The 288,358-nt window shown below is 38.7% G+C and overlaps 1 protein-coding gene and 2 pseudogenes across 2 annotated transcripts; 2 read left to right on the top strand and 1 right to left on the bottom strand.

Moving 5' to 3' along the window:
• Positions 1–50,443: 50,443 nt before the first annotated feature.
• STXBP5L (syntaxin binding protein 5L) lies at positions 50,444–269,368 on the top strand. 2 transcript variants are annotated; one of them, XM_054713944.1, is made up of 27 exons: positions 50,444–50,635; positions 83,090–83,187; positions 87,143–87,224; positions 98,193–98,293; positions 106,716–106,850; positions 115,078–115,141; positions 124,211–124,294; positions 127,240–127,363; positions 131,584–131,662; positions 140,065–140,219; positions 144,189–144,261; positions 155,112–155,259; positions 156,129–156,196; positions 163,675–163,715; positions 166,647–166,864; positions 168,486–168,658; positions 173,685–173,810; positions 188,373–188,524; positions 190,666–190,737; positions 196,682–196,747; positions 243,875–244,045; positions 245,808–246,047; positions 257,314–257,674; positions 258,766–258,931; positions 263,148–263,259; positions 268,096–268,316; positions 269,047–269,368. In XM_054713944.1, the coding sequence occupies exons 1-27, from the start codon at positions 50,444–50,446 to the stop codon at positions 269,086–269,088; spliced, it is 3,564 nt and encodes a 1,187-aa protein (XP_054569919.1). In that variant the 3' UTR covers positions 269,089–269,368. The 2 variants fall into 2 exon arrangements, with proteins under 2 accessions (XP_054569919.1, XP_054569920.1); XM_054713945.1 differs by lacking the exon at positions 190,666–190,737.
• Positions 145,725–146,326, bottom strand: LOC103290731 (eukaryotic translation initiation factor 4E-like; annotated as a pseudogene).
• On the top strand, positions 191,865–193,925 carry LOC103290730 (nucleolin-like; annotated as a pseudogene).
• Positions 269,369–288,358: the final 18,990 nt, after the last annotated feature.

Here is a 288,358-nt window from a genome sequence, read left to right as displayed (position 1 = left end):
ACATGTTTCTTCCTGGAGCTTGTAAGTGTTTAAATCATCTGTCCTGTGCTTCTGTCCGGAGATCTATGGTGAGCCCACATGCATTCTGTGCCAGCAGAGACTCACTGGTGCCATCAGTAAAGTTAGCCAGGCATACCATACAAAGGCAGAGAAAGTAGAAGCTACCTGAGGAGGTTACCAATTCTGAAGCTCCTCCTTAAAATCATGGCTCGCATGTCATGCTCTCACGGAGATCTAACCCTGACCTATTTAAAACTGCAACTCACTCTGAATCCCCAGAACTCCTGATCTATCATGCCCTGCTTTTTTGTTTGTTTCCTTTACCCCATTTCACCCATCACCTGCTATCATACCATGCAATTTGTTTTGTACATTTCTTGCTTATTGTTTGTCTCCCCAAGTTTGAATATAAGCTCCATAATGGTAGGATATATATATATTTTTTGCCTTGTGCACTGATGTTTATCAACTCAGTACTCAATACTAGTAGATATTTGTTGAATGCTATTGTGTCATCTCTGCTTTACACCATGTGTGAGATTTGGCTACCCAAGTGTGTGTGTGTGTGTGTGTGTGTGTGTATACACTGAGTGGCCAGATTATTATGATTTCTGAACACATAATAATCTGGCCACTCAGTGTATATTCTATATAATAAAAGGCTAATATGCAAATTGTCCCCTTGACCAGGAGTTCAACAAGCAGGCAGGCCGGCCAACCGCCCATGTCTCCTCCCCCCTGGCCAGGCTGGCTGGACCCCACCCATGCCATGCACAAATTCATGCACTGGGCCTCCAACATATATATATATATATACACATATATATACACACACACACACATACACACACTAGAGAAGACCTGGTGCACGAAATTTGTGCACAGGGGGGGTGTCCCTCAGCCCAGCCTGCACCCTCTTCAATCTGGGACCCCTCGAGGGATGTCCAACTGCCGGTTTAGACCTGATCCTACCGGGCCTAAACAGGCAGTCGGACATCCCTCTCACAATCCAGGACTGCTGGCTCCCAACTGCTCGCTTGCCTGCCCTCCTGATTGATGCCTAACTGCTCCCCTGCCAGCCTGATTGCCCCTAACTGCCCTCCCCTGCAGGCCTGGTCACCCCCAACTGCTCTCCCCTGCAGGCCTGGGTCCCCCCAAAATGCCCTCCCCTGCAGGCTTGATTGCCCCCAATTGCCCTCCCTTGCAGGCCTGGTCCCTCCCAACTGCCCTCCCCTGCTGGCCATCTTGTGGCAGCCATCTTGTGTTCACATGGGGGCAGCCATCTTGTGTGTTGGAGTGATGGTCAATTTGCATATTACTCTTTTATTAGATAGGATAGAGGCCTGGTGCATGGGTAAGGGCCGGCTGGTTTGCCCTGAAGGGTGTCCCGGATCAGGGTGGGGTTCCCTTGGGGCGTGGGGTGGCCTGGGCAAGGGGCCTGTGGTGGTTTGCAGGCCGGCCACGTCCCCCAGCGACCCAAGCGGAGGCCCTGGTATCTGGGATTTACTTATCTTCTATAATTGAAACTTTGTAGCTTTGAGTGGAGGCCAGGGCAGGCCAGGGCAGGTGGGAAGCTTAGCTTCCTCCATCGCAGGGGGCAACCAAGCCTCCTGCTCTCTCCAGCTCTGTGGCCACTGCCATATTTGTTAGGTTAATTTGCATACTCTCTCCGATTGGCTGGTAGGCGTGGCTTGTGGGTATAGCAGAGTACTGCATGTTTCTCTTTTATTAGATAGGATACACACACACACACACACACACACACACACACACACTGAGTGGCCAGATTATTATGCGTTCAGAGATCATAATAATCTGGCCACTCAGTGTATATTGCTAAGTGTCCATCTGACTGGTAGCTATGATGCACACTGACCAACAGGGAGCAGACGCTCAACGCAGGAGCTGCCATGACATGTGCTGGCCATTTAAAAATAAACAGCACCACAGACCTGGCGCCAACAAACCAACACTTGGCTTCCCCCAAGTGGGACACAGGCCCCGCCACCACCCTGGAGTAACACCCCACCAAATTGCAGCCAATGCTGCCAAGACCCCATGGTGCAAAATGCATCCCACAGCCCAGCCCAGCCTGGAAACAGTTGCTGTGGATGCCAGGTAATGACATCACATAGCAATGCCTGCCTTCCTCTTCCTAGCAACTCCTCCTTGGAGTTTCTTCAGCCCAGGAACCCGACTTGCTCTATAGCCAGGTGAAAACATTTTACACTTTAACCAAATGTTTTTGAATTGCTTTCCCATGCCTCATCTCATTTGAGCCTCACAGAAGTCCTGGAGTAGGTAGATAGGAAACTCAGTAGAATCCTATTTTCTTTTCATTAGCAAGACAATGGAGATTTAGAAAGTTTAGAAACTTGACCCGACTGAAAAGAAGTAAGAAATGGTGGAACTTGAAAATGACTTCTGGTTTTCTCACTGTGCAGAAAAATATAGTCAAACACTGCTAAGTTAAATATTCTACCCTTTGTTCTCTCTGTGTGATCTACAATAATAATCTGCTTCATGTTGATATTTATTACTGTGTTGCTGACATTTACCTGAAAGAGAAGTTGGGGTGCTTCACTGGGCTAGAAAAAGTTTAGCTAAATCAGAAAGCAGGTCTAATTAAGCAAATTTATTCTATATATATAAAAGGCTAAGTTGACTCGCGCATGCGTGATACATATAAAGCTCTTGCTGGTGCCAATAGCATGCGTGTATTTTGATCTGTCATTGTCGATCATGAATTTGGTTGATACTTCTATTATAGAGAAAGGGCGAATAGTGATATTAAAATATTTCTTCTAATTGATTTCCTTTCAATTTGCATGAGTCCATACACCAGGACACTAGTTAAATGATAACAGTGCAGTGATTTTTAAATTGTATTCAATAGATGCTTACATCAGTTTAACATGTTGCTTATCATTGATGTCTGGCCTTGAGTTGAATTGTGTCTGTTTAGCAGTCTGGCACAAAATGGGCACTCAGTAGGTATTAGTCCTGTGTTTAACTGTGTGTTGGATACAGCTTTTTTTTTTTTTAATCAGTCTTTGTGAACATGCATCAGTGTGGGTGTATACTCAAGGCACATCTGTGCTTGAGAGCAGTGTTAAAAGCCCTCAACTATCTATTTGCAGCTTATTAGGGAGAAGACATTAATTGCTTCTTTAGTATTCCCTTCTCACTTCAAGTGTTCCCCCTCATTTCCTTCCCCCACCCAAGAGTGACACATTTAGTTGTCTAAGTTTTAACCATTTAAGTTGTTTCCCACATTGAATGCTTGATAAGACAGAAGCAAGCAAAGTCCAGCAAAACATTTCTTGGTCAATACAGATCTTGTTTGTACTGTCCCCCTCACACTCTCCATTAGGGAACCTTGTGATTCCCATCCAAATTATTTTCTAAAGTAAACAGGAACCCTACTTACTTGCTTTCTTCGGATCAAATGTGAGATTGGAAATCAACTTGATAATTCATCACTTTAGGTCCAAAGGCATAGTTCAAAAAGCTGGAACTAAGTCCAAGACAAAGGATCTGTGGTGGAAAATACATGATACTGAGCAGAAGCATCTTGGAAGGAGAAACTAGAGGGAGGAGAGTGTTTATAGGGCACCTGTAAAAGTAATTGTTAAGGGTTCTTATCTGCTCTGGATGGCTATTACCTGTTTTCTGAAGACCCATGGAAATAAAGTATCCTAATAAGAGATAGCAAATAGGTTCCATCTCACAAGCCAACCGTGTTTGGTTATAGCAGTAAGTGACTGAAACAGGATTTCTCAGAGTATGGTCCCCCCTTACCAATAACATTAGCGTTACCTGGGAATTGGTTAGAAATGCAAATTGTTGGTCCTTCCCTTAGATCTACTACATCAGAAACTCTCTGAGATAATCTCTTTTTAAAAGGTCCCTGAGAAAGATTCTAATCAGACCTCAGAAGGGGGGGGGGATGTAGTAATCCATGAGTGATATCTACCATGAGCATAGGAGGAGGGGTGACAGTGAGAAGTCCATGTATTTGTGATCTCACTTCTAGACAGAATTGATAAATATAATGCAAATGAGTATTTTAAGGAAGCAACTCAGGGAGTTTCCAGGTCATCCGGCCCCATCATCTGGTTTTGTCTGACTCTGGTGTGGACACTGGGTGTGAGGGGAGCAGGAAGGAGGCAGAGGGAGCAGTGTGGGTGACCTTGGTGAGGGCTTGTGGTGGTCACAGCCAGAAAATGCATAGTATGAATAGAGAAAACAAATCAATTTAAAAAACACTAAAAAGTGAACTTGATAGAACTTGGCGATTGGATTTGGAGAACGAGAGAACCATTAAGGACAGTGCCTGGATTTCTTGTTTGAGCAATTAAGTAGACAGTGATGCTAGCTACCAAGGTAGGAGACAAAAGAGGGGCAGATATAGCGGAAAGAGTTCAGCCTGGACACACGGAATTTCAGGTACCTGGGGCCCATCCAAACTGAGATGTCCCAGAAACAGTTTAGTGAACAGGCTCTAGCTCAGGGACCCTATCAAGGTGAGAAATATAACGTTTGGATATTACTCATGCAAAGAAGGAAATCCTGGAATGAGCTAAAAATCACAAAGAGAGAGTGGAGAGCAAGTGGAAAGAAGGACTCAGGAGAGAACCTTGAGGAAAAAACAGTTTTAAGGAGCAATCCCAGGAATAAAAACTATGAAAGACATTAAGAAAGAGATAAAGAATATTAACCAGTTCTAAGAAGCCATTCTGAATCTTTGTCTCATTGTGTCCAAAATTTGTATTTGGACTTAATTATTTTATTCATTTATCTTTGCCATGAAATATTTCAGACATTCAAAGAGGTATAGACTAGAATAATGCAACAAACACCCAGGGGCCCCCTTACTGCTTGAGCATAGTCAAAAGCTCTCTGTGCATTCCTTCCCTTGTACTCTCCCCACCTCTCCCTCAGCGCTAACCCATTCTATAATTCCCATTGTCTTTACCCTCTTATGACACTTCATGGTGTCATCATGCAAAATGAAATACTTTCTTCCATTACTACTCAAATTCCAAAGAAATGAGCATCTACAAATTGCCTTTCAAAGGACTGCTTCCCTTTATCAAACACCACTCACACTTCGATTGCTAAGTGTAGCCAGTTGTCAATTCATTGTCTCCCAGCGCCAAATGCAGTCCTCTTTGCCCAGCTTTGTGGTGCTCGAGCTTTGTGGTGCCCAGCTTTGCCAGCTGGTGCAATATCACCCTTGCCAATAGAGGGCACTGTAGCAGGCAGGGGCCCCTCTTCCTGGTTCTGATGTGCTTTTCCTTCTTGCTCCTGCCCCGTGACCATTGACTTACAGGCCATCTTTCACTGGCACCCCAGGCGGCAGCTTCCCAGGAGTCTCACTGGTGTTCTCTCTGAACCCAGCAGAATTTTCTGCCCGTCAGCCCCAGTGTGCAGCATCCAAAAGCTCCCCACCATCCAGTGGGCTATAGCCAGTCCTCTCCAACAAGGTCTGGCCTTCCACCTTGGGGCGGGATTGGTTCCTTAGGTGCTCTGCCCCGGCCCTAGAAGTAGTGACTACTCCCTATGTCTACCTTCCCTTTGGAGTTCTCTTTATCCATTAGCAATTAATTCTCTGTTACCATGAATAATTCTTCATATTAAACTTTCTTTGTTCAAATGATTGTGTAGATTCTGTCTCCTCACTGCAACCTGGCTAATACAATAAGCAGACAAAAGAGCACTTGTTTGTGGCCACAGGTTCTGACTTTGTACTTTTCTTCGTGGTGACATATTGGAAAGTCATTTCTGAATTTAAATTTCTCGTCTATGAACAGAGGATGGGACACCTCCTCTATCTCCTACCAGGATTGTTTCAAGAATCATATTGGATAATGGATGTGACTTATTAAGGGGTAGAACACAGGATACATATTCATATAAGTCCAAGTAAGAAAAACTGAAGGGTTAGGGAAGAATAAAAGGAGGTGAAGTACAAAAGTATTGGGGAGCAAGACTCTGGGGGGCGGGGGTGGTGGTGGTGGCATTTATGGCTTCATGTCACCTGAAGCCTCCTCTCTCTCTTCTGCTCTTGGAGTGAAAAGAAGAAAGACTCTGAGAACAGGGAGCTTGACAAAAACAAAGTTCTTTCCTTTAATGATCTTATAAATCTAGAAAGAAATGGCTTTATATGAGACGTCCTGTGCTGAGTAGGAGGCTTGGTGCCAAGGAAACCTAGATGCTGAGAATAAACCAACTACATTAATTTTGATTAATCCAAAATTCAGGATGAACTGATACAATTGCAATAAGGATCAGAGAGAAAGATACTAAATTATACCTTAGGGTTTTCAAATTTTATTATCTTGGCTTTAAAACAATTATCTACTTTTTGGAGCCATGTTATGCTTATGAGTTTTAATATCAAATTTTATTGTTTTATCAAAGGAGGAAACAACAGAGCATTGTCATTCAGAATGTGTCTCTATGGCCTGGCACCTAGTGGCCAGATATCAAAATTGCAGGTTTATTGTTTTGTTTTGTGGGTAAAGTAGGCTGCAGATTATAACTAGTAAATCCTGTTGAGAAGTTATAGGCTATAGTTAGCAACTATATAGCTGAGATTTTTCTGAGAAAGTCATGTTTTGTGCAGTTTTATTCTTTGCAATTAGCTTAATTTATTAAATGCACAACAAAAATGTGATTTTATTTGATATCTAGTAAGAATGTTTACATAAATAAATTTGTCATGTCCCCTGAGGTTTTTTTGTCCAGAGAGCATGGTCTTTGTAGGTGGGCATAGCAGAAGGATTCAGATTAGGCTATTCTTTTTGTGGTCCCTTCCCCTTCTTGGTCCTTAATTTACTGACCTGTAAAACAGGAGGGGTTGATTTGTTCAGGTACTTTACAATTTTTTGAACTGTGACCCATAGTGGAAACTACTTCTACATGATGTTATATCTCTGTCTCTCTCGTGTCCCAGTCTCTGCCTCTGCCTTTCTCTATGTCACTAATTAAAATTCTTAAAAAAAAAAAAAAAGCTACCAAACTTTAGCTACCCAAAAGTTCTGAAAAACTGAAAGGACAATTGGTCAAAGTAAATAACAAATGTAGATGGAATGGTGCCCATAGGCTGGTGGACAGCCAGAGGACTCCTCATTCATGAATAGGTGCTCTGGAGGAGACTCTAGAAAAGATGCTTCACTCTAAATTCAGCAAGATGTGGTGGTAGTAAACATAATATTGATTGTGACCGTGAAAAATGACTTACGAGTATCCAAAGCATCTTTCCTTTTAATCCATAGGGAGAGTTATGTGTTTACCATCTAAGCTAAAGAAAAGTATCTAAAGGGTCCCAGGTAGGAAGGCTTGTTCTATAGGGGTAAGAGAAGAAAGTTATTGGAAGGATAACATATTAAGCTCAAAAGGTGAAAGGAATGTGGGTAAGAGCCAGAACGGACTGGTTTGGGGAAGACGAGATTTATTCCAGGTTGAGGCTAGAATTGAGGAAGATGAAAGATATATATAGAGAGAATGAATAAAGAAAATTTTAAAGAAATTTTGCTATACAATAGGATAAAATTGGTATATTTGAGAGACTTCTATAAAAATTTAAATTGTTTTAAAACTACTATTATCACTATAATTATTATTTTTGTTGTTAAACTATTGTTCGGGACCTCATCCGAAAGGTGAGATTATTGCAGATTTTTGTAATTGGTACATGCTCTAGGTTGGCATTTATGTACAAACTAGCTAATTATTTACATTTTTGTTTGTTTCCCCTATAGCAGATTGATGAAACCAGTACAATTCTAAGAAGGAATGCAATTCTAATGAAAAAATAAGATTCACAAATACTGTCAAATAAACTGTACAATTCCAATGCTACCAGGATGACCAAGCACATTTTTATGTGTAAGGAGTGTACTACAGTTTGTTTTTTAAAAGGAATTCTTCATGGATATAAGAGAGGAAGAATCACAGAGGGACAAGTTGCTTTTCCCACCATTCTATCGCCACATGTTCTGATCTTCCTTCTGCAAAGTGAACGCAGAGAGGAACCCAATTAACTTTCTTGAGTAACCAAATGTTTAAAACAAGTAAATACACAAAAACCTTTCAGCAACCTTCATTTGTAGGCAAGGTAACCACAAACAATCAATAAATAAAATGACCAAGCACTTGTAAGAAGATTGTATTTGTCACAGGGCTGTGTTGCTTACTGACAATACACCTGACTGGCTTCCTATCCCCAGATTCTCCCAACCCAGGTGGCTGCTCCTTTGCAAATTCACCTAGATCTTCTTCCTAGGTTTCTGGATGATCCTGAAAGTTCTCCTGTTCCCCAAGTTCTAGACTTATCTCAAATCAATCCATTCTGCCACCATTTCAAGCCTTAGAATGGAGAGGCATCAGATACAACATGATGTAATGCGTTAGTGTTTGCCCAAGCATTGGAGCCAGATTTGCCTGCAAATTCTGGTTTGGGCACTTCCTGGCTCTATGACTTTCAATAAATCACTTAACCTTTCAGAGCTTCAATTTTTCCTTATCTACAAAAGGGAAATAACAAGGAATGTCCAAGGATTAATAATATTATCTATAAATGCACCTAACAGAATGCTCAATATTAGGTACTCAATAAGTGGTAGCTATTGCTAGGGCATTTAAAATTCTTAAGACTACTGTTTCATTTGTCTACCACATGTTATTTTTAATCAAGGCTCCTTTTGGAATCAGGCTATACACAGGTAATGGGATCTGAAAAAGAAGAATCAGTGAGGCATTGTGTCTCAGAGTACTTATTGGTGAATGGATGGCTATTAAGGAATAAAGAGTCATTAAACTGTCAAAAGTGTGTCCAATTATTTTTTTTATGTGGGGGGAGACCCTGAAGTAGAAGAGGACAATACCTGTACATTGAGTTAATTGTCAAATATGTGTTAACCTTCCGTAGACAGAGAGCCTTTATTGGATACTAATGTAAGTAACTTGGAAGCTATCTGGGAGATCACATGCGTGAATTCTTTTCCTTCAAAGGACTCTGTATCTCATGGCCTAACTCTGCTTCCTCATGTCGTCACATCATCATAAAGTTGAAAGCTACCAGAGAGCTTTAAAAAACCAGAAGTTATAAAACATCTAAACACTACTCATAACAAAAAGTTATTTATTAAAAAATTATTTTTAAAAATTTCTTCTGTTTAAAAAAAAAAGAAGCAAGGGAACAAAAAAGAATGCAAGGAATGCTAAAGGCACAGTAAAACCTTGTAGTAAAACTTGATAGGATGAAGTGGAAAGTTCCTTTGAGAGTTAAAAAAAACTTCAAGAAACAGCAATAGTTATTGATGATCTTAATGTACGTAGAAAAACAGGAGCAAACTTAAGGCTGTATTTTTTTTTCAGTTTAATTGCAGAGCTACAAACTCCAGAATATTCTAAAACCATGGTATTTAACATCTGAATAAAATCATGCGGTTTTGTTAGATATTTGCCAACTAAATGATGGATAAAAATCAACTTTAAATATATTTTGAGACTCAAAATGTATTTCCAATGATAGAACCAAAGAACATAAGTAATAGACTTTTTTTTATTGTTTAAAGTATTACATGTCTCATTTTTTCCCGATTAACCTCTCCACCCGGCACTCCCACCCCCGAGGGCAAGCCCCCACTGCCCCAGTGTCTGTGTCCATTGGTCATGCTAATATGCATGCATACAAGTCCTTTGGTTGATCTCTAACCCCCCTCCCCCCTTCCCTGCCTTCTCCCCGAGGTTGGACGGTCTGCTCAGTGCCACCTTGTCTCTGGATCTATTTTTGTTCATCAGTTTATGTTGATCTTTATATCCCACATATGAGTGAGATTATGTGATATTTATCTTTCTCGGACTGGCTTATTTCGTTTAGCATAATGCTTTCTAGTTCCATCCATGCTGTTGCAAATGGTAAGAATTCCTTCTTTCTTAGAGCAGCATAGTATTCCATTGTGTAGATGTACCACAGTTTTCTAATCCACTCATCTGCTGAGGGGCACTTAGGCTGTTTCCAAATCTTAGCTATTGTAAATTGTGCTGCTATGAACATAGGGGTGTATATATCCTTTCTGATTGGTGTTTCTGGTTTCTTTGGATGTATTCCTAGAAGTGGGATTACTGGGTCAAATGGGAGTTCCATTTTTAACTTTTTGAGGAAACTCCATACTGTTTTCCACCGTGGCTGCACCAGTCTTCATTCCCACTAGCAGTGCACAAGAGTTCCGAATAGCCACAGTAATCCTGAGAAAGAAGACGAAAATTGGAGGGATCACAATACCAGATATCAAGCTATATTACAAAGCCATGGTTCTCAAAACTGCCCGGTACTGGCACAAGAACAGACATATAGACCAATGGAACAGAACAGAGAACGCAGAAATTGATCCAAGCCATTATGCTCAATTAATATTTGACAAAGGAGGCAGGAGCATACAATGGAGTCAAGACAGTCTCTTCAATAAATGGTGCTGGGAAATTTGGTCAGATACATGCAAAAAAAAAAAAAAAATGAAACTAGATCACCAATTACACCAAACACAAAAACAAATTCAAAATGGTTAAGGGACTTAAATGTAACATGGGAAACCATAAAAATCTTAGAAGAATACATAGGCAGCAAAATATCAGACATATGCCGAAGCAATATCTTCACCGATACAGCTCCTAGGGCAATGGAAACTAAGGAGAAAATAAGCAAATGGGACTACATCAAAATAAAAAGCTTCTGCACAGCAAAAGAAACCATCAACAAAACAACAAGAAAGCCCACTGCATGGGAGAACATATTTGTCAATGCTATTTCAGATAAGGGTTTAATCTCCAAAATTTACAGGGAACTCGTACAACTTAACAAAAGGAAGATAAACAATCTAATCAAAAAATGGACAAAGGACCGAAATAGACACTTTTTGAAATAAGATGTACAGAAGGCAGAGAGACATTTGGAAACATGCTCAAAGTCACTAATCATCCGAGAGATGGAAATCAAAACAATAATGAGGTACCATCTCACACCTGTCAGAATGGCCATCATCAACAAATCAACAAACCACAAGTGCTGGCAAGGATGTGGAGTAAAGACTTTTATTCAGAAACAGGAGTAATTGTCATTAGTCAATTCCTGCTTCTGCAAATTTTCAAAATTCCAAATAATAAAAAAAAAGAAGCTAGCACTATGACCATATTTTACAGGACTAGAAAGCAAGTGGTATCACCTTGAAGGGACAGATGGGATCCAATGGATAATTCTAGTTGCAGAGCAGAACTGTGATATCAGAGTGAGGCTACAACAGCAGTTGTAAGGCACAGACTCTCCAAAGAGCAGGAAGCTCCAGAATGAAAGTAGAGTACTAGAAGAAATACATAACTGTTTCCTGGGAAGGAGCTAGATGCCAGGTTCAGACAGGTTGAAGGTCGAATGTGGCACCAGAAAGCCTGTGATGTATAAGGAAGTAAATAGGATTGATGAGGAATTAAGGAGCTGGATATGTTTAATGGAGAGAGGAATGAAGAAATAGAGCCAGGAACAACATGACATCACTCAGGATCACTGATCAGGAGCAGGGTAGGGGACACACTGTGAGACTTCAGAGTCCAGCCAGCAATTGCTTCTAAACATGCACTTGTGGGCTTGGCCTAATTTTCACAATGTCAGCCAGGACCTTCTGCCTGCTATTTTCAGTTCTTAAAGTGGTCAAGCCTGGCTGGCCAGGTGGACAACAGTGTGAGTCTTGGCAACCAGCATCTTTGTGATTTGATATTGCAAAAACAGAATGTATTCAGGTAGTAGGTCCCAGAACACAGCCTTGGATTATGCCAAACAAATATGTCCTGAAATATGCTAGAAAGGCCTTTACACAGCAAGGTATTGGCACCTCTTGCTTCTCATCTAAGATGTCCCCAACTTCTTCAGCCAGTGACAAAATTAAACATTCACCCCAAACCAAGACATAACCTGATTCATGATAAAGCAGAAGTTGTTTCAATTTGGGGAATCCTGTAATTTTTAGAAGGCTATGAAATGGGAAAAATGGGGTATCAGATGTCCAGAGTCAATTGAGGATTTCTTCATTCATCTCAGTTATTGATTTATATAATAATTTCAGGGAGAACCAACATGGTGGCATAGGTAAACACCTGTACTTGCTGCCTCTCACAACCACATCAAAATTACAACTAAAAGACAGAACAACTATCATCCAGAACCACAGGAACTGGCTGAGTGGAAGTTCTACAACTAGAAGTAGAGAAGAAATTACATTGAGACTGGTAGGAGGTGCGGAGGTGCGTGCAGAACGGGCTGGCAACCAGGTGCACTGCTTTTTTCAATCGGGAGGGAGACACAAGCTCCTGATTGCTCTGAACTCCAGTTCCAGTCGAGACTCTGGAAACCCAGACACACACGGGGAGAAACTGAACTGTCTGGCATTGGGCCAGAACATGAGGGCAGCTTTCTTTCAGAAGGAGGTGCTCACAGCGGTCATTGTTCCTGTGCCAGGACCTCTCTGGTGCAGGGCTGACAGGCAGCCATTGCTGTTTGCTCTGCCCTGGTGATTCCCTGAGACCTCACCCTACCCAATTTACAACCCCACCCAAGCTGTGTGCAGCAGCTTTTGCATATGAATGGCCTGTCCTTTCTCAGCCTAAAACCTGACAAACAGGCAGCAGCTGGGTCAGGGAGCCCCAAAGCTACCAAAAGAAGGCCAAAGGCCCAGCAGCAGCAGCCTGCCTTGCTTCACAGCTAGGCCTCATCTAGGCACTTCCAAACCCAATACAAAGAGGAGTAATCTGCAGATCTCTCTGTAGCTCCTGTTGGGTTGCCCCAGGCAGTGGCTGACTTTGCACCTCCTTGGAGATCAAAGAGCCAGTGTACTCAGTGGTCAGTGTGAGACCATACCAGATTACAACTCTTCACATCCATAAATGATACACTCAAGGGGCAGACTCAGTGAGCACCAAAGCCCCACTGAAGCAAGTTCTGCCCCATAAGGGTGTCTCCTGCACAGCAGCTCTTCCATTGTAGACACAGCTGGTCCTCACAGTCAATTGGCCTGGAGGTCAATTCCTCCCAGTGATACCAACAGCAATCAAGGCTTAATGACAACAAGACTGTGCACACAGCCCACAAAGGAGTGCACCAAGAGTGTCCACCTCAGGCGATTGGGGAGGCTGAGCCACTGAACCCTACAGAACACCTACCACACAAGGCCACTCTATCAACTCCAGGAGAGTTAGCAGCTACCCAATACATAGAAACAAACGCAGGGAAGCAGCCAAAATGTGGAGACAAAGAAGTTTGTCACAAATGAAAGAAAGGGAAGAAAGCAAACTATTGGATATAGAGCTCAAAACCACAGTTATAAGGTTACTCAAGAATCTTCTAGAAACCTCCAAGGAACTTAGTGAAACATTCAAGGATCTTAGTGAGAATGCCAAAAAAAAATGGAAAAGGACCAGTCAGAAATTAAGCATACACTGACAGAAATAAACAATAATATACAGAGATTCAACAGTAGACTAGAGGATCCCAAGAATCAAGTCAAAGATTTGAAATACAAGGAAGCAAAAAACACACAACTGGAAGAGCAAAAAGAAAAAAGAATCCAAAAATATGAAGATAGTGTAAGAAGCCTCTGGGACAAGCATACCAACATCCGAATTATGAGGGTGCCAGAAGAAGAGAGAGAGAAAGATATTGAAAACCTATTTGAAGAAATAATGACAGAAAAGTTCCCCCACCTGGTGAAAGAAATAGACTTACAAGTCCAGGAAGTGTAGAGAACCCCAAACAAGAGGTATCCAAAGAGGACCACATCAAGACACATCATAATTAAAAAGCCAAAGGCAAAAGACAAAGAGAGAATCTTAAAAGCAGCAAGAGAAAAATGGTTAGTTACCTACAAGGGAGTACCCATACAACTGTCAACTGATTTCTCAACAGAAACTATGCAGGCCAGAAGGGAGTGGCAAGAAATATTCAAAGTGATGAATATCAAGAACCTACAATCAAGAGTACTCTACCCAGCAAAGCTAACATTTAGAATTGAAGGTCAGATAAAGAATTTCATAGACAAGAAAAAGCTAAAGGAGTTCATCACACCAAACCAGTATTATATGCTGAAGGGTATTCTTTAAGAAGAGAAAGAAGAAGAAGAAAAAGGTAAAGATAAAAATTATGAACAACAAAGTGACAACAAATACATGTCTATCAACAAGTGAATCTAAAAATCAAATGAATAAAAAAATCTGATTAACAGAATAAACTGGTGAATGTAATAGAATCAGGGGCATGGAAAGGGAGCAGACTGACAATTCTCAGAGAGAAGGGGGTGTAGGAGGTGCAGGAAGAGATTGGACAAAAATCTTAGTCCTATGAATGAGGACAGTGGGTGGGGGGCAAGGGCATGGGGTGGGGTGGGAACTGGGTGGAGGGGAATTATGGGGGGGGGGGAAGAGGAACACTTGTAATAATTTGAACAATAAAGATTTTTTTTAAAATAAAGAAAAAAATAATTTCAGGCAAGTAGCTTTGGATGAGAAATAAACCTGCAACTGCATTTATAATTCTAAATGGATATATTGGTATTATATCTTGCTCTCTAAGTTGGGAACACCTTAACCTCATTCCAAAGACTGACAATTGTGTTGTCATATGAACTGGGAGTGTTTGTTCTGGCTTCCCTAGATGAACCAGTAAGTATACCTAGCTAAAATACAGAAACATATCTGAAACACTGCAGGTTGAAGCTAGAACCCCAATCAGAAATCATACTGTTTCAATTCTGCCTCCTAAATATCTCCCAAATCAATCCACATTATTTTTTCTAAACCTATTAGTAGCATTATCTAGTTTAGGGCCTATCACCTGGATTATTGAAACAGCTTCTTAATTGGCCTTCAGTCTTATTTTCCCTCATTTTGTCCAATGTCTTTTCCATCCTATGGGAGTTATGGTTTTTCTAAATATTTAACCTGATCATTTCACTTCCCTAGTTAAAACCTTAATTGGAGCCCTAGTTTTCTTGGGATAAAACCCATATTCCTAGAAATGGTCTACAAAGATTTTTAAGACCTCTCTATCATTCACTTCACCAATTTGAATTCCATATTCCAGCCCCACTGGACAACTTTTCATCTCCCAAATATCATGTTGTCTCACCTCTCAATCTTTCCCTTTATGTTCTCTCTGCCTGTAACATTCTTCATGACTTCTCTCCTACCTCTCTCCCCCTTCAGCTTTCATGGCTTGTTGCTACTTGCCCTTCAGATTTAGTCAGACACTATTTGTTCTCACCAGTGTCCACTTTTCCTTCTTAATTCTTAGCACATGGATTACATTTTCTAGCCTCCCTTGCAGTTAGGTGTGACCATGTAACTAAATAAAATGTGGTAGAAGTGATGTGTTACTCTCAGGCCTGGTCCATAAAACTTCCCCACAAGTAAACCTTGTTCTCTTTCTTCATCCACCACCTGACTGGGAAGGATTCAGAGGACTTCGAGGAGGACAGAGGTCTAAGATGAAGGTGCCTGAGCAAGAAGTAATTTGACTGTGACATGAGCAAGAAGTAATTCATTAGTGTTTAAGCTGCTGAAAAATTGAGGTTTCTTTGGTTCAGTAACTGGCACTACTTTCCTTAAGCAACACTAAATCATAGCTTAGTTTTAAATTTTTCAGAGAAACCTTCTTTGATTGACAATATCTGTCTTCTCCACTCTGCTGTAAACTCAGTAAGGACAGAGACCATTATTTTATTCACTATTGTGTCTCAGTTCTTACTACAGGGTATGTACACAATGCATAAACAAACCAAAAATATGTGTTGAATGTTAAAGTAATGGGCTTTATTTATTTTTTAAATTTATCTTCATTGTTGAAAATATTACAGATGTCCCTCCTTTATTCCCCCACTGACCCCCCTCTACCCCACTCTTACACACTGACCCCCCACCCCTAGCCTTCACCACACTATTGTCTGTGTTCATGGATCATGCATATATACACACTAGAGGCCCAGTGCACTGATTCATGCACTGGTTGGGTCCCTTGGCCTGGCCTGCACCCTCTTGCAATCTGGGGCCCCTTGGGTGATATCGGATTGCCAGTTTTGGCCCTATCCCCACAGGCCAGGTCGAGGGACCCCACTGGTGCACGAATCCATGCACTGGGCCTCTAGTATGCATATGAGATCTTTGGTTAATCTCTTCCCACCCCCTCCCCTTCCCTCTGAGATTCATCAGTCTGTTCCATGTTTCCTTGCCTGTGCATTGAGCGTCTGCCCCATAGTGGTCATTGCACATAATAGCTACTGGATGGTTGGCCGTTGTTCGCTTAGGCTTTTATATATATAGCTAAGTTCTTCGGTTAATCTCTTCCCCCATGCCTTCCCTCTGAGATTTGTCAGTCTGTATCATGCTTCCATGTCTCTGCATCTATTTTGTTCATCAGTTTATTTTGTTCATTAGATTCCACATATGAATGAGATCATGTGATACTTGTTTCTCTCTGACTGGCTTATTTTGCTTACTTTCTATTGAAGCTTACAAGATTCAAATTTGAGTTTTCAAAAGTTAAACATATAAAATTAAATTTGGAAAAGTTCACTTAATTCCTTTTCATAACAGAAAGGAAACCATGAAAAACTGGAAAATTCTTACATCCATGCAAGCAAACAACTTTAAGAGACAAAAATCCTCATGTTGGGAGCAAGAACATTAATACACTATGGCAACTGTAGCTGGTCTGCTTTTTGATTTTACTTAGAAGAGGCAACCATGATAAGGATATCTTTCCCTGGAGTGTCAAGAAGCTTTTGAAAAGTCGAAATAGGTTTTGATATTTCTTATCAGTTTTTAGAGCCCCAGGCATTTCAAGCCTGTTCAGAGTGGCAGTTGACATGTCCAATAATGTTTGGAGAACTTTGTTATAGGACCATAAAACAATAGTCATCTACTTATGAGAAAAATGTTGCCAAGAAAAAAAACCTGTCTTCTCTGTAACATTAATGTAAAGCAATTTGTACTTCTTGGATAAACTGGACCTCTATATTCGGCCAAGTTATTTGAGTGTGTGTGTGTTAAGTGATCATCATGCTCTCTATTAACAGTGGTCTCTAGAAAGGATCCTGGAAACGATAGCATGAATGAATTTCAGAGTGCTGGGGAAAGATAAAGAGAGAAGAGAGAGGAGAGAAAGAGAGATCACATACTAAAATATTTTCTGTGTAAATAGAAAGCCTAAGGTTTTCATATTTCATGGATCTTCCTCAACTAATAGAAATTATACAATTGATTTTCACTGAAATTAATTATGCCATGGACAAGAGTGGGTAGGAAGAAAGTGGTATTCATAATTTATTATGGTTTTATATTTCTTTTATTCTTAAGAAATTATTAGATCTCTGTCTCAAGTTTGCTAAAGGAATTCAGAAAACATTATTTCAAATTGTCTATTTAAGGCAAACACCATTAGTTGTCTGCTCTAAATCCATTCCTGTTTCTTCCTTGCTAATGGAGCCTAACCATATAATCCAGCAATCCCACCTCTGGGTGTATATTTGAAGAAAACTAAATCACTATCTTGAAGACATATCTGCACTTTCATGTTCATTGCAATATTATTCACAATAGCCAAGGTATGGAAACATCTTAGTGTGCATTGATGAATTAATGATTAAAGAAGTTGTGAGATATATATAAAATTTATATATATATATATATATGTGTATGTATGTGTGTGTATGTGTGTGTGTGTGTGTGTGTGTGTGTGTGTGTATGTGTGTACACACACACACATGTATATATATACTAGAGGCCAGGTGCACGAAATTTGTGCACTGGGGGGGCAGTGTCCCTCAGCCCAGCCTGTACCCTCTCCAATCTGGGACCCCTTGGTGGATGTCTGACTGCCAGTTTAGGCCCGATCCCTCTCACAATCCAGGACAGCTGACTCCTAACCACTCGCCTGCCTGGCTGCCTGATTGCCCCTAACCACTCTGCCTGCAAGCCTGATAGCCCCCTAACCGCTCTCCTGCTGGCCTGATTGACACTTAACCGCTCCCCTGCCGGCATGATTGACACCTAACTGCTCCCCTGCTGGCCTGATCACCCCCAACTGCCCTCCCTTGCCGGCCATCTTGTGACAATGTGGGGGCGGCCATCTTGTGGTGGCCATTTTGTGATGATGTGGGGTGGCCATCTTGTGACATGGTGGGGGTGGCCATCTTGTGATGACGTGGGGGCAGACATCTTGTGGTGGCCATCTTGTGATGACATGGGGTGGCCATCTTGTGACAACGTGGTGGCAACCATCTTGTGATGTGAGGGCATGAGGGTCAATTTGAATATTACCTCTTTATTATATAGGATGTTTCTATCTCTGATTCTTTCTCTCCCTTCCTCTCTGAAATCAATAAAAAATATTGTTTAAAAATCATTTAAAAAAAAAAATCAGTCCTAATCTTATAATGTATGGCAAGGGCTGGTTTTAAGAATACATTAAATCAGGTCCTAGGAAAGCAGAAACTGTATAAATTATAAAGTAAGCCTGAAACAGAAACTGTCTCATTAAGTCAATCTCCAAATTGTTAACCATGGAAATGAAAATCCATACTTTTGCACCATTTCCCTCTCTTCTGCACATTCTATTAAACACATACAAACAAATATACATACTAGAGGCCCAGTGCATGAAAATTCGTGCACTGGGGTGGGGGGTCCCTCAGCCGGCCTGCCCCCTCTCACAGTCCGGGAGCCCTCAGGGGATGTCCTACTGATGGCTTAGGCTCCATGGGGAGCGGGCCTAAGCTGCAGTCTGGCCTCCCTCTGCGGGAGACGTCCAGGCCAATCAGAGGAAGGAACCACCCCATCACCCCACTGCTGCTGCTACTGCTGGCTGCCATGGCTGCAAGGCCTGAGCCCCGGGCCTAGCAGCCACCGGGACTCACTGCTGCCTGAGCCCATGGCTGCCTGCCCTTGACCCTTGCAGCTCCCACTGCCATGGCTGCCTGCCCTTGGCCCTCGCAGCCACTGCGGCTTTGTCCAGAAGGATATCTGGAAGACTACCGCTCTAATTAGCATATTATCCTTTTATTAGTATAGATATAAAATTAAGCCATAAGAAAGAAGTAAATCCTGACATTATGACAACATGGATGGACCTTGAGGGCATTATGCTAAGTGAAATGAGTCAGACAGAGAAAGACAAATACTCTACATTCTTACATGTAGAATCTAAAAACAATGAGCTCATAGAAATAGAATATAATGGTGCCTATCATGGACTGGAGGGGAGGGGCATGGGGAGGTGTTGGTCAAAGGATACAAGGTTCCAGATATAAGATTAATAAATTCTGGGGATCTAATATACAACATGGTAACTATAATGAACAATACTGTATTACATACTTGAAAGTTGTTAAAAGAATAGACCTTAAATGTCACCACAAATACACACAAAAATTGTAATAATGTGAGAGGATAGAGGTATTAACTAACCTTATTGTGGTAGTCATTTCATAATATATTTTATATCAAATAATCACATTGTACACCTTTAACTTAAATAATATGTGTCAATAATACCTCAAAAAGCTGGAAAATCACTAACATACACTCTCCCTCAGTGAAGAGGAACAGATATGTGCCTCCTCCAGTTGCTAGGGTAGCCATCATCACATAAATAGCATCTTAATTAGGATTTGCTGAGGAGCACCTGCCAGTCAGGAATATGACAAGGTTGCCTGCTGTCACTACTACTAGTTAACATTCCACTGAAGGTATTACTCATTCAATTGGATGAGAGAGAAAAAAAATAGAGATCTAAAAACTGGAAAGAATGACGTAAACTTATGACTACAGATAATACCCTTGTATGTCTGGAAAACTCATGAGAATCAAATGACAAAATAAGAAAATAATTAAGTATGTTGCTGAGAAAGAAAATTAAAACATTAATACAAATAATTTCTTTAAAGAAAGTTTTATAGTTATAAGAACATAGGTACTCTATTAGACCGAACTGGCAATCAGACAGATAATGCAGATATTCTCATATGTGAGGTTTGTTTGTTTTTTAAAATTCACCCATGATTAAGAACAGGATTAATCATCAAGTCTGGGGCATGGCGAAATTCATGGTCCTACCCAGATTGGTGAACTCAAACTGTGGGATTAGGGAAAATAAGTCACTGGCAGATAATTGTCCAGAAAGAGTTTTGATGAAGTCATGGTTATAGATCCCTATCAATTTATTATAGAGATGTTTGATTAACTTTTAATTTTTTGAGGATTGGAATCTTGGAACCCCCTCATCAAATACCTCTCACTATTAGACATTGGGAAAGCTCAACCATTGAGCTGACCCAGAGCATATATAGAGAGTAAATGTTTGGAATCAGAAAACCTAGGTTTGAGGTCAATGCTCCATCACTTAATAACTCATTGACCTTGAGAAAAACCACTCTGATTCATGGAGTTTTCTCCATGAATATAATACCACGTGTCCTCTGTTCCTTCCAGGCACAGAAGTCTAGGTCCAATTGCTTGGAGTCATAGCTGTGCTATCAGCTCGCACATTTTTGGTAACCCCTCCATGTTTCTGCCAACCTGAAGTGTACTTTTCCGTTTTAACAACTCCTGTCATCTGTCAGAGGCTGAGAGATTTTTAGTGAGAGAAGAAAAATCTAAGAGCCTTTTGCCTTCTTGCCCTTGAAAAGAAAATGTAATTGTTTGGCAGAAAACCATTCACAGATCTGAAAAGGTTCTCACGTTTATTCTTTTAAAATGTGCTTATTATGAAATAGTTCAGACTTATAAAAATTTATAACAATTATAGTGAATATTCATATACCTATCATCCATCTTAAGAAATAACACCAACAACACAATTAAAGCCCTTTGGTACTCCCTCCCAGATTGCACCTCAGGTAACCGGTATCTTCAATTTTGTCATTTATCTTACAGGGCATTTCTTTGTATTTTTGCTACTAACGGATATCAATTTTATATAAGAACTGGTCTTCTGCACTGATGGGTAGATCAGTTGGTTGGAGCATTGTCCTGTACATCAAAAGGTTGCAGGCTCCATTAGGTCAGGGCACATACCTACATTGCAGGTTCAATCCCCAGTTGGGGTGTGTACAGGAGACAACCAATTGATGTTTCTCTCTCACATTGATGTCTCCCTCTCTCTCTCTCCCCTCTCCCTCTCCCTCTCCCTCTCTCTCTCTCCCTCTCCCTCTCTCCCTCTCCCTCTCTCTCTCTCTCTCTCTTCCTCTCTCTTTCTCACTCTAAAAATCAATAGAAACATATCCTTGGGTGAGGATTGGGAAAAAAACACAGGTCTTCCTAGACTTATGACAGTTCTATATTCCAATATTCCTTTTTCATTGCCTGTTTTAAAGGTTATAGCACTTCTTTTAAAAGTTGTAAATTTCTCACTATCATACATGTTTTTGACATCTCAAGAGTTCAGTTTGGTAAAATATATATATTTTGGTAAAAAAAATAAGGCTTTTTTTTAAACCAATATTCATTATCTTTATATATTGCAGTATCTCCCACACTCCTCCCTTTTCCTAAACCTCTTCCCCTATTTTATCTGCAATGGCATGTGGACTTGTAGTTCCCACCAAATGAGTCAGTCAAGATAGAACGGATGTCAATGTCTCCTGAAAAATAGATGCCAAACTATCCTGTAAAGTCACAAAAAAGCATTAGTGTGAGCCAACTCTGAAAGAATTGGGAGAGCTCACATAAAAGTCTGGATTTATGGCTTCTTTAGAAAAAGAGAAAAGACTGATAACAGGGCCCGCATTCCTAAATGGCAATACTCCACTTGAACCATATAGCAGTTACTTCTTTTAGATGGGACACTCTTAATAATAATAACAATAATAATAATATCCACCATATTCCTATCACTCCTTTTTTTCTCCCTGAGAGTAAGACCAATGCCAACTGCCATTTATTATCACACTCAGATTGCTGATGTTTCCCATGGTAGAGAGAAAAAAGTTTTTTCTTTACCTATATCAGCACTATCAAAAGTGGTGCAACAGTGTCTTACGTCCATTGGTTATGCTTATATGCATGCATACAAGTCCTTGACACTGGTGGGGGCGGGGGGCGAGGGCATGTGCCAGGGGGTAGGGGAGGCAGGGGGAAGGTCAATGGGAGGGGGGAAAGGAGACCTATATACTACTATTTGTAATACTTTAAACAATAAAATAAAAAAATTTTAAAAAGTGGTGCAACAACAAAAAGTGAATCAAAAGGGCCACATCCACTTGAAGTTACCCTCAAATAAACCCAGGAGCCTAGAAAAAAAACAGTGGTTTTACTTCATAGTCACAACTTTAAGAGAAGTTCCCTTATGAATCAGATTGGTGCTTCTAAGGTCCTCTTCAATACAAATGTACTCTGATCATCCCCAAACACACAACCACCAGCCTCTTCCCTTGTCTAAATTCATATGTAGTTTTAACAAAGACTTGAGGCAATGAGTGTGGAAAGTGTAACAAGAGAAGTATAAGAAGAGGATAAATGTTAAAAACTGCCAATGTAAGCTATAGCTTTAAACTTAGGAGACAGACACAGGAATCAACACATAGGAGGTAGCATTATTTGCAAACTAATTTCACAGAGGAGACCTACTTTAAATATGATTTATAAACTATTTCTGGTGAGATTAAGGTGTCTGCTTTCTTAACATCTCATCAGGAAGCCAATCTAAAATGTGCTGATGAAGGATAAGCTCTAATCTTGGCAATTATATTAAGATGTAAAGCTATAATGACTTGAGCACTTTGTGGACTAATAGGGAATATTAAAAAGGAAGAGATGGAAAGGTAAAAAACAATTGTGAGTCTTTAGCTAGCAGCACCTAGGGTAAACGGCACTGTGTGTCTGGCAGATGGACATAAGAATTCCAGCCACTAGCAAGACGTTCTCTGGACAGAGCAGGTATAAATCTTTTGGCTTTTGCATAAATTATTCAAATACCTTCCCTCTGGCTTCATGCTTAAGAAAAATCTTCTAATTATTATTTTGGGAAGAGTGTGTCTTAGCTAATAGACATGAGGACAAGCACTCCCTGAGGTAAGAACATCTGTCTGATTTATAAACTGGTACCTTTGGAATATTTTCTCAATATTACAACCCTGCTCCACATACCTCTCTTCCCCTGTGTGATACCCCTATGATTTATTCTTCTATTGCAGGTCACATGTGAAGTGAGGTATAGAGGTGGGAAATTAAATGTTATAGGTGTGTAGAAGTATCAACCTAGCCTCAGATGACTCCTCCTGTAGCAGTCTTCCTCTGTCCACCTCTTTTTCCCTAGACCCCTCTATCATCTCTGTTACAAGGGAAAGCTGCTGCCACAGGATAAATATATTCTTGGTATCTTTATGTAAAATTCTGACTGTCTTTTCCTATGTAAATAGTATTATAAACTGTGGCTAAATGTAGTTGAAATGGTATTGAAAGCACCATTTTTGAGCATGTCTTTTAGTGGGTCAATCTTTTTGAATTAGCCTTGGACTCCAAGTACAATGGAGAAACATATTTTACATGTAGAAAAAAAAATCTATGTACCAATGAGATTTTGGAAACAACCTGTTTTTGAATTTGGGAAATAGCTTTGCTCCATGACTAGTATAAATTATTGCTCGTCGTTAATTTATAATCTCCCTGGCCTCAATATCTTTGAATTTAATAAAAGGGGTGTAATAAAGAGACCTGACCTCTCTGGGAGTTAGGGAAGACTAAGGAAGGCTAGTCTGGGGCCTGAAAGATGTGTAGGAGTTAGCCACCGAAACAAATGGAGAACAAGTATCCCTGTCAAAGGAGCCAGTATCTGCAAAGAACCTGAAGTGAGGAGGAGCTTGGGTATTGGAGGAACTGAGAATGTGGCTACAGCACAGCATCATGAGCTAAGGTTGGAGTGGTAAGCAAGGAGTAGATCAGGCCAGGATGTTGCCGGCCATGTCACAGATTTTAGACTTTAAGATCAATGAGAAGCCATTTCAGTATTTTCATCAGGAGAATAACATGATTAGATTTCGGTTTAGATCCAGTCTCTAGCCTACAGTGACCCCATGAAGGTGTAGGGTGTAGCAAATAGCTGCCTCAATCCACTATGCTGCAGTCAGCAGCATTCCGTATAATGCATTTCTATGCAGTAATCCGTAGCATTGTATATAATGCATTTCTAAATCCATACTCAGAATGAACCCTTAAAATATAGGATCATTATGTTCCACATTGCCTCCTAGAAAAATTGACTTTAACTTCCCAGCCTAAGGAATGAATACAGTGACTAATGTTTTCATTATTTCATCTTCAATCTTTTAAAATCAAACTAATTTATCAAATTTTCTACTAGCTCCTAAGCTCTTCTTTAGAAGTTTGACAGAGTTCAGAATCTATGGCAACTCTTTTAGGCCGCTAGAAATTCATTTAGGAAATTGAAGTGGCAACTTATTAGCAAACTGGCATGGAAGCTCCTTTCCTTATCTTTGTATTTGTTTCTACATTTGGGCCATTCTGTAAACTAGCAGTTTCTTAAGGCCTCAGACAGTAAATACAGCATCTGGATTGCTTAATTTATGACTAATGAGAGATTCTATAGGGAGAATTTTATTCATTACAAAACGTTTTATATTGTAAACACATCTATAGACTCTTTGGCATCAGTCTTTTCTTAAAAATTAATTAAATAAAAGTAACTAAATATAATTCAAATCCACCCCAGACTTGTGCTATTATATTTTTCTTGAATTTGCAGAACTCTCTCTCTGATTATTCAGAGAGCTCAGCCTGCAGAAGTAGTGTGTGTGGGAGCGGGGTAGACAGAATGAGATTTTGGCCCTCCATTGCAAACTGCTGCCATTTCAAATGATGCACACATGCTTGGTCCATCTGTCTTCAAGGACTCGGCAGAATAGTCAGTAAAACTTTTTATTCAGTGTTCAAAGCTGCATTGCCAAATATTAATAACTCATTTTATTTATAACAGATTCTCCAAAGTAGAAAAACAGGTGGTACTCATGAAGAACTCAATGATAGCCAAATTTCAAAGGTCAGATGGTGCAAATGTGGAATGAAAGAAAGTATTTTGTGTTCATACTCTTACTGTAAAAATGTTTTCCTGTGGCTCCTTTTCCCAATCATAATACTTAAGACTGCCCAAGACTTCTCTCAGGAGCTGCCCTCAACCCCAAATCATCATTCTCCAGGAAGTTCCCCATGATGCAGACTCATGGTCCTTCATTTCCTTCCTGTGCCATCTTGCTCTGATGAATTATGGCCATCTAATCTCACAACCTGATGATTGTTAGATGATTGTTGGAGATGATGATGACACAAAACAGAGTTCATAATGATGAAAGACCAGCTATGTGGCACATCAGTAGAAAAGATCATTGTGGGCAGACAGGATCCTTCTCTCGTCAGTCACCCACCCGATGGTCATAAGAACAGCAAACTTCTGAAAAATCAAAAAATAGAGGAGATGCCAGGAGACTGCTTAATAAAGTTCAAATTTTCAAATGTTAAAAAAGGTTGCATTTTGGCTTTCCATTGTCCCTCTTTCCATAACAATGATTTTTCTTTTGGGAAATTACCTTCCTCACTGGAATGAGATATTAGGGTGCTTGATGTCCCCATGGGGTGGGTATATGGCTCAATATAACCAATTAATTCTCACCCCCTGAATGAACATCAAAAAGACTGAATTTGTGTGAATTTCATTCACCCCAATAGAGTCACCTTGAAGAGGCCATTCATTTATTCTACTACTGAGACATCCTGAACTTCTCTCTGTGTTTTTTTTTTTTAATCTTTCTGAACATGATTATTTAATGGTTTCTTTTTAGTCCTTTCGATGAATTTTTTTTTTATTGCTTAAGTTAGCTGGAGTCAATTTCTGTTTACAAACAAAAAACTCTAATTGGCACAAATGTTAATTCTAAACTGACAAATATGGTATTCATTTTGTAAGGTTCTAGGAATATGGGCAGTCATTAGGATTATCTACCAAATCTCTCCAATTTCCTACCATTCATGTGGTAGGACTTCTCTTCCTAGTTGCCTTTGAGGGTATGGCCAGGCAATTATTTTTTGGCCAATGAAATGTGATTGGAAACAATATGTAGCATTTCTAGGTGAAAACTTTAAAAATCCAGTGTGCAATTTGTCACATTCTGGTGATCAAGGGAGCTAATGTCCAGATGAAGTCTGTAAGCGTGGGTATCTAAGTAACCATGATGAGGAAAGCTTCTCTGGGAACTACATGAGACTTGTCATATAAAGTACATATAAACTTCTGTAAAACTATTGAGATGGGGGGGGTGTTAATTGACTAATACAAGTGTGACTTTAGAGGATGAAGAAAAATGAGTAGTTTTATGGTTGGCAGCATGGAGTCATAAGGGACAAGACATGTTGGATATTTTACTCACTTAATTTTAAAAATCAGAGTCATTAGACTAGAAAAATGGAAAAGACTGGTATTTCTTCAACTTGAGTAATAATTAAACCCTACTAAGAGAAAGTAAAATAGAATCTACCTAAATTATTTTTATTTTAATGATAATTAAATATAAATAAAATTATTTACCAAGCTTATCCTATATAATAAAAGCCCAGCGACCGAATGGTGGAACAACCAGAAGAACTGGTCAACCAGTCGCTATGATGCACTCTGACCACCAGGGGGAAGACGCTCAAGGAAGGAGCTGCCCCTTGGTGGTCAGTGTGTTCGCACAGTGGGAGCGCTGCTCAGCTGACCGGAATGAGCGGCACTCCCACAACGGCTGATCCCTGAAGGCCACGCCCCCCCACCAGTTCACAAATCCCGTGCACTGGGCCTCTAGTCTAATATAAATGCTAATAAAACTATAAAGTATTATTTAAATTCATTTCATTAACTTCATGAGATGAGTGATACTATTTAGATGAACTAAAATCGTGTTTAGCAATGTGAACATGGTACTGATTTCCATGGGTTTGATCTTCCAATTCGGCTACATGTCATGTGATGATCTACCACATGCCTGGTCACCCATGTCTTTTTCTTTATTTGAAACACTGCAAAATATAGAGGACATAATGATTTTATTTGGTCTGTTTTTATGTACATGCATCATTTAAGTATTAAGGCATCCTCTGTTTTTTAAAATAACAATTGAGGTAGTACATCTTGGTACCAGTGTGAGGCTAAATGCAGACCCAGGAACAGAAAAAAGTGTGTACGTCCTCAGTTTTAAAGAGGTTATCCAAATTATGTTTAATATGTTTGTATTGATTTTAAAATATTTTTATGCAAGGACATTAGAATAATTCTCCTATGGAAGTTGAGGACCTATAAAGACTACTAGGGGCGGCACATACTAGTCTGAAAAACATTGCACTTGATATAAAATATCAAAATTTCAATAAGGCAAAGAATGTTTCACAATACTGGACATCTTTATGGATAGGATAATAAAATTATTAAACCATACCATAATTAGTTGGATGTTTATTAATGGGTGAGTATCAACCTGAAGGGAGGTTTCTAATGGCATGGTTCAGAGCTCTATCCTTAGGCTTGTTTTGTTTTATAATCTTATCCAAGTCACAAATAAAATATATGTTAAACAAATACATCAATGATAAGCTGAAGGTGAAACCAAGTATGTTACATAAAGAAATATCCAAAAACAACCTCTAAGCCATCTCCCTCCCAAGATTTGATTCTTATGTCATCAGATGCCTATTCCACCCACTACCCCGCCTATTTGCAGTCATGTACTGACCCCCAGAATATCACTCCTCCTCATTTCTGTCACTCTTTCCGATAGTACAGCTGTCATGATTCTCGTTAATTTCTTTATATGCATAGATGATCCTTCCAATTGACTGATTTTTTAGTTTCTGAACCTTCTCTCTTCCAATGACCTCTTCCACATTACCTCAGCCACTCTATAGGTCACATATTAAACCTTGTATTTGTCAATACTGAAACCCCTGCATGATTTCCTGCATGACTTCATTTTCAAGCTTCCCACACTGACCATCTCCTCCACTAATCTTTCTATTTTATTTCTCCTATTATCTGCAAACAGTCTGGCAGTGGGGGCAGTTCCAACAATCCTGTGAACTCACCAGGACCAATAAAGTATCTATCCTACTTCTTTTTCATTATCTTATTGCTCGTGTCTTCACTTCCATTGTTTTTCAGCTTGAGTTCCCTAGTCAATCATTATACTAACTCTCTTTTCAATGCTCTCAACCTCTTTCCACTTCCTTACTATATTGTTTTCACTTACTTTCAATCCTGGCTAAAATCAATTTTATGTCTCTTGCATGACTGTATTTGTTTAGTTGGCATGACTAGAGAAAAACACACAATCATGTTGACTGGTTTCACTTTATGCTCATGATTATTAACCTTAAGTGGGTCATTGATACTGTCTACCAATTAAACTCCCACACTGTTAGACTTAATTATTTCATTCCTTCTCTTTTCTCCTTAAACTTCCTCCCTCATACTTCCTCTTAGCTTCTGATCTTCCTTCCTCTTTACCTGAGAAAATAGAGCAATACTTAAAGAACTTCAAAAGCAACACCACCTTTTCTATTCACCCTAATGCATCTGTGACCATATGCTCTACTTTCTCCCCTGTTATTATGGATAAACTCTGTGCACTTTTAGATAAGGCCAGGCCATCAACATATATTTTAGACCTTTCCTTTCTCTCTCACTCAAGGCTATCTTCCAACTATTCTCCCCATTTCTCACTTATCATTGATTCCCTCCTCTCTAATGGATTTTTCCTCATAATAAACAAATGTACAGTTTTTACTCTACCTTTAAAAAAAATCACCCTTCTGTTGATTTCACTTCCCTTCCAGCTGTGTGCCATTTCTCTTCTCCCCTTTATAGCAAAGCCCAAAGAAAAAGGCATTTGTACACTTGATCTCTAATTCCTATATACCTATTCTTTCTTGAATCTCTCTACATAAGCTTTTGCTCTTGCCACTCCATCACAACCACTTCTGTCAATATCATCCATGACCTCAAGTCTTCATCTTATTAGACTTTCAGCAGTATTTGACACAGCTGAGCACTTTTCCCCTTCATTGGGCATGCAGAACACACTCTTGGTTTTATAACTACCTCAGTGACTGCTCCATTTAATTATCGTTCCCTTCATTATGTCAGAATACCCTAAGGTCAGTCTTTGTACCTCTTCTCTTTTTTATCTACACTCATTCCTTTGATGGTCTCATCCAAAATCATGTCTTTGAGTACCATCTAAATGCTGGTGAGTCAAAAACTTATGAGTTTCTTATATTTATAACTCAAACCTCTCCCCTGAATACCTATCTTAAACATCCAAATACCAACTAATAAGCACAAAAATATTAACAGTCCAAAACGAATTCTGATCTGTCTTGCCTTCAAAACTTTCTCCTCCTTAAGTTTTCTCCTGAAAAGTTAATGGCAACTCTATTCTTTTAGTTGCTTAGACCTGCCTGACACTATAAATGTCTGATAATAGGTATCATCAAGTGATAGTGAATTATTACTTATTTATTTAATGGTTCTTCATATTAATAATTTTTTTTCAAGTATTAACAAACTAATTATCTCAGTCTTTAAAGTAAGAGGACTTCTATTCTAAAGTATCTAGGATGAATAAGGTAATCTCCCTTATTCAGGTAAAGAGGAAGAAAGATCATATTTCTAAGGACCGTAATTTAAGAAGGCTAGATATATCTAGAGAGTAGTAGGAGGAAAGTGACCAAAATACTGAGAGAAAGTAAAGGCATGTTTTGAGGGATAGTTGAAAGAATTGAGGATATGTTTAAGCTAGAGAAGAAAGAAACTGAAGAAGTGATATCTGTTATTAAGTATTTCTAGAGTCCTTCATGTGAAAGGGTGATTATCATATTATCCATCTTTGTTCAGTTAGGCCATTACAGATGCAACAGTGCTCTCTTCTTCTGAGAATGGATAAATTTGTAACCAACCACTAGAAGAACATGATACTATGGTACTGCAGGAGTTAGGCCAATTAGTTTCCAAGATATCATTTATATATAATATATATATAATGTGTAATATGTAATACATAACATATAACATATTATATACAGTATATAATATATAGCATATAGTATATAATGTATAATATATAACATGTAACATAACATCTATACTAAAAAAAGGGTAATATACAAATTGGTTAGGACACCCTCACAGTAACGACCGAACAGCAGGCTGTGTGGGGTGACAAGACTGGCAGGGGGGGTTAGTGAGGGACAATCAAACAACTGAACAGCAGGCTGCATGGGTGACCAGGCCAGCAGGGGGGGCAGTAAGGGGCAACCAAACAACTGAACAGAAGGCTGCATGGGGCAACCAGGCTGGCAGGGGTGGGCAGTGAGGGGCAAACAGTCTGGCAGTGGGGGCAGTTGGCAGCAACCAGTCTAGCAGGGGGGACAGTTGGGGGCAACCAGGCCGGCATGGGGGGCAGTGAGGGGCAATCAGGCTGGCGGAGGGGGGCAGTTGGAGTGACCAGGCTGGAAGGGAGGCAGTTGGGGGCGATAAGGCTGATAGACAGAGGCAGTTAGAGGTGATCAGGCTGGCAGGCAGGTGAGCAGTTAGGAGCCAGCAGTCCCAGATTGTGAGAGGGATGTCTGACTGTGGTTAAGGCCCAATCCCTGGGATTGGGCCTAAACTGGCAGTCGGACATCCCCTGAGGGGTCCTGGATTGGAGAGGGTGCAGGCTGGGTTGAGGGGACTCCCCCCCACATGCACGAATTTTGTGCACCAGGCCTCTAGTCCCATCTAATAAAGAGGGGATATGCTAATTGACCCTCACACCATCACAAAGATGGTGGCACCCACAGCCAATAAGGAGGGAATATGCTAATTGACTGCCCACCCTCAAAGATGGCAGCACCCACAGCCAATAAGGAGAGAATATGCTAATTGACTGTCATGCCCTCAAAGATGGTGGTGCCCACAGCTACATGATGGCAGCGCCTAGTCCCCTCAGCCCTGCCAGGGCGGCAGGCACGCAGCAAGGCGGGGCCTGCCCACAGGCAGGCCCGGCCACTCCGCACATCTGCTTCCGGAGTCCCCCAGTTACCTCAGCCCCCCAGCCGCCCAAAGCCAGCCAGAGGCACAGGCAAGCCTCGAATGGCAGCTGCCCAGCTGACACCTGAAGCTCAGGCAAGCCTCAGATGTCAGCTGCCCAGCTTCCCAGGGCCATCCCGAGGCATAGGCAAGCCTCGAATGTCGGCTGCCCAGTGGCCCAAGGCTGGCTCGAGGCACAGGCAAGCTTTGGATGGCAGCTGCCCAGCTGACTAGGGCCGGCCCGAGGTGCAGGCGAGCCTCGGATGGCAGCTGCCCAGCCACCCAGGGCCGCCCGAGGCTCAGGTAACCAGGGCCGGCCGAGGCTTGCGCTGCTGGCAGTAGCAACAGCAGAGGTGTGATGGGATGTTGCCTTCCCCTGATTGCCAGGTTGCCTCCCACCCCTGAGGGCTCCCAGACTGTGAGAGGGGGCAGGCCGGGCTGAGGGACCCCCACTCCAGTGCATGAATTTTCATGCACCAGGCCTTTAGTATAATATATAATGTAATACAGAAATTTTCAACCTTTTTCATTTCATGTCACACACAAACTAATTACAAAAATTCTGTGGCACACCAAAATATAAGTTAAATTTTTTTGCCAATCTGACAAAAAAATAGGTACAATTTTGATTCATTCACTCAATATGGCTATTATTGTGTTGGCTATGGTCATTTTTTTATTTGACAATCTAGGAGAAAATAGGTCAGTGCCCCTAACTAAATAGTCAGATATTGCCTACTGATGATTTAAAATTTCTTAAAAATTCTTGTGGCACACCAGTGTGCCAGCCACAGCACAGTGGTTAAAAATTGCTGATATAATATATATTAGTATATATACAAGTCTTAAGCCATTTAGTTTTTAAGATATCATTATATAGGGGTGGGCAAATATAGGTTAATAATAATAAATAATACAGTAATTAATTTGTTAATGAATTAATAATACAGGAATAGACTCTGTATCACAACTGTAAACCTATTTTTGCCCACACCTGCATATATAAACAAAAAAAGGAAGGGAGCAATATCTTGAGGTGTTTTATAGTCTTAATATCGTGCTCAATATCCTGAGGATTTTTGCATGATTATTACTTTACAATATCTCTACTATAGTATAGAGAAAGCCCATCTTCTGTGTCCTAAAATAAAATGTTTACTTGGATGTTATTTGTTAATGGAATAGACAGGGCCTTGTTTCCCCTGGTTGCTAGTGGGAGTAGATTTCTTGCAATAACCCAAGAAAAAGAATTTTCTGAGATTCACATGGGAGAATGAGGTATTGTAGAAAGTTTTAATTCTGTGGAATCAAACTGCCTGAGTTTCCAAGGTTTCATTTCCCGTTGTACCACCATAGAAGAAGAGTAGCTGGGGCTTTAGTCGAGCTAAAAATCAGAGCAGTGTCCACAGTTTCCAATCCATAATTGAGCAGTGTGCAATATAGCATCAGGCTAGCCTAATTTGTGTTTTACTGCTGTGGTCCATCAATCCATTGCATGTGGGGTCCTCAGGGTCACATGGCTATGGAGAAAACACAGGTGAATGCAAGGAAGCCAAGAGCAAGCCAAGAGCACAAAAGAGTCACCAGAGAGCTCCTTGGTTTAGGAGATGAAGTATTTCCAAATTTTCACATGCTTGCAGTAGCCACTCTCATTCTGGCCAATGATCTTTGTTCCCAGGTGTGCTGACGGGGGAAGGTATCTTCCCTCTGTCACCCCAACTTTACTGTTTTGCAGGGAATAGGCTGGTGGTTCCCTGGGGAGTGCAAAGTTGCAGCTTCCTAGTGAAGCTGTCCAAATGACGTGCCTGTAATGTCTAGCCTTCCCTTCGCTCTTTTCCTATTATTAGTAACTAGCTAATCACAATGGTATCATTATCATATCTCACATAAGAAAGAGATGGGCAAGCATTATATGAGTAGAGAAACAGTGACAGAATCATGTCCATAGGAGCCAGTCTCTACATGAAACTTTTTCTATCCAATTTTCTTTTTCTCAGATATGTAAAAGTTTAAGGAAAGGGATGTTTTCTTCAAGGGCTAAAAAACAAGTGGGAGTTATATGTGATGCCTGTTACTTATAGTTCTAAAACTTTCACTCATGCTTTATAAAATAACCTATTACTTAATTTTTGATTTGGCAAGGAGAAGAGTCTTTCCCTGAGCTTCAGCCGAGAATTCCCAAGAAAACTTCTTTTAGGACCAATAGGTCAAAGTTGCAGAGTGACCAATTTTGGTTTCCTATAATAGCAATTTTTCCAGGATGTATTGATTCTAGAGAGGTGATTTTCAGTGTTGCCTGAATTTAGAATCACTTGGAAACTGCTAAAAAATTCTGATTTCTGGGTCCCAACCCCAGAGATTCTGATTTAATTAACCTGGTCTATTGCTTCAGCATGGATATATTTTTTAAATATATTTTATTGATTTTTAATAGAGAGGAAGGGAGAGGGATAGAGAGTTAGAAACTGATGAGAAACATCGATCAGCTGCCTCCTGCACACCTACTGGGGATGTGCCCGCAACCAAGGTACATGCCCTTGACCGGAATCGAACCTGGGACCTTTCAGTCCATAGGCCGAGGCTCTATCCACTGAACCAAACCAGTTAGTGCAAAATGGATATTTTTTAAAGCTTCTATGGATGTTCAATTGTACAGCCAAGATTGGAAACCTCTTCTCTAGAGATATTTCACTTCTTCTTGCCATTTTGGGGGAGGGATGAGGAAATGATGTTAGGGTATGTGGAAGTGTTTCATATATATGCTAGGGAGCAAATGTTGTTGAAATAATTTAAATATTATACAGTTTCTTTGGAGTAGATGGTCTTTTATATCTTTCCCAACCTCGAGATTCTATCCTATATAACAAAGAGGTAATATGCAAATTAACCCTCACGCCCTGACAAGATGGCTGCCTATGACCAGGCTGGCAGAAGTGTTAGTGAGGGACCACCAAATGACTGAACAAGCAGGCTGCATGGGGTGACCAGGTCGGCAGGGGGGTTAGTGAGGGACGACCAAATGACTGAACAATAGGCTGCATGGGGTAAACAGGCCAGTGGGGGTGGGGGGTGTCATGAGGGGCAACCAGGCTGGCGGGGGGGCAGTTGGGGGTGACCAGGCCAGCAGGAGAGACAGTTAGGGGCAACCAGGCTGGCAGAGAGGGTGCAGTTGGGGGTGACCAGGCTGGCAGGGGGGCATATCGGGGTGATTAGGCTGGCAGGGGGGGGGCAGTGAGGAGCAACTAGGCTGGCAGGGAGGGGCAGTTGGGGGCAACCAGGCCAGCAGAGGGGGGCAGTAAGGGGTGGCCAGGCTGGTGGGGGGCAGTTAAAAGCAACCAGGCTGGCAGGGAGGGGGCAGTTGGGGGCGACCTGGCTGGCAGCAGGGGGCAATTAGGGGTGACCAGGCAGGCAGGCAGGTGAGCGATTAGGAGCCAGTGGTCCAGGATTGTGAGAGGGATGTCCAGGGATCGGACCTAAACCGGCAGTCAGACATCCCCCGAGGGGTCCCGGATTGCAAAGGGTGCAGGCTGGCTGAGGGGACATCCCCCCCCCCCATGCACGAATTTCATGCACCGGGCCTCTAGTCATTTTATATCTACCTACCACAATGCATATATATGGAATCAAAAAAATACTAGTATAGACAAAATTCTACCAAGCTATATAAATCAGGATGATTTTGCTAGTGTATCTGTATTCCTAGCTGCTGCCTCTTTTGGTGAATGAAATATTCTTTTATTCTGACTGCTTCTCAGTGCACACAACACAGTTTTATTAGATTACATTATGCACAGCATCATTGAGTCAAAGTGATGTTAATTAGCTTGCTAGAAGAAGCTTCTTAACCTGCTGTGAGGGCTTGTTAATATATATTATGATGTTAATAGTGCACATGAGTATGTGTGAGTAGGTGGTAGAGGACAAAAATTTAAACCAAATGAAAAATGTGAGCAAGACTGCAGCACATGGGAAATAAATGTTCATTGCCACTAGTCTCAATTATTTTTCATTATTTTCAAGGTCAAGCTGGCAATTTTTCACAACTCCTACCCACAAATGCCCTTCCCAATTGATTGACTCTTACAGCTAGAAGCTCTCCTTTCACCCAGGAGGCAAGCCTGCTTTTTTATCATATTAAAAAAAATCTAAATGCCAAAGTGAAAAGAATACTGGGATTCTGTTTATTTTTATCTGAAAATCGAAACACCATGTAAACTCGAAAGCAATTAAAGTATTAATCTGTGATTTTTAAGAGAGTTTAAATGATATTAAGAATAATATGGCAAGGAAATTGCTATTCTTACTGAACCTAAATAAAGCCTATTATAACCCTGCTAGATAGGAATCTTCTAGTGCTTCCTTCCCAGTTGTTAAAGCATGCTCTTGGTTTGGAAAATAATAATAATAATAATAATAATAATAATAATAAAAAATTAAAAAAGGAAAAGAAAATCTTTCCTTCACCATAACTTCACCATTCCTCTTATAGAACGAATATCTTATGTTCATTTATAACTGTGTAGATCTTTTTCTCTTGAATATTTTTGTCCCAAAAAACAACCATTGCATCAAGAATCAGGATAAATAATCATAAATTTGCATGTAGAGAAGGTGAGAGGTTCCTAGGGATTCTTAATTGTCATACTGATACTAGTAAACAAACATATATGTGGAGTTTGGGAGAATGTGGGAAGAAGGTGGGAGGTAGGGGCTGTTAGTAGGAGAAACCCCTTTTCAATTGCCATAGAAGTGGGGTGAAAGTGGGAAGGTATGGATGGGTGCTGATTATTATCTTGAAGATTTGATGGTAGCAGGACTAAGACCTGATTTTGTTTCTCTGGTTTTACCTCTCTGCTCCCAAATATTATTTATTCCAATCCCTTTCAGCCCCTTCTATTTCACTTTCTCCTTTTCTTTTACTATCAATTTCTTAAAATAGTAATTTATAATAACTACCAATTCTTGCTCATATTTCATTTGCTCCTTAAATCCTTAGGGATCTGGAAAAGGATGACCCAGCAAAGGAGGTGAAAGAGACCTCAAATAAGTACAAGGGAAATCAGCATAGAGCTGTGTTGAGGAAGCTAAGTGTAGGAAAAGATTCAAGAAGAGCTAAAACCAACCTTCTCAATTAATTTACCTCTTCTTTACTGAGGTACCTGGAAAAAATAATTGGCTCTTATTTTAATGCAATCACAGAGTTCTGCTTATATCATTCACATTATTCTCATAACAGTGTTTTATAATCATTTGCTGCATGTCTCTCACCCCACCCCACCGTACTAAGTTATTATAAGCTTTTCAAGTCAGTATTACTCTCTCTCTCTCTCTCTCTCTCTCTCTCTCTCTCTCTCTCTCTCTCTCTCATCCTCTATAACATTAGCATTCTCCCTAGTGCAAAATAGTTACACGACAACACATATTTGTTGAATAAAGTGAAGCATTTTATCTAATTTGTGGCTTAATTATATATTTAAATGCAGGCCTGAAATTCTAGCAGAAAGCATGAATATCATGTACTAGTATTCATTCACTCAGCACATATTTATTGAATACCTACCATGTGCCAGACACTACTGTGAGTGCTGGGGAAATTCTCATGAACAAAATAGACCAAAATGATGTTTGCAAGCCATTTTGCAGATTATAAAACTCGCCCATATCTATTCTTGGTATTTTTTCTCTTCTCTCAGCCTATATTATCAAAGCTAAGGCTTTCATTAAGCCTGGTATGCATAAAGGGAATAAGGCTTCTTCCTTATCTTTGCTTCTCATATCCTGTGGAACACCTGCTTTTGTAGCTGCTACCCTTGATTTTTAAAGCCTTCTTCTTTTCCTGGACTGGGGAAATCTCTATAATAGTTGATGAATTATAAATATGATAACTATATTTTAAAATGTACAAATCATGGCATTTATTCTTTTTTTTGTTTTTGTTTTTGATTTTTTTTTATTAAGGTATTATATGTATACATATCTTACCATTGGGCATTTATTCTTATAAAAGGTTTATTTTTTTCCTATTTATAAACTATTTTACATCAAAAGTCTTACAGTGGTATAAAATTTAGGTCACAATTAATTATACATATAATGAATAACCTTCATTAAAAAGCATACAATTACATGAAGAGAAATAAAAAAAATTCAGCCAAGAAGTATATTAGCTAATACAATATTTGCATTGTCATTTTCATCATCTGCTGTTATTGCCCTCATACTTGTTTAAAGAACTCAGCTTGCTTAATAATTGTGTATTCTTTCCAGTTTTCTTTCCAGCATTTCTTGGCAAGTCTTTGAATACTTTGTGTGGATTATCAGGAAAAATTTGACATTATCAGTGGCTGCCAACGGTTATTCCAATCTTCAAAAGTTGTTAATGTGGAAAAACTGAAACCAAAACCAACGACAAAGAACAAACAAGCAAATAAAAACAGCAACAACTCTCTTCCATCCTGGAGATTGGACAGAGAGAGACTGAGTTTACACATTTTCTTTCTGCTTGAAAGAATAATGTTTTCATGTTGAAAATCCTTAAACACATTCAACTATCTTTAACCTATGAATACATTTTTCTTTGTCCTATTTTGCTAGCCAGTTCTCATTAAGACATGATTTAAGGACACAGTGTTTATTAAACAGATAATATGAATAAGCTAATTGTCTATTTTCTATGGTTTACCATTCTGGGCCTTCCCAAGTGAACCCCACCAAGCTTATATTTTCTACAAAGATTTCCTTTCCAAAGGATGAATTATTAACCCAGTTATTTACTACCCAAAGTCAAAAATCATAACAACCAGCATTTTAGTAGTTCTCATAATAGGTTCTTTTACTTGAGTGGTAAAATTGCATTTTTTTCTTATAATTTCTTTTATGATAACCAGTATTCATATGAAACTTTAGTGCTTAAAAATAATAATAGCTAACAGATGTGGAGGGTTTTCGATGTACCAGTCAGAATGCTGAGTGCCAAAGTTCTCTCACTTAATCTTCACAACATCCTATGAGTTTGGTAATATTATCTTCCTTTTATAGATAAGAATATTGAAACACAGAGAAGTTAAATAACTTGTCCAAGGTCACACACAATAAGTAACAAACTCAGGTCTGTCTGAAATCAGAGTTTCCCCTCTTAAAAATACATTATTGTGCCCTGGCCAGTGTGGCTCAGTTGGTTGGAATGTCGTCCCAGTACACCAAAAGGTCACATGTTCGATATGTTCAATTCCTGGTCAGGGTACATACCCAGATTGGGGGTTGGATCCCAGTCAGGGTGCATACAGGAAGCAACTGATCTCTCTCTCTCTCTCTCTCTCTCTCTCTCTCTCTCTCTCTCTCTCTCCTTTCTCTCTCTCACCCCTCCCTCCCTCCCTCCCTTACTCTAAGATCAATTTAAAAAAAACCAAAAAAACAAATCCTATTGTGTATCTCCCTCCCATAGGTTTGCCACTCAAATTTTAAAAACAGCATCATGGAAAACAGTGATATTTGTCAAGGGACTGAATGGTATTTGAGATGGTTTTGATAGTTTATGAGAACAATGGTACAGAATATTTTAAATAGAAACTGTCCCAGAAAATTGAAGAAATTTGATCTTCATAATTAAAGCACATTAGACACAGACACATTGAATAACTATGCAAAACAAAGTAATGTTTGCATTAAATTAAAAAGGGGATTATGGCTAAAGACAAGGGAGTAGGAATATTAAGGAGGAAAGAATGAGGCAGAGAAATGAAATCTGTTTTTCTAACTGATGAGAGCTATAAGACGCCATAAATCACTCTGGCTGTTACTGAAAAAATACTTGTAAAATTCTTCAGCTTGGCAAAGGTTAAGAGAACAACAATGTTTTGTCAGTTCAAGCTAGCCAAGGTACTGATTGAAATGGAAAGCTTATCCTGCATGGCCAGAGAGGATCTACTTAAAGGGTTTTCTCTCACCCCAGTCTGCAATTGGGCAGGCAAGGAATCCTCATCCTTCTATTCTCATGACTCTGTTTTGGAAGTTTTGTTGATAGTAAAGCAAGGTCATGCTCGCATCCTGGATTATTCTCTAAAACTCTAGTGTACCAATTTTAGCAGAGCTAATAATTAATATGAACATTTTCAGAATCTTAACATTTTAACCTTCTGTTAGCCATTATCAAAGATTAATTCAGTAATAGCATTATTAAATTTTGTGATTGCTATCATGAAAACAAATGCATATTCCTATTTAAACTGTGCAATCATCATGAGTCATGGTGAATTAAAGCTTCAGAATACAAGAGGGGTTGGGTCTAAAAGGGATTGTTTCCATTTGTCTCTATATTCCAAACCCAAGAAAGACTGTCACCTCTTGGTGGTTCTAATCTTCTCTAGATCAGAGTTAGAGAATCTATGATCTGTGGTCTGAATCTTGCTTTTCGCTTCACTTTGATAAACAAATACTGAGGGTTCATATCTCTAGTTAGTCTATGGTGACAAAAACCCAACCTGCTTTTAAAGTTTTAAATATTCTTTTAAGATTTGGTTCTCTTCCTATAAAGTTATCCTTCCTTGGGTCTATATACAGGGGTGGGAAAAAAGTAGGTTTACAGTTATGATACAAATAATACAATAATTAGTAAATAATAATATAAGAACAAACTCGCATACTCACAACTGTAAATCTACTTTTGCCCACCCCTATATATTTTTCTCTACCCTTTAAGCTTTCTCTCTGCCTATTTTCTCTCTCAAATGACATAACATATAATAATATTATAATTTTAATTTGTTGATATACTTGAATGGATGTTTGTGTTATTACCTTTTAGAATTAGAAATTAAACATGTGAATTAATGTTTCTTTCTAACCTTAAAGTTCTATGAAAACTTTTATATTTTCTTCCTTTAAACTGAAATGACAAGCTTTACTGAAATTATATCTTTTACCTTTCCACTCAGTTTAGTTGATATACTTATCAATTCTTATCATCTTAAAACTCTCTTTGAATTTTTTTCAACATCTAAACAAAAAAAGTCAATGTAGGTGGTATGGGACATTACATTTAAAAGGTTCATTGTAACATGAGTTCTTCACAGAGACCTAAAGTCTTAAGGAGGGTATAAATTGCTACAACCTTTTAAAAATAACATTTAAAACTAACTATGAAGACATTATTTTAACATAGCAATATCGCCTAGAAAAAAATCTGATTGAGGAGTTCCTGGTTAATATTAATTAGAATATTAATTCTGAAGAATTAATATTATAAAACTTTTAATATACAAGGCACATTTACGAAAAAAATTAAAACTTTGCCAAAGATTTAGTATGAGTTCTCCATCATTATTTATAACTAGTGGCCCAGTGCATGGATTCGTGCACATTGAAAGGGAATTAATTAGAAGAAATATTTTAATATCGCTATTCGCCCTTTCTCTATAATAGAAACATCAGAGATGAAAGAAAATTTGAAAAATGTATATGAAAATAATATATAAATTGATTAATAAATAAACAATAACAACATGATATAACAACAACAAAAAAACATGATATAAAAACAACAAAAACATGATATAAAAACAACAAAAACATTGCTTCTTTCAGCTTCAGTATGTCAACAAAAACAACCAAATTCATGATCAGCAATGACAGATCGAAACACATGTGTGAGATTGGCACCAGTGAGAGCTTTATATGTATCATGCATGTGCGAGTCAACGTTTATTTTTATTTTATTTTTATTTTAAAAATATATTTTTATTGATTTCAGAGAAGAAGCGAGAGGGAGAGAGAAATAGAAACTTCAATGATGAGAGAGAATCATTGATCGGCTGCCTCCTGCATGCCCCTTACTGGGGATCGAGCCCGCAACTCAGGCATGTGCCCTTGACCAGAATCAAACATGGGACCCTTCAGTCTGCAGGCTGACGCTCTATCCACTGAGCCAAACCAGCTAGGGCTCAATGTTTATTTTTAAATTGCCAGTGTGAGTCGTATGTACTGGCCAGCTGGTCAGTTGTACAATCAAATGGATGTATGGTCAGTCACTTAGCCTTTTATATATATAGATAGTGTAAAATTAGAAATAAAATATCTAAGAACATGAAAATGACTAAATGCATTGTATAAATTTCTATGATTAAATATAATATTGACATTCAAAATGGTATTTCTGAAGAATATTTAATGAAATGGGGAAATTTCACTACAAAAATGTTTAGTTAAAAATAAAACAGGAAATGCCCACCCTATGTGGCTCAGTGTTTGAATATCTATCTATGAAGCAAGAGGTCACTGGTTCTATTCCTGATCCAGGCACATGCCTGGGTTGCAAGCTTAATCCCCAGTAGGGGGCATGCAGGAGGCAGCCTATAGATGTTTCTCTCTCATCGATGTTTTTATCTCTCTATCCCTCTCACTTCCTCTCTCTCTAAAGATCAATAAAGCCCATGCTGGTTTGGCTCAGTGGATAGAGCATCGGCCTGTAGACGGAAGGGTCCCTGGTTCGATTCCAGTCAAGGGCACATACCTTGGTTGCAGGCTTCTCCCTGGCCACGGCCCTGGTTGGGGCGTGTACAGGAGGCAACCAATCGATGTGTTTCTCTCACACGGATATTTCTCTCTGTCTTTCCCTCTCTCTTCCACTCTCCCTACAAATAAATAAATAAATAAATACATAAATAAATAATAGGAATAAGTGATATACACTGAACACTTCCAATTTGTTTAAAAATGTCCTGAAGAGGACTAGAAAAAAATGTTTAGATTTCCTAAAGTTCCTATAAGAAGCACTCCTTACTTTTATATACTTTTTTTTTTTAGTATGTTTTTATTGACTTTAGAGAGAGAGGAAGGGAAAAGGACTGAGAGATAGAAACATTAATGAGAGAGAACCATCGATCAGCTGCCTCTTGCATAGCCACCACTGGCGATTGAACTCACTACCTGGGGATGTGCCCTGAGCAGAAATTGGACTGACCACAATGCTGGGCAGCATACCTTACTTTTATAATCAGTTATATATGCACATGCATATAAATATTAATAAAAATGTGATCTCTAGGAATCTCTAATTGGTAGACAGATATTCTTAGGACTCCTGTGTAGGCTGTAGTTCATCTCTGTTGGCCAGTACCTACATGGATACTCTTTTCATTGCTTTTCAATGCGCCTTTGTTGTATTTAAGAAGAGAATACAGTGAACTTTGACTAAATAAATCATATAAAGACAGACTTTTGGGTTGGAAAGAACCTTAAAGTTCATCTAGTCTAAACCTTCTTGCTTTCCTTCAATTTCAGCAACAGTAAATCCACAGATGCAAGGGACTTTATATTAATAATAATGGGAAAATAAATTCAACTCTAGAGTCACTTTGTATAAACTATTTCACTAAACAAAAGAATAATGAATAAAATAACAATATATTTATAAAGTGGTTTGCATTCTACAAATCACTTTTATTTTTTTAAAAATATATATTTTATTGATTTTTTACAGAGAGGAAGGGAGAGGGATAGAGAGCTAGAAACATCGATGAGAGAGAATCATCGACCAGCTGCCTCCTGCACACCCCCTACCAGGGATGTGCCCACAGCCAATGTACATGCCCTTGACCGGAATCGAACCTGGGACCTTTCAGTCCGCAGACCGACGCTCTATCCATTGAGCCAAACTGGTTTTGGCATACAAATCACTTTTAAAGACATAACCTCATTTGTTCCTTATAATAGTGTGTGTGTGTGTGTGTGTGTGTGTGTGTGTGTGTGTGTGTATGTGAAAAACTGAAGCTTAGAGGCTAAAAGGGCATATTAGTGCCCCAGCTAAAAAAAATTTAGTCTTGTCCCAACACCAAATTCCTTTCTCTTACCACATCCCAATGTAATGGACTGATATGTGAAAATCTATTTTAAAAGTTGCACAAAGAGCTTATTTTAATTACATGTTTAATAGCAAATATTTGAGATTTGCCCTATAAGGGCTGAGTTCTGTTTGCAGTTCTGTCTTTGATTGTGTGCTGAGCCATACTTTGTATATTTTGGGTCTATCTTAATGACCCCTGACTGCGTATCTGAAACATTATTTAATTATCCCTGTGGTTTCTCCAAGTTGTGGGCTTGGAGTAGGCTAAATAAGGTATTTTAATGCTCATTGCCATATGACAGAAAGCTGACAAGTATCAACCAGTACCCCTCCTGAAGAATGTACAATAAGGTCAGAAAAAAAGTTGGATGAAGACTTAGGAAGGAAAGATAATTCTTAATTTTTTTGAAAATTTTGCCAGAAAGGATACAGGTGTCCTCTCAATAAAATTCTAATTCCTAGACTGGCAAATAATAAAGGATGGTGCTATAACTTGACTGAGGAGTCAGAAGTGAATGATAAATCAGGTAGCTCAGTCCAAGACTTGGTACCTCATAGAAAGCAGGTCAGAAATGTCCACACTTGCTAATGTAAATAACTGCCATCTTGGTCTTACAGTAAGCCTTGAGTCATTACCCTCCCTCTACCCAAATTCTCCTTCTAGATGTTTTGATATTCCCTGACACTACAGCCTATCTGAGCAATTTAGTGTGGCCTTGCTATGTCTAATTAGGTATTGAATAACTTATTTCTTCTGTATTAGTGGAATACTCCTCTGGGACTCTTAATATATTTCAAAGTATGCTGAGATTTCTTTTTTTATTTTATTTTATTTTATTGACTTTTCACAGAGAGGAAGAGAGAAGGATAGAGAGTTAGAAACATCGATCAGCTGCCTCCTGCACACCCCCTACTGGGGATGTGCCCGCAACCAAGGTACATGCCCTTGACCAGAATCGAACCTGGGACCCTTGAGTCCGCAGGCTGACGCTCTATACACTGAGCCAAACCGGTTTCGGCATGAGATTTCTTGTGAGATAAGTACTTCCTATTAGCTTGCCATCCCCAAAGTTCTCTGCTTCTAGTACTCACTCCCCAACTCCAAGATTCCTTTTTAGTTCTAGTGTCCAAACTCCTTAGCAGATATCCCCACCCCCTTTTAAATTATGGTATCCAAATATTTAAATTTTATAATAATTTTATAATATCTACATAATAGAATTTCTTTGGTTTCTCCAAAGAAAGCTTACAGCATGAGGAAATAAATTTGAGATTATATGAGCCCAAATTCCTATTTCACAACCCACTAGATGTATGATATTGGGCATATTAGTTAACCTTTCTTTGTTTCCATTTTCACTTTCACCTGTAAAATAGAGTTATCAATAGCTACTATACATGACTGGTGTGAGGATTAAATGAGAAACTAAATGTAAAATTGTCTACACAGTCCAGTTTATTGTAGATGCTCTGCTTAAAGAATGTTAAATTTGTTATGGTCTGAATTGTGTTTCTGCAGAATTCATATGTTAAAGTCCTAATCTCCAGTACCTTAGAATGTGACTGTATTTGGAGATAGGACATTTAAGAAGTGATTAAGTAAAAATGAGGCCATTAGGGTGGGCTTTAATCTTACCTGACTACTGTCTTTATAAGAAGAGGAAATCTGGACACACAGAAAGACAAGTACGCATATACACAGAGGAAAGACAATGTGAGGATACAATAAGAAGGAAGTCATATGCAAGCCAAGGAGAGAGGCCTCAGAAGAAGCCAACCCTCCTAATATTTTTATCTTGGACTTCTAGTTTCCACAACTGTGAGAAAAATTAACTTCTGTTGTTTAAGCCACCCGGGCTATAGTATATGTTATGGCAGCCCTAGCAAAGTAATACACATATACTCAACTATTTCAGAAGAATTGACCCCCACCTTTTTCCTATTTCAGTTCCTATTTAATCTTCTAATTAGTAATAGGGAAGTGATTAAGAGAAGAATCTTAGAAATTAGCCTGAATTTAAAGACTAGGTTATCCACTTAAGTGACCTTGGGTCAATTTCTCAAATGTTTCTCAGTCTCAAATTTCCTTACTGATAAAATGAGACCACAGCTGTCTTATATAATTATAATAAGAATCAAATTAAAAGAGATGTTTGTAAATTTCACCATATAGCCAGGCATATAGGAGCTAAATAACTGGTAGAACTTGTTATATTTTATTTATATGTACTTTGTCGATTTGGCTTAGTTTTCTCCAAGCCTAATCAGTTTAGCAAATCTGTGTCGAGTACTTTATACATTTATTTGATTTTTTTTTTTAGAATGTGAAAAAGCAGCTTCTATTAGTTTCATTATTGGCTTGAGTCCAAGATCACAATCTCTTAAAGTGAGTTGTAATACATTTTTTACATACATCCTAAAAAAAAAATCTTCCCAATGTTATAGGTTTGTTTGAATGATTTATATGATTTTGCTCCAAGAACCAAGCTTAGACTATTTTCCTTTCTTGCAATTCTTCATACTTGTAATTTTAGGAAAACATCATGGTTTATCAGAAACTCCTCTCCATGAGGTATTCTCCTACTTTGCAGTAAAATGATCAAAGCTCTCTTTTATTGTTATCTGACCCAATTCTAAAGTTCCCTACATTATTTACAAGGTATATTCATGGCCTGGTCTCATCCCCTATAGCAGATGGTTTACATCTTACTTCTCTTTAATTTATTAAGAATGAAATTTGTTTCCATAAATATTTCATTATGCCTCTCTCACCAAGCAAGATTTTTAGGCTATAATTTACATGGTGCACTCTGTTTCTTGTTCATTTCTATCCTTTGCTTACAATTTGTGAATTGGCATCACAATATCCTCTATCCACAGGTTCTCTCTCTATGAGATTGTAATTGTTAAGATTTTTACTTGCTATCATTTATTCAGATTGTAATTATGTTAAGATTTTTACTTACTGGACACTTACTTGCATAGGGTACTCTGCTATCTATGGTGGAGGAACAAAGACATTTAAAATAGCCCTGCCCCAGCTGGTTCGGCTCAGTGGACAGAGTGTCAGCCTGTGGACTGAAGGGCCTCAGGTTTGATTCTGGTTAGGGGCACCTGCCCAGGTTGCAGGCTTGATCCCCAGTATGGGGCATGCAGGAGGCAGCCGATCAATGATTCTCTCTCATCATTGATATTTCTATCTCTCTCCCCCTCTCCCTTCCTCTCTGAAATCAATAAAAATAAATAATAAATAAAATAGTCTCAAAGAGTCCACAGGGTCAGCCTTCTAATCATATTTTACTTTTTAGGCTTCTTGTATTTGTTTGTAAATGCTTATATATTCTGACTTTTTAAAAATTTTATTCCTATTTGTTTTCCCATCTGAAAGGGTATCTACTGTCACCTCTTTTTTAACTCAAGTAGGCCAATGAACTCCCTTCAGGGTCCTCAAGCAGAATCTTTGTCAATCTGTTTTGTGTACTTTTCCATACTCAGTTCTCCCCCAATTTTTAGAATAAAAACTACCACCTAGTTTGCTAAGATACTACAGTGTTAGTGATGGGTGGTTTAAGGGGTTTTCTTGCAAGAGTTACATCTCACTTTGCTGACTCAGGATATCTTCTTTTTTCATCCTCATATCAAAAGGCCAAACCACAACTTGGTATAGGCTTATTTTCATTTACTGGAAAATGAAGGAGCTACCAACAGACTTTCTGGTGAAGGGAAGGAAAATATCTAAATCCATTATTTTAGACAACAATGCCTGTTTCTCAAAGCGTTAGAACAACACCACTACCCCAACCATTTAAAGAAAAGCCAGACGTAAATAAGAGGAAAGCAAATTCTGTAGCCTTAATAGGCACCCATGATTGGAGGTGAAATGGGCCAGGAAAAAGAAAAGAAAAGAAAAAAAAAAAAGTAAAGTGAGAGTAAAGACAAAGATACAAATTGTTCGGAATCTAATAAAGTATTTGGAACCCTCCCAAAATCTAGTGAACATCAGATGTGGCATTTGTTTCCACCCTTATTTTCACCCCTCCCAAACAGGATACCGTCTCATAAATCTTTTAGTAATAATCATTAATAAACTAACTGCTCAAAATCCTTTAAGTGCCAATTATATGTGAAACATTTTGCTAGCTGCTAAACAACATAGGAGAAAAAGAAAATTATATGCCTGCCTTTAAGAGTTTTACCATCTAGCTGTGGCGATGGGGACTACGAGGCAAGTATTGGGTTTTTTTGGGAGGTTTCAAAGAGACATTAAGTACTGAAAAATTCAAAATGAGAGGGTAAGCATTGAGGATTTGAAAAATTGGGCTTTATTCCATCCTTGCCATTTCCTTGCTAACCACCACTTGGTATAGGCTTATTTTACCTTGCTATGTTACCTTGAGCAACTCCTTTCTCCCTCCCACATCCACCCCCTCCCCTATTTTACCCCTCCCCCCCCATACACACACAAAGAAAGAGGCCATTCTGTTATAGGCAGTTAGAAAGACATGAGCAGAGCAAGGACAATGGGCCAGGTATAGAAGGTCACCAGGATGGAAAGCCCTGGGTTCCTACTAAGGGGCTAAACTGAGGAAACAGGACCTCACCCCCAGGGTAATATTCCTTCCCTCCCCCTGCAGCATATCGCTGGTCCTGGAGTTTAGACTCCCTGACCTTTTCCTTCCTAAAAATAACATCTAGGCCTCAGCTGTATTTCAGCTCCAGGCCTAGAAAAGCAGCCACATCAGACAAGCCATGGCTGCCTCAGGACCAGCTGCATTTACGAAAGACCCACTGCCCTGGTGAGGTCCAATCAGTGGAGACTGCGACCTTGAAAGAACACACCTAGAAAGCTGGTGAATATTCACTGACGCCCTCCCCTGAGACCTCCCCTAAGATTCCCACCTGCAAGAGAAAGAGAAATACCCTCAACACAAAGGACCCAGCGCCCGCTTTCTGGTTTCTGCCAGGGGAGCACACCCACGCCATTCTCTTCTCCCCTTCTCCCCTCTAAGGGACCCCACGAGACTTGCAACCTGCGGAGCAATGGGCAGCGGCAACTGGTCCCAGGCAAATCCCCTGAACCTAGACGCTCCTGTTGCTTCTTCTGTGCCCTTCCTTGTTTCACTGTCCTAAGTGTGTTTTTACTGCGGCCAATAAAGTCTTGCTTGCTTTGCTGCACTTTGTCTCTTGATTGAAATCATTCCCTCAAGAAGGTAAGAACGGAGGTCTCATCTCGCTAGTAACAATTCTAGATTTCTGAAATGTAAGACTATTCGGTATGATGGATGTCTTGCCCAGATTGAAGTGTACAGCTAGAGGCCCCTGAGCTGCCCTTTATTTTCATAGACTAAGACATTGTGCAAAATTCCCCCAATTCAGTAGCAAGTCGGGGCTTAGAACAAAATCTTTCTATCCTGAAGCTGTTAAAAAAAAAAAAAAAAAAAAATCCTGCAACGAACAGTGCATCTTTTAAAGTGATCATTGTGACTCATAGAAAAACCTTAAAATATATTCTTGACACCATTTACTGTGAAGTCTTTTTTTTTTTTTTTAAATCTTGGTACATATGAAAATGGGGAAACGTATTATGGGGAACAAGGTGAGCAATTAATTCCTTAGTTTCTGTAAAGCTATACAGTATATACCAAAGCGCCATTGAAATACAGTTCCCTCTGGCAGACCCGTTACACGACTACACAGGTAGCAGGGCAGCGAGGGAAGCCAATAGATGAACCTGGAGAGCGGGGTGAGTCTCAACGAGGTGATAAACTGCAAAAACACTTGTCAAATTCACACTATTGTCCAGAGCCAGACCTCGGGAACACCTTCCGAAAGCCTGGGGCTCCGCGAGCCCAAGTTCGCACGCTTCCAGGCATTCTATTGATTCCCACTTGCGTCCTTCAACAGGTAGCGCCAATTACAACCCCTCAAGCACGGCCGCCCAGCATACTGGCCCATACCGCTGTCAATCACGTACTTCACCTACCTTTCCACATTCTCTCCTCCCCCTTTCACTGGCTTTTCCTTCGTCCAGCCCTCAAATTCCTTCTGCGCTTTGGCCCTGGGCCCCTTGGAGCCTAGGATTGGAGCGGAAGCTACTCCCGCCCTTGGATGTCCGGCGCTCTCCGCCCCTTTCCCCGGGGCCCGCGCGGCCCGGCAGGAGAGGGCGGGGCGAGCGAGGGGGCGGGGCTTGCCTCCCACGGCCGGAGGGCGGAGCCTGCAGTGGGAGCTCGCTCGCTCCGTTAGGACCTCGGAGAGCGCCGGGCGCCGCGACCGAAGGGGACCGGAGACGCGGGCCGGAGCCGGGCCGAAGCCTGCGAGCCCGCCTCCCTCCGCGCCCTGAGCCTCCAGGCTGGCAGGCGGCTCGTGGCGGCTGCGGAAGGTGCCTAAGTCGGGAGTCCGATAGTCATCCCTGTGGGGCGCGGGCGCCGCCGTCCAGCGCGGCTCCCTCGCACCTGTGTGTGCGTCTGTGAGCGTGGGTGCCCGCGCGAGAAGGTCTGCGCGACGGGGTCTGTGTTCGCGCGTCCGCGGAGCTCGGGCGCTCGGCCCCGGGAGGGACGGCGGGAGTCGCGGCTCTGCGCGCCCAGCTGGCAGAGGCGGGACTCGGGCCGCAGCCGTCGCCGCCGCCGCCTCACGTCCCGCAAGAGCCGCCGCTGTGCTGCGGGGAGAGCGGACTGGCGGGCAAGCGCGGTGGCGGCTGCGGGGCAGAGCGGGGCACGAGGCGGGGTGGAACGGGGAGAGGCGGGAGGGGGGCCCAAACGCGGGGAGGGAAAAGGGGGGTAGCGGAGGGAGAAGCGGGGGCAGCGGGCGCCGTCGCTCGCCCCTCCCGTTAGCTGTGGCTGTAGGTCGCCCGCAGATGGTTTGGGGTCCGGGGTGTTTGCGGTGGGGAAATGGAAGGAGCACCCCCACCCCATTTCCTATTAAAAAGGGGGGAGCATTGAAGACGATCCAGAAGGTGGTGTGCCGGCTCCCTCTACCTCCTCCCCCCCGCCGCCCTCCACAACATCCTTTTTCTGAACATGCAATATTCTGAGCTGAACCCTTAGTTGGAAAGCCCGCCCTTAAGAGGGAGGCAGACTTGGTCGGTTGGACTCCGGTTTGATTGTATAATAACGATGATATAATGCTAATGACGATGATGACACTGCCTTTTATTTTTACCCCAGTGCTGATAAAGCATAGCCACAGCTGGGAATAAAGCCCTTGGAAATTTGATGTATGAGGAGGATATGCTGTTGCTTTCGGAGTTGTGGTTTTTATTTCTGAAAGACAGGCTTTTTAGAATTAAAATCTGGCAATGTGTAGCCTGACTTTTAAGTCCTTTATAGCCAATGATAGTAACATGGGTACCAGCTGCTGCCTCGACTAATGAAAAGCTAAACGCTTTTACCTGGGTATAATTCCCACGAGTTAAGTCACCCTTTTCCTTTGAATTTCTCAACAGTTTTTTTTAAAAAATGAAGAAGTTTAATTTCCGAAAAGTTTTGGATGGCTTAACTGCCTCCTCCCCGGGCAGTGGCGGCGGCGGCGGCGGCAGTAACAGTGGCGGCGGGGCTGGCAGCGGCGCCCTGCACTCAGGAGGGCCCCCGGGGCTTCTCAGAGAAGAGATTCAGGAATCCCTGACCTCCGAATATTTCCAGATTTGCAAGGTAAGTTCTGAATTGGCTTAAAGCCTGTTATTTCTCTATTTTACTGTGTGAGGAAGGGAGTGTTATATACACACACACACACCTGGACATTGTTGAGATGCCAGCATCAGAGTCTGGTACAGAGAACTCTGTGTATAGGTCAGTTTGATTTAATAAAGGTATTCCAGGAATCAACTTAAAAAAAAAAAAAAGGTAGTTTAAGGGGGAAATAAGCAAACATAAAAAGTAGAATTTGCAAGATAATGTTAAGGCCTACTATTACGTGGAGAACATTTTTAACGTAATGTTTATGTGGAAGTTGTAAATTGAAGGAGAAAATCGTTATTCTGGATAGTCCTGTGATGTTATTCAGATAAATTAATTGTTATTTTATTTCACTGTTCAGTAAAATGATTAATGCTATTAAGGTGTTGTTAGAGCTAAGTCGGTAATAGCTAGATGAATATATCTGTTTAAAAAATCTAATGGCATTGTTTTAAATTCATTGTTTAAATTCTGAATAAAAACACCCAAATCTTAAATGAAACAAATAAACAAATGCCATTGGTTTAATAACTGTAGGAACTTTTAATACTTAGAACTCAAAAGTAGCCTATGTTCTGGTTTAGTGGGGAAATATTTTTGTTAGTTATACTTTAATGTTGAACTTCTAATGAACAATCACAAGAGAGTTTCTGATGGGGAGAGATGAGAACTTACAAAACAAGCATTGTTAATATAGAGAGGTATTGTTATATTTTCCGAAACAAAGTGACATAATTTTTATTTTCCTTTTTTTGGGGTGTCCTATAACCTGGCATGTGTAATAAAAAAAAAAGCTATTACATTACTCACATGATTTAGATGAATATAGTTTTATAAATGTGTCTGAATACATAAGAAACAGTAAATTTTTAAAATCCTCACCCAAAGATACACTTTTTTTTATTTTTTATTTTAGAGAGAGGTGGAGAGAGAGAGAAACATTGATGTGTGAGAGAAACATCGATTAGTTGCCTTCTGTACCGGCACTGACTGGAAATCGAACCCGCTACTTTTTAGTGTGTGGGACAACGCTTCAGCCCATGGAACCACCTGGCCAGGGCAGAAACAGCAAATTTTTGAAGTCACAGAAATTAAGTATTAAATTTTTTTGTACTTCCACAAAATCTTTTAAAATTATTAAAATTAGTTTTGTAGTAAACAAATTATGTATAATGAGATAAATTTCAATTATTGTGTTAGTCTCTATTCCCAATAGCGTTATTATAAAACATTAATTCTATAGTTATTAAATTAGTTTACATAAAAGGGAGTGTATTTATAATTAGATTAAATAAACTGATTTAATTATAGCCTACCCTGTGTACAAAATTTTGTATACTTTGTATACAAAATTTTATATAATTTTGTTCTCAATTTGAAATAATACATATTTGCTTAGATTAGGGAGGAGCTAAATAGTGGTCATGAGGTAAATATGTAAAAGAGTCCTGGAGGCCAAATTTGGACTGCTAGCCAAAGGAATTATGCCCTGCTTCTCTAATTTTTGATGTACTACTATTTCCATTTCAAGATTATGAAAAAAATTCCAAATTCTCTCAGTTCATGAATGTGGTAGTGATGGAGGAAGATTTTGGTAGATGAAAAATTGGCATAGAAAAGGTAGACTTCTAAAACCAAATGGAATTGGGTTGTTGAAGTTATAAAGCTTGTAGACAAGGTTTTAAATAAAAATATTCAGGGGAAATGAGTGAATTCAAAAGAGGAAGATAGGATTATAGATATCTTCCTATTCAGACAAGAGATAGTCATGGTGTGGTACGAAGAGCACTGGCCTTGGAATCAGAACATTTGTGTTTTATGTAAAGCTCTGCCACTTGCCAGCCGTATAACCTTTTTAAAAAAATATAATTTTTATTGATTTCAGAGAGGAAGGGAGAGGGAGAGAGAGATAGAAATATCAATGATGAGAGAGAATCATTGATTGATTGCCTCCTGCACAACCCCTCCTGGGGATTGAGCCCACAACCCAGGCATGTGCCCTTGGCCGGAATGGAACCTTTACAGTCCCCAGGCTGACGCTCTATCCACTGAGCCAAACCAGCTAGGGCCCAGCTGTATAATCTTGCGGAAGACATTTATCTGCCTTGAGCCTTGATTTTCTCACCTGTAGTATGGTAATAAGTACTTCTGCTCTTCTCTCCTAAGAAGGTTATAAGGAAGATAAAAGGAGACAATTAGGTGAAGGCAATGTATACATTGGAAAAGGTGATGCACTGTATATTTATAATATTGTTAACGTTTTAGTCACCTTCGTAGTGGAATGACTATCACCAGTGGGATATAATAATATTAGATAACAATTTTAAAATAAATTATAAAGGATTGATAGCTATGTAAGCTAACACTAATAGTATTGAAATCTTACTGACTGGCAAAAGTACTATGACATCTTTGGATAGGAATATAGTTAATTATAAAATCTTGTTATATGATTGTGCTTTAGGTTACCTTGACTATAAATATATATAAAAATAGATTAAGGAAATTCCAAAATTAGAACCGTTACTAAAATGGGGACTTCGTTTGGACTCACTGATTAAATGTGCAAAGAACATTCTATTCTGCGTACTAAACAGTTGGCACTTTCTGGGTACTTCTACCTTTTCATTGTGGTCAAAATTAAAGTATAAATCTAGAATCTGCTTTTTTTTCAAACCATTCTCTCTATTATCTGATTAGTTGTTAAATCCTATCTATTCTGTTTCACCATTTCTAGTACTTGTCATCCCATCATTTTTCTTGCTTGGTTTCTTGAGATCACTTTCTAACTGATCTTCTCACCTCTTGTTTTACCCTATTCTAATTCATTTTGTTATTGTAGAGGTTATTTCTGAATTATAATGTTAATTATGTCATTTCCTTAATAAAAATTGTGTTGGTTTCCCTAGAGCAGTGACAAGTCTTATGTGAAACCCCAGTGAATAACATTTATTAAATAAATACGGTAGTTAATTGGCACACATTTAAAAGTAAATAATAATACATTATATTATTATTGGTTCTTGTGTAATATTATCCATACTCAGGTAGAAGGACATTTACTAGCCTTAAAAAAGTAAAAGTATAAAGCTACTGCTACTGTCACATCTATAAGATGTTAAAAAACAAAAACAAAAATGGTAGAAGGAATATTTGTTCAAGATCAGAAAAACAAACAGGTTAATGCGTTGGCTTACTAAAATCGATATGTATGCATTTAAATGCCCATGATGTTCAAATATTTGTGAAATGCATGAACTGCTTTTTATGAATTTGAATTCTATGAAACACTATTTGAAACTATTGCTTTATACAGTAAACTTCAAATTACTTATCTGTATGTAGTTCCCATCAGAAGGGGCTCCTGTTTACCTTTCCATCCTCATTTCTTTGATTCCCACAGGTTGAGAACCGCTGCTGTAGAGCCTAAGACCATCAGAAAATACAGATATTTACATTACGATTCATAACAGTAGCAAAATTACAGTTATGAAGTAGCAACGAAAATAATTTTATGGTTGGGGTCACCACAACATGAGGAACTGTATTAAAGGGTCACGGCATTAGAAAGGTTGAGAACCACTGCCTTTGAGGATCAAATATCTCTATTTCTGTCTCTGTCTCTGTCTCTATTCATCCCTATAGTTAACTGACCCACACCTAATTAGGCTGGGAGCAGAAGAGTGTGAGTATTATAGCTGTGACTAGTTTCAAGCATTCAATATATCAATCTGTGTTTTACAAAGAGAATGGATAAATTACAGAGCTTAATCTGTAATATATCCCATTTGACCTTCATAACAGTCTGATAAGGAAGGCAAGAAAAGTGTTAATATTTTTATTTTATTGATAAGACATCTGAGGCCAGAGAATTTAAGTGGTATCCTTAGCTCTCTAAGTTGGTAAGAGACATAGCTAAGTTTAGCATACTATTCTTTGATTCTCAAATCCAGTACTTTTTCTGCTTCATCTTTCTTATTTAAAAAAGACAGTGTGGTGCCAGGTGAGTGTGGGTCAGTGGTTGAGTGTCGACCTATGAACCAGGAGGTCAAAGTTTGATTCCTGGTCAGAGCACATGCCTGGATTGTGGGCTTGATCCCCAGTAGGGGGTGTGCAGAAGGCAGTTGATGGAAATTCTTATCATTAATATTTCTCTCTCCCTTTCCCTTTCTCTTTATAAAATCAATAAAAACATATTTAAAAAAATAAAAATAAATAAAAAGGCAACATGTTAAGTTCCTCAGTAAACAGAAACTTTGAGAAGATAAAGACTATTTTGTTGACTCTTCCTTCAAAATACATCCAAGTACGACTATACATCTTCATTTCCACCACATCTCTTACCAGACTACTACTCTAATATTTTCCCTGCTTTAACTCAGGTTACACTACAATCTCATCTCATAATAGACAGGAAAAAAAAAAATCACTGCTCTCTGAGGAAGAACCTTTTTAAACTTTAAATCATATCATGCAATTTTTGCCAGAACTTTTGTGGTTTTTCATTTCTCTTCAAAAGAAAACCGTGAGTCCTATGCCTTATAAAGTTCTATGATCTGGCTACTAACAAAACATTATTTTCAATTCTTCTTTCTGTTACTTACTTTTCCAACTACATTATTACTTCTCAGATATGATTCCTGCCTAAGGTTTTTTGCATTTGCTGTTTTCTTTACATAGAGCACTTCCTCCCTCCCCTGCCCCCAAATGATTATATTACTTGTCCCCTTTGCATCCTCAGTTCTTAGTTCAGCTGTTAACTTCTCAGAGAGATTTTCATTGATCACTGTTCACTCACTTTATTCTCCTGATTACTTTTTCTTGATAACACTTACAGCTACCTGTTATTAAATTATGTATTTATTTGCTGCTTTTATTATAATACTAGAGGCCCGGTGCACAAAATTCATTCACTGGTGGGGGAGGGGGGTTCCCTCAGTGCAGCCTGCGCCCTCTCGCAGTCCAGGAGCCCTCGGGAGATGTCCTTAGTGCTGCTGTGGAGGCGGGAGAGGCTCCCACCACCACCACTGGGCTCGCCAGCTATGAGCCCGGCTTCTGGCTGAGCAGCTCTCCCCCTGTGAGAGCGCACTGACCACCAGGGGGCAGCTCCTGCGTTGAGCATCTACCTCCTGGTGGTCACTATGTGTCATAGCGACTGGTCATTCCGCCGTTTGGTAAATTTGCATATTAGCTTTTTATTATATAGGATAACTCTATGAGGGCAGGGCTTTATTGTGTTCATAACTGTCTTACCAATTCATAGAGCAGTGCCTGCCACATAGAAGACAGTCACATATTTTTTGAATGAATGAAGAATGAATAAATGAGAGCAAGGAAACTGATAGAGCAGTGATTTTCAACTGGCATGCCATAAGAAATTTTAAAATATGCAATACCTGACTATTTAGTCAGGAGCATTGACCTCAAATTTTTTTCATTTGAAAATCACCCTTAGATTGTCAAATAAAAAAATGATAACAGTAGCTGTCTGATGTGAATTAATCAAAATTATACCTATTTTCTGTGTGAGATTGGCAAAAAATATATATATTTTGGTGTGCCACAGAATTTTAGTAGTTTATGTATGCCATGAGATGAACAAGGTTGAAAATCGCTGTGATAGAGTAATATGTTAAGAGCAAACTAGATATTTTTAATCCTTATCTGAGGTCATGTTCATTGATTTTTAGAGAGAGAAATATTGATGTGAAGAGAAACATTGATTGGTTGCCTCCTGCATGGGCTGGGGATCAAACCCGAAACCTAGGTATGTGCCATAACCTGAAATCGAACACGCAACCTTTTGATGTATGGGATGACGCTCCAACCAACTGAGCCATACTGGCCAAGACGAAAAATGTTTTCATTAAATAAATTTTATATTACATAAAAACAAGAAACGATTCAGTGAAAGAAGGTCAACACTTTAGGAACATGGTATATAATTTTCAAAAAGATATGGAAAAGGAGATTATAGAAAGATTCATTTATATTTACTTTAGCTTTTACTGAGGAAGATATTAGAAACATTCTTGTTTTCCAATTATCTTTTTAGGGGAACAATTCAGAAGTATTAGGTAGACAGTGACAAACACATGGGATATTTTAGGGATATTCTAGCCCTAATTAACAAAATAGACAAAACTAAATGTATCACCAAAACCACATGGCATAATCCCCAAAGTTTTGAACAAACTTAAATTAGACAATTCATTATTCATCAATACATATCTCTTTTATCTTCTCTCTCTTTTTTTTATTCATCAACACTTTTAAACTGTTTTGTGTTTTTTTGTTTGTTTTTTTATAAATGGTCATGGTCAGAACCAACATGTAGATAAGTAGTATAACTTCTTCAGGGAAATAAATTTGTAATCATGATCCTCATACTACACATAGTGTCAGATATTGCCAGATAAAGATGTATAAAATCAGAAGCAGGTGTAGACTGTGAAGAGTTGGGTTTTCCAGGACCTTGAATGATGAAAGGAGATTAAGTACCTAGATATCCTTGACTATCATCTCTTCAGGTTTTCTGTTATCTTCACATTCTTGTAATTTTACATCATTGTACTTGGGAGGGTCTATAAATGAGACTGACACATGACTATTAACACAATTCCTAATTTTCCCAATTTTCATTCATTAAAAGAACTATACAAGGTTCCCTGAGATGGGTGTACTTGTCTCATTCTATACTTCTAAACTGGTAAAGTAAAAGGTAGTACAGTTGACACTTATGGATAACTTATGGATAAAATATCTGACAAGGACTTCGTGCTCCTGCTACTAAAATGAACAATAGAGGAAGGGCATCTTTAAGAAAAGTAATGAATGCAAACCAGAAAAATTTAAGAACCAAGTAGAATTAAAATTTAAAAAATTTTAAGAACCAGGAACCAAAGCCTACTCTAGGCTTTCTACTTTGCTTTTCTAAATAAAGTATAGGGACAGGCTTGAGTAAGGGATTATAGACTTGTAGGAAGTATATTTATTACTTTTTTAAGTTACCTTAAAGAACAGTCACATTTTCTCATGAAAAGTCTTTGGTGCAAGTATATTGTCAGTAAAATTGGGTTGTTGTTCTATTTAGTATGGCAGTTCTTGTGTTCTTAAAAACAAACAGTGCTGCCATACTTGTGTATGTCTCAGTATAGAACTAATTTAAAATCTTACATAATTTTCAAATTTATCTGTAGGATTATTATAAGTTATTAAACCAAATACCCATTTTTTGAAGTATAGTACATTTTTCTGCCTTCATTTGAAGATGTGCCTGCGGGGGGGAAAAATCATAGGGTTAAGTTCCATAGTTTATTTTTAATGATAAGATGATTGTATTGGTTTCCCACATTATAGTCTATAAAACATTTACATATTAGTTTAATAGCAATAACTTTGAATCCATTAAAAAGTTCAAGTACTGGTAGAAGCTTTTAAGTTGAGTTTTTCCCCATGAGACAATATTGAGTTTTTTGCTCCTACATAATTATCAAAATACTGATCTTTATTAAAGATTTGGTTAGAGTGACAATTATGGGTTTGTTTGTTTTTTATATAGTTAAGTCTTTGATCCCTTCCTTTTTATCTCCTAAGTAAGGAAATGTCTCTAAAATTTAGAGTTTTGATTAAATATTCATTTCTATTTACTTTTATCTTTGGTTCTTTGATCTTTTATATTTTAACTTTTTTTTTTAACCCAAACAGAATTTGTTTTGGTGTACAGTGTAACTCTAAAATAATTTTTTCAAGTAGCCAAATCAATTTTATCATGCCATTTATTAACTAATTCTTTTTCCAGTGGTTATGATACTCCTTTGTCACATAATAACTTTTCTTATGCACTAGCACTTGTAACTGGGTTAACAATGTTCTCCCATTTTTCTGCCAATTCTTATGCCAACATCATAGTGATTTAATTATCAGGCTAAAAAGACTGGTCAAAATAATGTGTAGGGTGGATTTTGGAATATTTAAAAGGAAATGCAGTGCCTGTGCCCATCAACCAACTACTGCAAATCTGTAGTCAAAGTTGGGTTTATTACATCAAGGGAGATGGCACACCATAAGAATCCATGATACGTCTCAGTAAGAGGGTGTTAGAAAGGGGGTTGTTACAAGATTTGGGCCTGTATTAGGTGATTTTAAGAAAGTTCAAAGAAGCATAGTTGAGTGTTGTCAGAAAGTAGGGGATAGTTCTATCATTTTGTAACCTAAGAATATTTATCTAGGAGGCAAGAGGAACAGCATGGGCTAAAGCTATAATTACTAAAGAAGTAGCAGTTATGTTAGTTGGATTAGGGGAACACATTTAATCATTAGTGTAGTTTACACAATGTTCTTACATTTATCAGTACCCAGACATGATCCTGTAGTGGTTTTGTTTTTGTCTTGCTTCAACATGGTCAGAGGGGCCTTGTTTGATGGTTTTCTGTGAAATTGTTCATGTTCCATAGGAGAACACTATAGCCTAGCTCCGTGGTCGGCAAACTGCGGCTCTCGAGCCACATGCGGCTCTTTGGCCCCTTGAGTGTGGCTCTTCCACAAAATACCACGTGCGATTCAATTGAAACTTTGTGGCCCATGCGCAGAAGTCGGTTTTCGGCTCTCAAAAGAAATTTCAATCGTTGTACTGTTGATATTTGGCTCTGTTAACTAATGAGTTTGCCGACCACTGGCCTAGCTATTAGTTCCATGCAAGCTCTAGCTAATAGCTGCTAGAGGCTACTTTTTTCTCTTTTAGCTACTTCTAAAGTAGCTGAAGTTGCTAGAATATGTTGCTAAGCAGTCCTGCTTTAATACCTCCATAAGAGAAATTTTTTTTGTTGGTCAACAGCCAACAATTCATGTTCATTGATTTGAATTTGTTATATAATTTCTATTCAAAATGATTTGAAATTGTTATATAATTATATGTAATATGTAATATATAACATCTATTGTTTAGTAAAATTTTACACTTGAAATAGTATACTTGAAAACAAATATAGTAAGTATAACAATTTTTGTGCTAGTTTTATTTGTACTGTATCTCCATTTAGTTATAATTCACATTTTTCCTCCTCCCTTTTGAGAAAATATACAGATTTTGTTTCTTCCACATAATATTCCCTAGCAGGCAGCCATTTTTAACTCTAGCAGGTAAACAGAAGATTTGGTGTAATTTTTGTTTTTCTGAGTTCAACCCAGCATATCAATTTAGCATTTTTGTGTGGATATACAAAATTTCATTTGTTGTGGAAATAAAACAATTTTCAAAAATAAAACTAATTTTTAAAAATCCTATAGGAAACTCTGTTGTGTATGTATTAGTCTGAGTAATGTAAAGTCAAATTTATTGGGGTTACCATGGTTAATAAGACTATTTGGTTTTAAGTGTACAATTCTATGATACATTCATCATCTGTATATTGTATTGTGTACTCACCCCCAAAGTCAAATCTTCTGTCACCATATATTTGACCCTCTTTACCCTTTACTACCCCCCACACTCCTTCCCTCTGGTAACCACTATACTGTTGTCTGTGTCTATGAGTTTTTTATTTTTTTGTTCATTTGTTGTTTTCAGTTTTATATACAATGGACTGCTACTCAGCCATAAGAAAAGATGAAATACTACCATTTATGACAATATGGATAGATCTTGAGAATATCATGCTAAGCGAAATAAGTCAGACAGAAAAAGTTAAGAACCATATGAAAGCATTACTTTAAAGGAATGGTAGTAGTTTGCTGAAACAAACCACTTTCTTGTAACTTCACACTACAAGAAATTTTTGAGATTTTTTTTCTCTCTTTCTGCCCATGTTAGTTCTCACGTGCTGTTCTTCCTTTTTTTCATGACTTATTTCTTTCCCTAGATTTTTCATATTTCTCTGTAGTCATGCCTTAGGTCAGTATTTTTCCTTAACAAAGGTCAGTCTTTACCTTAACTGAGGTTGTCTGTTGTCTTTTTATCTACAATAACAATATCTTTGTATATCTTAACATAGTTAGAACTTTTCCTTAGGATAAATTCCTAGGAGAACAGGTTTATAGCTAAAGAGGAAGCTTATTTTTTTTAAGTGTTTGATATATATAATCAAATTGTTTCACTGAAAAGTCATAGAAGTTTGTATTTCTTTTTAGAAGTTTATATTTATTTGTCAATTATTCCTCAGTAAGATTGGGCCAGGAAAGAAGCTTATAAGGGGTACTTGTTTTCTTTTACCTTTGAAAACCCTATAAATTGCCATCATTTAAAAAATGTTTGACTATATAATTGGCAAGAGGTGGCAACTTAAAGTTGTTTTCGTTTGTATTTCATTGTTTAGTAGTAAATTTTGCTCATAAAAATATGTACTGGTCATTTGCATTTTTTCTATAGTGAATTAGATGTTGTTTGTTGAGTATTTTATTTTGGGATGTTTAGCTTTTTTTTCTTATTGTTTATAAGAGTGTTTTATATAGCAACAATATTAACACTTTATTTATTATGTTATATATAAAAAATTATTATAGATCTTCACTATGTTATGTAAAAGACTTTAAGCTTCTTTAATCTTATATGAGTAGGGATCTAATATTATTAAATGATCAGTCACTTGTTCCAGTACTGCTTATGGAGTAATTTTTTTTCTCATTGATTTTATTGTTGCTTTTTTAAAAACTGTGTTTATGAAGTCCATTCTTTTTTAAAAAAACATGTTTTTATTGATTTTTAGAGAGAGAGGAAGGGAGAGGAATAGAGAGATAGAAACATCATCAATCGGCTGCCTTCTGCACACACCCTACTGGTGATTGAGCCTGTAACCTAGGCATGTGCCCTGACCAGGAATTGAACCATGACCTCTTAGTTCCTAAGTCGATGCTCAACCACTGAACCATACCGGCTGGGATGATTGCTGCTTTTAATCATACATTCAATTATTTTGTTTACTTAATCTGCTTTTCAACATTTTATTTTATTACATTAATCTATGTCATCCTATCTATCCTACCTAATAATAGACAAATATGCAAATTGACCATACCTCTGACACGCCCACAAGCCACGCCCACAAGCCACGCCCACCATCCAATCAGAGCAAGCATGCAAATTAACCCAAACCAAGATGGCTACGGCCACAGAGAGCAAGGTTTCCTAGGTAACAGAGCAAGCCAAGCTTTCTGCCTGCCCTTGCCAGGCCTAAGCCTCCACTCAAGCTACAAAGTTTCAATTATAGAAGGTAAACAAATTCAAACAAATGGCGGCAGAATGGAGCTTGAGAGAGCAGGCCAGGGTTGCTGCCGGCAACAGGGGAAGCAAAGCTTTCTGCACACCCTGGCGGGGCCCACCCGCTTAAGGCAACAAAGTTTCAATTATAACCCCAACACAAATGGCTGCCAGCCTCAGAGGGAACCCCAGGCTTGGCTCCACTCCAGGCTACAAAGTTTCAATTGTAGAAGGAAAATAAATTCCAGATACCAGGGCCTGAGCTTGGGTTGCCAGGGGGCGTGGCCAGCCTGCAAACCACCACAGGCCCCTCGCTCAGGCCGCCCCATGCCCCAAGGGAACCCCCACCTGATCCAGGACACCCTTCAGGGCAAACCAGCTGGCCCCCACCCCTGTACCAGGCCTCTATCCTATCTAATAAAAGAGTAATATGCAGATTGATCATCACTGCAACACACAATATAGCTGCCCTCATGTGGTCAAAGATCCTGCCCCCATGTGGACACAAGATGGCCACCACAAGCTGGCCAGCAGGAGAGGGCAGTTGGGAGGCACCCGGCCTGCAAGGGAGGGCAGTTGAGAAGGACCAGGCCTGCAAGGGAGGGTAGTTGGAGGTGATCAACCCTGCAGGAGAGGGCAGTTAGGGGTGACCAGGCCGGCAGAGGAGAGAAGTTGGGGGCAAACAGGCTGGCATGGGAGTGGTTAGGGGGTGATCAGGCTGGCAGGCAGAAGCGGTTAGGGGCAATCAGGAAGGCAGGCAGGCAAGCAGTTGGGAGCCAGCAGTCCTGGATTGTGAGAGGGATGTCCGACTGCCCGTTTAGGCCTAAACGGGCAGTCGGATATCCCTTGAGGGGTCCCATATTGGACAGGGTACAGGCTGGGCTGAGGGACAACCCCCCTCCATGCACGAATTTCGTGCACCGGGCCTCTAGTATATATATAAAAGCATAATATACAAATCAACCAGACAGCGGAATGACTGGTAGCTATGATGTGCACTGACCACCAGGGGGCAGACGCTTAATGCAGGAGCTGCCCACAGCCCGCAGGCATTGCCCAAACAGGGCCTACCAGCCAATCTCTTGGTCCCTCCTCCCGGCCGACAGGCTTCTATCACCTGATGGGGAACTGGGAACAGGGTGGGTGGTGGCAGGGGGTGGGGCCAGCTGCTGGCAGCCAGGGAAGATGGCCCTGATCACAGGCCAGGCCTAAGGACCATATCCGTGCATGAAGTTCATGCACTGGGCCCCTAGTATTAGTATAGCAATTAAAATTGATTGTTTATAATATTTTTTAATATTTCCTATTTCTTCCACCCCTTATATTTCCCTTTTCAAAATTTCTTGTTTAGTTTTAGGTTTATATTTCCAGATAAACTTTAGTCTTCATTTTCTCAAGTTTCATAAAAAAATCCAACTGGGGCTTGGCCAGTATAGTTCAGTGGTTGAGCATCAACCTATGAACCAGGAGGTCATAGTTTGATTCCTGGTCAGGGCACATGCCCAGGTTGTGGGCTTGATCCCCAGTAGGTGTTGTATAGGAGGCAGTCGATCAATGATTCTCTCTCATCATTGATATTTCTATCTCTGTCTCCCTCTCACTTCCTCTCTGAAATCAATACAAATATATTTAAAAGAAAAAATTCCAGTTGGGATTCTGATTGTTCTACATTGCATTTATATTTTGGGGCAAGTGTGATATATTTTGAGTATTGAATTTTCTGATATTATGATATACCTCTTAAGGTTTTTTATTATTTACCTTGATCAGAAATATTTTGTAGTGTTTGAATAAGTAACACATTTCTTGTAAGGTTTTATCCTAGAATATTATTTGTTTTGCTATTTTGAATCAGAACTCTTCTTACAATATATTTTTGTTTAATACTAATTTAGAAAAAATACAATATTTTTCATATTTATTTTTGTAACTTTCAATAAACTTATTGAAATCAGGTGGGATAGAGAGATACCTATGCTTATGAAGAGATATTTAAGAGATTGTGCCAATTTATATTTCTGGAATAAACTACTTAATCATGTTATACTTTAAAAAATACACTACTGCAAGATACACTACTATAGTTACTTTTCAAATATTTTCTTTCAGGCTTGCCTCCTATATTTCTAAATAGGATCAATATATAATTTTCTCATGTGTGTGTTGTATGTGTGAGTGCACGTGTATGTAGTCTATGTCATGTTTTTTAATGTGACTTTAATCTCCTTCATTTTTTTCTATCTGAAATAAAGTACTAAGTTATTTAAAGATTTGAAAAATACTCTTTTGACTGGGAATAATATTTTTGAGGAAATATTTTTGAAGCAAAAATTTTATGGTAATTGATCAATTTGGATTACTGCCTTTTTAAAATGAAATTTACCAATTTATATTTTCACAGGAAATTACAGATTTCATTCAGTATTTCATGTTTATTAGTACTGAATTATGCATTCTTTTTATAATAAAAACTCTTTTGTAACTAAGGCTATATATCTTTATTTAACATTATATGTTTATATCTTTTCTATCTTTTCTCTTTTTTAACTGTTCCAGAGGTTTGTCTATTTTATTGGTGTTCTAAATAACTAGTTCATGGAGCTGATACTTAATCATTTTATTTTATTTTTTGCCTTTAATAGGTTTTTCTTTAATATACACTCTTTGGAATTTGAGATTTTTCCTTTTGTTAGTCTATATATGATGAATCATAAGTATTCCAATAATACTGGTACGGAGCACTAGAAAGTATATTTTTATTTGGCATAAGCAAAGGTCATGATATATTTGTAACTCTTACTAGTTTTATATACAGTGCCTCTATATCTTGTTTTCAGCTTGCCAGATGAGTTAATAACAGAGATATATCATTCCATACAATTATGGTTCTGTTCATTTTTCTTTTTATTAATTCATCTTTTATATTTTAATACAGTGATATTTGTGCAAAAACACTGAAATATCTCCATTGTGAAATATACCCTTTAATAAAATATTTGCTGCCGAAACCGTTTTGGTTCAGTGGATAGAGCATCTGCCTGCGGACTCAAGGGTCCCAGGTTCGATTCCGGTCAAGGGCATGTACCTTGGTTGTGGGCACATCCCCAGTAGGGGGTGTGCAAGAGGCAGCTGATCCATGTTTCTCTCTCATCGATGTTTCTAACTCTATATCCCCCTCTCTTCCTCTCTGTAAAAAATCAATAAAAATATTTTTAAAAAAATAAAATATTTGCTGTTTTATTTAATGCCTTTTGCATTAAATTATGATACCAAGTTTTCTTCTGTTTGCATTGCTTTAACCTGATAGTTTGCCATTTTTTACTGGATTTCTAGAGTGTTCTGGATATCATATTAACCTGTGAAAATATAATATATTTTTAATTATTTAATTAAATTTTTATTTTGAGATTATTGTAGATTCACATGCAATTGTAAGAAATAATACAGATAGATTTCGTGTATCCTTTACCCAGTTTCTTCCAAAGGTAACATCTTGCAAAACTAAAATACAATAATGTAATCAGGATATTGACATTGATATAATCAACATATAGAACATTTTCATCATCACAAGAATCCCTCATGTTGCCCTTTTAGAGTGGCACACAACCCCTCACCTTTAATCCTGGAAACCACTAACCTGTACTCCACTTCTTTTTTCTTTTTTTGTCATTTCAAGATCCTATATAATAAAGAGGTAATATGCAAATTGACCCTCATGCCCTCACAAGATGGCTGTCTATGAACAGGACGGCAGGGGGGTTAGTGAGGGACAACCAAATGACTGAACAGCAGGCTGCCTGGGGCAACCAGGTCGGCAGGGGAGGGGGCAGTTGGGGGCGACCAGGCCAGCAGGGGGGGCAGTAAGAGGCAACCAGGCCGGTGGGGGTGGGGGGCAGTTAGGAGTGACCAGGCCAGCAGGGAGAGGGCAGCTGGGGGCAATCAGGCTGGCATGCAGAGGCAGTGAGGGGCGATCAGGTTAGCGATTAGGAGCCAGCGGTACAGGATTGTGAGAGGGATGTCCGACTGCTGGTTAGGCCCAATCCCCGGGATCGGGCCTAAACCAGCAGTTTGACATCCTCCAAGGGGTCCTGGATTGGAGAGGGTGCAGCCTGAGCTGAGGGGGAACCCCCCAGTGCACGAATTTCATGCACCAGGCCTCTGGTGTTTATATAAGTAGTATCAGATAGTATATAACATTTTGGCATTTTTTTTTTTGCCTGTAATAGTTCTTTGGAGGTACATCCAGAGTTTTTTATATATCAACTAGAGGCCCAATGCACAAAGATTTGTGCAAGAATGGGCCTTCTTCCCCTGGCTGCCGGCACCGCCTTCGCTCTGGTCGGAGCCACCTTTCTGCCTTCACTCTGGCCCAGAGCTGCCTTTCTGCCTTCCCACGCTGCCCAGAGTCCCGGAACCGCTGGGGTGGTGCGGAACGCCTGCATCCTGCCCCCAGCTGCTCAGCGCCTTTGCATGCAAATTAACCCGCCATCTTTGTTGGGTTGATTTGCATACTCACTCCTGATTGGCTGGTGGGCGTCGTGAAGGTACAAAATTTGCATATTTCTCTTTTATTAGTATAGATAGCTTCTTCCTTTTTATTACTGGATTTTATTCCATAGCATAGCTACACCACAGTTTCTTTGACCACTAACCCACTGAAGGACATCTGAGTCACTTACCAGTTTTTGGCTGTTAAGACTAGAGCTGCTATAAACATTCGTGTACAAATTTATCTGTGAAAGTAAGTTTTCATTTGCCTGGGATAAATGCCCAGAAGTGCAGTTGCTGGGTCATATGATAATAGCACGTTAAGTTGTTTTATAATTTGATATCTGTATACTTTATTGCGTGCATACCACTGAAAGTTTAGTTTCCTTCTGTTATCATATATTTTACTTCCTTTAACCAATTTAACCAATTCTTCCTTCTCCTACCCTCTTTTCCCTCTGGTAACCACCATTCTGTTGACAGTATCTATGAGTTTGTTTTTGCTTTGTTTTGTTAGTTCATTTGTTACTTTTTCTTTTATATTTAAGACTAGAGTTCCGATGCATGAAATTCATGCAAGGGGCTCGGCCCTCTCAGCCACAGTGGCTTGCCTCAGCCCTCACAGCTATGGCACCTTGCCTCAGCCCAAGGCAAACCATGGCTACCTCGGCTCTCGCAGCCCCCGCTTTGTCCGGAAGGTTGTCCAGTCTACTAGCAATTAGCATATTACACTTTTATTATAGATATGAGTGAAAGCATATGCTCTTTATCTTTTTCTATCTGACTTTTTCACTTAGCATAATATCTTCAAGATCCAGCCATATTGTTGCAAATGACAATATTTCATCTTTTTATTGCCAAGTAGTATTCCATTATATATATTTATACTATATTTTTATCCATTCATCCACCAATGGACACTTAGATCGTTTCCATATCTTAGCTATTGTAAATAATGCTGCAATGAACATAGGAGTATATACTAGTATGTTTTTTTTATTTAGTTTTTTCATATTCTTCAGATGAATACCTAGAAGAGGAATTACTGGATCTTAAGGTAGTTCTATTTTTTAATTTTTAAAAGGAACCTCCATGCTGTTGTCCATAGCGGCTGCACCAGTTTATAATCTTACCAGCAGTATGTGAGAATGCTCTTTTCTCCATATGTTTTCCAAAACTTGTTATGTGTCTTTTTGGTAATAGCCATTCTAAGAGGTGTGAGGTGATATCTCCCTCATTGTGGTTTTGATTTGCATTTCCCACAGTGATGTTGAACATCTTTTCATATGCCTTTGGCCATCTGTATGTCTTCTTGGGGAAAAAAAAGTCTTCTATTCAGACTCTCTAACCATTTTTAAATTAGATTATTTGTTTCCTTATGTTTGAGTTGTATGAGTTCTTTTTATAGTTTGGATATTAACCCCTTATTGGAACTATTCATTTGCAAATATCTCCCATTTGATAGGTTGCATTTTTAAAAAAAATGTTTTTATTGATTTTTAGAGAGAAAGGAAGGGAGAGGGATAGATAGAAACATTGATGAGAGAGAAACATCATTGATCTGCTTCCTCCTCCTCCCTTCCCGCCCCCCTCCCCGCCCTCCACTGGGGAAACTGCCCGAAACCTGGGCATGTGCCCTGACCAGAATCAAACCAGTTATCTCTTGGTTCAAGGGTCAGTGCTCAACCACTGAACCATACCAGCCGGGTGGTAGATTGCTTTTTTGTTTTGATGATTTCCTTGGCTATGCAGAAGTTCTTTTATTTGATGTAGTCCCATTTGTTTATTTTCTGCTTTAGTTTCCCTTGTTTTTGGAATCAAATTTGCCAAAACACCACTGAGTCCAATGTCTGGAAGCTTAGTGTCTGTATTTTCTTTTATGTATTTATTTATTGTTTCAGGTCTTACATTTAAGTCTTTAATCCATTTTGGTTAATTTTTGTGCATGGTGTGAGCTAGTGATCTACCTTCATTCTTTTGCATATGACTGTTCAGTTACCTCAACACATTGTATATGCTTAGCACCTTTGTCATAAATTAGTTGCCCATATATATGTGGGCTTATTTCTGGGTTCTCATTTCTGTTCCATTGGTCTGTGTGTATGTGTTTTTGCCAATACCATACTGTTTTGTACTATAGCTTTGTAGTACAATTTGAAATTGGGGAGTGTGGCTTTATTTTTTCTTAGGATTGATTTGACTATTTAGGGTCTTTTGTGGTTCCCTACAAATTTCAGGATATTTTTCATTCTATTTCTGTGAAAAATGTCATTGGAATGTTGATAGGGGTTGCATTGAATCTGTATACTGCTTTAGGGAAACATGGATATTTTAACAAAGTTAATTCTTTCATTCCAAGAACACAGAATGTCTTTCCATTTCTTTGTGTCTTTTTAAATTTCTTTGAACAATGTCTTATGGTTTTCAGTGTACAAGTCTTTCACTACCTTTTTTATTTCTAGGTATTTGATTCTATTTGTTGTGGTTGTAAATTATATTGTTTTCTTCATTTTACTGTCTGATAGTTTGTTGTTAGTACATAGAAACTCTCAGATTTTTTGTGTAGTAATTTTATATCCTGCAATTTTATTGTATTTTTTTATTATTTCTAATAATTTTATGGTGAATTCTTTTTAGAGTTTTTTATATATAAAATCATATCATCCACAAATAGTGATACTTTTACTACTTCCTTTTCAATATGGATGCTTTATATTTCTTGGTTAATTGCTCTGAATAGGACTTCCAGTACTATGTTGGATACAACTGGCAAGAGTTGGCATCCTAGTCTTATTCCTGATCTTATAGGAAAAGCTTTCAGTTTTTTTATCATTGAATATAATGTTAGCTGAAGGTTTGCCATGTATTACCTTTATTATGTTGAAGTGCTTTTTTCTCTATCCATTTTATTGAGAGTTTTATCATAAATGGATGTTGTATCTTGTCAGATGCTTTTTCTGCATCTGTTGAGATGATCGTATGATTTTTATATTTTATTTTGTTAATGTGGTTTATCATATTGATTGATTTGTGGATATTGAACTGTCCTTTCACCCCTGGAATGAATTCATCTTGATCATTGTATATGATCCTTTGAATGTATTGTTGTATTTCTTTTGTTTTTATTTTGTTGAGGATTTTTACATCAGATATTGGCCTGTAATTTTCATTTTTTGTCATGTCCTTGCCTGCTTTTGGTATTAGGGTAATGTTGGCCTCATAAAATGAGTTAGGAAGCATTCCATCCTCTTTGATTTTTTGGAAGAGTTTGACAAGGGTAGGTATTAAATCTTCTTTGAATGTTTGGTAGCATTCACCAGTGAAGTCATCAATCATGGACTTTGTTTTTGGGAGGTTTTGATTACTACTTCAATATCTTTACTGGTGATCAATCTATTCAGGTTTTCTAATTCTTCATGATTCATGCTAGGAAGGTTGTATGCTTCTGAAAACTTGGTCATATCTTCTCGGTTGTCCACTTTGGTGGTGTATAGACTTTCATGTATTATTGTATAGCCCTTTATGTTTCTGTAGTGTATTTTGTAACTTCTCTTTCATTTATGTTTTATTTTTCTCTTTTTTTTCCTTAGTGAGTCTAGCTAAAATTTTGTCAATTTTGTTTAGAGAACCAGCTCTTTGTTTCATTAATATTTTTATTGTGTTTATATTCTCTATTTCATTAATTTTTGATGTGATCTTTTATTATTTTCTTTATTCTACTAACTTTGGGCTTCATTTGTTCATTTTCTACTTCCTTAAAATGTAATGATAGGTTTTTGTTTTTGTTTTACATCTTTATTGTTGAGATTATTATAGATGTCCGTCTTTTTTCCTTCCATTGCTTCCTTCTGGTTCCTGCCCGGCCCCAGGCCTTCACCACCCTATTGTTTGTGTCCATAGGTAATGCATATCTATCCTATATAATAAAGAGGTAATATGCAAATTGACCATCACTCCAACACACAAGATGGCAGCCCTCATGTGGACACAAGATGGCCGCCACAAGATGGCTGGCAAGGGAGGGCAGTTGTGGGCAATCAGGCCAGCAGGGAAGGGCAGTTGGGAGGGACCAGGCCTGAAAGGGAGGACAGTTGGGGGTGATCAGGCCTGCAGGGGAGGAAAATTAGGGGCAACCAGGCCGGCAGGGGAGGGCAGTTGGGGGCTACCAGGACTGCAGGGTAGGGCAGTTAGGGGTGACCAGGTTGGCAGGGGAGGGCAGTTGGGGCAATTGGGCCAGCAGGCGAGCAGTTAGGCATCGATCAGGCTGACAGGGGAGTGGTTAGGGGGTGATCAGGCTGACAGGCAGAAGCAGTTAGGGGCAATCAGGCAGGCAGGCAAGTGAGCGGTTGGGAGCCAGCAGTCCTGGATTGTGAGAGGGATGTCTGACTGCCTGTTTAGGGATCGGGCCTAAACGGGCAGTTGGACATCCCTCAAGGGGTCCCAGATTGGAGAGGGTGCAGGCTGGGCTGAGGGACACACACCCCTCTCCCCTCCCCCTGTGCATGAATTTTGTGCACCAGGACTCTAGTGTGTATGTATGTATGAATGTGTGTATGTACATACCATATATATATATATATATATATGGCTAAGTGTCCATCCGACCAGTAGCTATTACATGCACTGACCACCAGGGGGCAGATGCTCAACACAGGAGCTGCCATGATGTGCACTGGCCATTTAAAAATAAATGGCCCCATGGACCTGGCGCCAACAAACCAACACTTGGCTTCCCCCAAGTGGGACATAGGCCCCACCACCACCCCAGAGCGACACCCCACCAAATTGCAGCCAATGCTGCCAAGACCCCATGGTGCAAAATATGGCCCACAGTCCAGCCCAACCCAGAAACGGTCACTGTGGGCGCCAGGTAATGACTTCATGTAGCAACGCCCGGCTTCCACTCCCTAACAACTAGCCTCCTTGGAGTTTCTTCAGCCCAGGAACCCGACTTGCTTTATAGCCAGGTGAAAACATTTTATAATTTAAACAAATGTTTGTGAATTGTTTTCCCGTGCCTCATCTCATTTGATCCTCACAAAAGTCTTGGAGTAGGCAGATAGGAGACTCGGTAGAATCATATTTTCTTTTCATTAGCAAGACACAAATAGCGATATTAAAATACTTCTAATTAATTTCCTTTCAATGTGAACGAATCTGTGCACTGGGACACTAGTATGCATATAAGATCTTTGTTTAATCTCTTTCTGCCCACCTCCCTTCTCTCTGAGAATCATCAGTCTGTACCATTTCCATGCCTCTGATTCTATTTTATTCACCAGTTTATTCTGCTCATTAGATTTCTTATTCATAATTTTGATTTCTAGATTCAATTGTTGGTAGGTATGTATTTGTTGCCATTTTGTTGTTCATATTTTTTATCTTTTTCATTTTCTTCTTCTTCCTCTTCTTAAAGAATACCCTTGAACATTTCATGTAATACTGGCTTGGTACTAATGAACTCCTTTAGCTTTTTCTTGTCTGTGAAGTTCTTTATCTAACCTTCAATTCTAAATGATAGCTTTGCTGGATAGAGTAAATCTTGGTTGTAGGTCCTTGTTATTCATCACTTTGAATATTTCTTGTCACTCCCTTCTGGCCTGCATAGTTTCTGTTGAAAAATCAGCTGACAGTCATATGGGTGCTCCCTATAAAAAACTGCTTTTCTCTTGCTGCTTTTAAGATTCTCTCTTTGTCTTTAGCCCTTGTCATTTTAATTATGATGTGTCTTGGTGTGGGCCATTTTGGGTTCCTCTTGTTTGGAACTCTCTGTGCTTCCTGGACTTGTAAGTTTATTTCTTTCACTAGGTAGGGGAAGTTTTCTGTCATTATTTCTTTAAATAGGTTTTCAATATTTTGCTCTCTCTCTTCTTCTGGCACCCCCATAATGTGAATGTTGGTATGCTTGAAGTTGTCCCAGAGGCTCCTACACTATCTTCATATTTTTGGAATCTTATTTCTTTTTGCTCTTCTGTTGGGTGTTTTTTGCTTCCTCATATTTTAAATCATTGATTTGATTCTCAGAACCCTCTACTCTAATGTTGAATCCCTGTATATTATTCTTTATTTTAGTCATTGTATGCTTAATTTCTGACTGGTCCTTTTCCATGTGTTTGGCATTCTCACCAAGATCCTTGAAAGTCTCACTAAGTTTCTTGGAGGTTTCTAGAAGATTCTTGAGTAACCTTATAACCGTGGTTTTGAACTCTATATCCAGTTTTTTGCTTTCTTCCATTTCTTTAATTTGTGACATGTTTCTTTGTCTCCACATTTTGGCTGCTTCCCTGTGTTTGTTTCTATGTACTGGGTAGAGCTGCCATGTCTCCTTGAGTTGGTAGAGTGGCCTTGTGTAGTAGGTGTCCTATAGGGCCCAGTGGCTCAACCTCCCCAGTCACCTGAGCTGGGAACTCTAAGTGCACCCTTCTGTGGGCTGTGAGCACAGTCTTGTAGTTGAGACTTGATTGCTATTGGTGTCACTGGTAGGAATTGACCTCCAGGCCAATTTGCTATGAGGACCAGCTGGGACTACAGTGGGAGAGCTGCTATGCAGGAGACAACCCTATGGAGTAGGACTTTAGTGGGGCTTTGGTGCTTACTGAGTCTGCCCCTTGAATGTGTTGCTTATGGATGTGTAGAGTTGTAATCTGGTATGGTCTCACACTGACCACTGGGTACACTGGCTCTTGGGTCTCCAGGGAGGTGCAAAGTCAGCCACTTCCTGGAGCCACCAGCAGGAGCTACAGAGAGAGATCTTCAGATTCTTCCTTTTTGTATGGGGTTTGGAATTGATCAGACAAGGCCCAGTTATGAAGCGAGACAGGCTGGTACTGATGCTGAGTCTTGGGCCTTTTATTGATAGATTTGGGGCTCCCTGACCCAGCCACAGCTTGTTTGAGATTTTCAAGGACAGGCCATTCATATGCAAAAGCCGCTGTAGGCAGCTTGGGTGGGGAAGTAAATTGGATGAGGTGGGGTCTTAGGGAATCACCAGTGCAGAGCAAACAGAAATGGCTGCCAGTCAGCCCTGAGACTGGGGAGGTCCCAGCACAGGAACAATGATCCCTGTACCTCCATCTGGGAGAAAGCCACCCCCAAGTTCCTGCTCCTATGCCAGACAAATGTGATCCTCAGAGCCTCGCCCTGATGCTGGAGCTCAGAGGAAGCGAGACCTTGTAAGTTCAGTTTCAAGAGGAACAGCTGTGTCTCCAGCAGCCTCTGTGTCACTCACCTCCAGTCTGCACTGGTTTTTATAGCTCTGGGACCCTGTGCTGGGGGTCTTTGCTCCTCTGGGAGGCCTCTGCAGAGATGATCTTCTTCCCGATTAAAAAAGTGGCACACTTGGGTGCTGGACCCACCCATTCTGTGCGTCCGCATCTCCTACCAGTCTCAGTGTGCTTTCTTCTTTACTTCTCTAGTTGTAGGACTTCCATTCAGCCAGCTTTCCAGTGGTTCTAGATGATCGTTGTTCTATATTTTAGTTGGAATTTTGATGTTTTTGTGGGAGGCAGCAAGTACAGGCATAAACCCTATGCCGTCATCTTGGTTCCCTCTCCATGATGGTTTTTTTATATTTCAGATTTTTCTTGTTTCTCAAGGTAGGCCTGTTTGCTATAAACTTCCTTCTTAGTATTACTTTTGCTGCATCCCAAAGATTTTGGTATGTTGTGTTCTCATTTTAATTTGTCTCTATGTATGTTTTGATTTATTATTTTATTTCTTTATTGACCCAATAGTTGTTCACTAGCATGTTTTTTAGTCTCCACATTTTTGTGATTTTTCCAGCTTTCTTCTTGTAGTTTTCTTGTTTTGTACAGTTGTGGTCAAAAAAGATGCTTGATATGATTTCATTCTTCTTAAATTTATGGAGACTTGTTTTGTGTCTTAACATATGGTCTATCCTTGAGAATGTTCCATGTACACTTGAGAAGAATGTATTCTGTCTTGGGGATGGGAAGTTATATAAATATCTGGTATAATGTGTCATTTAAGGCTGATGTTTCCTTGTTGACTTTCTAGCTGGATGATTTATTCATTGGTGTAAGTGGAGTGTTAAAATCTCCTACTATTATTGTCTGCTGTCAATGTCATATTTTAAGTATGTTAAAAATTGCTTTATATATTTTGTTGCTCCTAGGTTGGATGCATATATACTTAAAATGTTATGTCTTCCTAATGGATTATGTCCTTTATTATTATAAAATGTCTATCTCTGTCTCATCTTACCTTTTTTGTCTTGAAATGTACTTTGTCTTATATATATATGGTTACATCTGCTTTTCTCTGGATACCATTTGCTTGGAGTATATTATTCCACATTTTCACTTGAGCCTATGTTTGTCTTTGGAGCTGAGATGAATCTCCTGAAGTCAGCATATAGTTGGGTGTTGTTTTTTAATCCATCCATCTATTCTGTGCCTTTGGTGAGTTCAGTTCATTAACATTGAGGTTAATTTTTGATATATGAAGATTTACTACAGTCATTTTATTTTTTGATTTCTGGTTGTTCCATATCTCCATTGTTTCATTTCCCTCATGCTTCTGTTTGTTATTTTAGTTTGGTGGTTTTCTATGATGTTTTTGTTCATTTAGTCTGTTTTTATATTTCATGTCTCAGCTCTGGATTTATTTTGTGATTATCATGAAATTTATGTAAAATGTCTTGGACAAGATAGTTCCTTTTTCTTCTTATAGCATCCTATTTTCATTCACATACCAGTTCAGTTCTTTTCTTCTTCCCTTATTGTATTCTTACTAGAGGCCTGGTGCATGAAAATTCATGCACTGGTGGGGGGGGGGTCCTTCAGCCCGGCTGCACCCTCTCCAATCTGGGACCCCTCAGGGGATATCTGACTGCCGGTTTGGGCCCGAGTGGGATCAGGCCTAAACTGGCAGTTGGACATCCCTCTCACAATCCGGGACCACTAGCTCCTGACTCCTCACCTGCCTGCCTGCCTAATCGCCTCTAACCGCTCTGCCTGCCGGCCTGGTCACCCCTAACTGCTCTCCCCTGCTGGTCTGATCCCCCTAACCACCTCTGACTCAGCCTCTGCCACCATGGCTTTGTCCGGAGGGACGTCTGGTCTAATTAGCATATTACCCTTTTATTAGTATAGATTTTCAAAAATTATTTCTTTTTATGTTGTGTATTTGTTACTAAATCGCAGTAGAGTTATTTATTTATTTGTGTTAATTTTCACCTGAGGATATTTTTTCACTGATTTTTAGCTAGAATGGAAGGGAGGGAAGGAAAGAGGGAGAGTGGCAAAGAGGGAGGGAGGGAGGGAGGGACGGAGGGAGGGAGGGAGGGAGGAAGGAGGGAGAGAGAGAGAGAGAAAGAGAAACATCAATGTGAGAGAGACACATCGATTGGTTGCCTGCCAGGGCTGAGGATCTAACTTGCAATCCAGGGATGTGCCCTTGATCAGGAATCAAACACACCACCCTTTGGTTTGTGTGGCCAGTGCTCTAACCACTGAGCACACTGGCCAGGGCTAGAGTTATTTTTGATGCTTTTTCACCCCTTAACATTTATGTTATAATTAAGAGTTTAACACACTTTTTAAAACTTTTTAATTGAATTTGTTTGGTTGACATTGGTTAGTAAAATTACATAGGTTTCAGGTGTACAATTCTATAATACGTTATCTGTATATTGTATTACGTGTTTACCACCACAAGTCTCCTTCCATCACCATTTATCTCCTCTTTATCCTTGTCTACCTCCTCCCATCCCCTTTCCCTCTGGTAACCACCATACTGCTGTCTGTGTCTGTGAGTTTTTTTTTCCTTAATCCCTTCACATTTTTCACCCTGCACAACCTGACAGCTGTCAGTCTGCTCTCTATCTATGAGTCTGTCTCTATTTTGCTTATTCATTTAGTTCATTAAAGTGAAATCATATAATACTTGTATTTTTTCTGACTGGCTTATTTCACTTAGCATAATGCTCTCTAGGTCCATCCAGGCTGTTGCAAAAGATAAGAATTCCTTCTTTTTTATGGCCGCATAGTATTCCATTGTGTAAATGTACCACAGCTTTTTTATCCACTCATCTACTGATGGACACTTGGGTGTTTCAAAATCTTGCCTATTGTAAATAATGCTGCAATGAACATAAGGGTGTATATATTCTTTCAAATTAGCATTTGGGTTTCTTTGGATATATTCCCAGAAGTGGAATCGCCAGGTTATTAGGGAGTTCCATTTTTAGTTTTTTCAGAAAACTCCATACTGCTTTCCACAGTAGTTGCACCAATCTGTATTCCCAAAAACAGTGCATGAGGGTTTCCTTTTCTCCACATCCTTGCCAACACTTGTGGTTTATTGATTTATTGATGACATCCACTCTAACAGGTGTGAGATGATATCTCATTGGGATTTTAATTTGCACTTCTCTGGTGATTAGTGACAGTGAGCATGTTTCCATACATAGACTGGTCATCTGTATGTCCTCTTTGTAGAAGGGTCTATTCAGGCCCTTTGCCCATTTTTAAAATTTGATTGTTTATATTTTTGGTATTAAGTTTTATAAGTTTTTTATTTTTTAGTCCTCACCTGAGAATGTATTTTTATTGATTTTAGAGAGAAAAATTGATAGGTTGCTTCCCATATGCACTCCAACCGGGGGATGAACCTGCAACCTAGGTATGTGGCCTGACCAGGAATTGAACCCGCAAAATTTGGGTGTATGGGACATCACTCCAACCAACTGAGCCACATGGCCAGGGCAAGTTTTATAAATTTTGGATGTTAACCCATTTCAGATTTATCATTGGTGAATATGTTCTCCCATCCAGCAGGTTGTCTTTTCATTTTGTTAATCATTTCCTTTGCTGTGCAAAAACATTTTAGTTTGATGTCGTGCCATTTGTTTATTTTTTCTCATTTTCTTTGCCTGAGGAGATACATCAGAAAAAAATATTGCCAAGTTTTCTTCTAGGATTTATATGGTTTTGAGTCTTTAAGTCTGTAATCCATTTTGAGTTTATTCTTGTGTATGGTGTGAGAAGGTGATCTAGTTTCATTTCCTTGCATGTATCTGTCCAGTTTTCTCAACACCATTTAGTGAATAGACTATCTTTACTCCATTGTATGTTTTTGACTCCTTTGTCAAGTATCAAATGACCATACAGGCATGGGTTGATTTCTGGGCTCTCTTTTCTGTTCCACTGATCTATATGTGTTTTTATGCCAGTATCCTGATGTTTTGATTACTGTTACCTTGTAGTATAGTTTGATATCAGTGGTGGGGGAATGTGGTGGGTGAATGAGATCTGGGTTCCTGAACCTGGCAGGCTGCCTCTGGGTTCTATATGGCTGCTGTAGCTGCTGTGCTGTAGACACATTCCAGCTGCAGCTATGAGGCTCTTGAGGCTCTGCCACAGTCAGTCAGGAGAGGAACCTGGATTCTCAGGCGCCAAGACTGTTTCTTCTCCACTCTTACTCTCCACCAGACAGTAGAGTGGGATTGCACCCTGACGCCTCTACTGCTACTGCATTTACTGGGGTGGTGGGCTCAGCCATGATGGCAGGTACTGTCTTTGTCTTCCCTCCTGTCTCCCCTAGGTGTTCCAATACCCCCACTCAGATGTACCAATGTGTGGCTCTCTCAATTATGCTAGTGTGTTGAGCAGAGGAATCTTTGTTGGATTATGGATGTCTGATTAGTTGTAAATTTAAAGTTTGATACAAAGAGTCTTCTCACTTCACTGTGATGCTATTGTCACTCTAGATTTTGTTTTTTTAACACAGATTGAATGTCTTCCTCTTGTTAATACATGCTTAGGTAAGTGTCTAAACAGTTCCTCTCCCTGGAGGCAACCAGTGTTATCAATCTTTTGTATATCCTTCCAGAGATAGTTATTGCATATATATGTAAACATGGTTTTATCCTTTATCAAAAATTATGGTATAATATACATACATTTTTCTTTAACAATATATCTTATCTGTCATTCCATACAGGTCTACTGTATTCTTTGTATGAGTTGTATAGTATTCAATGATATGGCTGTGCCATAATTTATTCTATCAGTTTCTTATAGGTAGACATTTAAAGGTCAGTTATTATTACATGTTGTAATAAACTCCCTTATATATAAGCCTTCCCTATATGTACATTCATAGAAATTGAGTTGTTTAGTCAAACAAGATGTATATATTTTTTTTCCATTTTATTTTATTTATTGATTTTTTAAATCTTTATTGTTGAAAGTATTACATATGTTCCCCTTTCCCCGCCCCCCCATTGAATTCTTCTAGCCAGCCCACACCTCCCATCCCAGGCCTTCACCACCCTATTGTCAGTGACCATGGGTTATGCATATATGCATACAAGTTCTTTGGTTGATCTCTTCCCAACCACCCAATCTCCCCTGCCTTCCCTCTGAGGTTCGAGATGTATATTTACATTTAGTATTTTAGTATTGAAATTTCTCTCATTTATGTTTGTTGTAATTAATCTACATTCTTTCCTTGCTGTTTGAATTTTATTTTATATTAGAGTCCTGGTGCACGAAATTCGTGCACGGGGGGGGGGCGGGGAGGGGGTGTCTTTCAGCCCAGCCTGTACCCTCTCCAATCTGGGACCCCTTGAGGGATGTCCAACTGCCCGTTTAGGCCCGATCCCAGGTAGGATCGGGCCTAAACGGGCAGTTGGACATCCCTCTCACAATCCAGGACTGCTGGCTTCCAACTGCTTGCCTGCCTGCCTTCCTGATTGCCCCTAACTGCTTCTGCCTGCCAGCCTGATCACCCCCTAACCACTCCCCTGCCAGCCTGATTGTTGCCTATCTGCTCCCCTGCCAGCCTGATTGATCCTAACTGCCCTCCCCTGCTGGCCTGGTCACTCCTAACTGCCCTCCCCTGCAGGCCTGGTCCCCCCTAACTGCCCTCCCCTGCAGGCCTAGTCCCCCCCAACTGCCCTCCCCTGCAGGCCTGGTTCCCCCTAACTGCCCTCACCTGCAGGCCTGGATTCCCCCCCCCCAACTGCCCTTCCCTGCAGACCCAGTCGCCCCCAACTTCCCTCCTCTGCCGGCCTGGTCACCCCTAACTGCCCTCCCCTGCTGGCCATCTTGTGGCAGCCATCTTGTGTGTTGGAGTGAAAGTCAATTTGCATATTACTCTTTTATTAGATAGAATATTTTAACTCAGTTGAGGTATAATTCAAAACCACACAATTCATCTATTTTAAATGTACATTTCAGTGGTTTTTAATATATTCACAGGGTTGTGCATCCATCATCACAGTTAATTCTCAAACATTTTTATTATCCCCCAAATATGGCTGTTACCCTCCAATCCTCTTTTCTCACCCTTTTATCTAAGACGCATCTAAGCTACTTTCTGTCTGTATAGATTTATTTATTCTAGACATTTAACAAAAATGAAATCATACAATAAGTGGGATTTTGTGACATTTATTTTAATGCTTTTTGTTATTCTCTTTTATTTTTCTATATGTTTTATATCCCTTTTCCAGTGTTGAGGGATATATGTTTATTTTATGTGTGTTGAGGAAAACAATACACACACACACACAAAGAGTTGTGTGTGAATTGATTTAATGATTACTTTCAGATTTTTCTAAACCAATCTTTAATTCCTACTTATCTAATTGTCAGAGTTAAGTCTGAAATGAATGGAATATTTTGGGTCTGATGTTTGCTTACTTTTTAACTTCATTTTAAGATGTGATGTTTAGCATACTTTCATCCTGTACTCTTACTCCTATTAAGCCTTTTATTGGTATGCGGTAATTCTGAGCTGTTGTGTCACAGTGTTAATTTTATGAGAGCTTTTCAATTTAGAAACTGTCCTTGATTTTTGCATTATTTTTAACTTGTTTACTTTCTAGTAAATTAAGTTTAAATACATTTATTTAAATAACTATTAAAAGTTATCTCTACATTTATTGTTTTCATTGTGCACTATTCATGTTTTTATACTAAGACCTCCCTTAAGATTCTTTTAATTTATGATAGTTCCCCTTCTCCTCCCCCCACCATGCTATTGATAATTGAAGAAATTAGATCATTTGTCTTACAGAATTTTCCACATTCTGTATTTGGCTGATAGCTCTTAACTTTAGACTTTTTAAAATGGGGGCAGTCGCTTAAGAAGGAAATAATGCTGCAAATCACCTATTTCCCTTGATATACCCCTTATTTCCAGGGCATGTTATTGTCATAATCAAGGTAATCTTCTTTATAGTAGTGATAGTGTTGATGAGTCTTGAATCATGATTTGACTTTGCTACTTGTTATCTGCCAAAAGTACTTATTCTAGAGTTTGGCAAAGGAATCAAGTCCAATCTAAAGGTATCATTTGAACTATCACAATGGTCATTGTAACAATTTTAGTATATGATCAGGGCTTTAGTTTCATAATTCTGTTCCGCTCCATCTAATACAAATGTGACTGCTCTGTTCCTAGTCCTAAAGCTAATGAAGGATTATTTTTCATTATCTTGTTCTACTCCTAAGAATCATTTATATAGAAGCAGAGGCTAATTATTATTGACTCATCTGCTTTATCTTGCTAGAGAAAGACAAGTGAATACCTACACACATACATACATACATACATATATACTTACCACCTAGATTTGATAGTTATCATTTTGCTATATTTATCATCCATGTATCCACCCATCTATCCATGTTACTTTTTTTGATGCATTTTAAAGTAAGTTGCAGATGTCAGCACACTTTACTTCCTAAAACTTCAATATGCATATCATGAACATTATATTATAATAATTTTTATCTTTTTTGAGGTATAATTTCATACATAGAAATCACAAATTTAATTGAACCATTGATGAATTTTGAATTTTGATGCAATCTGGACCTCTATTAAAATATAGAATATGCCCTGGCTGGTTTGGCTTAGTGGATAGAGAGCATCAGCCTGCGGATGGAAGGGTCCCAGGTTCAATTCCCGTCAGGGGCACATGCTCGGGTTGCAGGCTGGATCCCCAGTAGGAGGCATGCAGGAGGCAGCCGATCAGTGATTCTCTCTCATCATTGATGTTTCTATCTCTCTCTTCCCTCTCCCTTACTCTCTGAAATCAATAAAAATATTTTAAAAAATATATAGAATATTACTTCACTCAATAAAGTTCTTCATATCCTTTCCCAGTCAGTGCTGCTCAGGTCAACCACTGATCTGATTTTTTTCATCATATTTTAGTTTTACTTGTTCAAAATTCAATATGAATGTAATTATACTATATGCACTCTTTTGCATATTGCTTTTTTTATTTAGCATAATGTTTTTGAGAATCATCCATGTTGTTGCATCTTTCAGTAGTTTTTAATTGTTTAGTAGTATTCTATTTTATTAGTATACTAGAGGCCCGGTGCATGAAATTCATGCACGGGGGTGTGGGGGATGTCCCTCAGTCCAGCCTGCACCCTCTCCAATCTGGGACCCCTCGAAGGATGTCCAACTGCCTGTTTAGGCCCAATCCCGGTAGAATTGGGACTAAACGGGCAGTTGGACATCCTTCTCACAATCCAGGACTGCTGGCTCCCAACTGCTCACCTGCATGCCTTCTTGATTGCCCCTAACTGCTTCTGCCTGCCACCCTGATCACCCCCTAACCACTCCCCTGCCAGCCTGATTGATGCCTAACTGCCCTCCCCTGCAAGCCTAGTCACCCCTAACTGCCCTCCTCTGCAGGCCTGGTCCCCTCCAACTGCTCTCTCCTGCAGGCCTGGGTCCCCCCCAACTGCCCTTCCCTGCAGGCCTGGTCACCCCCAACTTCCCTCCTCTGCCAGCCTGGTCACCCCTAACTGCCCTCCCCTGCAGGTTTGATCACCCCCAACTGCCCTTCCTTGCAGGCCTGGCCCCTCCCAACTGCCCTCCTCTGCTGGCCATCTTGTGGCAGCCATCTTGTGTCCACATGGGGGCATCCATCTTTGACTACATGGGGGCGGCCATCTTGTGTTGGAGTGACGGTCAATTTGCATATTACTCTTATTAGATAGGATGACAGTTTTGTTTTTTTATTCTCTTGTTGTTGTACATCTTGGCTGTTTCTAGTTGGTTGTATATAAAGTTGTTAGGGCCATACTTATACGAATTACTAGAGGCCCGGTGCATGAATTCATGCACCAGTGGGGTCCCTCGGCCTGGCCTGCGGGATTGGGCCAAAACCGGCTCTCCAACATTCCCTGAGGGGTTCTGGATTGCGAGAGGGTGCAGGCCAGGCCAAGGGACCCCACTGGTGCACGATCGGGGCCGGGAAGGGACGCGGGAGGTTAGCAAGCCCGTCTCACTCAGTCCCGATCGGCCTGAACCCAACAGCAAGCTAACCTACCAGTAGGAGCATCTGCACCCTGGTGGTCAGTGCATGTCATAGCAAGCAGTTGAGAGGCCTTAGCATATCATTAACATATTATGCTTTGATTGGTTGAACAGCCGACAGGTCAACTGGACACTTAGCATATTAGACTTTTATTACATAGGATTATGTTGTACATATGTTCTTTATTTTCTTGGGTACACACATATGAGTGGAGTTTCTAGGTGATAGGACAAATATATATTTAATTTCATAAGAAATTGCAAGACATTTTTCCAAAATGGTTGTCATTTTACACTCCTACCAACATTTTGTGATAGGTTTGTTTTTTTTTTAAGCAAAAAAGAACATTATTTTAATCATCCTAATGGTTGGATAGTGGTATTTGTGATTTTTATTTCCCTGATGACTATTTTTGCTATTTTCTCTCTTTCAGACAGTCCGGCATGGTTTTCCTTATCAGCCCACAGCATTAGCCTTTGATCCAGTTCAGAAAATCTTGGCTATTGGGACGAGAACAGGTGCTATACGAATGTATCCTTAAGTTTTTGTTCACTACTTGCTATATTAATAACAATTATATTTTCTTAGGTATTCAGGTGAGTGAATATATTTGTAACCATATAAAAATTATTGGTTTTTTTAGAACTAACAATTGTGAAAACCAGCATTGTCAAATTTATTGGCCTATTTTTAAATATTCTTACTAGAGGCCCAGTTCATGGATTCGTGCATCAGTGGGGTCCCTTGGCCTGGCCTGCAACCTCTCACAATCCGGGACCCCTCAGGGAATATTGGAGGCCTGGTGCACGGATTTGGCCTGATCCTCACAGGCCAGGCAGAGGGACCCCACTGGTGCACAAATCCATGCACCAGGCCTCTAGTATGCATATAAAATCTTTGCCATCTGTATAAAAAATAATACAGAGAAATCCCATGTATTCTTTACCCAACTTCTAATAGTAACATCTTATTAAACTATAGTGTAATATTACCACAAAGTTATTGATATTGATACACTCAAGGTACAGACCATTTCTATCATCACAATGATTCCTCATGTTACCTTTTTGTTGTTATTTTTAATCCTCATCTGAGGATATTACTTCCATTGATTTTTAGAGAGAATGGAAGGAAGGAAGAGAGAGAGAGAGAAACATAGATGTGAGAAAGATACATGGATTGGTTGCCTCCCACATGCACTCTGACTTGGGCCAGGGGTTAGCCTGCAGCCAAGGTACATGACCTTGACTGGAATCGAACCCGAAACCCTTCAGTCTGAGGGCCCATGCTCTAACCAGTGAGAAAAATCAGCCATGGCTTCATGTTGCCCTTTTTAAAAAATATGTTCTTATTGATTTCAGAGAGGAGGGGAGAGAGAGAGATAGAAACATCAATGATGAGAGAGAATCATTGATTGGCTGCCTCCTGCACGCCCCCCACTGGCAGTCCAGGCATGTGCCCTAACCAGCAATTGAACCAGGACCTCCTGGTTCATAGGTTGACGCCCAACAACTGAGTGCATGCCAGTCAGGCTTATGTTGCCCTTTTATAGTCATACCCTAGCTCTCCAATTCTCCTACCCCCACACATGACTCCTGACAGTCACTAATTTCTTTATTTGTCTGTTAATTCTATCAAATTCTGAGAGTAGATTAAATTTGGTTCTCCAACTCTATTTCTGTATATATTTATTTTTCTTTCCAGCTCTATTAGTTTTGCTTCCTATTTTTCAGGGCTCTGCAGTTTGGTGTGCACATATGTATGACTAGAGGCCCAGTGCATGAACTCATGCATTGGTGGGGTCTAGCCAGCCCAGCCCCAATCTGGGTGGATCGGGGCTGGACCTGTTGAGAGGAGGAAACATCGGGAGGTTGGCCAGCCAGCCTGCCCCGATCAGGGCCTGATGAGGGCCGGGCTGGCAAGGGGGAGGGGCCGTGGGCAATTGGCTGGCTGGCCCCGCCCCCAATTGGTGGGGGGGAGTGATCGGGGGTGAGGCCAGTTGGGGAGAGGGGCCATGGGCAGTTGGCTGGCCTGCCCTGCTCCTGATCGGAGTGGGGGGGCCAATTGGGGGCAGAGCTGGCTTAGAGGAGGGGCCACAGGATGGTGGGGGCCCATCGGGGGTGGGGCCAGGTGGGGGGAGGGGCTGCAGGTGGTTGGCCAGCTGGCCCTGCCCCTGATCAGGGTGGGAGGGGCCAATCTAGGGTCGGACAAGGGGAGGGGCTGCAGGAGGTTGGCTGTCTGCCCCCCCACTATTGGGGAAGGGGGGGCAATCAGGGATGAGGCCGGCCAGGGGGAGGAGGCCTCGGAAGGTTGGCCACTGGCCCCACCCCTGATTGGGGTAGGGGAAGCCAATCAGGGACAGGACCGGCTCGGGGGAGGGGTGCGGGAGGTTGGCCGCCGGCCCCACCCCTGATTGGGCCAGTTCACTGGCCTAAGTGGTCATCATAGCGACCAGTCATTCCGGTTGTTATGGCGTTCTGGTCGCTGGCTTTTTATATATATAGATTGTTATGTCTTCCTGGTAGATTGATTCCTTTATCCTACCTTATAAAAGAGAAATATGCAAATTGACCACACCTTCGCTACGCCCACAGCCAATCAGAGCGAACAAGATGACGGTTAATTTGCATATGTGGGCACTGAGCGGCCTGGGTCCAGGAAACATCCTCCGGACCCAGGCCGCGCCTAGCCTGTAGGCCCATGCTTAGGTCCTGAGTGGCAGGGGTCCCAGAACGCCCCCTGGCCACTCGAAGCCTATGGGTGTAGGCGCCAAGCCCCGCCCCCAGGGACTTACAAAGGCTCCTGCACAAAGCGGTGGTTTGGGGCCACGCCCCCAGCCAGGCACCTAGGACCAGGGGCTGCTGCTGGCCTCTGGGGTGTGCCGAGACCCTGGTGGCCACTGCTGCGTGCTGCCCAGGGTCCCTGTATGCCCTGAGCCTGAGGCCCATGGTGGGGCTGGCTGCTGGCCTTGGGGTTTTAATTCTTTCATGTTAAACTTACCTATGGCATTGTATTTGAAGTGAGTTTATTATAGACAACATGGATCATTTTTTCTGTTTTATTCTTTTTGAGGTATAATTGACATATAATGCTGTGTTTGTTTCAGGTGTACAACATAATGATTTGATGTTTGTGAATATGTTGAAATGATCACCACAATAAGTCTAGTTAACAGGCATCACCACATATAGTTACAAAATTTTTCTCTTGTATTTTCCACTATCTTAGTAACTTTCAAATATACAGTACAGTATTATTAACTATAGTTATCATGCTGTGCATTACGTCTCCAGATCTTATTTATTTTATAACTGGAAATTTGTACCTTTTGACCATCTTACCAATTTGGCTCCCTAATTCTTGCAACCACCCATTTGTACTCTGTAGCTATCATTTTGGTGTTTTGGGTTGTTTATTTGTTGTTGTTTTTTGTAGATTCTACACGTGAGATAATACAGTATTTGTCTTTCTCTGTCTGACCTATTTTACTTAACAAGATGCCTTCAGTTTCCATCCATGTTGTCACAAATGTCCTTCTTTTTAATGACTGAATTATATTCCATTGTAGGTATACGTACCACATTTTCTTGATTCATTCATTCATCAGTGGACACTTTAGTTGTTTCCATATCTCAGCTATTGTAAATAATGATGAATTGAATATGGGGATGTATATATCTCTTCAAGAGAGTGATTTCACTTTTTTTCTGGGACTGCCCCAGGGGCTATGGCTGTGTATAGGGCCCTTTCAGGATCTCTGGGGGCACAGACAGAAATTTATCCTGTTTTGTGCCTGTGCCAGCAGGCCTGCTTGACACAGAAGCTCAACATAGGCTGAGGCAGGGGGCTAATGAGTTACAGAGCCATTTCAGACTCCAATCTATAACCTGATCAAATTTCATAGCCTTACCTCTAGGGGCTTCCACACTGCAGCTGAAACAGGCTGGAGCTCAAAACTATTTCTGAGTCCACAACCGGGACCAAGGTCTCTATGCCTATTACCTGATCCATTTGTGGACTTGACTCCTCTGGGTCCCTTGGTGTATGGTGTTTGCTGATGACAAATCCAAATCCAAACTGGCCTGTAATCACATTCTCAGGTGTACAGAGCTATTTCCATATTGTTTTTGGAGAGCTGGGTGTGAGCCTGCCTTCTCAAAATGGTTCTCTTCATTCTGGGACTGCCCCAGGGTTTCACAATTTCCTACTTGAATCTAGTAGGCTTCCATGAAGGCCACTTTGTCTGTGTATGGATGCCAGATTATTTTTGTTGTGAGGGATGTCTTATTTGGCCATTTTGCTAATATCCCATGCTATATAATGCAATTTGCATTAACAAAGACTAAGATTTTTCATTTCTTTATTTACAAAAGTTAGGATAACTGAAAAGCAAAATATCAGTTATTAGGTAAGTTAGTTTATTTTTTTTCTTGTTAGTAGAAGTGCTAATTAAAATGTTAGAATCCTTGACTTTTATTGATATTAGACTCGGGAGACCTGGTGTTGATTGTTATTGCCAACATGAAAGTGGTGCAGCTGTCCTGCAGCTCCAATTCTTGATCAATGAGGTAAGGATTTCCTTTTTACTACTTCTCTCTCTCTCTCTCTCTCTCTCTCTCTCTCTCTCTCTGTCTCTCATACTGCATTCATTGATATAATCTTTTTATATTTTGATTCTAAATGCTTAAAGACATATATGTATATAGTATTATTCATGGTTAAAGTTTTCATAAAAACGGTACTCTAGTATTTGTCAGTTTATTAAATTTTAAAAGAAAAAGTTGTATATTTTAGAAGATCCTGTTATTGTATAGAATAATTTGTAGATTATGTAAATGTTTTTTAAATATTACTGAAATATTTCATTGCTTCAGTTACAATAAAACTTTTCTTCTATACACTCTCTGCCCACCAACTTAAATTTTATAATCCAGCACTAGTTTCATGTTTTGTCTTTATACTCCATGAAATAATCTTTTCACTTATGTACCTATGGGCTCTTTTATCTCTGTGTATCTCCACGTACATATGTTGGTATATGTATGAATTTGTATATATTTATGTATCCTTAGCTATTATGACAATTGGTGCCTACCCTACCCATATTTTATAAACTTATGGTGATTAGGAACTTCCTAAGACAAAATATTTACAAAGTTCAGAAAGGTTGAAGATCTTCTATTAGTTGAGGGCTAATTAAGGCCATCTCAACTCAAATTTTTTTTTTTTAAGTGGGAAGATGTTTTATTTAGTTTGAATGGCCATCTCATAGCCTTTTATTTTTTTAAAACTGGAGGCCCAGTGCACGAAATTCGTGCCCGGGGGGGGGGGGGTGTCACTTAGCCCAGCCTGCACCCTCTCCAATCTGGGACCTGTTTAGACCTGGTGGGATCGGGCCTAAACAGGCAGTCGGACATCCCTCTCACAATCCAGGACTGCTGGCTCCCTACTGCTTGCCTGCCTGCCTTCCTGATTGCCCCTAACCGCTTCTGCCTGCCAGCCTGATCACCCCCTAACCACTCTCCTGCCAGCCTGATTGATGTCTAACTGTTCCCCTGCCAGTCTGTTTGCCCCCAACTCTGCCGGCCTGGTCACCCCTAACTGCCCTCCCCTGCTGGCCTAATCGCCCACAACTGCCCTCCCTTGCAGGCCTGGTCCCTCCCAACTGCTCTCCCCTGCTGGCCATCTTGTGGTGGCCATCTTGTGCCCACATGGGGGCAGGATCTTTGACCACATGGGGGCAGCCATCTTGTGTGTTGGAGTGATGGTCAATTTGCATATTGCTCTTTTATTAGATAGGATATTTTTAATAGATTTTTTTTTAAGGAGAGAGTAAGGGAGAGGGAAAGAGAGAAACATCAATGTGAGAATAAAAACATCGATTGGTTGCCTTCAGCACGCCCCCTACTTTGGATTGAGCCCACAACTCAGGCATCGGCCCAGACCAGGAATGGAACTAGCAGTCTTTCAGTGCCCAACCAACTGAGCCACACTGGCCAGGGCGTAGACCTTTTTAAAAAAAAATATTTTAATCCTTCAATTACAGTTGAGATACAATATTGTATTACTTTCAGGTATACAATATAGTGAATATACATTTCTATAACTTACTAAGGGTTCACTCCAATAAGTCTAGTACCCCTCTGACACCATACATAATTATTATATTATTGACTATATCCCTATGGTGTACTTCATTCATATCTCTGTGACTGTTTTTCTAACTGGCAATTTGTACACCTTTTTAAAAAATGTATTGTTTAAAGTATTACATATGTCTCCTTTTTCCTCCATTGACCCCTCCCCAGCCACTCCCACCGCCCCCCCCCCCCCCAGCACATGTCTATTTTGTCTAAGTTGTCCATTTTGTTGGAGTAGAGTTGTATTTTTCTAGGAATATGTCCATTACCTCCAGGTTGTCCAGTTTGTTGAAATAAAGTTGTTCATAGTATTTTTTAACAATCCCTTGTATTTCTGTGGGGTCTGTTGTTATTTCTCCTCTTTCATTTCTGACTTTGTTTATTTGGGTCCTCTCTCTTTGTTTCTTGGTGAGCCTGGCTAGAGGTTCATCAATCTTGTTTATCCTTTCAAAGAACCAGCTCTTGATTTTGTTGATCTTTTGTATTTTTTTTTTTTTTTGGTCTCTCTGTTGTTTATTTCCATTCTGATCTTTATTAGTTCCTTCCTTCTGCTTACTCTGGGCTTTTCTTGTTGCTCTCTTTCTAATTCTTTGAGTTGTGGGGTTAGATTATTTATTTATTTATTTATTTATTTATTTATTTATTTATTTTGAGTTAGCCCTGTAGAGCTATGAACTTCCCTCTCAGGACTGCTTTCACTGTGTCCCATGGATTTTGGATTGTTGTGTTTTCATTGTCAGTTGTTACCAGGATGCTTTTTATTTCTTCTTTGATCTCTTTGGTAACTCAGTCATTGTTTAATAGCATGCTATTTAGCCTCCAAGTGTTTGGGTTTTTATCATTGTTTTAATTGTAGTTATTTCTAATTTTATACCATTGTGATCTGAGAAGATGCTTGATATGATTTCTCTCTTCTTGAATTTGAAGAGACTTTGCCTATGCCCCAATATATGATCTATCTTGGAAATGTCCTATGTGCACTTGAGAAGAATGTATATTCTGTAGCTTTGGGGTGAAATGTTCTGAAGATGTCAATTCCATCTGATCTAGTGAGTCATTTAGGATTGCTATTTCTTTGCTGATTTTTTTTTTTGTTTAGAGGATTTATCGAGTAGTATCAGTGAGATTTTAAAGTCTCCTACTTTGATTGTATTGCTGTTGATATCTTACAGAAGTTTTTTTAAATGTATTAGGGTGCTCCTATATTGGGTGTACATATGTTTACCAAAGTTATATCCTTTTGTTAAATTGCTCCCTTTAGTATTATGAAGTGGCCCTCCTTATCTCTTGTTATGGCCTTCACTTTGAGGGCTGTTTTGTCAGATATAAGTATTGCTACACAAGCTTTTTTTTTTTTTTTTCCATTTCCATTTTCCTGAAAAAAAATTTTCCATTTCTTCACTATCAGTCTGTGTGATTCTTTGTTCTGAGGTAGGTCTCTTGTAGACAGCAAATATATGGGTCATATTTTCTTAGCCATTCAGCTACCCTGTGTCTTTTGATTGAAGCATTTAAACCATTACATTTAAGGTTATTACTAATAGGTACTTTTTGTAGCCATTTTTATTCTTTGTACCTGTATTCCTTCTTCCCTTCCTATTTCTTTTTATGGAAGTCGCTTTAGCATTTATTGCATTGCTGTCTTGGTGGTAATAAACTCCCTTATGCTTTTTTTGTTTGTGAAGCTCCTGATTTCACCTTCAATTTTGAATGATAGCCTTGCTAGATATAGTAGTCTTGGATTCAGTCCTTTGCTTTGCATCACTTTATATATTTCATTCCATTCCCATCTTGCCTGATGTGTTTCTTTTGAGAAATCAGTTGATAGTCTAATGGGAGATCCCTTGTAGATAACTTTCTGTCTCTCTCTGGCAACCTTTAAGATTATTACTTTGTTGTTGATTTAATTATGATGTGTCTTGGTGTCAGTCTTTTTGGATTCATCTTGTTTGGGACTCTGTGAGCTTCTTAGATTTTTGTGAGTTTTTTCTTCCAAAAATCAGGGAAATTTTCTGTCATTATTTCTTCAAACAGATTTTCTAGTACTTGTTTAGCTTCTTCTCAGTCTGGCACCCCTATTATGTGGATGTTGTTTCATTTCATGTTGTCCCATATCTCCCTTAGGCTCTTCTCCTGCTTTTTATTTTTCCAGTTGCTACTCTGCTTGGGTGTTTTTATCTACCTTTTCTTCTCACTGATATGGTCCTCAGCTTCTTCTGGTCTACTGTTGATATTTTCCATTGTGCTCTTTATTGCAGCTATGTCATTCTACATTGCCTCTTGATTCTTCTTCATTTCCTTTTGATTTTTACACATGTTAAATTGTCTTCCATCCTTTACAGCATCCTTATAACTATGGCTCTGAATTCTTTCTCTGACAAATTGCTTGCCTCCATTTTGTTTATTTCCTTTTCTGGTGATTCCTTCTTTTCTTTCATATGGGGTTGTTTCTTTGTCTCTTCATTTTAGTTATTCCTTTGTGGTTGTTTCTATGTACTAGATCAAACTTGTATGTCACCCAGATTTTTTGAGTTTGTTTTATATAGTAGATGTTTTGTGGAAATCATTGGTGCAATCTCTCAAGTCTTCTGGGCTGCATGTCCTTGGGAAGCCCCCTACTTGTGATATTTGGGTTCTCTTGGTATAGTTGGGTCTTGAGTGTTATTGTCCCATTCATGGATGGAGTCTCCTCTCAGGGTGTCTGGTTTTGAGGCTCACTCTGTACCACGTTGACCAAACAGCACAAAATACAACTCAACAAGACACGACACAAAGGGAACAAAAGACGAATGTACTCATGACACCGATAACCCCAATAAAAGTGACCACCAGAGAAAAGAGAATTAGGAGAGAGAAAAGGGAGCAAAAATGATGTTGAGAAAAGAAAAAAAGTAGGGGAGAAAAGAAAAAGAAAATAAAAGGAGAAAACTATATACTAGTATATTGGGAGAAAACACCACAAAATAAACAAATAAACAAATAATGCAAACAACAAACATCCAGAAAAGGGGAGGGGACAGAATCTGTAGAGGCAGAGATTATACAGAAAGTAAGCTTAAGGAATTGAATGAATAGGGGAAGGACCACGGTTTAGTATAGAGAAGGTAGAAGGAGAATGAGTGGATAAGAAGAAAACTAAAAAACAAAATAATCAATAAATAAAAAATAAGATAAAAGAAACAAAAAAATTTAATTTATTCATCTATTTTTAGAAAAGGAGAATTGAGAGAGCAGATTATCTTGAGTTTAGTGAGTGAAACTAATTGAGCAATTAGGAGAAGAAGAGAGCAAGAGAGGAAAAAGAAAAGCATTTAAAAAATTGGATAGCGAAGAAAGAGAAAAGAGAAGGGTGCATGGACATGGAGCAGGGGTGAGGAAATTATATATGAGTAAGCCAACAGAGCCTACAATGCTAATAACGTCAAGAAAGCAGATAAAGAAGACCAATTTTTAACAAAGGGTAAAAAGAAAGGCGAGAGAAAAACTAAAGCGGGGACAGGAGAAGAGAAACAGGATGAAAAAGGGAGAAGTGCCCTGGCTTATTTGGCTCAGTGGATAGAGCATCGACCTGCGGACTGAAGTGTCCTGGGTTCAGTTCCAGTCAATGGCACATGCCTGGGTTGTGGGCTCAATCCTAAGTGGTAGGCATGCAGGAGGCAGCTAAACAGTGATTCTCATCATTGATGTTTCTATCTCCCTTTCCATTCCTCTCTGAAATCAAATAAAAAATATATTTTTTTAAAAAAAGAGAGAAGTGAGGAAGAAAAGGATAAAAAAAGAAAAACTACAAATAAAATAATGTTAAAAAATAAAAATAGAATGAAGAATGTAAATATTTCTCTCTTTTCCGCATCCAGCGTGGCTAGAGAGCAGTCCGGTTCCTGAGTAGGGGCTCCTGGGGATTGAGAAAATGAAAGAAAGAGACAGACACAGAGATGGAAGGAAAAATCTGGGGCTGGGTAGGACCACTGTCCTCTGATGGAGAGATAGGGACCCAGAGCCAATACAGCATGTTTATTTTATGCAGCAAAAACCAGAAAGTTTTACTAAAAGTCAAGACAAAGGAGATTATGTGCTTTCTTAGGTGGGCCTGAGTTGTATTCATTCCTGGTGCTTGGCTGGATTTAGATAACAAAACCCACCCCCCTGGCACCTGGGCTGAAGGTCAAGCTGACAACACTCCTGCCTCTGGCAAGGAGTGTTTCCAGGACATGGCTCTGCCAATGCCACTGGATTCAGCTGACAATAATTAAAGAAATGCTCATGTGTCTTCCCAGGTGCTCTCTACAGAAGGAAAATAATACAAAAAATAAAAGATAAAAAACAAAAATGAAAAAAAAATTTAAAAGATAAAAAAGTGAAGTGTCGTTCACTTCAGCCGAGTTTTAATGCTTCATGGGGGCTGGTTTAAGACCCCATTCTACTATCTGTCTGCCACTTCCCAGTTTCCTGTTAGGTAGTCAGCACCGTGTTGAAGTTCCCAGCAATCTACTGCTCCTCTGTGTCTGTCTCCACAGCCTTGGTTGCAAGCAGGCGGGACCAATCTGCCCACTTTGTTTGTCTGCCTGCTGCCAGTCTTAATTTACTCCAGTGTCTATTTCTGACATGGGCTTTAGGTGGGGGTGTTGCTGTATTAGTTTCTGGACCAAATGGCCCCTCAACCCAGTCCCTGAGGGCTCCCTGGGGCTATTCAGAGTCTTTGTATCCTCTGCAAAGCTTGAGGCTGGGTGCAGCTGCACTAGCTGCCCTAAGGCTGCTGGAAGGGGCTGGCTCTTCAGGATAAAAAGGGCTGCTTAAGTTTGGAGAGTCCAGAATGTGTCAGTGCCAGATTCCTGGTCACCTCTCCCTGTTCTGCACTGTTTCACATCCTCTCCCCAGCCTCCACAAAACTGCACCTCCACCTGCATCGCAGCCTCAGTGAGTGTTTGTAATTGAAAGGTCCTATGAACTGGGTTTAGCAAATAAAAGCAAGGACAAAACAGACAAAACAACCACGCCACTGTGAATTTCTCTCCCCCCAGGAAAGGGAAAACATTTTAAAAAACATCTATATAATAAAGAGGTAATATGCTAATTGGTCCTAACATTGTCACAGTCACGACCAGGCTGCATGCCTGCGTGCAGGCCCATGGCGCTGCCCGGCCCGGAGGGGGGTATCAGGATGGGGGCAGGGCCTCAGCGGAGAGCTCTCAGCACTCCTGCACCAGGGTCTGAAGGTGCAGAAAGGAAGGGAGAGCACATAGGCAGTTATGAGGTTTAGGCTAGGAGGGGAGAGCAGATAGGCAGTTAGGGGGATCAGGCCAGGAGGGGAGAGCAGATAGGCAGTTACAGGGATCATACAAAGAGGGGAGAGCAGTTAAGGGGATCAGGCAAGGAGGGGAGAGCAGTTAGGGCCAGCAGGCCTGCAGGGGAGCAGTTAGGTGCATCAGTCAGGCAGGTGAGCGCTTAGGAGCCAGTGGTTCTGGATTGTGAGAGGGATCCCAGATTGGAGAGGGTACAGGCCAGGCTGAGGGAACCCCCCCCCCAATGCACGAATTTCGTGCACTGGGCCACTAGTTTTATTATAATAGTCATTAGTATTTATAATGACAACCTTTTTGAAGTCTCATTTTTACTGCTTGAGAGATCTCAGCCTTTTTCCTTCTGCATGTGTACTGGCTGGCATAAATTGTTTCCTAGTATTTCCTCTGGGTCTGATTTTCTGAGACTTGTCTTTATAGTCCTATACTTTTCTCTGTGCTACATAACTAAGAAAATATAAAGACAAGCATTGGACATCTTTCCATTGTTTACATGTTTATCCTAAACTACTCACCTTGATCTACTTCACACTCTACTTCTATACTTTTCCCCAGAATTCCAAGTTTCTGACATCATGACTGCTGTTTTCATAGTTTTTAATCTTTTCATAGATCTTCTGTAGTAGTGCTTCTTATATATTCACTTTGCTTGTAAATGAGCCCTCGTCACACTAATAATGTGTTCTTTCATGTGCCCTATCTCTGTTGATGATGTTATGCTCACTGATCCTGTTCATTTCCCTCCAATGATAAATTACTTCCTAGTTTTGTCATAGAATTAATAATACTGACTTCCTCCCTAGACTTACTTAGCTATTACTCTAAAATATCATTGATAGCCCTAACTGGTTTGGCTCAGTGGATAGAGCATCGGCCTGCAAACTGAAGGGTCCCAGGTTCGATTCCAATCAAGGGCATGTACCTTGGTTGCGGGCACATCCCCAGTACGGGGTGTGCAGGAGGCAGCTGATCAATGTTTCTCTCTTATCGATGTTTCTAACTCTCTATCCCTCTCCCTTCCTCTCTGTAAAAAATCAATAATATATATATTTTTAAAAATAAAAAATAAAATATTATTGATATATTTTGCTTTAATTCCATTGCCTTTGGCATATTATATCTTTTGGATAGAACATAACTATTTATTGTGAAGAATGTTTTATTAATTTCCTATATTACATTTTATCCTCACCCTATCCCAAGTGAATTTCCACTTTCCTGAGAAATGAAATCAGTATCTTATATTTAAATAGTAATAATTTTAATTAATTAAGCACTTCCAAGAAATCCTAATAATTTGACAGTTTGTATAGGGTACATTTTATTGCATGGAATGTAATTATCTGTGAGTTCATATTCAAGTGTATATATCAACAAATACCCCTTGAACATGTGTATTTCTACATTTATATACCAACATGCAAATTATACAAATTTTTAAACATTTTCAAAGGGATATACTCTTATTATGATTGGTGTCTTAAAAGTGATTCTTCTTTGAGGCTAAAATCACAGGTATAGGATATAAAGAGGACCATCATAGGATACATGAGTATTTTTATCTTAGGAATTCTTATGAAAAAACACTTAGATTCCTATTTTCTTCTCTAATTCCTGAAGAAGAAATATATTTTAGGAATTTTAATATAGTTCTTCTAGCATCTAAATGGGATAATGATTTTGATATCTGTGATTGATGTTATAAACTAATGAAACATTACTTGTAATAGAGTACTTTGGAAAATATGGAAAGAATTTTAGGTATCTCAGGATCACCATGATTCTGTAAGAACACTTTTGCAGAACACATTTTGATACTCTAGAGTAGCTTTAGGCTTCATCAAGCTTTAGGCAAGCAGTGACATTTTTTGCTGGGAAACTCATAATTGTAAAAGTTCTAATGTCATTTAAGATGATATTACTGAACTCAGTGAAATAAATAGTTTGTGTGTGTGCGTATATATATATGTGTATGAATTCGTGCACGTGTGGGGTCCCTAGGCCTGGCTGGTGATAGGGCCGATTGGGGCTGGGCTGATCGAAACCAGGCCAATCGGGGCCTGCCAACCGGAGTGGAGGGAGGGGGAGAGGGATCGCAGGAGGTTGGCTGGCCACAGGATATTGGCTGTGGGAGCACACTGACCACCAGGGGGCAGCTCCTGCATTGAGTGTCTGCCCCCTGGTGGTCAGTGCACGTCATAGCTACTGGTCTACTGGTCGTTCCAGTCATTTAGTCATAATTGTCACTTAGGCTTTTATATATATAGGTATGGTATCTGCCCTATTAACTAGAAAATAGCCTATTGTATTTGAAATAGGATTTATTTGTATTTGGAGGTTTTGTATAAAAAGAATCTCAACATTATTTTTGAAGTTGTACTGAATTCTAGTTGGAAAAATGTTTTCTTTTATTATAAACTAGAGGCCCAGTGCACGAAGTTAGTGCACAGGGGGAGGGAGGTGTCCCTCAGCCCAGCCTGCACCCTCTCCAATCTGGGACCCCTCGAGGAATGTCCAACAGATATCCCTCTCACAATCCAGGACTGCTGGCTCCCAACTGTTCGCCTGCCTGCCTTCCTGATTGCTCCTAACCACTTCGGCCTGCCAGCCTGATCACCCCCTAACCACACCCCTGCCAGCCTGATCGACGCCTAACTGCTCCCCTGCCAGCCTGTTTGCCCCTAACTGCCCTCCCCTGCAGGCCTGGTCACCCCCAACTTCCCTCCTCTGCCAACCTGGTCCCTCCCAACTGCCTGGTCCCTCCCAACTGCCCTCCCCTGCTGGCCATCTTGTGGTGGCCATCTTGTGTCCACATGGGGGCAGGACCTTTGACCACATGGGGACAGCCATCTTGTGTATTGGAGTGATGGTCAATCTACATATTACTCTTTTATTAGATAGGATAGAGGCCTGGTGCATGGGTGGGGGCCAGCTGTTTTGCCCTGAAGGGTGTCCTGGATCAGGGTGGGGGTTCCCTTGGGGCATGGGGTGGCCTGGGCGAGGGGCCTGTGGTGGTTTGCAGGCTGGCCACGCCCCCCAGCGACCCAAGCGAAGGCCCTGGTATCTGGGATTTGTTTATCTTCTACAATTGAAATTTTGTAGCCTGGAGCAGAGCCAAGCCTTTGCTCGCTCCGTGGCGGTATCCATTTCTGTTGGGATTTATTTATCTTCTATAATTGAAACTTTGTAGCCTTAAGCGGAGGCCAAGGCAGGCCAGGACTGCAGAAGCTTGGCTTCCTTCATTGCCGGGGGCAACCCTAGCCTCCTGCTCTCTCCAGCTCCATGGCTGCCACCATTTTTGTTGGGATTTATTTATCTTCTATAATTGAAACTTTGTAGCCTGGAGTGGAGGCCTGTGCTGGCCAGGGTGTGCGGAAAGCTTGGCTTCCTCCATTGCCGGGGAAACCCAAGCCTCCCTCCTGCTCTCTCCGTGGCTGCAGCCATCTTGGTTGGGTTAATTTGCATACTTGCTCCTGATTGGCTGGTGGACATGGCTTGTGGATGTAACGGAGTGATGGTTAATTTGCATATTACTCTTTTATTGGATAGGATGTTTTTTTATTATAGATGAAACTTCTTGAACTATAAAAACAATCAAATTATACCAAATATACTTTTTAGGAAGAATATATACTTTTTAACTATAGTATATAGAAAATTCTTACAAATGGAGAATTTTTATATGACTAGATTGAATTTTAAAATTACGTTGGATATTTGCTTCTCTGCAAAGCTATATAGTACATGTGTGAATAGTAGGAAAAAAAAAGGTTTTTTTCAAAGACAATAGAAAAAACCTTTAATAGTCACAGTGATGCTTACTATAATTATTCCTTTCTATTGGTATATGCATATTCCTTGAGCTAGTCATCCTGACCAGTCCCTATGCAAAGTTTACTTGTTTCTTCCACTTCAGCATTCTTATCCTTCCTGATTGAGGTATGTGCAGTTGAACTTCCTTGTATTTCTAGGTTATATAGATACAAATAACTCTTCAAGGAGTGAAAAATTCAGTAAACTAGTTTGTTGTTTTTCCGTCACAAAAAGTCCCAAGTTAAATAAATCACTTGCTGAATTTGTCTTCTTTTTATTCCAGGGTGCTTTGGTCAGTGCAGGTTCAGATGATACACTCCATTTGTGGAACCTTAGACAAAAAAGACCAGCTATTCTTCATTCTCTTAAATTTAATCGAGAACGGTAAGAATGTGTGAGTTAAACAATTTATTAATGTACAATAAAATTATTTCCTGAACAAATTATGTTAACTTTTCAAAGACCTTTTTCATAATCATAATAGCTAGAAATAATCTAATGTTTATGATTGTTTTATTATAGTTAATTTTCATAGAAAATTCATAGTTGATATAGATTTAGTCATCTACTAATGGATAATTCCTAACATTTTTGTTCTCCTTGCTAAAAACCAGGGTTCTGGAAAGGGATCTGAGGCTGTTAAGCCACAATGTGTACCTAAAAGTTAAAAAACAAAACCTTTTTTTCTTTTAAATGTCTAAAGAGCACAAAATTGATCCTTTTTTTTTTTTTTACTGCTGCATGGTATTTCATGGTATAAATGTATCACAGCTTCTTTATCCACTCACCTACTGATGGGCACTTGGGCTGTTTCCAGATCTTAGCACTTGCAAATTGTGCTGCTGTGAACATAGGGGTGCATACATCCTTTCTGATTGGTGTTTCGGGTTTCTTGGGCTATATTCCTAGAAGTGGGATCTCTGGGTCAAATGGCAGTTCCATATTTAATTTTTTGAGGGAATTCCATACTGTTTTCCATAATGACTGCACCAGTCTGCCATTATGTCTGTCAGCAGTGTACTAGGTTTCCGTTTTCTCCATATTCTCACCAGCCCTTATTATCTGTTGATTTGTTGACAGGTGTGAGGTTGTTTTGCTAAGCAACATAAACCAGTCAGAGAAAGACAAGTATCACATGATCTCACTCATATGTGGAATCTAATAAAATAAATTGTTTAACAAAATAGATCAAGAGAGCCGAAACCGGTTTGGCTCAATGGATAGAGCGTCGGCCTTCGGACTCAAGGGTCCCAGGTTCGATTCCGGTCAAGGGCATGTACCTTGGTTGCGGGCACATCCCCAGGAGGGGGTGTGCAAGAGGCAGCTGATCGATGTTTCTCTCTCATCGATGTTTCTAACTCTCTATCCCTCTCTCTTCCTCTCTGTAAAAAATCAATAAAATATATTTAAAAAAAATAGATCAAGAGACATAAAAGCATGGAACAGATTGTTGAACCTCAGAGGAAAGGCAGGGGTAGGTGGGTGTGAAGAGATCAACCAAAGAACTTGTGTTTGTGTATGCATAACCCATGGACACAGAGAATAGGGTAGTGGAGGCCTAGGATGGAAGTGGTGGGGAGGCAGGATAAAACAAAAATAAGAAAAAACATATCCTTGGGTGAGGATTTAAAAAAAGAGAGCTCAAAATTGAAAAAAATACAAATCTATTATAAACGCTTTTCACCTATGGGGAAAAAATGTACAAACTTGAATTTTCTTCCAGTAACTTGGTGCTCAGAAAACAGAAAGGCTGATTATGAAACTCCAATCCGTAGGCTGCGGATAGAGAAAGGGTGTCACTTGGACCTATGGGTCAGTGCCTAATTATCTCAATTGAGGTGGATTTAATTGGAAGTAACATAAAATGCAAGCTGACAGATTTTGGAAAAATTTAAATCATAGGAACTTTGTATGCATTGCCTATTTTAATGCTTACAAATATATATATATATTTTTTCTTTTTTTAAAAAAAGAAATGCATTAACTTAAATTTGAGAATAATCCTTGATACTCTTGACTAGAGAATAATCATGCACTATCACAATTTTTACTATAAATTTTAGTGTTTTTTCTTTATTTATTAAAGCACTTCAGCCCTTGGTCTTATAATCTTTAAAGACAGCAATCAGCCTTTGATTTTCGAGAATTAGATATTTCAGCTGCTTTGGATGGATGACTCCTGTCAAATCTGATTTTAAACCTAAATATGGAAGAAAAGCTGTTTTGATTTCTGTAGTGCATAATCTGAAAAATGAATAAGGTCAAACATTCACATTTTATGCATATTAACAGCCCTTGCTATCATCTATACTAATAAAAGGGTAATATGCTAATTAGACTAGGTTGACTGGCCATCTTCCAGGCATCCAACTTCCTTCCGGACAAAGCCATGGTGGTGGGGGCCGAGGCAGAGGCAGTTAGGGGCAATCAGGCCAGCAGGGGATTGCAGTCGGGAGTGAGATCAGGCCGGCAGGGGAGGCGAGTGGTTAGGGATGATCAGGCAGGCAGAAGGGTTAGGGGCGATCAGGCAGGAGCCAGTCGTCCCGGGTTGTGAGAGGTATGTCTGACTGCTGGTTTAGGCCTGATCCCACAGGACATCCCCTGTGGGGTCCCAGATTGGAGAGGGTGCAGGACAGGCTGAGGAACCCCCCTCCGTGCATGAATTTCATGCACTGGGCCTCTAGTTAATCATAAATTGTCTAATGTTGGGGAAAGCATAGAGACATTTTATATGGCTTTCAAGTAAAATTCAATATGTAGGTTATGATATACAGACCTTAAATTACTTGTATTTACTATACAAGAGTTTATTTTTTCTATCTGTGGTGTTTTTCTTCATATTTCTATAATGTCCTTGATTTTGTCTCCTTTGATTTTTGGTTTTCCTAATAACTTTTTATATTGAGACTTCGGGGTTGTAGTTTTTCTTGAGAATTTAATTCTTTTCTAGCTTCAGTAAAAGTATTGATTTTCAGTTTGTTAGGCCTTTCTCTTCTATTTGTTTTAACCATTGAGTTTTGAGAATTTTACATTTTATTCTAGATAAATTTTCTAGTCCTTTGTTGGATATGTGGTTTGCAAATATTTTCTCCCAGTCGATAGTGTGTGAAGACCCTTTTAATAGGGTCTTACATAGAGAAAATATTTTAAATTTTTATGAAGCCCAATTTATTAATTCTTTCATTATGGACCATACTTTTACATAAAATCTAAAAGTTGGTTGCTTAGTCCTAGTTCCCAAGAAGTTTCTTCTATTTTTAAAAAGTTTTATATTTTATATATAAATGTATGCTCTGTTTTGAGTTAATTTTTGTGTAAGGTTTGAAGTGTAGCTGGAGATTCATTTTTGTCTCAGTAGATATTCAATTCTCCGGTACACGAAATTCGTGCACTGCAGGAGGTCCCTCAGCCCCACCTGCGCCCTCTCGCAATCTGGGACCCCTCGGGTAGAGTCCCTAGGCCTGGAGGGTGATCAGGGCCTATGGGGGCTTTCCTTCCCCCAGCTGCCGGCAGCTGGCCCCACCCCTGCTGCTGCCACTGCTTGCCATCTGTGCAGTGCTGCCTCCCCTCCCCCACCACTGGTCGCCTCCCTCTGTGGGCAACAGGTGTGGGGTGTGATTGCTTGGCTGGCCTGGGCCTCCCTCTTTGGGGCGATTGATCATGGGACTCCGTGGTCAGTTGTCCAGCAGAGGGTGGCCTGGACCTTCCTCTGCAGGGCGATCATGGGGCAATGGCACGGCCCCCTCAAACAATCGCATCACACCTGCCATGGCTGGCCTGGCGCCAGTGCGTGTCATAGCATGGTCATCCGGAAGGTCGTTCTGCTGTTTGGTCCAATTTACATTTTACACTTTGGTTATTATAGATATGTAAATGTATGCTCTGCTTTGAGTTCATTTTTGTGTAATGTTTGAAGTGTAGCTGGAGATTCATTTTTGTCTCAGTAGATATTCATTTCTCCACTACCATTTGTTGACCTCTTTCATTCAATTGCCTCACACATTTGTCAAAAGTATGTTGGAGCCCTAACCAGTTTGGCTCAGTGGATAGAGCGTTGGCCTGCGGACTCAAGGGTCCCAGGTTCGATTCTGGTCAAGGGCATGTACCTTGGTTGCGGGCACATACCCAGTGGGGAGTGTGCAGGAGGCAGCTGATCGATGTTTCTCTCTCATTGAAGTTTCTAACTCTCTATCCCTCTCCCTTCCTCTCTGTAAAAAATCAATAAAAATATATTTTAAAATATAAATAAAGGCATTGCCAGGGCCATTCTTAAACAAACAACAAAAAAAGTATGTTGGATATATTAAGTGGGTTTATTTTTTGTGTTCTCTGTTCTGTTCAGTTGATCTATGTGTCTGTTCCTTTGCCAATGCCACACAATTTTGATTATTGTAGGTATATATTAGGTCTTGAAATTGGGTAGACTGATGCCTCCTACTTTATTCTTCTTTTTCCCAAATACTTTAGCTATTCTAGTTTCTTTGCCTTTTCATATAAATTTTAGAATAAGCATATCTACAAAAATATATTTTCAGAGTTTTATAAAAGCATGAATTAACATTTTTATTTTACTGAATATTAAAATCCATGAACACAGTATATCTCTTAGATCTTTTATTTCTTTCATGTGGGTTTTGTGGTTTTTAGCATATAAGTTATATAATTGCTTTTTATATTTCTGTCTCAGTATATCGTATTTTAAGTGATTTTAAATGGTATTGCACTTTAAATTTCAGCTTTTACATGTTTCATATAAATATATAGAAATACAATTGAGTTTTATGTTTATCTTGCTTATATGATGAAATGTTGCGGAACTCATATTAATTGTAAGAGATTCTTTATAGATTTCTTGGTATTTTCTAACTAGACCATCATGTATCTCATCTGCAAATAGGGAACTTTTCTTTCTTTCCTATCTACATGCCTTTATTTCCTTTCTTGCACTGGCTAGAACTTCCAATACTATGTTGAAGAAGAGTATTCTTCAACGCCTACACCTTTATTGAGTTCTAATAGACCCCCAAAAAATGAATGTCTTTAAATTAGACAGTTTGTTTTTCTTTTTTAAAAAAATATTTTTATTGATTTCAGAGAGGAAGGGCAAGGGAGAGAGAGATAGAAACATCAATGATGAACTGCCTCCTGCATGCCCCACACTAGGGATAGAAGCTCACAACCCAGGCATGTGCCCCGACTGGGAATCAAACCGTGACCTCCTGGTTCACAGGTTGATGTTCAACCACTGAGCCACACCGGCAGGGTCTGGTTTTCTTTTTTTTTTATTGTCTTTATCTGAGTTTACTCTCAGGTAATCTTATCTTCATAGAATTAATTAGGAAGTTTTCTCTCGTGTTTCTGGAAAAGATTGTTAGAATTGCTAATTGTTCTTTAAATGTTTGATAGAATTCTCTAGTGATGAAACCATTTGAGCCTAAAGATTTATTTCTTTTCTGAAATTTAAAAATTATTAATTTTACTTAATTGTTTCAGCACTAATCAATCTATTTCAGATTTGGAGAGATGGGCTAATCTGTGTTTTTTGAGGAAATGGTCCATTTTATTTAAGTTGTCACATATACTTGTGTAGAGCTGTTATCATGTTTAAGCTTGTATGATCAGTCATTCCTTATTTTACTCCATTGGTAAATTATCTTTTCTTTCTTTTTTTCTTGTCTGTCTTGCTGAAGATTTTTCAATTTCATTGAAGTTTTCAGTGAAACTGCTTTTTATTTCACTGATTTTTCTCTGTTGCTTTTCTGTTTTTAATCTCATTGATTTCTGCTCTTTATTTTCTTCTTTTGTCTATTTGGTTAGAGTTTATTTTGCTCTTATTTTTCTAAGCTCTTGAGGTGGGAATTCAGTTATTGATTTGAAACTTTTTCTCTTTTCTAATGTATTTAGTGCTATAAATTCTCTTTAGGCATTGTTTTAACTGTGTTCCAAATTTTGATTTATTATATTTACGGTGTCATTCACTTCAATGTATTTTTTTTTAATTTCCTTGTGATGCCTTCTTAGTTCCATTGGTTACAAGTGTGTTGCTTAGTTCCAAGTATTTGGAGATTTCTCTTGTGCTTTTAAAAAATTGATATCTAGCTTGATTCCATTGTCTTTAGAGAACACATTCTACATGATTTGAATTATTTTAAATTTGTTGAGGTTTGCTTTTTAGATCAGGATGTGGTCTATCTTGGTATATGTTTGTGGCTGCTAGAAAAGAAAACCTATTTCTCCCTAGTTGATCAGATTATTCTATAAAGGTTGATTAGTTCCTATTGGTCATTAACTAGTGATTTATTCTTGCTTCCCACATGGCCTTCACTAACACAATCGTCATTCAGAAATTAAATATTCTATGAATTTTTTAAACTTCATTTTTATTATTGACACTATTACAGATGTCCTCATTCCAACTCCCTGCCCTTGCCCACCTCCACCCAACCCCCACACTCCCCTTCCCTCTGGCCATCACCACACTGTTGTCTGTGTCTATGGGTTATACATATTTGTTCTTTGGATAATCCCTTCACTTCTTTCATCCAGCCCTCCCCAACCCCCAACAGCTGTCAGTCTGTTCCATGTATCCATACCTCTGTTTCTATTTTATAAATCTATAAATGTAAATAAAGGTAGAAAATATTATTTCTTTTGCTGTAGGAGAATGAGAATAAACTCAGAGTTTCATTTGTTAGGAATTATATCTTATCCCCTATGAAACTGCAGAGATTAGACTTATTTTTAAAAGTTGTCTTATGTTTGATATTTTACAACTAACTATAGACAACAAAATTGAGCCATTTTTTGGTTGTGTTTTTTTTTTGTTTGTTTTTGTGTGGGGTTTTTTTGCTGTCTAGTTTCTTGATTAATAGCCCATTAGTACTGTGAATGAAATTCAACTAAATTTTTACTTATCTGTTTAATTTTGTCTCTTGTGTTACAGTTCTAGCTAAGTACAGATTATACAAAATTTATCAGATGCTTTTCTTAAAGAAATTTTATCTTTTTTTTCATACGATTTGAGGTGTGTTTTTTTTTCATAAAAATTCCTAAGTATCAATCTTTGACTTAAGATGCTGAGGGGATCTTAGGGTAGCTTAGTATCATCATCATAATTATCATCAGCTGTTTTTGGGTGACTACATAGTGACAATGCATTACCCCCACTATTAACTTACCAATTTAGGTTCTCATTCTGAAACTTGAGAGTGAGTAAGCAGCATTCAGCCACAGAACAGTGTTCCTTATAATGTAGTTTATAGATTATTTGCATAAGAATCACCTAGAGCCGTGGTCGGCAAACTGCAGCTCGCGAGCCACATGCGGCTATTTGGCCCCTTGAGTGTGGCTCTTCCACAAAATACCACGGCCTGGGTGAGTCTATTTTGAAGAAGTGACATTAGAAGAAGTTTAAGTTTAAAAAATTTGGCTCTCAAAAGAAATTTCAATCGTTGTACTGTTGATATTTGGCTCTGTTGACTAATGAGTTTTCCGACCACTGACCTAGAGAAGTGCTTCTGAAATGGTAATGTGTATATGACTCACCTGAGGTTCTTCATAAAATGCATTTTCTGATTCTGAAGTGGAACCTGAGATTCTAAGTCCTACTAAGTTTCCAGGTGATATCCATGCTGCTGGTCTATAAACTTTAATTTTTAATAGCAAGTACTGAGGATACTAGTTAAAATACTAGTCATATGTCCCATCCCATGGAGTCACAATTTGTGTAGCCGGAATCTGGGAATATTCATTTTAATGAGATATTTACTTATACTAAAGATTAAGAATTGTTATATAATTTAATGTTTTTTTTCTTTTTAAAAGATATATTTTTATTGATTTTAGAGAGGAAAGGAGAGGAAGAGCGAGCTAGAAATATCAATAATATCAGTAATGAGAGACAATCATCGATCGGTTGCCTCCTGCATCTCCCCTCCCCCGCTACTGGGTATCAAGCCCACAACCAGGGTGTGTGCTCTTGACACTCTATCCACTGAGCCAAATCAGTTAGGGCCCTATTGTCCTTTTTAGGAGTTATTAAAGAGCACGAGTAGATCAAACTAGAAAGAGTGATGATGCTCTGAAGAGAAGACTGTTAAATGTCCAGATTTCATGTATAGAAGTCATGGTTGCCCTGGCTATGGAACAGGCTCCCAGAGTTGGCCAGAAAGTCCATTGTGAAGATGAGGCAGAACAAACAAACAAAAGGGAATAAGTACAGTGTATCTCTGACCTTATAAATTTTCTTTATATTACTTAGATGCCAAGCATCTGAATAAAAAGTAGATAATTTATCATCTTAAGTAGACAAACTCTCTGACAACTCTGAAATTTATGTTTTAAATGTACCTAATTTGGACTGAACATTACTAAAAACAAAAAAACAAGCAAACAATGTAGCTTGGTAGAAAGATGGTAATTTTACAACCAAACAAGAATAGATTTTAATTCCAGTTTTGCCACTTACTAGCTGTCAGTCCTAGACAAGTAAAAATAAAAGATTTTTACTTTAGTTTTCCTCTTTGTAAAACAGAAGTATATGTCTGTCTTGTAGTGCTGTTTTCAGAATTAGAAATAATATTAGTGCCTAGGTTAGATACTTATTTAATAGTGGGCATTATCATTATGGTTTTTAAAATTATACTGTTATCCTGTACCCTCACTAATAAGTAAATGCTACTTGAGTATATAGTAAATTTTATTGTTTATGTAGCTATCACTACATAATAAGTTTAAGGAAAATTAGTGCTATCATGCTGACCAGAAATAAAGTTAGATATTTTAATTGTAATTTTCTTTCTTTCAGAATTACTTACTGTCATCTACCTTTCCAGAGTAAATGGCTCTATGTTGGAACAGAAAGAGGAAATACACATATTGTAAATATTGAATCTTTCATTCTTTCTGGATATGTCATCATGTGGAACAAGGCAATTGAACTGTAAGTTTGAACTTGAATATCACTTTATTGACATTAAATATTTCATATGGTTATGTAACATATAAATTGTAGTTATTTGAAACATTATGGCTAATTTATGATTAATATGAGTGAAAAGTTCAGCCAAAATAATTAGAAAACATAAAGGCTTTTAAAAATAGATATTGTAGTAGTAACATATGATAATTTTAGAATTTCCAAATACTACAGGTAATTAGCAGTATGTATGCAAAATTTGGTGATAAAATATTAATTCTAAAAGTTACACATGGAAATCATTCCATTCCTTATAGTCAACCTTAGTATAGCCACTTCCATTGATAATGACAAGTGGATTATGGCCACATATAGTTTTATGGAAAAATAATCATTATCAGTTCACATACAGGGTGGGGCAAAAGTAGGTTTATAATTGCAAGTACATGAGCTTATTCTTGTATTATTATTAATTTCTAGAGGCCCAGTGCACAAATTTGTGCACAGGTGGGGTCCCTTGGGGTGGCCTGTGTGGATTGGGCTGAAACCGGCAGTCCATTTCCACCTGCCGCTTCCACTCATCCCAGCCCTGCTGCACCTGTGGCAGGCTCACGCCCAGTCAGTCCTGATTGGGAGAGGCTTGCGCCTCCACAGCAGCACTCACCAGCCGTGAGTGAGCCGAGCATCTGGTGCCCGTCCCGAGGTGGGTAGGAGAGGCCAGGACATGATTAGCCCTCCGGACGGGCAGTTGGATGTCCTTGCCAGCCTGGGATCCAGATCTGTCCCACTGACATTTGCGTCGGTTGTTCAGGAGCCACCTGGCAGCCACTTTTATATTGTTTCTTCCTTGCGGAGCATCTAGGGAGGGTTGCAGCCGCGGTGCCCAAGGCCAACTTCCAGGAAGCCAGAGGTGCTGGTGGCACTGGTCCATCGGTGCCTGGCCCATTCTCCGGAGATTGGACCTGCAGGACTACTGAGGGAGTGAGTGGCTGCTGCTGGGGTGGTGGGCCGCCAGGATGGGTTGGTCAGCTGAGCAGCACTCCTGCTATGGGAGCGCACTGACCACCAGGGGACAGCTCCTGCGTTGACCATCTGTCCCCTGGTGGTCAGTGTGCGTCATAGCAGGAGCACGTCATAGTTTATTATATATATATACTAGAGGCCCGGTGCTCAAAATTCATGCACGGGGGGAGTTGTCCCTCAGCGCAGCCTGCACCCTCTCCAATCTGGGACTCCTTGAGGGATGTCCGACTGCCCGTTTAGGCCAGATCCCACCGGGATCACAATCCAGGACTGATGGCTCCCAACTGCTCGCCTGCCTGCCTTCCTGATTGCCCCTAACCGCTTCTGCCTGCCTGATCACCCTCTAACCACTCCCCTGCCAGCCTGATTGATGCCTAACTGCTCCCCTGCCAACCTGTTTGCCCCCAACTGCCCTCCCCTGCCAGCCTGTTTGCCCCTAACTGCCCTCCCCTGCAGGCCTGGTCACCCCTAACTGCCCTTCCCTGCAGGCCCAGTCGCCCCCAACTTCCCTCCTCTGCCAGCCTGGTCACCCCTAACTGCCCTCCCTTGCAGGCCTGGTCCCTCCCAACTGCCCTCCCCTGCTGACCATCTTGTGGTGGCCATCTTATGTCCACATGGGGGCAGGATCTTTGACCACATGGGGGCAGCCATCTTGTGTATTGGAGTGATGGTCAATCTGCATATTACTCTTTTATTAGATAGGATAGAGGCCTGGTGCACAGGTGAGGGCTGGCTGGTTTGCCCTGAAGGGTGTCCCAGATCAGGGTGAGGGTTCCCTTGGGGCATGGGGTGGCCTGGGTGAGGGGCCTGTGGTGGTTTGCAGGCTGGCCATGCCCCCCCCCCCCCACTCCCCACAACTCAAGCAGAGGCCCTGGTATCTGGGATTTTATTTATATTCTACAATTGAAACTTTGTAGCCTGGAGCGAAGCCAAGCCTCCTGCTTGCTCCGTGACGACAGCCATTTCTGTTGGAATTTACTTATCTTCTATAATTGAAACTTTGTAGCCTTAAGCGGAGGCCTGGGCCGGCCAGGGTGTGTGGAAAGCTTGGCTTTCTCCATCGCCAGGGGCAACCCTAGCCTCCTGCTCTCTCTAGCTCCGTGGTTGCCACCATTTCTGTTGGGGTTTTCCGTATTTTCCAGCGTATAAGACGACTGGGCGTATAAGATTTTCCTGGGTTAAAAAGTTGTCTTATACGCCGGAAAATACAGTAGTCCAATATATCTAATCCATTACATCTAATCCCATCAATATAGTCCAATATACCGTATTTTCCAGCATATAAAACAACTTTTTAACCCAGGAAAATCTTATACGCCCAGTCGTCTTATACGCCAGAAAGTACGGTATCTTCTATAATTGAAACTTTGTAGCCTGTAGTGGAGGCCTCACCGGCCAGGGTGTGCAGAAAGCTTGGCTTCCTCTGTCACTGGGGAAACCCAAGCCTCCCTCCTGCTCTTCATGGCCGCAGCCATCTTGGTTGGGGTTAATTTGCATAATCACTCCTGATTGGCTGGTGGGCATGGCTTGTGGGTGTAGCAGAGTGATGGTTAATTTGCATATTACTCTTTTATTAGATAGGATAGATTGTATCACTTTTCATACGAACAACTGTAAACCTACTTTTGCTCCACCCTGTACTTTTTTTTAAATCCTTACCCACAGATATGTTTTACTGGTTTTTAGAGGGAGAGAAGGGAGAAAAGGAGAGAGAGAGAGAGAGAGAAATTGATGTGACAGAGAAACATCAATCAGTTGCCTCCCAAATGTGCCCCGACCAGGGATTAAACCTGCAACCTAGCTATGTGCCAGGACCAGGAATCAAACCCCAACCAACTAAGCCACCTGACAGGGTGCCACTCTATATTTTTTAATGCTGGAGCCACTCTATATTTTTTATTCTTCCTTTGCCTTAACATATTGTTCTAGGCTCAAGGGTGAATAAATTTATTAACATTTTTATGTTGTGATGTATACAGCTATTTGGGTATGTGATTGATGGCAATTACCACTTTGACTTTGACACTGATATTTACATTTCTACACATGTAAAATGTGAAATCCCCCACATGTGAAATTGCATGGAATTCTAAGCTATCTGTAGTATGTACACAGACAATTTTCCTGGTTAATCACAAAAACAAATTTTCTTTAATAAGTGTTTATGCTCTATACATATTAGTTCCTTAATAAGATAAAGTTTTTACTTGAGACTGGCTCAAGTAGGGTGGGGCAAAAGTAGGTTTACAGTTGTGAGTACGCAAAACACAAGTTTATTCTTATATTATTATTTATTAATTATTTTATTATTAGTGAGACCGTGAGAATAGATGAGATTATACATGAAGAGTACATAGGAAAGAGGTAGTAAACTAGTAGACAGTGAACCAATTCACAGATATGTTTTATTTGGCCATCAGAGTATTTAAACATATCTGAATTATTAGTTTCTAATATTTAAAAATTGGTAGAGTAGAAATAAAAATTTAGATTTTCAGCTTTCATGAAAAACATTCATAATGAGACAATCCTAGTCCAGTATTCTTGCATGGTAGTGAGTAATCAACTGGAAATGAGTAACAACTATCCTTTAGTAGGTGGGTAATGTGCTATCTAGTTGAGCACAGTTTTTATTCAGCCTGTTTAACTCATTTGCAATACCTGCCTTGCTCCCATGGGCCCTTGAATTCATGACCACATCTAATATGGGAATAGATGGCAGTCTAGAACAGAATACAAAGGAATACCAATATTTAAGATATAAAAACAAAGTCCACAAAGGAAACTGTCAAGAGCCATTGGGGTGAGTCAGAGGAAAAGAAATAAATAGGGATACTTAGAATAATTGCTGGGCGTTATTTAGATAGACATTTATGAATTTAAGTTTATTGATAATTCTATCTAAAGTATTTTTGTGGGATTTATAGAATCTGGAGTATACAGCTGCTTTTTTTTTTTTTTAAGTCAATTTCTAATGGCCATTTTTTCCCTTTGATGGAAAAAATACCTTTGGTATTTTCTAAGTTTTATTTTTTCACAATAAATTATATTTCTTTTATACTTAGAAAAAGTCATTACAAGTAGTGGAAATGTAATGCTAGATTATTTTCTGACGAGTGTTTTATAGAGTCTGAGAATCTAAATGGAAGTCTTGCAAATAATCTAAGTGTTTCTTAGTGTATTTCAGTGATTTCCTTAATATGGTCAATGAAAAAGGATTCTATGAATCAATAATTTTGGAAAATATTGAAAATTTGCAATGGTCATTTGCATACTATAGCCCTAAGAAGTTCTATAGAAGAAGAAAATATTTATCTTTGTTTAATTCAGGGTTTCCCAAGCTTTTTTTGATATGGAACACTATGTGAAATGCCTTATATAGTCACTAGTTTATCATGGAGTACACTTTGGTATTCATTGCTCCAATCAAACCCAAGAGACCGGGGTTTGTGGCTTATTGGGTATTATTAGTTCCAAATGGATAATTGAAGGACATTGTTCTTTATCATAGGCATTTATATTATAATAAAACACTGCATTTTATATGTAAACTAGGGACCCAGTGCAGGAATTCGTGCACCTTGAAAGGAACTGTGGGCCGCGAGGCTGTGGTAGGCACAGGGGCGGGTCTTGACCCATCCTCCGTGCCCCCACCCAGCCCCTCCCGCCGCAGTCCCTGGATCCCTGTCTGCCGGCAGCCCCCTCCCGCCACTGCCGCTCCTACACACTGACGGCGCCAGCCTTGCACCCGCTGATGGCACCAAGTGATTGGGGCTGGCGCCAGGTGCTAACAGTGGGTGTGAGCGGTGGCTCCGGCATCAGCAGCGGGTGTGAGGGGTCAGCGCTAGCAGCAGGTGTGAGTGCTGGGCAGGACTACGGCGCACAAGAGCAAAGAATTTTCAGTCACCACCAGAGGCTCACCTCGATGACAGCAACTGGTGCCCTGCCCACTCACCTGCTCCACCATCCCACCAGGGCCGACGCCAACCATGTTCCACACATGCCCCCTGGTAGTCAGCACACATCATAGCAACCGGTTGTTCAGTTGTTTGAGTTGTTCTGCCGTTCGGTCTATTTGCATATTAGCTTTTTATTATATAGGACTAGGGGCCCGGTGCACGAAATTCGTGCACTGGGGGTCAGAGGTCCCTCAGCCCAACCTGCCCCCTGTCACATACTGGGAGCCCTCAGGGGATGTCCTACTGACGGCTTAGGCCCACGCCCCACAGGGAGCGTACCTAAGCCGCAGTCTGGCCTCCCTTTGTGGGAGGCAACCGGGCTGGTCAGGGGAAGGCACCAGCCCCATCACCCCACTGCTGCAGCCACTGTCAGTAACCGCAGCCACCAAGGTGTTTTCATCAACACGGACTCCAGTCCCTTCACCAAGAAAAAAATGACAACTTTCTTTAGGCATTTTCAAGATGTGTCTTTCATAGGATATGGATTTCTTTCTTTATTTTTTATCCTCACCTGAGGGTATGTTCTCATTGACTTTTAGAGAATGTGGAAGAGAAAGAGAAAGACAGAGAGAAACACTTTGATTGGTTGCCTCCTGCATGAGCCCTGATCTGGGCCCCAGCCAGAGAAGAGCCTGCAACCTAGGTACATGCCTTTGATCAGAATCAAACCCAGACCCTGCTGTCTGCAGGCTGAGGCATTATCCACTGAGTCAAACCAGCTAGGACAGGATATGACATTTCTTAGCCTTCCAGCAGTGGACCTTCATTTTTTTCTCCAGAAGTGTGGTGGAAAAACCCTAGATCACCTTTTTGGATTCTTATTACCCAAGTTACTAAGAATATTACCAGTGGCATACAGGAAGTTTAGCCAATGTGCAGTCAGAAAAGGTGTTTCCTCTATAGTTCACACCAATGGAGGGCTGGGCCCTGCTTTGGATTCTTATTACCCAAGTTACTAAGAATATTACCAGTGGCATACAGGAAGTTTAGCCAATGTGCAGTCAGAAAAGGTGTTTCCTCTATAGTTCACACCAATGGAGGGCTGGGCCCTGCTCAGGCCTAAAGCCTCTGGCCGAAGCTTTAGGCCTGGACAGGGGCCCTCCAGCTCCCTCTGATCACCGGCTCAGCCTCTGCCCAGGCCTGCCCAGACCAAAAGCCTCTTGGGCAGGAGCGGACCCCCAGCTCCCTACAATCAATCGCAGAGGGTCCGCTCCTGCCCAGGCTGAAAGCAGACCCCCAGCTCCCTGCCCAGGTGATCAATCGCAGGGGGTCCACTGGTATACCAGGCCGAAGAAACCCCCAGCTCCCTGCAATCGTTGGCCGGGGGTCCGCTGGTGCCGGAGCAGACACCCAGCTCCCTGCTTTCCATGGCAGGGGAGCTGGGTGTCGGCTTGTGCACCAGGCCAAAAGCCTCCGGCGGAGGCTTTTGGCCTGGAGCTGAAGCGGACACCCAGCTCCCGGCTTTTGATGGCAGGGGAGCTGGGTGTCCACTCGTGCACCAGGGAGGCTTTTGGCCTGGAGCCGGAGCGGACACCCAGCTCCCGGCTTTAGATGGCAGGGAAGCTGGGTGTCCACTCGTGCACCAGGCCAAAAGCCTCCAGAGTGGACACCCAGCTCCCAGCTTTCGATGGCAGGGAAGCTGGGTGTCCGCCCGTGCACCAGGCCAAAAGCCTCCGGCACCTCTCAACTGCCGGATAGGCCACCCCGAGTCCTGCCCCCCAGCCTCCCGCCGGCCCAATCGTGGGTGTAGCGGAGTGATGGTTATTTGCATATTACCCTTTTATTAGGTAGGATGATATAACTGCTTAAAGCTCTGTAAGCTTTTTATAAAGCTCTGTTTAATTTCTTTTCTTCCTGTATATATTCTAGAATGCAAATAGTAACTCTTACTTAGTTATTCCAATGATTTACACCAATCATAATACATACTATTTATTGGGTACTTACTATGTTTTGACATTATAGTAGGTGCTATACATATATTCTAATCCCCACAATTATTCAGTAGGATTAGTACTATTACCTCCATTTTTAGATGAGAAAATTTAGGGTAAAACCACTAACAAAATACCTATTCCTTTCAGTCACTCTGGGGAGTTAATATTTGGCGAACTTGGAGTTACTTAATTTGTCACTTTTCTCTGATTCCAAAGAGTTTCTAAAATTTAAATCTTTATTGTTTTATGAAGAATCTTTGATGATTTTCATGTGTTGTTAAGAAATAAATTACAGCTATATCTGTATAATCATAATAGAATTGACCTGGCACACTTAGGTCATTGAAGAAAGGATGTGGAAAAGTGAGCAATAATAAATCTGCGGTCATTTTCAGGTCATGTCATATTTTACCATGACATAATCACATTCAACAATGATCTAAGTTAAAGTAGGAAATATAAAAGAAATATGCCAGATATCAGAGTAGAATAAATTTAAAGTCATATTAACAGAGCACAGAACTCTTTAACAGTATGCTCTTAGACTCATAATGATCTGTTATTGATTACCCTAGGTCCGTGGTCGGCAAACTGCGGCTCGCGAGCCACATTGCGGCTCTTTGGCCCCTTGAGTGTGGCTCTTCCACAAAATACCACGGCCTGGGAGAGTCTATTTTGAAGAAGTGACGTTAGAAGAAGTTTAAGTTTAAAAAATTTGGCTCTCAAAAGAAATTTTAATCGTTGTACTGTTGATATTTGGCTCTGTTGACTAATGAGTTTGCCGACCACTGCCCTAGGTAACCAGATAAATGAGACCTAAAAGTGAACTTGGTTTTCCTAGTAGGTCAGTTTTCTGTATGCTAGCTATCACTAGAAAGAGTTTTCTTATAAATCTGTACTTTTTGTAGGAGATTTTATGTCAAAAGAAAATTTTAAATCAGGTATGTACTTTGCACTTCGGTTGAAGCAGGTTTATAGCATCAGCCTTGTGGCTTTGCAAATTGTTCTTTGTCTGTATAGGTAAAAGTTTAATTTCAAACTTTCAGAGGCCCAGATTTGGCAACAAATACCTAAGATAATACAGAATCCCATTGTTATGTGGGTCTATGTTCTTAAACCTGATTTTTTTTAAAAATCACGCCTCCTTTAGTAGAGTAAGTAGAAGAGAGAAAAGTAATCTTAAAGTAAAACAACTCAAAAGTTAAATGAATCTAAGCTAAACTCTAGAATATTAAGAGTGTATTACAGTATAATCTTAATTTTTTTCCAGTTTCTAATGGTATGGTATTTTAATGTTTATTTTTTAATTACTGTTTTAAATTGATTTAACAGATCCACAAAGACTCATCCAGGTCCAGTTGTACATTTAAGTGATAGCCCAAGAGATGAAGGGAAAGTGAGTATTACAGTGTTATTCTTGCATTTATTTTCCTCATTCTTAAATAAAGATATTTCTTGCTATTATTTAATGTCTAACATCTCTAGCACAGTTCATGGCATTCATTGTAATTTAAAATTAAAATACATTGATTGAAATGTTTGATAAACTAAAAATGATGAAGGTTTCATCAGAGAAGTGAAAAATAGAGAATAAAATAACTGATTATAAATATATGAAGAGAGAATTAGTGATCTGGAAGATAGAAGAAAATATCTAGACAAAAGCATGGTGAGATAAAAGGATGAAGAGCATTTGGGACATAGTAAAAATGTGTAACATATGTATAACTAGAGTCACAGAAGAACAGACATAATGTGATAGCAGCAATATATGAAGAGTGAATGAATGATAATTTTCTAAAACTAATGACAGATATTGAAATCTAAGATGTACTGTAGACATAAAGCAGGCTTACCAAAATGTGAAGTTCACATATGCATATCAAAGACAAAGAGAAAAGTCTTAAAAGCAGTCACAGTATAGAAAAACAAAAAGGCAGTAAGACTAACAGCAGAGATCTCAACAGAAAAATTGGAAATGAGGACAATTGAGTGATAATGTCAAGATTCTGGGAGGAAAAAAAGCAACTGCTTACACAGAATTCTATACTCTACCAAAAAATTATTAAAAACATATGATGATATTATTGCAACTTAACATAATTTGCAAGAATTCATTAATAGAAAATGTACTCTAGTGAAAAAACTAAATGAGTTCTCTAAGAAAATAAAATTGATCCATTTTAAAAGAACAGAGAAGAGTAAAGAACAACAAACATGGATAAATATAAGGGACTGTTTGATACAAATAATAGTAATGAATTCTGGGAGTGTAAATACAAGTTAAAAATAGGTAAAAAGTTGGTATAAAATCAAATGAATTCAAGTTCTAAGGTCCTTATAACTTCCAGAAAGTAGTACAAATACTAATTTATATTAAAGTTTGATGAGTCATGGAAATATTTTGTATTCTTGTGGTAATGCTAGAAAAATAAAAATATATTTCTAATGGATAAGTTAATGGAGTAGGACACTGCAATAATAAGTACTTAGAAAGGAAAAGAAATAGTAACACTAAACAGATGGCACAAACATAAAACAAGTACATTTGTTCTAAAGTATTTCAGCAATTATTTTAAATGTAAACAGATTAAATTGGCTAAAGGACAGTAATTGGCAGATGTGTCAAAACATACTGTTACAAGAGACGCACTTTAAACTTAAGGATATAGAAACATTTAATGTAAAAGGATCAAAAAAGATAGCATAGAAACCCTAAGCAAAGAAAACTAGCGATACTAATATCAGACAAAGTAAATGTCTTAATTCAGGTGTTATAACAAAAAATACGATAGACAGGATGGCTTAAACAACAAACTTATTTCTCATAGTTTTGGAGGCTGGAAAGCCCAATATCAAGGCACCAGCAGACGTGGTATCTGTTGAGGGCCTGGTTTCTAGATGGTCATCTTCTCACTATGTCCTTATATGATAAAGAAGACAAGAGAGCTGTTGAGTCTTTTTTATAAGACCACTAATCCCATTTATAAAGGTTCCACTTTCATGACCTAATAACCTCCCAAAGGCCCCACTTCCTAATCCATCACCTTTAGAGTTAAGATTTCAAGATACGATTCTTAAGCGGACACAAACATTTTTATGTCATAAAATAAGACCTAAAAGCAAGAACTTTTTCTAAAGGGAAGATTTTGTAATATTCAATTCAACAGGAGAAGTAATAACCCTCAATTTGTATATGTCTAATAATATAGCTTCATATTGTATAGGCAGTACTTGCTTTGCATGGTACCATGTTAACTGAAAGATGCATAACTGAACCATGTTTTTGTTTTCCATGACTCCTTAGTGGGTGTGTGTAATTTGACAGAACTAAAAAATATAAAGCAAATTTGATAGAACTAAAATGAAAAATACCCAAATTCGCAAATGTAGTTGAAGATTTTAATACACCTCTCTGAGTCACTGAAAGAATAACCAAAATAATAATAATAATAGTTAGTGAGGACAAAGAAAATTTGAACATGATTAACTAATTCAACCTAATTGATGTGTGTAGTACATTATACCCAATATCTGCAGACTACACATTATTTTCTAAGTGTACCTGGAATATTTACTGAAGTTGTATATTTGTTGACCCATAAAACATGTTTCAGTAAATTTCAGAGAATTAAAATAATGCACAATATATTGTGTTAACTACAGGATAATTTAGCAAGATTATCAAATATAAATAGGAAACCTCCTAACTGCTTAGTAATTAAGCACTATACTTCTGAATAACTTATATGTCAAAGAAATCAGTATTGAAATTAGAATATATTTTTAATTATACTAGAAATGTGATATAGCAAAACATGTGGACAGTAGCTAAAGCTGTGCTTAGAGGAAATTTTATACATTTTTATTGAATTTGTTAAAAAGTGAAGAAAAGCTGAAAATCAATGATCTTAGTGTAAAGTTTGAAATACAGTGAATTCAATTCAAAGAAAGTAAAAGATAGATAATAATAAAGATGTGATGGTTAATTTTATGTGTTAACACAATTGAGTCATGGGATAACCAGAGATTTGGTCAAATATTATTCTGGATATTTCTGTGATGGTGTTTTTGAATGAGATTAATATTTAAATCAGTAGTCCAGTAAAACACATGGCCTCCCGAATGTGGGTGGGCCTCCTCCTATCAGTTGCCTGAATAAAACAAAACAGCTGACCTTCCTCTATGGGAAGAGAATTCCTCCTGCCTTATTGCTTTTCAACTGGGACATCAGCTTTTTTCCTGCCTTCATACTTGATCTGAAACATCAGCTCTTCCTGGATCTCAAGCCTGCTGGCCTTCAGGTAGGAATTACACCATCAGTTCTCCTGGTTCTTCAGACTCAGATGGAACTATACTGCTGGCTTTCTGGGTCTCCAGTTTGCCAGCTCACCCTGCAGATCTTGGGACTTGTCAGCCTCAGTAATCATGTGAGCTAGTTCCTTATAATAATCTCTTTCTGTATATACATCCTACAGGTTCTTTTCTCTGGAGAACTTTGACTAATACAAAATATGAGAACAGATATTAAAATAAATAGAAAAAAATGTAGTACATTAGTAACATCAAAAGTTGATTTTGTGAAAATACTAATAAAATTGATGCATCTCTGGCAAGCTGATCAATAATTGAAGAAAAAAGCCGAAACCGGTTTGGCTCAGTGGATAGAGCGTCAGCCTGTGGACTGAAGGGTCCCGGGTTCGATTCCAGTCAAGGGCATGTACCTTGGTTGTGGGCACATCCCCAGTAGGGGGTGTGCAGGAGGCAGCTGATCGATGTTTCTCTCTCATCGATGTTTCTAACTCTCTGTCCCTCTCTCTTCCTCTCTGTAAAAAATCAAAAAGAAAAAAAAAAAGAATTGAAGAAAAAAGTACAAACACAACCAATTTGCGTTCATCTCAGAAACACAAAGGTGTTTTAACTTTTCATAGTCAATATCATATCCATATTAACAGAAATAAGGAGAAAATGTATTACAATAAAAAGAAGCATTTGATTTAATTTAACTTCCCTTCACGATAAATAAAATTATCTTGTAACATTAGGAAAAGAAAAGTAATTAATATGAACTTCATTTATTTACCCAAAAGTATGAAAATATCCTCCTTAATGGTGAGTTAATGTTTTCCTCCTGTAATAAGAAATGATAAAAGATGCTGACTATATATATCTTTTATTTAACATAGTGCAGCTATTGACAATATTAGTTGTTTAAGGTGAGAAGGAATTGAAGCTCATGCAGTTTTTGGAAATGAAAACTGGTATAATTAATTTGGAAATCTGCTTGGCACTATTAATTAAAGTTAAACATACTCTTACCACATGAATAAATATGGATAAGTATATATCTGATAGAAATGCATATATGTGTTCACCAAAAGGCATTTATAAGTTTGTTCATAACAACAATTACATTATCTGTAAGATGAATAAATTGTGGGGATAGTTACCTTTAGAGAAAGAGGATGAGGATATTGACTAGGTAAGGTTGTGAAATAGGCTTCTGAGTGTCTTGCATTGTTTTTCTTCTATTTCTTGTTTTTCCATTGTGTTTCTTGACTTGGTAGTATTTTCTTGAGTATGTTCACTTCATCATAATTTATTAAAGACACATCTGTAACTTGTGTACTTTTCTCTGTACTTCAATAAATATATTTATTAAAATATTAGAGGCCCGGTGCATGGATTCATGCACCGGTGGGGTCCCTCGGCCTGGCCTGTGCCCTCTTGCAATCTGGGACCCCTTGGGGGATGTTGGATTGCTGGTTTTGGCCGGATCCCTGCAGGCCCGGTCCAGACAGGAGGGAGCCCAATCCTGTGCATTGAGTGTCTGTCCCCTGGTGGTCAGTGCACATCATAGCAAACAGTTGAGCAGCCTTAGCATATCATTAGCATATTATGCTTTGATTGGTTGAATGGATGACCGTATGACCGGACATTTAGCATATTAGGCTTTTATTATATAGGATTCCTGACAAAAAAAGGTATAAAAATGAATTAACACACACTTCCTTATGTATATATGTGTGTATATATTAAATATATAGAATCCAAGATCTCATTTAATGGGGGAAACACTTAGAGGCATTGGCACTAAAGTCAGGAAGAAAGCAAGGATGCTTTCTCTTCCTCTCCACTATTCTTAATGGATTTTTTTGTAATGTGTTTAGATACATACGAAAAAAGGAATAAAATTTGGAAAGGAAGAAATAAAATAGTCCCTATTTTAGGTTTTTGGTAATATACCTGGAATTCCTGTTAAAATCAACATTAAAATGAATACAAACAGTGAAAGAATTTAGAGAGTAACATACTAAAATCCAACCATAGAAACAGTACCCTCTTAGAAGAGATAATTAAGAGATCTCATAAAACAGCAACCAAAAATCAAAATAATTAGCTATAAAATTAACAAGAAAATCTATGCATGGAAGACTTTCCAACTTCCTGAAGATACAGAAGTGTACTTGAATAAGTGAAAGGTATTCTTTGCTCTTGTTAAAAGGACTCATTTTTCTTCTATTTCCTGAAATTTGGTATTTAAATGTTTTTTCTAAAGTCAAATGATTATATCACTAAACAATTAAAATTGTCTCTTTATATATGTTTGTAAAACTATACATTTCTCTGTTGACAAATATTTACCTGTGTCCCATAATTTTCAATATGAGGTATTTGTATTTAATTTCATAATGATTTCTTTTTTACCATTAATTATTTAGGAGTATATTTTTTAGTTTCCAAAATATTTTTGTCAGTGACTTCTAATTATTTTGATACTTTGGTATGTGTTTTTTGTGTGTGTGTTTTTAAATCCTCACTTGAGGATATTTTTTCCATTGCTTTTTAAAATACATTTTTTTAAATTGATTTCAGAGAAGAAGGGAGAGGGAAAGGAGAGAGAGATCGAAACATCATCATTGAGAGGGAATCATTGATGGGCTGCCTCCTGCACGCCCCCTACTGGGGATCGAGCCCGAAACCTGGGCATGTGTCCTGACTGGGAATTAAACCATGACCTCCTGGTTCATAGGGAGACACTCAGCCAGTGAGCCACACCAGGCAGGGTCCATTGCTTTTCAGAGAGTGGAAGGGAGGGAGGTGGGAGGAGGAGGAGGAGAGAGAAACATCAATGTGAGAGAGACACATCAATTAGTTATCTCTTGCATTCACCTGGACTGGGGCCAGTGATCCAACCTGCAACTTAGGTATGTGCCCTTGACCAGGAATCGAACCCATGACCCTTCAGTAAGTGGGCTGATGCTGTACCCACTTGAGTCACACTGGTCAGGGCTGGTGTTTAATAATTAACATACATTTATGAGATAATCTATTTTCCTCAAATAGTGTTCCAGGTTCTGATGATGTAGTAGTGAAGAATTCACCCCACTTCTGTGCCTTTATGGTACTTACATTCTATTATGGGAGGTATATTTTTAAAAATATATATGTATGTATACACACACACACACACACACACACACATACACATAAATATATAAATATATGTAATACTCTATAGTTTTATGTTTTGGTGTGGTCACACATGTTGCAGAGTGATCTTGCTTTTGTCTTGATCCATCTTTGTCACAGAATGACCTTGTCTGATATCTCCTGGATGTCAGGGTCTGTTTTTCTCTATCTCAGTTCTCTAAATGATTCCACTGTTTTTTTACATTTCCTGTATTATAATATTGTATAATTATCTCAACTTATGACATTTTGAGGTTCAATATTTTATATTTTGTAATTTTTACTGAAGCTGTTGCTAATAATGTTTTAAAACCTCCATTTTCAGATACTTACTTTGAAAAAATGTATTAGCATTTTAGAATACTATTTTATTAAATCTTTGGGCTCAGATTATGAAAGGTTATATTCACTAGAGGCCTGGTGAATGAAATTCATGCACTGGGGATGGGGGTCCCCTCCGCCTGGCCTGCGCCCTCTCGTAGTCAGGCAGTCGGACATCCTTAGTGTTGCCATGGAGGCGGGAGAGGCTCCTGCCACTGCCAGTGCACTTGCCAGCCATGAGCTTGGCTTCTGGCTGAGCAGCGCTTCCCCTGTGGGAGTACACTGACCACCAGGGGGCAGCTCCTGTGTTTAGTGTCTGCCCCCGGGTGGTCAGTGCACATCATAGTGACTAGTTGTCTGCTTTCAGGCCAAAACCAGCTCTATGACATCCTCCGAGGGGTCCCTAATTGTGAGAGGGCACAGGCCAGGCCGAGGGACTATACTGGTGCGCCGTTCAACCAATGTTTCGATCTCTCTCTCCTTTCCCTCTCCCTTCTTCTCTGAAATCAATTTAAAAAAATGTATTTTAAAAAGCAATGGAAAAAATATCCTCAAGTGAGGACTTAAAAACACACACAAAAAAAACACATACCAAAGTATCAAAATAGTTAGAAGTCACTGATAAAAATATTTTGGAAACTAAAAAATATACTCCTAAATAATTAATGGTAAAAAAGAAATCATTATGAAATTAAATACAAATACCTCATATTGAAAATTATGGGACACAGGTAAATATTTATGAACTTCTAAGTGTTCATAAATCTGAGTTTAAAATGCTATTATAAGTCAGGGCTGGGGAGGGACACGGGAGGTTGGCCAGCTGGGGAGGGACCGCAAGAGGCCTCTAAGGCATGTTCAGCCCATCTTGCTCAGTCCTGATCGGCCAGACCCCAGCAGCAAGCTAACCTACTGGTTGACTGTCTGCCCCCTGGTGGTCAGTGCACGTCATAGCAAGCAGTTGAGTGGCCTTAGCATATCATTAGCATATTACACTTTGATTGGTTGAACTGCCTACTGGTTGATCAGACACTTAGCATATTAGGCTTTTATTATACATGATTTTTTCACTTAAATCAGATTTTTCAAACTTTTTAGATATACAAATCTTATTTCCATATACTCTATAGGAATTTTTCTCATATACTACATAGGAATTGGTTTTATTATCCATCATTTTCTCTGGTATGTAAACAGAATTTATTTGAAGTTGAAACACATCTTAGTACAATATGTATGATTTTATATAAATTTTATTTTAGGCCCCTGAACAGTTTGGCTCAGTGGATAGAGCGTCGGCCTGTGGACTAAAGGGTCCTAGGTTCAATTTCAGTCAAGGGCATATACCTTGGTTGTGGGCACATCCCAGTGGGGGGTGTGAAGGAGGCAGCTGATCGATGTTTCTCTCTCGTCGATGTTTTTAACTCTCCCTCTCCCTTCCTCTCTGTAAAAAATCAATAAAATATTAAAATATATTTAAAAATTTTTATTTTGGGAAATATTCTTTAAATTTACACTTTTTTATTATGTATTTTTTTATTGATTAAGGTATTACAAATGTATCATTATGCCCTTTAGTTTGTAAAGAAGCTCAATTGTTTTGTCAAATCAATTTTAAAATTTATTGTATGGTTTAAAAACAAAATAAGAATATGTTATAGCTTCAAAAATTAGCATACATTGCTTTCCTGACCTGATATATGAAATTTTATTTCCTGTTAAAACTACTAGCTGGTTTATTATTTTTTGTGTAAGTGATTAAGTCTCAGGATGCTATGTTGGAGTAGCTTATAACCAGCACTATATTTTCTGTTTTACCACAGAGTTTTGTGGGGTTTTTTTTGAATATTGAAACATCATACTGTATAACAATTCTCATCAGAGAAATATTAATAGATTTCTAGAAAGTTAAGGCAAATCCATGGGCTATATTATTATTTCAACACTGGCCTATTTTTATCCTTCCTGTTTTTTCAACCAAGGACAGATTAAATTTAATGAAACATAAGCCCTCAGAATCATAGCAAAAATCAGCATGTCTAGGACTAGTTGAAACTTGAATATGATCTTATAATCATCTGTTCTCAGATTCTTTTATTTTAAAATGAAGAACATGTATTTTAATTGTCTTGTTTATTGATTTATAAACAAATATTAACCACTTTTAATGATTTGAATCTCTAGAATACCTTTGTGAACTTCTAAGTGTTCATAAATCTGAGTTTAAAATGCTATTATAAATCAAAGAAAAAAGAACTTGATATAGAGAAACTAGATGCCAAATTTGTGGCCACATTTTCAAGTGCATAGGACTGAATGGCATTATACATAATTTATTAAACTTACTTCATTTCATCCTTTATTTCATCTTTATTTTTTCTATCCCTTTTTTCTTTTGCTTCAATTTATTTTTTTGTTGTGTCATGTATTTTTACATATTTCCTCAATTTCTTTTTGGAATGAGGCAGATATAATTGGTAAATGTTTATATTGAAATAGCATATTTGCCAGTTTTTTAAAACATAGGAAGTCTATATTCAGAATCTGGAAAAATTGGTATTCTAAATAAAGTTATATAGCATGATTTCATTTTAATGTATTAACATTAAATTTTATTTGGAATAAGTTAAAGTTAATGTTAGCATTACAAAATGATTGTTCTGTTTCCCAGCTGCTAATAGGTTATGAAAATGGTACTGTGGTATTCTGGGACTTGAAATCTAAAAGAGCAGAACTGAGACTTTATTATGATGAGGTAAGTGATTTCTCCTGAAATATTTGAAACAGTGTTATGACTGTCTGTTTTTTGCTTTTAAGCTCTGTATGTTACCAGTATTCTTATCATTGGGACACTGACTGATTCTGATTCAATGCCTCACACTTCCTGTTGGTATTTGCACAAGTTCCAACTCTGGGTTGTTTTTCTGAGTGGGAATTCTGCCTTGACTGCCCTTTATGGCATCTTATATACTTTAGTGCCTATTACCTGTACTGTATAGCCACCTTCATCTAAAGTTCTTTTCCTTTCTTTAGGCTGTGTGCTTTTGTCTTACCTCATTATCCTTACGGTCTCTAAAGACACTATTCACACAGAAAATTATTTTTATGTGTCATCAAATTTAAGTTGTTAAATTGAATAGTCTTATTTTCTAATACTTGCTTCCTTAGAATAGAGATTTTGTACATAATAATGCCTAGTAGTAAGAGTTAGTAAGATCTTGAAGTTTTATTGTACGTAGTTGAGGCTGATTAGTGTTTCATTTAGGGAAAGCAATTAACTCCTATTTATAAAGGAATAGTCTCTGACTTTATACTTCAGATGTTCAGAGATTGACTCTAGGCCATTAATTATTTCCATCATCAGGAAAGGCTAATGTGAAGACAGTGAAGCTGGAGGCAAAGGTGAGAAAGAAAGGGGAATTGCCTCTTATAGCTGTGAAAATAAAGGTTAACATCTGTGCTTTCAATTAAAATTTTAAGATGGTAGAGTAGGGAGAGATAGGAATATACAGGTCAACAATTGCTGTCTGGTTTCTCCCATGCTTATAGGGAAAGAGCGCAGAAGAATGTAAGATAACACTGATATAAATACAAAAATAATTTTTAAAAACATTTATAACTCTTCCTTTCTGTGCTCCCTCCAATCCCCTCTTAACAGTTTTTAAGTTTTGATACTTAAAGATAGCCAAAGATTTACAGTAATGTGGGCATGCTTGGTGAAAAATACTACAGCAAGTGATGTTATACAAATATACTCTTTATGATAAACTTTTGGGGCATCTTAAATCATAAAGAAGGATTTTCCTTATGTTAAATACACAGAATGAAAAGATAAGGATGGAAATTGTTCCCTCTCTCAAGACTAAGCAGCTAGATAAGAGTCTAAATACCATCTGGGAATTTAGCCAGTTGGAACTAGAGTAGAGCAGCTAAAAAGGAAATTCAGAGGAAAATGCTGAATCAAATAGTTTTCTTATGGCCTTGAACAGTGTAGAAGGAATGTTTCTAACCTTAAAAAGCAAGCAAAAGTATTTACAATGAAATGTTTTAATAAGGATTAACTGTTTAAGTAAGTCAGTAGACTACTACACTTACCTACTTTCTACCTAGAAATCATTTTAAATATTGATTTATATGACATATGTATCATTTCATTTGGTTTCTTACCTTTCTAGTGTCTTTTACTAACAAGATTATAATTTTAAGACATACAGTGGAACCTCGTTTCTGTGTTCTACATTTTTAAATTCTTTTTGAATTAGTTGTATTTTAGTAGAGCTTTAAAGTTCTTTTTAAGTAAAGAGTAGGGTATAAACAAATAATTACAAATTGAATATTTATTCATTAAGTCAGGTCAAATGCCACCTCTTCAATAATGCACTCTTTGACATCCTCCTCTCTAATAACAAGTTGTTTTTACATGTCTACTCTTCTATACCATATGTATACTTTTATAGTACTTACTTGTTTTGGTTTTGTGTTGTAGCTATTACTTTGATATGTCTTCTCCGGGAGGTAGAATTGACTGGGATAGGAAGATGGGATGGGCCTGAGGGCACTTCCTCTGCCCCACCACATGTAGAAAAGCAGTCTGAGAGAACGGAGGCTCATCCAAGTTAACATGTAGAGGTGGCAAGAAGTGACATTTCCCTTCTCTGCCTAGTAATGAAGAGCAGGGTGAGAAAAAAACTTAAGTCCACAGTTTCATGTTATCTTTTCCACTTAATCAAATCTTATCTTTTGAAGTACAACTTATATCCTGTTTCCTTTATGATGTGTCTAATGATTACTCTAGCAGTCAGTTACCTGTAACTCTAATAATACTTACTGTTTGGAAGTTCATTTATGTCAGTCTTTCCTAGCTCACTGTTCTCTAAGTTCCCTTAAGGAGCGGATCCTGTTGTATATATCTGTTCAGCTTTTATGTCTACTAGAGCACCTACTTTATGCAAGAGACTGTGCTACCACTGGGAATAAATTTGGGAAAATGAAGTAATTCTTTTTAATTTTCTTTCATAACTACAGAGTGAATCTGTAAATAAAAAAATTAATTCTTCTTACCTTAAATCAATTTAATTTTTTTATGTTAGAGGCAATATGGTACTACAATGACTGAATATGGGTTTTTTAGTTAGACCTGAGCTTTGAGTTGTGTGACCTGAGCAAGTACCTCAATCTCTCTAGGCCTATTTTCCCATGTGTAAATTTGAAAAAATAATACTTTTTTATAGGATTAAATGAAATAATGTACATAAAGTACTTCCCATTGATCTGACTCATCATAAGAGATGGTGGCTCTTATGTAAATTGTTTTTTAAATTAGCTACTTTAAGTGGAACTAGCCCTCTACCTTACCAGAAATCTTCTTCAGATAACCTTTCTTTTACTTCTATGTAAACAATTTTTCAAAGAAACATTATAAGATACAGGGAGGATGTAGAATTGATAACAAGTTGTGGGATCTAATGATGTTAGAAAATTTACTTAACTTTTATTTATCTCAGGAGATGAGTTTTTGTACCCTTTTATAAGCCCATAAAGGGATGAATCAAAGATAGTATAATCTGGGTCAGAAAAAGTATATATGTTTCTTAAGTGTTATTGCTATAATAATTTTATGTCAATAATTTTTCTTTGAAATATAGAATGATATAATATCAACTTTCTCTCACTCTACTTGTTTAATTGTTATTCCATTAGGCTATTCATTCAATTGATTGGCATCATGAGGGCAGACAGTTCATGTGCAGCCATTCAGATGGTAGCTTGACTTTATGGAACCTGAAAAACCCAAGCCGTCCTTTCCAGATCACAATTCCACATGGTAAGATGTATGCTTTCAAAAGGAATAAACTATAGAATTATAGTGCTTTGATTTAAAGAGGTGGTATCAATGTGTTTGGTAGAAAGAAGCAATAGGACATAGCTTCTGATTCTAAATACCTCTTTTATACCTCATTCAGACCCCCCACATTATGTTCCAAACTTCCTGTCTATCCACTTTCCTACTTAGTAAGTGATACTTATATAGACCTTTCCAACCAAAAATTGGATAATGGATGGTTGATATATCTGAAACAGAGGAGATAATAAAGGATATTTGGCCAGTTTTTAAGTGTTAAGGAGAATGGAATTACCTAGATCTGACTTTCAGACCTAATTCCTATCTGTTATTTTCTAGTTATTACATTTATTTCCATTTCTGCCATTTGGTTCCACTAAATTATGAGGACTGTGGTATTATTATAGGTTGTATTTATTTTATCTTCCTCATTGAAAAGCATACTTAGCATTTATGTTGAGCATGTCCACCTATCTTTGATTCAGATGACCATATTATTTTCAAGAATATTGGTGATCAGAATTCTATGTTTACCTCAAAGTGTTGGTTGTTTCTTAGAATAGAGAGGTCAAAACCTACCATTTAACTGAACACATTCTATTTTATAGTTTCTGAGCATATATAAAGTGTAGCATTTAGAAAACAGTGATTTTTTAAAATAATGGATGACTTATAAATCACAATATGGAATTATTTCATCTTGTGTTAGCTGCCATGTTTTGTACCACAGCTGCATGCTCCATCTGCAGATGATTAATACATTTAATCTGAAGTGCTTTACTTAGAGATTACTTTAAATTTAGACACTTACATGAGATGCTTTATTTAAAGATTGCTGTGCCTGGGCTGGTTTGGCTCAGTGGATAGAGTGTCAGCCTGTGGACTGAAGGTTCGATTCCGGTCAAGGGCACATGCCTGGGTTACAGGCTCGATCCCCAGTAGGGGGCATGCAGGATGCAGCCAGTCAATGATTCTCTCTCATCATTGATAGTTCTATCTCTTTTGCCCTCTCATTTTCTCTCTGAAATCAATAAAAATTAAAAATTAAAATAGAAAGATTGCTGTTATGGAAACTTTTGGATACGTATTTGCTATACATCTACTCAGGTTTAATTATTTGTTTCTATGATAGGTTCTCCTCCCCATCAACTCTCCCCACCATTTTAACTTTTATTTGCAAATGTGTGATATGGCTTATTCATACATTTTCTATTTACTTACATTCTCACCAGTCAACTTGGATACAAGTTCTTTTTGGCTTGACTGGGTAACTGATACTTTCATATATTTACCATATCTATGTTTATTTTATCAGTTTGGGTTTTTCTATAATTCTGTTTTTAAAAGAAATGAAGTTCTGTTCACAAGTTGTTGGAAACATTAGCATCTGCATCTCTCATAACATAGACATAAAATTAAATTCCTGCTGCCTACTATAACATCGTGAAGCCAGTGTCAGTGATTTTAACAATAGAGGCCTTCATTGTCATATCTATCTATATCCTTTGGATTCAGTTTGTTTCCTTCTGGTTCAGCTATTTTTACTTTCTAAAATAAAAAATTTTCTCTAAGTACTACTTCAACTGTATCCTATAAATTTTATATTTAATTTAATTAATAATATGTAATTTTTGTTAATATTCAGTTTGAAGTATTTTCTAATCCCTATTATAATTCTCCTTTTTACCTATGAGTTAGACACGTGATTTGTCTATGGTATCTCATATTGTCATTTTTATATTTGTTTTGATTAATTTAGTAAAATTTAAGCTTCTAGGTAGTCAGTTATTTCTTTGGACCCTGACAATTAGTACAGTACTCTGAGCATAAGGAGTATCAATAAATGCAATTTTTTTATTATGGTGTTTTATACACTATGACATTTAAGCTACTTCAATTACTGACAGGCAACAAATATAATTAAAGCAGAAATCCTTCACCCAAAAAATAATTTTGGAGTTGGAAATGGAAGTAAAACATTAGTTAATTAGATATCTTTTCTATTAAAATTGGTACATAATACTGATGTGTATTGGTTGAAAAATAGTAATTGCTTCCGTATGTATAAACAACTGTAAAATATACTGCTGTGGTTAATTAACGGCTTGGTGATTATTAGAGAAGCACTGGCTAAAAAAGACATCACTGTGTAAAGGATGGGTCTCTTTCCTGGCTCTTGCTGCCTTCAGTTCTCTTATTCCACTCATTACCCAAACCAGTAACCACTGACCAGATATTCCTCACCCCCCAAGACCACTGTTCAGTGTGAGTCTTGAGCCAGAGTTGTCTCTTTGTAAGGCATCACGATTTACATATTATGTCAGCAGTTACTTTTTACATATAATCTTTTTTTAAATGAGAATGATTATGACCAATATTTTATTATTAGTTGCCTCCTTATTGACATAGGGTAAAAGAAAAAGCAATTTTAGAAAATATGCCATGGAGCAGATAGAGCATGTTTTATGCTAATACCCTACCCTTTAAACATATTAAATATAACTATCTTGACATCCTATTTGGATTTGGCTGTGCCATTCTAAAGCTATCCTGAAAACTTAAACATATATGCATGTAAACACCTACTTATAATAGGTATCTGTGTCTATAAACAATTGTGGCAATACAAGAATAAATAAGGGTACTTAAAATAAAAAATGTGTAAATCATCTAAAAATGTCAATTTTATTAAAATGAGACATAATATAAACAAAAACATAAATAGAAAGATAAGTAGTTAAGCAGAAGTAGTCCTAGCTGGTTTGGCTCAGTGGATAGAGCGTTGGCCTGTGGACTGAAGGGTCCTGAGTTTGATTCTGGTCAAAGGCACATACCTGGGTTGTACATCCCCAGTAGGGGTCATGCAGGAGGTAGCCAGTCAATGTTTCTCTCTCATCATTATTGTTTCTAGCTCTCTCTCTCCCCTCTCCTTTTCTCTCTGAAATCAATAAAAATATATTTTTAAAAATAATGCAGAAGTAGCTTTGTTTCCATTTCATACTTTCTGATTCTTTATTCAAAATCTTATAAAATCTAGCCCTGACTGGTTTGGCTCAGTGGATAGAGCATCGGCCTGTGGACTCAAGGGGTCCCAGGTTCGATTCTGGTCAGTGGCATGTACCTTGGTTGTGGGCACATCCCCAGTAGAGGGCGTGCAGGAGGCAGCTGATTGATATTTCTCTCTCATCGATGTTTCTAACTCTCTCTCCCTCTCCCTTCCTTTCTGTAAAAATCAATAAAATATATTTAAAAAACAAAACAAAAAAATCTTATAAAATCTAAACAACATAATTTTTCCCCTACAAGAAACCACTATTTTTGTTGTATGCCAATAGAATACATCACTAAATTTACTTTTTAAAATCATGAAACATACTACCTGTGTTTATCATCTAATGAACTTGCCTTTAAATGAAGTTAATGAAAATGCAATGATATTGATAGTCTGTAAACTTTGAATAGCATGTTTTTTGCATATGAATGGGGTTTGCTTGTATTATAGATAAAATGGATCTTCATAATAATATATTTCATTTTGTGCATAAATATATATGTGTGCTTTCAATTTAAAGATTGTTTATTTTATCTTGAAACTTAAATAATTAGCTCTGGCTGGTGTGGCTCAGTTGGTTGGAGTGTTGTCTGATACACCAAAAGGTCACAGGTTCAATTCCCAGTTAGGGCACATACCTGGGTTGCAGATTTGATCTCAGGTCAGGGCATGTGTAGTAGGTGACAAATCAGTGTTTCACTTTCACATCAATGTTCTCTCTCTCTCTCTCTCTCTCTCTCTCTCTTCTCTCTCTCTCTCTCTCTCTCTCTCTCTCTCTCTCTCTCTCCCCTTCCTTTCTCTCTAAAATCAATAAAATCATATCCTTGATTGAGGATTTTTTAAAAAAGGAACTTAAATAATTAAAATAACCTTACATAAGACTATACTTATACATGTAGATTGTAAAACAATATAAATTTGATAAGTTTACATATAACTTTATTGACTATATAGCAGTCAAGTATAAGGATTCAATAAATTGTTTACAAATTCAACAAAAATGTTAGGCTACATAGACATGTGTTTATCCTATTGGGAAAAACACATATTACATTATTATTTTCTTTATATTCCTTTAGTCAAACTTTTTAATTCTCATGGACTAGTAGAATTTAAATCAGATTTAATAAAATTCTTTTTCTTTCTTTAGGAAAAAGTCAAAGAGAAGGAAGAAAATCTGAATCTTGTAAACCAATACTTAAAGTAGAATACAAGACCTGTAGAAACAGGTATGCACTTTTACTTTAGGGAATATGGGAAAATATGCAATAACAGAGACAAGAAAGGTAGATAACTTTTAATGTTGGTGTATTGTTTTAAGTTTTACATAATTATATTACCTGGCGGAATACTTTCCATTAACGATAACAGATTTCTTATTGTTTAATAAGCATATATATGATGATCATTATTATGAATACTAGTGATCTGGTGCACAGATTTGTGCACATTGAAAGGAAATTAATTAGAAGGTGGCCAGCGGGGTGGGACTGGGCGAGATGGGCCAGACATGCACTGGAGCCAACCTCCCAAGGTCCCTTCCCGGCAGCCCCACCTGGGGTGGCACTGGGGCTCCAAAGGGGTCTGCAGAGTGAGTGGGGTCCCTCCAAGCAGGCGGGGTCCCTCAGCCTGGCCTGCGGGGATCAGACCGAAATGGGCTCTTCAACATCCCCCGAGGGGTCCCGATGTGTGAGAGGGACTCTGCAAAGTTGCTGTCATGCAGGGTGTGGAATGCAAATGCAAGTGTGCAGTAAACCAGATTCAGGGCCAACAGTGCCCCAGCAACAACTTAACACACGGCCAAAGGTGGAATTGCGTGGCCCTGCAAGGAATCGGGTTCCCTTCTCTCTGGTTTCAGGGTGCGTCACCCGAGAACCGCTGCTGCCAAGTCACTGCAGCTCAGCAGCTCCTGTGTTGAGTGTCTGCCCCCTGGTGGTCAATGTGCGTCATAGTGACCAGTCGGACGGAGGGAGGGACACTTAGCATATTAGCCTTTTATATATAGATAGATTACAAATAACAACTTAATTATTTTAAATTTTTTATGAATAGTCAGATGAGTATTATATACATTAATCTTAACAATGTAGGGCTTTTGGCTAGGTACATTACAAGTAGCAGTCATTTAGCATTATTAAGAAGAGCTATTTACCTATTGGTATTGCACATGAAATAAGTAAATACATAACCAAGCCTCTGTACTTTAGGTTTTTATACTCTGAAATTGGAAAGATTATTGTTTGTTTAAAAGATAACCAGTAATGTTCATTAGCATAATAAAATAGTATTAAATTTTAATATATAGAAAATTAAAGAATGCTTAAAATTCTCTTGCGTATATATAGCAGCCATATCCTATACATCAACAATGTTCTTTTTACTTGCAATAATTTTTAGTGGCAATATATTTATCCAGAATTACCATAATTCCAAATCTTGCTTAAACTTTAATTTTATTTTTATTCTAAATTGGATAATCCTATCTTGTATTACTTATATGCTCACACTAGAATGTTTTCTTGGCATCATAGATACATTTAATGTTTGTTTATACCTACTATTATAAAGACTTAATAGCATAAAAATTGTGGTAATTTTAACCAGTTAGCTTATGTATATATATTTTATTTATATATATAAAGCTTCTATAAAACATCTATACTAATAAAAGGGTAACATGCAAATTAGTCATGACGCCCTCACAGTAACAACCAAACAGCAGGCATGGGTTAGTGAGGGACGACCAAACGACTGACCAGCAGGTTGTGTGGAGTGACCAGGCCAGCAGTGGGGCAGTGAGGGGCGACCAGTCCAGCGGAGGGGGCAGTGACAGGTGACCAGGCTGGCAGAGGGGGGACAGTGAGGGGCGACCAGGGCAGTGGGGGAGGCAGTTGGGGGTGACCAGGCTGGCAGGGGGGACAGTTAGGGGCAATCAGACTGGCAGGCAGAGGCAGTTAGGGGTGATCAGGCTGGTGAGGTGGGGGGCAGTTAGGGGCGATCAGGCAGGCAGGCAGGTGAACAGTTAGGAGCCAGCGCCCGGATTGTGAGAGGGATGTCCAACTTCCAGTTTCGGCCTGATTTCTGGGATCGGGCCGAAACTAGCAGTCAGACCTCCCCTGAGGGGTCCTGGATTGGAGAGGGTGCAGGCTGGGCTGAGAGGACCTCCCTCCCCCGGTGCATGAATTTCGTGCACTGGGCCTCTAGTCCTATATAATAAAAGGGTAACATACAAATAGACCAAATGGTGGAATGACTGGTCACTATTATGTGCACTGACCACCAGGGGGCAGATGCTCAACGTAGGATTTGCCCCCTGGTGGTCAGTGCACTCCCACAGGGGTGCACCGCTCAGCTAGAAGCCAGGCTGACGGCTCACAGCTAGCAAGCGCAGCAGCAGTGGCGGGATCCTCTCCCGCCTCCACGGCAGTGCTAAGGATGTCTGACTGCCAGCTTAGGCCTGCTCCCCGAGGGCTCCCGGATTGCAAAAGGGTGCAGGCCGGACTGAGGGACCGCCCCCCCCCACACCCCCCCCCCAGTGCACAAATGTTGTGCACTGGCCCTCTAGTATGTGTATACTTGTGCAATTTGTTTGGTGTACTAAAATGAAAGAGAATACTGGCTGATTTTGAATCTGTTATGGTCTAGTAGCAGAAGTAAGGCCATAAACTTGTGCTTTCCATATGACAGGTGAAGTGCTTTTAGAGGAATATGCTATGAGAGCATAGCAAAAGAGTACCTAAACCTGCCAAGAGGGAGTGAGGAGAATAGTGAAGAGAGAAATCAGTGAATTTCTTCTTGGCTTTCCTTTTGAAATCCTGAGATTGTACTAAAAAGGGAAGATAGGATGACAGGCAAAGGGAGGAAAAGGGTGAAGATGGAGATCAAGAATTCAAATCAAGGTAGTGTAAAGTAATGATTAAGATCATTGGCTTATAGAGTAAGATATCTATATGACCTTGAAATTTTTAATTGACTTTGATTTACTTGTGATGTTTATGAAAATTAATGAAGTTATGCATGAAATTTGTAATGTCATAAGTTTATGAATGGCACATAGTGGATTTCTTAAAAACAAATTATTACTGTCATCATTATAGACATCCCATTTTTAAACTATTCAACTGCTCCTAAATTAATGATTTGTTCTAGTAATGGTAATCCAACTTTGTGTAGAAGTAATTCTTCAGATTTCTAATGTAAAATAATTACATATGTATTGTTAATCATAATTATTATCATCCTACTTATTGTATAGTTAAGTACATTGTCACTATATTAGAAAAGGAGACTAAAAAGCAGAGGAGCACTGATATTAAGAGTTCTGAGATGTATTGAAATAGAAAAATGGGCCATAGTGTGGACATTGGACATGGAAATAAATAGCTATCTATCCACTCCCATCCTATATAATAAAAGGCTAATATGCAAATTGACCAAGTGGCGCACTGACCACCAGGGGGCAGACGCTCAACACAGGAGCTGTCCCCTGGTGGTCAGTGCGGTCCCACTGGGGGAGCACTGCTCAGCCAGAAGCTGGGCTCACGGCTGGCGAGTGCAGTGGTGGTGGCGAGAGGCTCTCTCGCTTCCATGGCAGTGCTAAGGATGTCTATGGGGTGCAGGCCTAAGCCATCAGTCGGACATCTCCCAAGGGCTCCTGGACTGTGAGAGGGCGCAGGCTGGGTTGAGGGGACCCCCCCCTCCCCAGTGCACAAATTTCATGCACCGGGCCTCTAGTTCTGGTATAAAGTAGAAACTTTGTGAAATAAAAAATTGGGATGGCTGTGACAAGAGCAGGAATTTTAAGAAGAGCTCTACTACTTATGCTGCAGCAATAGGCCCTTTAAAGGACTGCATAGGTAGCAGATGTAAGGAGTATATTTTCTGCCTATTTTAATCTGAGACCAGCCTGTTCACAGACTTGCTTTACATTTCTAGGGATGAATAATCATTCTGCTCAGAAATTGTTGGTCCCCAATCACCAATTTCCCTACTGGCCCTCCAGCCATGATGGCCTCTAGGCATAATAATTTTATACCCTTCAAAAATAGGAATGTTGATCTCTGTAATGCTACTATTATCAGGTTCTCTATGGTTAAATAAAAATTACTTTCTGCTACTGTTTTAATCCCTTCCTTTTATGGCCACCTATTGATAGACTTCATGTGTAGTTAAGTTCTCCAGGCCCAGTATACCCATCTGTTAAGGAGGAATAATAATAGTAGCTCTCTCATTGGGGTATTATAAGGATTAAATTTTAAAAATACATGTCAAGTTCTTCACGCAATACCTGAACATCATATATACTTAATGAATGTTATAATTGAATAAGTATTATATTATGTTACACAATTTATTGTTAATCCTGTTGCCTTCATTGAGGCAACCTGTTAATGCTTTTTTCTTTATTATATTTCAAATTATACAGTTAAATATTTTTATTTTGGTGTAGGTCTATGGATTTTAACATATGTATAAATTCTCAAAATCACCATCACAATAAGAATACATAGCATTTCCCACTCCCAAAACTCTCATGCTATCCCTTATATAGTCATACCTTTCCCCAACTCCTAACTGCTGGCAACCACTGATCTGTTCTCCATCTCTGTGGTTTTAGGTTTTCAAGATGTCATATAAATGCATTTATATATTATGTAACCTTTTGCATCTAGCTTTTTTTTTTAATTGATCTTAGAGAAAGAGGAAGATAGAGAGAAACATCAATGTGAGAGTGAAACATCGATTGGTTGCCTTCCGTATGTGTCACGACCAGGGATTGAACCCAAAACCTGGATATGTGCCCTGATCAGAATCAAGCCCAAGACCTTTCAGTGTATGGGATGATGCTCCAACCAACTGAGCCATACTGACCAGGGGAGCCTCGCTGCTTTCACCAACATAATGCCTTTGAAATTGACCCAAGTTGTGTGCATTGATAATTGTTAAGTTTTATTAATGTTTTCCTTATGTATAAAAACACTGTAAATTATATGAACTTTAATTTCCTTTATAATAACCCAGGATGAATTTGTATTAGTAAAAGAAGATATTTACTAGTATGGTACAGCATTTACCAAATGTGTCCCTTTTAATCACTGATTGTATTCATGGAAGAAAGGAATCTGTAATCAAATAAATTTAAGAAATCTGAGAAATTCTGGGTTATATAAAAGTAAATTGGATTCTTTATGATTTCTCAGAATCTTTAACATATGGCATGAATTATAAATTTCAAAGGGCAGATATGGTTTGCAAGTGTCAAATTATTAACTTTTTTTTTTTTTTTTTTTTTTGCCAAATATCTATTAAGTTGTATTCTACAGTTTGAGAAACATTAGACTAGAAATGAAAAACATGGACTTTGGAGTCTGGATTTGAATCTTTGTCCTTCCACGCACTAGCTGCTTTAAGCTAACAAGTCATTTAATCTGCATTAATCCCAGACTCCTCATCTATAAAATGGAGCTGATAATACTTTCCTCATTAGAGCTGAGAATTATAGAGTTTTGAGGATTACATAAATTTTACTTTATATGTACACACAGCACAGTATATGCCGATATATTACCAACTAGAGGCCTGGTACATGAAATTAGTGCATGGGTAGGGTCCCTAGACCAGGCCGGTAATCAGGGACCATCTGTGGGGCCACTGGTGGGGCAATTGGGGGCCCCCGCTGGCACCTGGCCCTGCCTCCCCCCCCCCTGCTGCCGCTGGTCGCCTCCCTCTGTGGGGTGACCAGCGGGGCGATCGGGCGGGGGGGGGGGGGGGGCCACTGGCACCCACCATGCCTGGCCTGGGGCCTGCGGGCTGGGGGCAGCTCCTGCATTGAGTGTTTGCCCCCTGGTGGTCAGTGCATGTCATAGCGACCGGTTGTTCCACCAGTCCTTCAGCGGTTTGGTCGATTTGCATATTAGGCTTTTATTATATAGGATGTGCATGGTAATCATTCAGTAAATTGTAGCTATTTATTACTACAGGCACTACAGACCACTGTTTAGGAGAACAGGTTTAGAAGTCTGACAGACCTCAGTTTTCTTTTGGGTTTTTCTGCTTAGTTATTTAACCTCATTAATAAAATGAGGGTAATACTTGTGAGGATTTACTGCGATAATTAAGTTTCTAATGCAATTATCTATGAGTGGTTCCCTGAGCATTTTCCTGAGTAAATAACTTTTTATTCAATCATTCAGTAGTTTACAAAGAAGTACATGTAGAATTAAGTTTATACCCAATATTTTCTGATGCAGAGTCATAATGAGAGCAAAACTGATTTGCTCTCTTTCAATATTAAAAAGGACAGGGGAGGTGGTTGAGGTTGAGGAGGGTATAGGGAGCAAAATGGTGATGGGAAAATAAATAAATACAACTTTTTTTAGAAGAAAGGACATATTTTGCAATGTGCTTACAAAAAAGAGGGAGAGTAAATTGCTTCTGATCTATGTTTAGATTAGTACTAAGAGATGAGAGTAAATTCACTTTTACATGGAAATAAGTAAATAGTTATGGCCTTTATCAATATTTGGAACAGATATTAAGGTCAATATGTATGAAAAGGTACTATGTTCTCCAAGGCATGATGCCTGATGTGAAACAAAGCAACCAACAAACAAAGATACAGAAACCCATACTCATTTCATTAGAAATTATTTTTAAATCTGGAGAAATCTTCTTAATAATATATGTGTAATTTATAGAAAGAACAAAAATGTTTCTTACTACCACTATTAGTAGGTGAGTAATTTACTATGTCAAATTACTGGGGAAAGACTAACTCAAGTCAATTGATTCAGGACTCAAGGAAAATAAATTAGAGCATTTTTGCTTGTGTAGCTTGCAACTCAAATATTTTTGTCAAAATATTGACAGAATTATAAATAAAAATTAGTACAGGTATTTTATATATAGGCTTTGATGGCAACTTATTAAAGGTTTTTGTTGTTGTTGTTGTATATAGCCAGCATAAAATTAGCAAATGTTCTATTGGTTATGTTTGATACTATGTACAGTACAAACCAGAAGAGAAAGGGAAGTTTTATAAAGTGATTTCTAGAAAAAAGTAGTTCCTTCAGTTTATTGGATGGATGGATGGAAGTGAATTATTTAGAGAAGCATGTATTCTCAAAGAATTTAGTACACTAAAAGTACTTAGCTCTTTTTAAAAATAATTAACAAGAGTATTTTCTGTTTGACATTTACTTATTGAAATTACTTCATATCATCACTTATTTTCTTTTATATACCTATATTAGAGATATAGGTATTGGAGAAAAGTGAAAAATTATGAAGCTATTTAATAACTTTCTAATAGCTATGATATCTTATAGTCATCTCATTCCCACTCTATTATCTAACTGTATCTTGCAGTTAACTGAGAATTAAAAAATTGTTTGACATTAATTTTATAAGATAAATAGAACTGGCTGGCACTAAGTAAAATTGAGAATAAGATCACATTTCTTTTTGGTGAATTATTTTTCCCTTACACATTAGTTTTCTCCATCTGTTTATCATAACTTTTTTCCACAGAAACTCCATTGCATAGAATTTTCATGTTACCTCCTACCATTTGGGTTTGCCACTGTCACATTTTATTTCATATTGAAACTTGCCTCTTTTTTCTTTTTGAGATTTGGGACCCAACATGCAAACTGGTTAATGTGAAAAAAACTAACATAGCCTATATTTAGTGATTTAAAGTTTGGGAACCAACTAATCCTATCTAATAATAGAGTAACATGTAAATTACCATCACTCCGCTACGCCCACGATTGGGCGGCAGGAGGCTGGGGGGCGGGACTCGGGGTGGCCTATCCGGCCATTGAGAGGCACGGATCTGCTGCCACTGAGGGGGGCTACCCTGCTGTTGAGAGGCGCAGGGGGCGGAGTCCCGCCCCTTGCGCCTCTCAACAGCCAGATCCGCGGCCCCTGAGGGGGCCTGCCACGGACACCCAGCTGCGCCTCTCAACGGCAGGGTAGCCAGGTGTCCACGGCAGCCCCCCTCAGTGGCCGTTGAGAGGCGCAGGGGGCGAGAGTCCCCCTCCCTGCGCCTCTCAACAGCAGGGTAGCCCCCCTCAGCTGCCGCGGACCATCAAAAGCATGGGAGCTGGGTGCCTATCTGCTCCGGCACCAGGCCTTTCAGAAGCCTCCACTGAGCCGGAGGCTTCTGAAAGGCCTGGTGCACCAGCAGACAGGCACCCAGCTCCACCACGAAAAGCGAAAGCGTGTAGGGGACCCTACACGTGCATGATTCAATCATGCACTGGGCCTCTAGTACTATATATGAGGATGTCTTTTTGAGTCAGTGACCCCTTCACCTCCCTCCTACCTCACTGCCTTTCCCTTTCCTCCACCTCAACATCTTAAGACTGATTCATTAATAATTTTAATGGTGAAAATGTATATTCAGTAAAAGAAAAATGAAAAAATAGTAAATTGTTGGGTGAGATATTTTGGGACAGGAAAGACTTTTGTTCTCCTGTGTAATTACATTTCAATTCCTACAGAGTACTGCCTGTAGGAATTGAAAGAGGAAAATGCACTGAATTTGGTCAAGTTTATTGGCTCAATCCTGTGACATTGTGTCATCTAAAAGGACTTCTCAGTCTTATTAATTTTTTTTCCTATATAGCGAACCATTTATAATATTTTCTGGTGGACTGTCCTATGACAAAGCTTGCAGAAGACCAAGTTTAACCATCATGCATGGAAAAGCAATTACAGTACTTGAAATGGATCATCCTATTGTTGAATTTCTAACTTTATGTGAAACACCCTATCCGAATGGTAAGTAACTAAAATGGAACTATTTATGTTGAAAAATCATTTTTTGAAATAAGTTTCTAACAAAATTAAGCTTAAATATTTTTAGTTTTGACAGCTGACATCTACTGTGGTACAACACTGTGAGCTACAGGGGCTGGAGCAGGTTCTGCAACTGTACCTACTTGACGAACTGGAAGTAAAGCAGATGTAGTGCAGCAGTGCTGGAGTTTCAGGTTCAATGTCAGGTAAGTGCTTTAAACTTTGATAAGGATGGTGGAAGCTGAGCTGGGAGGGTCCTATAGGGGTCCAGGGTGAAATCACTTGGGGAAATTGAGGTCTCCTAATAGTCTCTCCTAGACCAGCTCCACCCATCCCATTCTAAAGCCAATCAAAGTTAAAGCACTTACCTAATATCAGTGATCTGTAACTCTGGTGGTGCTGTATCTGTTTCACATCTGGCTTTGCTTCAGATGCAACTGCAGCACCTCTGATTACTCTGGGATTGCTGATGTGTGGTTAGTGATTTATTTCAATTTTGAGAATAATTGTCTGAAGGATCTTCAGGAGGAGAGGTGCTTATATATTTTTATCAGCCCAAATTTAAAGACTTCTTGTAAACATAATAATTAATCTAAACTATATGTAAATTATATAATAGAATCTAATAATAATTAAATATTTTAATAATGAAATCTAAACATTTAAAAGGGTGAAACATAAAAAAGGAACTATGAGTTTATGATTAAAACATAGTGTATATATGCATTCCCACATATAGATATGGGGGAAAGAACACTGGGCTTGGAGACTTAGGCTTGCAGAATATTTGGGTTTATGATTTTACCTCTGCCATTTCCTAGCTATGTGACCTTGGATAAGTAGTCACTTCATGTTTGAGTTTCATTTATCACTTGTAGAAAGAAAATAATAATATTGATTCCAAATGATTATTGGAAGGCTAAAGTGAATGTGCTTTATAAACTAAGAAGATAAGTTGTGAGTTTTATTATACATATTAATTTGTTTTATTCTTTAGTTTCATGTTTTAAAGATGGGTTAAGTAGATAGGAGATGACAATCAAAGTGGCACTTTATTTCTAGAATTGCTGGGGATAGATAAATTACCTGTGTTGTTAACAAATATTTGTGGGTTGGTTCTATGACCTCAATACTATAAGAACTTGTTGAGAATACTGATGAAGTATGAAACTGATCTCTGGTGTCAAATTATATAAAATATGGTCAGATGAGGGAGATAATTATGACTTAAGTTTAAAAAATATGACATCTTAAGTTTTTAAATTACACTAATTTCAGGCTAGTCAAATAGTCGGTGACTGAACTATTCATGCAAAGGTTTGTGGAAAAAGGATTTAGACAGGCTTTGAAGAATGACTTGAATCTCGAAAAAGGATATTGAGTAAATGTTTTAGAAATTGTGAGGTTAGCATGAGGTCAATTTAGATAAATAATTGAAAGCCTTTGGAGGTATTTGAAAATAGGGAGCTACAGAGGAATTGTGAGGAAATACTAAAATGAAAGAAAGCAGTGTTTTTAGTATGATTTATCCAAAAGGAGTTTATGAGTTTGAAGAAAGAGAGACACTGAAATCTAAAAAAATTCCAGATTCCAGCTGGGAGGCTTTTGTGATATGTGCTTTAAAATGGTCAAGATATGAAACAGAGTACTGCCTGTAGGAATTGAAAGAGGAAAATGCACTGAATTTGGTCAACAATTGGATTAGGAGTGACATGGTAGATGAGTCAAAGATAACAAATTTTAAGAATAGTGGTTACATATTCAGTAATAGTTTTTTTGAAGGAGAGAAAGATAAGTCTGATTATGGAGTTGTTTAGAGAACAGGAAATATCTTTAATATTTATTTGTGAACATCAGAATATAGATATTCTTCGAATTTATGAGAATGAATGATAAAGAAAGAAAGGAAGAAAGAACAGAGGACCAAAAACTGAGTTTATGAAAATTCCTCCCAATTAAAGAGCCTAGAGAAAGAAGATGTGTATGCCAGTAATAAAAACTCAAAATGTGTGCTTGCAAAAATCAAACACTATGTGTGTGTTTATATATAAATTTCTGTACATCAGTAGAAATTTTAGGACTATTTCTAGAAATATTAAATAAATTATAAATGTATTGTAACCAAGTCTAATCAACTTCTTAGCCACATATATATCTGCTTTTCAGAGAAGTGGTAATGAGGATGGAGCTTTCTTTTGGTCAAGGGTTAGGAGAAATAGTTTAACTTATTCAGTAAAATATAAATGTACTTTATTAACTATTTCTAATTAAAATACATGAAAGTGCCAGAAAAGTATCCTTCAATACACAACAGTATATAATGAAAATTTTCTCTCTCTGCCCTTCCAGAGGCAACCTCTATTACTAAAATTCTTATGTAGTCTCCTAAAAATAATCTGTGCTTTTCAACAGATGATTTTCCTAAAGAGGGGAGAGAAGAAAAAGAAGAAACTAGTAGCATAAAATCCCAATGTTCTTCCAATCGAAAAACAAAACAAAAAATACAAACAACCCAGAAGTATTGAAACAATGTTGAAAAACAACTTTAAGAAATAAGACAGAAGGGGAAAAGAGCCTCAGTTTGAGAACAGTTTGAGTAGCAGGCAGTATGACTACATACTGTCACATAGATAGGCACCAAACAATAGCACGCTCCTTCGGAGTTTTGGGGGTTTCGGTTTAGTTTTTCTCTTACAGCATATGATTTGTGAATAGTTTCTATAGCTTCTCAGGACTGGAAGGACCATGAAAGCCATCTATTCCAGTTTTCCATCCAAGACTAGAATACTGTGGACGAAATTACTTCCAAGTGATTGTTCAATTTAGGATTAAATACTAAACTGGCCAGTAGAAACTGCTGATATAATGAAAGCAGGATGGAATTTAGAGTCAGGAATTCTGGGTTAAAATTTCAGCTCTATCACTAGCTTTGTAAACTTGTGCCAAACTTGTAACCATTTTGGATCTCAATTTTCCCTATGAAATAGAAAAATATTGATATCTGCTCTAGCTACTGAGAATCAAATATCATGTATGTAAAATGTTTTTGTAAAAACCTTTTCTTTCAATTGAGAATAACCCTTTAATTGTGGCTTTCCCTTATTCTTTATTATAGATGAAAAGCAATGTCTTCCATGACCACTACAACTAAATTAGTGCTCCCACTCCAACCACAGTAATTTCTTATATCATTATCCATGTTATTTTTTTATAGCTCACATTACTTGTTCATGGTTTGTATACATCCCTAGAGTGTAAACTCCATGAGAACATGGACCTTGTCAACTTTATTCTCCATATGTCCTTTGTTCTTACAAAGTTTCTAGAACATATTGAAGAAAGGAAGGGATGAATAGAGAAAGAACGAGTTGAATTTTAAGAACTTGAAAAATCCTAGACTATCCTTAGATTCTCTGCTTTTTTGAGGTGTATACCATTTGGCACATAGTAGGCAATCTTTAAAAACATGTTAAATCACACTGAATAGAAAGTGAATTTTTTAGTATTAGTGTTGGTCTCATAGGGAAATAAATATGTATCATAGATCAGAAAAGCAGAACTACTGTTTCTTTAGTATATCTCCTTGCAGGCAGGAAATTAAGTCTAAAATGTAAGGTTATAGAAGAATAAGTCTTTATGAGAGGGAGGTGACAGACTCACTCTACTCAAATAATCTATCACCACCTTATTATTTTTGAGATACATTTAACTCTATGCTATGCAACTTCTCATTTCTTTCTTGTTCCCGGTAATGGTCATAAACGTTAAGTTTGAGAAATACAGCCTATATGTCTTTTAATGTACTCTTCATACTTCTTACTTGGGCTCATATTTTGGTCTTCTCAAATCATTTAAATAACATTTGTACAGCAGGTAAAGGAAGTGTAAGTTTGGTGATTTTATAGAATGTGAAATATGAAAACTTTTTCTTTCTTTTTTTTTAACTTATAGAATTTCAAGAACCCTATGCAGTCGTAGTACTTCTGGAGAAAGATCTCATTGTAGTTGATCTGACACAAAGCAAGTAAGTTATGCATGTTGAGAATACCACTAACTATTTTAAATCTGTTCATTACAGTTAGAATACTGGAGGGCATTATAAATAATTGACATTAGTATTTTTAGATGGTAAATATTCTTTTATGTGGACTATTGTTTGGCTAGAATTACAGAAATGTAATTAAGTTCAATAATGAAAACTAAACTGGAAAAGTAAAGAGAACACTGAGAACATCAAAGAGATTTTAAAGGCAGCACCTAATGTTTAGAGAATCAGAACAAACAAAATGGATCACATTCCTGCTATTTTCCTAAGCAAAAGCAGCTGTTATGAAAAAAAAAATGTACAGTGTACTATGTGGCCATCTGCTAGTCTAAAGGAAAGTGGTACATGATAAAAGTATTATTGGACTACTTCATCAGTCAATACGAAAGAGCAGGACAGGATGTTGGAGGCAGATAAGATGGAGGCCCTCTTTTAATTTTTAAAAATTTTCTCATGTTGTGGGCAATGGGAACAAATAGAAAATATTGCTGTAAGAGTGGTGCTGTCCACTCCTTTACATGGACAATAAAACATACACTTGAAATTGATGAATTCTGTCTTCCTTGCTACACGTACTCATTGTAAATGATGATAGGTATAAAACTGATTTTCCCTCATTCTGTGCTCTGGACCCACAAATCTTCAGTTAGCTGCTGCTGCTTTTTATTTTCTTCTTTATTGATTAAGGTATTACGTATGTGTCCTTATCCCCCCATGTTTAATTTTGTTTGTTGTTGTTAATCCTCACCGAGGATATTTTTCCATTGATTTTTTTTTAAGAGAGAGTGAAAGGTCAGGAGAGAGACAGAAACATCAACGTGAGAGACACATTGACTGGTTGCCTCCCGAATGCACCCAGATTAGGGCCGGGGACCCAGGATCAAGACTGCAGCCAAGGTACGTGTCCTTGACCAGAATCAAACCTAGTAGCCTTCAGTCTGTAGGCTTGCATTCTATCCACTGAGCCAAACCAGCAAGGGCTTCATTTAGCTTCTTATATTTGCAGAACTTTATTTCTCACTCCTCTGCATGGAATAATCTCTTTTTCTCATTATTAATGTCTTATTTATAAATCTCAAATCAGATATAATTTTCTCAGTAAAAAACCTCTTATCTATATAATTTGGTCAAGTATCCTATTAAGGAATTGCATAGTTCCCATGTTTATCTTCTGCATAGCTTTTGACAAAGATGAAATTTTCCATTTCTTATTATTTTAAAGACTATCTCCTGCCAGACGTTGGGCCTCAGAGTGAAGACGGGGCTTTGTCTCCACATGGAGTATGGCAAAGGCAAATGAGACTTCTCTTATATCTTAGCAACATTTACATGAAAATCAAATTTAAATGCAGTCAGCTCTTCTTTTGAAGAGGTTTTGGTTCAGCTCCCAAATCTCAATAGCTTGATGCAGTCTCTTATGAGAATACTCAGAAGGTATCTTCTTAAACAACAAACCCATTTTTAGTGGTGGAGCCCTCTTAATAGCTGTGTCTGCATGGGACTGATAACCAATCACATCTTTCTTGTGTACTCTCCCTGTATGTGTAACAGTTTCTCTATTTTCACATTCAGTAGTCCATATTGCTATCTTATCACTGTTAGCTCTAACATTAATAACAGCTCCACATACATCATCACTGTAGTCATCAAAAGATTCTCCAATAAAGCACAGCAGTGTCTCTAGAGGTCACTTGTCTCTGCTGTTTGTATCATGTACTTAACCATCATCCTTCTTGTTTGTTTTTCTCATCTTCCCCTATAGGCTCAATATCATCCTTAAAAGGTCAGTAGCCACAGCCAGGCATTAAATTACTAGACAACTGGATATGGTTATACAGCGCCCAGAAGTCTTTAACAATAACAAACTAAGAAATCAGCCAAAGGTTTAATTGCCAAATTTTGCTTTTATCATTTTTTTAAAATGAGAGCACCCATCTGTTCTATAAAGGATATTTAATATAGTGTTCTGGGTTAGCAACCTCCTGCTTAGATTCTATAAGCAGGGGGTTGGGAGTTGGGTGGTTTCCAATTCCATAGTAGCCATCTTAGGTCGATCTCTGTTTTAAAATTTTATTGTGGTAAAAGACACATAACAAAAGTTACCATTTTTATACATTTATTTTTATGCTTTTCATTACCTTTTATATGTATGTAAACTTATATTTTGTTTGCAAGTTTTTATTTAACATTTCATCTTTTTCAGCACTATGTTTTAAAATCTATGTGAGATTCCCATTTCATTGTCTATTATAAGAATTTTAACATCAAAAATTGAATATATCCTCTTTCCCTTCAAAATTGTTAGCTTTCAGCCATGTTTAATGTTAACATTAAATTTCAGATTTGGACTCTTTCTATTTTTAAAAATAACTTTTTATTTTTCAATTACAGTTGACATATAATATTAGTCTCAGGTGTACAACATAGTGATTAGACATTTATATAACTTACTAAGGATTGTCCTGATAAATCTAGTACACATCTGACACCATATGTAGTTATTAAAATTTTATTGCCTATATTTCTAATGCTACTAGGTGTACTGGTAAATAATGCAGATATTTTTCAATAGATAGAGTTACACATATGTTGATATATATGTGATTTGATATGTATGCTATTTTGTTGTATTAACAGAAAGTTTCAAAACATTATATGTCAAATTTTCTGAAGGTGTTAACATCATATATATTTTTATGCTTAAAAACGTCGAATTTCGTGCCAAAAAAAAAAAAGCATTTGCAGGAAGTTTTAATTCATTACTTTATTTTGAAGAAAAGTGCTGCTTAAAGTTATCGTATACTTCGGGAAGCTTATGGTGAACATGCTCCATCTCAAGATACTTGTGAACACTGGTTTAAATGCTTTAAAAGTGTTGATTTCGATGTGAAAGACAAAAAACGTCCAGGTCAACCGAAAAAGTTTGAAGACCAACAATTACAAGCATTATAGGATGAAGATGTGTGTCAAACTCAAAAACAACTTGCAGAAAGATTAAACATTACTTGGCAAACAATTTCTGATCATGTACAAGCAACGAGAAAGATTTTAAAGGAAGGAAAATGAGTACCACATCAACTGAACGAAAAACAATGGAAAACCAAAAAGTCATCAGTAAAATGTTGCTTCAACGGCACGAAAGAAAGTCTTTTTTGCATTGAATTGTGACTGGTGATGAAAAGTGGATTTATTTTGAGAATCCCAAATGCACAAAATCATTGGTTGATCCAGATCAACCATCAACATTGACTGCAAGGCCAAATTGCTTCAGAAAGAAGACAATGCTCTGCGTTTGGTGGGATCAGGAAGGTGTGGTGTATTATGAGCTTTTAATAACCAGGTGAAACCGTTAATATTTTTTTAAATATATTTTATTGATTTTTTACAGAGAGGAAGAGAGAGGGATAGAGAGTTAGAAACATCGATGAAAGAGAAACATCGATCAACTGCCTCTTGCACACCCCCTACTGGGGATGTGCCCGCAACCAAGGTACATGCCCTTGACCGGAATCGAACCTGGGACCTTTCAGTCCGCAGGCCGACGCTCTATCCACTGAGCCAAACCGGTTTCGGCGAAACCGTTAATATTGATCACTACCTACCGACAACAAATAATTAATTTGAACCACGCTTTGATTGTAAAATGACCAGAATGGGCCAGAAGACACAGCAATGTAATTTTGCTTCATGATAACGCACCATTACACACTTCAAAACCAGTTAAAGACACATTAAAAGGTCTTGCCTGGGAAGTATTAACCCACTCGCCATATTCACCAGACCTTACTCCTTTAGATTACCACTTGATCTAATTGATTGCACGCGAACTTTCTGAGCAGCACTTCAAAACATAAGTGGAAAATTGGGTCTCTGAATGGTTTGCCTCAAAACAAGAAAAGTTCTATTGGGACTGTATCCACAAATTACCTGAAAGATGGGGGAAATGTGTAGCTAGCGATGGACATTACTTTGAATAAAGCACTTTTGATGTTTCTCTTGAAATAATCATGTTTTCTTTGATTACAAAATCCACATTATTAACTGGTACACCTAGTATACTTTACATCCCCATGACTGCTTTGTAATTATCGATTTGTACTATATTAATCTCTTCCCCTTTCTTCCGAATTCCCCAACCCTCCTACTATCTGGCAACAATCAAAATGTTCTCTGTAGTTATAACTTTGTCAACTTATTTTGTTTTTTTTGTATTTCACATATAAGTGATATTATATGGCATTTAACTTTCTCTGATTTATTTCACTCAGCACAATATCCTCTAGATCTATCCATGTTGTTGCAGATAACAATATTTCATTTTTTATGGCTCAGTAATATGCCACTGCATATACACTGAGTGGCCAGATTATTATGACAACCTGACGTTTGTAGGCAAATTAGCCATACACTGCATCATATGGGATATGAAAGCCGAAGGCCTGTTTGAACACCTTTGCTGTCTGCAGTTACCAAGATAAAACATCTCCAATTCACACAGGAACACAAGAATTGGACAGTCGAGCACTGGAAAAAAGTCATATGGTCCAATGAATCACGTTTCCAGTTGCATCATGCAGAGTGAGAATTTCGCGGAAACAGCATGAAAGCATGCACCCCACATGCATGAATACAACCCTTCAAGCTGGTGGGCAGTGTTATGGTTTGGGGCATGTTTTCCTGGCATGATTTGGGCCCTTTAATTTGTGTGAAACAACGTCTGAATAGCACAACATACCTAAGTATCGTTGCTGATCAAGTTCATCCTATCATGTTGATGGCATATCCCAATGGAGATGGCTTCTTCCAACAAGACAATGCACCATGTCACTGTGCTCGTATTGTGCAGGAGTGGTTTCAAGAACATGAGGGAGACTTTACCATGCTTAGGTGGCCCCCACAATCACCAGATCTCAATCCAATTGAGCATTTGTGGGATGAAGTTAAAAGAGCCATCAGGCTGCTGGTTCTACAACCATCAAATCTCACAGAACTGGATAGTGCTAACAGGCATGGTATCAGATTCCTCGCATCACCTTTCAACATCTCGTGGAGTCAATGCCAAGAAGAATCGCCGCAGTATTAAAGGCAAAAGGTGGCCCAACGAAGTACTGATGGGGTGGACATAATAATCTGGCCACTCAGTGTATATGTACCACAACTTCTTTATCCATTCATCTCTTGATGGACACTTAGTTTGCTTCCATATCTTGTCTATTATAAACAGTGCTACAGTGAACATATGGATAAATATAACTTTTCAAATTAGTGTGTTGAGTTCCCTCAGATAAATACCCAGGAGTGGAATTATTGGGCCTTTCTTTGTCTCTTGTTAAAGTCTTTGTTTTACAGTTTATTTAATCAGGTATAAGTAATGCTACCCCAGCTCTTTTACTTTTTTTGTTTTTATTTTGTGAAATATATTTTTCCATCCCTTTACTTTCAATCACCCTATGTCTTTTGATTGGAGCATTTAATCAATTTTCAATTAATTATTGATAGCCGAAACCGGTTTGGCTCAGTGGATAGAGCGTCGGTCTGCGGACTGAAAGGTCCCAGGTTCGATTCCGGTCAAGGGCATGTACATTGGTTGCGGGCACATCTCTGGTAGGGGGTGTGCAAGAGGCAGCTGGTCGATGTTTCTCTCTCATCAATGTTTCTAGCTCCCTGTCCCTCTCCTTTCCTTTCTGTAAAAAATCAATAAAATATATTAAAAAAATAAAGTAATTATTGATAGATATATTGTTAATTGCCCTTTTATTATTAATATTTTATTTTTTTTCTTCTTAAAGAAGACTCTTCAATGTTTCTTGTAATACTAGTTTGGTGATAATGAACTCTTTTAGCTTTTTCCTGTCTGGGAAGCTCTTCATCTCTCTTTTGATCCTAAACAATAACTTTGCTGGGTAGTAATCTTGGTTGTAGGTCCTTGCTTTTCACCTCTTTGAATATATCATGCCAATCTCTTCTGGCCTGCAAATATTCTGTTGAGAAATCAGCTGTCAGTCTTAAAGGAGCTCCCTTATAAGTAACTTACTGCTTTTCTCTTGCTGATTTTAAGATTTTCTCTTTGTCTTTAAACTTTAGCATTTTAATTAAGATGTGTCTTAGTGTGGGCCTCTTTGGGTTCATCTTGGTTGGGACTCTCTGTGCTTCCTGGGCTTGTATGTCTATTTCCTTCACCAGATTAGGGAATTTTTTCATTATTATTTCTTCAAATAGGTTTTCACTTCCTTGTTCTCTCTCTTCTCCTTCTGGTACCCATATGATGTGAATGTTGGAATGTTTGATGTTGTCCCACAGAACCCTGAAACTGTCTTCATATTTTTGTATCCTTTATTCTTTTTGTTGTTCTGATTCAGTGTTTTCTGTTAATTTATCTTCTAAATTGCAGGTTCAATTCTCTGCTTCATCTAATCTGTTGATTCCCTCCAATGTTTTCTTCATTTCTGACTAGTACTTTTTATGTTTTCTTTTTCCATTTTTGTTTCCTATATCTTTGTTGAAGTTATCACTGAGATCCTTGAGCATCCTTCTAACCAGTATTTTGAACTCTGAATCTTACAGCTTTCTCTTCTCCATTGGGTAGAGTTGTTTTTTTGAGTTTTATTCTGTTCTTTCACATAGGACATGTTTCTTTGTTTCCCTATTTTGGCTGCCTCTCTGTATTTGTTTCTATGTATTAGGTAGAGCTGCTGCACTTACCAGTCTTTGTAGAGTGGCCTTATGTAGTAGGTATCCTGTGGGGTGTAGTAGCACAGTTCACCTGAGTTAGTGTTCCAGGTGTGTACTCTATTTGGGTTGTGTGTGTCCTGTTATAGTTGAGCCTTGATTATAGTTGGCACATCAATGGTAGGGATTGACCTTCAGGCTGATTGATTGTGAGGACTGGCTGTGACTACACTAGAGGAGCTGTCACACAGAGGCTTACCCTATGGCAGTGATGGTGAACCTATGACACGTGTGTCAGCACTGACACACGTAGCCATTTCTGTTGACACGCGGCCGCTGAGGCGGCCGCATGCCGAGGATGAAACATTTGCTGCTCCTGAGGATGAAACATTTGCGAAATAATGTTTTTTCCTCAAAGTGACATACTACCCAAGTTATGCTCAGTTTTTTGGCGAAGTTTGACACACCAAGCTCAAAAGGTTGCCCATCACTGCCCTATGAAGTAAAATTCGCTTTGCCTGCTCAGTCTTCCCTTTGAGTGTATCATTTGTGGAGGTGGTTGGGTGGTTTGAAGCTGGCCACTTGGTGTATTGGTCCTATGGCCTCTTGGGAGGTGCAGGCCAAAGTCACTGCTGCCTGTGCCATACCCAGGGCCACTTGATATTAGCTTCAAAGTGATCTGCAGGTGGATACCACTTGTGCTGGGCTTGAAGGTGCCTGGGAGAGGCTAATCTGTGAAATGAGGCAAGCTGTTGCTAGTGGTGAGCTTGCGACTGCTAAGTAAAAGGTACAGAGCACCTAAAGGGCACATGATGTTTGTTTGGGGTTGTGAACCTTTGAGAGATTTTAGGAAATTCCACAGCATGAGTCGCTATAGGCCATTTGTATGGAAAAGTCACTGGAAGTGATTTGGATGGGTCCAGAAGTTGGGTGCTGTGGGTCTAATGGAATCAGTAGGGTGGTGGCAGTATTAGCCAGGTTGAAGGAGATTCATATATGGTGCCCACCTGCACCCACATGGGAAGGACTTAGCAAAGAAGCAATGGCTTCTGTCAGTACTTTTGTCTGGGGAAAAAAGTTTCCACTCTAGCTCTTGCCTTGAAGCAAGACAATTCAATTCCTCCCTGTATGTTCCTGGCATCTTTTGAGTTGCCACTGCACTGCTGGAGCTCAGAGTAATTGAATCCATCAGCAATAAGTTTGTGGTTGGGTCCTGTAAGAAGAATGCCTATGAGTCCAGGGGCCCTCTAACTCAGCCACAATCTCTGCTGGTTTTCAGAGCCAGAAGTTATGGGGGCTTCTCTTCCTGGTTGTGAAGCCCTGGGCTGAGGAGCCTGATGGGGAGTTTGGACTCCCTGCTTCCGAGGGAGGATCTTTGAGCCCAGATATTCCTGCTGATTCTGAACTGCCACACATAAGTGTGGGGCCAGTCCTTTCCACCTCTTCTTCCCTAATACCAGACTCAACATGGCTTCTTTTGTCTATCCTTATTTATAGGACTTCTGTCCACTTAGACTTCAGGTGGGTCTCCATGATGGGCTGTTCCGTAGTTTAGTTGTAATTTTGATGTGGTCATGAGAGGAGGTGAGTACTGTATTTACATACTTCGCCATCTGTACTAGAAACCCAGACACCATTTTTTCTTTTTTTAATTCCACCCTATATTTTTATTTTTTTAATTAAATATATTTTTAGAAGTTTAATTTTTCGGTTACACTTTACTTTCAATATCATTTGTATTATTTTTTAGTGTACAGCATAGTGATTAGATAATCATATACTTTACAAAATGATCCCCCCCTCTGATATTTCCAGTACCCATTAGCACCATATATGGTTATTATAATATTAATAACTATATTTCCTATACTATACTTTGACATCCTTATCACTATTTTATAACTACCAGTTTGTACTAAATCTCCTCACTGTTTTAACCCTTCCCCTGAACCCCTTTCCATCTGTTAACCAACATTTTGTTCTCTGTATCTAGGAATATGTTTCTGTTTTGTTTGTTCTTTTTTTCTTTAGATTCCACTTATAAGAGCAGTCATATGGTATTTGTCTTTCTCTGTACGACTAGTTTCACTTAGCATAATAAATAACTTCTAGATCCACCTATCCTGTCACATTCTTTTTTTATGGCCAAATAATATTTCATTGTATATATACCACAACTTCTTTACCCACTCACCTATTGATGGGTTACCCACTCATCTATTGATGGGTACTTGTGGGGGATAGGAGCCTGGCTGATTTGCACTGCCAGATGTTATGTGAGCTCCTCTTCCTGGCACTGGTGTTCCAGGCTGGGTAGCCTGGTGGGGGACTGAAACTCCTCACTCCTCAGGGGAGATATCCCTCTGGATCCTCAATTACTACATGTAGGAGCAGAGCCGGTTCACTTTGTGTCTCCTCCCCTTCTACCAGTCTCTATGTGTCATCTTTTATATATCTTATACGACTTTTGTTCTCCTAATCTTCAGATGCTAATTCAGGTTGATTATGCTATAATTTAGTTATTATTTTGATGTGGTAATGGGAGGAGATGAGTGCAGCTTCCATCTTCTCTGCCATCTTGATTGGAACTTCTGGGCTCTTTTTCCCCTTCCTTCCTTCCTTCCTTCCTTCCTTCCTTCCTTCCTTCCTTCCTTCCTTCTACCCCCATATTTAATCTTCTACATAAAAGCAAACATTAGGGCTTACACATTTTTTTCTTTTCTTGGTTTCTTGGATTTGTAGCTTTGTTTACATTTTCACAGCAACCAATTTATACTTTTACATCTAAATTCCTATAATACACATTTAGTTATTGTTTCTTTCTTAAACATTTTTTATATGCTCTTTACCAATATACTAAAATATTTCCCCCAAACGTTTTTACAATATTGTTCACCTTGTCAGGAGTCTATCATTGCAACCACTTGCTATTATCAGATGCCAAGTTGTAGATCTGATCTTTAAGGTGATCCATTTATTTTACTTCAGTTCTTCCATCTAAGAAATGTTGATAATTTCTACTCTGAAAGAGGGGATCTCTGATCCATGCAATTTAACCTACTTGCCATTTTTTAAACATAGCTTGGTTCTTCCCACCTGATTTTGCATATACTGCCATTCCTATCTGGGAAACTATCTGTAGCAAGTACACACACACACACACACACACACACACACACACACACCATAATCTCTGAAGATTGAACTAAGTTATTTATTAAGTTCCTAACAGTGAGGGGAGGAAATTATTTTTATTTTTTTAATATATTTTTATTGATTTCAGAGAGGAAGGAAGAGAGAAACATCAATGATGAGAATCATTGATTGATTGCCTCCTGCACGCCCCCTACTGGGGATTGAGCCTGCAACCTGGGCATGTGCCCTTGACCAGAATTGAACCTGGGCCCTTCACTCCGCACGCTGATGCTCTATCCACTGAGCCAAACCAACTGGGGCTGGGAAATTATTTTTAATAGTCCCCCAAATACACACTATATCAGAAGTAACATGATTACACAAACCTGTAATAGATGGAACGTAGAATAATATTTGGTTCCTTCTACTGCAGTGCCTGGTACATCTGGTACATAAGAGCTGCACAATATATTGTGGCTATAAGAATTATTAATTTGGTCCTATTAAACTTATATGCCTCTTAAAATTATAGTAGGCTTGAGGATATGAAATTTACTGAATCCATAAGTCTGCATTCTCACTATGTTCTCTAGTTTGCATAGGAAATTATCTTAAACATGCTATAATCATGCACATCTTTCACTTACTCCTGCAAAAAAATACAAAAACAAAAACCTCACTTAAATATTACCTTTCTTGAAAATCATGTCAAACTTACTAAGAAGATATTTTAATACTTATAAGTATGTTATATAAATATTTAGATAAAAGTAATACTACTGTGGAATTTTTGAATTATAGAAAGAAAATTCATTATTCAAGTAAAATTCTACCAATATTTATATTTCATTTTATGGATAAGTACTTAAAAATCATTGTTATTCGTATAATTCTTGTTTTATGATGCTTAAAATAATTAAGTGAAATACATAATTAAAATATAGAATATTTTAGGGTGATTTATAAAAGTTATTTTATTTTTTGTCATTGCAAAATGAACTTAATATATTGTGTTTACCTATTAGCTTTCCAATCTTTGAAAATCCATATTCCATGGACATACACGAATCACCAGTTACGTGCACAGCCTACTTTGCTGATTGCCCACCAGATTTGATACTAGTACTCTACGCTATAGGAGTCAAGCATAAAAAACAAGGATACAGTAATAAGGTAAAAGTAACAAAAATAAATGATCTTGTATTCATATTCATATCATGTGATTACATTTTTTGTTATATTGTTTTCAGACTTTCCATAAAAGACTTGAAAAATTTTCTTGAGTTTACAAGCTGGAATCAGTAAAAGACATAACCTCTGGAATTCAAATTTCCTAAATGCTACATAGCTTTAAACCTACAGGAATATAAATTTATTATATTTTATATATACTTATCTATTATATATATATGAATGTGTACATATATATATTAAACATATATTTAAAAGAACAGATTTGGCTTATAAGATATAACTTAGTTATTTTGGGTGAAGGATTATGTTTTAAGAAATTTAAGTCTACTCTTCCTAGTTAATCACCTTTTATCAATCAGTGATTAACAAGACATAATTATCAAAAGCCATTTGTTAAATAACTTTCTGGAATTTCATCTACAGGATTCAAATACTTACAATTAGTAGACCACCTGTTATGTTTTCTATTATTTGTACAGGGCTTTGGGGGTAGACAACTCAAGGAGGGCACAATTTACATTGTATTCCATGTTAAATGGCACCAGAATAGTTTGGCAGTACACAGATTATGTGGCAAATGTAACAGCACTATATTTTTATGATTGAAAAAACTTCTTTGACTTTTTAATCTTTGTTAAAATCAATATTTTTAAAGGTGATGGAATTATACATTTGGAATTACACATTTGGTTGAAAGAATTAAAGGATAGCTACATACTTAATCCTCCATTACTTTATAGCTACTGACTTATAAGGAAATCTTTTATTTTAAAATATTTTCACTTAAAATGTATAAGTTACTCAAATTTTAAAAGTAAACATAAACTTTTCCTGGATAATATGTTTAGGAGTGGCCAATCACTGGAGGAGCTTGGAACCTTGGGACACAGACATATCCAGAAATTATTATTACTGGGTAAGTGGGATGTCATTTTTAAATTTATCTATTTATTATCAAATATATTTGATTGAATTTTTACAATTTCTCATAATTATGCTCTAGGTCAGTGATGGGCAACCTTTTGAGCTTGGTGTGTCAAACTTCGCCAAAAAACTGAGCATAACTCGGGTAGTGTGTCACTTTGAGGAAAAAACATTATTTCGCAAATGTTTCATCCTCAGGAGCAGCAAATGTTTCATCCTCTGCATGCGGCCACCTCAGCGGCCATGTGTCATCAGAAATGGCTACGCGTGTCAGTGCTGACACGCATGTCATAGGTTCGCCATCACTGCTCTAGGCAGATTGACTGTTCAAGTAAAAGTGAAAATATAAGACACAAATGCTATCCAAAGATTATAACGTTGGTGGAAGATAGAATGAAACCACTGAAAACATAGACATACAACAAAAATAATTAAGTGTAGATTGTAAGGGTAGGAGAAAGTAAAAGAAAGAAAAATTACAAGAGACTAGTCAAGGAAGAATTCCTTTGGAAATCAGATTATTAACTTTAGAAAGGCTCTTAACAACATCTCTTGGTTCTTGCCAAGTCATTGTTCTATAGTCCCATCAGGTAGTTATATAAAGTATGCTTCAAAATTTATAACACCAGAAATGTTACCATTTTCTATAGCAGCCTACTAAATGCTCTAATATTCAGAATGAAAATAGACATAGCAACAGATAAAGATGAGATTTAAAAGATAATAAGGTGTTCTGCTAATGGGATAGTAGAGTAGATGTACTTTTCCTTATTCTTCCCACTAAATACAACTAAATACCCTGAATATTATATATTAAACAAACATAATATGACTGGAAAAGGTGGAGAGTCAGACTGGCAAGGCTCCCAAGTTCTACGGAATGACATGGTGGTAAGTTTCCTGGGTTTTCTTTTTGCCTTATATATTCCAGAATTGGAGCTGAAGAAGCTGGCAACCTAGATCTGCCAATGGTCACAAACAAACCAAACACCAACAAAAGCTAGTGCTCTCTAGCCAAAGGATGAGCAAAGGGGTAATCTATTGATACCGAAAACTTTTAGAAAATAATCCCTCTACTTCAGCTAATTGTCATCCCAACTCACTCAAGCAAAGGCAGACTGGGGAGCCTAGATTTTCAACCTCATTAAGTTGTAAAAAGGTGCTTCAGCTTCCTCCTGAGAGGAGTATCATTTTCTGACACTGAACTAAGGCTGAGTAGGAATCTGGGACTTTTAACTCTGCTTGGTGGTGATGAAACCCATCATCTGTGGGGTTACAGGAGTCATGTGGGGGGCCAGAATTTTCACCACTGCCAAGCAATAATGAGCCCCATATCCTCTACTTTTGTATCAGTGGAAATCCAGTGAATAAGGAGCGAACAGGACTAAAAAATGTATGTAAGGAAATGATTACTGAAATCTTTCCAAATTTGGCAGAAGACATGAACCTATAGATTCCAGAAACTGAATGAATCACAAGAAACTCACAAGTCACATCATAGTCAAACCTCTGAACATTACACTAAGAAAAAAAAATATGAAAACAAAAGAGAAATGACTATAGGGCAAAATCCTGTAGTCACCCTATGAATGATGGTGAATTTCTCCTCAGAAACTGTAGAGGCCAGAAGGAAAACTAAATTTCAAGTGCTGCTAGAAAAAAACTGGCAACCCAAAATGCTCTATACCCAACAAATAATCATTCAGGAAGGAAGGAAATATCAACAGTTTCTCAGAAGATAACAGAGTTTGTCAGCATCAGACCTACCCTAAAAGAGTAGCTAGAGGAAGTTCTCTAAGCAGAAAGCAAATGATTAAAGAAGGAACCCTGGAATATCAAGAAGGAAGGAAAAACACAGTAAGCAAAAACAATAGGCTTTTTTTCTCTTGACTTTTAAAAATTATATTTCATGGTTGAATAAATATTATAGTTACGTTGTCTGATGTAATTCATATATGTAGAGGGGAAATCTTTAAGACAAGTATAAATAGGAGATGGTAAAGTAATGTAAAGGAAGGTGGGGGTTTTATACTCCCCTGGAAATGGTAATATGACACCAGTTGATTGTGATAAATTGTTATACTTTAAGCAACCATTAAAAACAAACCAGTGCAAATAGATACACTGAAAAACACTGACACACCAAAATGGATGACTAGAATAATTCGGTTAACCCATAGGCAGGCAGGAAAAAAACATGAAGTTTAAGTTTAAATGCTCTAAATACACCAATAAAATTCACAGATTGGCAGAGAGGATTAAAAATTATGATCCAGAGTCAAGACAGTCTCTTCAATAAATGGTGTTGGGAAAACTGGACAGATACATGCAAAAAAATGAAACTAGACCACCAACTTACACCATACACAAAAATAAACTCAAAATGGATAAAGGACTTAAACATAAGATGGGAAACCATAAAAACCCTAGAGGAATCCACAGGCAGCAAAATCTCAGACATATGCCGAAGCAATTTCTTCACTGATACTGCTCCTAGGGCAATGGAAACTAAAGAGAAAATAAACAAATGGGACTACATAAAAATAAAAAGCTTTTTCACAGCAAAGGAAACCATCAATAAAACAACAAGAAAGCCCACTGCATGGGAGAACATATTTGCCAATGATATCAACGATAAGGGTTTAATCTCCAACATTTACAGAGAACTCATACAACTTAACAGTAGATAACCCAATCAAAAAATGGGCAACTGATCTAAATAGACACTTTTCGAAAGAAGACAGAAGGAAGGCCAAGAGACATGAAAACCTGCTCAAAGTCACTAATCATCAGAGAGATGCAAATCAAAACAACAATGTGGTACCATCTCACACCTGTCAGAATGGCTATTATCAATAAGTCAACAAATGACAAGTGCTGGCGAGGATGCGGAGAAAAAGGAACCCTCGTGCACTGCTGGTGGGAATGCAGACTGGTGCAGCCACTGTGGAGAACAGTATGGAGTTTCCTCAAAAAACTAAAAGTGGAACTCCCATTTGACCCAGTGATCCCACTTCTAGGAATATATCCCAAGAAACTAGAAACACGAATCAGAAAGGATATATGCACCCCTATGTTCATAGCAGCACAATTCACCATAGCTAAGATTTGGAAACAGCCTAAGTGTCCATCAGCAGATGAGTGGATTAGAAAACTGTGGTACATCTACACAATGGAATACTACGCTGCGGTAAAAAAGGAGTTCCTACCATTTGCAGCAACATGGATGGAGATGGAGAGCATTATGCTAAGTGAAATAAGCCAAGCAGAGAAAGATAAATATCACATGATCTCACTCATTTGTGGGATATAATGAACAACATAAATTGATGAACAAAAATAGATCCAGAGACAGAGAAACATCAATCAGAAAGTCAAACCTCAGGGAAGGTAGGGGACAGTGGGGATAAGGGAGAGAGATCAACCAAAGGACTTATGCATGCATATAAGCCTAATCAATGGACACAGACAACAGGGGAGTGGGGGCATGAATGAGAGGTGCGGGGTAATGGGGGAATAAGGACACACATGTAATACCTTAATCAATAAAGAAATTTAAAACATATATGGCAATACCATAAAAAAAATTATGATCCAACTTCATGCTATTTACAATACATTCACTTTAAATATAACAGTATGGTCAGGTTGAGAGAAAAGGAATTGAAAAAATACTCTATAAAAATAATTATGGAGAGTGACATCAGCAAGATATCAGGATAGTCCTAGACCTTGTTCCCCCATGGAGACACTGACATAACAATATGTGGTCCAAAAGTTTTTATGAAAACTTGAGAAACCAGTAAAAAGTTGTAGTGCCCAGGCAAACTCAAAGCCAAGTTCAGCCACATTGAAATGGGTTAAAATAGCCATTGAACTTTATTTCAACTAAGTCAGCTTCTCCACAAAATTGGCACAGCTCCTGTTTAGGAGGAAAGCCCAGCTTGCACCTTCTCTCACCAGAAGGAAAAGGAGAAGTAGAATGTATACCCAGTATTCCTGCTTTTCAGGGTTTTCTCCAAGAGATTAGTTTCTGTCTCACCTGAATCTGAGTACTGATGGAACTTGGTTCCCTGGGGGCTGCAGAGAGCAAAGAGGAGCTCAGTGTTTGTTGAAGTGCCCCCCCCCCAAACTTGCAATACTGAAGATAGACAATAGAGGGAGCATGAGACTACAAGCTCCTGAAGAAAACCAGCAAACTTCTCTAATTGGGAAATTATATAAACACAAGTCCATAGAAGATTTGAGAGTCCCAAAGATTTCTACCTAAGCTGATTGGTAAAGGTTTTCTCCTATACAAAGCCAGTTCATAAGAGGAGACTGTATTTTTCAAACGACAAATTCCCAACAAGGTATCAGGCACACAAAGAAAAAGGGAGTTGTGACCCAATCAAAGGATAAAATATACAGAAACTGACCCTCAAGAAAAAGAGATCTGTGTCCTGGCTAGTGTTTCTCAGTGGTTAGAGCATCAGCCCCAACACTGAAAGGCATTGGATTTGATTCCTGATCAAGGGTAGTACCTGGGTTGTAGGTTCATTCCCGGGCCCCAGTTGGGGCACATGCAGGAGGCAACCAATTGATATGTCTCTCTCACACTGATGTTTTAATGTCCCTTCCTCGCTCTCTCCCTCCCTCCCTCCTTCTCTCCCCTCCCCTGTCTTCTCTCCCTTCTCTCCCTCACTTCCACTTTATCTAAAAGCAATGGAAAAATATCCTCAGGTAAGGATTAACAACAATAAAAGAAATAGGGATCTGTGAATTAACTGACAAATAATTCAAAATAATTATATTTATAAAGCTCAGTGCACTACAAGAGAACACAGATAAACAACTAAATGAAATTTTAAAAAATGAGGCATGAGTGAAATGAGAATATAAACAAAGAGAAACTATAAAAAGAATGAAAAAAAGTCTGGAGCATAAGAATACAATAATTGAATTGAAAAATTTACTAGAAGGAATCAACTTCAGACTTAATCAGAATAATCAGTGAACTAGAAAATAGCTAATGTGAAATTATAGAAGAAAAAAAGAGGATGAAAAATGTTATGTCTGATATGGGGTTAATATTAAAAGTATGTGAAGAACACATAGAATTAAACATTTAAAAAATCCAATTAAAAAATGGGCAGAGGATCCAAATGGACATTTCTCCAAAGAGTACTTATAGATGGCCAACAGACACATGAAAAGATGCTCACCATTACTAATCATCAGACAAATGTAAATCCAAACTATAATGAGATATCACCTCATATTGAGATATTGAGAAAAGGGAACCCTTGTGTACTTTTTGGTGGGAATTTAAATTAGTGAGCTAATGTGGACAACAGAATGCAGATTCTTCAGAAAATTAAAGCTAAAATTACCATATGGTCCTGGAATTCCACTTCTGGGTATTTATCCAAAGAAAATGAAAACAATTTGAAAAGATATATAGCACCCCTGTGTTCATTGTAGCATTATTTACAACTAGAGGCCCACAGGGATTGGGCCTAAACTGGCAGTCAGACATCCCTCTCATAATCCGGGACTGCTGGCTCCTAACTGCTCGCCTGCCTGCCTGCCTGCCTGATTGCCCCTAACTGCTTCTGCCTGCCAGCCTGATCACCCCCTAACCGCTCCCCTGCCAGCCTGATTAACACCTAACTGTTCCCCTGCCAGCCCGATTGCCCCAACTGCCCTCCCCTGCTGGCCTGGTCCCCCGCCCCCCAACTGCCCTCTCCTGCTGGCCTGATCTTGGCCCCAACTACTCTCCCCTGCCAACCTGATCTCACCCCCAACTGCCCTTCTCAGCCGGCCTGATCACCCCTAACTGCCCTCCCCTGCCGACCTGATCTCACCCCCAGCTGCCCTCCCCTGCTGGCCTGATCTCGCCCCCAACTGCCCTCCTCTGCTGGCCAATTTGGTTCTGATTGGTCAGTTTCTATGCCAGTCAGTGTCAAAAGCTCAGCCTCCTAGGCAGCCATTGGCTCCTTGCAATTCACACAGATTTGGTTCTGATTGGTTGGTTTCTATGCCAGTGAGCATCTCTGGGCCTATCTCCAGGCCTGATCATAGAGGCGGGGCTAATCAGCAGCTGCCCCAGGCTGCTGGCGAGTGGTTGAACTGCTGACCTCTGGGAGAGAGAGAGAGGCTTGGCTGCTGGCAAGGGAGAGAGAAGCAGGGTCTGATCACCCTTCTTCCCTATCCAGGCCTCGCCAGCAGCTGCTGCCACTACTGATCAGCCCTGCCTCTCTCTCTCTCTGAAGAGGTCAGCAGTTCAGCACGCTCGCTTGCTGTGCATGCAGCCTGGCGAACGGTAGAGCCTCCCGGTCGTTGCAGATGTGATGGACCCAGTGTTTTTATATATTAGGATAGCCAAGATATGGAAGCAACCTGGGTGTCTATCAATAGATGAATGAATAAAGAAGATGTAGCACATATATACAATGGAATATTACTCAGCCATAAAAAAGAATGAAATCTTGCCATCTGCAACAACATGGATGGACCTGGAGAATATTATCTTAAGTGAAATAAGTCAGACAGAGAAAGACAGATACCATAAGATTTCATTTATATGTGGGATCTGAAGGTTGTTCCTAGATGCTTTTTAGCAGGTTGAAGAAGTTTCCTGTTCCTAGTTTGTTGAGGGTTGTATGTTTTGTTTTGTTTTTCATGAATGAATGGTAATTTTTGTCCAATGCTTTTTTTGCATTTATTGAGATGATCATGTGTTTTTTCTTTTTTAATCTTTTAGTATGATGAATTACAATATGATTTTTTTTAATGTTTCACTGGCCTTGCATTCCTGGGATAAATCCCACCTAGTTATGATGTATGATCCTTTCTATTTATTCCTTCATTTGGTTTGCTAATATTCTGTTGACAGTTTTTATGCCCATGCTTGAGGAATATTTGTAATTTTCTTGTAATGTTTTTTCCTGGTTTTGGTATCAGGATAAAACTGACCTCATAAAATGTGTGGGGAAGTATTTTATCCTATTTTGTTTTCTTGGTAAGTTCTTATAGAATTGCTATTATTTATGACCATATAATGATAAAATTATAGTTAGGTTTAATAATTTGATTTTTATAATTTGAAACTTTAATTTCACCATGATAGTCATTTCAAAATTATTTTAACATAATCAAAATTGCCCCAACTATCTTCTTTATTGAGTGTAAACAATTTTATATTAAAAAATATTTTTTCCATAGATCCATTTTCATTGCTCTCTTATTACACACAAAATATTCTCAGAGTAAAATCTAAGTAATTATTGTTCTTTCTTAAATTTAGATTTTAATGTATTGTTCTAAATGTAAACCATTGTCTTGAGCTTAGAAATGATTTAGTGTACTCTAGTTTTCATTGGAACAGTATTTTTAAATTGAATTTTAACAGTAACTCAAGTTTTATACTTTTAGAATGATTTTTTAATTTAATATACTTTAATTAATGCTAATTTATTTTTCATCTAGTCATGCAGATGGATCAATAAAATTTTGGGATGCTTCTGCAAGTAAGTTTTAAGTTTTTTCCCTCTTAACAGGAAGCACTTGGTTAATATGTACTCATTAATTATTTGAATAATATTTCAGATACATTTTTAGCATACATACATAGTTGTGTTACAAAAACTTATTTCCTATATTATTAGGTCACTTTACTAGTAAAGAATATCTACTGTGCTTTACTTGCATAATATAAACAGACAGGACTGAAGTCACTCATTATCACCAACCATTATATTTATAAGAGGCAAACTACATTGGAAATTGTACCAAACTTTGTCTGATGAACTCTGTTCAAAGAATAGCCTTCACCTCCTAACTCAGTGGTTTTGGAAAAGTGTTTTTATCCCACTAGTCTTCACTTTTATTTTATTTTTAATTATTGTTGAAAGTATTACATATGAGTCTTCACTTTTCTTTATCTCTTGTCTACCAAGTCCTGTGAAAATAAAAATAAATTATTTGGTAAATGTAAAACATTTTTTTTAATTTGAGAATTACATAATTTAAAAGAAATAAGGTACTCTGCTCAGCTGATGGGCATGTACATAAAGATATTTCAGACTTGATTATAACATACATACCTTTCAGAAAATTTAATCACTACAACAGATAAATGCACATATGTAACTACAGGGCAAACAACATAAGAACCTGAAAGGTAGTACAACCTCAATTTGTTATAAAAAATGGGAGATTTATTTGAGCCAGGTTGATCAAGAAAAGATATTTTGATGGAGTAATTTTTAACATGAGTTTGGAAGATTGTTAAGATTTTGATAGGAATAGGAGGAGTGTCTGAGGATGAGAAACCAGCAAGATGTAGTAACTCCTTTAGAAATAAGGAATACAAGAGAGTTCTATAGGGCTCCTGGACTGCGAGAGGGTGCAGGCCAGACTGAGGGACCCCCTGAGAGCAAGAATTTTGTGCATTGGGCCTCTAGTTAATTATAAAAACAAATCTCCAATTTAATGGATGTCATTGAAGAAATATCACTTACTTTGCAAATTTTGTGTAATACTGTCCAGTACAGGAAGTAAGGTTATATTGTATTTGAATAATTGTTTATGTTATTGTGTGTATTAGTTTTCAACTGCTCTGTCATAAAATTGCCACAGTTTATCAGCTAAAAACACTACCTATTTATTATCTCACAGTCTGTGTGTCAGGAATATAGGTATGGTTTAGCTGGGTTCTTTGTTCAGGGTCTCCTGAAACTGCAGTCAAGGTATTAGCTAGGGTTGCAATTTCATCTGAGGTTCAGGATCTTCCAAACTCATGTGGATGTTGGCAGAATTTATTTCCTTGCAGCTTTAGAACTCATGATTAATTGTTTCTTCAAGGCCAGCAAAGGAGTATCTTTCTAATCTCAGGGAGTCTCTCTTAAAGGGGGCACCTGAATATGTCAGCTCCATCAAGGACAATCTCTGTTGATTGAGTCAGTTAACTAATTAGGAGCCTTAATTATGTCTGCAATATCCTTTTACTATTGCCATGTTACATAAAATAATCATGAGTGATAATCCCTCTGAGCTAAAGGCAAGGATATAGCACCTAATATTAACGCCTTTCCTATTTTGAAAACTATTTTAGTTTTACATAATTTCAGGCTTACCAAAAAATTGCAAAAAGAAAAAATAGTATGAAGTGTTGTACAGCCTTCATCCCGATTCCAAAATGTCAATGAATACTACATTTCTATGCTTGTGCTCTCCCCCCGCCCTGACTCCTTACTCTCTCTTGCCCTTTTCTATATTTACACACACATATGTATGTACTAGTAAATATGTACAGACTTATAACTTTTTGTAACCACTTAAGAGTAAGGTGAAGATAAAATGCTCCTCTGACACTAAATGCCCTTAAATACTTCAGTGTGTATTTCCTACAAATACAGTCATTTTTTTACATAATTATAGTTATTAAAATCAGGAAATTAACATTTATACAGTACTGTTATCTAACCTCCAGATCTTACTCAGTTTTTGCCAATTGTCCAAATAATATCTTTTATAATAAATGAAAATATAGGATCAATGATGGCATTTAGTTATATCTTTTGAGCTTTCTTGAATCTGGTATGGTTCCCAAGTCTTTATTTTGTGTAAAAAGACATTTGTGAGGAGTTCAGGCCAGTTATTTTGTAAAATCTTCAGTTAGGGTTCAACTGAGTAGGTTCAGATTATACACCTTTGGCAGAACTCCTAGATTTTTAGAAATTTTCTCAGAGAACCTTTGTAGAATTAGAGCTTTCTTATTGGGGAGTCATCATCATGGTCTAAAATTGAAAAAAATATTTCCCGAAATAAATATTTTTGAAAATTCACAAACCCCAAGTTTCTTAAAGTTATAACTTACCCTTTCCTAACACTGAGCCATTCAGAAAAGATTCTTTCTAAAATAATTACAAATATTGGATTTCCAGTATTGCTGGCTGGTATATTACAATGTTTTTCATCTGAAGGAGTGTCTAAAGAGTTGCTGAGAGGCGTAAAGCCTCTAAAAATAGCACCAGCCTCTCATCAAAGGGGAAAAATGTAAAAAAGAATTGAGGGGGGATCTCCCTTAGGATAATTAGATTTGGTATTTCCATTGTAATGTTTCTGAACTCTGACATTTTTGTCAAATAAAGGAGGATACAAATACTTAATGGGACGTTTTTCTGAGGATAACATGAGCCAATACATACAAAGGACCTACATATTCGTTGGTATATAGTGTATGTTCAATACATGCTTATTTTTCCTCTGTAGTCTCCCTTCAGCTAAACTGTACTGATAAGAGAGCATGACATTGAATTCTTACTCGTTAAAACTTAATTTATTTTGTCTATTTGAGTTTTACTTTTGTTATTTAACAAATATATTGAAAAAAAACTTCAACAACATTTAAGAATTAAGTTTAAATTAGAAGGTAATTATGCTTCAATATCTTATAGTAACTCTACAGATGCTGTACAAGCTAAAAACTTCAAAAGTGTTTGAAAAACAGAAAATAGGAGATGGAAAACAAACATGTGAAATTGTAGAGGAAGATCCATATGCCATTCAGATGATTTACTGGTGTCCAGAGAGCAGAATATTCTGTGTTTCAGGGGTCTCTGCATATGTAATAATTTATAAATTCAGCAGACATGAAATTACAGCAGAAATAGTGGTAAGTCATTGAAAATTTAACTTTCACACTTGATTAAAAGAAAGAAACTATCATAGATTTTGGTTAGTAATTGGTATGGTTTTAAGCCACTAAGACTGCAGTATGTGGCCAACAATCCAATTCATAGGATTTTTAATAACTCTTTTTGTATAGTATATTTTAAAAGTTTGGCTTGAAATGACAAAAACAATTCTTTATAAAATCTTGGTATTATTAAATAGGATGAATTATGCCTACAGGTTTTATGCAAATTTGTTACTGATTTTATGTATGTCAAATTAATGCATTCTATACCTTTAATTTTTTTAAAGTTTACTTGTCCTTTTTGTCGCTTAATTGATTATGTCTCATATATGATTATATCTCAACTACAATGAGATTACTTTTAATGATTTTCTATATAGCAGCATTTTCATACAGTGGAAATAATTATTGGGTTGACTTGCCTAATCTTAATTTTTAAAATAATTATTTAAAATAATGGCGCTCTCATGAAATAAATTAAACCTAAATTAAGGCACCTAAAGATAATGGGCCTTCACTACCCTTACCCTTTTATCAGAAAATAAAGATTTACTAAAGGCCTATTAAAGATTATCTACTAAAGGCATATATATAACTCTTTTTACCTTAACAACTAAAGTATTACCCTTTTAAAGTATATTAGTTAAAATCCCAGGGTTTGGAATCTTATAAGCCTAGGTTTTAATTCTGGCTTTACCAGTGAACCTTTGTGACTGAGCAAGTCACAAGACTCAGTCATAGTTCTGGGTAAGACTTAAATTCATCACCCATATAATTTCCTGTGTAAATAAGATGGAAGGTAACAATAAACTAGAAATAGAAATGCCAGTTTTAGAGGGTTCTTGGGATGATTATATAAAGTCATTAACATAGTGTCTAAGTGTAATAAGCACCCAATAATTTTAACTATTGTTATTGTCACTAGAGGTTTTTTATAGTTTTAAGATAATTATGACAATCGTTTTGCTATATTCACCATGCCATAATGACATTTGTGTAAACAGTTATTTTAATTCTCAAAAATGCTGATTTTTACATGGTAAAGAAAATGTTTGTTATAAAATCAATTTTAATAAAGCATTAAATGCAATAATAAAGTCGCAACCCACAGGTTGAGAACCACTAGCAGGGTCGCCTAAGACCATCGGAAAACACAGATATTTACATTACGATTCATAACAGTAGCAAAATTACAGATATGAAGTAGCAATGAAAATAATTTTATGGTTGGGGTCACCACAACATGAGGAAATGTATTAAAGAGTCATGGCATTAGAAAGGTTGAGAACCACTGAAGAGAACTGTAATTTAAACTTTATCTTAAGGAATATTTATTATATAAAAATGTATCTCTACTCATGCATTTTTCTTACAATTCTGAAGAATTAAAAAGTATTTTAAATTTTTTGTGGATGCCATTTATTTCATATAATTCACTGTTTAATTCAGTTTGGAATATCTCAGCTTTACTATAAATTGAAATTAAACTTATCAATCAGAAAAAAAATAATGAATGCTTACCAAAAATTATAAGCTACTTTAATGTGATTATTTATTATCATGACTTAAATTAATTTAAACTTGTTTTTTTTAAAAGTCATTAGAGGTACGACTTCAGTATGATGTTGAAGATATTATTACTCCGGAACCAGAAACAAGTCCTCCATTTCCAGATCTTTCATCTCAGCTTCCTTCTTCAATGAGTCTTTCCGGGAGCACTAACACTGTGGCTAGTGAAGGAGTAACAAAGGACAGTATCCCATGTCTCAAGTAAGAGTGGCTACCAAATTTTAAAACAATTTTACATATGAGTCATATAATTCTTTAAAACTGTGCCAAATAAAATCATTCTTCTCTCCTATTAAGTTGTTGTCAAGTGATCTACAGTCCCCATAGGATACTCTGGTCTTGTCTTTGAATATCCCTGAAGAGGATAGTATTTTCATCCTTCATTTACTAGTTCATATATTCCCCTCCCAGAAGGACCCTAAAGAAAACATGGTTTTGATAGAATGGGAAAACTTTTGTCAGGGCACAAACATGGCCCTGAAAAGTATGTCACAGGAAGGGAAAGAAACCAAGTTTACTACCTACTATAAGAATACTGTGTTAGAAAAAAAGATTTTATCTGCTTGTGATTGGTAGAATACTCTATGTCTTTCTCTTTTTTAATTGATGCTATTTGGTAGTAAACTGTTTTCTCAGTATATCTAAACAAAGTTTAGTGTCATAATCAAAGAAGACTTAGTCAAGCCCATAGAAATATTTATCTTAATTGCTTTTATGCTTTTTAGTACTCAAATATAAAAGAACGCAGTTTCGCCCTGGCTGGTTTGGCTCAGTAGATAGAGCATCAGCCTGTGGACTGAAGGGTCCCGGGTTCGATAACGGCCGGGGGCACATGCCTGGGTTGTGGGCTGGATCCCCCCCACCAGTGGGGGGACGTGCAGGAGGCAGCCAATCAATGATTCTCTCTCATCATTGATGTTTCTATCTCTCTAGCTCTCTCCCTTCCTCTCTGAAATCAATAAAAATACATATTTAAAAAAATAAAAGAACGCAGTTTCCTTAAATTACTACTCACTGCTTCTTCATTAAACCAAATGTTTTCTGTATTAGCTAGTTGGAGAATTGAGCCTAAGCAAAGTTTCTTTCGGCATCATATGAAGATACCCGAATCTGCTACTAAAGGAACTTTAGAGAACTAGCTTCCTCATCTATCCTACCTAATAATAGGCAAATATGCAAATTGACCGTACCTTCGCTATGCCCACGATTGGCCAGGAGGCGCGGGGGGGCGGGACTCGGGGTGGCTGGGGTGGCTGATTGGGCTGGCAGGACGCTGAGCTTGCATCGCGACGGCGCAAGCTCAGCGTCTGCGCCATGGCTGTGCTGTGGCACAGAAGGGGCCTCTGGGGCAGTGAGCTCATGTCCCACTGCAGACGATCAAAAGTGGGGGAGCTGGGTGCCTGTCTGCTCTGGCACCAGGATGGCAAGTTAGGCCTAGGGGACCCTACATGTGCATGATTTAATCATGCACTGGGCCTCTAGTATATATATAAAAGCATAAGTGACTGTCTGACCATCCAACTGGTAGCTGTGACGCGCAATGAGGGCAGATGCTCCGATCAGTAGCTATGATGCGCACTAACCACGAGGGGGCAGATGCTCAACAAGGGAGCTGCCGAGCTGTGGTGACTTGGCAGCTGCGGTTCTCTGGTGATGCACCCGGAACCAGAGAGAAGGGAGCCCGATTCTGGGGTTCGTCACCCGAGAACCGTCCTCTCGTAATCCGGGACCCCTTGGGGGATGTCGGAGAGCTGGTTTTGGCCCGATCCCTGCAGGCCAGGCTGAGGGACCCCACCTGCTGGAGGACCCTGCTCACTCTGCAGATGCCACCCCAAGTGCAGCCAGCCAGCGAGGGACCATGGGAGGTTGAATCCAGGGCGTGTCCGGCCCGTCTTGCCCAGTCCCGCCACACAGCCACCTTCTAATTAGTTACCTTTCAATGTGCATGAACCCATGCATCAGGGCACTAGTTTCTTACAAAAATACTTTTGGAAAATTTAAAGATAAGATTTCAGAAGCAAAATCAGTTTACCACACAATTAGAAGTTGCTATACTTTTGTAATTATTGTTTTTCCACAAAAATTTTTTCTTGTGAAGTACAAAAAGGAAATATAAACAGGAATTACTGGAGGAAAAATCTACACGGAGGAAACATCATCATAAAATTTTAGCAAATGGAAAACATTCATAATGTTGTTATATATTCAGTTTTCCCTTCATAGCACTTTGGTTCATTTCATTGATTTTTTTTTTTTCATTTTCTATTAAAATGAAATCCAAAAAGAGAAGAAAAAACTCAGCAAAGCTCAAGAAAGCAATGTAGACTGATTTGTTTATTAACTAACAAGACCCATCATGAAGTGTGGGTCCTCCAATGATCTAAATATTTTTATATAAAATTTAAAAATATTAAGATAGGGATAAGAGAAGAAAACAAAAATTTGGTAGTAGAGATTATGTAAGCATTAACAGTACTGAAGCATAATAAAAGAATTTAATGTTGACTTGAAGTAATACAGTTTTGAGGATAATCGAAAACCAAAGTGAAAAAATTAGTGCAGTCCTATATAATGTATATAAGGTCCTAGGAACCAAGAAGCAGAACTGATCTAAGAATACTGTTCCATGAATTACATTATATTACCCGTGGTTTTTTAGTTGCATATAATCCTATAAAATAAAAGGCTGCCGGGGTTCTGTTTCCCCAGCCTTACAAAGGGTTCAGCATTCTGAGAAAGGGCTGCGTGTTGATGATTAAGAAGGAGTCTGTGGACGAAAGATATTTTTGATAGGCATTGGGGGTCAGAGGAGCTTCAGCTGAAGGAACTAGAAGACTCTCCTCCTTGACCAAGGACCCATGCTTTTATTAAACACAATTTGTCCCAAGGCAAGGTGGAAATATACACTTCAAAGGGTATGGTATCAAAGGGTTTACAGAGATTGTCAGTTTGGGGAATAGCCTACAGCTGTTCAGGTGTTTGGTCAACAGGAGGCAATAAAATGCCCTGAGCTGTCTGGCAGTTAACAATACCATTCAGGTTTGGGGGAGATGCTTTGTAGCCATTTCCAACAGGTAAAATACATGTGACTCAACCCTGTTGAGCTCCCCAAACTTCACCAACCTTTTGGTAAAACTCTTGTAATTATTACATGCTGGAATTGGTTCTCAGCAAAAGGCTAATATGTAAATTGTCCCCTTAGGAGTTCGACCAACCAGGAGTTCGACCACTCACTATGATGTGTGCTGACCACCAGGGGGTGGCACGTAATGGAGGAAGGCCCCAGCCAGCAGCCGGCAGTTGGGGGAAAGAAGGCCCCAATCGTCCCTAATCGCAGGCCAGGCCTAGGGACCCTACCCATGCATGAATTTCATGCAGCAGGCCTCTAGTCTATGATAAATTATATGTTGGCATCCATCCCTAAATTACTTTTCCTTTGGTGGATTAGATTACCATATACATTAGCTGACAAATAAGCATTTCAACAAACAACACTTCATTTTTAGCAGCATTACAATTCTTATCAATATACACATATTTGTGCAATTAATAATTTTTAATATTTTTTGCCTTTGTGCTTCCTAATGTGTAAAATGAGTAGTCATCCTAGGCCTCTCACTAGGAGGATGAGATTTAAATGAAAAGTAGATGAGAGAGTTGGCTGAAGAAGACAAGGTGGAAGAGTGTTCCAGGCAAAAGGAACAGCTAGGCTAGAGCAATGGCCTTAAAGTGCCTGGCATATAAGGCCAGTGTAGCTAGAACAAAGGGAACAATGTTAGTGGAGAGGGCAGAAGGAGATAACGTCAGATAGTCAACAGAGAGCCACTGTAATGGGATTGGCTTTTATTCCTATAAAATGGGGAGTCATAGGGTTTTGAAGAGAGAAGTGACATGATCAGATGTAACTTTTAAATTAATCACTTTGATGGCTATGTTGAAAATCAATTTTGAGATGGAAAAAAAGAGTAGAAGTCAGGAGACCAGTAAGAAGGATGTTTGTACCTAACTAGACTTAATGTTGAGGGCTTGCAGATTTAGCCACAAAAAAATACAGAATGCCCATTTAAATCTGAATTTCAGATAAACAATGAACATTTTTTAGTTTCAGTATATCTCAAATATCGCATGGGACATACATACAGTAAACAAAAAATCAAAACCTATTTATTGTTTATTTGAAATTCAGGCTTTAATGGATATCCAATATTTTTATTTGTCAACTGTAACTAGGATAGTAGCAGTAGAGAAGTAAAAAAGGGTCATATTCCAAATACATTTTTAAAGTAACACCATCAGCATTTAAAAATTGATTGGAATTGAGGTATGAGAGAAGGATATTAGTTAAGAGTGATTTTAAAGGTTTTTTGTTTGTTTCTTTAACTAAATAACTACAAGGATAGGAGTTGCTAGGAAAGAGCAGGAATTCAGGTTTTGGATATGTTGAAATCTTATGTTCAGTGGTAGATTATTGGTTATTCTTTTTTATTTTTATGCTTTATAGCTTAAAATGTGTAACAAATATTTCATAAAGAAAATCCTATATAATAAAAGGCTAATATGCAAATTGACCAAACGGCGGAACGACCAGTCGCTATGATGTGCACTGACCACCAGGGGATAGACGCTCTCTGCAGGAGCAGCCCTCAGGGGGAGCCCTGCTCAGCCAGAAGCCAGGCTCACGGCTGGCAAGTGTAGTGGCGGTGGTGGGAGCCTCTCCCACCTCTGTGGCAGCGCTAAGGATGTCTGACTGTCAGTCGGACATCCCCCGAGGGCTCCCGGGCTGCAAGAGGGTGCAGGCTGGGCTGAGGGACCCCCCAGAGTGCATGAATTTCATGCACCTGGCCTCTAGTAAATAATAAAATAATTTAAAATACTATTCTCAGAAGAAAAAAAAGTGATAAAGACCAGTTGAAGTTGCAGACCTGACTGATTGAACAGCTACTTAACACGTTAAGCGCCCAGTCAGTCACCGGTGACTGACAGTATACTTTCCATCTGGAAGACAAAACAGGCTGGGCGCTTAACATGTTAAAGAAAAAACTAAGCAGTCACAGGTGGCTTATATTTTGAGAAAGCTAGAAGACATTGTCCAGCTGCATACTACCCTTAATGCCTGGTGTTGTATATTTCTGTAGGAATATTCTATGTAAATTATGAAGATAAGCATGAACATACTTATTTAAACTGTATTGATAGAACTACATTATTTTTTCTTTTATTTTTCTAGTGTTAAGACACGGCCAGTGCGGATGCCACCAGGTTATCAAGCAGAACTTGTTATTCAGTTGGTGTGGGTGGATGGTGAACCCCCCCAACAGATTACTAGTCTTGCTGTAAGTTCAGCATATGGAATGTGAGTAGCTAAACATTCTTTCTAATTTGTACTATTTATCTAATATGTTTGATATATTTAGATATTTCCTTTAAAATACTTAAGTGAAGTTCTAAATATGGAAAGAAAGCCTTACTTGTATTTTTATTAGATAAAACATGGTATAAGAAAAATAATAATCTTATATAATAAAAGGCTGGTATGCAAATTGACAGAACAGTGGGACAACCAGTCGCTATGACACACACTGACCACAAGAGGGCATACACTCAATGCAGGAGCTTCCCCTGGTGGTCAGTGCGCTCCCACAGGGGGAGCACCACCCAGCCAGAAGCCAGGCTCACAACTGGCGAGCACAGCAGTGGTGGCAGGAGCCTCTCCTGCTTCCGTAGCAGCGCTAACGATGTCCGACTGATGGTTTAGGCCCGCTTCCATAGTCAAACATCCCCCACGGGCTCCAGAACTGTGAGAGGGCACAGGCCTGGCTGAGGGACCGCCCCTCACCCTGCCCTAAGTGCATGAATTTCATGCCCCGGGCCTCCAGTCTATATATATAAATGCCCAGCGACTGGAATGGCAGAACAACCAGAATGACTCGAATGACCGGTAGCTATGAAGCGCACTGCGGCAGCCAACCAGCGTGATCCAGGCCCTGTTCGGCCCTGCCGGCCCAGCCCCCAATCGGCCCCCAACACCCCGATCAGGGGCGGGGCCAGCTGGCTAACCGCTCCCCCTCACCCCCCCCCCCCCAGCTCAGCTCAATGGGTACCAATCAGTGCGGGCCAGCCAGATCCTACCCGTGCACAAATTTGTGCACTGGGCCTCTACTTTAAATATAAACTATGATTATTTGTTTGTGATGTCAAATTTATGGTAATATTTTCATTTTTAATGTTGTTAGCAAGTTGTTAGGATGTTATTACACTTATACTTTGTATACTTCTTTCTCTTGGCTTTGTGTGTATATTGTTTTTCTCCTTGTGTTTTTTATTTTATCTTAATTTAATTTTATTTATATATTGTCTAAAGTTATACATATGACTCCCTTTTCCCCGATTGACCCCCCCCCACCAGCCATTCCCACCCCACTACCCCAGTGTCTGTGTCCATTGGTTATGCTAATATGCATTCATACAAGTCCTTTGGTTGCTCTCTACCCACCCCCCCTTCCATTTGTCTCTGGATCTATTCTTGTTCATCAAATTATGTTGATCATTATATCCCACATATGAGTGAGATCATGTGGTATTTCTCTTTCTCCAACTAGCTTATTTCACTTAGCATAATGCTCTCCAGTTCCATCCATGCTGTTGCAAATGGTAAAAGTTCCTTCTTTTTTATAGCGGCATAGTATTCCATTGTGTAGATGTACCACAGTTTTTTAATCCACTCATCTGCTGATGGGCACTTAGGCTGTTTCCAAATCTTAGCTAATTGTAAATTGTGCTGCTATGAACATAGGGTGCTTATATCCTTTCTGATTGGTGTTTCTGGTTTCTTGGGATATAGTCCTAGAAGTGGGATTACTGGGTCAAATGGGAGTTCCATTTTTAACTTTTGGAGGAAACTTCATACCAGGCGTCCTCAAACTACGGCCCACTGGCCACATGTGGGTGTTTTTGCCATTTTGGTTTTTTACTTCAAAATAAGATATGTGCAGTGTGCATAGGAATTTGTTCATAGTTTTTTTAAACTATAGTTCGGCCCTCCAACGGTCTGAGGGACAGTGAACTGGCCCCCTGTTTAAAAAGTTTGAGGACCCCTGCTCCATACTGTCTTCCACAGTGGCTGCACTAGTCTTCATTCCCACCAGCAGTACAGGAGGGTTCCTTTTTCTCCGCATCCTCGCCAGCACTTGTCGTTTGTTGATTTGTTGATGATACCCATTCTGACAGGTGTGAGATGGTATCTCATTGTTGTTTTGATTTGCATCTCTGGGATGATTAGTGACTTTCAGCATGTTTACATATGTCTTTTCGCCTCTGTATGTCCTCTTTCAAAAAGTGTCTCTTTAGGTCCTTTGCCCATTTTTTTATTAGATTGTTAATCTTCCTTTTGTTAAGTTGTATGAGTTCCCTTTACATTTTGGAGATTAAACCCTTATTTGAAATAGCTTTGGCAAATATGTTCTCCCATATAGTGGGGTTTCTTGTTTTGTTGATGGTTTCTTTTGCTGTGTAGAAGCTTTTTATTTTGATGTAGTCCCATTTGTTTATTTTCTCCTTAGTCTCCATTGCCCTAGGAGCTGTGTCAATAAAGATATTGCTATGATATATGTCTGTTATTTTGCTGCCTATGGAGTCTTGTAGGATTTTTATGGTTTCCCATCTTACATTTAAGTCCTTTAGCCATTTTGAGTTTGTTTTTGTGTATTGTGTAAATTGATGATCTAGATTCATTTTTTTGCATGTATCTGACCAAATTCCCCAGCACCATTTATTGAAGAGACTGTCTTGACTCCATTGTATGCTCTTGCCTCCTTTGTCAAATATTAATTTAGCATAATGGCTTGGGTCAATTTCTGGGTTGTCTGTTCTGTTCCATTGGTCTATATGTTTGTTCTTATGCCAATACCAGGCAGTTTTGAGAACCGTGACTTGATAATATAGCTTGATATCTGGTATTGTGATCCCTCCAACTTTGTTGTTCTTTCTCAGGATTGCTGTGGCTATTCAGGGTCTTTTTTTATTCCAGATGAATTTTTGGAGAGTTTGTTCTAGGTCAGTGATGGCGAACCTATGACACGTGTGTCAGCACTGACACGCATAGCCATTTCTGATGACACGTAGCCGCATGCCAAGGATGAAACATTTGCTGCTCCTGAGGATGAAAAATTTGCGACTAGAGTCTTGGAGTTAGTTTTTTCCTCAAAGTGACACACTACACGAGTTATGCTCAGTTTTTTGGCGAAGTTTGACACACCAAGCTCAAAAGATTGCCCATCACTGTTCTAGATCTTTGAAATATGCTGTTGGTTTTTAAATGGGAATTGCATTGAATCTGTAGATTGCTTTGGGTAGTAGGACATTTTAATGATGTTGATTCTACCAATCCATGAACATGGTATGTTCTTTCATTTGTTTATGTCTTCCTCTATCTCTTTTTTCAATGTCCTGTAGTTTTCCGAGTACAGGTCTTCTACTTCTTTAGTTAAGTTTATTCTTAGGTATCTTAATTTTTTTTGGTGCAGTGGTAAATGAGATTGGTTTTTTTTTCATTTCTCTTTCTGTGAGTTCATTATTGATGTATAAAAAGGCCATAGATTTCGGAGTGTTAATTTTGTATACTGCTACGTTGCCGAATTCATTTATTAGGTCTAGTAGTTTTTTGATAGAGTCTTTGGGGTTTTCTATGTATAGTATCATGTCATCTGCGAATAAGGACAGTTTTACTTCTCCTTTTCCAACTTGGATGCCTTTTATTTCTTCATCTTGTCTGATCATCATGTTTAGCATTTTCAGTACTATATCGAACAGGAGTGGTAAAAGTGGGCATCCCTGTCTTTTTCCCGTTCTTAGGGGAAATGAGTTTTGTTTTTGCCCATTGAGTATGATGTTGGCTGTAGGTTTGTCATATAAAGCTTTTATTATGTTGAGGTATGATCCCTCTAATCCCACTTTGCTGAGAGTTTTTATTAAGAAAGGGTGTTGGGCCCTAGCTGGTTTGGCTCAGTGGATAGAGCATCGGCCTGCAGACTGAAGGGTCCCAGGGTCAGTACCAGTCAAGAGCACATGCCTGGGTTACAGGCTCGATCCCCAGTAGGGAATGTGTAGGAGGCAGCTGATCAATGACTCTCTCTCATCATTGATGTTTCTATCTATCTCTCCCTCTTCCTTCTCTAAAATCAATTATATATATATATATATGAAAGGCTGTTGGATTCTGTCAAATGCTTTTTTTGCATTGAGTGATATGATTATGTGACTTTTGTCTCTCAATTTTTTTATGTGATGTATCACGTTTATTGATTGTGGAATTGTACCATCCTTGCATCCCTGGAATAAATCCCACTTGGTCATGGTGTATGATCTTTCTAATGTAATGCTGAATCCGATTTGCTAGAATTTTTTGAGAATTTTAGCATCTATGTTCATCAAGGATATTGGCCTGTAGTTCTCTTTTTTTGTGGTGTCTTTATCTGGTTTCGGAATTAGGGCATGCCGGCTTTATAGAAAGAGCTTGGAAGTGTGCCTTCCTCTTGAATTTTTTGGAATATTCTGAGGAGGATAGGTTTTAGTTCTTCTTTGAATGCTTGGTAGAACTTCCCTGTAAAGCCATCAAGACCAGGGCTTTTGTTTGCTGGAAAATTTTTTATCACTGCTTCAATTTCTTTGGTAGTTATCTGCCTATTCAGGTTTTTTTTATTCTTCCTGATTGATTTTTGGGAGCTTGTATTTTTCTAAGAATATGTCCACTTCGTCTGGGTTGTGCATTTTGATGGAATAGAGTTGTTCATAGTATTTTTTCATAATCCTTTGTATTTCTGTGGTATCTGTTGTTACTTCACCTCTTTCATTTCTGATTTTGTTTATTTGGGTCCTCTCTCTCTGCTTCTTGGTGAGCCTGGCTAGAGGTTCATCAATCTTGTTTATCCTTTCAAACAACCAGCTCTTGGTTTTGTTGATCTTTTTGTATTGTTTTTTGATCTCTTATGTTGTTTATTTCTGTTCTGATCTTTATTATTTCCCTCCTTCTGCTTACGCTGGGCTTTTTTGTTGCTCTCTTTCTAACTCTTTGAGTTGTAGGGTTTGATAATTTATTACCATTTTTTTTCTTGTTTTTTTTGAGGTAGGCCTCTAGAGCTATGAACTTCCCTCTCAAGACTGCTTTCATTGTGTCCTATAGATTTTGGATTGTTGTGTTTTAATTGTCATTTGTTGCCATGATGCTTTTTATTTCTTCTTTGATCTCTTTGGTAACCCAATCATTGTTTAGTGGCATGCTATTTAGCCTCCAGGTGTTTGCTTTTTTTTCATTGTTTTTATTGTAGTTGATCTCTAATTTTATGCCATTTTGATCTGAGAAGATGCTTGATATGATTTCTATCTTCCTGAATTTGAAGAGATTTTGCCTTGTCCCAATATGTGGTCTCTCTTTGAAAATGACTCATGTGCACTTGAGAAGAATGTATATTCTGTGGCTTTGGGGTGAAATGTTCTGAAGATGTCAATTAATTCCATCTGATCTAGTGAGTCATTTAGGATTGATGTTTCTTTGCTGATTTTTTTCTTCAGAGTATTTATACAGTGGTGTTAGTGGGATATTATAGTCCTCTACTATGACTGTATTGCTGTCAATCTCTCCCTTGATGGCCTCCAGAAGTTTTTTTATGTATTTGGGTACTCCTGTATTGTGTGCATATATGTTTACCAGAGTTACCAGGTGTACTGGTTAATAATGTGGATTTTTTTCAATAGATGGATTTACACATATGTTGATATATATGTGATTTGATATGTATGCTATTTTGTTGTATTGACAGAAAGCTTCAAAACTTCATATGTCAAATTTTCTGAAGATGTTAACATCATATATATTTTTACACTTTAAAATGTCGAATTTCGTGCCAAAAAAAGAGCATTTGCAGGAAGTTTTAATTCATTACTTTATTTTGAAGAAAATTGCTGCTTAAAGTTATTGTATACTTTGGGACACATATGGTGTACATGCTCCATCTCAAGATACTTGTGATCGCTGGTTTAAATGCTTTAAAAGTGATTATTTCGATGTGAAAGACAAAGAACGTCCAGGTCAACCAAAAAAGTTTGAAGACCAACAATTACAAGCATTATTGGATGAAAATGCATGTCAAAGTCAAAAACAACTTGCAGAATGATTAAATGTTGCTCAGTGAGCAGTTTCTGACCATTTACAAGCAATGGGAAAGATTTTAAAGGAAGGAAAATGGGTGCCACATCAACTGAACGAAAGACAAATGGAAAACCAAAAAGGCATCAGTAAAATGTTGCTTCAATGGCACGAAAGAGTGTCTTTTTTGCATTGAATTGTGACTGGTGATAAAAAGTGGATTTATTTTGAGAATCCCAAATGCACAAAATCATGGGTTGATCCAGGTCAACCATAAACATCGACTGCAAGGCCAAATTACTTCAGAAAGAAGACAATGCTCTGCGTTTGGTGGGATCAGGAAGGTGTGGTGTATTATGAGCTTCTATAACCAGGTGAAACCGTTAATACTGATCACTACCTACCAACAACAAATAATTAATTTGAACCACGCTTTGATTGTAAAATGACCAGAATGGGCCAGAAGACATGGCAATGTAATTTGGCTTCATGATAACACACCATCACACACTTTAAAACCAGTTAAAGACACATTAAAAGGTCTTGCGTGGGAAGTATTAAACCACTCGCCATATTCACCAGACCTTGCTCCTTCAGATTATCACTTGTTCTGATCGATGGCACACACACTTTCTGAGCAGCACTTCAAAACGTACGAAGAAGTGGAAAATTGTGTCTCTGAAAATTGAGGTTTGCCTCAAAACAAGAAAAGTTCTATTGGGACGGTATCCACAAATTACCTGAAAGATGGGAGAAATGTGTAGCTAGCTATGGACATTACTTTGAATAAAGCACTTTTGATGTTTCTCTTGAAATTATCATGTTTTCTTTGATTGCAAAATCCACATTATTAACTGGTACATCTGGTATATTTTGTGGTGTCTTTGTCTAGTTTTGGTATCTAGTTTGGGTAATGTTGGCCTCCTAAAATGAGTTAGGAAGTATTCCCTCTTCTTTGAATGTTTGGTGGAATTCACCAGTGAAGCCATTTGGTCCTGGACTTTAGTTTTTATGGAGTATTAGAGTCGTCGAAGGAGGACCACATGAGGCCAAAGTGGTAAGGGATTATAAATTTACTAGTGGCTTGGTGCCCGGATTCATGCACATTGAAAGGAAATTAGAAGAAATATTTTAATATCGCTATTTGCCCTTTCTCTATAATAGAAGTGTCAACCAAATTCATAATCAACAATGACAGATCAAAACACATGCGTGCGATTGGCACCAGCGAGAACTTTATATACATAGATAAACTTGCTTAATTAGACCTGCTTTCTGATTTAGCTAAACTTTTTCCAGCCCAGTGAAGCACCCCAACTTCTCTTTCAGGTAACTGTCAGCAACACAGCAGTAAATATCAATACAAAGCAGATTATTGTAGATCACGCAGGGAGAACAAAGGGTAAAATATTTAACTGCAGCAGTGTCTGACTATATTCTGCACAGTGAGAAAACCTGAAGTCATTTTCAAGGTTCACCATTTCTTCTTTTTATTTGGGTCAAGTTTCTAAGCCTTCTAAATCTCTGTTTTCTGGCTAATGAAAAGAAAATAGGATTCCATCGAGTCTCCTATCTACCTACTCCAGGACTTCTGTCAGGATCAAATGAAGTGAGGCATGGAAAAACGCTTCACAGATATTTGGTTACAGTGTAAAATGTTTGCACCTGGCTATAAAGCAAGTCATGTTCCTAGGCTGAAGAAACTCCAAGGAGACTAGTCGCCAGGGAGAAGAAGCCAGGTATTGCTATGTGACATCAGTACCTGGTGCCCACAGCCACTGTTTCCATGCTAGGCTGGGTTGTGGACCGCATTTTGCGCCATGGAGTCTTGGCAGCATTGGCTGCAATTTGGTGGACTGTTGCTTCAGTGTGGTGGCGGGGCCTGTGTCCCACTTGGGAGAAGCTGAGTGTTGCTTTGTCAGTGCCAAGTTCGCAGTGCCATTTCTCTGTAAATGGCCAGTGCATATCACGGCAGCTCCAGTTTTGACCGTCTGCCCCCTGGAGGTCAGTGCATGTCATAGCAACCGGTCAGACAGTCAGACACTTAGCATATTAGCCTTTTATATACATACTAGAGACCCAGCGCACACAAAATTGTGTGCAGTTAGGATCCCTAGGCCTAGCCTGGCCACCATTGTTGGCTTCTGCTGCCCTGTGATGCTACATGAAAGCTCCCCACCTCGGGACGATTCGCGGTGCTCACAGCCCCTCTATGGCTCTGCGAAACTCCCCCTGCCCCACAATTGCTCCATGCGGCTCCTCCTGCCCCTCCAGTGCTCCGCGAAATTCACCCTGCCCCACCACTGCTCCGTGAGGCTCCCCCCCGCCCCTCTACTGCTTCGCAAAATTCTCCCCGCTCCATGACTGCTCCGTGAGGCTCCCCTCACCCCTTGACTGCTCTGAGAAGCCTGCTGCCACCCCACGAAGCTCACTGCTGGATGCTCCACGAAACTGCCCCCGCCCCGCCACTGCTCCGCGAGGCTCCCCCCACACCACGACTGCTCCGTGAAACTCCCCCCGCCACAGCTGCTACACGAAACTCACTGCTGCTGCCGCTCAACAGTGCCCAGTCCCACCCACCATCACCCCGCGCTCATGGCGAACGGCTCGGGGGCGGGGGAGGGGGGCCGACGTCCATTCGGTCATGACAGCGCCTAGCTCTTTTATATATTAGGATAGATTAGGTCATCTGGGCTGAGCCCCAAAATGATGCCAACACTCAGGGACAGGGAGTCAGAAATTTTAAAGGACTCTAGGTGGGCTTTTTCTGGGCAGAGAATTCTTTGGGTAGGTCCAGAACCTGGGAAGTTCTGAGGGAAGGATAATGGTCTTAGCAAGTGGAATGTGGTCTACAGGAAAGGGAATGTTAATTGTGAAATGGTCTAAAGCAGTGGTCGCCAACCTTTCAGACCTCACAGACCACCAGTGGTCCGTGGACCACCGGTTGGTGACTGCTGGTCTAAAGGTCAGTTCTGAGTGGAGGAGTGTATCTATTCAAATATTTGATCAGACCTAACATGAAGGTTTTATTACTGTTTCAATTTTCTTACTATTCATCAGTCCATTTAAGTTTTCCAGTCCTTCATGGTTCAGTCTAGTAAGGTTATAAATTTCTAACAATTTGTTAATTTCTCCTAGGTTATTGAATTCAGCCTATCATACTATTGCTGTATATTTATTTGTATTTCTGTGGTATCTGTTGTTGATGGGGAACACAAGACATTTTTTGGGGGCCAACAATCTGAATTTGTTCCAGTGACCTGCCTTCTACTACACACTCTTGCTAACTAATAATTAACTCCATGTGTGAAAGAATGTAGGAGACTAGCAGCCAGACTCTGTACCAAGTTAATTACACTAATGTACATTCCTGATAGCCTATAATGAAGTCACTGTCCCATCCTTAATTATCTGTTCTTGCAAGACCTGTTTACCTAAATACTTCCAATTTACAAGAGCCATAAACCAAGGATGTAACAGCTTAACTAGAGGGAGGTCACTGGCACCATTCAGGATGGACATTAAATACAATCTAAATTGACCATTCTAACTGACTTTGAGGGGGGCTGTGAAAGTCCAGTACAGAAGCTTGGTAGTTAGGAAACAAACTAAGAAATATATAAGGAGAAAATCTCATTGTCTAAGTTGTTCAGGATCTGGATCTTTGAGTCCCCTGAACCAGCAGCATGGCTTTGAATAAAGGCTTACTTTCCTGAACCTCCGAGTGTTCAACTGTTCCTTCTACTGAGCCAATTCTATAACATTGTAAACTTCTGTTTTTTTCTTAGTAAGCCTAGCCAGAGGCTTGTCAATTTTATTTTTTCAAAGATCCAGCTGTTTGTTTCATTAATTTTTCCTATTGTCTTTTTCTTCTTTAATTATGCTCTAATTTTTATTATTTCCTTTGTTAATTATCTAATTCTTTAAGGTGAAATGTTAGATTGTTTGAGATTTTTGTTTCTTATCATACATCTGTAATGCTATAAAATTCCATCCTAGTACTGCTTAAGCCATATCCACAAAATACTCTATTGTGTTGTCATTTTCATTTGTCTCTATGTATTTTTTTATGTTCTTCTTTGACCCAGCAGTTTTTCAATAGTATGTTGTTTAATTTCCATTTAGTTGTGGTTCTTCCTGTAGTTAATTTCCGTTTTATACTGTTGTGGCAAGAAAATATGCTTGCAATTATTTTAATCTTCTTAAATTTATTAGGGCTAGTTTTGTGCCCCAACATGAGAGAGATTTGTCTCCTGGGATTATGTAATCTCAGGCTTGAGAGGAACCAGAAGCATTTTCAAAATGACCAGTTTCAGGGGCTTGCATTGGCTCCACCCTCATAGCCAATGATCTTTTGCCAACTGACAGGCCTCTAGAGTCCAGCACCTCCCCCTAAACACGTCCTTATCTTCCCTTTACCCCCCCCCCACACACACACAATCCAGTAGCTGAGCTGGGAAAGGAAGGGTGTTAATCTCCTTAGGCAGTGGTTCTCAACCTTTTTAATGCCGAGACCCTTTAATACAGTTCCTCATGTTGTGGTGACCCCCAACCATAAAATTATTTTTGTTGCTACTTCATAACTGTAATTTTGCTACTGTTAATGAATCGTAATGTAAATATCTGTTTTCTGATGGTCTTAGGCTCTACAGCAGCGGTTCTCAACCTGCGGGTCGGGACCCACAGGTTGAGAACCGCTAGCAGGGTCACCTAAGACTATCAGAAAACACAGATATTTACATTACAATTCATAACAGTAGCAAAATTACAGTTATGAAGTAGCAACGAAAATAATTTTATGGTTGGGAGTCACCACAACATGAGGAACTGTATTAAAGGGTCGCGGCATTAAAAAGGTTGAGAACCACTGCCTTAGAGGGACAATGCTGTGATTCCCTAGGGCAGTGGTCGGCAAACCGTGGCTCTCGAGCCACATGCGGCTCTTTGGCCCCTTGAGTGTTCTAACCCCACTTCTTCAAAACAGACTCACCCAGGCCGAAAACCGACTTCTGCACATGGGCCACGAAGTTTCAGTCGCACTGTACGTGCACACCCGCACGTGGTATTTTGTGGAAGAGCCACACTCAAGGGGCCAAAGAGCCGCATGTGGCTTGCAAGCTGCGGTTTGCCGACCACTGCCCTAGGGTGTGAAGCTGTAGTTTCCTGGTGAAACAAACAGGCCTTTGCTTCCCAGCTGAGTGTGCTCAACAATGTATGCCCTTTTGCTTCCTTTCCCATCAATAATTAGCTAACTCTAATAACATTTTTAGCTGAGATGGGTCTTTTAAAGACAGTATATAGTTACATCTTGTTTTTTAATACATCCCACTACTACGTGCCTTTTGATTGGTGAATCCAATCCATTTACATTTAGGGTGATTATTAATATATGAAGATTAATTACAGCCATCTTATCTTTTTTTTTTTTTTAATTTCTGGTTGCTGTGTATCTCGACTGTTTGCTTTTTCCCTTGTGTTTTTGCTGCTGTTTTAGTTTGGTGGTAGTCTGTCATTTTTTCCTCCATTTCTTTTATGTTATGTGTCTTTATTCTAGATTTGCTTTGTGGTTATCCTTAGTTTTATGTAACAAAAAGTTTTATACATACATTACTCCTTTTTCATCTGAATGTACTTTATCTCCAGTCATCTGTGCAAATCCAGTTCTTTTCTCCTACTCCTTTTAGGTTTTTGTTGTCACAAAGTATCTCTTTTTGTGATGTGTTTTCATTTCCAAATTGTAGAAGCTATAGTATTTTTTAAATGCTTTCACCTCCTTTAACCTTTATGTTATAATTGTTTAATACTCTATTCTGAAATAGAGTTGCAATTTCCTGCTTCCTGCTTTAATCATACTCACAGTTTTGTATTCTTTTGTTGTTTCAAGTAAAAAGAGCTCCTTTCTACATTTCTTGTAATGCAGGTCTTGTAGTGGTAAATTTTCTCAGCCTTTATTTCTCCTTCATATCTAAAGCATAACTTTGCTGGGTATTATTATTCTTGACTGTTGATTTCTCTCTTTAAATACTGACATATTTGATTTCACTTTTTCCTAGCTTGTACAGTTTCTGCCGAAAAATTCAATGATAATCCATTGGGGTTTCCTTCATAGGTTACAGTCACGCCTCCTCACCCCCTCGGTTGCCTTGAGAATTCTTTGTCATTAACTTTTGTCAATTATGTGTCTTGGAGAAGGTAAGGTCTCTTTGCATTCAGGTAATTAGGTGTTCTGTGAGCTTCTTGGATTCAAGGTTCCAGCTCTTTCCAGTGGTTTAGGAAGTTCTCATCAATTATTTGTTGGAATAGGCTCTCTGTTCCCCTTTCCTTTTGGTATACCCTTCCTTATATTGCTCTTTCCAATGGAGTCAGTGGTGCACTATCTGAGGTGTCCCAGCGGCCTCCACCAGCCTCTGCCATAATGAGTGGGGAAAGAGGTGGGTTCGCATGCTGCAGCTTTGTTTTTCCACTGGGATTAGCTGCAGTGTGCACAGGCAACTGGGCTGGAATGAGTTTTCTGTCCCTCCAGCCCTCTCCAGGCTGCTGAGTGATGGCCACAACTCAATACCTCCAGTGCTGCCTCATCACCTGGTGCCAGGTGAGTGACAGGAGACAGGTTTGTCTGTCTGCGTTGTTTTTTCTCTGGTAATGGCAGCTGCCAGATCTGTTAACCACAATGGGTACCAGCCACTCAGGCAGAAATGCTGCCTCTGCCCCTCCCAGGGCTGCTGAGTGAGTGAGGGCTTCCCCCGACCCTTCATTGCTACTGCATCAGCTGGGGCCATAGTGAATCCAGGACTGTGTCTGTGGCACCCGACTTTATCCTTTCTCCCTGTTTACTTCAACTCACCCACCTTTTAGATGTCTCAATGTGCAGATCTCTCAGATGTGTTTGTGTGTTGAGCATGGAATCATTTGTTGAATTATGGTTATCCATCTTGTTGCTACTACCTCAAGGGGAAAAACCTAGAGGTCTTCTTACTCTGCCATAATGCTGACATCACTCCAGTATTTTTATTTTTAACTAGAGGCCCGGTGCACTAATTTATGCATGGGTGGGGTCTGGCCATCTGCCCCGATGGGGGCCGATAGGGGTGGGCCTGCAGGGGGGAGGGGCCGTGGGCAGTTGGCCGGCCGCAGCCCCGCCCCTGATCGGGCTGGTTGGCCGGCCGCAGTGCATGTCATAGCAACCAGTCATTCCAGTGTTCTGGTCGCTTGGCTTTTATATATATAGATTTGCAGATAAAAAATAATTATTTTGGTTAGTATCATATATTCTAGTTGCCTAATTTTTTTTCCTGTCATTATTACATTTGGGAACTCTATCACACCTGTAAGCAGAAGTAATTAACTATATTTATTCTTTTTATGTTAAAAGATACTAAGCTACTATAATATGTAATATATATAATATTGCAATCAATTCTAATTTGGTGTGGAAAATTTTCAAAGTATATTCACAAATTTCTGATTTATTGTTCCTAAAGGTCCTGTGAACTAGATAAGCCTAGTATTATAATTCTCATTATAAAGTAAATAAACAGGCCTGGCAAGATTCATTAATTGTTCTCAAAGTCAAATAACTTATACAATGTTAAGATGGAATCTTTTGACTTTTATAACAACACTTTTTCAAAGTTTTCAAAATCTGTCTTACTAGAAGATATAAAACACTGTGTAAAATAGCAAAACATCTAGTATTCTGGAACTTTTAATTTGTTGTGAGGAAGGCAATGAGATGGAGTGGAAAGAACTAGATTCAGAGTAAGCAGATGATTTGCCAACTAGATTCAATCTAAGCAATAAAACAACATGTAACTTATATAAAATGAGCAAAACAGCACCCATACATCTAGTGTATATTTAATGTAAGAAGCAACAAACACAGATTTATAATTGTTCAGCTAGAAGGCATGTTGTAAATAGAGAAAAAGAAAAGTTATTGTATGCTAATGGTTGAGGTGATCAAAATGACTGCTTAGGAGAACAGTTTTAATTTCAAAGGAAATTTATCAAATGGTCTTTGTCTATTAATAAATGGGACAAAATGAGCAAAAGAAATGAGAAAATTTTAATTTTTGTAAATGAAAGTTATATCTACAAAGTGTCAAAACTTTAGAGATAGGAATTTTATATAATATTTTGTGTTAAAAATACCATCGGTTTAAAGAGATCAACCAATGAACTTGTATGCATAACCCATGGACATAGGGCCTGGGGGAGGGCTGGAAGAGGTTAATGGGGGAAAACAGAGGACCTATGTAATAACTTTCAACAATAAAGATTAAAAAAATATATATCCTTGGTTTAAAAAGAGAACTAATTTGGAATCTAATATTTTATTTCAAAAAGGCACCTAATTACATGCCTAAGCTTTTGTAGCTTTTGAAAGTGTGGCACTTCTTGACCTATTTCCCCATTGTGTACCAAAAAGATGTCACATGATTCTTCTGTAAAAATGCAAGACAAAGTAGTTAAAGAGCCAATTGGGTAATCACTACTTACATGACAAAATGTGGGTACAGCTCATTCCTGTGTTTTGTCATGGTCATTTATAAATTTACTTATAATAATATTGATCAATTCTATTTTTGTGTGGAAAATTATACAAGGTCAACCCATCCTTTGTAAAGGCATAATATCCTTCTGGACTGCTCCAGTCACTGCCCAGCATCTCCAACATGACAGCTTTACTTTCCAGTAATCTTTTTTTTAATTCAAATGTAAAAACAATAATACTTGGTGTGATTCATTCTAGTTGCATTTTTCTTTTTCTCTCAGAGTTGCATTTGGGAACTGCAATGGGTTGGCTGTAGTGGATTTTATACAGAAGACAGTACTTTTAAGCATGGGGACCATTGACCTATATAGATCAAGTGACTTATACCAACGACAACCACGATCTCCTCGAAAAAATAAGCAGTTCATTGCAGGTAGGAGATAAAAAACAAGATGGTTACAAACTTGATTAAGTTCATCTGTTTTTCTTGCCTTTAGATTTCTTATCTTTCTTCTGTGGTGCTGTTAAAATGCATGGCAACATAAAGTGAACATAATTTACAATACTATGTAAGTAAAATTAGACAGAAACATAGAAACTTTGAAAGGGTAAATAAGATATTTAAAGTTAGGAATCATCTCAAGTTTCTTAGGTTCAAGTCTTCTAGAAAATAAGCTATTAAATACAAAAATGCTATGAAAATCAGGCTCTCTAGTTGAAAAAACTGGTTTCAATTGTTGTGTTAAAGAGGATAATTTTCTCTTAGTACAGTGGTCAGCAAACTCATTAGTCAACGGAGCCAAATATCAATAGTACAACGATTGAAATTTCTTTTGAGAGCCAAATTTTTTTAACTTAAACTTCTTCTAACGCCACTTCTCCAAAATAGACTCGCCCAGGCCGTGGTATTTTGTGGAAGAGCCACACTCAAGGGGCCAAAGAGCCGCATGTGGCTCACGAGCCGCAGTTTGCCGACCACGGTCCTAGTATATCTGGCCCCTTTAAAAATATTATTGTTAGTTAAAAGTAGTTATTCTTTTTTAAAATTAACTCCATATTTTAGCTGTAATTTTTCTTATTGGGTGATGACTTTCTATGAGGTATTTTAACAAATGAAATAAACATTATTAATTAACATTTAAAATTCTACAAAAGATGAGTTTCTTAATAGTATCAAAAAGTATAAAAGAAAAATATACATGGTTAATTAGGATTTAAGCAAAATACTTTCTATATAATGCCAAATCATCCAACGTTTAACTGAAATTTCAGTATATGTCCAAATAGTTGGCTTTGTAAACACTGTCAAACTTTTGTATATTTTCTGTCCACTGACATCATTCGGATAAAAAATTAATTGGGCTAAAAGGCTCACAGATGGAAATATGTTTATAGTATTATATCAGTAGACAGAAAATATACAGTTTCTTTACATTTTGCATAGTTCTCTTAAAAATGCTTAAATCAATTGAAGACTGGAAGGCTTTACTAAATATACTCATACAAGAATATTTTAAAATAAAAACAGTGCATGATGGTAGGTGTTATGTTCTAAATTTAACATCTGAATGTGATACTGAAGACTGAAGTTTCCTTTTAGACTAATAAAAAAGCAATTGATATACTGAATCTCTGTTTATTGTAAACCTTAATCCTCTTCAAAATGCAAGTTTGACTCTTTTCAGGAACACAGAAATTCTCTTTTAGAACCTGGTTTTTGTTAGGCATCTCAACTTTTAACAATATTTTAGGAATGCTAGAAATTTCAAATTTAATAGGTTCTGTCTCAACCACTACTGGCTTTTGAAAGGAAGACAGAATAAGAGAAATTGTGTGTGCATGTATCATAAGATTCCCTCATGATTGGGGAAAAAGAGGGTTGACTTTTGAAAGTTCATGAACTTAAGGGCAGAAAGATGTTAGAAGATAGTAGGCACTGTTTGCATACGGAAAGCACCAATTCAATCAGAAAAGCTTTGGATTCTCTGATAGTATCCTAAGTTATTGCTGGATATACACAGTGGGATGACAGATAATACAACTGTTGCTTAATTTAATCTTGTTGAGCTTTAACATTTATGATTAGAGCTTACAATTTTGATGACTTTAAAATTAGGAAAAACTGTAATGAAGTCATAAATTTCATATTTAGTGTATAAAATGAGTACTCACTTTGTTATAAAAATAAAATATTAAAGACTAAAATCCCTAAACTTTCTTTTTAATACAGAAAATTAAAGACAACCATTGTGCTATTTATGAAGTAACATATTATTTGCAAACCAAATAAGTTTACTACATAAAGAGCATAAGATAAATATCTTATAAAAATAGATGGCATATTGGATTAAATAAAATTACTACAGCATTCTCATCATTCATCTATCACATTTTGCTTTCTAATTGACTTATTTTTTTAATATCTTCTTTCTAATTTGATTACCTAAACTTGCTGCAATTTCTTCATCTTGGCTGTTCTAGATTCTGGTATGATATCACTTCCTTTCACTTTAGACTATTTCTCTCTCTTTCCCCTGCCTGCTGCTGATGCTGGTGTTCTGGCATGTTCCAAAGACAACTTTTGCATGCGTGGCCTGTCTAACTTTTATCCTGATTTAACGAAACGGATCCGTACTTCTTATCGGAGTAAGTTCTATTACAGTTAGGAAAATAGCATTTTTAAGTCATAATGCTTGCATTAAACCCATACATCTGTGCTCAGTAATGTGTTTTTTAAAACACATTCAGCATGCATGCAAATTTTTGTTTTGTTATGGAAGTGCAGCCTGATTATTTTAATAAAAATTATTTAAAAATGTCAAATAGTTATTGTCATGACCCAATTACTCATATCCATTGTTTTAGTGTTTATTTCAAAACATGCAGACTACATCCTATTTGTCCAAGAGTCACTTGTCTTTTGTTTTGAGCTATGGTGTCCTTATCAATAAAAAACCTGATATACCAGTATCCTATATAATAAAGCCTAATATGCAAATCGAATGAATGGTGGAATGACCGGTTTCTGTGACGCACAATGACCACCAGGGGGCAGATGCTCAATGCAGGAGCAGCCCCCAGCCCACAGGCCCCAGGCCAGCCAACACAGGTGCCAGTGGGGGGGCCCCCCGATTGCCCCACTGGTCACCCTGCAGAGGGAGGTGACTTGCAGCAGCAGTGGGGCAGTCGGGGTGCGGCACCAAGGGAAGTGACCAGCAGTGGTGGTGGGGGGCCAGGCTGGCGAGTGGGTGGCACCAGGCCAGCCATGGTGGGTGCCAGCGGGGGCCCTGATTGCCCTGCTGGTTGCCCCACAGATCATCCCTGATCGCTGGCCAGGCCTAGGGACTCTACCCATGCACGAATTTCGTGCACTGGGCCTCTAGTATACATAGAAAACCCTAAAGAATCCACCAAAAATTGAATACAATGAAGGAATTCAGTCAAGTAGGAGGATACAAAATTAATATTCATAAATCCATTGCATTAATATACACTAATGTATAATCAAAAGGAAATTAAGAATATCTCTTTTAGAATTACACCAAAAAGAATAAAATATCTAGGAATAAATTTAACAAAGGAGGTAAAAGACCTGTACTCAGAAAACTGTAAGACATTGAAAAAAGAAATTGAGAGTCTTGAGCTCTAGCTGATAGCGAAATATACACACTCCAGTTCTTCAGTACCAGCGGCTGCCATCAATGCCATTTGATTCCTCTGGGCACATCTGCACCACTCACCCGCCACACACTCCTCCATCATAAGCTGTGGTCATGGTGAAGCTCGCAAAGGCTGGTAAAAATGTAGGTGACCCCAAGATAATGGCTCCTCCTCCGAAGGAGGTAGAAGATAGTGAAGATGAGGAAATGTCAGATGAAGAAGATGAAAGAAGTGGAGAAAAGGTTATCAGTCCTCAAAAAAAAAAAGGCAAGAAGGCTACCACAACTCCAGGAAAGAAGGTGATGGTTTCCCAAACAAAAAAGATTGCAGTTGCCACACCAGGCAAGAAAGCAGTTGTCACCCCTGGCAAAAAGGCACCAGCCAAAGCATTAGCCATGCCTGGTAAGAAGAGAGGCACACCAGGCAAAGCATTGGTAGCAGCTCCTAGTAATAAGGGAGCAGTCACCCAGTCAAGAGAGCAAAGAACGGCAAGAATGCCAAGAAGGAAGATAATGATGAGGAAGATGTTGATGACAGTGAAGAGGAGGAGGAGGAGGAGGAGGAGGAAGATGAATTTGAGCCAGCAGTGATGAAAGCTACTGCTGCTGCTCTTACCTCAGATGACAAAGATGAGGATGAAGATGAGGATGAGGATGGTGAAGAAGAAGATGACTCTGAAGAAGAACCTATGGAGATTGCACCAGCCAAAGGTAAGGAAGCTCCTGTAAAAGCTGTTCCTGTGAAGGCTAAGAGCACAGCTGAGGATGTAGATGAAGAGGATGATGATGAAGAGGAGGACGATGAAGATGAGGAAGAGGATGATGATGAGGAGGAGAAGGATGAAGAGGAGGAGGACGAGCCTGTCAAGCACCTGGAAAACGAAAGAAGGAAATGGCCAAACAGAAAGCTGCTTCTGAGGCCAAGAAACAGAAAGTGGAAGCCACAGAACCAACTACGGCTTTCAATCTCTTTGTTGGAAACCTGATCTTCAGCAAGACTGCTCCTGAATTAAAAACAGGTATCAGTGATGTTTTTGCTAAAAACAATCTTGCTGTTGTGAATGTCAGAATTGGTGTGTTCAGGAAGTTTGGCTATGTGAATTTTGAATCTGCTGAGGACATGGAAAAAGCCTTAGAACTCACTGGTTTAAAAGTCTTTGGCAATGAAATTAAACTAGAAAAAAACAAGGGAAAAGACAGTAAAAAAAAAGATCGAGATGCAAGAACACTTTTGGCAAAAGAAATCTGCCTTATAAATTTACTCAGGACGAATTAAAAGAAGTGTTTGAAGATGCTATGGAGCTCAGATTAGTCAGCAAGGATGGAAAAAGTAAAGGGATTGCTTATATTGAATTTAAGACAGAAGCTGACGCAGAGAAAATCTTGGAAGAAAAGCAAGGAACATAAATAGATGGGTGATCCATTTCTCTGTACTGTACTGAAGAGAAAGGTCAAAATCAAGACCATAGAGGTGGAAAGAACAGCACTTGGAGTGGTGAATCAAAAACTCTGATTTTAAGCAATCTTCCCTACAGTGCAACAGAAGAAACCCTTCAGGAAGTATTTGAGAAGGCAACTTTTATTAAAGTACCCCAGAACCAAAATGGCAAATCTAAAGGATATGCACTCATATAACTTGCTTCATTTGAAGATGCTAAAGAAGCTTTAAATTCCTGTAATAAAAGAGAAATCGAGGGCAGAGCAATCAGGCTGGAATTACAAGGACCCAGAGGATCGCCTAATGCAAGAAGCCAGCCATCCAAAACTCTGTTTGTCAAAGGTCTGTCTGAGGAGACAACGGAAGAGACATTGGAGGATTCATTTGATGGCTCTGTCTGGGCCAGGATAGTCACTGACTGGGAGATGGGCTCTTCCAAAGGGTTTGGCTTTGTAGACTTCAACAGTGGGGAAGATGCCAAACCCACCAAGGAGCCCATGGAAGATGGTGAAATTGCTGGAAACAAAGTTACTTTGGATTAGGCCAAGTCTAAGGGTGAAGGTAGCTTCGAGGGTCATGGTGGAGGCAGAAGTGGCTTTGGAGGCAGAGGTGGTGGCAGAGGCCGAGATGAATTTGGTGGCAGAGGCCAGGGAGGTTTTGGAGGTCAAGGAGGCTTCCGAGGAGGTGGAAGAGGAGGAGACCATAAGCCACAAGGAAAGAAGACGAAGTTTGAATAGTTTCTTCTATCCTTGTCTTTCCATTTTCCATTTGAAAAAGAAAGGACTCTGGTGTTTTTACTCTGTTACCTGATCAATGACAGAGCCTTCTAAGGACATTCCAAGACAGTATACAGTCCTGTGGTCTACTTGGAAATTCATTTAGATAACATTTCAAAGGAGATACCCTGTTGGTTTTGACTGGATATTCATATAAACTTTTTAAAGAGATAAGTGATAGAGCTAACCCTTATCTGTAAGTTTTGAATTTATATTATTTCTTGCCGTGTACAAAACCATTTTTTCCTACAAATAGTGTGTGCGTGTGTGTGTGTGTGTGTGTGTGTGTGTGTGTGTGTGTGTGTTGGGGTATAAAGGAAAGCAGAATGTTTTATCATAATTTTGCTTCAGCAGCTATGGGACAAATTAAAAGTCTTAAACTCTGGTGCAAAAAAAGAAATTGAAAAGGACACAAATAAATGGAAGGATATACCTGGTTCATGGATTAGAAGGATTAATATTGTTAAAATGACCATAATACTGAAAGCAACCAATAGATTCAGTACAATCTCTATAAAAATTCCAATGGCATTCTTCTCAGAACTGGAAGAAATAATTCTAAAATTTATATGGAATCACACACACAAACAAATAGCTAAAGCAATGTTGAGAAAGAATAACAGAGATGGAGATATCACACTTTGTGATTTCAAACTATACTACAAAGCTATAATAATTTTAAAAAAGTATGGTACTGGCATAAAAATAGACACATAAATCAGTGAAACTGAACAGAGAGACCAAAAGAAAACCTCCACCTGTAGGGCCAATGAATCGATCACAGAGGAGACAAGAATATACAGTAGAGAAATAGTCTCCTCAATAAGTGGTGCTGGGGAAAGTGAAAAGATACATCCAAAAAAAATGAAACTGGACCACTCTTACACCATATATGGAAATAAACTCAAAATAGATTAAAGACTTAAATGTAAGACTTGAAACCATAAAACTCCTAGAGGAAAACACAGGTAGAAAACCACTTGACCTCAAGTCTTATTAATATCTTTTTTAATATATCCTCCTGAGCAAGAGAAACAAAAGCAAAAACAAAATGGGACTTCATCAAAATAAAAAGCTTTAGCACAGGAAGGAACCATATATCCAATAAAGGGTGGATATCCAAAAAGTATCAGGAACTCATTTATATGGCTCAGTAACAGAAACAATAGCAACAACAAAACCAATCTGATCAAAAAATGGACAGAGGACATGAAGAGACCTTTCTTCAGAGAAGACCTACAGATAGCTGAAGGACATGAAAAAATAATATCATTCATCATCAAGTAAATTCAAATCAAAATCAGAATGAGAGATCACATCAAACCTATTAGAATGGCTTTTAGAAAAAAGTCAGCAAATAAGTATTGACGAGGGTGTGGCCGGGGGGAAAACCCTTGTACATGTTGGTGGAACTGCAAATGGATATAGCCACTATGTAAAACATTATGGAGACTTTTCAAAATGTAAAATAGATCCACTATACAACCCAGCAATTCCACTCTGGGCATTTATCTGAAGGAAATAAAAACAATACCTTTAAAAGATATATGCATTCCTCTGTTCATTGCAGCATACTTACAATCCTATATAATAAAAGCCTAATATGCTAAGTGTCTGGTCATCTGGTCAGCCAAAACGTAATATGCTAATGATATGCTAAGGTTGCTCAACCACTTGCTATGACATGCACTGACCACCAGGGGGCTGATGCTCTGACTGGTAGGTTAGCTTGCTGCTGGGGTCCAGCTGATCGGGACTGAACAAGATGGGCCTGATACACCCTGGAGCCCTCCCGCAGTCCCTCCCCAGCTGGCCAACCTTCCATGTCCCTCCCCAATCCTGATCATGCACCAGTGGGGTCCCTCGGCCTGGCCTGCACCCTCTCGCAATCCGGGACCCCTCGAGGGATATCGGAGAGCCAGTTTTGGTCATATCCCACATAATGCAGGAGCTGCCTCTGCGCTAGGGATGTCCGACTGATGGCTTAGGCCCACTCCCTATGGGAATGGTCCTAAGCCGTCAGTAGGACATCCTCTGAGAACTCCCAGACTGCAAGAGTGCACAGGCCAGGCTGAGGGACCCCTCTGAGTGCATGAATTTCATGCACCCAGGCCTCTAGTAGGTAACATATGGAAGCAACCTAGGTGTCCAGTGATAAATGAATGGATGAAGATGTGGCATATATACAATGGAGTATTACTCTACAATAAAAAAAGAAATCCTGCCATTTGCAACAATATGCATGGACCTAGAGGATATTATGCTAAGTGAAATAAGTCAGACAGAAAAAGACAAATAGCACCTAATTTCATGTATATGTTGAATTTTTTAAAATTAAAACAAATGAAGAAATAAAACAAAATAGAAATAAAGAACAAATTAATGGTTGTTGCCAAAGAGGAGGATAGTAGAGGAATGGATGAAAAAGGCAAAGGGGAATATAGTCAATAATAGTCTGATAAATTGGCACAATGATGGATGGTTACTAGATTTAGTGTGGTGATCACATTGTAAGATATATAAATGTCAACCACCTGAAACTAATATTTTATGCCAACTATATTTTAACTTAAAAAGATTAACACAAATTATCATAAATGAGCATAGAAAAGTAATTTTCACAGGGAAAACTTTAAAACTTGTAGGAATTAAGAAATAAGAATTATCTACAAAGTATTAGCAAATTTTACCTTATTTTTTTATCATTTTATTTTCAGGTTTAACTGAGCTGAATGACAATCCAGTTCCTCTGGAACTTGAGCGCTGCAAGTCTCCCACTTCAGGTAAACATAAGTGGTATTTTTCAGGCTTCTGCTAACTCGCTGCCATAATCTACAGCTTTATTTTCTGAATTCTTATAATGTAAGATTTGTTATTTTAGTAAAGGGGTAATTCAGTTTCTGTAATTAACCATAAGCAAATTTGATTCCAAAATTAAATAGAACTACATGTTTGTAAAAATATTTTTGGCCTCTTGAAAAATTAACTTCAGAGATATTGGTGCAATACTTTTAAAGACATTTTAACCTGTCCAGTGTGGCTTGCTGGTTGAGCATCGACCATGAGGTCATGGTTCAATTTCTGGTCATGGCAAATGCCCTGGTTGCAGGTTCCATACCCAGCAGGGAGTGTGCAGGAGGCAGTCGATAAATGCTTCTCTCTCTTCATTGATGCTTCTCTCTCTCCCTCCCTCTCCTTTCGTCTCTTTGATAGTATAGGATTTTCAATTTTGTTTTTGTGGTTCTTTTCCAAGAATGTTATAGTTCTTCTCAGTCTTTTGTGTTAACTTTTTGAAACAATTAGTTTGCACACAAACAAATATGTTTGGATAGTGATTGGAATTTCATTGGCTCTAGAGGTTAATTGCGCAAAATTAACATTTAACAATATTGAATTTTCCATTTGGTATCTCTCCATTTATCTCTTCTTTACATTCAGAAATATTTTTAGTCTTCTTTGTAGATGTTTTGCACACCTTTCATTGGATTTAATCCTTTGTATTTAATTTTTTTATATTGTAAATTTTAAAATTTCTTTTTCTTACTGTTTTTGGCTAGAATATAAAAATACAATTAATTTTTTCCACATTTTTAATGGTATTTTTTTTATATATTTCACAGAAGATTACAAGCATTCCACACACTAGGTTCACCTATGTGTTCCTTCAATGAGTGAAACATTCCCCATAGGTAATGCATAGGTTAGTCTATGACATAATGTATAATCAATACATTTGTTTCTCTCTTTTGTTTTTGCTCACTCCCTCCACCCCTTAAGCCCCCCACACCAGAGCTGTCTGCCTGCTCTCTCTGAGTCTTTCTCTATTTTGCTTGTTAGTTCAGTTTGTTCATAAATTCCACATATGAATGAAATTATATGATACTTGTCTTTCTCTGACTGGCTTATTATATTTAGCATAATGTTTTCCAGATCCATCCTAATTTTTATATATTAAATTTAATTCAGGAAACTTGATAAATTTATTTAACTCCAATAACTTGTAAATTCTTTTGAATTATCTATGCATCTGATTATACCCCCTGTTAAAATGACAGTTCTATTTCTTCTTTCTAAAGGAAGAAATTAGCTAGAACCCCCAATACAATGTTGAATAAATGTGCTGTTAGCAGACACCTTTTCCTTATTCTCAGTCTCAGGGATAAGTCTTGCAGTATTGCATAATTATGGTAATTGCTGTGGTTTCTAATCATCCTGCTTTTAGCCCTTTCTGCCTATGATATTCATTTTTTTATTATTGATTTTTTAGAGGGAGATAGAGAAACATCGATTTGTTTTTCCACTTATTTATGGACTCATTGACTGCTTCTTGTATGTGCCCTGATGGAAGATTGAACCCGTAGCCTTGGTGTATTGAGACAATGCTCTGACCAACTGATCTACCCAGCCAGGATTGATGTTTCTTCTTTTATTAATGTTAGAGCAGTTCTGGAAACACCACCATCATATTTTTATTTTTTATTTTTTGGCAGACTCAGAGGAATTTGCATGCACTCAACTAGATTGCTCCAAAGCAGAAAGATTTTGAATACATTTATACTAGTATTCTGTTAGTTGGGACAGCAATAATTGACTAATAAAATTCATTGATCACTTCAGTGGCTTATTTGAGACTGGTTTGCTAGCCAGGTTCTGCTCTTCTTTTGTAGCAACTTGAAATTATAAATAATCTTAATTGAGGGATTAAGAGATCTTTTTCTATTTGTTATAATATGTGAAGTATACCTTTCTGGGGAAAGTGCCAACAGAGTTTAATTTATCTTATTTAATATTGAAAATAATCAATATTTGTTTATGTCATTCATTTCCCATGAAAAAGAAAAAATAAGTGTATATGAAGGGGTCTTTTTAAGTCCACAAAGGAGAATGTGTCCAGTACTATTTCCAGAATACCATAGCAACACATACACATAAAACTACATTCTACAATCTCTTGCTATTGTTATAGGACTTGCTGCATCCAATCTAGATTATCAGGCAAAACGTGGGGTAAATGCAGACTTTTTAGCCCAGTCTCATACAACTAAAGTATAACTATGAAAAAAAAGCAAATTTAAGACTTTAACAGTCGTTTATGAAATTCATGAAGCTTATCTCTAGAGGTAGAAAAGCATGAAAATATAAACAATTAAAATATTTAAATAACTTATGAATGACAAATATATATATATATATATATATATATATATATATATATATACAATGTTGCAAATTTGCATTAACTATTCCTTAAAAGAAAGCATTTATCTGTTGTCAAATTCCTGTCTATAAAGGCTCCCTTTATCTTTGCGTTTTTGTTCATAGAGGCAATCTTAGTGACTACAGTATCTTTTAGTGTCATTGAACTTTTAGTGAAACGCAATGTTTCAAATTTGCATTAACTATTCCTTAAAAGAAAGCATTTATCTGTTGTCAAATTCCTGTCTTAGGCTCTACAGCAGCGGTTCTCAACCTGTGGGTCTCGACCCACAGGTTGAGAACCGCTAGCAGGGTCGCCTAAGACCACCGGAAAACACAGATATTTACATTACGATTCATAACAGTAGCAAAATTACAGTTATGAAGTAGCAACAAAAATAATTTTATGGTTGGGGTCACCACAACATGAGGAACTGTATTAAAGGGTCGCAGCATTAGAAAGGTTGAGAACCACTGCCCTAAAAGAAACAATACCTTTTCCTTTGGACAAAGAGTTGAAAGCTAATGAAGCCTTCAACTGTAGGATTATGTCTGTTCACAGGTGTGAATTTTTTTGTCTTCCTTGAAGCTGTGTCTTTAAAAATCATTTGCTCAGATGAATATCTTTTTCTAGACTGGCATTAGGTCCTAATACTGCTGCTACCTATACAGCCATCCATCCTCATGATTCTCACCATCCACAATATACAATAGACTTCTTATGCTATCAAGTTCAAGTGAGGGCTAGGGTGATATTTATCTTTATAAAATATATTTATTTAGGCATCTTTAATAAAGATATATTTATTAAAATATCATGGGGACAAATGTCTCAAAATACTAACAAAGAAGTAACCAAATCTGTTCTCAAATATGAGTTATAACTAGTTCTTAGAGCTTGTTCTGAATGTTCCTTCTGTGTGATTCTATGCACCTGGAACTCCACTATACCCTCCAAAGAAGAAATCTTCCCTTTAAACAGTCTTCTGTTGGGGCAGTACCAAAATACACAGATAAAGGCATAAAACAGAGACCCTTCTAAATAGTTATCGCAAAATTTGCCTCTAAAGTAAAAATTCTTGGTTCAGTTGGACTAAGAAATTACATGCCAAAAGTTTTTTATTCCTTTTCTTTAGGACTTCCTACCAGAACTCCTGAGGCAGCAGTTGGCTTTAGGAATGAAATACCAGCTGTGAGACAGAGGAATCAAGTACATCATTTGCCAGGTGAAAGTGAAAATCTCTTTCATAAACAAACAAGTTATTCATACCACCACAATATTCTAGATTCACAATTTGTATCAAAAGCTTTATTCTTATTTGTTGTGCTGGAACACAGATCCCTCACGGTGAATGAAGACAAATGTCCCTGAAGCAATGGTTAACACTGACTTCATGAGAAGAAAGCAGAACCCCTAAGGGTTTTGTTAACAATTTTGAAATGTTCCATAGAATTTTGTTACTTTTCTACTCTGCACCTAAATTATTTTATCAGGCCTATAAGAAAATATGGAGGGGCCAACATAGAATTCGGGAAAACTTAAGGGCCAAGAAGTAAAATGGTTTTATAAAAATTTTCCATAATTCTTCGTAATAAAATTAAATATTTTCTATAATCAGAAACAACTATGATGATCATGGGAACTCCACGAAAGAACTGCCTCAAAGGAACAATGTTCTCTCAAAAATAGTGAGCAGAAAGTAAGGTCCTATAATCTGAATTTTATGTAGTTATTTGATATCTGATGGTGCTCATAGGGGCCAAATCACAATCAAACTCAAGTTATGCAGCTTCCTTAATTAGGAAACCATTACAAAGTGGTTGTGACCAGATTTGCAACTTTAAAAACCATGAATTATCAATACTCTAAGTCCTAAATAAATTCAGCAACCAAGAAACCTAAAGATAATTGAAACCAACAGTTTTCCAGACAGTAATTTTTCAGTAGTTTCTTTTTTTCTTACATAATACAACAACCCTATGATATGCCTTTTTCTGAGGAGAATTCCAAGTTAGTTACATTTGGTTGTAAAGCCTATGATTTAAAAAATTTTTCCTGTTTTTTATTAATAAAATGAAAAAGTAAATATGAGTTACAAAAAAATAATCTCAATCCAAGCATTGAGAAAGTGAGAAGCTGCTGAGTCATGAACAATATTTTGACAAATTCAAAAGAACTTAAGAAATATATTTTGCATGAAACATTAAAAACATAGTTTACCATTTAAATTCCAGAAAAAAACACACGGGATTTGAAAATAATTTTGTTTTTATAGTTCATAAAAATCAAATTATCACCCTAGCTGGTTTGGCTCAGTGGATGGAGCATCAGCCTACGGACTAAAGGGTCCCGGGTTTGATTCCAGTCAAGGGCACGTGCCCAGTTTGCGGACTCAATCTATAGTAGGGGGTGTGCAGGAGGCAGCTGATCAGTGAGTGATTCTCTCTCATCATTGATGTTGCTATATCTCTCCCTCTCCCTTCATCTCTGAAATCAATAAAAATATTTTTTTAAAAATCAATTATTATCACTTTTTAAATTTATTAAGCCTTGTTTGCTAAAAATTGTAATCAGCACTAGTATAGCACTTTAAAACAAACAAGGTATTTTTCATGTGTATTATTTAATCCTACAGCAACCCTGTAACATTGGTATTATTCTCATTTTGTATGGATGGAGAAATTATGGCCAAGAAAAATCTATAACTTACCCAAGGTTACCCTATTAGTAAATAGCTTAGTCTGAACCAAACCAGTTCTTCAGACTTCAAGGTCCTCTGACCCCAAATTATTTGATCCCTTATTTGCATCTTAAAAAAAACTGTGTGGAAGAACCAAGTTCTCTCTGGGAGTTTATAATTCAAGAGAGACAAGAACAAAATAAATTTTCATAATTATTTAACACTTGTTCATATGATATAAAAAGTCACCAATTCAGTAACATCTAGATAGAAATAATACATATTTTAAGGTAGCAATAAAAGTAGTCATGACATTAAACATTTTTATGCTGGGGCAAACTCTAAAAAAGGCACCTCTTTGCCTGGCTATATCTTAGCCACGTCCAAAGGAAAAAAAGAAAAAGGAAAACGGCAACAAAATTATAGGTATGTATACCTTTCAGGACTCCACCATGGCACAGTGACCCCAAAATATGTGTGTGTGTGTGTGTGTGTGTGTGTGTGTGTGTGTGTGTGTGTTTCTATGCCTGTATATACACCAGGTGTTTTTTATATTAGTTTCTGGCTTGGGGAACAGAGAGACAAATGAAATTTACTAGTATTACTATATTTCAATCAGTCACTTAATCTATAAACTTTACAAACATTTTCATCTAAACAACTTTTATTTTAATTTAGTGTTAGATTTATTTTATAGAAGATATCTAGGCCACACAGGTGGCATCTAAATCAGGAAGACCATGTTGCTTAGTGAAAAGGATATAGCTTAGGAATCAGAAATTTGACTTTACCTTGCCACTTTCTACCATTCTAACTTTAGCCAAGTTTCTTAACACATTGCAGACCAGTAGTTTTATTGCTAGCTTTACTCAGTGGCCAGATAAGTTTCTATTAAATGAGTACAAAAAATGTTTTACATAAATGTTAAAGGCACACCCGAAATACCCATTGCATTTTAAAGTTATTACATGTTCTTACAAGCTAATATCTTTTTAAAGTATGATACTTCGTAAAACACTGTGTAATATATAAACACAAGAATTCTCGTGATCCGTTCGCAATGCGTGCTTGTGTCCAAAACATAGATTCTCAGTAACACATAGTAGTATTTATTATAAACACAATAATGAATATCCATGGCCTGAAGAGACTGAATTTGGCCTCCTTGACCATTTTAAATTTCTAACCATTAGTTATATTTTATTTATAACAAAGTAGAAATACTTCATTGGAAACCAAAAAGTCAATCCAATTGTTTTTAATCAAGAAACAACTAATCAGCCCTAGCTTGTTTGGCTCAGTGGATAGAGTGTCCACCTGTGGACTGAAGGGTCCTGGGTTTGATACTAGTCAAGGGCACATGCCCAGGTTGTGGGCTCCATCCCCAGTGGGGGGTGTACAGGAAACAGCTGATCAATGATTCTCTCTAATCATTGATGTTTCTACCTCTCTCCCTCTCCCTTCCTCTCTGAAATTAATAAAAATATATTTTAAAAAACTGATTCCAAGCTTTGAATTAGAAACTTTGAGCCTAGCTCTTTACATTTGATATTTTAACCTATTCAGGGTCACTCAGTTCCTAATATTTTGATTCAAATATGGAACCACAAATCTGTCTGAGACTTATTTGAAGCCAATACAAAATCCCTATGTTGAACCGGGCTACACTATCCATTGACTTTGAACTGAATTAATTACAAGTTAGGAAAAGGGCATATGAATATACAGGTGATTGACGGAGATGATACAAACAAGACACATGAAGCGCCCTAGGCAAAACCCTGTTGTCACTATTTAGGGCTAAAGATTCAAGATGAGCTGAAGATCAAAGATAGGGTTGAACATATGACCTCATTCTGGCATAGCTATGGGAAACCACCAGACTACTCTGCCTCATGACTATAACAACCTGAGTTTAGGAGGCAGAAAATCTAGGAGTGGAGATAAATAGTCCTGCAAAGTTTTGTAATCTGCTATTGCAGGGCTCTGCCATCGCCTGATCTTTAGGCCTGAATTCATAGATAAATATTAATATGCATTTTGCCATCAGCCAATTCTTTCACTCTTTGCATCATCTTTCATCTCTTATGCCATTCCTCCTAACAATTTCTGGGTAAGCCAGAAGGTGATAGAAGTGATTAGGTAAGTGATTAGCCATATCTTTGGGGATGCTTTCCTTCAAACTTTTTTCTTTTTTTTTAAACTCAGATTTGAGATCTATTTATATAGAATAAATGTTACCTTTTTAGTGTATAATTATGATTTATTTTTTGTTTTAATTTTGTTTTTATTTTAAAAAATGTATGCTGCAACATGTTAAAGTAACAAGAAGAATTTCCTGACAATTTGCCCACAATCTAATAGGACTAGGATCATAAGAAATCAAACACTTGCTGCAGCTATATTCCCTGCCCCACAGCTGGATTACCTGTGGTACTATTTGTTGTGTTATTGTCTGTCAGCCAAGACAGGCAGTTTTTCAAAATGTGAAGGATTAAAGATACTATTATATATGATGATACACGACATAATTTAAAGAGATTTTTATAGCAAAGGAGAGATTTTTAGAGTGTTATGAATCAAGTGTGGGATGTCATCATTCTTAAAAAGACAGTAGGTTCTTAGGAAGTACAGTTGTGCAGAGTAAAGAACTAATACTATGTATAAGTGGAGGTCTTATCAAGTGTGCTGTGTTTAATCCTGTGCACTCTATTTTAAGTAGGGCATGTTGCCCAGATAAGCCATATAGAATACCATAGAATGATAATATTTTCTTGCCAACTAAGTTTGATAATGAAAATAATAGGTAATATTGAATGGTTGTTTTATACCACACCATGCTAAATACTTTACACACATTCCCTTACTTAATGCTAACAAGATTCCAATGGAGTAGGGAATATTAATATCCCCCATTTTACAGAGGAAGAGAAACACAATCCTCCTGAGATTAAATAACTACTAGATCAAGGTCACTCAGCTAGCAAATAGTTGAGTCACGATTTGAATCCAACTTACTTGTATTTTTTTTAATTTTCTTTATTGATTAAGGTATTACATATGTGTCTTTATCCCCCCATTCTCCCCCACCCCCGCTCATGCCCTCACCCCCCTGGTGTCTGTGTCCATTGGTTATGCTTATATGCATGCATACAAGTCCTTTGCTTGATCTTCCCCTCTTACTCCTACCCTCTCCTGCCTTCCCTCAGATGCTTCACTATCTCTGGATTTGTTTTTGTTCATCAGTTTATGTGGTTCATTATATTCCACAAATGAGTGAGATCATGTAACATTTATCTTTCTCCAACTGACTTATTTCGCTTAGCATAATGCTCTCCAGGTCCATTCATGCTGTTGCAAATGGTATGAGTTCCTTCCTTTTTACAACAGCATGGTATTCCATTCTGTAGATGTACCACAGTTTTTTAATCCACTCATCTGCTGATGGGCACTTGGGCTGCTTCCAAATCTTAGCTATTGTAAATTGTGCTGCTATGAATATAGAGGTGCATATATCCTTTCTGATTGGTGTTTCTAGTTTCTTGGGATATATTCCTAGAAGTGGGATTACTGGGTCAAATGGAAGTCCCATTTTTAGGTTTTGTTTTTTTTTCCAATTTTTTTTTATTAAGGTATTATATGTGTACATATCTTACCATTGCCCCCCCCACCCCACTCCCATATATGCCCTCACCCCCCAGAGTTTTGCGTCCATTGGTTATGCTTATATGCATGCATACAAGTCCTTTGATTGATCTCTTATCTTCCCCACCTCTCCCTAACCTTCTTGCTGTAATTTGACAGACTGTTTGATGCTTTACTGCCTCTGTATCTATCTTTTTGTTCAAGTTTTTAATGTTCTTTATTATCCATAAATGAGTGAGATCATGTGGTATTTTTCTTTCATTGACTGGCTTATTTCACTTAACATAATGTTCTCCAATTCCATCCAGGTTGCTGCAAATGGTAAGAATTCCTTCTTTTTTATGGCAGCATAATGTTCCATTGTGTAGATGTGCCATAGTTTTCTGATCCAGTCATCTGCTGATGGGCACCTAGGCTGTTTCCAGATCTTAGCTATTGTAAATTGTGCTGCTATGAACATAGGGGTGCATATATCCTTTCTTATTGGTGTTCCTAGTTTCTTAGGATATATTCCTAGGAGTGGGATTACTGGGTCAAATGGGAGTTCCATTTTCAGTTTTTTGAGGAAACTCCATACTGTTCTCCACAGTGGCTGCACCAGTCTGCATTCCCACCAGCAGTGAATGAGGATTCCTTTTTCTCCACATCCTCACCAACACTTGTCATTTGTTGATTTGTTGATGATAGCTATTCTGACAGGTGTGAGATGATACCTCATTGTTGTTTTGATTCGCATCTCTCAGATGATTAGTGACTTTGAGCATGTTTTCATATGTCTCTTGGCCTTCTATATGTCCTCTTTCAAAATGTATCTATTTAGGTCCATTGCCCATTTTTTATTGGGTTGTTTATCTTCCTCTTGTTAAGTTGTATGAGTTCCCTGTAAGTGTTGGACATTAAACACTTATTGGAGATAACATTGGCAAATATGTTCTTCCATGCAGTGGACTTTGTTATTGGTTGATAGTTCCTTTTGCTGTGCAGAAGCTTTTATTTTGATGTAGTCCCATTTGTTTATTTTCTCTTTAGTTTCCATTGCCCCAGGAGCTGTATCAGTGAAGATATTGCTTTGGCATGTGTCTGAGATTTTGCTGCCTTTAGATTCCTCTTATATTTTTATGGTTTCCCATCTTACGTTTAAGTCCTTTATCTATTTTGAGTTTATTTTTGTGTATGGTGTAAGTTGATGGTCTAGTTTCATTTTTTTTTTTGCATGTATCTGTCCAATTTTCCCAACACCATTTACTGAAGAGACTGTCTGGACTCCATTGTATGCTCTTGCCTCCTTTGTCAAATATTAATTGAGCGTAGTGGCTTGGGTGGATTTCTGGGTTCTCTATTTTATTCCATTGGTCTATGTCTGTTCTTGTGCCAGTACCAGGCAGTTTTGAGAATAGTGGCTATGTAATACAGCTTGATATCTGGCATTGAGATGCCTCCTACTTTGTTCTTCTTTCTCAGGACTGCTGCAGCTATTCAGGGTCTTATAAATATTTCTCTCTTTTCCGCAACCAGCTCGGCTAGAGAGCAGACAGGAATCCTGAGTAGGGACGATGGGGGATTGAGAAAATTAAAGAGACAAGGTATGTTTCCAGGGCATGGCTCTGCCAGGCGCCACTGGATTCAGGTGACAATCAGCTCAGGGGCCTTTCCCAGGCGCTCTCTACATCTCCCCCTTCTTTATATTTTAAATGTAGCTTATGGGTCTCTAATTGGAGCCTTTGGACTTGAGATCGCAGGAGCTTGCTGCTGATTGAAAGAAAGCAGGATAAAATTAATGGTACACAAAGGAATCCTGCTCATAATTATGAGGTAAATCTTTATCAGGTGGGCTCTTGACTGCGGTCGCAGGAGTGACAGGTGGAGGTGGAGGTGGCACAGAGGGGAGAAGTGGTATTTTTAGAGATTTGCACCCCTCCACTGTAGGCTGTAAAGCCATGGCCACACCCTGCTTAGACATTATTAAACTCTACCCTTGAAAGTTTCTGTTGTGGAAGTATTCAGTTAGGATGTCAAGAATGTTATAGGAGAAATACTTGCATTGAGAGGATATTTGACTGGATGACCTCTAAGGTTCTTTTGAGCCAAGATTCTCCATCTTTTTTTTTCTGTGTAGTATGCTAAGCCAGTGAGTAGTCTATATTTCCCATTTTATCCCTTTTGGCTAACAATATGAAATTATAGTGGTGCGTATGCTTTAGCCTAGATAACAGTAAAAATGAAGACATTCAGAGCTGCATTCCCAGGGGCACATTGCAAAGGTTAATATGTATTGTTTGCATTCTATTTCCAAGATTACTTGCCTCTTACTCCCTCTTGCCTCATACATCTTCCAACCCAAATTTCTCAAATGTTATTATGTAACATATTGCTCTAACAGTTGGACATACTTTCGCAGTCTTCAGGATAACTCTTCACCCCTACCTTCTAGCTTTACTGATGTTTTAACATTCATTGAGGAAACACTTATTGTACACCTACTCTATGCCAATACTTTATTAAGTATTGAGAATACAATCCCCATCTTTGGAGAACTCCAAGTTTCAGGATGTTAGTGGGTAGTGGGCACAGTAAAAAAAAAAAATAAAATGTGTTAAGTGTAAATAAGATGTGCACAAATGCTACAAATATTAATAGCATCAGATGAAGCCTTGAATTTGATGCTGCCTTCAGAAAGGAGGTGATTTTTTTTCTTTTTTTAGCTGTTTTGAAGCATGAGTAGGAGTTTACTAGTTTAACAAGGGAAGAAGAGGATCATTCTATGAATAAATAACCAAGATCTGTTATTAACATTTTATTAAAGAGTTCCCTAGTTAACCCCACCATCTAATTATTCCTGTTCCCTCTCCACTACACAAATAAGGATGGGTTTGTGAGGGGCCCCAGTTTTCAGGTAGGAATTAGTAAACAGGAAGCCAAAAATGGTAAGTGGCAAAGTAGAGGGGGGAGTTCCCAAAGGTGGAGCAGATTTGAGAGCCAGAGTAAGTTAGATACTAGACTATAGGAGGTAAATTTTTCATTAAAATAGTGGGGAGGGCATTTGCATTGTGGTCATTGTCTTGCTATATGCACCTGGGCTTATTGACCAATAGGCAGGACTGTTTGTCCTCTTTTTAAAAGCATATTTGTAATGCATTTTTGAAATAACTAATACTGTATAGGTACATTAAAGTGCCCTATTTAAAAACAAAATAGAAACAAAAGATTATAAAACAAATCAATAAATTATAAAGAATTAGTTCCTATTTAAAAAATTAAATGAAAGATTATTTTAAATAGTAAATAACCTACTTTCTTAGTTCATCTGCACTATGAATCAATTTTTAAAATGTTCTTTATTTGCAACGCCTTCTAAAGCATAATCCTATCTAATAAAAGAGTAATATAGAAATTGACCATACCTCCACTACACCCACAAGCCACTCCCACAAGCCAATCAGGAGCGAATATGCACATAAACCCAACCAAGATGGCTGCAGCCACAGAGAACAGGAGGGAGGCTTGGGTTTCCCTAGCAATGGAGAAAGCCAAGCTTTCCGCCTGCCCTTGCTGGCCTAGGCCTCCACTCAATGCTACAAAGTTTCAATAATAGAAGATAAATAAACCCCAACAAAAATGGTGGCAGCCACGAAGCTGGAGAGAGCAGGAGGCTAGGTTTGCCCTCGGCGATGGAGGAAGCCAAGCTTCTGCAGCCCTGGCCAGCCTAGGCCTCCACTCCAGGCTACAAAGTTTCAATTATAGAAGATAAATAAATCCCAACAGAAATGGCTGCCGCCATGGAGCGAGCAGAAGACTTGGCTTCACTCCAGGCTACAAAGTTTCAATTGTAGAAGATAAATAAATCCCAGATAACACGGCCTCCGCTTGGGTTGCTGGGGGGCATGGCCAGCCTGCAAACCACCACAATCCCCTCGCTCAGGCTACCCCACACCCCAAGAGAACCCCTACCCTGATCCAGGACACACACCAGGGCAAACCAGCTGGCCCCCACCCATGCACCAGGCCTCTATCCTATCTAATAAAAGAGTAATGTGCAGATTGACCATCACTCCAACACACAAGATGGCTGCCCCCATGTGGTCAAAGATCCTGCCCCCATGTGGACATAAGATGGCCACCACAAGATGGCCAGCAGGGGAGGGCAGTTGGGAGGGACCAGGCCTGCAAGGGAGGGCAGTTGGAGGCGATCAAGCCTGCAGGGGAGGGCAGTTAGGGGTGACCAGGCTGGCAGGGGAGCAGTTAGGCATCAATCAGGCTGGCAGGGGAGTGGTTAGGGTGTGATCAGGCTGGCAGGCAAAAGCGGTTAGGGGCAATCAGGAAGGCAGGCAGGTGAGCAGTTGGGAGACATCAGTCCTGGATTGTGAGAGGGATGTCCAATTGCCCATTTAGGATCGGGCCTAAACGGGCAGTTGGACATCCCTTGCGGGGTCCCAGATTGGAGAGGGTGCAGGCTGGGCTGAGGGACACCCCCCCACACACACATGCACAAATTTCATGCAACGGGCCTCTAGTTATTATATATATTTACATGGTTTGCCATATTTTGATATAAGTAACACCTTTGATTGTATAGCTAATTATAAACCCAAATTACTAAAATTTGATTTATTTCCCCTTAATCTTGAATTATTTCTTAATGTATTTTTATAGAGAAAACTACCTGCTGTTACTACATTTATTAGAATGTTAGTACTTAGCTTCTTTTTATAAGTAGCTTGGCACAGTATAATAGTATTGTAGTCAGCAAACTACAGCCCACAGGCTAAATCCAGCTTGCCACCTATTTTGGTATGACTTTTAAATTAAGAATGGGTTTTAAATTTTTTGATGGTTGAAAAAAATATCAAAAGAGTAATAAAGAGTAATATTTTATGACACACAAAAAGTACATTTCTGTTTATAAAACCTATTATAAAATTCATTCCAATCATATTCCAGCTGAAGCATTAGAGATAGAATCAAGAATATTAGTTGACATATAAAAAGACTAAGCTGCAAATTGATGAAGTGATTTTTTTTTCAAAGCTGTATATCTAGGTGGTAACAATTCAGAAATTTGTGAGCCATGTTTTATGATTTTAAAAAGAGTATTCTTTTACTATGTCTGGCACCTTTATTTTAAAATACTTTCCGGTTGTGAAAAATTACTTATTTAGAGCTTGGCAGGTGTGGCTTAGCAGTTGAGCATCAACCCATGAACCAGGAGGTCACTGGTTTGATACCCAGTCAGGGTACTTGCCTGGGGTGTGGGCTCAATCCCCGGTAGGGCATGTGCAGGAGGCAGCCGATTGATGTTTCTCTCTCATCAATGTTTCTATCTCTCTATCCCTCTCCCTTGCTCTAAATCAATAAAAACATATTTTTTAAAAATTACTCATTAGAAAGTAGAAATTAATTGGTAGTAGCAATTTGAGTCTTAAATATTAATTGACAAAAGATTTCTAACATGATTTCTCTAATGCACTTCTTTCTATGATAACATGCATCCCAGTTAAATATTTTTTATGAGATGCCCAATGTAAAATTTTTATTAACAGATAAACAATGAGTAATGTTTTTCAATAAATTGCACAAGTATTCTTGGTTTATTCAAACATTTCCTGATAGCTTGATTTATAATAATTAAATTTATTTTCAAATTATTTTTTATTTTCAAGATTTTCTTATCTACTGACTTTAACAGTATAGTTTTCAATAGTGGAGTCATTTCACCTGCCATTGGCATGGTAAAGTTTCCTTGATTACCTCATATACATCTATAGTAGAATTTTCTTTCAATTTCAAAAAAATGTTGACAAAGTTCATCAGTTTTTACCCTTATTATTTATGATATGACCTGATACCTTTATTGCAATACTTCTTTATCTGTTAGATTTATCTAAAACTGTTTTGGGTTATTTCCCAATTAAATAAGAAATCACTCCTCATACTACATGTAAAAAGAAACTATGTAAAGATACACTTAAATATTTACTGTAATAACAATTACTTTTCTCATGTTTCTGTTCGCATATTAAATTTTTACTACTGAATGGCAATGAACTAACATGAACAATATTTCTGCTTCCATACATGCTCACTAAAGTAATGTTTATTAGGATTTTAATAATTATATTTTAAGACATACTGTTCCCCCACACTCCTCTTCAATTTTATATAATTAACAACTGCCTTTTTCCTTTTTCTGTTGTTTCAGTTAAAGGATCAAGAAAGTTAAGTCTGCCAACAGATCTTAAGGCTGATCTTGGTACGGTAGGCAAAAGCCAACAATTTTAAGTTCTCTTACATTCTTTTGGCTGAACATTTTTACCAACCAGTCCATGAATAACACAAGTTTCCTCGATGGCAGTGTTTGATGTCTTTCCAAAAAAGCTTTCTAAAAATCACCATACAGTTCTGTTGGCAGCATTCAACATTTTATTTAATAATCATTTTATAAAATTATGTTTTATAAATCATTACACACAAAGGTATATAATGTTTTGTTTTCTTTTTACCATGAAAATGTTTTTAACATTCAATAGTCACGCATATGGGTCCTCTGTGACTGTTATCATGTAAATTAGCATCATTTTTTCCTGGAATTATTTTTCCTATTTTTATATAAGTATCATTTAGAAGTAATGCTACTTTTAAAAAGTCTGATATACTATAAGAATGGAGGTTTGATTATTTTTTTAATTCTAGGGAAGTTATAGAAAATTCTATTCACTTTTAGTTTACTTTTTTGTGGTGGTCACAGCCTTATTCTTTATTCTAAGTCTGAAATGAATAAGACTTTATTAAACAGGCCTTCATATATTTTTGTTTCAGAACTTTTATCTGCTTGTTCCAGCATGGCTTTTCTTTTTTGATATGTAATTGAATTACCTTTTTATTTATCTCCTTTATTTTGACTTAAAACCATAGAATTAAATTCTACTTGAAACCATAGTAGTAAATCCTACTAATGTCATGGTTAAAATAACAAAAATATAATAATTGGTCTTTGCATTATTCTTGAGAATTTACAAAACTGTTTCACAGATGCTGTTAGTAAATGGTAGTTTGAAGATTTGAACCTAGATCACAGAACATGGTACCCAGAGTTTATGGAGCATAGTCACATACTTCATTTCATTGTATCTAAATCAAATAACTGGTAGATAAATAGTTTATTAACTTTAAAATCTAATCACACAAAAATCTTGTATGAATTTGATTAAAATAGGTAATTATAGTATTTTTAAAATGTAAAGCTTTGATATAATAAACTTATTATCATTAGCTCAATAATATTATTATTAGTTTAAGTTATGAAGTCAATTAGTATTTTACTAGTGTAATTGATATCAAAGGAAAAAAAACAACATTATAGTTTCATTTGTTGACACTATGCTGGTATGTGCATATTATCTGAGATAAGGTAGGTGATATTGTTCCCATTTTAAAAATAAGTTAAGGCTATGAAAAATTCAGATTTGCCTATAGCCACACAATTGGTATCAAAACTGTATTTAAATCAAGTACATATCATGCAAAGCTTATAATCTTAAAGCTACTTCTCATTTTGTATAGCATATACTGTGACACATGTCAAATGAAGACTATTTACAGAATGATTAACAGTTTTCTCTAGAAAAATATGCATTCTGATATTCATATAATTTCCACATTCATAATTTTTTTCCTAAAATGTTGAAAAGGAAAAATAAAAAAGAAAGAAAATGTCCATCCCACCTTTTTATAGTTTTAGAAGTTGCAAAGAAATCTCAGCTATAATTCTAATCTGGAGGTCAGTTAGGAATGGTTGTTATTAATAAACCTATTAATAAACAGTTTCTACCAATGTCTGTTTTGCCATGTCTTCAGTTATCTCCCTTCCTATTGCTTCATTCTCATTATTTTCATACATACTTAAAGCAAGATCATTTATGAAAACTCATATATAAAAGATAAAATAATCATGTGCTTGTTATTTTACTAAAGGATATTTTACACTTAAAAGGACTCACGATAAAATTTCATTAAATCTCTATTTCTAAATATCTAGTTAATGTAATTTTATTTTTAAAACTTGTTTCTCACAAATTTCTAGAAAAAAAATTATAAGGTTTCTGAAAGAGGATGAATGTCTTCTGTATGTAATTTCTTCCAGTGTGAAACCTTGATGTAAAATATACTTTGAGTTGCTTATAATGTGCTATAGAAAGACATCCAATCTACATTATAAAAGGCCAGGGACTGTCACGACCTAAACGACCAGACAGATGACCGGTCACCAGGATGTGCATGGAGAACCTCTAGGTCCCTCTCGCACGGCCCACAGTCTCCTATCACAGCAAGGCTGGTGGCTGGCGTGTGGGCGGGGCAAGGCGGGCACGGCAAGGTCATTAGCCTCTGGCCTGAGGATGGGCCAGAGACCTAATGACCTTGCCACTGCCACGGTGGCTGTGAATTAGGCCCGGAGAGAGAGAGGGGCAAGGCCTGATCCGCTGCCGTGGAGGCTGCGGATCAGGCCTGGAGATAGGCTTGGAGAGAGAGGCAGGGCCTGATCCACAACTGCCATGGTGGCTGTGGATCAAGCCCGGAGATATGCCCGGAGATGCTGACTGACATAGAAACCAATCAGAACCAAATCTGGGTGAACTGCGAGGAGCCAATGGCTGCCTTGGAGGCAGAGCTTTTGATGCTGACTGGCATAGAAACTGACCAATCAGAACCTAATCTGGGTGAACTGCGAAGGCAGAACATAAGGTGGGGGCTGAGGAGGAGTTTTAAGGGCAACAGCTGTTTGGTGTAAGGTGTAAGAAAGCAGTTCAACTTTTTAATAACCAGTTTGGCAGTATAGTGCATATGGCTGGCTATCAGTCCAGATACAGGGATTATGTATTGTTGTCTGCCAAGAGCATCTCCTCCTGCTGAAAAAGGCTCTCTCCCCCCCTGCCCCCCCATTTAGGCAATCCTATATAATCTATACTAATAAAAGTGTGATATGCTAATTAGACTGGGTCAACCGGCCATATTATGGACATCTGACTTCCTTCCAGACAAAGCCATAGTGGTGGGGGCCAAGGCAGAGGCAGTTAGGGGCAATCAGGCCAGCAGGAGAGGGCAGTTGGGATGAGATCAGGCTGACAGGGTGTTATGGGCAACCAGGCCGGCAGGGGAGGGCTGTTGGTGGCATTCAGGTCAGCAGGGGAAGGAAGTTGGGGGAGAGATCAGGCCAGAAAGGGAGGGCAGTTGGGGGCAAGATCAGGCCAGCAGGGAGTTAGGGGCAATAAGGAGGGCAGGGGAGGGCAGTTGGGGACAACCAGGCCTGCAGGGGAGGGCCATTTGGGTGAACTGGCAGGCAGGGGAGGGCAGTTGAAGACGAGATCAGATCCACAGAGGAGGGCAGTTGGGGACGAAATCAGGCCTGCAGGGGAGGGCAATTGGGGGCTAGATCAGGCCTGCAGGGGAAGGCCGTTGGGGGTGACCAGGCCAGCAGGGGAGAGCAGTTGGGGGTGATCAGGCCGGCAGGGGAGGACAGTTAGAGGTGATCAGGCTGGCAGGGGAGAGCAGTTAGGGGTGATCAGGACAGCAGGAGAGAGCTGTTGGGGGCAATCAGGACGGCAGGGGAGCAATTAGGGGTGATCAGGCAGGCAGTGGCAGTTAGGGGCAATCAGGCAGGCAGGCAGAGGCAGTTAGGGGCAAGCAGGCAGGCAGAGAGGTTGGGGCGATCAGGCAGGCAAGCAGAGGGGTTAGGGGAAATCAGGCAGGCATGCAGAGTGGTTAAGGGTGATCAGGCAGGCAGGCAGGTGAGTGGTTAGAAGCCAGTGGTCCCAGATTGCGAGAGGGATGTCTGAATGCCGGTTTAGGCCCAATCCCATGGATCTCATGCACTTGGCCTCTAGTGGTGTATAATCCAATAATGAAGGAGAAAGATGTTTAACCTTTTGCACTCGGATGTCGAGTGTGACTCGACACGGTTAGCATCAGTAGCAGGAATTGAGAAAAAAGCAAGCAAGTGCAAAGGATTAAGACTATTGCATTAGGCCAAATGAGGGCCTGAAGCAGGATAACAACAATGAAAATGAGTAAGAGGAAAGGAATTGCAATGGGAGACTTTATAAATGATAGAGCTGGGAACAGTGAGAGAAAAGGAGAAGCCAAAGATGACTTCAGAGTGTTGAGAATAGCTCTCATAGAGGATACCTGATTTGAGAGGAAAGGAAAATGAGTTTGAGTTGCTATAGGGACATCCATGCTACCCATTCAGTGAGCAATTACATCTGTAGTGCTATAGTGTAGGGAGGAATCTAAAGCCCAAATCCTATTATAATAAAAGGGTAATATGTAAATTGACCCTAACGGCAGAACAACCAGAACAACTGCTGGACCATGAGGCACACTGACCACCTCTTGGTCCCTTTCCCTGGCCAGCAGGCTCCGATCACCAGATGGCCACCCGCAGCAGGGGCAGGGCCAGCGAGCAGGTGGGAACAGCCAACTTCTCGGTCCCTTCCCCCGGCAGTTAGTCACTGATCACCCGATGGCGAACTGGAAACCAGGGTGGGTGGCAGTGGGGGGCGGGGCCGGCTGAGGGCATCTGGGGAAGATGGCCCTGATCACAGGCCAGGCCTAGGGACCATACCCACACACAAATTTCATGCACCAGGCCTCTAGTTAATAAATAATAATCATCTACCTAAAGGCATTAGTGACTGTGTATATAAGCTGTTCACTAAAGACAAATGTTGATACTAATGGAACTTTTTTGTTTCAACCATCCTTAACAGGAATAATATAACAGTAACAATAAAATAATAGTAAAACAGTAAAAATCTCATGCATTGGTCACTTATGCAGTTAGAACCCTTAAGTAGCTAGCATTTTATAAAATAACTAGAGGCCTGGTGCATGAAATTCATGCATGGGTAGGGTCCCTAGGCCTGGCCAGTGATCAGGACTGCTCAGGTTTTCCAACTCCCCGCCTCCCCGCCCCACCGCTGCTGCTGGTCGCCCACTATGTCCCTGCCTTCCCGCCTGCGCACAGCCACCGTGCAATTCCTTGCCTCCCCACCTCCACCTTCCCTCGCTCCCCCAGTCCCCTGCCACTGCCAGTCGCCTGCCATGTTCCATGCCACCCCCTGGTGGTCAGCGCGCATCATAGCAAGTGATCAAAATTCTGGTCTCCCGGTCAAACACCCGAGGGGACACTTTGCATATTAGCCTTTTATATACATAGATTTCCAGATTCATGAGAAATTGCCTTATAACAAACATTTTTATATTTAGTGAAAAGTTATCTTTTCATTTTTAACAAAAAATACATATATTTCTTTTTCCCATTAAACTCGATTTGAATTAAAAAAAAACACACCTAAAAATAAATTAATTTTATAGAATTCAAACCTTGCTGGCACAAACATTATGAATATATTGTTATATACTATAATGTATCAGCAAATAAATGAAACGCAGGCCCCCATGAGGTTTGAAAAACAAAAATCGACTATAGGACAATACCCAGTTAGTGAAAATATGCATGAAGTAACACCATGGTCAAAGGACAGGTAGTGAGTATTTAAATAACACTGGAAAATATGATTATAAAACAGAAGGTAAACTTCAAATCCATAACAATATAGAAATAACAGTGTAATATTGAGAGATGGAGGCTAGCAAGTAGGTCAAAGTTGCCAATAACAGATTTAGTGATTTTGTCGCTAAATTTGGAGGTTAACTGGAGGTGAATTAAGAGCAAAGACATCACTAGGCCATTTTTCTCAGTGGATAGAGCATCGGCCTGTGGACTGAAGAGTCCAAGGTTTGATTCCAGTCAAGGGCACATGCCTAGGTTGTGGGCTCAATCCCCAGTAGGGGGTGTGCAGGAGGCAGCCAATCAATGATTCTCATCAATGATGTTTCTCTCCCTCTCCCTTCCTCTCTGAAATAAAAATATATTATTTTTAAAAAAAGTAAAGACAAATAGAGGAAAAGGAATTATACTAATTTTACCTTTTTTAGATTTAACATACCTTCTTTTTTAAAATTCTTTATTGTTTAAAGTATTACATAAGTCTCCTTTTTCCCCCATTGACCTCTCCCCAGCTGCCCCCAGCACATGCCCTCCCCCTCTTTCCCCTGCACCCGTGTCCACTGGTTATGCTCATGTGCATACATACAAATCCTTTGGTTGATCTCATACCCCCTCACCCCCTGCCTTCCCTCATAGGTTGGACAGTCTGTTGGATGCTTCTATGACTCTGGTTCTATTTTTATTCATCAGTTTATGTTCTTTAACTAATTTTATATTTCATATGGTGAAAACAACTGATAATTATGCATAGATAACAATTCAAGAAGTAATGAATTAAGAATGTATCTTCAAAGTAACTTCTTGAAAAAAATTAAAATACTCCAGAACCTCAAAAATTAGGCAAAGGATAAATACATATCAAATAAGAAAATACAGACCATATAGTGTAAGTGGCTACAGAAAGTATAAAAAAGGAAAAGGAGGAGAAATAATGTATGGTAAAAATTGCAGAACAGACCCTGTTCTTGTTGATTGACCAGTCTTTAAATTCTCTGCTCTGAGCCTGTCTCGGCTGCCCTGACCCCAGCTTTCTACCTCTGGAAAACACCAAGAATATTGTCCCTACAACAGTTTTTACTAGAGCCAATCACTTGTCATGCTTGAAGAGGGATCATACTTCGATTGTCCTTAGCCACAAAGTCCACATCTATAAGAAGATTGGGAGCCAGTGTGTGAAACCTCATGAACTTCAGGAGCACAGTGGATACATCACAGGTACTGACTAGGCTCTCATGCACAATCACATTATCCTCTGCAGGAGTCAGAAAGTTGTGTCTGGAAGCTCACTCTGGTGATCCTGAGAATTAATCATGCAGCTACTTTTGTGAAGTGGTTCCCTCTTGAGGACAAATTTGCTGTGGATTCTGAAGCACAATTCATTTGTTTGTTACTTGAGTATGAAAATGACAATGGGTAAGCAGGCACATTAAAAAGCAAATTTATTCAAAAGTTTTCAGTTTGGATTGTCATCCCAACAATTTGTGCTGGCAACAAGATGGTGTGACTGCAACTGAAGAGTGCTTCTGTATATATATATTGAAGAAGTGGATGAAAAGCCAACCAGTATGGCATGGGACAGCAAGATGCCTTTTGGTTAGCTCATGGCAGAGTTTTGTGGCATCAATAGCCTGGTTTTATTAATGGATAGAAAAGTCTAGATGGGAGATCAAAAGAAAATAGAGGACTTGAGTGACACTAAATCCAACTAGCCTTAAACGATATAGATAGAGTACTCTTTACAATAGAATACATATTATTCTCAAATATACATGGAGCACTCCAGGATAGAACATATTTTAGGACATAAAACGAGTTTCAATAAATTTTAAAAGGTTAAAATCATACAGAGGTTTCTCTAGTCACAATGGAATGAAAATAGAAATTAGAAGTAAACTGGAATATTCACAAAATTTAAAAATTAAACAGCACACTTTTTAAAATATGTTTTTATTGATTTAGAGAGGAAAGGCAAGAAATAGAAACATCGATGAAAAAATAAATGCAAAATGGTTAAAGGACTTAAATGTAAGACTGGAAACCATAAAAATCTTAGAAGACTCCATAGAAAGCAAAATATCAGACATATTTCATAGCAATCTTTACCAATACAGCTCCTAGAGCAATGGAAATCAAGGAGAAAATAAACAAATGGGACTATATCAAAATAAAAAGCTTCTGCACAGCAAAAGAAACCATCAACAAAACAACAAGAAAGCCCACTGTATGGGAGAACATATTTGTCAGTGGTATCACAGATAAGGGTTTAATCTCCAAAATTTACAGGGAACTCATACAACTTAACAAAAGGAAGATAAAAAATCCAATAAATTGGGCAAAGGATCTAAATAGACACTTTTTGAAAGCAGACATACAGAAGACCAAGAGACATATGAAAACATGCTCAAAGTCACTAATCATCTGAGAGATGCAAATCAAAACGACAATGAGGTACCATCTCACACCTGTCAGAATGGTTATCATCAACAAATGACAAGTGCTGGCAAGAATGTGGAGAAAAAGAAACCCTCGTTCACTGCTGGTGGGAATGCAGACTGGTGCAGGTGCTGGGGTGTTATCCAGCATCTACTAGGGTTCAGGAATCTGGAAAAAGGGCTGCGTGTAAATGGATTAAGAGACTAGACATGAAGTGTAAATTTGGAAGGCATTTTGGAGGGCCAGGCAGAATCTTAGTTCTCGTGACTAAGCTCCCCGAATCTCCGCACACAGGGCTTTTTATTAACACATCTTGCCATCTAGCAAAGCAGTAAGGTAAAGTTTGGTAAACAATAAAGAGATTATCAGGTTGGGGGAACTGCCTTTGGCTGTTCCAGCAGCAGGCAATAAAATATGCAGATTTTCAGCCCTGCTGAAGCTGTCCATCAGCCTTCTGATGAACTTCTTGCATTAAGTATGTTAACTACTGGAATTTGCTTCCAGCATATCCCCCTTTAGTATTTAATAAATTTAACAAAAATGTACGCCATTTGCAGAGCTCGGGTCTTTTTAAGATTTTTAAATTCAATAGAAAGGATCGAGTTCTAGCATGTCCCTTTAAATTGCTGCCAGGCATCAAAGGAATCACTCTGCAGTAAGCTCCTTTCTGGGCCAACAGTTCTTTGAGTCCCCTTTCCAATGTCCAATAGTTTTTTATGGGTTCTCTTCCCAATCACTGTCCAACAGTTTTTCCATTGGTTCCCTGTGACATGACAGCAATGATACTCTAGTTCTGGATGGTGGACAAACGGTGAGCAATGCAGGTCCAACCTTCTTTGGCTTGGTCCTGGGCAACCTGCAGCAATGCACAGCTGCTGACTGCTAGCATGGCAAGGCATCTTCACCATCCTCCATCTATGGACTGTTTCTCCTTTGTCTCATCAGCATGTTGCCTGAGGCCATCGCCATCTGTGGCTGGAGTAGTCTGGTTAGTTCCTCTCTCAGATCCATTGTTGCAGGAATCCATGGGCTTGGAGGAGTTTTCTGGAAATATACAAGCATATTCTCGACCAAAGGTTAATAAATGAATCCTTTCTATAAACTAGACTCGGGATCTTTTCATTTTTTCCCAAACCATTTGCTTTGGCTTATTCTGACACCATGTGTGTCTTGCCATAGCATTATAAGTGAAAAAATAATTTTAAAGTAAAACAATTAAGTAATTAAGACTTGATGTACTTTACTTACAGGATATTTCTCCACTATCACCCTGTTTTTTTTGTTTTAAATATTATTAAGAGGCTTTTGGAAATCCTGCAATGCAGCCTTGATAGCTTTTAATTTCATTCTTTGCATAGAAACATAACTGGTCTGGATTCATTGCATAATAAGTAGCTTTTACCATGAGACGAACTATCAGTAAAAAATTAGTTAATACTCCAGGAATAGTGTTCTGCCCAGTACAACTAAGTTCCCCTGAATATTTACTTACTTCAATTTGCCAATTTAAATTAGTCTAAAATAAGACTTATTTTTTAAATTACTTGTCCTTGGCTGTGGACAGTAAATGATACTAATTGAATTTCTGCTATTAGTCTTTGAGTAATTTTTATATAAGACACAAATTACTTTTCTTTTTGAGGCCTAATACATTGGTTTTTAATTACAGTTTTCCAGACATTTGGAGGAAACCTCTCTTTATTTCCTGCCAGAGTAATATCTAGGCCACATTTAGGAAGTTTCTTTTTAAAACCCTTTTTCTTTCTGTTTTTTACACCAAGCAACCTACATGGTTGCTTCTTGGGTGCTGTCTGATACTGCCACATATCTACATTTTAAGTGATTCTCTTTAAATTTATGTTTACTATATTTATGATCAGATTTAATGCTTGAATAATAACCTTCAGTTTACCCTGTAAATCTAGCAGAAGAGATTTCAAAATTTTAAAATTTCTCCTTTTTATTAAGCTTAAAATTTACTTTTAAACAGTATTCTTTTTGGCTTATTTGCATATAAAGAGGGATTATGGGAAGTCTCAATAATTTTCAGAGGACTTTATTAGAATCCAATTGCTTATAAAAATTTTGGCTTCTCATATAACTTAATTTACATGAGACAATTATAATTTTTAAAAGCTAATTTATTAAGTAATTAAAGTAGGCATCTTTATTGAAAAAGCAAAGTAAGCAAACTTATACGTCTGATCCATTAGGCACAAATGCTGCCCCACCCCCAGCCTATCTGAAAGCAGGCTGCCTGGGGCTTTTGTCTTTAAAATTTCATTGCTGAAAAAATCTGGCTTTACTTAAGAAATATTTAGGAATTTTGCTTGCCCTCCTTTAGAGGTTAAAGCTTTATAACCTATATATATATATATATATATATATATATATATATATATATATATATAAAGCTTTATAACCTATATATATTTATTAATTTTTATTTGATAAAGCTTTCCATGCGATTTCAAGTGTATTAGATTGGCTTAATTCAAAAATTTTTAAGAAGAGAGAATTCTTTGAGTCGCTCCAGGACCCATGGAATGCTTCAAAAGCCATCCCTCAGTTAAAGTCTTGAAATTTAAACTTGGAAAGATTATATATATATATATATATATATATATATATATATATATATCACCCAAAGATTATATTATATACTTTTTATAATTATTCTAAAAGATATCAATTAAATTTAAACTGGTTTTTATATTAAAAATTTGGTTGAGATCATAGAATTCTTTTTTAATTAGACCATATAAAATATTATATCTTAGGTTGAAATTTTACCACACTTGGTAAATCAATATATTTTTAACTACTAATTTCTTCAGAGAAAATATAAGAATTATTTTCTCAAAAATAAATTTCTATACTTTATGCATTTTGTTACCACAACTATATAATTTCTCCTGACTTAATTTAAACTTTAAAATCTTAGAAGCCTTAAATTTTAGCTGGCAAGTTAAATACTTAGCATTTCTTAGATTAGTAACACCTTTACATTTTTAAAATACAAGACATATTTAATTAATAGATTTAATTCTGTCCTCTAGATTTTTCATGCGAGGCAAACTCAGATTAATATTTTAGTATTTTGTCATTTCAAAATACCTAGATATTCAATAAGTTTTATTATTTAATTCAGCAAACTCCAAAGTTTTAAGTTGCCAACAGCTTTGGAAAACCACGTTTTTGGCTGGTGAAACAGGTTTGGCCTAGCCTGGTCTATTTAAATGTAAATCGCCACATTTTTCCTTAGAGGTTGCTGCCGGCAGGAAACTAGCGCAACCAGCTTTTTTCTTTGTTAAAGAGCAAAGCTAGTTTCCCCCTGGGCTACTTGGACCTTCATAATTAATATATTATTTATCTATGTTTCAACAATTTTGAGATTCTAAAACCAATTATTACTACCTAAGGCATTTACTTTGGCAAATTCTGTAACAGAGATAATTTACTGACTTTTTAGCAGCCTTAATGTTAACTTTGGAATGCGGTCCATTATTATATAAAAACTACCCTTTATTATAGAAATCTTTGGGTCATCTCCGCCATCTTTCTTTTGAGAAAAAACAGCTTTGGGTTTTATTCTGTAGCATCTGTAAAGAGAGTTAAACTTAGCTCAAAACCTTGTCCAACATCGGATGAAGCGCTCTTTTGTTTTAAGCTAGCTTCTCTCTTTACGAGTACAGAAATCCCAAACACATTCCTAAATTTTGTTAAATTTTTAAATGACAAACTGGGAAAAATATGGCGGAGATGAGACTTTTCTTAGCAAACTCAGAAGTGGGCGTCCATTTTTACAGGATTACCACGTGTCTCCCTTCCCCCACATCCTGTTTGTTTTGGGAAAATTTAGCAACTGAACTGGCCACATTTCTTTTCTTATTAAAGGCATGTTTTAATAGATAACAATAAATACATTATACCAAATAAAATGATAGATCCTGAATCTTTTTCTATTCCACTCTCCATGGCATTGACTAGCTTTTAGTTATTTTTGCTAAATTTTGCCTGTCCCAAGGAGTCCTGCGGTAATTTTTAAACAAAGCATTAGAGAGTCTCTCAGCGAGAGAGCTGACAGCTTTAATCTCTCTAGCTGCCCAGCCTTTCAATACTAGAGGCAGATTTGGCAGCGGGGCTTTTTTTCTTATTACAGACTTTCAATCCCAAATACGTAGGCATTTTGCAGTTTGAACAAGAACCCACATAGTTAAATATGACAACGGCACTCTTTTTCCTTGAGCTTGATTTAAGAAAGTGCCTTTTGACATTACAATTTCTTTATCCTTGAGCATATAAGCTAAAAATTTACAATGATATTTTTGCCTTTAAGCCGAATTCTTCCCCATAATAGTCTGGCTTAAAACAAAAGACTTTCTTGCCCACCTTGGTTCATGACCTCCAAGGCTTGGTGCAAGCTTTACACGCAGTGAATCTCCCCACCGAATTTTACCTTTACCAGTGATTAACTTCTTTTCTTCACTTAGGTGAACAACTTCTTCTCCAGACATGCCATTTTGAGGCACCATTAATGCTGGGGTCTTACTTGGCATCTAGAAGGGTTCAGGAATCTGGAAAAGGGGCTGTGTGTAAATGGATTAAGAGACTAGACATGAAATATAAATTTGGAAGGCATTTTGGATGGTCAGACGGAAACTTAGTTCTAGTGACTAAGCTCCCCGAATCTCCGCACACAGGGCTTTTTATTTACACATCTTGCCCTCTAGCAAAGCAGATATACATATCAAAGGTAAAGTTTGGTAAAAACAGATTATCAGGTTGGGGGAACTGCCTTTGGCTGTTCCAGCAGCAGGCGATAATATATGCAGATTTTCAGCCCTGCTGAAGCTGTCCATCAGCCTTCTGATGAACTTCTCGCATTTATTGTGTTAACTATTGAAATTTGCTTTTATTATGCAGCCACTGTGAAAAACAGTATGGAGTTCCCTCAAAAAATTAAAAATGGAACTCCCATTGACCCAGTAATCCCACTTTTAGACAAGAAACCAGAAATACCAATCAGAAAGGATATATGCACCCCTATGTTCATAGCAGCACAATTTACAATAGCTAAGATTTGGAAACAGCCTAAATGCCCATAAGCAGATGAGTGGATTAGAAAACTGTGGTACATCTACACAATGGAATGCTACGCTGCTATAAAAAAGAAGGAACTTTTACCATTTGCAACAGCATGGATGGACCTGGAGAGCATCATGCTAAGTGAAATAAGCCAGTCAGAGAAAGATAAATATCACATGATCTTATATGTGGGATATAATGAATATAAACTGATGAACAGAAAAGATCTAGAGACAAGGTAACACTAACAGACCATCCAACCTTAGAGATAAGGCAGGGGCATGGGTGTGGGGGATAGAGATCAATCAAAGGACTTGTATGCATGCATATTAGCATAACCAATGGACACAGACACTGGGGTGGTGGGGGCTTGTCCTGGGGGTTGGGAGTGGGGGGGTCAATCGGGAAAAAAGAAGACATATGTAATACTGAGTTTAAACAATAAATAAATAAAAAACATCTATGAGAAAAAAACATTAATTGGCTGCCTTTTACACGGCCCCTACTTGGGATCAAGCCCACAACACAGCATGTGCCCTGACCGGAAATCGAACTAGTGACCTCTTTGTTCATGGGTTGATGCTCAAACGTTGAGCCACACAGACCAGGAAAATGTACACTTTTAAATAACCAATGGGTCAAAGAGGAAATCATGAGGGAATTCAAGATACTTTGAAACAAATTAGAAGAAAAAGCGAAAAGTATAGGTTACACCAAAGACAAAGCTCAGAGTGAAATTTATAGCTGCAAATGCCTATATTAAAAAGAAAAATCAATAATCTAACTCTATACCTTTACAAACTAGAAAAGAAGGACAAATTAAACCAAAAGCTAACAGAACGAAATAATAAAGATCAGAGAAAAGAGAAACAAAATAGAGAATAGAAAAACAAAAATTGGTTCTTTGACAAGATCAACAAATTGACAAACATTTACCTGAACTAAGAAAAAAAGGAGAGGAGATGCAAAAAAATAAAAATAAAAAATGAAAGTGGGGACGTTATTATCATCCTTACAGAAATAAGAGGACTATAAGTGAATACTATGAACAATTGTATGCCATACTAGATAACCTAGATGAAATAGGCAAATTCTTAGAAATATCAAAAGTGAGTTAAGAAAATCTGTGTGTGTGTGTGTGTGTGTGTGTGTGTGTGTGTGTGTGTGTGTAATAAAAGCATTGAATTAGGTACTCAAAAACCTCCAAACAAAGAAAAGTCCAGGATGACATGGCTTCGCTGATTAATTCTACCAAATGTTTAAGGAATTAGTACCAATACTTCTTAAACTCTTCTAAGAAATAGAAGAGAAGGGAACATTTGTTAACTCTTTCTGTGACACCAGCATTATCTTGGTTTCAAAGCTAGAAAGTAAAATTAGAGACCAACATCTTTTATAAATATAAATGCAAATATTCTTAACAACATACTAGCAAACAAAATCCAACAGCATGTTAAAAGTACTAAATACCATGACCAAGTGGAACATACTACAAAAATGCAAGGAGTTCAACAAAAGAAAATAAACAACATAAAAATTATACTAATGGAATGAGGGGGTTGGGGAACACATGATAATCTTGATGCAGAAAAAGCATTTGGCAAAACTGAACTTCCTTTCATGATAAAATACTCAGAAAAGTAGGAATAGAACTTCCTCAAATAGATAACGGGTATTCATGAAAAACCCACAAACATCCTGCTCAGTGATAAAAGACTAAAATCTTTCCTCCAGAACAAGACAAGAATGCCCATTTTCACCACTTCTATACTGTAATGGAAGTTACATATTGTAATAGAAACCACAGAAATTAGGTAAGCAAAGGAAATAAAAGGCATCCAAATTGGAAAAGAAATGAAACTATCTCTTTTGATAGCTGGTATGATCCCATATATAGATAATCCCAAAGAATATATAAAAAAAAACAACAACAAAAAACTAGAATAAATGAATTAAGCAAAATTGCAGGGTATAAGATAAACACAAAAATCAGTTATGTTTTTATACATCAAGAATGAAAGTTTGGAAAAATATTTTTTTTTCCATTTACAAGTCTTCAAAAGAATAAAATACCTAGAAATGAATTTAACCAAGGAGGTATAAAACTTCTACACTGAAAACTACAAAGAACTGCTAAAAGAGATTAAGTAAGAATGGGCCTAAATAAATGGAATAACATTACTTGGAAGACTTAATTTTATTTAAATATAAATACCACCCAAAACAATCTAATAGATTCAATGCAGTCCCTACCAAAATACCACTAGCCTTTTTTTTTTTTTTTTTGCAGAATGTAAAAGCTTATCCTAATATTTATATAGAAATGCCAAAGCAAGAATAGCAAAAATAATATTGAGAAAGGAGAAAGTTGGAAGACTTGTACTTCCCAATTTCAAAACTTCCTGCATAGCTGCAGTAATCAAAATGTTGTACTGGCATAAAGATAAACATATAGACCAATGGAATAGAGTTGAAAATCCAGAAATAAAACCATACATCTATGATGAATTGATTTTCAACAAGTTGCCAAGAAAACACAGTGGGGGGGCGGGGGGGGGGATATACTCTCTTCAATAAATGGTGCTGAAAAAACTGGAAATCCATGTGCAGGATCTATGACTTAAAGAGCTAAAACTCTCCAAAAACCATATAGGGGGAAATTTCATGACCTTGAATTTGGCAATGAATTCTTAGATATGGCACCACAAACACAAGCACCAAAAGGAAAAAAATTGTTAAGTTTGACCTCATCAAAATTAAAAACTTTGGCACAGAGGACATTTTTTAGAAAGTGAAATGACAAGTTACAGAGGAATTATTTGCAAATCATGTCTGACAAGGGTCTATTGTCCACAGAGAACTCTTTAAGGTTCCACAACAAACTTGATTCAAACATATGACAGCAGCAAAAACCAACACATCTCCCATTCCTTGAGTGATTAGCCAATTACCTGGTGGCAGGTTGATTATATTGGATCACGTTTATCATGGAAGGGGCAGTATGTTGTTCTTACTAAAATAAACACTTAAATTTTCCTAATTTGATGGTAAATCCACAGATCCAAGGAGCTCGATGAACTTCAAGCATAAGAAACATGAAGAAAATTATACCAAAGCACATAACTGAAATTATTTCTGAAAGTCAGAGGAAAAAAAGATATATTAACATACAGCAAAACAAATGTAAGAATAATAGCAGATTTCTCAAAAAAAAAAAAAACAAAACTAGATGACAATGAATAACTTTTTTTTAATTTATTGCTTTTATAGAGAGAGGGGAAAGAAAGAGAGAAAAAAGATTTATTGTCGCACTTATTTATGCATCCACTGGTTGTTTCTTGTATGTGCTATGACGGGGGATCTAATCCACAACATTGGCATACCAGGATGATGCTCTAACCAGCTGAGCTACCCAGCCAGGGCCTAATGGACGAACATTTTCAAAGTACTAAAAAAATTGTCAACTAGAATTCTATACTTGACAAAATATCATTGAAAAATGAAGGCGAAATAAATACTGTTACATACATACAAAAGCTGAAAGAGTCTAGCTCTAGAAAATCAACACTACAAAATAACATATGAAATTCTTCTAAAAAAAGGAAAATAATACTAGAAGAAATTTTAGATTTATGCAGAGGAATGAAGAGCACTGGAAAACGATAAATATGTGGGTAAGGAAAAAAAATTTTACTTAGTTTTAAAATCTCTTTAAGAGATAATAGATGTATCAGTTGGTGAATAGTTAAGCAAATATGGCATATCCATATGGCAGAAAACCTCAGCAATTAAAAGAAATGAGCTCTAGATAAATATAACAACGTGATAGAACCTCAAACTAATCACATGTTGAGTGAAAGAAGAAAGACAAAAACAAGCATTTTGTCAAACAGTATACTTGCTTTTATATAAAATTCTATGAAATGCAAACAAATGTACAGTAACAGAAAATACATCAGAGCTTATGAGTATAGAGGGTCAATGGGGACAGGCAGGATGGGAGGGTTACACATAGAAATAAGGGAACTGAGGGAGGTGATAGATATGTTCATTATTTTTACTGTGATAACTAATAACAGATTAATGGTTAATTGCAGTTTATTGTTTGTAATTATATATCAAACTGTGCTGAGGAATGTAATCCTATATAATAAAAGCCTAATATGCAAATCGACTGAATGGCAGAACAACTGGTGGAATGACCAGTCACTATGATGCACACTGACCAGCAGGGGGTAAACGCTCAATGCAGGAGCTGCCTGCAAGCCCCAGGCCAGCCAAGGCGGGTGCCAGCAGGGGGCTCCCCCAATCACCCCGCTGGTTGCCCCACAGAGGGAGGCGACCAGTGGTGGCAGTGGGGTGATCGGGGGGTGGGGCTGGCGAGCAGGTGGCACCAGGCTGGCCAAGGCAGGTGTCAGTGGGGGCCCCCCAATCGCCCTGCCAGTCGCCCCACAGATCGGCCCTGATCGTCTGCCAGGCCTAGGGACTCTACCCATGCACGAATTTCATGCATCGGGCCTCTAGTTTTCAAATAAGGATCTATCATCCAAGAACAAGAGGGAACAATGACTTTTTAGATACCCCAGCAACAGTTTAACATCTATACATTGTTAACTTATATTTTAAGTGCTAGCCAGTGTAATTAAATACAGGAAGGATATATTATGTATTCCAAAGAAAGTAATAAAATTATTATACTTAGAGGGATAGTTTTATACTTGAATTCTTAAGAGACTCAACTGAATAATTAATAAAAATAGAGAATGATAATTTAGTGACGTGGTTGGTTACAATATTCATACCCCAGAAGTAAAGGTTTTTCTTAAACAAAAATCAGCTTTAAAATGAGCACATTAGCTTATTTATAGTGATATTATAACCAATTTTTCATATAGTGATATGAAAAAAGATAAAAGTATTAAACTTCAATCTATAAATTTTTAGGAAAATGATTTTACCCTCTATTGAAGAAGAGGACTTGAATGAATGATAAAACATAGGTTACTTTATGGGTTTTGGACAGGAAGACTTGAAATTGATATTTGACATTTCAGTTTCACTGAAAATAACACAAATTTTCCAGAGAAGTAAACAAGGTATTTTAAAATTCACCTGAAAAAGTAAACATGTAAGAATAGCCATGACATTTCTGAAAAAAATAATCATAAATCATGTCTACTCCCACCAGAAGTAAAATACAGTATAAAATTAGTTTCAAGTGTTTTATATAACTATTAATAATTTTATTATTTGGGTACTGATGTATGAAAAGTTCAATTAGTGTAACAAAATAGGAAATTCACAAAGAGATACAAATGCATACAGAAATTTTATAATTGTAAGTAATTAGCCTTTAAAATCAGTGGAATAAAGGCATATCATTCAATAAATGTTGGAACAACTAAGTAGGCATCTGAAAATAATCTCCTTAAACTAAAATAACATGTAGGTGATAAAAATATCTATACTAATAAAAGGGCAATATGCTAATTAGATCAGACGTCTTCCGGACGTCCTTCTGGACAAAGCCACTGTGGCAGGGGCCAAGGCAGAGGTGGTTAGAGGCGATTAGGCCAGCAGGAGAGAGCAGTTAGGGGCAATCAGGCCAGCAGGGGAGCAGTTAGGGGCATCAGGCCAGCAGGCAGAGGTGGTTAGGGGCGATCAGGCAGGCAGGCAAGCGATTAGGAGCCAGCGGTCCTGGATTGCGAGAGGGATGTCCAGCTGCCTACAGGATCAGGCCTACACCAGCAGTTGGACATCCCCCGAGGGGTCCTGGATTGGAGAGGGTGCAGGCCGGGCTGAGGGACACACACCCTGTGCACAAATTTCATGTACTGGGCCTCTAGTAAATATATAGAAAGAAACCATTAAAGTGCTAGAAGAAAACATGGAAAATATATTTTCTTGAAGGAAAGAAGGCTATGCTAGAGATGGCAGAAAACTCAGTACCCAAATAAAAACAAAGAAAAACACATGGTTAATAAATTTGATTACATAAAAATAAATTTAAGACAAATGACATTCTGTAATACATCTGACAAAGACTAATTTTGATAATGTGAAAAGTGCTTATACATATAAACAAGAAAATACTAGAAAAACTTGCAAAGGATAAATACTGGTAGTTCACAGAGAAAGAAATACAAGTGTCTTTAAAATAAATAAAAAGATGTCCAACACTCACTATTAAATTAATATTAAAGCAACATTTTTGTATTAGATAAAAAATATCAAAGAATTATAAAATGTAAAACATTGGTGAAGATTTAGAGAGACTAAAGTTCTTATACACTGTTGGTGGGAATGTAAATTGCTTAAATCTTTTTGGAAACCATACTTTTGCATATTCTTTTGCCAAGCAATTTCAATTCTAAGAATTCATTCTATAGGTATAATTATACTTGTGTGCAAAGAAGTATTACTATTTTCATTTGTTTGTTTTGAAATAGTAAAAGACTGAAAGTCTAAATACTCATTAATAAGAAAATAGTTAAGTCAATTATTGTATAGCCCTAAATGAAAACTTTGTTCCTATATAAATACATACTATACTAAAAAATATTACATAGGTCTATGTAGGATGGTCTCCAGGACCAGTATGAAATAGAAAAATATCAAAGCACAAAATAATATGAAATATGCTTCCACTCTTGTTGAAATTGAGGTTAGAAAAGGGTATGGGGGGATATATGGTAATGGAAGGAGAGTTGAGTTGGGCTGGTGAACACAATACTATATAGAGAGAAAGGGAAGGAAACTTATTTGAAGAAATAATAGCTGTAAACTTTCCTAATCCAGATCCAGAAAGCCCAGGAAGTTTGAAAGGTATGTTATTGCCAAAAGTTAAAGACAAGGAGAGAACCTTAAAAGCAACAAGATTACAACAACTTATAGTGCACAAAGGAATCCCCATAAGACTATCAGATTTTTCAGCAGCAAATTTTCAGGGCAAATGAAGTCGCATGATATATTTCAAGTGCTGGAAGAAAAAGAAACTGCCAACCAAGAATACTCTACACAGCAAAGTTGTCCTTCAGAATTGAAGTAGAGATAAAAAGTATTCCAGAAGTAAAGGCTTTACTTTGTAATACCTGAAGGAGTTCATCCCCACTAGACTGACCTGACAAAAATTGTTAAGGAACTTACTTAGTTTGAAACAAAAGGGTGCTCATTAGTAACAGGGAAATATATGAAATAAAAAACATCTCACTGGTAAAGATAAATATATAGCAAAATTCAGAAGAATCTAATGAATGTTGTAATGAAGGTAGATAAATCATTTACAAATCTAATATGAAGATAAAAAGACAAAAGTAGTACAAATAATTATAGCTACAATAACTTCTCAATGATACACAAGATAAAAATATACAAATGTGACATCAAAAACAAAATGGGGGAGGAACACTAAAATTGTAGAGCTTTAGAATGAATTTGAACTTAAGATGTTAAACTCGACTGTTATAAATAGGTTTGTACAGCTAAAACTAATACTTTGTTATATGTTCAAAAATACATCAAGTTTAAGCAACTTAATAAAATAGATTAACACTATTTTATATAAGCCTCATGGTAAATGCAATGAACTGTCCAAAAAGTAAATTAAGAAAACATTGCCATTTACAATAGCATCAAAAATAATAAAATACTTAGGAATTAATTAAACCAAGGAAGTGAGAGATCTGTACAATGAAAACTGTAAGACATTGATGAAAGAAATTAAAGACACAAATAAATGGAAATATATCCCAAGTTCTTGGATTGGAAGAATTAATATTTTTAAATGTTTATATTACCTGCCGAAACTGGTTTGGCTCAGTGGATAGAGCGTCGGCCTGCGGACTCAAGGGTCCCGGGTTCGATTCCGGTCAAGGCATGTACCTTGGTTGTGGGCACATCCCCAGTAGGGGGTGTGCAAGAGGCAGCTGATCGATGTTTCTCTCTCATCGATGTTTCTGGCTCTCTATCCCTCTCTCTTCCTCTCTGTAAAAAATCAATAAAATATAAAAAAAAAAAATGTTTATATTACCTAAAGCAATTTTGAATTCTTCAGAATTCCACTGGCACTTTTCACAGAAACAGAAAAAAATATTCCTAAAATCACATGGAACAAAATACCCCAAATAGCCAAATCAATCTTGAGAAAGTTAGATACATGACATGTTCTAACTTCTTTTTAAAAAATTTTTTATTAATTTTAGAGAGAGAGTAAGCGAGAAGGATAGAGAGATAAAAATATTAATGAGAGAAAAACATATATCGGCTGCCTCCTGCATGCCTCCTATCTAGGATAAGCCCAAAACCCAGGTTATGTTTCCTGATTAGGAATCAAACCAGTGACCTCTTGGTTAATGGGTCAACACTCAACCACTGAGCCACACCAACTGTGCCCTAATTTAAAACTATATTGCAGGGTGCGGCCGTTGGCAGGGCGGGGCTTCCCCTCGGGAAGGCCCTGGGCGGGTGGGGTGGGGGTGCAGGGGCCAACCGGTCCCCATGGCAGGAGAAGCCCTTTAAGCTCCTAGGAATTTTAGATGTCAAGAACATTCCCTGTGCACAGGACTCAGTATTATATGGTTCATTAGAATCTGTTGTGGCTGGCCTTGGACATTTTTTTATTAACTAGTAGAATTAGAAGATCATGTTAAGTTGGAGTAGGATTTATCGTTGTGACTTTAGGATACTGGTTCCATTGTAGGTATAATTATGCAAAGCTAAGAATCCAGGAAAGAATCACCAGAGAAGGAATTAAAAATAAGATTTTATATAAAAGTACCCACTTTGATCCTGAAAGAAAACAAACAAACAACAACAGCAGCACCTGAATAGTCTCGAGCATAGAACCCAAATACAAATGATGTCAGTGTGAACCAAGATGAGATAAACTATGTAAAACATTGCATGCACCATAGGTCTTTCAATCAAGTAAATAAAGCATGTGTAAGTTGTAAAAAAAAATAAAACTATATTGCAAAGCTAAAATAATCAAAACAGACATATAGACCAATGGAACAGAACAGAGAATCAAAAATATACCCACCCATATGTAGTCAATTAAATTTTGACAGGGGTGTCAAAATACACACTAGGAAAAGAATAGTCTCCTTGATAAATGGTGCTGGGAAAACTGGATATTCAAATACAAAAGAATGAAATCGAACAAAGCTTCTACCATATACAAAAATCAACTTGAAGTCGATAAGACTTAAATATAAGACCTGAAACCATCATATCCTAGAAGAAAACAGCAAAAAACTCATTGACATTGGTCTTGGCAATGATTTTTTTTTATTTTGGCAATGATTTTTTTTAATATGACACCAAAAGCAAGTATTATAGTCAATGAAAGGAAAAATAAGCAAGTGGAGCTACATCAAACTAAAAAGCTTCTGCACAGCAAAGGAAACCATCAACAAAATGAAAAGGCAAACCTATGGGATGAGGAAAAAAACTAACCATATACCTGATAAGGAGTTGATATCCAAAACATATAAGGATTCATACAACTCAATTGCAAAAACAAAACAAAACATAAAGACAAATAAACCTATTAAAAAATGGCCCTAACTGGTTGGGCTCAGTGGATAGAGCGTCGGCCTGAGGACTGAAAGGTCCCAGGTTCAATTCCGGTCAAGAGCATGTATCTTGGTTGTGGGCACATCCCCAGTAGGAGGTGTGCAGGAGGCAGCTGATCAATGTTTCTCTCTCATCAATGTTTCTATCCTTCTCCCTTCCTCTATGTAAAAAATCAATAAAATATATTTTTAAAAAATAAAAAATGAAAAGAGGACCTGAGTAGACTTTTTTCCAAAGAAGACATACAAATGCCCAACAGGTAAATGAAAAAGTGCTCAATGTCACTAAACATCAGACAAATGCAAATTAAAATCACAATTAAATATCACCTCATAGATATTAGGATGGCATTATCAAAAAGGCAAGTAATAACTGTCTGCAAGGGTATGGGCGAAAGGGAACTCTTGTACACTGTTGTTGGGGGATGTAAATTGTTATATTCATTATGGAAAACACTATGGAGTTTTCAAAAAAAAAAAAATAGAACAAACATATGATCCAGTAATCCCACTTCTGGTATATCTAAAGGAGGTGAAATCAGTATTTTGTAGAAATATTAGCACTCCAGTATTAATTGAAGTTTTATTCACAATACCAAAATATGGAAACAAGCTAAGTGTCCCCCAGTGAATCAAGTATAAAGAAATTGTCTGTGTGGGGGGGGGAGAAGGGGAAACAAGAAAACATTGGACTTAAATGACACATTAGACCAGATGAACATAATAGACGTTTATAGAATATACATCCCAAAGCATGAAAATACATATTCTTCTCAAACATACATAGAACATTCTCTAGGATAAACTATAATGTTATTCCATAAAATAAGTCTTAATTAATATGATAGGATTGAAATAATATCAGGCTTCTTTTCTGATCACATGGTATGAAACTAGAAATCAATTATAAGAAGAAAACTGGAAAATTCACAAATATGTGGAGATTAAGCAACATGCTACTGAACAACCAATGGGTTAACAAATAAATCAAAAGAGAAATTTAAAAGTATCTTGTGACAAATTAAAATGGAAATACAATATACCAAAACTTATGGAATGCAGCAAAAGCTATTATAAGAGGGAAGTTTATAGTGATAAAAACCTACATTAAGAAATAAGAAAGATCTCAATCAACCTAACTTTATACCTTAAGGAACTAGAAAAAGGACAAATGAAGCCCAAAATTAGTACAAGTAAGGAAAAATCAGAGCAGAAATAAATGAAATAAAATTAAAAAGACAGTAGGAAAGATAAATGAAACTAATAGCTGATTTTCTGAAAATATAAACAAACTAGAGGCCCAATGCATGAAATTCATGCATGGGTATGGTCCCTAGGCCAGGCCAGTGATCAGGGCCAATCTGTGGTGCAACTGGCAGGGCGATTGGGGGGGCCTCCATGGCACCCACCTTGGCTGGCCTGGGGCCTGTGTGTTGGGGGCAGCTCCTGTGTTGAGCATCTGCCCCCTGATGGTCAGTGTGCATTATAGTGACTGGTTGTTCTGCCGTTCGGATGATTTGCATACTAGGCTTTTATTATATAGGATAGATTCACCAAGAAAAAAAGAGGACTCAAATAAAACCAAAATAGAATGAGACATTAAAATTGATACTGCAGAAATACAAAGGATCATAAGAGGCTACTGTACTCCAACAAACTGGAAAACTTAGAATAGATCAATTCCTAAAAACGTACAACATACCAAGACTGAATCATGAAGAAATAGAAAATCTGAGCAGACCAATTATTAGTAAGAAGATTGAATCAGTAATCAAAAATTCCCAATAAGAAAAAAGTCCAGGACTAGATAGCTTCATTGGTGATTTTCACCAAATATTCAAAGAAGAATCAATACCAATCAACTTTTCTCAAAAAATAGAATAGAAGGGAGCACTTCCAAACTTATGAGTCCAGCATTGCCTCAATACCAAAATGAGTCAAGGACACTACAAGAAAATTACAGGTAAAATATCTCTAATGAACAACATAGATGCAGAAATTCTCAACAAAATATCAGCAAACCAAATTTGACAATACGTTAAAAGGATCTTATGTTCAAGTGTGATGTATTCTAGGGATGAAAGGATCTGCAAGACAATGTGACACATCACATTAACAAAATAAAGGATAAAAATCATATGATCTCAAGAGATGAAGGAAAGTGTTTGACAAAATTCAACATCTATTTATACTGAGTGGGTATAGAGGGAAAATTGCTCTATACATAATTATAAAGACCACATATAACAAGCCCACACCTAACATCATAGTCAGCAGTGAAAAACTGAAAGTTTTTCCTTTAAGATCAGGAATAGGACAAGGATGCCCACTCTCACTACTTTTATTCAAGACTAGAGGCCCAGTGCACAAAATTCATGCATGGGTAGGGTCCCTAGGCCTGGCTGGCGACCAGGGCCGATCTGTGGGGCGACCAGCAGGGAGATCAGGGCCCTCGCTTGCACCCACTTTGGCCTGAAGCCACCTCCTTGCCGGCCCCGCCCCCTGCCACCGCCGCCACTGGTTGCTGTCTTTGGGGCTCCCACTTGGCCTGGCACCGCCCACTCACCTGTTTCACCATCCCGCTGTGGTCCTGCTCTCGTCAGGGCCTATCAGTGCTGGCAGTGCCTCCACTGCCGGCCGCTGCCAGCACCATGTCACCAACACTCACCATGTTCCACGCCGCCCCCTGGTGATCAGTGCATGTCTAACTCCCAGTCAGTCAAACTCCCACCTGTAGGGACAATTTGCATTTGCATATTAGTCTTTTATTATATAGGATAGTACTGAAAGTCCTAGCCAGAGCAATTAAGCAAAAAAATAAAAGTTATTAAAATTGGAACAGGAAAAGTACAACTGTCTTTATCTGCAGATGACATATATTAAAAAAGAACCCTAAAGACTCTACCAAAAAAAAATGTTGGCCATATAAAGGAATTCACGAATGTTGGAAGATAGAAAATCATTATACAAAATCAGTTGCATTTCTATACACTAACAATAGACTATCATAAAGAGAAATTAAGAAAATCACATTTAAAATTACATCAAAAAGAATTAAATACCTAGGAATAAATTTAACAAAGTAGGTAAAATTTCTGTGCACAAAAACTGTAAGACATTCTAAAGAAATTAAAGAAGCCCTAACTGGTTTGGCTCAGTGGATAGAGCATCGGCCTGCGGACTGAAAGGTCCCAGGTTCGATTCCGGTCAAGGACATGTACCTTGGTTGCGGGCACATCCCCAGTAGGAGGTGTGCAAGAGGCAGCTGATTGATGTTTCTGTCCCATCAATGTTTCTAATTCTCTATCCCTTTCCCTTCCTCTCTATATAAAAATCAATAAAATATATTTTTTAAAAAAAGAAATTAAAGAAGACACAAATAAATGGAAAGATATTCCATGCTCATGGATTAGAAAACTTCATATCGCTGAAATGGCCATACTACCCAAAGCAATCTACAGATTTAATGCAATTTCTATAAAAATTCCAATGATATTTTTCACATCAATAGAAAAAAATTTCTAAAATTGTATGAAACCACAAAAGACCCCAATCGTCAAAGCAATCTTGAGAATGAAAAACAAACCTAAAGGCATCACACTTTCTGGTTTCAAACTATATTACAAAGCTATAGCAATATAGTATTGGCACAAAATCAGATAGACACAGATCAACGGAACTGAAGAGAGAGCCCAGAAATAAACCCATGCATATATAGTCAATTAATTTACAACAAAGGAGCCAAGAATATACTATATGGAAAGCATAGTCTCTTCAATAAATGGTGCCGGGAACACTGGGAAGCCACATGCAAAAGAATGAAACAGAACCACTATATTCCATACACAAAAGTTGACTAAAATGGATTAAAGACTTGAAGATAAGATATGCAACAATAAAACTCCTAGAAAAAAATAGGAAGTAACCTCCTTGACGTTGGCCTTGGCAATAATTTTTTGGATTTGACAACAAAGGGAAAGGAAACCAGCAAAAATAAACAAGTGGCACTACATCAATCTGAAAGGTTTTTGTACAGCATCAACAAAGGAAACATCAACAAAATGAAAAGGCAACCTATGGAATGGGAAAAAATATTTGTAAATCATATATCTGATAAGGGGTTAATACTCAAAAAATATAAAGAAGTCATACAACTCAATAGCAAAAAAAAAAAAAAATCCGATTTCAAAATGGGCAGATAAACTGAATAGTCTTCAAAGAAGACATACAAATGACCAGCAGGTACATGAACATGTACTCTACATCACCAAACAGAAAAGTGCATATCAAAACCATGAGATATCACTTCACACCTGTTAGAATGGGTATCATCAAAAAGAAAAGTGTTGGTGAGGATGTGGAGAAAAGGAACTCATAAACTATTGGTGGGGATGGAAACTGGTGTAGTCACTATGAGAAACAGTATGGAGGCTCCTCAAAAAATTAAAAATAGACCTACCATATGATCCAGCAATTTTACTTCTGGGTATCTAGCCAAAGACAGTGAAAACAAGATATCAAAGAAATATCTGCACTCCTAAGTTCCTTTTAGTATTTTTCACAATATGGAAACAAAAGTCCATGTCCTTAAACAGATGAATGGATAAAGAAGATGTGATAGATATGTACATATACACAATGGACACTACAGGATTATTCTTCCATGAGAAAGATGGAAAACTTGCCATTTGCAACAATGATGGACCTTGAGGGCATTATACAAAGTGATATAAGCTTGACAGGAAAACAAAAATTCATGGTATCACTTATATGTGAAACCTAAAAAAAAAGTCAAACTAAGAAACAGTAGAAAAGTGGTTGCCAGGGGGTGGAGGTAGGGAAAATACAGAGAGGTTTGTAAAGGGGTACAAACTTTCAGTTATAAGATCTGAGGATCTGATATATGGTGACTATAGTTGATAACACTGTAATGTATAATTGTAACTTGCTAATAGAGGAGAACTTAAATGTTCTCACCAAAATAAATAAATATGAGAAGTGATGGGTCTGTTAATTAATGAGATGGTGGGAACCATTTTCCAATGTACATGTATATCAAATCACCACAATGTATACATTAAATATCTTACAATTTCATATGTCAGTTATACCTTGATGAAGCTGAAAATCTTAAATATTGTTATTTCAAGTTAAAACATTTCTATTCATCAGTAACAAAGCCTAAGGCAATGTTTTCAGTAAGAGATTATTTTTTTAAAGACTGTAAATTTGGTCCCAAATAATTTGTAAAAATCTGCCTAAATGGATGTTTAAATGCAATAGAAATTAAACTTGGAAGACATGAGAAATTGTTGAGAAATAAAAAGGAAAAAGCTCATTGAAAGGTTGGATTTCAGAGACTAAACATTAAATTCAGAATATATAAACCTTTACTCATTCAAGGCATTTTAACTTTGACAACAATATTATAGCCATGAAAACTTTGCTATGAGATAATCAGATTAAAGCCAGGAATAAAATTAAGCTGTCTTCAAGGGAAGTCTGTGATTCAGTCCCTTTGGTCTTTAGCTTAAAATTTTTCAGAAAAATGTCCTAAACATAATTGCTTAAAAACCTCAAAAGTGTCAGCAAAAAATGTACATAAATATATAGCCTATTCTTATTTGTCAAAAACACTGAAATAAAGAAAAATTACGTAAACCTCAGTTCTGGTGAGTAGGATAGCAGAGATGTTCTCCTGCACCAGGCCAGCTGTAGCACAGCTCCCGACATTTAGGCCCCAGCATGAGCAATGCTAAGCCACTGACAGTGATAACTTAACTAAAAGTAACTCAACATTTAGTTACTTGTGGGTATTGTTATTGGCTGCACAGCTTCTGAGTATACCTCAAAGGTTCTTCCTAAGAGTTTGAGCTGCCTAGTAACCTTTAATAAATTATTTTCCTGCTTAAATTAAGCAAATTAAGCAAACAACCAACATTAAATCAATCAACAAGCCAACCTGGCCTTCACCTAGGGTTGCATAACCAATGATTAATTAAGAAGGGAGGGGAGGAAAAGAAGAGTTACTGCTTAACTATAAAAGAAAACAAAGGTATAATAATGTGGGCTTTCAAACATTTTAACCAATTACTTAATATAGGCTGTATTTTATGTGGTTAAATGCAGTCTTTTTATTTCACTTATCTTCATTGTTTTTAAAAGTCAATGCTTATTTTGATTTAGCATTATGTTCAACATTTATTTCACCATAGAATCACCCTCTATGGCACAGGCATAATCTACTTTTTTACTTTCTAGGAATTGCATAGTGTGTATTAAAAAGCTTGTTTAACCAGACTAATTTATAATGTGTTAAATCTTCATTTATATTCTTCATTTATATTAAGCTTTGGCAAGGACTATATTAAAAATTTCAATTGTATTTAATAAAGTCATTTTTCAGTAAATCACTGTGCCTTACTTTATACAATTAAGTACATTAAATCAAATCTTGATTTAAAGGCACAATGCAATCAGCTCATTTAAAGACACTTGTAAATTTTTAAAATTTGGGAATCTTTCTGTAAAATACAGAATAACAATTTCCCTTTTGCTTGAATGTTTTACAACTGAATTTTTAGAATGTTGAATTTTCTCTACATGGCATAGAGCTTCACACCTGGGCTAAAGCACTCTTGTAATAAGGGGGCAGTTCTAGGAAACAAAAACCATTTAGTTGTGTTAATACAGAAAGTGATTTAATACAAGAAACTAGGTGCTTAGCAAATCACTGAAAGATTGGAGAAGTAAACTCTAAGCTTGGCCTATAGGTATGACATTCATAATAAGGCCACCAAACAGACACTAGGTGAGCAGACACCTTTGCTACTTTTAGAAGCAAAGAATCAGAATACTACTGCCAATCAGTTGTTGAACTGAAGAACATTATTACAAGATCAGGAAATCTACCACCAACTGCCTCTTGGTATACAAAAAGTTTGCGACTAGACAGGTTGCTTTCAAAGCAACACAAAATAAAAGTCTCCATTGTATAACACCAAAGCAAAAATTTTTTTGTAAGTGGAAAGATGGCTTCCATTCCATTTTCAAATTAATTGCCAGATTTTCTTAAGCCCTGCAAGGTCACCTATAAGGAAGCTATAAGGAAGCCCAAGCCTCCTGAAAAAACCACAATTGGCAGTCCCAAATGAACTCCGCCTTTGCACCATTCTAGCCCAGGCTTGTGAGTAAAGAAGCCTCCAAAGGATTCCAAGCCCCCAGCCATTCAAGTATTCTGAATGAAGGCCCCAGGCATCATGGATATAATAGCCCCACCTTGCCTCAGCTACTTAAATTATGGCCCACAGAATCTGTGAACATAATATAGTGATTGTGATTTTACATCAGTAACATTTGTAGTGGTTTTTTATGCAACAAGAGCTAACAATCATATGATATCATATATATTTTATGTTTCAATTTAGCCTTTTTAAAGGGCATCATACTGTTACATGATTATATACAACAATGTACCTAAAGTTTTATGTTCAATTTTAAAGGATAGCTGGTGTCCAGTTTTTTTTCTATAAGAACTAAAAGCATGGTGAATAATTTTATCCATAGAGGTTTTTGCTTTTCTTTTATATTTAGCATCACTTCTTTATCATAATTTTTCAGAATGACTGTGTCTGGGCTACGACCAAATTTCTTTCGAAATGTTTTTATCAATTCATAACTACCTTGAATATTTAGCATGATAGAAAAAAAGTTTTAAAGAAAACAAATTTACTTCCATTTATTTTTAAATTTTAAGTACAAAAATCCTTTATGTTAATCAGCCCTATTACAAACAAAAATATATGGCCAAAAACCCTGGGCTTCCCAATATATGGTCATGTAAGCTGGACCTTGTGAATCAAACATGAGAACCTGAGGAAAATTTGGTCACTACAGCATGTTGAGGGACTAGCATGTTGAGCTGAAATGAAAGAATATTCACGTGAAACAGCCAGCAAGAAATGAAGTGCAAGGGGTCCTGGCTAAGTAAACAAACTTGACTATTCCCAGGGCTCTGCCATATACTGTTGTACGTGGCTAAGAAGGCTGTGAGTCTATCCCACATTCCTCTGGACAAGCAGTGAGCTGCAGAACAAGGCATTGCATCTGAGGAAGGGGCAACTTGGCCTAACTGATATACCCGGGGTGGGGGGTTATTTTTGCAATTGCACCCTCGAAGTAGTTGCCATTTTCAAATTCATTCTAAGTCCTTGTTATCGCCAGCTGTTGCCCTCAGAGTTCTTCCTATGTATAGGACTAGATTTGATAGTGAAGGAGAAGTAGAGCTCTTTATTTCAGCCTCCCCCTGGCTAACTCTTCGTGGGATATTTCTGCCTTTCCACCTGGGATATATGGGATTTCTGAGATCTATGTTAGTATGGAAAATGACTGGCCTAAAGAGCTTGCATTACACAAGCCACTCCTAAACCCTCCCAAATAATTTTTGTGACCCTGGGCCCCAGTTTTTAAACATACAGACACTCAGTGAGAAAATTGTGATTAGACTCCTGCCTCCATGAATACTGCTCATGTAAGATTGGACAATTTTCTGAATCCCTTTTTCCTGAGTTTCAGTTTCCTTATCTACAAAATCAGGATAATAAAGCACATACCTTGCAGGGTTGCTGTGAAGATTAAATGAATAATGTGTATAAAATGCCTGGCATTTAAAATATTCAATAACTGTTGGCTCTCATTTTAAAAAATAGTAAAGCACACTAGTGCATTCAAATAGTGAAGCCTAATTCTCATCCTTGCACAAGCTGCAAGGGAATATAGGAAATACATGATTTTAAGTTTTCAAATATGCAGTATAGAAGGCTGCAATGGAGGGGATACTGAGAGCCAGTGCCCCGTGTCCAACATGGACTTAAACATGAATTCCCCTTTAAACTCTATTGTCCTTTGACCAAACAAGATCATTTAAAACACATTCTGAATATTGCAGAACTATGAGATGATATTTTAAATATTGTTTAGCATTAAGAAAAATAAGACATTTTGTACAGTTATTTCCAAGTTTAAATTATATAAAAACAGAGTTAAACTCACACTCTAAATAAACGGTACTGTTTATCTTAGAAATGAGCAGTGTTAATTCTCTGAAACGAAAGTGACAATACTAATTTTAGTTTAGTTTATCATATACCAGGAAGTGTTTCTGTATGTGACATGTTTTATCACAAAATCTCCATGAGGCAGATAATACTCCCAATTTACAGAAGAAGAAACTAAAGCATAAACACTCCAATAATTCATAAAACTAGTGAATTTGGATTTGAGCCCAGGCAGTCTAGCTGTAGAGTGAATATTCTTAGGTACCATTCTCAACTGTACACAGTAAAATGCTTCCAGTCTATAATTTAATCTACAAGCATTTGAAGCACTTCCAAAATATAGGTGTTTACCTATATTAGTCAAAAGAAAGTTTAGTACTATATCCTATTTTGTATTGCCATTAAATGGTAGAATACACAGTGAGGATATACATAGAATACTAAACTGTGTTAACTAGTCAAATTTTTAAAATAAATCTTATATTTAATAAATATGACATTTTTGGCTAATTACTAAAATTGTGACTAAATTTTAAAATAGCAAGGACTTAGACATCTTTCTATGATTTGAACAAAAAGAATTCTCACTCTTCATTTATTAATCTACACACTTGGATTCCTTTATATTAAGATTTAATTCTGATATTTATGCTGCCTTCTCCTCTTGGCACAGATAATGTAAATGGACACTGTACAAGCCCAACTTCTCAGAGTTGCAGTTCTGGAAAACGCCTTTCCAGTGCTGATGTTTCCAAAGTAAACCGCTGGGGTCCTGGGAGACCACCTTTTCGAAAAGCACAGTCAGCTGCCTGCATGGAGATTTCTTTACCAGTTACAACAGAAGGTAGGTTAAACATACACATTTTGTGGATACAATTAAAATTTGACATACCGTGGTATTGGGAGCTGGAGGACAAGGGATGGAGGTCATGTATAAAAGATAAAAAAAAACAAAAAACAGTCAACTCTAGGCAGTGACTAACAGAGCCTGGTCGGGCTGTGGTCATGACTCTAAATCCATTCCCCACTCCCCCTCCTTCTTCACCTCTGAAACCAGACTGGCTCTGCCTGTTGGTGGGCTCCCACCTCCTCTGTACAAAGGGAGACCTATGCCTTAATCCAGTGATGGCGAACCTATGACACGCGTGTCAGCACTGACACACGTAGCCATTTCTGATGACACGCGGCCACTGAGGCGGCCACATGCCAAGGATGAAACATTTGCTGCTCCTGAGGATGAAACATTTGCGAAATAATGTCTTTTCCTCAAAGTGACACACTACCCGAGTTATGCTCAGTTTTTTGGCGAAGTTTGACACACCAAGCTCAAAAGGTTGCCCATCACTGCCTTAATCTGTTGTCTGCACTCCCAAGCTTATTCTCATCTCTAAATTCTATTATAACAACTATGTTTATAAACTTGCCAAGGGATAGGAGGGGGGAATTAGGAATACTACATTTTGTTTTCTAGAAAAAGAATAGTCTGAGAATTCATACTTAGTCTCTGTTTATAAAAATGAGTCACAATCTACCTATCAAGAGGGAAAGGTGAGTGAAGGCAATAGAAAGAAGAATATGAGAAACTTGTACTCTGGGGGAGTTCCTAAGAATACAGCCTTCCAAATACCCTTTAACTGAGGTGGTGAGTTTATGCTGCTGGAGTGTGTGCACTGTTAAGTGTTGATGAGCAGGAGAACCTGAAACCATCCTGTGTGTTAAGTGGGCTGAAGCCTCAGAAAGATGGCATTGTCCACAGCTCCTTTTTTGGCCCTATGAATTAGGACTGAATTTGGATTCAAGGCAGGAAGCTGGGAATTAGTTCAGGAAGATAACATTTGCTGTCTGGCCTTGGTAAATAGTTCAATTTTTTACAACTGTAATTACTCCAGATATAGCAAAACCAAAAAGTGCATTAAGGAAATGCATTAGAGCAGTGGTCGGCAAACTCATTAGTCAACAGAGCCAAATATCAACAGTACAACGATTGAAATTTCTTTTGAGAGCCAAATTTTTTAAACTTAAACTTCTTCTAACGCCACTTCTTCAAAATAGACTCACCCAGGCTGTGGTATTTTGTGGAAGAGCCACACTCAAGGGGCCAAAGAGCCGCATGTGGCTCACGAGCCGCAGTTTGCTGACCACGGTATTAGAGCATTTGTGATCCTTCAGGTTAGCAGCCACCATGTTGTCAGTAAGTGGAAATTGCCAAGAAATCGTTAGAAATACTTCCAACAATTGAGAGATAGACGGGAAGCATAATTAAAATGGTACCAGAAATTCTTGTAACTTTGACTATTTAGACTAAATTTTTTTTCCCAGATTAGAGAATTTCAACTAACATGTGAGGTGATGTAGAGAGAAAAGCATGGTGAACTGAAGAGTCAAGTTCTAGTCCTAGCCCTGCTTACATTTTTGATTTGTGCTCTGCACTTTAGTCTCTTCCTCTTCAAAATAACTGGTGAACTGGATAAGCTGCCTTCCAGATCAGCTAACAAAGAATAAAATTCTATGTCCCCTTCATAATTTTGGTTTTCATGTACTAAGTCTGACTTTACTTTTTCTGGAAATACACTAACATTTAATTTTTGTTCTTTAAATTTCCACAGACAACCGAGAAAACTCCTATACTCGTTCTAGAAGCTCTAGCATTTCCAGTATTGACAAAGACTCGAAAGAAGCAATTACAGCACTGTACTTCATGGAGTCCTTCGCTCGGAAAAATGACTCCACCATCTCCCCTTGTTTGTTTGTTGGAACTAGTCTGGGGATGGTGTTAATCATGTCCCTGAGCCTCCCTTCAGCAGAGGAACAAAGACTCACAGAGCCAGTCATGGTATTGCCAAGCGGTAAGAGTTTAGTTATTCCTTCTTGGCCACTTTTTAAAATTTAGATATAAGGTATTATAATACATTCATTGTATCGATGTATTCTGTATAATAGGAACTATTGAGAATTTCATAAGTCATATACTATTCCAACATTTGTGGTATTGCAACTTACCTTTCCTTTGGGGTAAAATAGCACAACCACTTCTATGGTAGCAAACTGGAACAGCCAACCTAAACAGTGCCTTGGAAAAGAAGTTCCTAAGAAGCACTGAACTGAAGAAAAACCTCAATGCAAAAGTTAAAAAGTTATTTTTAATGAGTTGAAGAATTTCTCCAAAGTTCCATGCCAGGTCAGAGCCTATGAGTGTTTTTGTATCGTTCTTGAAGAACTCAGAACAAATAAACTAGAATTATCTGACTTGAGGTGGCTCGGCAGGGGGAGGGGTGGAGCATAGAAAAAACAGTGAAAATGAAAGGAGAAGAAAACATTTATTCAAACAGAATATACATAACTTAATGTCTTGGAGGGGAGAGAGAAGTTATTGCATCTATGAAGCAAAAATGGGGAGGGAAGAACAATTGGAGGTGAAGAGAGAACTTTTTGTAAATAAAAAATACGATAAAAATTAAAATGCAATAGAAGTCTTTGAAGACAAAGTAATGGAAAGCTCTCAAATATAGGATAAATGGCAAAGATATGGATAATATAAGGTAAATGATTAAAAAATAGACTCAGAAAATAACAGCATAACATCTTTGATAAACTTCTCATCTTTTTCACACAATTTCTTTCCTTTTTATCCTATTGCTCAAAGCATATGTTGTATTCTCTACCTACTTGAATTATCTTTTTTTCATTCAAAGAAGAGATGAGTGAGATTCCTCCTGTTATTCTTTTTAATATCTTTTAATTTGTTCTCTTTGCTATTTATGATAAAAGTTATCTGAAAAACATTTCTTAAGTAAAAAAGAATTTTATTAATATACTAGAGGCCCGGTGCACGAAATTTGTGCAGTGGAGGGGGTGTCCCTCAACCCAGCCTACACCCTCTCCAATCTGGGACCCCTTGGGGGATGTCCGACAGGGATCGGGCCTAAACTGGCAGTTGGACATCCCTCTCACAATCCGGGACTGCTGGCTCCTAATCACTCACCAGCCTGCCTGCCTGATTGCCCCTAACCACTTCTCTGCCTGCCTGCCTGATCGCTCCCTAACTGCTCCCCTGCTGACCTGATTGACATCTAACTGCCCTCCCCTGCTGGCCTGTTTGCCCACAACTGCCCTCCCCTGCTAGCCATCTTGCGACAACGTGGGGGCAGCCATCTTGTGACGACATGGGGATGGCCATCTTGTGATGATGTGAGGGCGCGAGGGCCACCTAGGCTTTTATTAGTATAGATAGCATAAGGGGTTTTAATTTAAAAGAACACACATATATGGTATAGTAAGTTAGATAAAGTTGTGTTTTCTTAGTAAACTGGATGTGCTAAATTCATATACATGAGTTATTACTTACTAGAGGCCCGGTGCACAGATTCGTGCACCAGTGGGGTCCCTTGGCCTGGCCTGCAGGATCAGGCTGAAACTGGCTCTCCGACATCCCCTGAGGGGTCCCAGATTATGAGAGGGCACAGGCCAGGCCAAGGGACCCCACCAGTGCACGATTGGGGCCAGGGAGGGATGTGGGAGGTTGGCCAGCCAGGGAGGGACCGCAGGAGGACTCCAGAGCATGTCCAACCCATATCTCTCAGTCCCGATCAGCCAGACCCCAGCAACAAGCTAACCTACCAGTCAGAGCGTCTGCCTCCTGGTCGTCAGTGCACGTAATAGCAAGCAGTTGAGTGGCCTTAGCATATCATTAGCATATTATGCTTTGATTGAATGGATGACTGGATGACCAGACACTTAGCATATTAGGCTTTCATTATGTAGGACTAGAGGCCCGGTGCAGGAAATCCGTGCAAGAGAAAGCCTTCGCATCCCTGGCTGCCTCAGCCCCCGCAGCCCCAGCTTCACCCAGAAGGTCCTCCAGGTGGTCCTTCCGCCTTTCGGCTGGTCGATTTTCATATTGCACTTTTATTATTATAGATTGTAAGTGGAATAGCTCTCTCTACTAGTGTTGCAAATTCACATAAATGCATGCATGTGGCTTAAGCAACAGTTTATTTTCTCATACTTCTGAAGGCTAGGGGTCCAAGATTAAGGTGTTGGCAATTTTGGTTTCTTCTGAGGCCTCTCCTAGATGTGCAGGTGGCCATCCCTCTGTATGCATGTACCCCTGGGAGCTGCCTGTCCCAATCTCCTCTTCTTAGAAAGACACTAGTCTATTGGATTAGGGCCCACCCTAACAGCCTCATTTTAATGTAATCACCTCTTTAAAGTCTATCTTAAAGTCACAGTCCGAGGTACTGGGGTTTATGGTTTCAACATATGAATGGGCGGGGGGTACAATTCAAACTATAACATGCATTGTATTTTAAAAGTTAATCTATTTGGATCATTTTTAAATTTATTTTTAAATTATAGTTGGCATACATTATATTAGTTTCAAGTGTACATTAGTGATTGACATTTATATACTTTATAAAGTGATCACCATAAGTCTAGTGACCATTTGACACCATAGATAGTTATTATTATGATATTATTGACTATATTCCTTATACCCATGACTTTTTTTTATAAATGGCAGTTTGTACATCTTAGTCCCCTCCTTCACTTTTCACCCATCCCCCAAAACTCTGCTATCTGGCAAGCATCAGTTTGTTCCCTGCATTTTTGAGTTTGTTTCTGAGTGAAATAAGATAGAGGAAGACAAAAACTGTATGATTTCACTTATGTGGAATCTAAAAAATAAAATGAGCCAACAAAGCTGAAACAAACTCATACAGAGGATTATTTTTTTAATTATAAATTTATTTCACAATAAGAAAACATTTTTACTACATTTCTAATTTTTAAAGAAATATGCACAATTCTTTTAGCCCTTAGCTCACTTTTTAGTGAAATTGAGAACTGTGTTTTTTTTAAAGTTAACCAAATTAACAAACCTTTGGCTACACTAAGAAAAAAAGAGAAGACTCAAATAAAATCAGAAAAGAAAAATAAGCCAATACAATTGATACCATAGAAGTAAAAATTATATGCCAACAAACCGGATAACCTAGAAGAAATGAATACATTCCCAGAAACACATAACCTACTAAGACTGAATCACGAAGAAATAGAAAGTCTGAACAGACCTGTAACTACTAAGGAGAAGGAATTAGTAATCAAAAACCTCTTTGTTGTGGGGTCGAACCCTGGAGTCAAAAATAAGACCAGTGGAGGCTGCTGATTGATTAAAAAAGCAGGCAAGGATTTATTGAGCTGGCCAGGACGGCCGCGAGAGCACCACATGCAGGTGGAATCCACACTCACGACCGCTCCGTTTCAAGTGTAGGCAGGCCTTTTAAAGGTCTAAACCACAAAAATTTTCCTTTGTTCTAAATTCTAAATTCTAAATGCTGGGAACAACCCACAGGGGGGTTCCCAGCCACATCCTGCTGGACATTAGAATGTGGCCCTATCTTGCGAAAGCAATTTTTGCATGAGTCAATGGGAATCAGTCTCCTGTAGTTCTGGTCCACAGGCACAGGAAAATTACCTTTGTGAGTTTCCAGGTTTCAGTCTGGAAGCTGAGGTAACTACCCTATTGTTTAAGCAAGTAAGTGCGTGCAGAAGCCAGAATAGCAGGGTTAAAATTCAAACAGCAGTTTTTACCTAAGTATGGTTGCTACCATACTTCACTCTTCACAAAGAAAACCCCACTTCTTTTCTAAGGAATCTTTTCACATAAGTTTATCTTGGTTATCTTGAAAATTAATTCTAATCAATGATATGGAAATTTGAGATCGCTAAACTATTGAATTTTAGAGGGAACTCATCTGGAGAGTATCCATTCTAGTGGCGACCTCTGTGGTTGGAATCAGAATCAATAGGGGTTGTTATAGCACAGATTATTGGGTGCCATCCGGCTTTTCTGATTCAGTAGGTCTGGGCTGAGCGCTAGGGATTTGCATTTTTAACAAGCTCCCAGGTGATGCTGGTCATGCAAATGCAACTTCGCAGGCAGGAATGGAACAGCCTGCAGTTGGTTCCTCTTGTGTAAGGAAAAACCTAGTCCTTCCTCCTGTGCTTTTCCTGTGCCACACTCACAACACTTCTTACACAGAGGTGTGGAGGGATTTTTCCCACAACAAGCAATTCTCTGCAACACTGGCTGGGTGTCCCATAATTTAACCCAATTCTGATACTGGAGATAACGTCAGATCCCACATGTTAAGGGCTCAGTCCCACAAGTTAAGGGTTCAGTCTTACCAGACTGTCCCCCACACTCCTTCAGGAGCCAGTCGCAAGCCTAGGTTACTACCTATGCTTTGGCTATAAATCTGAGCACACAACCCCTTCTTGGGTTTAATTTGCTACAGCAGCACATAGAACTCAGAAAAACTAGTTACTTACTGTTTCCAGTTTATTATGAAGGAATACAGGTGAATATCCAGATAGAAGAGATGCCAGGACAAAGTAGGTGGGAAGGTCACAGAGCTTCCATGCCTCTTCCACACCTCCACTTTTTCACCCACCCAGAAGCTCTCCAAACCCCTCCTTTTGGGTTTTTATGGAGGCTTCACTGCACTGGTATAATTGATTGAATTCATTGGTTATTGAACTCTATCTCCAGCCCCTCTACCTCAGGCAGGTCCTCTAATCACTGGTTGGTTCCCCTGGCAACTAGCCTCCACCCTAAAGCAAGGGCCAGAGTCACCTCCTTAACATAACACAAGACACCTGTGTAGCTCTCATCACTTAGGAAATTCCGAAGGTCCCTGCCCCAACTGGTAATGAAGACCAAATACATATTATAAATCACAATAGCACTCATGCATATTAAGCTTAATCAAAATCCTGGTTAAATTTAATTCTGCCTACTATTTCTATACCTGTATAGCTGAATATGGCCGGGGAAAATATATAACCACACTAATAGTCTTGTTTTGAAATACATCGTCAATAACTTCCTATGGGCTCCTGTGTTGCTGGGTAATCATACTATTGTTATTTTGTTCTCTCTCACCCTCTTGAACAACAATTGCAATTTTCTCCACTCTCCTCAAACCTCCAGTACCTCCCCCACTGTTTTCAGTCTTAGCTAATAATGTGTGTCCTCTTTCCCTGAGAAAACTGAAACAACCAGATAAGAACTATAACTGCCAACCTGTCTGCCTGTGGTCTCTATATTCTCTATATTCTCCATGGTCTCTATATTCCCTCCTGTTTTTATGACTATTCTGTGTAAACTCCTAACTTGGTCAGCTTCTCCACGTGCGCACTAGATTCTGCTCAAGAAAGTCAATCCAGCAATTTTTCCTTTTTGTAATTATATGTTATATTTATATTACATATAATTGTATAATTCTGATTATATTAAATGTTTCTATTAAATCAGCATACATACTGTTATTTCTTCCATTAAAAGAAGAAAAACCCTCTCTTAAATCTATTCTTCTGTAATGCCCCATTTCACTTATTTCTTTAAAGTAAAACTCCTTTAAATGGTTGTTATATTCACTGTTTCCGATTTTATTTTTCCATTCTTTTTTTTTTAATTCTTTATTGTTGAAAGTATTACATATATCCCCTTTTTTCCCCATTGTTGTCTCCCAGTCTGCCCCCACCTCCATCCCCTCCCCCCTCCTGACCTACACCCCCTCCCCCATTGTCTGTGTCCATTGATTATGCTTATATACATACAAGTTCTTTGGTTGATCTCTTACCTCCCATTCTCTCTTGATTGCATTTCACCCATAGCTTTCAGCCATACCAATCAGCAAAAATCTCCATATATGTTATCACTGACCTCATTATTGAAACCAGTAGTCAGTTCTCAGGCAATACCTTACTTGACATATCAGCAACACAATACACAATTTACCATCATCTCTACCTTAAAACACTTCACTTGGATTCCAGAACACTTTATTTACCTAGTTTTCTTCCTACATTTCTAACCATTCCTTCTTAGTTCTCTTTACTGTTTCCTCCTCATTTCACTGGACTTAAAATCTCAGAATGCCCAAATACTCAATCTTTGAACCTTTTTTGTTTTCTATTTGTATTCAAGCCTGAGATGAGATCAGCCAGCCTCATGACTTTAAATGCCATTTATAATCTTACTAGAGACCCAGTGCACGAAATTCGTGCACGGGGGTTGGGAGGTCCCTCTGCCCAGCCTGCACCCTCTCCAATCTGGGACCCCTCGAGGAATGTCCGACTGCCCATTTAGGCCCGATCCCAGTAGGATTGGGCCTAAACAGGCAGTCGGACATCCCTCTCACAATCCAGGACTGCTGGCTCCCAACCGCTCGCCTGCCTGCCTTCCTGATTGCCCCTAACTGCTTCTGCCTGCCAGCCTCATCACCCCCTAACCACTCCCTGCCAGCCTGATTGATGCCTAACTGCTCCCCTGCCAGCCTGATTGCCCCTAACTGTCCTCCCCTGCAGGCCTGTCCCCCCCTAACTGCTCTCCCCTGCAGTCCTGGGTCCCCCCAACTGCTCTCCCCTGCAGGCCTGGGTCCCCTGCAACTGCCCTTCCCTGCAGGCCCGGTTGCCCCCAACTTCCCTCCTCTGCCAGCCTGGTCACCCCAACTGCCCTCCCCTGCAGGCTTGATTGCCCCCAACTGCCCTCCCTTGCAGGCCCGGTCCCTCCCAACTGCCCTCCCCTGCTGGCCTGATTGCCCACAACTGCCCTCCCTTGCAGGCCCGGTTCCTCCCAACTGCCCTCCTCTGCTGGCCATCTTGTGGCGGGCTTCTTGTGTCCACATGGGGCAGCCATCTTTGACCACATGGGGGCAGCCATCTTGTGTGTTGGAGTTATGGTCAATTTGCATATTACTCTCTTATTAGATAGGATAGAGGCCTGGTGTGTGGGTGGGGGCCGGCTGGTTTGCCCTGAAGGGTGTCCCGGATCAGGGTGGGGGTTCCCTTGGAGCATGGAGCGGCCTGGGCGAGGGGTTTGTGGTGGTTTGCAGGCTGGCCATGCCCCTCGGCGACCCAAGCAGAGGCCCTGGTATCTGGGATTTATTTATCTTCTATAATTGAAACTTTGTAGCCTTGAGTGGAGGCCAGAGCCAGCCAAGGCGGGTGGGAAGCTTGGCTTCCTCCATCGCCAGGGGCAATCCAAGCCTCCTGCTCTCTCCAGCTCTGTGGCCACCGCCATATTTGTTGGGTTAATTTGCATACTTGCTCCTAATTGGCTGGTGGGCGTGGCTTGTGGGCGTAGCAGAGGTACGGTCAATTTGCATGTTTCTCTTTTATTAGATAGGATAGGTCATTCATTTCTTTTTATAGATTGGACCTATCCTCAGATTCCTGACATATAAATATCCAGTTATTTGACACCCAATGGACACCTAGTAAGCATCTCAAACTTAACACATCCAAAACTTAGTTCTGATATCCTTTTCTTTCTTCCATAGGCTTTCCCATATTTATTAGTGTTTCCATCCTTCTGATTTCTCAGGTCAAAGACAGAATCAACCTTGACCACTATGTTTCTTTCACACTCTAAATCCAATTATTAGCAAATTCTCTTGGCTTGACCTTTAATATATACTCAGATACTGATCATTTCTCAACATCTCTACTATTACCAACCTGGCTGGAGCAAGCCTCTATCCATTTCTCACCTGGATTGTCATACTGACTTTTCAACTGTTCTCCCTTCTTCCAACCTTGACTCCCTGTAGGATATGCCCAGCAGGAAGAGTGATCCCTTTAAATGAAAATTACATTATATCACTCTATTCTCAAAATCCTACCATCTCAAACTCAGTAAAATCTAAGTTTTTACTGTGCCCCACAAGAACCTCCATGGCCTGGCTCCATATTATCTCTCTGATCTTATCTCCTATGTGTCTGCCCTTCACTGCTCTAGGAAGTCATGGATCTGTAAAATGTTGAGATTACAGATGTTAAGTTTACTTGCAGATAAACTTAGGTTGTCAGTTTCACTATTGCTGATAGAAAACATGAGATTCCTATATCAGAGATGAAGGATAATCACAGTAGTCAGAATATAACATTCTGTGCTGGTTTCCTGAGCCCTAATTCCCACAATATGGTGCCTTCTCTTCTGCTTTTGTTCAAGCTGCAGTAACACACCACTACAGACTAGGTGGCTTAAACAACAGAATTTTATTTTCCCACACTTGGGGAGACTGGAAGTCCCAAATCAATGCACCAGAGGTGTTGGTATCTGGTGAGAGCTCTGACCTCGAGTTGCAGACAGCTTCCTTCTCGCTGTGTGCTCCTACATGGCCTTTCTCCTGTGTCCCCACAGAGACTCTTCTTGTAAGGACACAAATTCTATCAGAGCCCCACCCTTATGACCTTATTTAACCTTAATTATTTCCTTAGAGGCCCCATCTCCAAATACACCCACACTGGCAGTTAAGGCTTCAATATGTGAATTTGGGGAGGGAATAGGTACAAACATTTATTCAATAACACCTACCCTACTTAAAATTTAATCACATTCTTTCCCAATAGTTCCTGTACATTTTCTGCTTTACTGTTTCCCCTTAGTGCGTGCGTGCATGCGTGCGTGTGTGTGTGTGTGTGTGTGTGTGTGTGTGTGTGTGTATTTAGTGATCATATATATTGTCTGTCTCTATCATAGAATAAGTTCTATGAAGGGGGTGGGGTTGCCTTTTTTTTCACTACTAGAGGCCCGGTGCACGAAATTCTGCACTGGGGGGCGGGGTCCCTCAGTCCAGCCTGTGCCCTCTTGCAGTCTGGGAGCCCTCAGGGGATATCCAACTGACAGCTTAGGCCCGCTCTTCAGTCAGTCAGACATCCTTAGCACTGCCATGGAGGCGGGAGAGGCTCCTGCCACCACAGCTGCGCTCGCCAGCCATGAGCCTGGCCTCTGGCTGAGCAGTGCTCCCTCTTTGGGAGTGCACTGACCACCAGGGGCCAGCTCCTGCATTGAACGTCTGCCCCCTTGTGGTCAGTGCACGTCATAGCGACTGGTCATTCTGCCGTGGGGCTGAAACCGGCTCTCCAACATCCACTGAGGGATCCCAGATTGCAAGAGGGTGCAGGCCAGGCCAAGGGACCTCACTGGTGCACAGTCTGGGCCAGGGAGGGACACAGGAGGTTGGCCAGCCAGAGAGGGACCTTGAGAGGGCTCCAGAGCGTGTCCGGCCTGTTTAGCTCAGTCCCAATTGGCCGGACCCCAGCAGCAAGCTAACCTACTGGTTGGAGCATCTGCCTCCTGGTGGTCAGTGCACATCATAGCAAGCTGTTGAGCAGCCTTAGCATATCATTAGCAAATTATGCTTTGATTGGTTGAATGGACAACCAGACAACTGGACACTTAGCGTATTAGGTTTTTATTAGATAGGATTATGTCCCTTGTGCCTAAAACAGAGCTAGTAGTAAGCCTTCAGTAAATACTTGTTGACTGAATGAATGAAGGTTATAGTAGGGAGGGCAGGTTATTTAGAAAACTGGAGTCAGGTATACTTCTAGCCAGTGAGGCCTCCTTTAAGAGGGAATCCCTAATTAATTGTGTGGTCAGTTATTTACTGTAGATTGAATTGTTAAGATCTTATAGAATCCCTTAAATTTAAGCTTACTCTATAATGAGGTGTATTTCCAAAATAGTAGATTGTAATTTTGACTTGCTTAAAGTTTTTGTTGTTGTTGTTTTAAGTTAGGAAAGATTAAAGATGGAGTGATAAAGATTAATAATACATTGTTGGGAAAACTTAAAACCCTGTAAATACCTAATGCACAGAATATAAACAGACTTTTTACCACAAATTAGGAAAAAAAGCAGCTGTTTTGCAAGGGCAGCTTATTGAGAAATTGTCATTTTAGTGATTGTAAGTATCAGGTGTAAATAAAATGGCTTTTAAAAATGTAGATGTTTTTTAATCTTTTTAACCTACTTTAGGCTATCCCTAAATTAAGGATGCTAAGATATGTATACTTAGAAAAGTTTTCCCTTGGCGGGTAGTTAGGAGATGTGCTTTTATAGAAGGATCAATTCCAAATTAATTGTAATTATTCTTTATGGCTTTGAAATTATTTTTTCTTCATGGGAGGTTGGGAGAGCTAATTTTTTTATACCTTGACCCTCAGACTGAAGGCCTAAGCCCCTGCTCTCCTATCCTATTCAGTTACCTAGCAGGACGTTCACAGGCCACACATTCTGGTTTTAATGTGAGTTTAAAAACACAACTGAGATGTTAAAGCTCTAAACATGTTAATTGAATGTGATAAATTTTAAGTACTTCAAATTATAAAGTACTTTCTAAATGGAATGCATTTTTATATATCACCTTCCTTTTTCATGTCTCTGTACACTCCTGAAGCCTATCAGCTTGATTAATCTTGTTACTCTCTCTATGATGTTAAAGAACATAGGGGGGGAAAGGCTGCTAGGGCACTGCTTAAGGGAGAGTCTGGAAATGTCAAAAGGTCAATCTTCAAGTTACCTTCAAAGCTTTGTAGTATCCTGTCTTCGGCGACAGGTGAAAATCACCCACAGGTAGTAATCTGGCCTGGATATTCAACTTGGAGAATGCAGGTGAGTAAACCGCTCTTCGGTATAAAGATGGATTAGCCTGCCCAAGAGCCAAAGGTAGTTTGCTTTATTCCATATAATCAGCATTGTTAGCATGGACTCTAGATGGCAAAACTGCATCAAATGTATTCTGAGTGCTCAATTTCAGAAGAAGGAAAACAACATTTCCTAGTGAATGAGCCTATGAGAGAAGTGGAATCAGGTGACATGATTATTTTTTCAGTTGAAATTATTTTAATAAATAAAAATTAAACACTTTCTGAAATTTGCTTTTTAAAGAAAGGATTTTAAGGGGGACTATATGGTATAAAGAAAGAACACCAGATTAGGAATCAGGAAACCTGAGTTCTAGTCCAGACTCAGCAACTAGCTTGACTTGGCCCAAGTCTAATCATCTTTCTGGGTCTCCACTTTCTTATTAGTCTGCTGAGGGCATACAACAAGTTGATGTCTTAGGCTCCTGTCAGAACTAACCTTCTATGCATGCAAGTTGTTGGAACTAATGGACTCACAAATCTGATTCATGTATATTATTGCAATATTATACTATAGATATAAATTATAATATAAAACATTTATTGCCCATAGATGAATAACAGCTGTTTTAGAAAGAATTTCACATGTCAATGACATAAAATTGTTTTTTACAGGTACATTCCTCTCATTGAAAGGAGCTGTGCTAACATTCTCTTGTATGGATCGAACTGGTGGATTAATGCAACCACCATATGAAGTTTGGAGGGACCCAAACAACATAGATGAAAATGAAAAATCTTGGAGAAGGAAATTGGTCATGAACTGCCCCTCTCTGTCACAAGAAATAGGAGATCATCAGTATACAATAATCTGCTCAGAAAAACAAGCCAAAGTTTTCTCACTGCCTTCTCAGACTTGCCTTTATGTTCATAACATCACCGAGACATCTTTTATACTGCAAGCAGACGTGGTGGTCATGTGTAACAGTGCCTGCTTGGCATGCTTTTGTGCCAATGGGCATATCATGATAATGAGGTACTTGCCTTCTTTATAAATTATCTGTAATCACAACAGTGCCAACAAGGTACACTTCTGAGAAGTATATGTGTAATCTGCAAGATGTTATAAAGAAGCAACCTGAAATCCTTGTTTCATTGTGTTTTTGAATGTCTTATTGTTCTACAATTTGAGAAGAGTTTAGCTTTTTTATTTTTTTGATTTGGTTGGGTGTTTTGTTTTGTTTTGTTAAAATTCTTTGCATTGTGAATAAAAATATATTTTAATTGACATTAAAGAATCTAGGGAAAGAGTGATTTTCCAGTCACTCACACTTTCATTCAGCAAATATTTATTGAGCCTATGTTATCTCCCAGAAGCTATACTAGGCACTAGAAATATAAAGATAAAGAAACTATAAGGAAAATAAGTGAACTGTTACTTTTACTATGTTTCATAGTCCACATAAGAATTTTACATACAGAATTTAATTTGATCCTTTTAGCTTCTCTAGGACATAGAAAATAAAGTATTATTTGCATCCACTATTTTACACATGTTAATGAATTAACCTTTTCCCCACCACCACCCATGACTGAATCTGACATGAATCTGGATTCTATTTAACTGGGTGTGTTTTGGACTCATATCCAAATGAGTTTAGTTACTTGAAATGCCATAACATATACTTTTTAATAATATTTTTTTTTCATATTAAGTCTTTGAAATCCAGTATATAGTTTACACTTACAGAACATCTCAATACAGACGAGCCACATCTCAACTGCTCAATCGGCACATGTAGCTAGTGGCTACCACCTTGGACAGCACACTGCTAGGACCTCATGAAAAGCTTATTCCAACAGCACATATTTCAGGTCTCATTTTATATGGTAAGGTTCTAGGGTTTAAATTGTAATTGCAAACTATTTTTAGATGGTAAATTAATACTTTTTTTTCAAAGTGCTGGTTTTATAATCTGGAATAATTTAAAATCATTGTGCATATGGGAATTAGCAGGATGATTTCAAAGCTTGGGATATAATTACAAGTTTATTTTTCTCCGCTTGGCATTTGAGGTGTGATTTACAAGCAATATAAAAATGTGGATTTGCTTTTTTTCCATGCAGCCTGCCTAGTCTTCGCCCAATGTTGGATGTTAATTATTTGCCACTGACAGACATGAGGATAGCACGGACATTTTGTTTTACTAATGAAGGGCAGGCATTATACCTGGTCTCTCCTACTGAAATTCAGCGGCTAACGTACAGCCAAGAAATGTGTGATAATCTACAGGTAGGTCAGGCACAAAAAAATCATTGGAATGGTTGTAAAAAGAGAGAGAATGAGAGAGATGTGGAAAAACTAAAATACTGCCCAGGCCGGTATGGCTCAGCTGGTTGGAGCATCTTCCCGTACACCAAAAGGTGGCTGGTTCGATTAGGGCGCATACCCAGGTTGTAGGTTTGATGCCCAGTCAGAGTGCATGTGTGTGTGGCGTGGGAGGGGAGGGGGAAAATGGCCCATAACCAGTTGATGTTTCTCTCTCTCTTTCTTTCTCTCTCCCCCCCTCCCTTTTTCTCTTTAAAAAATAATTTTTTTAAAAAAAGCATTGTTTTAAAAATAAAAGCTAGAACATTATTGGGCCAGACAATAAATATGCCTTTCCTAGAATATGTCTTGAATATTATGTTCATCACTGTGACCCTACCAAGTGTGTTTCTAGGTATACACAGAAAAAGTAAGTAAGAGGGGAAAATGTGAAGATTATGCATATTAATGGTTAATTTTTAATTTTTTGGTTTTTTTTTTTTTTTTTACCTGTGGAGAATGCTCTGAAAGATGATAAACTCTTCCTCCAGGATGGAGGATATGTCTGTACACACAACAACTTTGCATACAATTCAGGGAGTTCATGGACTTTTTTAAAGGAAAACTTAATTTGGTTAAAAGCCATACAAAAGAAACACATACTTATTCTGTGGGTTAGAATTGAGCATTTGTCCTTGATCATAGCAGCAAGCATAGCCTAGAAACAGAATAAATATAAAAGCCTATGTAACCTTGGGTAAGTACAAGTGGTCACAAAAATTTAAAAATATCTTAGAAATTTTATTGGTTCAATCCCCTCTTTTTACAAATAAGAAAACGAAAAGCCATTTATTATAACACAGAGTTTAAGAGTATAAGATCTGAACTATTTAAGTGTATTTTGCCCACTTGCAAGACTGTGGGTATTTTACTTAGCCTACCTGTATGCTCTACCTTAGAGCATTGTGTGATAATCAAGGAAGAATTCATATAAAGCACTGAGCACAGTGCCTGAAATATAGAAAGTTTTAAAAATAAATAAATAATGTTATTATCATTACTCAACAAATACTGAGTTGATCCTCTATGCCTGGTACTTGGCTAGGCTCTAGGAATCCTATATAATAAAGATGTAATATGCAAAGAGTCGTTACCCCGTGAAGCTTAATGACAGGATCACGGATCAGCTATGAGGGTGGGGCAGCGAGCTACAAGCAGGCGTGGGAAAGCTACAGGAGGGGGCAGGGCAGCAAGCTATGAGGGGGGCGGGGGGCGGGGAGGGGGCGCGAAGGGAGCTACAGTGTGAAGGGTGAGTAGGAGTTCCCCATGGGAATGGCTGGCTGGGGGTGGAAAAGGTGATGATATTCTTGCCAGAGTAGTGCCATGCAAAAGCCCAGAGGCTTAGGAAACTGCCAACAAAGTTCAGAGTTGGGAAGTGAAAAGAGTGAGGATGGTGCTGGGGAATTAGTCAAGAACAGAGCTTGGATCACCTTTAAGCTCCTTTTATCCCAAGGGCATTTCCCCCAAGGGCAACAGGAAGTCATCCTATCTAATAAAAGAGAAACATGCAAATTGACTGTACCTCCCCTACACCCACCAGCCAATCAGAGTGAGTATGCAAATTAGCCCAACTGAGATGGCAGCAGCCACGGAGCTGGAGCAAGCAGGAAGCTTGGGTTTCCCCCAGCGATGGAGGAAGCCAAGCTTCCTGCCCACCCTGGCCGGCCCTGGCCTCCACTCAAGGCTACAAAGTTTCAATTATAGAAGATAAATAAATCCCAGATACCTGCTTCAAGCCGGCCCTGGCCTCAGCTCAAGGAGGTGCTGAAAAGAAAAAAAGGAGGAGCTGGGAGCTTAGTCACCAGGGTGCATGACCAGCCTGCAAACAGCCCTCAGCCCCTCACCCAGGCTGGCCACACCCCCATGGGGTGAGGTTCCCCTCTGGGGGTCTTGGCCAGCCTGCAAACAGCCATTAGCCCCACACCCAGGCTGGCCACTCCCCCATGGAGTAAGAGCTCCCACTGGGGGGCGTGGTCAGCCTGCAAATAGCCATCAGCCCCTCACCCAGGCTGATCAGGCACCCCAGCAGGGACCCCCACCCTGAAGGGGGTAAGGCCAGCTTGAAAACAGCCCTCAGCTCCTCACCCAGGCTGGCCACGCCCCCCTAGCGGGGACCCTCACCCCATGGGGGCGTGGCTGGCTTGCAAACCACCACAGGCCCCTCGCCCAGACCACCCCACGCCCCTAGGGAACCTCCACCCTGATCTGGGACAAGCTTCAGGGCAAACCAGCTGCCCCCCACCCATGCACCAGGCCTCTATCTATACTAATAAAAGGGTAATATGCTAATTAGACTGGGAGACCTTCCAGGAGACCTTCCAGACGTTCTTCTGGACAAAGCCATGGTGGCAGGGCCTTGGTAGAGGCAGTTAGAGGCCAAGAGGGGAGGGAAGTTGTGGGTGATCAGGCCAGGATGGGATGGCAGTTGTGGGTGGGGCCATTGGGGGTAAGCAGAGCAGAAAGGGGGCCAGTTGGAGGCGAGCAGGCCGTCAGTGGGGGTCTGTTGGAGGTGATTGGGACAGCGGGGGGGGGCAGTTTGGAGTGAGCAGGCCAGCAGGGGGGTAGTTAGGAGCGAGCAGGCCAGTGGGGAGGGGAGGTGGGGGCAAGCAGGCCAGCAGGGGGGCAGTTGGGGGTGAACAGGCTGGCAGGGGAGGCATTTGGGGGCAAGCACACTGGCAAGGGGGGCAGTTGGGGATGATCGAGCTGGCAGGGGGGATATTTGGAGGCAAGCAGGCCAGCGGTGGGGGGCAGTTGGGGGCAAGCAGGCTGGCAGGCAGAGTGGTTAGGGGCAATCAGGCAGGCAGGCAGGCAGGCAGGTGAACGGTTAGGAGCCAGCAGTCCCAGATTGCGAGAGGGATATCTGACTACTGGTTTAGGCCCAATCCCTATAAACCGGCAGTAGGACATCCTTCGAGGGGTCCCAGATTAGAGAAGGTGCAGGCCAGGCTGAGGAACACACGCCCACCCCCGTGCACGAATTTCGTGCACCGGGCCACTAGTTTAAAAGATTTAGCAAAGTGTTTATTGAAACTAGTATTCTGGTGGCAGTATAGCAATTGGTTTTGAGGAATAAAGACTGAAGGTGGGGAGAGCAATTAGGAGGCTTTTAAAAAATAATTAAGGCTAAAAATAACAGTGGCTTGAAATGAGGCAGCCAGCAGTGAGGATGGAGAAAGTTAGCAGATTCAATAGCTAAGAAGTGTAGTCAGTTGGATTGGAGGATTATTAGCAGTAGGAGTGAGGGACAGGAAGGAATTAATAACTCTTCCTGGGTTTCTAGCTTGGAAAACTAAATAGGTGGTATACTGCCAATTCCAAAGAGAAAGGATTAAAGAGGAGAACTCAGGTCTGCTGAGTGGAGGTGAGGGGAGATGAAGATGAAGTCATATAGCAAGCTCCTAGACAAACTGGCATTAGGTCACAGATCTGACTTGTGGTTGAAGTCCCTTCCCCCATATTGATAGTTCTCAAATTTTGATCTGCTTTAGAAAGACCTGGAGAACAAGTATAAAGTAGAGATAACCAGAGCGCATTTTTGTAGATTCTGATTGAGTGTGTTGGAGTAAAGCCTGAGCATCCGTATTTCCAAGATTTTTCTCCAGTCACTAAAGCACACCAAACTGAGAACAACTCAGCTGTGCCTCACCATGCAGTAGCTGCCTGTCTGACTCATTTAAGTTATCTTGAGCCATTTCATAATCTTGTACTTGATATAAAAACAAATCCAGCCTCCCTCCACATGCCACCACAGGCTTCCCATTTCATAGGGAACTCATGCTTGTTTAGGAGAGGGACTAGGTCAGGCAGAAGCTAGTAATTGAAAAAGATCAGAAGTCTAGATTAATAGTCATTGACCAAGTGAAAATTAAACCTAAAGTGAATATACTATCTTCCCATGCTTTCTAATTGTAAAGGAAATAAGAACGCAGAAATATGAAAATTTTAGGATGGCAATTCCTAGAGAAAAGGAAAAGAAGGAGAGGGAATGACAGAGACAGGACTGGGAGCAAAGCAAAATCATAGAAAAATATGGAAAGCAAACTGTCTTTTCATTATGTGCTCTAACAACTACAGTGTTATCTTTTGATCTATTAATTTATTTGTAGTTACTCCAATGCTTTTTTCTTCGAATTGGATACAGGACATGCTGGGAGATCTGTTTACCCCCATAGAGACACCAGAAGCTCAAAACAGAGGTTTCCTAAAGGGACTGTTTGGTGGAAGTGGACAAACCTTTGACAGAGAAGAGCTCTGTGAGTAAACTCCTGATCCTAAAATTGTGTTACAAAATAGAAGATGTGTGTGTGTGTGTGTGTGTGTGTGTGTGTGTGTGTGACTTAACATAATATATGACTTCAAATTCTAGAGTGGATTATTTTGCTTCTATACCATGAAAATTATTTCTGTTTATTAAGCCTGAATAAAGTTGATCACTTTATAGTAGGAAATAGTTTAACAAAAATAGTATGTAAAATTCATGCAAATAATGAGTAAGCTAATAGATGTGTCATTTGCAAGTAGATCATGTTTGCAAGGCAGAGTGAAGACATTCAGTTACTAACGCCTGTAAAAAAAAACCAACATTTTTGAACCTGCCTGCCTTTAACCACTGCTGGGAAACAGATTTTTTTCTTCTGAACACATGGTTTATCAATACTACAGAGCAAATTACTTTAATATCTACCACTGAGACTCTGATGACCAGTAATAAAAAATCAGTAGAAAGATATTAGGCAACATTTTTAGAAAGAAGTTAAGAATGTATTTTCATTGTATATTATTAATGGGAATGTAAATTTGTGCAGCCACTATGGAAAATGGTACAGATATTCCTTTATAAAAATTTAAAAAAATAGAGCTGCCATATGACCCAGCAATCCCACTCTGGGTATTTATCCAAAGAAAACAAAAACACTAATTAAAAAACACATGTGTACCCCTATGTTCATTGCAGCATTATTTACAGTATCCAGATATGGAAGCAACCTAGGTGTTCATCGATAGATAAAGAAGATATGATATATATATATATATATATATATATATATATATATATATATATATAATGGAATATTACTCAACCATAAAAAAGAATGAAATATTGCCATCCTGTCTAATAAAAGAGTAATATGCAAATAGACCATCACTCCAAGATACAAGATGGCTGCTCCCATGTGGACAAAGATGGCCACCACAAGATGGCCTGCAGGGGAGGGCAGTTGTGAGCAGTTAGGGGTTACCAGGCCAGCAGAGGAGGGCAGTTGGGGGTGACCAGGCAGGCAGAGAAGGGCAGTTGGGGGAGACCAGGCTAGCAGGGGAGGGCAGTTGGGGGGGGAGGGACCAGACCTGCAGGGGGGGGCAGTTGGGGGGACCAGGCCAGCAGGGGAGGGCAGTTGGGGGGGACCAGGCCTGCAGGGGAGGACAGTTGGGGGGACCAGGCCTGCAGGGGAGGGCAGTTGGGGGGGCCAGGCCTGCAGGGGAGGGCAGTTGGGGGGGACCAGGCCTGCAGTGGAGGGCAGTTGGGGGGGACCAGGCCTGCAGGGGAGGGCAGTTAGAGGGGACCAGGCCTGCAGGGGAGGGCAATTGTGGGTGATCAGGCAAGCAGGGAGGGCAGTTAGGGGTGACTGGGCTGGCAGAGGAGGGCAGTTGAGGGAGAGCAGGTCAGTAGGGAAGGCAGGTGGGGGGACCAGGACTGCAGGGGAGGGCAGTTGGGGGAGGGGCCAGGCCAGCAGGGGAGGGCAGTTGGGGGGGACCAGGCCTGCAGGGGAGGACAGTTGGGGGGACCAGGCCTGCAGGGGAGGGCAGTTGGGGGAGACCAGGCCTGCAGGGGAGGGCAGTTGGGAGGGACCAAGGCCTTCAGGGGAGGGCAGTTGGCGGGAACCAGGCCCGCAGGGGAGGGCAGTTGGGGGTGACCAGGCCTGCAGGGGAGGGCTGTTTGGGGAGACCAGGCCAGCAGGGGAGGGCTGTTAGGGGCAATCGGGCCAGCTGGGAGCAGTTAGGCATCCGAGGCTGGCAGGGGAGTGGTTAGGGGGTGATCAGGCTGGCAGGCAGAAGTGCTTAGGGGCAATCAGGCAGAGGCAGGCGAGCAGTTGTGAGCCAGCAGTCCTGGATTGTGAGAGGGATGTCCGACCGCCAGTTTAGGCCCGATTCTGGTGGGATTGGGCCTAAACTGGCAGTCAGACATCCCTCAAGGAGTCCCAGATTAGAGAGGGTGCAGGCTGGGCTGAGGGACACCACCCTGTGCACAAATTTCGTGCACCGGGCCTCTAGTTTATAATGATATGGATGGATCTAGAGGGTATTATGCTAAATGAAATAAGTCAGACAGAGAAAGACAATACTGTGATTTCACTAATATGTGGAATCTAAAAAGAAAAAAAAATTAACAAACAAAACAAGAACAGACCCATGGATATAAAGAACAAGTTAATGGTTTCCAAAAGGGAGGAAGGTTACAAAAAGGGTGTGGGGGGGGGAATAAGGTTTTCTAGAATATCTTATCATCATTTGATCTTGCAGATAAAAAAATCCTTTAAACTTTTACCTATGCAAAACATCTAGGTGCTTCCATACAATTCAATATTTATTCTTCGGCCATAAAAAGGCATGAAATTTGATATATGCCACAACATGGATGAACCTTGAAAACATCATGCTAAGTTAAAGAAGGAGGACAAAAAAAGGTCACTTATTATATGATTTATTCCATTTATATAAAATGTCCAGAATGAGAAATTCATAGAGACAGAAAATAGATTAGTAGTTGCCAGGCACTGGGGCAAGAAGTGACTGTTTAATGGCTATGGCGTTTCTTTTGGGGTAATGAAAATGTTCTAAAATTAGATAGTGGTGACAGTTGCACAACTCTGAATACACTAAAAACCACTGACTTATACACTTAAAAGGAAAAAATTTATGGTGTGTGAATTATATCCCAATAAGGCTCTTACAGATCTAGATTCCATTCCTAATGTTGCCTCTTTGGGAACGCTCACTAAATTTTTACCAAGACAGTTGTTTTTCAATTTTTAAAAATTACTTCATAAAATTAAATGAAACCAAGCTTTGTAAATGATAGGTAAATGTTTAGTCTTTTATGAAGTAACCAAATTTCATCATATTTATATTAATGCCCATCATGCATATACTCCATTCTCTAGTATTTACACACACACACACACACACACACAGAGAGAGAGAGAGACAGAGAGAGAGAGAGAGAGAGAGAGAGAGAGAGAGAGAGAGAGAGAGATTTAAAAACAACAACTGAGACCTATAAAGGCTGATAGCAAGATAAACAGAGAACACTGGAATGAAGACTTGGGTCCAAATTTAAACAAAAGAACAGACCTGTGATCAGAACAGACACTAATGTGAGTTCACATATGCTGTGAACACCCCAATTCAGCAACATCAAGGATGCAATTATCGTGCTACCTGTCAGGATCAGAGTAGGCAAACCCTGCTCACCTCCTCCCATGATCACCTCGAAATTACCAATAGATTATGGAACCACCTGAAGACTAGCTGAACAGAATTCCTAGAACTAAGAATATAAAGAAGACAGACACCCCATGGAGACTAGTAGGAGGGGCCGAGGCTCAGATGGGCAGGTCCCACACCCCCAGTGTGGTGACTAGAATCTAAAGGGAATTCTCAGTCATGGAGGTCTGTTCTCACACCGGGCTCCCCAGCACAGGGCTCCAGTAGCAGGAAGCAGAGTCCCCGTAACATCTGGCTGTGAAGAGCTGTGGGGATCACATCTGGGAAGGACAGGGGGCTACTGGAGACTGCGGAGAACCTCAAGTTGCTTGTTACACAGACTCACTCACTCAAAAACTCATAAACTCTAATTTCCAGCACAGGAGCAGCACCTCGAAAAGCTCCAGGGAGGAGCTAAATTGATAACTTCAGGGCAAGGCTGGGGAGGGGGACTGGGGGTGGGGGGGGGGCAGGGCCAGAGCAGCTCTCCAGGACAGAGCCTGGCAGGTGCCTTTGTTCCTTTGCGGAGCTCCCCTCCCACCCTGCCACCAGTGCAAGAGGGACCAAATCGGTGCTCCCCATTAACCAGATTAGTACTGTTCACCCCAGCATGGTGATCCCTGACACCCCATCCCATTCAGCTCACCTGCCTGGCCCCAGCCTCTTCCAATGGCTCCTCCACACAAGAGGCCCAACTTTCCCAAAATCTATCAAAGGTCCAAAAACCCAAACAAGCAGCAGCCGACTAAAAAAACTTTAAAAAAAATAACGAACAAATAAAACACAAACTCACAGATACAGAGAACAAATTGGTAATGGCCGCAAGGGAGGGGTTTGGAGGGTTGGGTGAAAAAGATGAAGGGATTAAGAATGCAAATGGTGCCCTGACCGGTTTGGCTCAGTGGATAGAGCGTCAGCCTGTGGACTCAAGGGTCCCAGGTTCGATTCCGGTCAAGGGCATGTACCTTGGTTGCGGGCACATCCTCAGTAGGGGGTGTGCAGGAGGCAGCTGATTGATGTTTCTCTCTCATCGATGTTTCTAACTCTCTCTACCTCTCCCTTCCTCTCTGTGAAAAATCAATAAAATATATATTTTTTTAAAAAGAATGCAAATGGCCAGTTATCATGCCAGTTATCAAAACAATCATGGGGAGGTAAAGTACAGCATAGGGAATATAGTCAATAGCATTTAATAACTATGTGTGGTGTCAGATGGGTACTAGAATTATTGGGATGATCACTCCATAAAGTATATATATGTCTAATCACTATGTTGTACCACCTGAAACTAATGTATTATTGTATGTCAACTGTAATTTAAAAATAACCAAAAAAATGTGATTAGGCCATATTGTGTGGCGCGCGCGCGCACACACACACACACACACACACACACACACACACAAAGGGATGTGGCAACAATAGCTCTCACAGTCTCTTTCATAGGCATTTTTCTTGTGTAAGTGCAATGACAGGGTCAAATATGTCTGTCTCTTACTGGAGAAGTGTGACAGTAGGATTTAATATAAGTACTTTGGTAATAAACTTGACTGCCACTATTTGAATCACTGACGAATGTTTTCTATTGCTCTGGCTTGAATCCCCAGTTGGGGAAGCTGCAGCAGGAAAAGCATCCCGCAGCCTTGCCCAGCACATTCCTGGCCCCGGCAGCATGGAAGGGATGAAAGGCGCTGCAGGCGGGGTGATGGGGGAGCTGACTCGAGCGAGGATCGCACTGGACGAGAGGGGGCAGAGGCTAGGAGAGCTGGAGGAGAAAACTGCGGGCATGATGACCAGTGCGGAAGCGTTTTCCAAACACGCACATGAGGTAACTAAGTAAATGTAGGCTTCTTCACACAGTAATAACTTTAAACATTTAGGTCCAGCACAAGAAAGCTTACGTAGAGATGCCACTCACTGTAAGTCATCCTGGGTCCCACTACAGTCCCTCCAGTACTTGGGAGAAAAATCCTTTTTAAAAATGCTGTAATACATTGACACTCCATTATCTTGGGGATAACCTGGAACAGTGGTCGGCAAACTCATTAGTCAACAGAGCCAAATATCAACAGTACAACGATTGAAATTTCTTTTGAGAGCCGAAAACCGACTTCTGCGCACGGGCCACGAAGTTTCAATCGCACTGTACGTGCATGCCCACACGTGGTATTTTGTGGAAGAGCCACACTCAAAGGGCCAAAAAGCCGCATGTGGCTCGCGAGCCGCAGTTTGCCGACCACTGCCCTAGAAGAAAATCTCCCATTAGTTCTGATATGCTGTATATTGTGCATCTGCTGCAACGTGGAGCTCAGGGCGAGTCCAGGCTCCACACACTCCTTTTGTCTCAATCACTGAAAATTATTTCTTGTCAGCTGAGTATTTATAGCTTGGTTTGTTTTTCTAAAAAAAGACTTTGTCATTATTTTACAAAGTAAAGGAAGTTTTATAAGTTTCAAGATTTACTGAGATATTCATGACTAACTCAATATAAGCTTGCTTGATTAACACTTTTTAAGATTTTTTTTTAACATCTCACGGTGACTATTTTTTCTTTGCAGTTAATGCTGAAATACAAGGATAAGAAATGGTACCAATTCTAAACTTCTAAAGAAGCTGTGACTGCTTTGAGAAACCATAATTCAGGGAAACCAAATTTAATTCCCAGCATCACTATTCAACTGCTCGAAGCCAGTTTCTTCTACAAAATGTCCGTTACAGCCCATCTGAAGTTATCATAAGAGAGACTTATCAGAGACACTGTACAACCGAAAGGCTGGAACCCTGGCTAGAATCCCAAGGTATGGCTGCATTTGCCGTTTCCCACGTGGAATGGAGCTATCGTCTTGGCATGTCATTTGCTAAGGATTTACATTTAGGAACTACGGGGAGTCCTCCTGATTTGAAAAAATCCTGTACAAACAAAAGCATTAATGCACTTAATGAAAAAAATCTTTGCATGATAAATTAACATCTTAAGAGGAAAAGAAAAAAAGCATGTTGTGACAGAAGAAAAAAAGATTAATGGTAAACTATTTTTATAAATTGGGCCACATCCCGCAATTTAAAAAATCTGCATTAGAAGTTATCAGTGCATTTCTAGTACATTTACCATACAACTGAAAAGGAAGAGAAAACAAAACCAAAGTTTTCTTCTCATCTATAACTTTCATTAGACTAAAACATGACTGAATTCTGGTGGCAAGCATCTGATTAACTTTCCTCTCACTCCATAATATATCATTCACAGTTCTTGGTCATAATCAAGTATTGCCAATACGGTAAATTATTTCTAACACGATTATTTCCATTTATATCACCTTCAGAACAAGTTGCTATTTTTAGTCACAAACCATGCAGGGTTGGGACACTGCAAAGCATTTTTCAGCTGGTTTTGCTCTGCAGGGGAGCTGACAGATAGGTTTGGGAGACTAGACTGACTCTAGGCACAGTGCATTCAGCTTTGAGAACTGATTCCACACTCTCTGGTTTCAGTTTCTAAAGTGGTATATTCTCAATGCTCCATTTGTATCCTTGTCTGCCAATTACACAGTATATTACTGTTCACACCCAGGGGGGTCTTCAATACAAGGTGCTCTTGCAGCCGGACACTCAGAGACCAAACTGGTCATTCTCTTCAACATGATTCAGTAAAACCTCAGTTAATGTTTTGGGAAAGGAATTCTGATTTATCACATTTCTGATTAACAAGGGCTTTCATTAGAAAATAATTTTGGTTCAATACTTATTATTGAAAATCTTTATAAAATATAGTGGTGTTTTTGCTACCTTAGTCACCATTATGCACAACAGAAATACATAGAGAGTTTAATGATACAAAACCAATAATTCTGTCATTCATTAGACTAAGTAATATAAAGTAGAGGGTTATTGTCAATAGATACCAAATACCTATTTCTTATTTAAAAATGTCTTCAACATGAAATAGACTATCCTTCACATGACAAAAGGCATCTATCATAACTCAACAGATAACAACTGGAGGCAAAACAAAACAAGCACACCTGCTGTCATTATTTAACATGAGTCTGAAAGTCAGAAGTCCCAGAAGTGAGTATATGCAGATTCTAAAAAAAAAAAAAAAAAAAATTAAAATTAATGGGTTTGGCTTATTTAATTTTGATTAATCAAGATCTTATGAGATATACATTTGTGTTTTAAGAATTCAGCATTTTCCTGAAGTCAGGTTCTTTTAATAGACAAAAACAGTATTTCTTGGGTTTTTTAAAAAAGATTTTTAAAAATCTTTAGTGAATTTGAAGTGGTACTTCCTTTAAATGTTCTTAGTCATTTTGAGAAGAGCCAAGATGATTGAAAGAGTCAGCTAATGTATGCCAAGATAGCGTTTCTCAGACTCCTTGAATTCGTCCAATGTCTCATAAAAGCCTCTCCATGAAGCTCTCCAGACTCCTGTGAACAGCTAGGGTAACGAAACCTGACTTCAAAATGCAGCACGATAATAAAACTATATAGTGAAAACGTTAAAGAAACTTGAGACCAGGATTTGGGAAACATTGGCACTACTTGTACCATCTCTTTCAAGGACCCAGTTTTCTGAACAGATTATTTTATCATTTCTATATTTAAAAAAAAACTTTAAAAAACTACAATATTAGTTTATTTTAGGAACAATGAAATTCAGTCCAAAGTGGCATATCTCTGAAGTCCCCAATAAGATCTGATTTAACTTGGTCTACGTTGGGGTGTCTCAGCCACGGCACTGTCCACTAACTCTTCATTGTGAGGACTGTCCTTTGCACCTTAGGATGTTCGCGGCATCCCTGATCTCTGCCCACCAGATGCCAGTAGCAACCCCTGAGTAATGACAATCAAAAATGTCTCCAGCCATTGCCAAAATTGCTCCCAATTGAGAGCCACTGTTCTATATCATTTAAGGACAGGTTAAGTGTGAATATGTAATATATGTCTAGTATAAAATTAAACATCATAAGTGCACAGTGTCTTAACAAGATAAATTATTATACCCAAAATTACATGTGTGGTTCATATGCAATAAAATCCTATTTTGAAGAAAGCTTATATGAATCAGTAAAAAATAACAGTTACAGAATATTTTAAAGCCTACAGAGAAAATACCAAAAAAGGACAGCATAGCATTTCACAGAAGTGCTTAAAACGCTTTAATGAATAGATAAAAAGTCTATAATTAGCACAACTGGAAGTAAACAGGTGCTTCTGAAATGCTTGAAAAGAACAGGTTCTTTTTAAATTAATCTTTCAATATTGTTTATATAAGCCCTTACATAATGTAAGGGTAACTTTATCCCACAAACTCCTGATTAGTGGAATACAAATTAATGAGGTTTTACTGTATCAAAATAATTTTTATAATGCAAAGAGATAGCAATAACAAGAATCTAATGTGGATGTGATTTTCTCTTTGAACATTTCTGTTGCACTCACCTTAGCACACATGAGTGTGTGCATGCATGCATGCACGCGCACACATACATACACACACACACACACACACACACACACACACAGCGTCAGCATCAGCATCGTTATCTTTGGCAAATGAGTACTATTGATCCATGTAATTCTTTACATCTCTCATAACTGTGTAAATGTCTTGCTTCTGTCTTAGAACATAAGAAAAATACTCCTAATAACTTGGACAATGATAGAGAAAATGACTGAGCCTTAGTTGTCATCAAAATGATATTCTATCTGCTGAGGCGGCATTGGAAAATAAGGCTTGCAAACCACGGCCTCTCCAAGTTGCCCTCCTGTCCCTCTGACTCCCTTGTTATCCCAGGAGAAAATGGGCCTTGGCACTCCCTTCATCATTGGGAACCTAGACGTGTTTGTTTTTCTGGTTCTAATAAGCAATAACTCCTACCAGGAAATGATCCATTTGTCCTGGAGTTTGGAGGGAAGGATGACTGATTTATCATTTATTTTAATCCTCCACAAAAGCAGGACTACTGATTTTGCTTCCTACACGTCTCTGAGACCCAGATTTAGTGTCCCAGTCACCAGCAGGGTTGTTGTCTGACAAACTTTGGCAGGACAGTGGCAGAACTGAATGAGTTGTTTTCTGGTAATTCAGTCACAGACATTTTTTCCAAATCTTTTCTATAGCCTTTGAATGACATAGCTAATAAATCAGGATCCAGGTCTCTAGTCCTCAAAGATCTTAAGGCGTTGATTAGAAGGGAACAAGTTTGCTGCTGGGGTCCTTTTATGTGACCCATGTGACTAGTTTTAAAGGTACCATCTATCGGCTATCTGAATAAAGGAGGACCTTGACTTTGGAAAAGGAAAAAATATAGATATGAAGGAAATTAAGATTAGCTCTTTGAGATACTTGGTTATAAAATGTTTGGCAGAGGGAAAAGGAAGAGGGTCTAGAAAAGTAAACTAAAAATGTTCTCCTTGGTTTAGGATCATTGGGACAACCAGGAGCAAACCTGGGTGGTTACAGCTGCCCCTGTGGGAAGACATGGTAACTTGGCCACTTTGGTTCAGAAAGGGCAATGCCAGAGTAGTCAGACATTCCCATCTGGCTCTTTGCATCGGGAGAGGAACATGAGAAGCCTTCACAGCTTCCTCACCTCTGTCCTTTATAGCCTCAGCCTCATTTTTGACTAGATACTATCTCACACTCACACTGGCCCAAGTGCTAGAAATACTTGCCAGTAAGTTGTGTATTTGGATGCCATCGTCCCTGGGAGCTTGGGTGTCACATAACAGGTTTAGTGTGTATATTTGCAGACAACATAACCCTGTAAAGATGAAAGGCAGAATAGGTAAGGCCTGACTTGGGAAAAGAAGAGGAAGTGCCAATTGGGGTGGAGTGGGGAGGGACATGGAAGCCAGAGTGTAGGGAGTGATTCTCAACGTTGGCTGTACATAAGAATCACCTAAGGAGCTTTTAAAATTCCCAATTATATTGAAATCTGAGTGGGAACCAAACATCAGTATTTTTTTAAAGCCCCCAGGTGGTTTCAGTGTCCAGCCAAGGTTGATGACCACTACTTCGTGGCCAATTAAGGAAGACATATTTGTCCACCTCGGTTGGTGTCCAAGCCCCACTTCCAAGGGGCAGGGAAGGCCAGATGTAGGAGATACGGTGTTAGCTGGATTCATATTCATTTTGTGTCACAACCCAAAACAAATGTTTTGTGCAAATTTCGGACCCGCCAGTGCCCCATTAACTCTTAGCTCTTTGTGATTTTCTCCTATGCAACTTGGCCAGTAATTATTCCAATTCAAACATCTAGGTTTTGATTATCTTATACATGTGACATCACAAAACATCAGAAATATGAGAAAATCAACAGCATGTAAAGCTACATGGAAAACTAACTCTCAGTAGTTTCATAGTGGAAATACTCAAAACAATCTTACTAAATCAGGTCCATATTTATTGCTCATTAATCGTTTGGAGGAGATATGGGTGCCAGGTACCGGTACTGCTGTAGGTATATTTTGTTGGACTTGGTCTTAGCAAGAAGGGAGAACAACTCTTCCTTTTTCATTGTTAGCTCCGAGGGCCACTTGGATTCATCTTCTTAGTAACTGGACATGCATTTAACGGGAGAAGAAGGCCTATAACTCACTCTCTGGCCTCCAGTGCCCTGAAAGAGTGCTTTCACCTCCAAAAAGGGAGAGTCCGCCTATCCAAGGCAGTAATACTCAGTGAGAAAACTCACAGACTTCTCTCCTCTCATACTGCTCCCCTGAGAACTGGCCCACCCTTCTCAACTGCAAAGTCAAAAAATAAACTAGGTGGTGGTTATGGACAAGTGTACACAGGATCAAAATCTCTAATAACCTATAATTTTTAGTACTTAATTATGTGATGTTTTATTCTAGGAAATAAGAAACAGATGATATCATTGATGTATCTTTCTTTCATCTTCAGAATTTTTGCATCTTTTCAGAAAATGACAAAATACTATTTTTCTGTTTCACTCAGCAATTGTGACTATACTTAAAATTCTTGTAGTCTGTAGAGATATCAATAAAATTGTATATGTTTGTACATAGATGCTCTCTTATGTTATGATGTGATGAACTACTAATGATTTTTGTCAAGTTAAATATGGACAGTGGTAAGACCCACATTTGCAACACCGTGAACCATAGTTTTACAAATTATAATTATTTTTTAAAGGCAGGGAGATGGGTGGGGGAGCAATGTACATCATATATATTTGAACTAAAAAAAAACCCAAAGGAATAAAACAAAATACAAATTCCCTAAACTCAAAAAGGATAGAAATAGCCATTCAAAATTATCATCAAATTGGAAGATATGTAACTTTTTAAAAATTTCTTTATTAAGGTATTACATATGTGTCCTTATTCCCCCATTACCCCCTACCCCCCCCTATTCATGCCCTTACCCTCCTGTTGTCTGTGTCCATTGATTAGGCTTGTATGCATGCATATAAGTCCTTTGGTTGGTCTCTCCCCCTTACCCCCACCGTCCCCTACCTTCCCTGAGGTTTGACGTTCTGATCGATGTTTCTCTGTCTCTGGATCTGTTTTTGTTCATCAGTTTATGTTGTTCATTATATTCCATAAATGAGTGAGATCATGTGATATTTATCTTTCTCTGCCTGGCTTATTTCACTTAGCATAATGCTCTCCAGCTCCATCCATGTTGATGCAAATGGTAAGAGCTCCTTCTTTTATACCACAGCATAGTATTCCACTGTGTAGATGTACCACCACAGTTTTTTAATCCACTCATCTGCTGCTGGGCACTTAGGCTGTTTCCAAATCTTAGCTATTGTGAATTGTGCTGCTATGAACATAGGGGTGCATATATCCTTTCTGATTGGTGTTTCTAGTTTCTTGGGATATATTCCTAGAACTGGGATCACTGGGTCAAATGGAAGTTCCATTTTTAATTTTTTGAGGAAACATCATACTGTTCTCCACAGTGGCTGCACCAGTCTGCATTCCCATCAGCAGTGAAGGAGGGTTCCTTTTTCTCTGCATCCTCGCCAGCACTTGTCTTGTGTTGATTTGTTGATGATAGCCATTCTGACCCTCATTTGCAACACCGTGAACCATAGTTTTTCAAAGTATAATTACTTTTAAAAGGCAGGGAGATGGGTGGGGGAGCAATGTACATCATATATATTTGAACTAAAAAAACAACAACAAAGGAATAAAACAAAATACAAATTCCCTAAACATAAAAAGGATAGAAATACCCATTCAAAATTATCATCAAATTGGAAGATATGTAACTTTTTATTGGAAGATTTTGCAGATAATTTTTGAGGATGTTGACTGTTTTCACCTTTGGTGAACTCCAAGTTAAACCTTAGCTTGGTGGGAGTGCAGGGAATAAACTGAAGCTGAATGAGATGTACTTAGGGCATTCACACCTTACTCCCTCACTTCCTTTAGAGCTCACTTTAAAAATAAGCTATTGTGAGCTTATACCACCACCTAGTGGTTATAATGACCATTCATTAACCCAGCTCCTCCAAAAGTCCCCCAGAGAGTGCATACTCCTGCTTCCTCTGGCTTTCATCTGCACAGTCGATGCCTCTTCAGGTACTTTCTTTATACTGTTACCTACACTGTGGCATTAGCCAACCCATTATATTCCTCCAAAAGCTGTCTAATTATTTCAGGAAAATTTTCCCATCACCACAATTTCCCTCCTACTTTTTGTTCCATATTAAAAAGAAGAAGAAGAAAAAAAAAACACACCAAAAACAAGAAACTAACCCTAGGCTAAAAAATGTTTTTCGATTAAAAGTACAAATATAAAGACAGATGCAATAAAATCCAAATGCACAAGTTTCCCTTCAATCATTTTCTTAAAGGATCCATTTACCTCACTCTCCACATATCTGCATTCAATAGTTGGAGTGGGGCCCTGTAGTCCTCACTTGCTAACTCAGCCTCACCTGGGCAGGGGCCCCCTTGGGGTTCTCTATCATGTCCTGGCCCCTGAGTCAAAATGTTCAGCATCTTGATGTCATCACTTTTTCATGAGAATTTTTTTCTTTTAATATGAGTCATTTTTATAACCTTTTATCTTTGACTTTTGAACTTTGTTTTAAAGACCTTTCCATCTACACAATAATAAACATTTTCTTACATCTTCTTCACTTTTATAGATTTATTTTTTATATCAGTCTTTTAATACATCTGGAATTTTGGGCTAGGGATCTAACATGATCTTTTGACAAATGGATAACATACCACTACACCTCTATTTTTGAATGACTCACCTTTTCACCACTAATTTGAAATGACATTTTCACATAGACATACATATATCTGTTTCCTAAATTCTCAAGTAATCTATTTATCTATTTCTGTGTTCTTTATTTATTTTATTTTATTGTTTAAAGTATTACAAATAGTAGTACATATGTCTCCTTTTATTCCCCATTGACCTTCCCCTGGCCCCCCCAACTCCCCTCCCCCAGCACATGCCCTCAACCCCCATCCCCCCACCCGTGTCTTGCATCCATTGGTTATGCTTATATGCATGCATACAAGTCCTTCGGCTGATCTCTTAACCCCCACTCCAACCCTCCCCAGCCTTCCCGCTGTAGTTTGACAGTCTGTTTGATACTTTTTTGTCTCTGTATCTATTTTTGTTCATCAGTTTATAATGTTCTTTTTATTCCACAAATGAGTGAGATCATGTGGTATTTTTCTTTCACTAACTGGCTTATTTCACTTAGCACAATGCTCTCCAGTTCCATCTATGCCATTGCAAATGGTAAGAATTCCTTCTTTTTTATAGCAGTGTAGTATTCCATAGTGTAGACGTACCACAGTTTTCTAATCCACTCATCTGCTTATGGGCATTTAGGCTGTTTCCAAATCTTAGCTATTGTGAATTGTGCTGCTATGAACATAGGGGTGCATATATCCTTTCTGATTGGTGTTTCTAATTTCTTGGGATATATTCCTAGAAGTGGGATCATTGGTTCAAATGGGAGTTCCATTTTTAATTTTTTGAGGAAACGCCATACTGTTTTCCACAGTGGCTGCACCAGTCTGCATTCCCACCAGCAGTGCATGAGGGTTCCTTTTTCTCCGCGTCCTCGCCAGCACTTGTCATTTGTTGATTTGTTGATGATAGCCATTCTGACAGGTGTGAGATGGTACCTCATTGTTGTTTTGATTTGCATCTCTCGGATGATTAGAGACTTTGAGCATGTTTTCATATGATTCTTGGCTTTCTGTATGTCCTCTTGTGAAAAGTGTCTAATTAGGTCCTTTGCCCATTTTTTGACTAGATTGTTTATCTTCATTTTGTTACGTTGTATGAGTTCCCTGTAAATGTTGGAGATTAAACCCTTATTGGAGATAACATTATTGTAGTTAATGTTATTATTGATAGGTACTTGTTTGTAGCCATTTCTGTGCTTATGCCTGTGTTCCTTCCTCCCTTTCTAGTTCTCCTTTTTACAGCATTCCCTTTAGCATTTCTTACATTGCTGGCTTGGTAGTGATAAACTCCCTTAGCATTTTTTTGTCTGCAAAGCTCCTGATTTCTCCTTCAATTTTGATTGAAGTCTTGCTGGATAGAGTATTCTTGGATTCAGTCATTTGCTTTGCATCACTTTGTATACTTCATTCCATTCCCATCTAGCTTGGTGTGTTTCTGTTGAGAAATAATTTGATAATGTGATGGGGAATCCTTTGTAGGTAACTCTCTGTCTCTCTCTTGCAGCCTTTAAGATCCTCTCTTTATCATTAATATTTGCCATTATAATTATGATGTGTCTTGGTGTGGGTCTTTTGGGATTCATCTTGCTTGGAACTCTCTGTACTTGTGTGACTCTTTTCTTCCCCATATCAGGGAAGTTTTCTGTCATTATTTCTTCAAATATATTCTCTAATCCTTGCTGCTCTTCTTGTCTTTCTGGCATCCCTATTATATGTATGTTACTTTGTTTCGTATTGTCCCACAGCTCCCTTTGGCTCTCCTCCTGCTTTTTAATTTTTTTCTCCTCTTGGTGTTCAGATTGGACTTATTTCTCTACCTTATCTTTTACCTCACTAATTCGGTCCTCTGCTTCTTCTAGTCTACTGTTGAAACCTTCCATAGAGTTTGTGATTGTAGCTATATCACTTATGATTTCTTCCTGATTTTTGCATAGGTTGTTAATTTTCTCGTCCATCGAGTTTATGAACATATGACCATTACTGAATTCTTTTTCTGTCATATTGCATGTCTCAGTTTCATTTATTTCCTTTCTTGGCAATGCCTCTTTTTCTTTCCTCTGGGGACTGTTTCATTGTCTCCCTATTCTAACTATCACCAGAAGGTCCAAACACCGAGTTACAGGGGCCTGAACCGTGTGCAGTGGGAGCGTCACACCACCCAAGTGTCACTGAAGAGCTCCAACACTGAGATGTGTGGCTGACGTAGGTTGGTGGGAGCCACACACACCGAGAATCAGAGTCACCCGCACTCAGTGCAGCCTCGTGCATGCACCTAGAATCAGGGACCCCGCATGCGCCGTGCTGAAAAAAAATTCCCTGTGGGCGTATGTTGAAATCATGGTCCCCTAGCTTGTGCCAGGAGTCAGAGACCCCATGTGCATGTGCTGATAATCAAGTATCTGAGTCTCTGTTGCTTGGTGCAGCCTTGCACCGTGAATCAGGGTCCCTGTACGGGTGTGCACCAAGAACTGAAGTCAGAGGTGCTAAGTGTGCATGCACTGAGAATCAGGGATCCCATGAACGCACGATGAGAAACAGAGTCCCCACGTGTGTGCACCAAGAGTCAAGTCACTGGTGCTCAGTGCTGCCTCTCATGTGGAGAATCAGGGTCACTGGTCTGGTTGGGGGGCCGGGTTGCACAGTCACCCTGTGTCAGCGGGAGGCCCATTCCTGTGCCCCAGGAAACAGACTCCCTGTGTCTGCGTGCCCAGAGTCAAAGTTAAATCGCACAGCCAACACAGGAAGCCTACTCGCGCTGAGCGGGTCTGGCAGGCCCTGTGCTGCTGCAGTGGTTGGCAGGGAGGGGGATAGGCTCCGTGACTCACAGTAATCTAAAGCCAGGATGTCTGGAGTTTTGGTGTCCGTGGGTCTGCAGGTCTTTGTCCCGAGTGGTTGTAGGGTCCTGGCTTGAATCTGAGACCAGAGTGGGTGGTGGTGAGGCTAGGATCCTAGTCGCAAGCAGTCCTGTTCTTCAAGATGGCCTGGTCTCTGCACCTGCACTGGCTGCCCCAGTGTCTATGGTGACAGCGGGGTTTCGCAGTTCAAGACTGCCCGGTCTGGCAGCCTCCTGGAAGACCTGCAGGATCTAACTGTCCCTAGCTCTCACACACACACACACACATCCACACCCTCCTCTATCGCTCCCTCACTCTCTCACACATTCTCCCTCCCTGCCTTCTTGCCAGTTGCCATCTTCCAATCCCCTATTTCTGTGTTCTTATCAAACTGTTAATTATAGCTTTACAATATGTCCTAATATGTTATAGATATCTTTGATATTTTTCAAGTTTGATAGGTATTGATTTTTTTTCTCTAGGTGCATTTTAGGATGTTATTGATCTTTTAAAAAATCCCTGTTGAAACTTTGATTGAAATTATAGTAAATTTGCAGGTTAATAAATAATGATTTTTTTTTCTGGCGTCACTTCCTTTAGGATATCTTAATTCTTTTTTCACAACCATTTTCCTTTATGTTGATAATTTTGCCTTCACCAAGTTTTTCAAGTTGCATGTCTAGAGTATTTCAGATGGCATCAGTATCAATATTTCCACAGACAGCTATTTCTTCTAAAACTCTATGTTCGATTTGAATTTCACTTATAGAGGTACCATTTTCCACTTTTCTGATGTACTTGCATCTTATTTAGCCAGTTTTTTCTTTAGATTACACATTTTTTTGTAAAATGCCACAGATTTGACACTGGGAGACATGAGACAATACTGCTTTACTGTCTGTGTGCAAAGTGAATGAGGAGTGTGCGGTGACTAATCATGGATAGACTTTGAAATAAGTGAGGTAATTGGTAATTGATCATGATGCATGCACTAGTTTTCTACTAATGCAAACAAATTACTACAAACTTACTGGCTTAAAACAATAATAACTGAGATGGTCACTAAGATGGTGACATAGGTCATTCCTAACTTCACTCCCTGTCGCAAGAAGAACTAACAAACTGCTCATGAACAAGACACCACTGAAAAAAATCCTAGAAGATAGGGGTGCGGCTGAAGGGTAAGAGGGGCAGCTACCTGCTAACCATACTGTGGCTTCCCCAGGCCTGCACCACACCACACTGAGAGGTCTCTCCTGAGCCTGAGCTTCCTCCAGGAAGACAAGAGAGCCCAGGGTGCACATTGAGCATGTGGGTCCCTTCTTGGGAGAACCATTATGGTCTTGCATCACTACAATCTCTGTGGAATCTGCACTTGGGAACCTGCCAGGCTTGTCCACTGGGAATCAGACTGTGACAGAAGTGGGTTGGGGCTCGGAACAACCAGTGCTCAGCTCTTGGCAGACCAAGTCTTACCTACAAAGCCCAAGTAGCAGTCTCAACCAGAGGCTTTGCTAATCTGCATAGCTAAGAGAGTGGTGTAGTTTGACCAGGGAACTTAGTGAGGTACAGGTCTGCCTCATTCGGGACCTCAAATAAAGAGCCTTTCTGCCCCTGGAGCCTGGTGTCCACCCACCCCACCCCCTCACACACACACTCCCCCCACCCAGTCTGGGCAGGGGAGCTGAGTCATCCCACTGCTCAGTGTATATCCAGGCCCCACCCAGCCAGAAAGGCTGGCCAGAACACCTGGACACTGTGTAGCCTCACAGCCCTGGAACCCCAAAGGCAGTGGCACAGTTCTGCCAGGTGACTCGGTACACAGGTCAGCTTGAATCAGGACCACAAAGAACCTTGCAGGCCTTGGGGCCAGTTGCCCCACTATGCTCAGGCAGGAGAGCTGATTCATAGCCCCAACCCACTGATGAGTATGACTCCTGGTTCTGCCCTACCTGCCCTACCAGGAGGCCTTACTGGAACACCTGGGATGCTGCTTGGAGCCAGCTCCATTGCTCCGCCTGGGAGCTAATGCATAGCCTGCCCACTGCTAAGCACGGCTCCCAGCCCTGCCTGACAGGAAGTCTGGCCTTAATACCTGGAAAGCTATGTAGCCCAGAGAACTAGGAGTGCAGTTCTGTGTGAGTGAAGACCCCAAACAAAGAGTCCTGGCAGCCATGGAGTCAGCTCTGTCACTCCACCTGGGCAGGGGAGCTAATGCATAGCTTCACCCACTGCTGAGAGTGCTTCCAGCCCCACCCGACCCGGAATCCTGGCCTGAGCACCTGGGAGATGGTGTGGCCCAGCAGCATTTAAGTAGAGAGCCCAGCCAACACCTCAGCCCATCTAGCAGAGACAAATTGGCAACTCTGTCTAGCCAGAGAGTCTGGTGCACAGATATGTTTAATGAACTCCCCAAACAAGAGACTTGTCAGCCATGGCAACTGTCCTGCAAGCCCACCAGGGAAAACTAATCCATAACCCTGTGCACTGCTGAACACTGCCTCCAACCCTGCTAACCAGGAAACCTAACCAGAGCTCCTGGGAATCTCACCCTGCAGCCCTGATTACAGCCGCACTTGAGTGAAGAGCCTGCCGGGTGGCTCTGCATTTGCAATGCTAACAGTGGCCCAGTTGGCCCTGGTCCATGCAGGATTGCCTGATTTGATTCCCAAACAAGAGCTTTACCAGCCTTGGGGACTGTTTGGGGCACTTCTCAGGCAGGTAAATTAATTCCTAGCCCCCTGCTATAATAGCCTTCACACACTCCAACCAGCCCCACCCCAACCAGTGACCTAAACAGAGCACATGAAAAACTGCACAGCACATCCTACAACCCTGCTTACAGAGGCACTTGAAAAGACAACATAGCCTGGGCCTATCTCCATCTTCAAAGTAAAACTGGTGGCCTCATCTGGCCAGAAAACTTAGTGCACAGTCTAGCCTGATTTGGGTCCTCAAAGGATGAGCAGTGCAGACCTTAGAACGCTTCTGCTGCCCCCAGAACAGGGAAGCTAATTCATAACCACGCTTACTGCTGAGTACAGTTCCCAGTCCCAATCATCTAGAAAGATGGACCAGGGGACCCAGGCAACCACGGAACCCATTCTAGAGCCTTGCTGGGGCAGGGAACCAAGCCAGACGTTCTATCCAACTGTTCTCAGCCAGTAGCACCCCTCTCCCTTCAAAATCAGTGGCCTTTCCCCAAAATAGACCCTGATAGCAAACCCCACAAGCCCAGTGACATTACCAGCTGACTCGTCCAGAACACCAAGCCAAGCAGAGTGGTAAAGAACTATCTGTACCAAAGTAAACATATAAAGTCTGAAAAAGGGAATTGCTTACTCAAATGCAGAGAAACCAAGGATCACAAAAAAAAATCAGGTAAATAGAACACTACCAAAGGAAACTAATAAAGCTACAATAACTGACCATAAAGAAATGAAGAACACATAAAGAATTCAGAATAATCCTCTTTAAGAAGTTTAAACTACAAGAACACACAGACAACTGAACAAAATTAGGAAAACAATGCATGAACAAAATGAGTTTAACAAAGAAATAGAAACATTAAAAAACCACACAGAACTACAAACAGAAATTCTAGAGCTGACAAATACAATGACTGTACTGAAGAATTCAACAGGGAGCTCCAACAACAGACTCAACCATGCAAAAGAAAGAATCAGTTACCTGGAAGACAGGGCATTTGAAATTATCTAGTTAGAGGAGCAAAAAGAAAAAAGTGTGAAGAAAGCCTATGGGACTTAAGGGACACAATAAAACAACAACAACAACAACAAACCCCCCCACACATTATGGGAATCCCAAGAGAAGAGAAAGGGACAGAAAGTATATATTTAAAGCAATATGACTGAAACCTTTCCAAACCTGGAAAGAGAAATGAACATCCACATCCAAAGAACCCCAAATAGGTTAACCTGAAATGGGCTACATTGAGACATATTATAATTAAATGGTCATAAGTCAACAATGAAGAAAGATTTTGAAAGTAGCAAGAGAATAGACAAGTCACATACAAAGAAGCCCCCATGAGACTATGGACGGATTTCTCAATGGAAACTTTTCAGGCCAGGAAAAAATGGGATGATATATTCAAAATATTGGGGAAGGTCAGGGGGACCTGTCAACCAAGAATTCTATATCTGGTAAAGCTGTCCTTCAGAAATAAAAAAGAGATAAAGATTTTCCTGAACAAACAAAATCTTGAGGGAATGCATCACCACCAGACATGCCTCACAAAAGATGCTAATTGGGAGTTCTTTGAGTGGAAGTAAAAGGATGCCAATTAATGTCATAAAAATATAAGAAGGTAGCATAAAAGTCAATGGAAATGGTAAATATATATACCTAGATATTCTAATATGGTAATGGAGGTAATCCACTTACAACTCTAGTTTAAAAATTAATATAATAGCCCTGACCGGTTTGGCTCAGTGGATAGAGCGTCAGCCTGTGGACCGAAGGGTCCCAGGTTCGATTCTGGTCAAGGGTATGTACCTTGGTTGCGGGCACATCCCCAGTAGAGAGTGTGCAGGAGGCAGCTGAATCGATGTTTCTCTCTCATCGATGTTTCTAGCTCTCTGTCCCTCTCCTTTCTTCTCTGTAAAAAATCAATAAAATGTATTTTTTTAAAATTAATATAAATGTAGAAACCATAACTACAATAATTTGTTAATGGATGTATAATATAAAAAATATGTAAACTGTAACATCAATAACCTAAAATCTGAGGGGAAGGAGCAGTAAAAGCGTAAAGTTTAGGAATGTTACAGCAGTTACTAGTAAGTTGTTATCAGTTTAAAATAGGGTATGATCATTTTGAGATATTTTATGTAAGTCTCATGGTAACCATAAAGGGAAAACCTGTAATAATTACACAAAACATGATAAAGAAGTCAAAGCATACTACACTCAAAATATATCAAAATACAAAAAATACAGCAGGATAAGAACTAAGGAACAGTGATCTACAAAACAACCAGAAAACAATTAACAATGACAATAATAAGCTCTTACCTATCAAAAATTACTGTAATGTAAATGGTTTTAATTCTCCCATCAAAAACATAGAATGGCTGAATAAATTAAAAAAGAAGATTCAATTATATGCTGCCTACAAGAAGATACTCACTTTAGCCTTAAAAAGACATGCATAGGCTGAGAGTAAAAATATTTCAAGAAAATTGTAACCAATAAAAAGAAGGGGTAGCTATACTTATATCAGGCAAAATATACTTTAAAGTAAAAATGGTAAAAAGAGACAAAGAATGATAAAAAAGCTCAGTCCATCAAGAGGATATAACAATTGTAAATATTTATATACTCAACAGTGAAGCATCTATATATATAACACAAAAACTAACAGAATGGAAAGGAGAAATAAACAGCAAACAAAATAATAGTTGGAGACTTTAATATCCCACTCTTAACAATGGATAGATTATTCAGACAGAGAATCAATATGGAAACAACAGATTTGAACAATGCTATAGACAAAATGGACCAGATATATAGAGAACATTCTATCCAACAGCAGAATACACATTCTTCTAAAGCACAAGAGGAACATTTTCTAGGACAGACCATAGGTTAGGCCACAAACAAGCCTTAGCAAATTCAAAAAGACTGAAATCATATTAAGTATCTACTCTAACCATAAACTAGAAATCAATAACAGGAAAAAACTGGAAAATTCACAAATACATGGAAATTAAATCACACTTTCTTGAACATCCAATGAAGAAATTAAAGGGGAAGTAAAAGAGTATCTTGAGACAAACAAAAATAAAAACACTACATATCAAAACTTATAGGATACCGTGAAAGCAGTGCTAGGAGCGAAGTTCATAGCAATAAATACCCACATTAAGAAACAAGAAAGATCTCAAATCATCAACCTAATTCCATGGCTCAAGAAAATGGAAAATAACCCCAAAGTTAGCAGAACAAAGAAAATAACAAAAAATTAGAGAAGAAATGAAATAGAGAACAGAAAAACAATAGAAAAAATAAGCAAAACTAAGAATTGTTTTTTAAAGAGATGAACAAAATTGACAAATCTTTAGCTACACTAACCAATGAAAAAAAGAGTACCCAAATCAACAAAATTATAAATGAAAAGAAGAAACATTACAACTGATACCACAGAAATACAAAGGGTCGTAAGAGGCTACTATGTACTATCAAGGGAACAACTAACTATACTTCAACAAACTGGACAGCCTAGTAGAAAAGGAAAAATTATTAGAAACAACTTACCAAGACTAAATCAAGAAGAAATAGAAAATTTGAACAGAGCAATTACTAGTAAGGAGATTGAAGCCGTAATAAAAAACCTCCCTAAAAACAAAAGCCCGGGACCAGATGACTTCACTGGTGAATTTTGCCAAACATTTACAGAATAATTAACACCAGTCATTTCAAACTCTTCCCAAAAAACCTAATAGGAGGGCATACTCCCAAGCTCATTTTATGAGGCCAGCATTACACTGATACCAAAGCCAGAAAGGACACTACAAGAAAAAACAAAAATTATAGGCCAATATCCTGATGAATATAGATGTTAAAACATCAATAAAATACAAGCAAACCAAATTTAGCTGCACATTAAAAGGATCATTCACCACAATCAAGTGGGATTTATCCCTGGAAAGCAAGAACGATTTAACATACGTAAATCAATAAATGTGATACATCACATTAACAGATTGAAAGATTAAAAAGTCATGCCCGGTTGGTGTGTCTCAGCGGTTGAGTGTTGACCTATAAACCAGGATGTCACAGTTCGATTTCTGATCAGGATCAGGGCACATGTCCAGGTTTCGGGTTTCGGCCTCTATTTCTAATAGGGGGCCTGCTGGAGGCAGCCAATCAATGATTCTCTCATCATTAATCTCTCTCTCCCGCTACCTTCTTCTCTGAAATCAATAAAAATATTTTTTAAAAGAAAGATAAAAGGTCATATCGTCTGAAAAGATACAGAAAAAGCATTTGACAAAATTCAACATCTGTTAATGATAAAAATTCTCAACAAATTAGGCATAGAAAGAACGTACCACAACATAATCCATACCACACACATATTATAAGTCCACAGCTAATATCACAATCAATGGTGAAAGGTTGAAAGCTTTTCCTCTAAACTCAGGAACAAGAAAAGGTGCCCACTCTCACCACTCCTATTCAACATAGTACTAGGAGTCCTAGCCAGAGCAATCAGGTAAGAAAATGAAATAAAAAGCATCCAAATTGGAAAGGAATAAGTAAAATTGTATCCATTTGCAGATGACATAATTTTATGTTTAGGAAATCCTAGAATCCACCAAAAAATTGTTAGAACTAATCCACAAATTCAGTGAAGTTGCAGGATACAAAATTAACAAACAAGAATCAGTAGTATTTCTATGTGCCAACAATAAATTATCTGATAAAGAAAATGCTCCCTTATACAATAGCATCAAAAAAACAACTTGGGAATAAATTTAAGCAAGGAGGGGAAAGATCTCTACACTGAAAACTGAAAAACACTTATGAAAGAAATAAAACACACACACACACACACACACACACACACACACACACAGAAAGGCATCCTGTGTTCATGGATTTGAAGAATGAATACTGTTAAAATGTCCACACTACCTAGAGTCATCTATAGACTCAATGCAATCCTATCCAGTGGCATTTTTTCAGAAGTAGAAAAAACAATCCTATAATTTATATGGAACTACAAAAGACCCCAAATAGCCAAAGCAATCCTCAAAAGAACAAAGCAGGAGGCATTATACTTTCTGACTTCAAGCTATCTTATAAAGCTACTAGAGACCCCGTGCATGAAAATTCATGCACTGGAGGGGGGAGTCCCTCAGCCCGGCCCACCCTCTCTCATAGTCTGGGAGCCCTCAGGGGCAGGAGGCAACCCGGCGATTAGGGGAAGGCAATGCCCCATCACACCTCTGCTGCTACCACTGCCAGCAGTGCAAGCCTCAGACCTGGTTACCATCAGTGGCTTGTCTGTGCCTCAGGCCAGCCCTGGGCGACTTGGCAGCCAACATCTGAGGGGCTGAAGGGACTGGGGGACTCTGGAGGCAGGCGGGGCTGAGTGGACTAGGTGCCGCCATCTTGTGGTTGTGGGTGCCACCATCTTTGAGGGCATGGCAGTCAATTATCATATTCCCTCCTTATTGGCTGTGGGTGCCACTATCTTTGCAATGGTGTGAGGGTCAATTAGCATATTCGATCTTTATTAGATAGAATAGTAGTCAAAACAGCATGATACCGGCAGAAGGACAGATGTACAGACCAATGAAACAGAATCAAGAGCCCAGAAATAAACTCACACATACATAGTCAATTAATATTTGACAAAGGAGCCAAGAATATTCAATGGAGAAGAGACAGTCTTTTCAATAAATGGTGCTAGGAAACTTTGATATTCACATGCAACAGAATAAAACTAGACCCCTTTCTTACACCAGTCACAAAACTTAATCCAAAATAGATTAAAGACTTAAAAATCACACCTGAATCTGTAACACTCTTAGAAGAAAACATAGGGGAAAAGCTCCCTGACATTGGTCTTGGTAATGATATGTTATATATGACATCTAAAACACAAGCAGCAAAATAAAAAATAAGTGGGAATATATCAAACTGAAAAGCTTCTGCACAGCAAAATAAACAATCAACAAAATGAAAAGATAACCTATGAAATGGGAAAGAAATTTTTGTAATCCTTATATCTGACAAGGGGTTAATATCCAAAATGTAAAAAGAACTCATATATCTCAATAGCACAACTCCCAAAACAAAC

The sequence above is a fragment of the Eptesicus fuscus genome, chromosome 3 (genome assembly GCF_027574615.1).
Source record: "Eptesicus fuscus isolate TK198812 chromosome 3, DD_ASM_mEF_20220401, whole genome shotgun sequence".
NCBI lineage: Eukaryota > Metazoa > Chordata > Mammalia > Chiroptera > Vespertilionidae > Eptesicus > Eptesicus fuscus.
This window is presented reverse-complemented; position numbering and strand designations above follow the sequence as displayed.

Excerpts from the sequence above, each read along its gene's own strand:
- STXBP5L (XM_054713944.1), top strand. The coding sequence starts at position 50,444 with ATGAAGAAGTTTAATTTCCGAAAAGTTTTGGATGGCTTAACTGCCTCC. Across the intron at positions 124,295-127,239 it reads TGAGACTTTATTATGATGAG|GCTATTCATTCAATTGATTG; the intron begins GTAAGTGATTTC and ends TTATTCCATTAG. Across the intron at positions 166,865-168,485 it reads AAATTACAGCAGAAATAGTG|TCATTAGAGGTACGACTTCA; the intron begins GTAAGTCATTGA and ends TTTTTTTAAAAG.